The sequence below is a fragment of the Emydura macquarii genome, unplaced genomic scaffold (genome assembly GCF_026122565.2).
Source record: "Emydura macquarii macquarii isolate MOO-44397 ecotype Brisbane River unplaced genomic scaffold, CSIRO-AGI_Emac_v2 contig_2422, whole genome shotgun sequence".
Lineage (NCBI taxonomy): Eukaryota > Metazoa > Chordata > Testudines > Chelidae > Emydura > Emydura macquarii.
The window spans coordinates 31,905,021-32,193,378 of record NW_027132559.1 but is presented as its reverse complement, the minus strand read 5'-3'; the positions used below and the strand labels follow the sequence as shown (position 1 = coordinate 32,193,378).

At 40.3% G+C, this 288,358-nt stretch overlaps 3 protein-coding genes and 1 non-coding gene across 6 annotated transcripts; 1 reads left to right on the top strand and 3 right to left on the bottom strand.

Moving 5' to 3' along the window:
• Positions 1 to 13,610: 13,610 nt before the first annotated feature.
• On the bottom strand, positions 13,611 to 29,218 carry LOC137162139 (sterile alpha motif domain-containing protein 9-like). The gene is made up of 3 exons (XM_067561698.1): positions 29,105 to 29,218; positions 26,701 to 26,776; positions 13,611 to 20,399 (listed from the first exon to the last, which is right to left on the bottom strand). Exons 2-3 carry the CDS (start codon positions 26,712 to 26,714, stop codon positions 15,572 to 15,574), a joined length of 4,842 nt encoding a protein of 1,613 aa, XP_067417799.1. The 5' UTR covers positions 26,715 to 26,776; positions 29,105 to 29,218; the 3' UTR covers positions 13,611 to 15,571.
• A 39,236-nt stretch (positions 29,219 to 68,454) lies between these two features.
• On the bottom strand, positions 68,455 to 91,921 carry HEPACAM2 (HEPACAM family member 2). The gene is made up of 9 exons (XM_067561697.1): positions 91,843 to 91,921; positions 84,701 to 85,051; positions 83,494 to 83,778; positions 78,893 to 79,189; positions 71,658 to 71,783; positions 71,549 to 71,573; positions 71,391 to 71,428; positions 70,721 to 70,794; positions 68,455 to 68,568 (listed from the first exon to the last, which is right to left on the bottom strand). The coding sequence occupies exons 1-9, from the start codon at positions 91,919 to 91,921 to the stop codon at positions 68,455 to 68,457; spliced, it is 1,389 nt and encodes a 462-aa protein (XP_067417798.1).
• Positions 89,316 to 89,479, bottom strand: LOC137162509 (U1 spliceosomal RNA). The gene has a single exon (XR_010922386.1). It is a non-coding gene; the product is annotated as a U1 spliceosomal RNA (small nuclear RNA).
• Positions 91,922 to 100,980: 9,059 nt separating the features above from the next.
• VPS50 (VPS50 subunit of EARP/GARPII complex) lies at positions 100,981 to 267,108 on the top strand. 3 transcript variants are annotated; one of them, XM_067562199.1, is made up of 28 exons: positions 100,981 to 101,101; positions 105,136 to 105,204; positions 121,128 to 121,250; positions 121,837 to 121,908; positions 127,993 to 128,046; positions 132,465 to 132,535; positions 133,640 to 133,757; positions 133,846 to 133,881; positions 136,361 to 136,443; positions 147,322 to 147,364; positions 149,357 to 149,455; positions 151,822 to 151,962; positions 160,509 to 160,644; positions 170,401 to 170,492; positions 171,924 to 172,018; positions 172,952 to 173,050; positions 178,753 to 178,843; positions 181,976 to 182,152; positions 205,231 to 205,349; positions 208,339 to 208,445; positions 226,172 to 226,293; positions 230,324 to 230,404; positions 253,224 to 253,372; positions 255,383 to 255,479; positions 255,630 to 255,788; positions 258,224 to 258,345; positions 261,569 to 261,758; positions 265,688 to 267,108. In XM_067562199.1, exons 1-28 carry the CDS (start codon positions 101,069 to 101,071, stop codon positions 265,805 to 265,807), a joined length of 2,898 nt encoding a protein of 965 aa, XP_067418300.1. In that variant the 5' UTR covers positions 100,981 to 101,068; the 3' UTR covers positions 265,808 to 267,108. The 3 variants fall into 3 exon arrangements, with proteins under 3 accessions (XP_067418300.1, XP_067418299.1, XP_067418298.1); XM_067562198.1 differs by having other exon boundaries at positions 170,395 to 170,492; XM_067562197.1 differs by having other exon boundaries at positions 170,389 to 170,492.
• Positions 267,109 to 288,358: the final 21,250 nt, after the last annotated feature.

The window sequence follows — 288,358 nt, the reverse complement described above, 5'->3', positions numbered from 1 at the left end:
AAAGAAACTCTCTAGTGTGCTCTCCTTTTACATTCCCTCAGACTAGGGTAAATCCCTATAGCTTAGCCCAGTCACATTCTTTTTATGGCACGGGTCCCTGGGCATCCCTGTACTGAGGAAACACAGCTCTCTGTGTGTTTAATTATTCTTACATACTCAGGGAAATCATATTAACCTTTTCCATACTACATCCTGGCTGGGAGCCTACACCCTCCTATTTTAGATATTGTATTTAACATTTTGTTTTAATTTTTTATTTACAACAGACACCAGCAATACCACTTCCATTCCTTACATTGCTTTGCTAGTTTGAAGCAGTCTGCTCTACGTGTGAGAGAGTAGTCTGTTTCCCATGGTCCATTCAACCTGGCACCTGCTTATTGAGACTGCCAGTAAGGACAATCGATGACAAGAGCTGGTGAACATCTACCCACTGGGACCTGGCTTGAAACCCTTCCCCCACAACACATGGGTACTAAAGAGCCATCAAAGGGTAACTACTAGAGATAGCTGGATTTGAACCAGTGATCTAGATCTGAAAGGCTCTCTGTGCTGATACAGGCCAGATTTTGCTCTCAATTATACTTATGTAAGTCTAGACTTCAGTAAAGCTAATGGAGTTATTCTTGATTTATGCAGATGTGGTAAAGATGAGAGATTACCCTTAAAATGTCTTGAATGATATGTTTCCCTAATAAAAATCTAGGGTAAGGTGTTCTTCATTTCTCTCAGATTTATTGCTTATGAGAATTATAAGTACACTGTAAACTGAAAGGGGACTAGGTGATGAACACAGAAGAGAAGAACACTTTTCTAGTGTCATGGCACTGTTTTGTAGTTAGTTCAGGCTAACTTAGGTAAGGCAGAGATTTTACACGTCCCTTACATTACAGTTACACACAATTAACCTGAAGTGAAATATATAGGAATGAGACGGGGCAAGAAAGCCTGGAGATGAGAGAGCTGGGCAGGGGCACACAAAGAACAATATGTGCAGCACAGTACGTAGGGCAATACTGACATCTACTGTCCAGTCCCCAAACATCCATTTGTTGTCTGTTTCCAGTCACCCATCAAAAGAATAATGTGAAACTTGCCATATAACAACTATGATCCTCCCCTCCCCTCCCACACCAACCAACTGAGGCTGCTGCCAACTGCAGGTAGCTGCCATTTTGTGTTCAGGTCCGACGCAGCCTGCCACAGAAGAGAGACACACTGTTTTCTCTCATAGAGATTTTAGTATTTTCCTTCCGACCATATTTTGCTTTTTCCCTTAATCAAAAATAAGTGTAATTTAGAATGAGAGTATGTGGCTGTTCTGTCATGTTTTCCCATACACAGTCCCACATACAAAGAAGTGCAATACATTACCCCCTACTTTCAAACACATTATCCCTGCTGGCTCTGCAGCCGACTCAGAACGGCCCTCCAGCTTCCCTCGCATACTGCAACTCTCTCTACTTCTCATTTCACACCTGTATCTCTCCACCTCATCTGTTTTCCAGATATGTCCAAATCTCAACTGAAAGCAGAGCTTCCTCCCTCAATTTCTCACTCCCTCTGCTATTACACTTTATTTCAACTTTGCCTTGCACACTGCCGTGTTGTGTGGCATTGTACACTAGTATTATGTAGAAAAGGACAGAAATAAATAGAGGAATATGCACTCTGAAGCAGGACTTGTGTCAACAGATTCTGTTCAAGATAAAGGTGTATTGTATGAGTCATGTAGCTATTGCTAGTTTCTTCAAATGGAGAAAGTAGAACTGAAAACTCTTACTGACTTCCATATTTATAGACTGGTCCACTAGGAGAAAATAACTAATGAACTAGTTATTAGGTGCAGCTGTCTGTTCTAATCAATTTATGTTAGGGGTGTAAGTTTATAGTGGATATTGTTTATGCTACAGTTTGGATAAGTGCGTCACCATAATTCAGAAGCACTGGCAAAGCAGAGGTGTTTGAAAGTAAAGTAATTTAATTTTATAACCTCGCAAAGAATTCACCACTATTTGCTCTCTAATACATGGCCAAATGGTTTAAGAGATTATATAGCAAATATATTTATTATTTCTACAGTGTTTTAGATTTTCAAAAGCAAATATTAAAAATTCTTGCAACACCCCTGCAAAACAGAGAGGTAACTATTATACCCATTTTACAGATAGGGATGCTAAAGCAGAAGTGAAGTGACTTACCAATATCATATAGATAGTCAATTGTAGACACAGGATTAGAACTCAGGAGTTTCTAGGTATCATGTCTGAGTTCAGTCCACTAGGAAGCACTATCTCAGTTCTTATTTTACTAATGGTTAATAATTGTTAATATTTCATCTATGAATCAGATCTTTATTATATGGGGGAAAATCAATAAAAATAACATGGAACCATATTTTTGCCTCATAATATACTTAAAACAGAAAAACTCAAGTTAACACCACATGTGGAGCTGAACCAAGTGGGCAGTTGCAATTAGATGTGCTGACAGAGAGAACTTCCTAGCTGGCACTTGGTCCAAATCATGACTTCTTGAATAGGAAGGTCACGTTCTTGACACATACTTCATCCTTGAATGTTTATGATGATCCTAAACACCCACCAGGTGTCACTGCAATCTCACGCAGACACAGCTTCTGCATAGTGTACATATGACAGATACTGTACATTTAAATAAATGCAATGCTGGTCAAGATCCTGAGTCAATTAAAATTGGCTACTGTTGCTGTAGACCCACAGCACAGCAAGCAGGATAAAAATGCTGATTAAATATAAGAAGAGAGGCGGCTGGGCCAGGGTGCTATTTTTGTTTATTTTCTTATTTTTACTGTCTACGCAATTGCTAAGTGTCTAGTGCAATTGAAGTGTTGCCATGCAGAAGATTCAAGCTCAGTTACTTGGAGCTGGGCCTAGAATGCAATTTAAGAAGAAAACACCAGATGGCGCATTCCAACAGGGAGAGCAATCAGAATGGTTCACCAACCTTGGGGCTGGATTCTGTTCTGCATCTTCTGAGAGACAGAGTGCAGCAGGTGCAGCTCAGGAGCAGGAGTGAAGGTGGCACAGAGATAGCTTACACTACCTTTGTACCACCCATATTCTAGGCTGCTGCAGGGGCTGAAACAATAAACAATACAATAGGCCCAGAGAAGGTTCTTATCTACAATAGCTTTATCGGGTCTGCTTTGTAGCCCAGGATCACCGCAGATCTGAGTGCTATGACGCCATCCCCTCTCAGCTGCAGCATGCCGTCTGCACCAGGGCCTGCAAAAGGCAGGGGGTGCCTAAGGCAAATTACCTGTTCCTTTTTGGCCCTTTTATCCCATTGGAGCATCATACAGAGTTTGGGCAGCCTCTTAACTTTAATGTAGCCTCTTAACTTTACAGACTAATTGTGGCATTAATAATTTAAACTAGTTAATGAAAACTAGGGGAAGGAATGTTGTCTAGTAATTAGTGCAGTTAATAAATTACATTAGGAATTAATTTTGCCTGCTATTGGTGTGTGTCTTTTTGCAGACGTCCAAGGTAGAATCCTTGTGACTATTAGAGGCCAGGGATCTCCCAGCTGGCTGGGCCAGGTGAAGGTAAACTTGTCTGAACTAGGGATGTAAAGTATCAAATGGGTAACCAGTAAGTATTAGACTTACCGTTTACAAATTGCATTAACCATTTAACTGTTTGCTGCATGGCGGGGGGTTGGGGGGTGGCGGGTGGCTGTGCGTTTGGGGGGGTGAGTGGGGATGTGGTGATGCAGGGAGGAACAATGCAGGGAGGAACAATGGGACATATGCTCATGTGGCGGGGGGCTGATGGGCTCCGGGGTGGATAGGGCATGGAGGTACCTTATTGCCCCCTCCTGTGGGCTGGGGGATGGCGGACTCTGGGCGGGCGGTGTCACCCTGGCTCTGGAGGGCCTGCTATGGGGTGATCAGAGGGACCAGGGCCCCATGTAATAGCAGGGCCAAGTGCACTGGGCTGCACGCATCCAGCTCCTGGGCACCCCCTGCAACCCCCTTAGGGCTGTAAAATTTCATATCAGTGTACCGTTTAAACGATATACATTTTAATCGCTTAAATGGTTGTTTTGTTAAACTATATTTTACATCCTTAGTCTGAGCTAAGCTGGATGTTTCAGCTAAATGTGTCTCAGCTGGACGGCACTCTCCTGCCAATTTTACCAGTCTGGGGCCAGAGTCTGATCTCATTTATACTGGTGTAAATTGGAAGTAACTTGACTGAAGTCAGTGGATTTACTCCCAATATAAATCATTGTGACAAGATCAAAGTTTGGCCTATTACCTCTTAATAAGAGGTGAGGGTCTATTTCTGCTAAATGTTGGTCTGAAAGTGACTCACCTGCCAGCATACTCCTTTGTGGCTGAGCATGGCATAGTGAGATCTTCTTCAGCATACCCTGCTGATAGCCACTCCATCCCCGCGGTGGTTTGCTTCTTTCTGTGACTCAGCCCTCTGACCAACTCATATTCCATCCCACCCCTTTCAGGGGAGCTGAAAGTCCCACCAACAAATTGTGCAATGACCTTGTTTCAGGTCCTCTGTCCCTGCATCTGGGCCCTGTAGTCCTTACAACCCTTTTCTCAGGGGAATCATGTCAACTTCCTCAGTAGCTTGTAAGAGAACCCAGCCCCTCCCTCTACAATGGATTCCACTCCAGGGACCCTGTAGTTGGCAGCCAAGGTCTGCTCCCTCAGACTCTGTGCTATGTGTATGGACTATTTCCTACCTTGGCCTGTCCCTAGGCCTTTCCCCCTAATTCCCTTTTCAGTCTCTGCAGAGCAATTTCCAACTCTTAGAGTCAGCAATGTTTCCCACGGTTTTTTTCCTAGAGGTCCAGTTCCTTCCCTTCTCTCAAGGTTCACCATAGGAGCTTGCTCTGCCTGTGTCTCCCCAGTATTTCCCATGATCTTTTCCAGAACTCTCTTCTTAGGAAAACATCCCAAATCCTCCTCTCTATCTAGACCTACTGCCCTGAAGGCCTTCCATTATTAGTCTGCCCTAACCCTCACAGCTGGGTCTCATCTTTCATTGGGCCCTTCCCACCTGCTAGGGGCTCCCTGATGTACTAATTGCTCCCTGGCCCCAGTTAACTCTTTTTATATCAGTGTGAGGTGTACACCTCATCACAGTTTGTCATATCTGAATATGGGATAGCATTTATGAGGGTGTGTGTAAGGTGCAAAAGTCATGGGAGCAGGGGGACTGGACTCTTGGTCTCTGTGCCTTTCCTGCTGGGTGCCCTAGCCACTGGCCACCTGACTCCAGGAGAAGGGTTCCCAGCTGTGGATCGCAAGCAGAGATAGGCAACCCCCTGCAGCCTGGACTTAGGTGATTGTCTCTGTGAGACTGGTGGAGCTTCACCGCTCTCAGTGGCTATCTTAGATGGCTCCCCACCTAGCATGTTGGCTCTTGTGGTTTGCATTTGAAAGTGACTATTTCTCACTACTCATTGTACAGAGAGTCTAGGTGCCAAACTCGGCCTTTGTGGATTGCCTTTGTGGATTTTCTGCAAAAACAACGGGAGTCCTGTAGCACCTTGAAGACTAACAAATTTCTGCGGGCATAAGCTTTCATGGGCTGCAACCCACTTCATCAGATGCATACAGTGGAAATCACAGATAGGAAGTATATATATATTGTGACAGGGCCAGACCGCAGGGCTATGAAAGGGTACTGGAAGGCATGTATATTAGCCCCAGGCTCCATAAAGCCCTCTTCCCTGGGTAACCCAGCTGGGGCTAATTGAAGACAGTTGGGCCAATTAGGCCACCTGGAGCCTATCAAAGAAGCTGCCCCGGCAGTTAAAAGCCTCCATTTCAGGCAGGCCAAGGAGGCTGAAAGGGAGTTAACAGCCAGAGGAGAGGAGGCAGAGCAAAGCAAAGCAAGCAAAGCAGAGCGAAGAGGAGTGAAGTGAAGCAAAGCAGAGCGAAGAGGAGTGAAGTGAAGCAAAGCGGAGCGGAGAGGAGCTGCCCTGCCCTGCCCTGCCGCCACTATAGCTGCAGGGCTTGGGACTATCATCCACGGCCGCTACCATACCGAGACAGAGAGGCTCCAGCCGGGGAAGACACCACAACCCTTCACGCCGGTACGAGGGAGCAGTCTACAGGCCGGGGGGGGCCACGGACAGGCGGCCCAGGGAAGGTAGTAGGTCTCCAGGACTAAGCTGGGTGAGACCACTCCTTACAGGGTCCCTGGGTCGGGGGCCCGGGGAAGAGGGCGGGACCGGGTCCCCCCCACCCCCAGCACTCCCCACCCCCCCGCACCACAGGCACAGCCGCTGAAGCGCAGGATCCACAGGGCAGGACAGGCGCACCCTGCCACACTGGTGTCAGAAGTGGGATTCAGCATGCGCAGCGGCTAGAGAGAGGGAGAAGGAGAGAGGGGAAAAAAAAAAAAAAAAAAAAACCCAGGAGGGTGGGGGACTTTTCCTTTCTTCCCCTCCTCACCACAATGGACGACGTGGTAAAGGCACTCATACAAGCCACGGCGGCCCAGCAGGAGGCCACCCGGGCCCAGATGGCCACCCAGCAAGAGTCACTGCGGCTTCAGCAAGAGACTAATCTGTTGTTGATCAGCCAGGCCAACCAGGACCGAGCCCTTTTGCGAGAAGTAGTGGCCCAGCTGAGGACCCTGGCTTCTCAAACCACAGGGCCGGATGGGGCGCGAACACTACGTGCCACCGGCTATCTGCAGAAGATGACTGGGGAGGACGATTTGGAGGCGTACCTCCTTACTTTTGAGCGGGTCGCCGCACGTGAGGCTTGGCCCCAGGCTCAGTGGGCTGGTATTCTCGCCCCCTTCCTGAGTGGAGAAGCCCAGAAGGCCTATTATGACCTACCCGCGGCGGCGGCGGCGGACTATGCCCAGTTAAAAGCAGAAATCCTGGCTCGGTCGGGGGTAACGACAGCCGTGCGGGCCCAGAGGTACCACGACTGGAGATTCCAGGAGGGCAAGGCTCCGCGGTCGCAACTATTTGACCTCGTCCACCTCGCCCAGAAGTGGCTGCAACCAGAGGTCCACCGGCCGGAGAAAGTCCTGGAGATCCTGGTTATCGACTGGTATATGAGGGGGCTGCCGGCCGACCTCCGCGCTTGGGTAGGGCAGAATGACCCCTCATCTTATGACGACTTGGTTGCACTAGTAGAGAGGCAGGTAACGGCCAGGGGTCTCACCCGGCCAGTCGGAGGGGACTTGCCCCGGGTCAGACGACCCACCCCAGTTCTGGGGGTCCGGACGCCCGAGAACCCGGCAGGGACCAGGTGGAAAGCGAAGGGGACTGAGGGCCCACCGGAGGCCACCAAGGGACAGGGTGATGCGGGCAAGGAGGACAGAGCTAGACCCCCTAGCCCAAAGAACAAAGGGGTGTCTAGAGCCCCCTACCGCTGCTATGCGTGTGGGGAGTGGGGACACATAGCTGCCCAATGTCCCAACACCAAAGAACCCATGCAGTGCAACCTGGGAACCTGGCCGGACTCCTGTAGCCTAATCCACCTCGTAGGGGTTGCCCTAACCCCCACAGATACACGAGGCCGGTGAAGCTGAACGGAGTCAAGACCCTGGCACTGGTGGATTCTGGGAGTGCCATTACGCTCATCTCGGGAAGATTGGTGAAGCACAGCCAATTAGCACAAGCTAAATGCACGGGGGTGACATGTGTCCATGGGTCCGTAAGCTACTACCCCACCATCCCAGTGAACATTGAAGTTCAGGGGGTGTCACCAGAGTGACAGCAGGAGTGGTCCCTAGGCTCCCATACCCAGTTCTTATAGGAAGAGACTTTCCGGGCTTTGGGACCCTCCTTCCCCCAGAGGGGCCCGGGGGAGGGGAGGAACCTGAAACCCCCGGGCGGGCCCTCCCCTGTGAGGACCACCCCCCGATGTTCTCTGAGATCGCCCAGGATCTATTTCTAGCCCCAGGGAAGGGCCGAAAGACCCGGGCCGAAAGGAGGGCGGCTAAGGCTTTGGGCACAAGAATCCTGGCCCAGGGGCTAAAGCCCGCCATGGTAGGCAGACAGACCCGGGCGACAGCTAGAGAAACAGCCCAGAGCGAAGAAGGCCCTCAAGCGGACACTGAGCCGAGTCGCACAGAACCGGAAGCTGGGGTAGAAACCGGTCCCTTGGAGCTGGGAGAACTAGGAACAGTGCGAGAGAACTTCGGTCGAGACCAGGCCGGTGACCCAAGATATGTCAACGCCAGGACAGAAGTGGCCGAGATCGATGGAGTCCCAGTGGAGGGAAGAGCTCGAGGCCCGGGGCCATACTTTCTGGTAAAGGGGGACCTGCTGTATAGGGCCACGGAGATAAGCGGGGAGCGGGTGTTACAGCTCCTGGTGCCGCGGAAGCATCAAAATGCCGTGCTGAGCTTAGCCCACAGCCACCTCTTTGGGGGGCACTTGGGTGTAGAAAAGACCCTGGCCCGAATCCTGAGGAGGTTCTTTTGGCCAGGTATACACGAGGAAGTTCGGCGCTATTGCGCCACCTGCCCCGAATGCCAATTACACAGCCCCCAGCCTCATTTGCGGGCCCCTTTAGTGCCCCTACCCATCATTGAAATCCCATTCGAGCGTATTGCTATGGACCTAGTGGGGCCCTTGGAGAAAACAGCCAGGGGGCACCAACACATACTCGTTGTCCTCGATTATGCTACCAGGTATCCAGAAGCCGTTCCCTTGCGGAATACCACTTCTAAAGCGATCGCAACAGAGTTAGTGAAGATTTTCGCCCGGGTGGGGCTGCCCAAAGAGATACTAACGGATCAAGGGACCCCATTTATGTCGAAGCTAATGAAGGACTTGTGCACTCTCCTACGGGTGCGGGCCCTACGGACCTCCGTCTATCACCCCCAGACGGATGGCCTGGTGGAGAGGTTTAATAGGACTCTCAAGGCCATGATCAAGAAGGTGGTGAGCCGAGATGGCAAGGACTGGGATACCCTGTTGCCGTACCTTATGTTCGCCATTCGCGAGGTTCCCCAGGCCTCCACGGGGTTCTCCCCCTTTGAACTACTGTACGGGCGTCACCCCCGGGGCATCTTGGACATAGCCAGAGAAACCTGGGAGGAGGAGCCCACCCCGGGAAGGAATGTTATTGATCATGTACTCCAGATGAGGGATCGGATAGCCCGAGTGACCCCCATTGTGCGGGAACATTTAGAGAAAGCCCAGAGGGCCCAACAGGTCCACTATAATCGCCACGCCATGGTTCGACGATTCCAGCCAGGAGACCAGGTGATGATCCTCGTACCTACCGCTGAGAGCAAACTGTTGGCCCAGTGGCAGGGGCCCTATGAGGTGGTCGAGCCTGTGGGAGAGACCAACTATAAAGTACGGCAACCAGGGCGCCGGAAGCAAGAGCAGATCTACCACATTAACTTATTAAAACCATGGAGGGCCCGAGAAGCATGTATGACCTTCACCCAGGAGGTAAGCGCGCCTGAACAAGTGAAGATATCCCCTGATCTAACGCCAAACCAAAAGGCCGAGGCAGCAGAGATGGTAGCCCGGAACCAAGATGTCTTCACGACTAGCCCAGGCCGAACAACGGAGGTCTTTCACCACATCGTCACCAGCCCTGGGGCGAGGGTTACGATGAGACCCTATCGAGTACCCGAGGCCAAAAGAAAGGAGATTAAGGCTGAGGTCAAAAAGATGTTGGAGATGGGGGTCATAGAAGAGTCCCATAGTCAGTGGTGTAGCCCAATTGTGCTAGTACCGAAGCCAGACGGCACTACGAGATTCTGCAACGACTTCCGCCGGCTAAACGAGGTATCTCGGTTCGACGCATACCCCATGCCTCGTATAGATGAGCTTGTGGACCAAGTGGGCAAGGCCCGATTTCTGACTACCCTAGATCTGACCAAGGGATACTGGCAAATCCCACTAGCTACAGAGGCAAAGGAAAAGACGGCATTTTCAACACCAGATGGATTGTTCCAGTATACGGTCCTTCCCTTCGGATTACATGGGGCCCCAGCCACCTTCCAGCGCCTAATGGACAAGCTGTTACGCCCTCATGCTGACTATGCCGCTGCGTATCTGGACGACATAGTCATTCATACCCCAGATTGGGAGACACATCTGAGGAAGGTGGAAGGGGTACTGCACACTTTGAGGCGGGCTGGCCTCACCGCAAATCCCGCCAAGTGTGCCATTGGTCTAGCCGAGGCTAGATACCTCGGATACATCGTAGGGCGGGGCACAGTAAGACCCCAGCTCAACAAACTGGAAGCCATCCAGGATTGGCCTCGGCCCAACCGAAAGAAGCAGGTCCGAGCATTTTTAGGGGTGGTAGGGTACTACCGACGGTTCATCCCCCATTTCGCCTCCAGAGCCAGCCCCTGACGGACCTTATCAAGGCCCGGGGCCCGGACATGGTACGATGGACCGCAGGGGCAGAGGAAGCCTTCGCAGACTTACGGACGGCCCTCTGCAATAACCCCGTACTCCTTGCTCCTGACTTTACAAAGGAATTTATTCTGCAGACCGACGCCTCAGAAGTGGGGCTGGGGGCGGTCCTGTCGCAGATGGTAGGTGACGAAGAACATCCCATTATGTACCTCAGTAGGAAGCTCCTCCCAAGGGAGCAGAGGTATGCAGTAGTGGAGAGGGAGTGCCTCGCCGTCAAGTGGGCTATGGAGGCACTCCGTTACTACCTGCTGGGACGCCACTTTACGCTGGTGACCGATCACGCACCCCTCCAGTGGATGCAGCGGAACAGGGAGAAAAATGCGCGGGTGACCCGGTGGTTCTTGTCCCTCCAACCTTTCCGGTTCACCATACAGCACAGGGCGGGACGTCGCCACGGGAATGCTGATGGTCTGTCCCGGGTCCACTGTCTGACGTCCCAAGTTGCCCAAACCTGGGGGCTTGAGCAGGGGGAGGATGTGTGACAGGGCCAGACCGCAGGGCTATGAAAGGGTACTGGAAGGCATGTATATTAGCCCCAGGCTCCATAAAGCCCTCTTCCCTGGGTAACCCAGCTGGGGCTAATTGAAGACAGTTGGGCCAATTAGGCCACCTGGAGCCTATCAAAGAAGCTGCCCCGGCAGTTAAAAGCCTCCATTTCAGGCAGGCCAAGGAGGCTGAAAGGGAGTTAACAGCCAGAGGAGAGGAGGCAGAGCAAAGCAAAGCAAGCAAAGCAGAGCGAAGAGGAGTGAAGTGAAGCAAAGCAGAGCGAAGAGGAGTGAAGTGAAGCAAAGCGGAGCGGAGAGGAGCTGCCCTGCCCTGCCCTGCCGCCACTATAGCTGCAGGGCTTGGGACTATCATCCACGGCCGCTACCATACCGAGACAGAGAGGCTCCAGCCGGGGAAGACACCACAACCCTTCACGCCGGTACGAGGGAGCAGTCTACAGGCCGGGGGGGCCACGGACAGGCGGCCCAGGGAAGGTAGTAGGTCTCCAGGACTAAGCTGGGTGAGACCACTCCTTACAGGGTCCCTGGGTCGGGGGCCCGGGGAAGAGGGCGGGACCGGGTCCCCCCTCCCCCTGCACTCCCCTCCCCGCCGCACCACTGGCACAGCCGCTGAAGCGCAGGATCCACAGGGCAGGACAGGCGCACCCTGCCACAATATATACATCCAAGGGTAAGAAACAACAATGGGGAGGGCAAGTGCTAACAAAGTCAAATCAGTTAAAGTAGATGAGGCCTATTCACAACCGTTGATTAGAAGGTGAGAATGTGTGAACAGTGACAATTACTTCTTGTAATGAGATAACCATTCCAAGTCCCTATTCAGACCCAGTCTGATTGTGTCAAGTTTGCAGATGAGTTCCAGCTCTGCAGTTTCTCTCTGAAGTCTGTTTATGAAGTGTTGTTTCTATGATTTTCTAGGCACCCTAAAGTTAGGTGTTGCAATGCTGAGCATTGCAATACCAAATTTTCTTTGTGGTTCCTGGTCTCATTATTTGCTTAACTCTGTTCCCATTGCAATCAATGGTAAAACTCTCCTTAACTGCAATGGGAGCAGAGTTAGGCCAACGCTTAGAAAACTCCACCTCACATTCTCTTTTCCTGGGGCTTTACTATGTACAATAGGCCAAGTACTGGGAAGATAAGCACTCTCTAAAATTTCATAACTTTGCACAGCACAGCTTAATTCCTGTATAATTCCTGAATAAACAGTAGCTGTTTGTATCTGTCTCTATTTTTGATGATTTTGCCAGATATGTCACTAATATATAGTACTGAAGCTTTGGTCAGTAAAATATAAAATTTATAATTTGTTGAGAGAATTCATACTAGTCTCACAGGGCAGAAAAAGGTTTGTTACTGTTTGTTACTGGACTGAGAATATTTACATGTCAGTGATGTGGTTAACTGACTGGATGAACTGTAAATGGTTATTATATAACCTTTCATGGTTATTTTCAGTCTTTTTAATGCATAGTTATCATAGTGAAAAAGCTGCAGTTATGCATTTTGCATAATAGTTATGGGTCAAATCTTGAAGTCTTCTTTGGCTGTTACTCAGTCGCACGCAGCCAAAACTCATTGATATTGATTTTATTACTTAGCTCTTTATTAATTACTTAAGCAACCTTAACTCTAAATTTCTGTGAGAAGGTATCTGCACATGTGTTTGTAGGCTATATATTTAGAGATGGTCCTAAACTTAAACCCTGGATTTGAACACTCCCAAACTTTGGTGAAATTCAACCTTGGACCTAAATTTAATAGCTGTCCAGATGTGCCAATCCAAAATTCTAAGCTGGTGTATAACTATGTAACCCCATTCACTTCAATGGAGCAATACCAATTTGCCCTAGGTTGGGATACTTTGGGAAAGCTTGCAACTAGATTTAGATCCAAACTTTGTGGCACAGGCACATCTCTAATATATCACTATATAGCTTGTAAGTCAATTTCTAAAATGATTTGGGGATTTTTCTCAGTGAAATATATACATGACAGTTATCTGCCTGGCTTCGGGGAGATGGACAATCATGCCTATATTTATCCAGAACCTAGTTTGAATAGTAGGCTATGTACTGGATATATTTTTGACTGGGGTGGGAAGGCTGAACTAGCCCTCTGTGGCCAAAGTACACCCTATGGAGAGGAAAGAAAGAAGGGAAAGGCAGCAGACTCACCATCTCAGTACTCCTCATCCACCAGACTTCTTACGCCATTCCTGTACTCATTTTGTATTGCCATGCAGGGGTCCCCCATGAGAGTGACTTTCACACTGTGCAGGAGGTGAGCACTTTGGGTCTGATCCAAATCCCAAATCAAGTCAATGGAAAATCTGTCCTAGGGATAGATCCTCAACTTGTGTAAATTGTTGTAGCTCCACTGAAGTCAATGGAGATATGAGAATTTATACCAGCTAAGGATCTGGTTCCCATAGACTTCATTGGGCTTTGGATCAGGTTCCTTATGTGCATCTTCTCAATCCCATTCCCTCCCTGGCCTAGACTGATTCTGCTACCAGGTATGGAGGTATGGGCTGGATATGCTCCTCAGTGGAACACTTGCACATATTCATCAACCACATAAACAGTGACATAAGCAAAACACACACATTAATGACATTCAAAAACAACATTGTGGATTCCAAAATCCCAAGCTTTCCTTTTTTTATTAAATATCATGTTTCTGAATAGGCAAGGAAAACTTCAGGCAAATCCATGTAAGATATAACAAAGCATGATTTCAAAAAAGCATGATTAAAAAAAATATTAAATATATACTTCTGTCATTATACAAAGACTTGTGTTAAAAATCCACATCGTGCAAAAAACGCTGTCACAATCCAAAGGGTTAATGGTGAATCTCACATAAACTCTCAGTTAATCTGAATTTTAAACAATCCTGAGCAAAAAAAGCATTTGCAATTGAGAAGGAATAGAAGTGATGTATAGCTATGCTGAAAACCATTTGCTGCAATTTTTTAAATGGGAGATTAAGCAGTCTGGTTATTATTAAATAACACTATGATGTTCTAAAGACTTTTCCTTTATAAGGATAAACTTTTCAAGGATGCCTAAGTGACTTAGAAGTCTGAGTGCCATTTTCAAGATGACTTACAAACTTAGAAACCGATGTCCCATTGATTTTCAATGAGATTTAGGCTACTAAATTAAGTCATTTTTGAAAATGGCCCCTAGTATAGGAGCCTAAGAACATGTAAGCCAAACTTGGGCATGGTAAATGGCATACAGGAGGAAGAAGCTGTAGAGACACTTAAGAAAAAGAAAAAGAAGGGAAGGCATCAAATATTTTACAAGTCTGGGCAATTATATTCTTAAGAAAAAGGAAATGCTGGATGAATAGCATAAAAGTTTGTGGTACCCATTTTTAAACACAAAGGAGATATTTCACTGTGTGCTAATTATCATCCAATTAAGCTGACATCACATGATATGAAAGTATGGAAGAAGATTATTGAAAAGTGTCTGAGCAGAACAGTTGAAATGTTGAAGGGTTAGTATGGATTTCTTCTGGGAAAGAGTACAATTGATGACATATTTGCTCTATGAATTTTCATGGAGAATTTCAGAGAAAAGAGATGGCAACTGGACATGGTCTTTGTCAGCTTGGAGAAGGCGTACGAGCATGTCCTAGGAGAATTAGTTTGGCGTTTGAGACAAAAAGGTGTGCCGGTAGGATCGTGTGTGTGCCATATGAATATGGTGTGCCATATTATCCAGGATCTGTCTGATGGAGTGACTCTCACAGTCAAAACCAAATGGAGCTAACATAGAAAATTTGCAGTAAATGTTGGCCTTCACCAGGGTCAGCATTGAGCCCCTTTTTGTTTGAAGTTGTCTTGGATGTGACAAGTGAGACTATGCGAAGGGAGGCACCTTGGAACATGCTGATCACTGATAACTTAGTGATGTGTGAGACGTTTTGCAGGGTCTTGCAGTCTAACTCTGAATGGTAGCAACATAGTTTTGAGCAGGTAGCACTTAGCGTGAATGTTGGGAAGACTGAAGCTATGATAACTGAGGGAAAGAACACACCAAAGAGGATATTACAGGCAGAGAGCTTAGAAGAGTGAAAGAATTTAAATGGTTGCTGACAACGATGCCCTCCTGAGTTACATCGGCATCGTACCAAAACGGTTTGCTGCAAATGGCAGGAGCTGACCCCCGAAAAATAGCTGGGAGGTTAGGAGGGGAGTGTATGTAGTAAAAGGTGATAGGGCTTTATAACCATCATGGCATTTTAGAAACAATTTTTTGGTCATTTTGTCTACAAAGCTCTTTCCAGGCTGAATAATATCTTCCTTTACATCAGCCATTCAAGAATTTTGCTTTGTATTAGCATGTCTGCATATCATTCCACAGGACTACATCTGGAAAGGTAGGATAGGAGCCACAGAGCTCTGCTCTATGTGTCAAGAGGCGGGAGAAATGGAAGAGGAAACCCAGAAACCAGAAACCCAGAAACCAGAAACCCAGAAACCCAGATGCTGCCTTCTGCAGCTACGAATAAAGAAGTGTTAAGGCTAAAAAATAAACCTCTAAAAGGCTCCATGGTTATAGAAGTGGAGCATATAATACATATTATATACAATTATATATATGATATAATTAATCAAACTCTTAAATCATTTTTATGTCATATGCTATTGGACCATCCATGGAAAATCCCAGATAGAAAGACACTCTTTCTATGCTTTTGCCACTTCTGAGCCGTCCTAAGAAAGCAGGTCGCACTGGTATACTGATTTTTTCATCAATTCCATAGTCCACATAGACAAAATCATCTGCGACTGTGCCATGTAGACGAAGCAATAGATTTTGGACATCCTTTTCTTCCCATATGCATCCTTTCTGCCATAAGGAATGCAAGTCATGTACTTGGAGCTTACTGAAAAACTGATCTATCTTTCCTTTGTGAACAAGCCTGTTCAGACCTCTACTATTCCCAAGATAGAAATGAGCAATAGGCTGCTTGGAACGACACATTTGTTTGTATTGACCTCTAAAAGACTTCTTTAGTGATGTGACATACTTTTCCATTTGTCTGGAATCCTGATCTAGTTGTTTTTGATTCTCTGGCCAGAACAATAAAGAGGCTAAGAAGTAAGGTTCTGAAAATCGATGATCTAGACCTACTTGCTGTAGGATTTTTCTAAGCTGTGCTTTCAATTCCTGCAGAGTACGTATCTTCTTGGACTTAGGTTTAATGCAACTGAGAACAATGTTTGCCAAAATGAAATTCTGCTTCTCCCTCAATAGGGGTATGTTTGTGCATTTTTCAATCAAAAATGTATATTTATTCACTATGTCTTCCATTTTGCTTTCAGCTTTTTCATGACTGTTGAGATACTCCAAAAGCCCAGAAAATCTGTCTGCTTTGGAAGCCTCCAAACTTCTCCTGCAGTAATCCTCCTGACATGGCAAACTGAGTTTTGAGCTCATCAGATTGTCCCCCAATTTCTCAGGATCCAAGTGGCAAAATATTTCTGCATATTTGTTGAAACATTCTCGAACCCTCTTACGTATTTTGAACTCCACGCTTTCTTTTTCAATATTTCTTGGTTTCAGAAGGACAAAGTAGTTCTCAAAAAAGTCAAATGCCTCTTTCAAACTTGACCGCAAATTAGATAAATAACCACAGTAGTGGTCAAGTGTTAACTTAAATTCTTCACTTTCAGTGTCACTAGTTGCTTTTGGGATGGGATGCTTTCCTGACAAATATTGTATCATATATTCTCTGGACAATGTATCCTTTTTGTTGAAAAGAGGAGTACACCCCAGAATATCTATAGTGTACAGACCAGTTTCTATCTCCCCCAAATAACCAGCTGTATTGTAAGTATCATACCTCCTTTTAGACTTTTGGAGTTGCAAAGCGTCTCTTACACCATCTGTACTTTCAGTCTGCTGCTGAGATTCTTTAAAAGCCCGTGATGCACACTTAGCAAGCTCTAGCAAACGTTCCAGGTCTTGAGCAGTTATGACCATCCTCTTTCCATTTTCATCCACCCAATTTTTTATCTGACTTTTGAAGACTTGGCCTAAAGTATCTGATATATATGAATTGTTAGGGGCTCTTTTTTTGGCTTTTTTGGCCCATTCCAGTGCAGAGACAAAATTCTTGTTTATAATGTAGTGGTGTCTCGCTAAAACTTGGCATATGAACGGGTTTTGGCTAAATCGAAGGGCAGCTTCACATAACACATTTTCAACTGCAGTACTCCCTTCTTCCTTCTGTATTTTTTCAATTAATGGGGAAAACAATGTGTCTGTGTCATCTCCATGTTCTTTACGTTGTCTGGTAAGCAGCATACTTTGCACATCATCTAGAAGTTTGCTTTTTCCTAAACCAGAATCATAAAATAAATTCTGTTTTAATAACTGCAGTGTTATTGCACTTTTAGTTAACCTATAGGTTAGGTAAAATTGTTCTAGACAGCAATTAGCGATCAATGGGTGAATGATACGCACTCCTTTGTATGTTCCATGTTCTTGCACCAAACTTTGTATTAGAATATTAGAACAAATTCCCATCTTGTCTTCTAAACTTTCTTTACCCCAATATTTGCCAATTATTCCAAAGAAATCTTCACATTGCGATACTGAGATAGTGGACGCTGTAACGTAAGAGTTTAATATTGCTAGGTAGGAAATAAGTTGTGCTTGTTTGCTGTTAATGTCCAAACCTTTTAGTGTGTTCTTGACCACATTTTTTATATACTCTGGATTAAACTGTTCTTTCATAATCATAAATGAATAGAAATCTTCAGGGTGCTGATGCTGCTGTTTAATTTCTTCCAGTTTCTTCTCAAAAGCCCTTTGCTCTTTGATAGAAAGTTGATGTTTTAGATTAATGCTGTCTGATTGACTGCTCTTTGAGCTTTCCACAGGATTCTGAGATCTCATACAATTTATAATGATCACTAGAGGGTTTTCATAGCTAATGAATTTTCCTGCGATAGCTGACTGAATTTCATGCTGCAGAAGGTAAACATTTTCTTGCTCTTCAAAATCATCTACAAGAAGTAATACTGGTAAATAATCCTCTTGTTTGGTTGCTCCGTAGGTGATTAAAGTTGTCAACTGTGTTCCGATTTCTGCAAAATCAACAGTTTTATTTTTCAGAACGGCACATCTGAATTTCCTCCTTAACTCCCAGAGAACATGCATAGCTAAAGTAGTCCCACCACAGCCTGGAGAATGATAAAGGTTGATTACTTTTGATGGTTTTTGTGTAGTGGACTGGAATGAAGATTGAATCAACTCTTCAAGTTTTTCATAACTGTCCCTTTTGATAAAAGGTGAAGAATAGTTTTCAGACGAGAAGTAAAAATTCCACCATGACACTTTGCCACCCCGGTAAAAATGCTCTTCTTGAGATTTTCTGAATTCAGAAAATTGTGCTTTATCCTTCTCTATCTCTGTGTCTTTGCATTCATTTTCACAAAGTATTTCCAGTGCTGTCATGAAGTCTTCTTCCTTCTTTAAAAGAATAGCAGATGAGCCTGTACATGGTAAAAGCCTCTGAGAAGACTGTGTCACAGATTTCAATTTAAGGATAGTACCATTCACTGTTGGAAGGTTTAAGTTAGCAACACATCTCTTAGTAAGTGCTTCTGCACTAATGAATCTAGCTTGCAGAAGATCTTTCCATAGCTGGAATGTTTGTGCACCAGTACAAATGCAGAGCATGTCTTCAAGCCCTTCCAGTTCTTGGTAAAATGTGCAGAATGTTTCTATGAGGGGATCCCCTGGATCTTCCACTTCAGAGAGCAAAAGAAACACTACTAGAAACTTCCCTCTTTGCAGTAGGTCTTGGTGTGAAAGAAATGAAATCAATTTCCTGACTTCAGCAGCTCTCTTTTGTTGCCACAAACTGGGATCTAAAGGTTGATATTTTTCATCATTAAGGTCTGATCTGCCATTGCAGAAAATCCAGCTGAGCTGTTTATAGAGATTGAGATCTTCAATTATTTCAGCAGTTGATTTCCCTTTCACTTGATACTGGTTTGGAAAGTGCAGGTTTGCACCTCGGTTTTCTCTGTATTTTTTGGCCACCCCAAGCTTTTGTGATAGAGAATCAAACTCCAGCACAGCAAACCATTTTACTTCCTGCAAAAAGTCTAAGTGCTGTGTTTGAGATGGATTGCACTTGTTTGTTACTAATATATACCAGTCATAATAGGAATTATCCAGCAAGTCCTTGTTACCTGTGAATAGGCTAATTAGCTTTCGACCCTCATTCTCTCTCTTCTTGTGTTTTTCTCTGTGTTCTTCCTCTGCTGCTTTTCGAAGATTTGCTGCAAACGTTATCTGTGACTTAAATGACTGGAGTTCTTTTGCATTATTAAGGATATTTTTAGAGCTGGCTCCATCCCGTACAAATAAAGTTTGCTCCCAAATTTTAGACTTAAAATTGTAATATTTAATATGGAAAAATTTTGTTTCACAAATAGAGTGTTTTGGAACTACATCTACTTCAATGACAAATGTATTTGATGGAGTGTTATTCTGCAATAATACTTCAACAAATCTAGGTTCCCTAATGCAGGATTTTGCAACATCAACAAAACTTTGGCCAAAGTACTTTTTAATGTTTTCACTATAATAGTTAATAAATTTATCTTTACTGCTTAGTTTCACTCCTATAATTTCTCCATGTGGCTTGTTGCTTACTCCAAAATGAATAGTACCATTGGTGCGGGAATTCATACATGCAGCAGCAAATCTAAAGGTTTCATTGCTAAATTTCAGCTTAATATCCTCTTCTGTTGCATTCTCTGTGTTTGTGAACACTTTGAACTCATGTGCTGGCTCAATGAGATTCAGTGGCCCTGTTTCAGGAACATTAAGAATATAGTGCTGTATATAACGACGACTGTCATGAAACTCATCAAAAGGATATGGCAAACAATTTTGTCTGGTTGGATGTTGATTATTTTCCAGTGATTTATTTGATTTATCATTTGATTCATCTAACTTGTTTTCTATTCTATCTGTGGGCACAGACTCTATAGACCTTGTGCATTCAGACTCTCTAAGTTCTTGTGACCTACTTGCATCTGCTGACTTCGATTTTCCTTTATTCTTTTCATCTTGCTTTGCACTTCCTCCGTCTTCCTTCTCCATTAAATATTTTTCATCAGGCGTCTTTTCCCTATCTTCTTGTCCAACGGTCTGAGCTGTGCTTTCAACTAGAAAGTTACATTTCAATGCATTCATAATTTGAAGAGCTGGACCATATGTTATACCTATAGCTATAAGATCTTCTTTAGTAAACAACTTCAAGATTGAACCTGTCACATCTTGGCTAAACAAGATTTCACCATGTTTTTGGTCAATCTTAAGTTCTTCTGTTACCCATTGTTTTACTTGCTCTTTTGTCCAATCATCAATATTTGGAGAAAGATTTGGTCGTTCACTCTTCTCAAGGTTTTTAACTTTAGCTCTTGAGAGAAAAAGATAAGATAATGAAAACTGTTATCTATTACAGTATATTAGTTTTTAAAAGCTCTTTTAAATCATCTACCATCAAATTCCTTCATTAATGGTATCTGAAACACAATATAAAGAAATACTTAGTCCACATGGAGAAGATAATAATAATGTCTAGCTCTTATATAGAGCTTAAGGCACTACACATGTCAAACAGATTAATTTTATTATTATTGCAAAAATATAAGGATATTTCATTTTGCAGTCCCTGCTTTAAATTAAATTAAGGTCAATAATAAACAAAATTTGTGAGTCTCTGATATCCATTTGGTGGCCTATATCAAATGAGTTGGAATCTTTGGTTCCTTTATTGATCAACAAGTGTTCATACCACAAACTCCATTGGGACAATTGGATCCAGTTGTTACTATATTCACTGTACTACTACTCTGTCAGTGCTTAGTTCAGTGCTGTCGAATCATTCAGCGTGAAGGCCAAATTTATTTTTGGGGGCATACTTCAACTCACAATCAAGTACAAATTTTCTTCTTAACACAGTCACACTGAAGGACAAAATTTAGAGCCTTGAGGGGCACAGATTGGACACCACTTCTTCAGTTATTTTTCAGATAAGCTAAAGTTTTAGTTTTCATTAATGTCTATCCAGCACCTTTCACAAGCATAACATTAACTTAAATAAAATAGAATCATATAATGAAGCAATGATACTGGGAATGCTTAAGGAAAGTGGGTCTGGTCTCATTTAACCTGGTTTTACTGTGGTTTACTAGCTTTACTTCAGTAGAGTAAATCCTGATTTACACTTTTTGACAGTTGGGATTACTTTCAATGCTAAGCTGCCAATGCTTGAACATGGAAGACAGTAAGTGATGGGGTATAAACCCCGCACAGGCCCTGAAAGGGTTAATGGAGTCTCAGGGTGCTAGTAACCTCACTGATTGCACAGGAGGAGAGGAGAGAGAGAAGGACAGTTTGGAAGAGGAGATCCACAGAAGAAGCTGTAATAAGTGCCCTCTCTTTGGGAAAGGGTCTGATAGAAGCCCAAGGAGGCTGGTAGGGCAGGAAGCAGACAGTCTGTTCCTGAGGTGAGCCTGAGGGAAGACCAGTATTATGATCAGTGGAACTGGAATCAGTGGACCCATGTGGAACCTGTGTGCTTATTACAAAGGAAAATTCCAGTGGCACTATGAATTCCAGTATGCAAGGGATTCAAAAGTCTGCAGAGCAGAAGTATCGTAGCACATGTAGAGATTGGTACTGTTTGGGTAAGCAGGATAGTGGTGGTAAAGAAGCCACCAGGCAAATTACAGGTCTGCATAGAACCCAAGCCACTAAACCAGGCATTGAAAAGATGCCACTATCTACTCCCACAACTGATAACATCCTGCCAGAACTCTCCAAAGTCAGAATCTTTATGGTTTGTGATGTGAGGAATGGGTTTTGGCACATAAACCTGTATAAAGAGTCCAACACATTGACAATCTTTGCAACACCATTTGGTTGCTACAGATGGCTATGCCTGCCAATTGGCCTAAGCAAAACATCAGAGGGGTTCCAGAGAAGACTCGCCCAAGTGCTTGAAGGACTGCCCTTGGTCAAAATAATTGCAGATGATATCCTCATTGTAGGAGCAATGATACAGAAGATGAACAAGATCATAACAGAAAACTACAAGCATTTTTACAGCAATGTTGGTACAAGAATGTAAAACTCCACAGAAAAAATGTAACTCAAACAGCTTTTGGTGACATACATTGGACATCTGTTTACAGCAGAGGAACTGAAAACAGATCCCAGCAAGATCAAGGCAGTTAGAGACATGCCAGCCTCAGTGGATGTGAAAGGGGTACAGCAATTCACAGGAATGATAAAGTATCTATCCAAGTTCTCTTCACACCTGGCTGCAGTAATAGAACCCATATGTCAGCTAACAGGGAAGGATGTTAAGTTGCACTGGGTTGGTTCCCAACAGCAAGCATTTGACACACAAACAAATGATAATGGGTGTCCTTGTCCTGAAGTACTACCAGCTAGGACAGCCACTGATATTCCAGTGTGATGAATTGGAGAAAGGATTGGATGCATCTCTTTTTCAGGAGCAGCAACTTACTTCTGACAGCAGAGCCTAATCAGAGACTAAACAGGAGTACACCCAAATAGAAAAAGAGCTTCTGGCTGTGGTCTTTGGAGTGGAGTGACTCCATCAGTACAGCTATGGACACCCAGCAATAGCACAACCAGACCACAAACCTCTGGAGACAATCATGACAAAACCCTTCTCAGTGCTCCAAAAAGACAGCAGTGCATGTTGATGCACTGCCAGAGCTACTAGGTAGAGATCAGATATTGTCCAGAGTGATTACTGGTGTTAGCTGACATTTGGAGCAGGACATAAATATCCAGCAACAGCAAGTTGGGGAAAGAGGATCAGGATCTGAATCCATTAACATGTTACACTATCTCCCAGTTTAATCTGTGAAACTGATGGAAAATCAAAGAGGCTATGGAAAAGTACATCCAACTAGACAGTCAAGAGAGTGATTCTAGTTGGGTGGCCAGAAGACCAAAGCTAAGGACCAGTAGGAGCAGAACCATACTAAAGATGAGCTGAGTGTGCAGGATGTAATCATATTTTGAGGACAGAAAGCTGTCTCTGTCTCATTATGCAAAAAATACATGCCTAACATCTGTCCTATCTTAGATGGGCTTGAGACTATGTTTACTGGCTGGGAATGAATATATAACTCCACCCTTTGACAGAAGGGTCTGACACGCATTGGTCCAGTGGCGTACCGTGGGGCTCTAGCACCTGTAGGCCAATGTTTACATTTGCACCCTCTGCCCCAGCAGCAACAGCGGCCACACCCCACAGGGGGGATCTGCTGGCCCATTTCCCTCTCTGCCCCACTCCACCCCCACTGTGGGGGTGGCAAGTGCGGCTGGGAGGAGGAGTGACAGGGCAGATGACCCCAGACTGCCTTGTGGCAAGGGGTTTGTGTGACGGGTTCTGCGCCGGAGCCCTGCTGTTGGGTTGGCTGCCTGGCCCCTGCGCGGCTGGGGTCCCTGCGGCTCCCTGGTGTCATTAAACTTCCAAAGCTGGGCTGCCTGTGAGTATAATCATCCCCTGAATGTGCGTGAGGCAACAGCCTCTTCCCCCACATGAGCAGCCCCGTGTCTGCTGGTGTCACAAGTAGCTTGCTCCTGCCTTTTTAACATATCAGCATGTGAAGGTGAGGGCAGATCATGATGAAATTTGCAGCATCTTCAAACTAGGCACAGAGTCTGCTGAGAACTTGCTTCCTCCCAGATGAGCGTGTTTGTTTCAAGATTGAGAAAGTGCTGCAGAGACTCCCAGCACTGCTATTGGCTCTGCCACACCTCTGCATTCTTACTGGCTGAGCAAAGACTAGGTCAGCGAGGGGAGGGGGGAAGAGGAGCAAGCAATGTCATTGCTCCAAGTCCTGGCTGGTGAGGGAAGGGGATGAGAGGAACCGAGCGAGCAATGTCACTCCCAGATGTTAGAAAAATCAGGGTGAGGCAACCCCCCCCCCCTGCGCTACCTAAACGGTGCCCCTATGCCCAGCGTGGGGGGTGGGGGGGCAGGAGGATGCTTGTTCCGCTTGCTCCCCCTGCAGCAGGATTCCTTGGCAGCCAGATGGGGATGTCAAAACCTGGCCCCTGGCCACCTGTGACAGCGGAGGGCAGCTACTCCAAGGAGAACCTGTCTGGTGCTCCCCCCAGGCTGGTACCTGGGGGTATGGCTCCCCCCTCGGTATGCCACTGCATTGGTGACTTGATAACCATCAGCAAAAAGAAATTGTTGTTACATGAGCTACTTACCCAACCAGGAGAAAAGGTGGGAGTGGACTTATTTACCTCAGTGAAAAGCAGTGCTTGATTACAGTGGACTACTATTCACATTTCTGGGAGGTTGATGCCTTGCTTGATACAAGAAGCAGGTCAGTGACTGGTAAAATGAAGACCCACTTGCGAGATCTGGCATTCTGGACACTATATTCACTGACAACAGACCCTAATTTTTCTTGGAAGAACTAAAGGAATTTGCATGCAAATGGAAGTTTGACCACGGCACCTGCTCTTCAGCATACCCACAGAGTAATGGAAAGGTGGAATCAGCTGAGAAAATAGATAGAAGACAGTTACACAAGGCTGTTTCTTGTGGTTCACATCCCTTGTTAGCATTTTTGGCATACAGGGATACCCCACGACAGGGGTACCAAAACAGTCCACACAGGCATCATAGGGCAAAGGACCAAAACCCTGCTACAAATGATGAGAGACTTGTTGAAGCTGGAAGGATGAAGATACTGCTGAGAGGAGATGGCCAACAATCACAGAAAGCAGGTACTAGAGTACGACAGGTCACCCAAGGACCCACCAGCCCTGGAGACCAGCACTCCTGTAAGTATCCAACCATGAGAGAGAGGAGTCATGAGGAGTGCAGTGGCAAGATGACTATGCAACAGGGACAAGTGATCCAAAGGAACAGGAGTTGCTTATGGGCCAGCAGACCCTACATCCAGAGAAAGCATGCAGAGCTACAGAGATCCTCACAGCATGCAGAGACAGAGAACTATTTGGAGGCCAATCTCACACTCAGGGAGGTGATTCCAAAAAGAGAGAGTTTGCTAGACTTGGAGACAGGTGACAAGGAGACAGTGATAGGTCACTCCCAGTGTGGTCATCTGTTTGAGCAGACCCAACTATCTCAAAGACTATGTAATCAGCTGAGTCTGTGGTAAAGACAAGACTCCTACTCAGTTATGTTCTAATAACCTCTGGCCAAAGGGAAATGGGAAGAGGATCCAGGCGTCAAATATTTGTTGTTAATGTTTATATTAAGACGTTCGTAAAGTATGGAAGATGTAGCATGATCAGTGGAATTGGAGTCAGAGGGAGTCATACTTCATGGAGGGACTGTTGTTGAAGGAAACAGGCAATGTGGGGAACTGATCTATAAGCAACACAGCCATATGGACAGAGGAGTGCACAGAGTTTCATAAAGGTCCACTTGTTCAACTTAATCTGCTTTCAGCATTACTCTTTGCTAGTGAAACACTACTGAGGGATGATTGCCAGCCTGAACCCTGAGGCAGTGGAGAACTGTGCCAGTCCTAGACTGTAGGGTGGAATGAAATTAGGCACAGGAGCCTGTGGACCAATATGAGGACATTTCATTATTGCTGACCCGTGTCTGCAAAGGACGGGGTGGCCCGCTGAGATTGACTTGGGCTGATGATTTAGTTGTCTATATATTTTTGTTGGACTTGTTAAAGGACTCTGTGGACTTGAATATGTCTTGAATATGTCTTGGCCAGAGTGTCAGGCCACTCTTATAGCTGGAATAGGCTGAAAAACACAAAGGGAATCTAAGGTACAGTGGCTGCTATTCCACATTCAGCCACCAGTGGGTGGGTTGGGATGGAAAATCTGAGATCCCATATTATGCAACCACATTTTCAGCCAACAAAGATTTTTATATTATTTCTTGCTTTGTTCTTTAACTACTGCTACCAAGTGCTATTATATCAGATTAGGATCCAAATGTCACTATCAGATTTTGTAACTTTCTGCGCATTCTGTTTTGTCTAGGGATGAAACTGCTTTGTCTATTTTGACCTTTGTCAGATAGAGAGATATGAGCATATGGATCAAATTCTCATGACCATTTTGTATAATTATGTCAACTACAGACTGGATAGTTTGTACATTCAGCTGACTACAGCAGAAAAGAAAATTTGTCTTACATTTTTCTTCAAGATTTTGTCTACTGTCCATATTTATTTTTATTAGTGTCTGTTATTTTTAGAAAAGCGGCCTGAATGGTAAAGTTTGGATCTGAATCTACTGGAGCTGAGATTTGGGTTGGGATCAGCTCTAGTTAATTTCAATATGAAAAGGCATGACAGTGGGAGGTGACAGTACTAAAGCAGAGATTAATGCTGGAAGATAACCAGAAGAAATTCTGGGGATGGGTTTGAAGGTGAACAGAGAGAGAGAGGCTGTTTCAGGCAGAAGGATGGCATGAAAAAGGCAGAGATCATTAGTGGGTGAAGGAGACAAACAATCAGCCAATTCAAAAACTTTCTACAGCTTTCGAGTGTATCCTCCTCTATGGCCAAATAGCTGTGACCAAACTGAATTGTCACATTACCCTCTCCTCTTCAATGAGCTCAGGAGAATCCTGAGCTATTTGTAGTAAATTATACTTCCTTATTGAGTCCTTTGCAGCTATCACTGCTGAATCAGTGGCACTAGTCAGCTTAATGTACCTTTTTTCCCCCATAATGGAGTTCTTCTGAATGAATAGATTTCTTAGTCTTGTCCAGTGAAGGGACTCCCTGCAGGCTGAAAAAAAAAGGAACAATAGATTATCTAAGATTCCCTAGCAGCACAATTTATCAGGCTGCCAATCTCCACAGCTGCATAGTTACAAATACAGGCAGGATTCTGGGATTTACTGCTTCAAGGGATGGAGTAGTGCATGGCATGCCATTGAATGAAGTCACTCTCTGGGCTCCAGTCCATCAGCCTCACTACATCTACTCTTTACTTGTGAAGCGCTGAACCCATGGAGCTAGGCTGGAGTAGATTTTATGGGCTTGGGGGCAGGTGGCAAATATGACATGGAGCCATTGCTTCCTCATTTCTTATCTTTTGCACAGATCCATCTGACCTGGCTCCCCTCTTTTCACATTACATGAGCACGCAGCCAGTCACTCCTTTCCCTGCACTAGCTCCTCCCCACACTAACTGCCCATGGCCCCCCAGAGTTTTGTGGTCTGGTCAAAAGTCTCTGATGGTCTGGATTTGGCCCATGGTCCACCTAGTGATTACCCTTGCAATAGGCCCTGGATAAAGTACACTGCATTGTACGTGTTCATTGAACAGGGGCACTTAGGATGTGAAACATTTTCTGATGTCTGAGGACCTTGACCAAGAAATCTGGACCATGAGAAATAATAATTGACTACCCCTGCTCTAGGTACTTACAAATAGATTATTTAATAATTTGTTCCAGTATCTTTCCAGGTATCAAAGTTAGACTGAATGGTCTATTGTTCCCCAAGTCCTCTTTTTTCTCCTTTAGGTTCTATGTTTGTTCTTCTCCAGTCCTCTGGGACCTCACTTGTCCTCCATGAGTTATTGCTAATAGTTCCGAATCATCTGAAGTTGGATGATTTGATAGTTCTTTAGCTGGTTCCTTAAGTTCCTGAGGATGAATTTCATCAGACCCTGCCAACTTGAATGCATATAACTTATCTAAATATTTGTTATCCTGTTCTTTCCCTGTTTTGGCTTGCATTCCTTCGGCCTTGTTGTTAATATCAATTGTGTTAAGTATCTGGTCACAGTTAATCTTTTGAGTGAAAACTGAAGCAAAATAGGCATTAAACACCTCAGCCTTCTTGATATCATCAGTTATTAACTTTCCTTCCCCACTAAGCAGCAGACCTACATTGTCCTTTGTCTTTCTCCTGCTCCTAACAATTTATAGAACTTCTTTTTATTTCCTTTAATGTCCCTTGCTAGGTGTAACTCATTCTGTGCCTTAGCCTTTCTGATTTTGTCCTTACATGCTTGTGCTATTCTTTTATATTCATCCTTATCAATTTGCCTATGTTTCAATTTTTCATAGGATTCCTTTTTGATACTCAGGTCATTAAAGAGCTTCTGATGGATTCATAGTGGCCTCTTACTGTTCTTCCTATCTTTCCTTTTGATTGGGATACTTTGCTGTTGAGCCTTTAATATCGTCTCCTTGAGAATCTGCCAGATCTCCTGAACTCATTTGCCCCTTAGATTTTCTTCCCATGGAACCTTACCTACCTGAACTGTGAGTTTGTTAAAGTCTGCTGTGTCCTTATTCTGCTGTTCTCTCTCCTTCCTTTCCTTAGAATCATGAATCTATCATTTCATGATCAGTTTCACACAAATTGCCTTCAAAGGACAGATTTTTAACCAATTCCTTCCAGTTAGTCAGAATCAAGTCTGAAATGGCTGTCCCTTTGATTACTTCCTGAAACAAAATGTTGTTCCCAATACAGTTCAAAAACGTAATTTGAATGTTTTCATTTCACTAACCATAATTTATCTTTGCAATACAAGTACATTTTATGCACATTTAAATATAATTATTTTTATATTAAAAACAAATACTGTATGTTTCATTATTTGGAAAATATGTAGTGAAAGAAATGTCTGAAGTTGGACCATTTAAGTTTCATTTTTAGGACTGCTATAATGCTGCTCAGTTTCATTTTACCAGCATTACAGGAAATGAAACTAAAAATAACAACATAAACAGAGCTAGATTGTGAGTAATTTGCTGTTAAAAGTAAAAAATCTCCTAGTTTTCCAATAGCAAGTTGTGCTACACATTTGCCACCTCATTACTGTAGTATAGTATCTTTCAGTTAGGAACTTCCACTGAATTATTTCATTATAATGATTTCTGCAGCTATTACTAATAGCTCTTTCAGCAGGAAAAAATGGTTTATGAAAATGTCATGTTTTATCCCATTATAGCTTCTGTCTAATATTTTGACAACATAGTTTCACCAAAAAGGAGCAAATTCAAAATAAGCCATTAACTGGGTTAGCTTTGCATAAAATATATTTGAAGTAGAAGCATCTTCTTTGCCTCTTAGAGCTAAAAACTGATAATGCACTTACCATGATTGTCATTCAACTTTCTTTGTATAAGAGCTGGACAAATGTGCTCATTTAGTTAGGAAAGCTTGTGAAATAGTTAAATGATTTTTCTTCTAATCATCTACAAGATGAAATCATTTCAAAACCAGTATCATCTTGTTGCAGAAAGGATCTGGCACACAGGAAAGCTGGCAAGAAACTGAAGCGTTATTTCCTGTTATCCACGAACGTGACCTGCTGTCACCCAGTCACATGACAAAAGTTAGCATTCTGTCCTGTAGAGGCCACTGGTACCCTGCCCTTAACAAATAAAACAAAACAAACAAGTAAATAATGACTGTTTCTGAACCTCAGTGACTTTCTTATCAAAAGCCAGGTTTTGTCTCAAAATATTTCTTTCTGGGTGGGTACAAAACAATCAGTAATACTTGCACGCAGAGCAGAGCACTGGCCGTGCTGGACTGACACACCCCACAATGCCCACTGTCATGGGGATGATTGGAAGCACATGCTTGTAGTGCCCAAAGGGGGCGCTCTGCTGAAGACAGATTCACGATGATTAATGGAGAATCAGCAATTGCCCCCGGGATAAGGTGAAATGATGCTGCTTAAAAAAACCCCCAAAATCTAAAACCACATCTGTAAAGGAGGAGATAGCTTTAAAAAGAATGGACCTGGATAGATGATTAAAACGGGCTATGGGGAAGCAAGAGCAACAGCTGGCCACCCAAGAGCAGCAACAACAGCAATAGCTGCTGCAACACTTGTCTATTCAATGGCAACAGCAGATGGCACAACAGCAGCAATAATTGATTAGAGACCTGGTGGACCAATGACAGGCCCTGCAGCAATGCCTGGTGCAACAAATGCTATACTTTCTCCAGTGTCCAGAAGGCAACAGGGAGCCGGACAGCTGGGACGTTGAACCCCACCCTACTGGCTGCACTGATCCCAATGAAGCCCACGACAATGGCCCTGCTGATGACCCCAAGGCGTTCCTTACTATCACTGAGCGGCTGCTGGTAGCAGTGCAGTAGCCCCTGACATTGGGCCATCTTGTTAGCTTCTATCTGACTGGACCAGCTCAGTCCACCTACTTGGGGCTTGACCCAACGACTGCTCAGGATTACCCCAGAGTCAGAGCTGTGATCCTTGATTATTTGGATATCACGGAGAAGACTCACTGCTCTTGCTTTCAATATCCTTGTGGGGGAGGCTGGTCCCAGGTAGTAGCCCAGAGATTGAGAGAGTACTGCCACTGCCGGCTACAGCCCAAGCTTTGGATGGGGAGAACAGGTCGCTGAGCTCATTCTGGTGGAACAAATCACTCAGATAATCCCTGCTAGGAGATAGGGGATGGATCCTGAGGCACCAGTCAGAGAGGTTGCCCAAAGTTGTTACCAGCAGGATTTAGAGTATAGTGTTACCCTAAAAACTGCCAGTCAGGTGGTCCTCTCTAAAGGAATTTCCAGGGAAAAACAACTTGCCTTCCCTTGAAAGGACATGGATACAGCCTTCTGATCAAGATAGAATACATAAGCTGTGATACTTCGAAAACAGATACAATGTTTATTCAGAAGTTAGTGGTTACATTAATAGAGAGATAGAAATAGATAGAAAAATATACTTAACACACTACTTAATCTTATACATTGATATTCTTAACAATACTACTACTATTATAAATGATCTTTTCTTAACACTATATAATATATACCAATATACTTAACACTATTAATCTAATATATCACTTAACAATAGTTATATAACAATATATTACTCTATGCTAAAATCCTTAAGAATCAAACATTCAGCAAGTGTTAGGCCAGACGGTTGCTGAATGGGTGCTAGAAGAGGGGGTTCACTCTCCCCCAGACATTCAGCTTTATTGACACGCATACCCATATATTCTTTGGATGAATATTAGGGGTTGGGACTTACATGGTTCTCTTCTTATCCCTCTGTTTGTCTATAGGGCGGAGCCTTCTGTTCTGTCACTGATGTCTGTTGTCTTCAATTCCTTCTCTAGTCTTTCTCCTTTCTCAATCTCTTTTTTCTTTCTTCCTCAGCTTTTGCTATGCTCACCTTCTTCTAAGCATGCCTCAGACTACTGACCGTTGGTTTTATATACAATTTTGGTCACCCAAGATCAGCCAATCAGGTTTGAGGTAATTTGCATACCAGTTGCTTTTAGTCAATCGGTTTAAAGGTCATCCAGAAGGGAGCGGCTACATAAGGAGAAAAAAGGAGTGGGAGAGAGTTGCATTAGGTACCTCACCTAATATGCTAATTAAGATGTGCTTGTTATGTTAATTAGGTTCTGATGTAAGAACACTCTAAGCCAATCAGTTACTTAGCATGCTGATGAGTCTTGGCATCTATGCTAATTAGCTTCACCTTTTATACTAATTAGCTTCACCTTCTATGCTAATTTATGCATAGAGAAAAAGGGAGGGGAAGGGAATTACATGGAAAAGGGAGGGGTTACATATGGAGGGAAAAGGGAGGGGGGGGTTGTGTTGGAAAAGCGAGTGGTTGGAGGAAAAAGGGAATCCCCTTCCAACTGCCACTCTCAACTGTCACTTGCTGGATCCACTTGTTACTAATCCCTATCTAACTAAAACCTTTATTCTCAAACTAATCACTACTTTAAATATTACACAATGTTTGGATACTGATACCACTCTTTAATTACCCAAACAACCAAACTATTTCATTTCCGAATTTTAAACCCCTTCCAAACCTTTACTTCAACATTCTTTTGACATTTTAGACAACTGAGACCAAAATCTCTGGCTATGAAGTGGTCAGCTTAATGGAAAATTAGATGGCTGCTGATAGTGTGCCGGGAATGCCAGGAGGTAACTGCACAGGGGCCAGGTGCCCAGGGCAGTTGGAGGGGAAGGCCATCTGAAGTAAAAGAACATACCAAGGGGAACCCCTTGCTCTATTCTGATCCACAGGAAATGGTGGGGAACACAATGGTACCTGTCGTTGCAGCCTTATAGTTTCCAGATGCTCCACTAGGCCAGCCAGGCACACCAGGGTGCCGATTTCTTTTCAGAAGAAGGCAAAGTTCCTAATAATGGCACACCTGACCTGCTTTTGGGTGGGAGGGTATGTGACGGAGTATACAAACCCCGCACCAGCATGCAAGGGGTTAAAGCATGCAAACCCATGCTTTGGGCTAATGTGGCCCAGCCCTTCCACACCTGCAAATCATGCCGGCACTGGAGGAAGAGTTCAAAGGAAGGAACTCCACTTAGATGGGCACAACTTTCAGTAGGGAACCGGTTGTTGAGCTCCCCAGCTCCCAGAGAGAGGTCAGACAGCCAACAAAACCTTTTTCCTTGCAGGTGGAAAACACAGGTCCCCTGGGCTAAAAATGGGAAAGAGACTGAGACTTGTACTGGAGACCCAATAAGCCCTGGGGTGGACTAGAACACTTTCAAGGCCCACTGAAGGCAATCCTAATAAAACATCATGAGATGTGTGCGATTTTGGAACAATGCTAAATGTGGACCATCTAATTCTTTGCTGTTTGAACAGACCTTTCTGCTAACCCTGTATGTAGTAAAGGATTGGCATGGTGTGCTTCAACCAATGTATCAAAGAGAAATGACAGAATGAGCTGTGTGTGAACTGCAGGCGTTTATCTGTCATTAACTCATCTGGAATCCCATGGTGAGCAAATTGCAATGTACAGTAGATTATGAAACTGCTTCTGCAAGTACTGTGTAACTGCTCAGTTTCAAAAACACTTGAGTGGCTGTGCAACAGTAAATGGTAACGCTTCCTGTTTAACAAAAATTGATCTGGGCCAAGAACAGCCAGGAATCTCATGAGGGTTTAATTGTTATCATTTCCCTGCCCTGTATTTATAATTAAAGTCATACTTAGATAAATTACATTAGATAGCAGCATCCATACCTGGCCAGAATAGAACATCCTGGGCTCTTATCATACACTTATATTAGCCAAATAGACACTGTATGGTATGATGACACAATATCCTTTGTACAGAATCCCATCCTAAGCAACATTTCATCTTGATATCCCAAAAAGACATTATCGACATGTTGGGAGCATGGAATGGAAAAGGGGAGCATGACCAAAGCACTGATTTACTACAGTAATCTCTGGCTGCTGGAATCATAGAATTGTAGGACTGGAAGTGACCTCGTGAGGTCTTCTAGTCCAGTCTCCTACACTTATGGCGAGACTAATGATTATTTAGATCATCCTGGACAGGTGTTTGTCTAACCTGCTCTTAAAAATCTCCAAGGAGGGAGATTCCACAACCTCCCCAGACAATTTATTCCAGTGCTTAACTACCCTGACAGATAGGAATTTTTTCCTAATGTCCAACCTAAACTGCCCTTGCTGCAATTTAAGCCCATTGCTTCTTGTCCTGTACTCAGAAGGTAACGAGAACAATTTTTCTCCCCTCTCCTTGTAATGATCTTTTATGTACTTAAAAACTGTTATCATGTCCCCCCTTAGTCATCTTTTTTCTAGATTAAACAAACCCAGTTTTTTCAGTCATCCCTCATAGGTCATGTTTTCTATCCCTTTAATCATTTTTGTTGCTCTTCTCTGGACTTTCTCCAATTTCTTCACATCTTTCCTGAAAAGTGGTGCCGAGAACTGGACACAATACTCCAATTTGTGGAGTACAGAGGAAAAATTACTTCTCATGTCTTCCTTACAACTCTCCTGCTAATACATCTCAAAATGATGGTTTGGTTTTTTTTTGCAACAGTGTTACACGAAAAAACAATGAGAGTCCTGTAGCACCTTGAAGACTAACAAATTTCTGTGGGCATAAGCTTTCTGTGGGCATAAGCAACCCACTTTGTCAGATGCATGAAGTGGAAACCACAGATAGGAGGTATATATATACATCCAAGGGTGAGAGACATAACAATGGGGAGGGCAAGTGCTAACAAAGTCAATTCAGTTAGGGTAGATGAAGACTATTCACAACCCTTGATTAGATGATGATAATATGTGAACAGTGACAGTTACTTCTTGTAATGAGAGAACCATTCCAAGTTCCTATTCAAACCCAGTCTGATTGTGTCAACTTTGCATATGAGTTCCAGCTCTGCAGTTTCTCGCTGAAGTCTGTTTTTGAAGTTTTTTTGTTGAACTATGGCAACTTTCAAGTCAGCTACAGAGTGTCCTGGGAGATTGAAGTGCTCTCCTACTGGCTTATGGAGTTACTATTTTTTATGTCTGATTTGTGTCAATTTATTCTTTTGCACAGTAACAGTCTGGTTTGGCCAATGTACATGGCAGAGGGGCATTGCTGGCACATGATGGCATATATTACATTAGTAGATATGCAGGTGAATGAACTCCTGATGGTGTGGTTCATGTGGTTAGGACCTGTGACGGTGTCACTAGAGTCGATGCGCAGGCAGAGTTGGCAACGGGGCTTGTTGCAGGGATAGGTTCCTGGGTTAGTGTTCTTGTTGTATTGTGTACGGTTGCTGGTGAGTATTTGCTTCAGGTTGGGGGGCTGTCTGTAAGCAAGGATAGGCCTGCCTCCCACGGCTTGAGTGAGTGAGGGATCATCTTCTAGGATAGATTGTAGATCCTTAATGATGTGTTGGAGAGATTTTAGCTGGGGATTGTAGGTGTGGTGTTCTGTTGTTTTCTTTGTTGGGTCTGTCCTGTAGAAGGTGACTTCTGGGTACCCGTCTGGCTCTGTCAATTTGTTTCTTCACCTCTCCAGGTGGCTATTGTAGTTTTAAGACTGTTTTATGGAGATCCTGTAGGTGTTTGTCTCTGTCTCAGGGATTGGATCAAATCCAGTTGTATCTTAGGGCTTGGCTGTAGACGATGGATCTTGTAATGTGTCCAGGGTGGAAGCTGGAGACATGAAGGTATGTATTGCGGTCAGTTGGTTTTCGGTATAGGGTATTAATGTGACCATCCTTTATTTGCATTGTAGTGTCCAGGAAGTGGATTTCTTGTGTGGACTGGTCCAGGCTGAGGTTGATGGTGGGGTGGAAATTATTGAAATCCCGGTGGAATTCTTCGAGGGACTCTTTCCCATGGGTCCAGATGATGAAAATGTCATCAATGTAGCGTAGATAAAGAAGAGGTGCTTGGGGACAAGTTTCGAGGAAGCGATGTTCTAGGTCAGCCATGAAAATGTTGGCATGCTGTGGGGCCATGCGGGGGCCCATAGCTGTGCCACTGACTTAAACGTATAGATTGTCTCCAAATCTGAAGTAGTTGTGGGTCAGGACAAAGTCACAAAGTTCAGCTACCAGGTGTGACATATCATCATCATCAGGGAAAATGTTCCTGATGGCTTGTAGTCCATCTTTGTGTGGAATGTTGGTGTAGAGAGCTTCTACATCCATAGTGGCTAGGATGGTGTTTTCTGGGAGATCACTGATGGATTGTAGTTTTCTCAGGAAGTCAGTGGTATCATGAAGATAGCTAGGAGTGCTGGTGGCATAGGGCCTGAAGAGAGTCCATATAGCCTGACAGTCCTGCTGTGAGAGTGCCAACGCCTGAGATGATGAGGTGTCCAGGATTCCTGGGTTTGTGGATCTTGGATAGGAGATAGAATAACCCTGGTTGGGGCTCAAGGGGTGTGTCCATGTAGATTTGTTCCTGTGTTTCTTTAAGGAGTTTCTTAAGTAGATATTGTAGTTTCTTTTGGTATTCCTCAGTGGGATTGGAAGTTAATGGCTTGTAGAATGTGGTGTTGGAGAGCTGTCTGGCAGCCTCCTGTTCGTAATCCGACCTATTCCTGATGACTACAGCACCGCCTTTGTCAGCCTCTTTGATTATAATGTCAGAGTTGTTATTGAGGCTGTGGATGGCGTTGCTTTCTGCATGGCTGAGGTTATGGGAGAAGCGACGTTGCTTGTCTACAATCTCAGCTTGTGCACGTTGGCGGAAACACTATGTAAAAGTCTAGTCTGTTGTTGACTCATATTTAGCTTGTGATCCACTATCCAGATCCCTTTCTGCAGTACTCCTTCCTAGGCAGTCATTTCCCATTGGAAATGCTCTCTTGGGAAAGCATTAGTACACAATGCAATGTATAGCAGCCCCAATGCTCTCCAGCACCAAACCAGTGCCCTGCAGCCTGACGAGCTGGGAGTCACAAAGGTGGCTAATAGCCCATCACCCCAAGGATGTGGGCTTCTCTTTTGTAGGCTGTTATGAGGCTGGGTGATTGCTAATCCTTTTGAACATATTTGCTATAATGACGTTACACTCAACTCTAGTATCTGTCTCAAAATTCATTTTTTCATTTATTTCCAATGTCACAAACCAACCTGTTGTATTGCTGTTGTGTTTGTTTTGATGGAATAAATGGGCCCAGAAAGACAAATGTATTAAACATGGCCCTGACATTGTACAACAATAAATAATTAAACAGGGATCAGGGTTTCAAGTACATAAATCTCAGCCTGCTTAGTCCCATGGCAACAACCCCTATTAAACATCTTTATAATCTTTTTTAAAGATACAGAAAAGGAAGGAAAATTGGTTAAGCATTTGAAATGTAAAGTATTAAGTAAGGCTTTTATTTTAATAATTCTCTTATTCCTTTTCCTTTTAACTGTAGAGCGCTTTTAAAAAGAATCTCCTCACCCCCAGTCTGATAGTCTTTTAGATGGTATTAAAGATGGTAACAACTGATCTTATTTGGGAAAAGAAAAGAAGTTCGTTGGGATGGGATGGAGCTGCTGTTCAAGTCCAGTTTTGCTTCCTTTAAGATAAAACAAGACAAACACACATTAAAGGGGTGAGAAAAGAACAACATAAAATAGAAAACGCAGCTTCTGTCTCTGGTGCTGACTCCTACTTGCAACCTTCCTGTTGCAGACACATAGGCACAGGATGTGGTCTGGTCAGCCACATGAGACCTAGCAATCTTGTGCCAGGATAAAATGTTGATGTTAGTTGTTAGCTTACAGTTAGTTAGTTTGCTGTTAGCTGCCTCTCTGTGCACGGGCTTTACAGCAGTACTGCAAAAGGTGCAATGCCAGCCTCTTATTGGACAAAAGGCAAAAAGAGAAAGCGAAAGAGAGGAAATAAGTTGGTGGAAGGAAAAGAACGTACAAAGGAGGGGGTGACAGTAGGAACCCAACTTGCACATCCCAGGTGTTGTTCAAGATCAAGCCAAAGCAACAGTAACCACATCATTTGTTCCCTCTCTGGCCTCGCTGGGTCAGGACATCTCTTGGGATCAGGCCAGCGAAGGTCTAACTGTTTCATGGTGGATCTCAGAGTCCCAGGAGACAGTGAGGGTGGCATCCATGCTGATAAAGTCAGTAGCTTTCAGTCCTTCTGGCATCATAATTCCCCCCTAAATCTCTTTTGTAAGGCCCCCGAAAGAAAGGGATGGGTGGAATAGCCTGTCTGCTCTTTATTTTTGTTCACAAGTTTAGGCCTAATTTCTGACACACCAGTTGTGGTCCATTAATTTCCAAATCCATTCTCCTTTTGTTTCCCACATATGATCTTGGATTTATCCAGTCTGTCTCCCTTGTGTACCTTTTTCTATCAACTTTTATTGTGATAGGCGATTGTGACATGTTATGAACTTTCACCCACTTTCCGGCAATTGCGCTTATAACTGGGGGAGGCCTGCAAAGCTCCTGTCGTACCAAGGACTGTGACTATAAGGTCTGAGCTTCCCAGACAGAGAACCTAGGCAGGACACTGTGAAGCTCTTGTTATGCACACAGCTATTTGGAACTGAACGCTGAATAAAGCAGAACTCTTCAAGCACCTTACGTGCTGATGGATTAGTGAACACCACATGTACCAGAAGTAAAAAGAAAGTAAGAATATGCCCTCAGTGGAAGAATAGAGCACTTAAAAGCTCCACCAGAGCTGAAACACTCTGAAAATGTGGGAGGCAACTGGAGGAAGTTCAAATAGCGCTTCACTTTGCAAGCAATGGTACCAGTGAAAAGGCAGACAGTCAGAAGTAGTGTTGGCAACTCTCATGATTGACTTGCTTTTGGCTAGGGCTGGAGCCAGTCTTGCAATGACATGAGAAGCTCCAGCTCGCTAGCAAATTTGAGCCAATATGTTAAAAAGACTACATGAAGGTCACTTAGGGATTGAAAAATCTAAGAGAAGGTCCAGAGACATTTCATACTGGCCTCAGATGAACACAGATATTGAGGCAGCTGTTGAGGCTTGTTGCTTGGGCCAAAAATACAGGCCAAGTCAAGCAAAAAAGCCCAGTTGGTGGCACAGGAAAAATTGGCCACCTGGAGCAAAGTAGACGTAGATTTGTTTATGTTGAATGGAAAAAACTATGTGCTTGTCCTACACTATTATTTTCACTTCCTTGAGAAAGCCTTATTAGAAGATACTGCAGCTAAACAGGTGGTTGTGCATATTTTGCTAGAATGGTGTCCCTGAGATAGTGATGTCTAGCACTGGGCCTCCGTTTAGTGGCATGAGTTTAAGCAGTTTGCAGTGAAGTATAACTTTAAACACGTAACCGCTAGTTCCCATCCCCATACCAACGAAATGGAGGAAAGTTGTGTAAAAAATGCCATGGAGTCAGACTCTGATCCCTATCTAGCACTGTTAATGGCACCAATGAAGCATGGCTTGTCACCTGCTGACATTTTGTTTAACAGAAAACTGAAAACAAGAATGCCTGCACTGTTAGAAAATGATGTCTAAGTCACTGGGGACTTGCAGATGTATAAAGAGACAGTTAAGGCAAAATAAAAGGAAAAAGATTTAGGGTCTTGAGAGCTGCTACCACTTCTTGAAAATGTCATATGTCTTTTTGATGGGAAACAATGGTCATACACAGCTATAGTGTCCTAAGGGCTTGCCCTGGGCTTGTATGATGTTATTACCTCAGATAGATACATGCTGTGGAGGAATAGGTGACACATTCTCTAAATCCCAAAGGGAGGGAGATAAGGAGCACTGAGTTCCACATCTTGTCTGAGAAGATCTCCGACAGGCAATTATCACAGCATGCTGAGATGGCAATGACCAGAACTAGTGGACCGGCTACTTCCTGATGGCAGGAGCCTGCAGGCCTGAGCAACAGTGCAGGGTACCTCAAATCATTAAATTAAATTTGGAAAAGACACAATCACCTATGCTCTCAAGTGGCATGGAACATTTAATGACCCCAGGTGGGGTCAGGGCCTATGTTTTATATGTATGGAAGGCCAGGAAGGCTTTACATGGTTAATTTAAATTCCTTGGGTGAAGGAGTTTGCTATGCTGGTTGGCCAAAAACTGTCTGAGTCAGATGAAACTGCATGGAGGTCAGATTACTGCATGAATTTGTGTGTGTGCTTTTTTCCTCTTTTCATTGCTAGAAATCTTTTCATATTGGAATCTCTGAAGACAGAATTGCCTTTGCTATGTCTCATCTTGAAGATCTTGGATTACTCAAGGCCTGAGAGCCAGGGGAAGGAACTCTCAGACAAATTAGAGGATGAAGGTAAAAAGGTGCAAGGTAGGGAAAGGACACAGGTAAGGACGGCTCCTGTTGTCTCAGCACTCCAGGGAGTGAACCACATAGTCTTCATTCAAAGATCTTTTCCAAAATGTGGCACCCGGAATTGGAGGCAATACTCCAGCTGAGGCCTCACCAGTGCCAAGTAGAGTGGGACAATTACCTCTCTCGTCTTACATACTACACTCCTGTTTATACACCCGAGAATATTAGCCTTTTTTGCAACTGCATCACATTGTTAACTCAAATAAAATTTTGATCCACTATAACCCCGCCATCCTTTTCAGCAGTACTACCACCTACTCAGATATTCCTCGCTTTGTAGATGTGCATTTGATTTTTCCTTCCTAAGTGAAGTATTTTTCATGTATGTAAAAACTTGGAAACTTTGATTGTAAGCTGCTACCATTATCTATTTTAAAACAAAAGTTTTAAGGGGGGTAGATGTGAAAAATGCACCAAGGGATAGGTCCATCTCTGGCTGTTATGGATGAGAAGGGATGCAAACCCATTCTCTGAAGTGTCCCTAGCTTCTGTTTGCCATAAGCTGGGAATGGGTAATAGGGGATGGATCATTTGATGATTACCTTTTCTGTTCATTCCCTCTGAAGCACCTGGCATTGGCCATTGTTGGAAGACACTATTCTGGGGTAGATGGACCATTGGTCTGACCCAGTATGGCCATTCTTATGTTCTTAAGCATGCAAAACAAGTTGTTAACTCTCTTGTTTAAAAAATGAGACAGGGTTTAATGATTTTATTTTATACCTATTACTGTATTTAAACCTTTTAACAATGCTTTGTGTTCTTATTCTTTTGTTTACTTTGAAATTTGTAGTTTCTGAGATTGGCAATAACTCTGATGGTTTAATGTAAAAGCATTTAAAAAAAACCCATAGCCAGTAAGAATAAAATATTTTAAACTATTGGTTAAGTTTCCATAGCAGACTTTTACATCATGGGTTACCCTGTTGTTAACAGAATGCCTGTTTAATTATGGGCTGCTTCTGCATTAACTGTAAATTGAGTGTGAAACCACCTGAATTAGCTGTGGCAGAACCACACTTTGTGGGTTTTTTATTGTGATTATTTTGTTTTTGCAATGTGTTTTTTGTTGTTTTGATTGATGAGAAATTGTTGTTTTGTGCATGGGAGACAACACACTACTGGTGTTGTGGGTTAGATCCCATTGAGGGGCTAAATTGCCACAATGGCCATGTTGTCCTTGCAAAACTGGTGGTGAAGCTGGTCAGCAAGGTCTGTCATGGACTAACAATGTCTGCTTTATTTTTTTACTGTCTCCAGGTGTTGCAAATGGCTTGTAAATGCAAGTGTTCCGAAAACCATCAGCTTGCTGGTCTTTTTAAAAGAAAGCACTATTCTTGGTTAAAAAGTCTGCCAAAACTAAACATTTTCCAGGTAAGCAAGATTAATCACTTATGCATATAATTTTCACGGTTTGTGTAAATGCACAGATTTAAATGTGCAAGTGGCAAAAAGAGGGGGAAGTTTGTTTTGTTTTTATGTCAACTTATTCTAGGCATGCAGCCAAAGTAAGTAATAAGGGTTGGTATGTTTCTAATCATCTTAAAAATGTAATGTTGGCAGCAAAGGGGGCTGGGCTCTACACCAGCTTGAGCTCCCACCCAGAAACCAGAGAAACGATACACACCACACTGGGTGCCCCAGTGAGCAATTCTTCCCCATTCACAAGCACTGAGCACAGGCATTACAACAAAGAACTTTTTTGGGAATTGGGGGGAAGACAACAAAATGAATTTGGGAATATCAGCATTTAAGTAAGTTAACCAATTCTAAGGTGTAAGACTCCTGCTGCCCAGAGTGTTTTAATAGTGATTCCAACCTCAGTCCTCCTTTGGCTGCTGTAGGTGGCCAATGTATTCTGGCCATTTTTCCCCACTCACAGTTAGCTGTCCTGGGTTGGAGAAGTCCAAGGATTCTAGCAGGTCAGAACTGCCTTAGTGGCCCTGGGGCTCTACTACCTAACCCAGCTGGAGTGATTTCAGCTTTAGTTGCTGGGTAGAGAGACCCACACCAGAGGCCCTTGAGTAACCTTATGCTCTCTCTGGTTTTAGCCCAAAGTGCCTAGCTCTGCGCCATCCAACCCTCAAAGGTGCTACCACCATCCCGAATCATTTATCACCTCACTCTGTGGCATCCTTCACCTTGGAGCTACTTCCACTGCTGCTCTGTATCATTCATTGGCTTTTAACTGTGTACTATTCAGCAGTCTTAGGCCAGTCCTTAGGGAGAGACTGGCAGTATCTACGACCCTCTCCAGAGTCACCACCAGAGAGGCACTCCCAGCAGTAAGGCAGGAGACTTTTCCTTTATTGTTTTTCTCTTCATCCTTCTATTCTGCCCAGTCTCCCTTATCCAACTGTGCCCAGGCACATCTGTTGTTGATGTCCTTGTAGTTCCCAACAAGGTCAACTGCATTTTATTGCCCCCAAACCCAACAGTTAACTGAATTTTAACCAAAATGCTCCAAACTGCCACATAAAACAGATGCAGATGAGGCCTGGACCATTCAGTCAACTCTTTGCTCCCCAACAGATGCTGGCAGAGAGCTCCCTTGCCAGTGGTGCCTCTGACCATCTGCAGTTCTTAAGCAGCTCTGGGCTGCTCTTCTTCCATTTCACAAACAAGTGACAGAATTGAGCTCCCCTCTTTCTCGGGCTTGAGGCCACCGGGCTGACAAAACCATATAAGCAGCAACAGTTGCAGGGTTGTTTTAGCAACACATGAAGTAAATTGTAAATTCTTCGCTTTACTAACTTTTGTAACAGCTAATGAAATAAAGTTTGATTAATAATTAAATAAAACATCAGCATCTACAAATACCTGAGACAGATACACCCAGGGGAGTCTCTTTACCCCCTGGCTACCAACACACAAGCTGGGCAGGATACCTTCCTGGCTCTTCTTTGGCTGGTAGGCCAGGGTGGCTAACATGCTGCCCAGTGCACTAATGCCTGTTTAATTATTGGCTGCTTCTGCATTAACATGGTCTGCAAGCACAGTAATGTCAATAGGTACTGGATAACAGGCAGCAGATCCCAAGGGAAGTACATGCTACTCCTTCTGAAGCAGCAGAAAGGTGTGCTACAGATCATATCCTTTTAGCCGCTCCTGAGTCATCCTGTCCTGTGCCAGCAGAATCAAGCATTCAAGTTTAGACCAGGCCCCATCCTATTTAGTTTGTGTGATCTGATGAGATCACACCCCAAGAGAATCATTCCAGGCATAAACTTGTCATTACACAGCACTTGTGCTCATTTAAAGAAAATAAATAAATATTTATTATCTCAGACATGCCTCTGTTGTGTTTAACTGTAATTGTGTGGGTGTTAGTTTCATTTTCCTGAAATGCTGTCCATTTTCTGCTACAATACACATTAGGTTTCTGTTCTCTGGAAAGTTATATGAAGGCTTTTGCCATTTTAGTTCAAGCTAACTATTCAGAACCATTGTGTGCTTCTTTGCACATTCAACAAATAGCATTTAGATGCACCAGAGCATTTCCAGGCTCCTGTGATCTACACACACCACACATATTGAAATGAACATTCCAATTCCTTGTTGGCCTGCCAACTGAGGTTCCAGTTATGATGCTAACTCTGTCTATTAGGAACTGGACTGGGATTACGGATTTATTTCATATAGGCCTCTGAACAATTATTATATAACAACAACCATTCCTTTAAAAAAAACATCAGCTTTTAATAATGGTGCAGTATTGTACCATATGTATACCTGACATCTTCAAAACATTGTAATGAGCTGCCTAGTATGTATATAGTTGAAATGACTAATCTGGAAGTGGCTTTGATGGCCCCTGATTTTCCTCCCTTCATCATCATCATCATCATCAACAATTTATGGAGTAAGGGCAAAGGCAGATTTTACAGAGCTCCTTTTTCTGGCTTCCAACTAAATAGGTGCAGCTGAAAACAAAGATTGGAAGTCACTTCCTATTCATCCAAACTACATGTGCCTTCTTATGCTAGTTTGTGCAGTGATTGCTTTTGCTATCATGGGGGGATAATTATGGTACTCAACAAATACACTCTGTGATTTTTGCTTTTTCCAATACCAGTATGGTACACATTTCCCAGAGCCACACCAATGTTTTTTTCCTGTCTTCCTAACCAAAACATGACCATGTAAGTTTTTCATAAATGAAAATCAGAACCCAACCATCTGAGCTTGTCAATCTTATTTAATTTTTTTTTGTTGGCTTGGTCTGAGCCAATAATCTTGTTTAGATTTGTACAAAATATAGAACAAAAGTAGATACCATATTTGGTAATTACAGCTCTCTCTGGGTTATGTCTCAAGAAGAGATGTGCTAGAGATGGACATGATATAGAACACCAGATCTGAATCACTATGAACTTTGTGGATGCAAAGATTCATGGGAATTAAAGCCAAGTCTTTGGAACTCTGGATGTGGCAGTGCTTCTATGCCACTATTACCCAGAATTTGAACCCAAGAGATCCTATAATGGCTTCATTATATTAATGGACCAAATCACAAGCCTTCTCTCTATAAGCGGGTAACAGGAGGTGGCTTGCCCTAGGGGACTTGCAAGAGTTTACCAGGGGTTTCCCTTTAGATCTCTGGAAAACTCCCCAGAACTGCCTGCCTCAGTTTACCTTGGGAGGACACTGAGGCAGCATTCCAGTCAAAGGATTGACACTCAGACAGGATTTCTTTGAAAACCAAAATATCTCTTTATTAAATGCTAATTCTAATACAATTGGATTCTTAAATTGAAAATCAACAAATGGCATAGGTCACATGAGACAATGCAGGGCACTATACATTATGTAACCTAATGCAGCACAACATCAAATATAACAAACCATAAAGATGCAATGTAATACTCATAACACAATATAAGATTTCCTTAGCACATATTACAACATAAGGGTATAATATGTGAACACTTAGTGCGGCATGGCCCGCAGCATAGCAGACATACAATGTTGCAACATATAGTACAGAGAGAAAAGACCCTTCACACATATGTATAAAGCCTTAATACAATGTTGTAATATAAAGCCAAACCTATTACAATGTAACCACTCAGATTCCTTTTATATATATGTATATGTATGTATAAGTAACATTACAATAGTATACATTCAATAACATTATTATACAATAATATTCTATGAGTATTGATCGGGAGATCGTAGACAGGATGGGGTAAGAGGTCATTCAAATGCAAGCATCCAGCTTTATTTACAACCATACTCATACATTTCTTATCCTTAAAAGAGTTATACTTTCCATCTTCCTGATCAGATCCCTCTGACTCATTTCAAGGGTCCTTCTGCTTTGTCAAGCTGCTTGCAGCTGTCTTCTCTTCTGACCATGAAAACCACCCACACTCAAGCCTGTTAGTTCTCTGCCTTATATATGATTTCTGACTCTTCCCGACCGGTTGCTTTCTTAATGCCAGTCATTTGCTTAGTCTCCTCCCCATGGGGTGGTGTCTTTTTGAGCAATCAGTTTTTCTGATATGCTAAATCATTTTACTTGTCACTCGAGCTGGACCTTCTTGAGAACATTCTTCCTACTTAACTGAACCCTCCCGTCAGATATTTAGGTTTGACCTTTATTTCACCCTAGTTTATTTGTCTGCTATTGATCAGTTTATCCTATAAATCCTATAAAATCACTGCATCTACCATTCTGGATTTCTAGCTAAACCAGCTCTAAACTATCACTATTTGCTATTTATAAAAAGCCTTAAATCGGAACCAAACCATATTTTTATACATGCCCACACATTATGACACTGTCACCACTTTTGTTATGCTAATTAGAACAGATAAAATCCAAGATGTTTTCCTCCCTCTGTGTCTGCTTTTCAGCTGTGTAGCTAAACACTGTCTCTGGTGCTGATCTCCTTGCATGGATTAGAGCAGCTTGAATATCTCTTGTATCACCACCACCAGGCAGCCATGGCACCTCCAAGATCAATACACCATATATCCTGGGAGACCAATCACTGTGGGAAATGCTGCCTATAGTTGAGATGACGAGCAACCCCTCCCGTGACCTCTGATGGACCTAGATCTACTATTTAAGCCTGGAAGGAGTAACAGGGAGTTATCTGTAGAAAAAGGTAGATCCCTTTCCTGCTTCTGACACACACTATGCTGTGTTCCTGGTTCTTGCTACCTTGTCTCATTTCCAGGTCTTGCCTCAATGTTCTGCCCTCTGGTTCCTGGCTATTGACTCTGGCTTAACTCTTGTCTTAACTCTGGTTCTAGGATGCTGACTCTGGATTGACTATTGGCTCTGGATCCTGGCTGCTGACTTTGGACCAACTCTAGGCTCTGGCCTATGGCTATTGATTCTGGACTAACCTTTGGCTATGGGCTTCTGACTTCGACTTGACTCTAGGCTCTGGACCCTGGCTACTGACTCTGGCTTAACCCCTCAGGACCAATCACCTAGGACAGTGGTTCCCAGCCTGTGATCATGGGGTTCATGGAAAAGAAAAATAATAACATCCTCACCAAGAAAATGTACAATTTCAAATAAAACTAGTAGCATGTGGTGATCCGCGAAATGTTTGGAGGTTGAAAAGGGATCCGCACACTCAAGAAAGTTGGGAACCATTGACCTAGGACTCTAACCACTGAACATGACTGCCCATTCCCCAGTTCCTGACAAAAGAATTTTGAATCTAGATCAAATTAAGCTCAGACCATTCTGAAGTACTGATTATAGTTAAACCAAAATGAAAAATCCAAGAAGAAAAATATGTGCCCATATTTCCCCTTTTTCACCAGAAAAAATAAACCAACTGTGTGCAAAAGTTCTTACTTTAATATGAGGTAAACTAACTATACTGTGTATCTTAATGCTTTGAAATCTACTGATGAAAAGCTCTATGTGAGAGCTACATGTTGTTAATTGCATGTCTATTAAGCTGTATAAGAGGTTAAGGAAATAGAATTTTTAAATCTACCCTCTTTGTGGGTGGATCTTCAGAAGCAAAAATGAAACTCAGTTTAGCTAAAGTACCTGATATTGTTTAATCCCAATACGTGTGTATGTGTCTCAACCTCAATCTCTATGGAATAGCCAGTTAAAAGAACTACTGTATATGAAAATTTACTGGATATGCTCAGTTATACTGGACAAGTACATCTGCTGGATGTATCTGGTACATCTGTGAAGCAATTAAGTGCATCCATATAACTGGTAGTAATTATGCTTTTTAGTTAACACCCCCATTAACATGAATAGGACATATACAAACTTTTCTTGGTATCATATTGCTTTCGTCTGTCTTGTTGTAGTTTCAGAAGCACAATAGTGCACATATAGATTTACATGTGAGAGTTACATAAGGGCCCTGTCCTGTACTGTTTCTTTACTGAGATAAAAGTCACACTCACTTCAAATGAAGTTTTAGTCTGAGGGGCAAAAGCAGGATCAGCCTCTAAAGCTTCAGTCCAGATTAGGAAAAAGTGTTTTTTGGTTTTTTTTTAAAAAATGTGCTAGTAAACAAGTTTTAATTAAGGGGTGTTTAGAATCCTAGGTGAAATCCTGGCTCCATGGAAATTGATGGCAAAACTCCCATGGGGTAAAATTTTCAAAGAGAACATAAGTGACTTAGGCTCCTAAATTCCATTTTAAAAAACAATTAAGGGCTTTTCTACATGGAATTTATACTGGAATAAGGTAAAGAATGAATTTAGAGCACAATAGCTATTCTGCAATAAGAATGTCTACACAGGGACTTACTCCACAATGGCTGTTCCGGTCAATTTCCCTATATAAGCAAGCCCTAAGCCATTTAAAAGCCTAAATTCCATTGGACTTCTAAGAAGCTAAGTCACCTTTGAAAAAAATCAGACTTAGGCTCCTAAATCACTTAGGTGCTTTAAAATATTTTACCCATTGCCTTTAAAGGGTCCAAAATCCCTTGCTGTCCCCCAGTGTAGAAAGGTTTTAACATGTTTAAAAACCTGTTGGCTGTTCACAGTCAACCCTTGACTCCCCTTAGGGGTTGACTGAGACCAGCTGAGACATTTTTAATTGTGTGCATATGTTTTTAAACAGCACTTAATTGAAATGTTAGCTGACGTGTTTTAGAAATATTTTTTCCCTTAGTCGAGACAAGGCCTAAAAGGGTTAAAAGCTTCATTCTTTGAAAATGAGAGTTTAAATTGTGGACAACAGAGAAAAACGTAGAGGAAGACCCAAAATCCACAAACAAGTGAAAATATTCACAATATTAGTGGATCAAAGAAACATTCTGTTTAATTAGCATCTAGTTTATATTCCTACATCCTTCTCAATACACAGTCTGTGTTGATGGAACATTTTTATGTTGTTCTGGAATATTAATATTGACTAGGCTGTGCTCTGCACCTTTAGCCTGGTGATGTGTACCTGTGTGTGTATATGTGAGAGTGCGAGAGAGTCATTTAAGGACTTCCCATTCTCTTTAGCCTAGTGGAGGAAAATATCTGTATATAGGGAAGCATGTAAGTTTATACACAATGATGCCAATATATTTTCTCTCTTCGGTCAAGATTTATTATATTTTGATTCAAGACAAAAGAGAAACATCCAGAATTCATTTATAAATGGTAATAAGATCATCATAATACAATGACTATTTATTTAGAAGTGCAGGAAACACTAACGTTTATCTTGACAAGTACAATTCTCAATTTTGACACTAGGTGGTACTCTTGTAAATAATGCCATGTTTATACATGACATGCTGTAATTCTTAGGTGCTTTATTTATCAGTTTCTTTTCCTCCAAAACTGCCCCATTAACTTGCTTAGATTAAATCTGTGTCTTAATTGATTTGACCCACTGTGTTTTGAAATTGTATGTTTTGCTCTGGAAATCTGAGCAAATAACCTACAGATCAGTGTGTATATTATCTTTTAAGGTGGGACAGGACTTTCCTGAGTATTTTGGTGTTTACATTATATGGTGAAATGAATCCTTGTTTAACTTTTTATTTGTATTAAATCCTTTGGTATTTAACCCCTTGCTTGCTCTCTGGACATTTGCTGCACATGCAGGATTTCTTATACCTAAGTTCTTCCTATAATATTAAGTGAGGAAGATATTTTTAACTTTCTTCCTAAAATGCTCTTAACACTGGCACATGATAGCTGTCACCTTCCATGCCCAAGGAACTACCTTTTAGTGCATTTTCATAGTATATGAAGTGATCCCTTTATAGACTGTCTATAAAGACCTTTAGAATCCTTTTGCTACATCTTTGTTGCTGTCGGGACATGCACAACAACTCACAAAGAAAGAAAAGGAAAGTTGAAATGGGTTCCTCTCCCAGAGAAGCTGGACTCATTTTACATCCTTTCCATTGAGGTACTGTAGACAGTACTTTTATCAGGAATTGCATCCTGAACTGGGAGAAAACTTCTCTTTGAAGCTTTTTTGGGCAAAAAAGCAACGCAAAAATATTTAGTGAATTCATGTTGGTTTTGCCAAATTGTTTCTGTTGAACAAAACAAATTTTTTTAAGAAAAAACCAAAATGTTCTGTTTCAACATTTTTAGATTAAACATTTCAATTTTTCAGTTTGACAGAACTTTTCATTTCAAAATGTCATTTGTTTTTAATAAAATGAATCAACATATTTTAAAAAAATGCTTGAAATCCAACTAAAATTATTTCATTTTAGGTAGGACCCAAATTAAAACACCCAACAAACAATCTCCCCCTCCCCCTCCCGTTTTGGGTTAGACCTGAAACTTTTAATTTGATTTTTCAGAATTACAGAACAGAAAAATCCATTATTCACACACCTCTAATATCACAAAAATTTCTGGCCAGATTGCAATTTGAGGTTAAGTTTTCAGGCACTAGCAAGGATTTAACCAGGCAACTTCCTTGATGTCATTAGGATCTCCACAGTTTAAAAGCCATGCAATCATACTAACAATTTTACCTCATTGTTAACAATATGTAACACATATTCAACAAGACTGCACAATTTACCATTAAAAACTATTCAAATACAACACTGTACAAAAATAATCTCCTTTGTATTACTGGAGAAATATTGCAAGACAGAGCCATTTGACTCCCATGTAAAGCTGCTGCAATGGTTCAGTAAACTATTGACAGGAGACGGAGTCATGTCCACTATTTCCAAACAGTTACACAGCTTATCACTTCAAATGTAAAACAGTCAGATGTTTTTTATTTGGGCCTGATCAATTCCCGGTTGCTGCCAATGGGAGCTGGGTTGTACTGGTACTGGTACTAGTTCTTCTTTGTCTCTAGCGCTTGCATATTTATAGAGACTATTCCCCAGTACTTGTGGGAAAATACTTCCATGCATCTATTTAGAGTAATAGACTCTAAGGCCAGAAGAGACCACCAGATCATCTAATCAGACCTCCTGTGTGTCACAGGCCTCCAGCACCACCCAGCACCCAGACACTAAATCCAACAAGCAAATATAGAGCAAAGTTTTACAGCCCTCAGGAGACAAAATATTATAGATATCACAGGAGAGATTTAAGTGCACCAAATGTCAGGGAATTGGTTAAGTGAGATATACCCAGATAATCCCCACAAGTGACCCGTGCTCCATGTTCCAGAGGAAAGTGAACTCCCCACACCCCAAGGTCTAGAGCTGGTGCTAGACCATTGAGGGCCCTAAGCAGGAATATTTCTGCCCCCCCCATACTAAAACAGGCATGTTCTTATAATAAAAAGCGAATAGTGGGTCCCTTAAACTGCTACGGGCCCTCAGCAATTGCTTAGTCTGCTTATGCCCAGTGCTGGCTCTGCCAAGGTCACTGCCAATCTGACCTGGGGACTATTTATTTCCCAGCAATCAGTTAGACCTTGAGCAGGTGTGCAATTTAATACAAATTAATCTGCATGTAAATAAAACAGGTTCCCAGTGCAGCTTTGTGGTCTAGCTCAAATATAATTATAAATACACACAAGGAAACAAAAAAGCAAATGTTTTAAACTGTCTCATTTGAGAGGGAGTAAAAGGGAACCAAAAGGAGAACTTGACTACTAAAAGAAGCTTTTTTTAGAGGTTACAAAACAATAGCTTTCCTCTTCAAGTTAGTTGTCAGCTACTCTTGCAATACATAAATTATAGGAGCACATTCACAATGCCATGGTTACTTTTAACTTTTGTCTGTTTGCAAGGAGTAGTTATACAGATGGCCATATATGTTCTAATTTTTCACAGGAGACAGAATCTGTTTACTTTGAATGGGAGTATTTAGCCCTTTTACATTCAAAGATACTTATTTTAATGGCTTAACCCTAACTGATGGAGGCCTAAAGTATATCATTCTACAGATTTGTTAGACAAGTGTGTGACAAAATTGCACAAAGGTATCAGGCTGCCTTGTATACCGCTACCCAACCACCTGTGATTTACTCCCAGCACAGAAATCCAGAAGTTTGGGGTCTAGGACCAAAGTGTCCATCCACTATGGCTTCAAGTTTGGGTGCTTTAATCATTAGTACAAATTAAAAGTGTAACAAGACATTTAAAGGGAAGAGGAAAGTATTTTGCATTCTACCATTACACACTGCTAGGCTCCCAGGAAACATCTGTACTTTCTCGCGTCTTATACTGTTCACTTCCTCTCCCTCGTATCCTGCCCAGACACCAAGTGGCGGGACCTATTGCCACTTGAAGAGGGTGAGGAACCCCCTGATGGGCAGGTCTGTACTCCACCCTTTTCCCACCACCCACTGGGGATATCAGTTGGCAGCTCCTTCCTGGAGCTGTAAGCAAGGAGTTGCAAGCTCCCCCAACATCTCTCCTTTCTGCAGCAAGAGGGAAACCTTGGCACACATCTACATGGAGTGTGTCAGGTTGCAGCCCTTCTTCCAGCGCCTCCAGAACCTGCATTTTCCCCTGCACCTTCTTAGCTTCGCATACCCCATCCATGGCCCCACAAAGTTACGGGACCTCCTTGTCAACCTCCTCCTGGTGCTGGCCAAGACAACTGTGGAATCACAAAAATTCAGACAGGATGCCTGAGACTGAAACTGTGATAGAAATGCTAAATTCAGGCAGGATGTCTTAGAACTACAATAGGAATGCAAAATCGTTGGTCTATGTCGTAAGACGTTAACCACCTTTGTAACAGCACCCAGCCATACCCTCTCAGATAGATAACAAGTGTGACTATATGTGACCCGGGACTCACTGGCACCAAAAGAATCACCGGGACATGCTGACACCATGAGACCCCCCTTGTGTGTTATAAGTACCTTATGTGCGGTAAATGACCTATTAAGTATCAGAAACTCCACTATACGATCTATATGTAAAAAAAGAAATCTTAAAAACCTATATAAGCCACCTGTATTTTGTACCAAGGCGAAGTTCCAGAGATCAGCACGGGGACATGCTGTCTGGGCTTCCCTATAGCAATAGCTGTCTGTGTGTGTGTCAAAATTAAAGTTCTGCTCGATCCAACCCTGAAGGAGAAGCTGCGTGATCTTTTCCATGACACAACCATACCAGGAGGAGCAAGCTGGATGGGGGTGGAAGGGTGATCTGCAACTGTGAGGCCTATTTCTGTTCCCTTGTACACTCACACCTCCAAGCAGAGTTCCTCTAAGCTGTGTCCACTCCCTAGATGCCTTTGAGGAGCAGTGGGGAGCTGTCGGGGGCTCTCTGCTTGGTGTCCCCTTCTGACTGGCTGCATCTTGCCCTTTGACCTTCACTCCATCCCTGTTTTCTCATTTGTTGTCTCCCTTTAGTGTTTGTGGCCCAGCTTCACTGGCCCCTCTCTTGTAACTAAGGAGGAGGGCCTTTATCTATGGGCAGGTTTAGACCTACCATCTCCCAGACCTACAATAGGTATGCACTTTTAGGTGCGCAAAGGTAACCAAATTGGGTGGCCTGGAGACAGAGAAAGAGTCAGGGGAACCCAAGTAAAAGGTGAGTAGTGTTTTCTGAAGGTTATCTAGTAGCTGTTGATCCAGGAAGTGCTGAGGAACATTTCAGTTCAGTGTCTGAGAGGAAGGGGAAAGGAAGAGGGAGCTAGTGTCTCTGCTCCTGCCTCTTTGTCAGCTGCTGCTTCCTGTCCTGGGGGGTGTCTGGAGGAAGGTGGAGACTGCTTCCTGTTCCTAATAGAAAGGGTCATTTGTGTGTGTGTGTGTGTGTGTGTGGAGATACTGCTCTGCTTCTCTGCTGTCTACTGCATCTTGTCCTTGTGGGGATGAGAGATAGGATGGAATCAGAATTGCTCGGCTGTGTCACGTGCCCTCTATTCCTAACAAACAGCCAACAAAGATTCTCCTTGAAATCAAGATGTTATGATAAAGAGCTTCCCAGTAGGGGATTGTGTTGGGGTGTGCTCCCCACATAGCCCTGCAAGAGCTGAATGGGGCCAGTGGGCCCAATCAGCTAATTAGGCTGCAAACAGGATAGCTTCAGGCTGGAGGCAACTAATTAGAGAGAGGCTCAGCTGCGCAGGAACAGGCAAGGCCTATAAAGCTAGGCAGTGGGGTGTAGGAAGGTAGGCAGCAGTCAATCCCTGGGAGAAAGGGTCTTGGAACTAGTACATCCAGAGAAAGAAGGGGAACCAAAGGGGTAGGAAGGAGCAATGAGAGGAAGCCCAGAGCTGCTGAGCTAAAGCCTGTTAAAGCCTATTTTTTTATTTCTTTCTCTTGGACCAGACAATTATGCAGCCTTCATCTTCCTTTTTATTCTGCAGCTTATGGAACTCCAGGGCCTTCTAAATCATCTTTCACCGAAAGCCAGCACAGAGCTCTTTTCATGTTCTGCTTTTCCTCTGCAGTTTGCTGAGGGATGACTTCTTTTCCACACCTGCCCTCCCCAGAAAAGCACTACAGAGTGATGTGAAGAAAATATTGGTGCATCCCTAGTGTAGTGCAGACTCCACTAAACTTGTAGGAGAAAGAAGGAGCTAGATTGCTTTGGATTCATATTTAAGCTTATCTGAGCAAATGCAACATGAGACATATATGAGCTGTGAGGTATCTAAGCTCCATAACTTCTTGGACTTTCGGTTTTTTTAATGCACTCAAAATACTTTTGTGGCAGTGTATTCCATTATTTCTAGGCTTTTACATGAATTGCAGTGGCACCCCCTAATTGTGTTAAATATGACATGGTACAACTCTGAATTGCATTAATGTACATCCTACTACACACTGTGATGCAGACTTTGGAATCATCCCATCACAAATGGACACTCAGCTCTGGTGGACATTTCACTTACAGACATTAACATTTGTACACTTTGCAGACAAATATAAAATTACAGGACCTTCCACTAGCAGCTTCCCTTGTGATGACATTTCTGATCAAGTCCCAGCCTGTCCAGACAAACATAGACTTCAAGCATTTAAATGGATTATCTCTGGCGGCCCTGTTACCCAGTAGAAAAGATCGATTAATTTCTATGAGACAAATGGGGTAAAATATTCTTCCATTTAATGCCCCCCCCCAAAAAAAGTGGGTAGCTGAGACAGTGAGGGGAGAGTGAAAAATTGGAGTATTTCCAGTCATGCCTACCAGCAGGGATAGCTTCAGTACAGTGATTCATTTTGTTATTATCTGGACAACCCTGGCCACATGTAAAATTTAACAAATATTGGTATTTATTTTGGTACTTATATGGTCCTTGCCATATTTGTATCAAAAGCCTCATAATCATTAATGTATTTTATCCACATAATATCCCTTTAGTATTATCCCCATTTTACAAGAGGGGGAACTGAGGCAGGGGGTGGTTTACACTGACTTGCTCAAGGTCACATGAAGTCTGCAGCTGGGCCGGGAAGTGAGCCCAGATTTTTTGAAGCCAAGTCCAGGATTCTATCCGCAAAACCAGTGATTCTCAGCCAGGGGTATGCATACCCCGGGGGTACACAGAGGTCTTTCGGGGGAGTACATCAACTCATCTAGATATGTGTCTAGTTTTACAACAGGCGACATAAAAAGCACTAGTGAAGTCAGTACAAACTGAAATTTTGTACAGACATTGACTTGTTTATACTGTTCTATATACTATACACTGAAACAAATATTTATATTTATATTCAAATTGATTTATTTTATAACAGTATGGTAAAAATGAGAAAGTAAACAATTTTTCAGTAAGTGTGTTGTGACTTTTATATTTTTGTCTGACTTTGTAAGCAAGTAGTTTTTAAGTGAGGTGAAACTTGGGGGTACAAAAGACAAATCAGACTCCTGAAATGGGTACAGTCATCTGGAAAGGTTCAGAGCCACTAGACTAAACCATCTTTCCTTTCCTGAAAAATCTGGTTGCTGAGAAGTTTTGGGTGATCCTTATTAATATTTGTTTATATCATGTGAACTTGTCAGCCTAATCAGCAGATTTCCCTTCTCAATGACCATCTCCTTTGCCCTTCACACACCACTGGGGGTGCCTATCTCTGAAGTCCTAACGATAGTCTGAATTTGATTGCAGAAACAGCAGTGTGTATGTCAAGGGGTAGGGTAAATATGTCACACCCATGAGGTTTAAGGGGTGGGAACATTCTCATAATGTGCACAAGGCCTGAGTTAAACATTCCCTTCCAACCCTCAACATCCCTTACAGTTATATACAATAACTCTTCTATGACTAGACATAGTGCTCCACAATATTTTATTGTAGAAACTCTTTGTTCCTGGGTTGCTCTGGTCAGTGATCACCATCACTATCTTTAGCCTTCAGTTGGAGTCGGTTGCAGCTTAACCTCTATCTTGAAGATACACTTATTTATTTCACCACAGAAAATGCAATTGTTGACAGGGGGCATTTAAACGGCAAACACTTACATCTCTATGTTTATCCATTTATGAGAAATAAACACTCTTTCTAATTTGGTCTTTTTCGCACCTCAAAGGTTTGGATCAGATATTACTTTCTCAGATACCTCCCCTCACATCCTAAGAGCCTGATCCAAAGCCCATTGAAGTGGGGACACTGACTCTAATAGGTCCTGTCATTGTTTAAATTCTCACAGGAGGGCAAAGAACAAAAAGAGTTGGAATGGGATTTTAGATAGCCAGCAATAAACTGATACTGCAAAAGAAAAGTGATCAGAACAATATAAGCAGAAGGTGGATTGCATAAAGAGTTTTTGCTTTGTAATCCCACCGAAAAAACACACACTTTTGTTTGTATAGGTGGTGTCATTTACCATTTTGCTGGATGTTTTGTTTTGCAGGGCAATGTCCAATTCCAAGTAGTCAGTTTTTTCTCTTCCCGTAAGAGAATTTTTTCCTGTTTCAATTTTTTTTTTACATTTTGTTTACTATGTGTAAATTTTGCTCATAAATGGGAAATGTGAACTGCTCTGTAATATATTATATACAATACCATGTACCAGATTATGGATAGTGGTGTGCATAGGCACATGACGGAGAACCTACAGAGGAACAATAGGGTCTGTTCTGTCCCTCCTGATAAGAGAAGTCTTCTGCAGGTCCTGTGTATGGAAAAGGATTGAGGCATAGGGGCTTCAGAGAGCAATCTAGAAGTCATGGCAAATGGCTTACATATGTATGTGCATATCCTACACTAATTAACTGACAATGGTCTCTTGGCACAGCCCTTCATATAGGCTATTCCTAATTTTAAGGCTACCCTTGACCACAACATAGATGACATCAATGGTGCTTTTGTGTGTGTGTGTGAGACTATTTGGGGTGCCATTATGCCTTTACTATGCAGCAGCCAGAATTTTGCTACTAAGTTGCAAACTTAGCATACTTTCTTTTCAATGACATCTAGATTTTTAGTCGACGTTTATTGGGAAATAGGATTTGCCTCTGTGTTTAATACGTAGATTACTTTCTGTCTACAACTAGCAGGATGGTCGGGTTAGCAAAATAAGTGTGGTTGTTCTGTGCAGGAAAGAGGCAATAGAATATGGTGAACCTTTATGGGAGTATGCAACACTTGTGCTTACTAGAGCTATGCTTCACAGGGCTCCATCTGCTTGGCATGGAGAAGTAATTTGGTTGGTGGGAAGGGCCAGGCATATGGCCAGTATGCCTGTGACTGCACACAACACACAGAGAGAACTATTACACTTTTCAAATATACCGGGCATTCTGTAATTATTTTATTAAAATATTTATACAGGTATATTACAAATGCCTAACATATATTCAATGTAGACGTTTGCACTTAAAGATATTATTAGATGGCACAAGTTTATACAAGGTTATTGTTATATGGAGAGTGGAAATCAAACACTTTGGGATCGGTTATATCTCACATTGGGATACTAGGCAAAAGTGTGCTTTAAATTGACTTCAAAGGTTGTCAATGATATTGAATTAATTTATGATTTTTTATCCAAGTGAGACAACATGGGTAGGGCTGGAGGTTGAGGGGTCAGGAGATCTGAGTTCTTAGTTGCAGCTCTGCCACTGACTTGCTGGCTTCAGTTAAGTTATTGCAGATTTATACTGCTGTAACTGAGGGCAGGGTTTGGCTGTAAGGGTAAAATCATATTCCTGAGCTTGTTGCCAGGGAGGGTTTCTTGGCAGTGCTGCTGGTCAGCTGCATAATGTGGGGCAGGACTCTGTAGGGCTGAGCAGTGGGAAACAGATGAATATCCATTGCTACATGGATCCACCTCTCTTTCCCTGGCCCTCCCCTGGGGAACGATCCACTGCCCAGCACCCTGATTCCCTTTAGACCTCACCATGGCAGGTGGAAATATTCACAGGGGAGGAGATGATTTCCTTCTCTAAGGAAGAACAGAGAAAGCTTAGTAAACGCCATATAGGAAGGTATTTTTAATCAGTGGAAACTGGTTTTTTTATTGTTTTGAAAGCCTGTAACATTCCCATGCTGCTCTTAAAAAAGTACATAGGTGCTGTGTATGCTCCAATTACCGGTTACTGAAATAACAGCAACCAAACCTAAACCTCCGCTTAATCATCTCCCCCATCACTGTCTGGGTGATCAACTCGGGTGGTTGGTTTGTTTTCCTTACTGAGCCTCCTTATCCCAGAGCATAGTTCCATCTTCTTCTTAGAGAGGCTCACATGCCTTTTATGTCCTGGTTAATTCTAACCGGAGTCTGGTACCAATATGGTTCTTGGTCCATTGGAGCCTTCTGACTTTTAAATGTTTATCTACTCTAGTCACCCTTCAGCTCACAATAATTATCCATATATTATCGGATATACTAATGAATGGAAAACAGACTCTCAGGGTGGGATCCACAAAGGTGCTGAGGCACCTAACTCCCATTTCTGGGTGCTACTGTGATCTACCAAACTCCTACTTGGCTGCCATGTAACCAAAGAGGTTCCCACTCTTCATGCCTATGGTTTGGTTTTTTTTTGTTGTTTTGCTTTTTTTTTGGCAATAAAATTTCCCTAGGTGCCTATGTTAGCCTCTGAACACATGCATTGATTCCTCACTTTGGGTGTCTGGACACATATCTCCTGCCTAAAGCTCCAGTGTGTCCCACAAGCTGGGGGAAGTCTGCTAAGTTGTGTGCAGCACCCTACCAAGTAGGAGTGCTGAGAGGCTGCCTCACTCCATGCTGTACCAACTGTCCCCCTTATAACCTTTATCTCTGTGGTTAGGGTACTCGCCCAGGGTGTGGGAGACCCCTGGTTCAAGTTCCCCAGACCTGATTAGGCGAACGGATTTGAAAAGAGAGCTGCCACCTCCCAGGTGAGTGCCCTAACCACAGGCGACAAAGCCCTTCTAATGCTCTTTGGCCCAATTAATGTTTAATTAAAGTGGAACAGCTTCAGTAGGAGAGATGAGGAGGCCCCACATCAGAATATCCCATAGCGCAGTGGGTAGAGCACTCTTGTGAGAGCTGTGTGACACCTATTCAAATCCCTTCACCTCTGGAAGGTGGGGACTTGAAGCAGGTATCTCCCACATTTTGGGTGAGTGCTCTAACCATTGGGCTGTGGGTTATAATGGGTGTCCTCCTCTTCCTTCCTCCCGCACACCCACCGTCAGCTGTTTTGTGTGGAGTTAGGCAGCCTCTGAGCATGCCTACTGGATCAGACCCTGCATATGACTTAGGTGGAGGAATACCCATTTCCCCCTGGTTTGTGGATCACTATCAGAGACAAGTGCCTCCAGATCAGTGTAGACCAGACTTAAGTTCTTATCTCTTTGAGAGGGGTGGGGCTTAGCACACACCCCACTCATCACCATCTACCATTGACTAGCTTAACAAAGAGCTGCTTCCTGTGCTGGCTTTTGTGGATCACATTTTAAGGTGCCTAGTTCTCCCCATTCATTGTATAGGGAGCCACGGTACTTCACTCAGGTTTGTGGATTGCAGTGTTGTTCCTGTACTTGTCTAGGCACCTAAATGTTAGGTGTTGTAACTCTCAGGATCATAAAGTCTAAGTCCCTTTTGTGGATCTGGGCTTTAGAGGATAAAATGGAAAAACAACTTACATGCAAAAGAAACACAAATTAATTAAAACAAAGCATTCTGAATAGCATACATCTATCTATTCTTAACTATAACTGTATGACAATTTTTTTTATAAATCAGTAAGTTACAGGTTAATGTTACAAGAAAAATTTAGATCCTGACTTTTTTTTTTTAAACAGGACTTATTTTTCAACCTGATATGTATTTTTTTTTATTGCCAGTGTGTGACAGCTTCTCTTTTGAAAGTCCAAACCAATGGAAAGTTTAATACAATTTCCTTTCTATGTTACAATATGACTAGCACTGGAAAGCTCTCTGGTCTGACTCCTAGGCAGCTATCCCAGGCTTAATGATACGACATTTATTATCTGCATTTTCTTTTGTCTCCCTTTGTTTTTCTTTTTGCAGTTCATAATGCAAAAAATTGTTAGCAATTAAAAAAAACCCAGTTGTTTCAAGAAACCATTAAACAACATCAATAACCAAATCCAGTATGTTTGGAAGAGTAAAGAAAAAGAATTGTTAGATTAAGAAAGTATTATCATTTCAGAAATGCTAGCTTAGTCCTTTGCCATTCTGAGAGCTGTTGTCATTTGTTTTCCATTGTCATTAAAGACACAGAAGTGAATATTTGTATTAGGATGCTTTGATTTGCAGCGCTTGCATCTTCATGTACATCTAGAAAAGAACAGAACATTGATAGTTACTGTCTGTAATGTTGCATTCCTTTTTTTTTTTTTTTTTTTTTAAAACACTGTAGTAAACAAACTCAAAAAAGAAGTTAAACTTTTATGGAACTTACAAGTGTAAATTTTCAATGTGATGATCTGGGGTTTATCACTATGATGCTCACTAATATTGGTGATGGTTGTATGACTAACCCCCCTGTGGGCTATGCTGAAGATTTACCCTGAGGAATCAAAGTAGTTGTAGCTCAATGAAAATGGCACAGAACTTTCCCGAATGGCATTGTACTAGCAGATGCTAGTGATCAGTTGACACTCTAATATTGTTCTCACAAGTTCAGGGCATGGCATTTCTTATAACTTTAGATTATCTGTGGGTAAACTGTGGCATTAATTTAGAACAGTAAAAGTTGTGATGGTATTGCTATTCAGACACTTTGTAGCACAAGTAATGTAACACTAATGCAGCCAGGCTTCTTAGCAATTGTTTTGGTGGTGAAATCATAGTTTTGAATATTAAAATATCCCTTCATTGTAAGAGTCAGAAAAGTTCTCCAAAACGTACAAATTTGCAGTTTATATGCTACATGCACATCATCACTATAAGTCACACATTCTCTGAGCACATGCTGGTTATTAGCATCTCAGCAAGGGCACTGGCTAGCAGCTCAAGGAAAGAGGGCTGTGGACAGAAAAAGTTCTCTTGAAATGTTTGGAGAGGGAGAACTTCTAGAGACATTTTTTTACTGGGTCCCCAATGCATGATCATTTTCACAGGGACTCACACATAATTACAATTTTTCAAGGCAATTTTCTATCCTTGTATACCTGATATGCAGTTCACACTATGGCAGTACTCCAATGACTCCGTGTAAATTATGTGGTAGCTGTTTACATTGTCTTTTTACAGAGGAAGGGACTGACTGAGGCACTGAACACGAGTAACAGAACAGTCAACAATCCCTGGTTCACAGAGGTCTTGTTTCAAAAGGTTATGTGCAGTGGTGAGGCAGGCCTGGGCTATGGAGAAATTATGCCACCCCAGTTAATATAACACATAATAATGGTGGTTCTCTGGTGAGATCTCTCTTTTAGATGCTGCAAATGTTTCAGCATGTTCATTCATTATCAGTAGTAATGTATTCTACCAACTGTTAATGAATAGCAGGGACATGCTGAGTCAGTGCAGGATCTCACAAGCCTAGTGTTGAAAAGATTGGGAAATGTACAGATCTCCACTGCTCTTCAGCAGTCAGTGCAGCAGCAATTTGCGGAATAATAATTCCTGATGTGAGAGAAATAGTGTATGTGAGAAACAGAGTTGGAATAAATTTGTATTTTCTTTGTTTTAGTTGAAGATTGTATTGAAGTGATAACAGCTTTCTCCTCTTAGATGAGATATGAGCTGTGAACTTTCACCAGTGACAGCTTTGAAAACTTTAGCCTGTAATTGCCAGTTTCCCAGTTCTTTTGTGTGTGGCAGAATGATGTGGCAATTTATCAGAGAGATTCAAATTCAGCTTAAGAAATATTGAAGGGTGCATAAGAAGTTTGGATGAAAGGTTGTGTTTCATTAGACCATTATTTTTGTGGACCCATTCAGGCTCTCCAGTAGACACTGATGTCCTACTGAGTTCTGTGATTGTTTACCTGAGGGGGTGGGCAAGGACAACTTCCTAAAAATGGGTCTCATGTTTTTACTTTGATTCTTTTTGAAGTTCTGCAAAGTATGTGATATGGAATGCCTAATATCTTTAGGAAATGGCCACTTTTAGCCGGAATTTTCCAGATTACTGCTAACTTAAATATTGCATTGTTTCAATTTGATTGGAGCAGGTGGTTGGAGCCCTAGTTGTACTTAATGCCTGGCCTTGCTTAAAGACGTCAAACTGGGGTGTAAGGTGAAGCAAATGAGGTTCATAAGTACAAGAATGAAGGTCAAGCCAGAAGGTGGTCAGTGTTCAAGCATGAAAAGAGAGCGAGCCAAGAGAGTGCAACATTCAGGCTTTATTCCTTTCTCCACATATACTGTTCTCTCTCATCAAGCAGTTTCTGCCAAATAAAAGTCTTGAAGGGGGTTTATACACTTGGAGCTGGGCATGTGATTCCCAGCTCAAGGGGACATAATTGCGCTGGGCCTCGTTGAGCTAGTGCACTAAAAATAGAACGAAGCCGTGGCAACACAAGCTGCAGAACAGGCCAAGCACCCTGAGTAGGTACCCATTAGAGATCCTCAGTGAGTTCTTCCTGCTGCTCACCCTGCCATGGCTACATTCTATTTTTAATACACTAGGTCAATGAGACCTAGTGCAAGTATGTCTCCTCGAGCTGGGAATCTCACGCCCAGCTCCAAGTGTAGCAATACCCTAAGTTCCTAGACAGTACCCTATAAATACTGCTCCCTACTGGGAAGCTATCTATCATAATAGAAAGCCTGGGGTTCTTTGGACCAGCAAAGACATCGGAAGAAGCTAACCCTTCTACTTTCCCAGGCTTGTCACCTACAGAAGGAAGAGGTAAAGACTACTGCTATGGGCTACAACAGCCTGAGGTCTCACCATTTGTAAAACCTTGCTAGCATAAGAATGGCGATGCTAGGTCAAACAGTGATACATGTAGCCCCGTATCCTGTCTTTTGAACATGGCTGGTACCAGATGCTTCAAAGGGAATGAACAGAACAGGGCAATTTAGAGTGATCCATCCTCTGATGTCCAGTAGGGTGATCAGATGTCCCAATTTTTATAGGAACAGTCCTGATATTTGGGGCCTTTTTTAACACTTGCTATCTGGTCACCCTATTGTCCAATCCCAGCTTCTGGCAGCTCCTGGCAGTGCATCCAGCTACCATCTTGCCTGGTCCTGCAACAGTTAAAGCTCCAGTGATGATGTGAGTCCAAATACTATGAGAGCTAATGAATCTGAACCCTTTTAAAAGAGGTTTTTTTACCTATTTCTTTTGTTTAAGAAGCTGGAAGATGTCCTAGACTTTTACTGTTTTGGGGTGTGTGTGTGTGTGTATGTGCAAGCATCTGTCACACCCCAAGGGAAGGTTCCAGAAAGAAATACTCCCCAGATTAAAATCACACTAATAGCTATCTTTTGAATGATACTTATAAAAGAGTTCTATGTTATAATCCTGAGAAACTGTAAAACTCTTATACTCAAATTATTGGGCAAGAGAGTTAAACTTTTGCTTATCAGACAGTTTTGTCAAAGTCTTCACTGAGATTTCTGCTGGGGGTGGGGAGAACAGCATCAGTCACCACTATTAATTCATTATTATTAATATTATTAATTTATACTATTGTAGTGTCTAGGAGCCCCAGTCATGGACCAGGACCCCACTGTGCTAGGTGTTGTACAGACACAGAACAAAAAGACTGTCCCAGACCCAAAGAGCTTACAGTCAAAGTATGAGACCAAAGATAGACGGATACAGACAGACCTACAGGAGAGCAAAAGGAAACAATGAGATAAGATATTGGTCAGCATGATAGGCAGTGGTCTCAACACACCAGCAGCCTATGTAAGCTTCATGGCAGAGGAGCGATTTAAGGGGACATTTGAAAGAAGAAGATGATAATGGAACTTTGAAGATGTAGATGTGAGCATGGGGGCAATGGGTTTTTTTTGAAAATGTAACAAGTGGGAGATGGAGGCTGGCATCATGCGCTGATAGGAGGCAGGAGCTGACCTTCAGCACTGAATGAAGGATGATAGGTAGGGTGTGGCTAGGCCATTAAGGGCCTTGAAAATGAAGATAAGTAGCATATGTTTAATGCAGTATAGAAGACAGAGCCAGTAGAGCAGGGGTGTCAAACTCGCTCAAAGTGAGGGGCCGAAATCACAGAACATCTACTTTAAAGGGGCCATACAATCCTCTCCAGCATCAGTAGTTTTCCGCACTACCGTTTCGCTGTGGGGACACTAACATTGCCATTTTAATGGATTTCAAGGAGAGATACCCGCCGCCGAAAAACTAAGGATTGTTGCCGCTTTAAGACTCTACCCCACAAATCGCTTAAAAGGGCAATGCAGACTTTCGGCAGCAACACTGCTTACTTTCGGCGGCCAGAATCAAAGAGGTTCGCGGGCCACATAAAAATGCCCGCGGGCCGTATGTTTGACACCCCTGCAGTAGAGGGACACAAAAAAGAGGGGTGGCATTGTCAAAGCGATGGGCTAGCAAAACTATCCTAAAATCCCAGGAGGAGGCTTGGCTCCAAGCTTGTAAATCAGACATAACCAAGTGTTTGTTCTCAATATTATGTTATTTAACCATCTAAACTTGATTATACTGCCAGGATTAAAAGTTCTTTAGTTGGGATATACACAAATAGGCAGCTACCTTCTTGGATTCCTCTTTAGGGTTTGTAAGGATTGATTATTTGCTGTATGAATTGCAAGATCTAACTAATCTGGTGATATTAATTCAATACTATTGTTGATTCATTGATTTGTTGCTTTGATTTTAATCTTATTTCAGTTTGATAATTGTATTAATTAATTAATCCTTAGTTTCGTAAAGTTTTTAGTGGCTTAGTCCTAGTGATATGTTTTCTTGATGTTATTTTTGCTTGTTTATAAATTTTATTAAATGTACACCAAGAATATTGAATCATGTTTCTTTCAAGAAGCAACATGGGTCAGAACCATTCAGAATCTGAGTGAAACAGCTGTTTTACTTAAGAGACCATTTGACTCCCTTTTATTAAGCCCTTTCCTTCTGTGATGGGGTGTACAAGGCTCAAAGGCCCCCTGCTGGAGGCCTCAGGGTCCTACCACACCCAGTTCCAGAAAGGAGAAGTAGAGAGGTCCTCCAAAAGGCCAAGAGTGGCTCTGGGAAAGAAGCCAATGAGAGATGCTGCATGGAGTAGCCAATCAGGGCCTAGCAGGCTCACATAAAAGGAGTTGCAAGGCCAGAGTAATTTAGTTGCTACCTGGAGCTGCAGGAGGGGAGGTCTCTGTTTTTCTGGCTGGCTGAAGGGGCAGTTGGACTGTAGACAGATCAGTCCCTGATAGGGAAGCAAGAAGGAGCTCCTTGTTGGCTGCTGGGACTGAGTAAGGACTAGGTGCCTGGGAGGATTGTAGGAAGACAGTGTCTCTAGGGAAGAAGCCTTGTGGGTACAGCCCCATACCAGGGCTGGGATGATTTAAAGATTGAGTCCAGGAAGGGCGATCGTGACTCTGCCAATGGAGAGGTACCATGCTAGGCCCCCACTGGATTGTATACCCTGGAAGGGGTCTGTTTGTTTGAGTGTGACTTGACTGGAGTGCTGAGTCATTGAAAACCTGCTTGAGAAACTACTGACAAAGGTCACTGCAGACTGAGTGCAGGCATACGTACTCAGTAAGGCAGTGCTTGCAAGAGGTGGGTCCCACCGCATTAGGTTCTTACATTATTACTCCTGGGGGAATTCTGCACCAGCACAGAATTAATATCCTCCACAGATTTTACTTTATCTCTGCAGAAAAACTGATTCATGTGTCCATCCTGGGCAGCAGTCCAGGGGTTGGGGGTGCACAACTGGTATGGGCATTGGGAGCAGCTGAGAAAGACATAAACTGCCACCTCAGGGGGTGGAGGTGAGCTCTCTCTGTCCTGCTTGCTATCCCAGTGTGCCTGGAGCTGGGGAGAGTCAGGGCTGGGGATGCTCTGGCTGGTGGCTCCTACCATAGCAGAACTTCAGTTGCTGGTCCTAGCTGGCAGGGGGATGGAGGGGGGGAAACAGGACTTCCTCTTCCCCTGCATGGGCCCCCTGCTCCCTGCCTGCATTGCTCCACAGGGAAAGGGGTCACTATATGTGGAGCTGCCTCCTGTCTGCCCCTCCCCTGTGCATCTGGATCTCCCTCTACCCAGACCAACCTCCACCCCACTGAATCCCAACCACCTGAACCTCCTCACAGAGTCCCATTCCCCCTGCACCCACACCTCCCCCAGATTGCCCCATACAGCACCCTCTCACCCCACACCTGGATCCCCTTACACATCCTGCTGGGCTGAGCCTGCTTACCTCACACGTGGGTGAGGGCTGGGCCTGCATGCAAGACTGTTCCTCTGACTTGCTGTGGTGCCATATAGATGTGCTAAGGAATCTTTGTCAAAAAGCAATTCCTGAATCTTTTTTGTTGTTGTTTGCATTGTTACAGACACACTTGCTGACATTTATTTTGAAATAAATTACCAAAATAATTGAAAATGATGTGGTGATATTTTTGACAAATAAAATATGCAGAACATGGCAGAATTTTAAAATATTGTGTGTGGGATTTTTAATTTTTCGGTTGCAGAATTCCCTCAGGAGTGAATACTGTGAAACTGGCTATTCCTGCACTAATTGAGTGGTTGGCTCCATTTCTTTCCCACTACAACCAAGTTCAGTCCATCTGTCACTCCACAGGAACACAACTGATTCTGCAAATGATTGATCATCAGTGCAGTGGAATTCAGTTTTAGTGATCACTGCTTATATTGATCATTTTGAACTAATCTGAAATTACTTTTCCAAAGCCATTTCCTGTTCTGATGTTTTAGCCCCTTGCTTATACTGATCACTGAAGCGTTTGGTTGTAAGAACAAGCATGGGATTAGTTTCCCTGATTTATGCATGGGTTTTAAGGATCACTTGGCTACCTAATAGGAATTTGAAAGCTTGCGGCAATATAATTTCTAAGATGCCTGGATATTAATATGCCTGACAGATCTCATTCTGGCACTGAAAAATGGAAATTTTCCTTCTGTGCTGCTGAGAAGTTCATTGTTTTCTAAATCTTGTTACAGCGATGTGATAGAGCAATCAAATTGTGGTTGTCCATATTTATCCTTATAACTAAGGAAGGGTTTTAGCTGTGAAGCTTGGATCCAAATCCAAACTTCCATGAAGTTCAGGCCGTGTCTTATAACAGGAACACTCTTCCCTTCCCCGCCTTTACCCAGGAGGGTGCATGCTAGGGTGCATGCATATGGGGCTGCAAGAGGCAGGATCGTGAGGGAAAGATAAGACCACTGACCATTTTGAACATGCACAATATTAATGTGGTGGTTTACATAGTGAAGTTACATTTTCAAAAATGTGCATCTACAATGTAAAATGAATAACTATAGGCAAACAAATGTTAAGTGTTATTTCATTATTACTTTCCCATTGCTTAATTTACATTTGCACACATTGCACTCAAACATGAAGCATACTTTAGGGGCACCATTTTAAAAATGTAACCTTTGAAGACTTTAATCTTCTAAACCCTCCATGCTAATATAGTTGCAAACATGGAGATCACAAAATCAATTAATAAATAGACTTACAAAAATTTGCTTCTTTTCTTTCTGTAACCACAACAACAGAATACACACCAGTAGCATAGAAATGTAACACAATGGAGCTGTAACTTCTGTTACCTAAGAAGTTGTAGAATGTAGATATTCACAGAGATTTATGGCAGCTGTATCTGCAATTATTTTAAAATGTCCACAATTTTTTGCATTCTATTATTTCAAAAAGCTTTAGGAACAGCCACTCTACTCAGGAAGTGGGTGCTTTGATGAAAAACAAGACAACCTTGACATTGGCTGTGTAAACAAAAAGGTGTCGTCACCTGCCTCACGCTCATCTCAGCAAAATTTATGTTGGAGATTTCCACTCCAGTGTAATGCATGGCTTGGTCTAATAGAATACAGGATACTTTTTTTGCCTCTATATCACTGTTTTTAAATCCAGCCTAGGGTAGTGGGAACCAAATGTTACCATCTTATAGCTGTGCAATGACCAATGAATACTTATAAAATTAGTGGAGTTTTTAGCTGACCGATTTCTACATTGCAAAACCCAGAAAGAAGTCAAGGATTAAACTGACAGTGCTGTGATCTCAGTGACTGGTGTTGGGTGCTCCACACGTGTGAAAATGTGGCCACTTCTCTATATGCCTAACTATGTATTTAGGAGCCTTTCAAAAACAGGCTCCTAAATACATAGTTAGGCATGTAGAGAAGTGGCCATACTTTCACACGCGTGGAGCACCCAACACCAGTCACTGAGATCACAGCACTGTCAATTTAATCCTGTTTTTGAAAATCTTGGCCCAGTTTTTCACAGTTTAAGCAAGTGTGGTGAGACAAAAGGACAAAGTCAGAGAAGAGTCTCTGAGTCTCAGGGAGTGTTCAGAGAGAGCCTAGGGGAGGTGAGTCAATGTAACTTACACATTCTTCCCCCACATTCCTAAGGGTGCACTTCACACCAACTTAGCCCTGGTCTACACGACAGAGTTAGGTCACAAGGCAGCGTACATCAACCAAACTCTGTGTCTATGCTATAAAATGTAGCCCCACCAATGTAACTCGCCCACTACACTGACTTAACTCCATCTCTGTGAGAGGAGTAGCTTTTACGTCGATGGAGTTAGGTCAACACAGTGTCAGTGTAGACACTGCCGCTTAGATTGACCGTTGCTGCCTTTAAGAAGCCTTCCCACAATGCCCCCCACTGACAGTTTAAATTGGTGCAAGTGCTCCTGATGAGGGTGCACACTGCTGACACAAGGAGCTTAGTGTGGACGTGTACAGCCACTGAAGTAATTAAATGGCTTTTACATCAACCTAACTTAGGTAGACTTAATTTTGTAGTGTAAACATACCCTTAGATTCTCTTATGCTCCCTCAGACCCATACTAATTTACCAACATGTAAAGTACACAACCTTACTCATCACTTCTGGATTTGTCTAAGTCTTTGAGTTACCATATTAGTGCATATAGGACTTACTCTTGCTGATCTTGCTGTTGCTCTGGAATATGTTGAATAACTTCATAAACTGTACTATGAAAATCCTGTCCTTGGACAAAGTCAGAGCCAGAAACAGATTGATTTGGAACCTAAAAGTAACAGGCAATAATTTTGCTATGAGGACAGATGGGGAAAAGCTGGCGCAGGAACCAAACATATAGAATAACAAACTTCTTTTTTAGGACAGCTGCTCTCCTTTGATTTTATTTTGCATTTCATAGCTCAATTTCATTAGTTTCAATTTGATTTTGGGGAAGGGAGTTTTATCATAGTTACGATATGGCATTCCGTAGGCTTAAATGCAGTTAAAAACTCAGAAATTTCAGGATGCATTTAGTGCATTTAGGGTAAAAAGTACTTCACATTACCATACCACATATAATAAAGGAGAAATAAGCAGGTAAATAAAAGCTGGTAACAAAGGAGAAAAGTAGTCAAGGAAATGATTCAGGATAAATACTAAATAAATACTTAAAAAAAGGCTAAGAAAGTCAGGGAAGTTTGCAGTCTCCATAAATCCAAGGAGAGCTGCAGTGAGCTAGCAATGTACCAAAACGTTAAATTTGTTAATGAGATACATATACCAGTTTGCCCCCACTAAATTACCTCTCATCTCTACAACACCTGGATTCACCAAAAGAGAGTTCACTCAATATACTCCCAAACTCCAATTCTGAACTACTCATCTTTCTCCTCAATGTCCCTTTCCTACTGCCCAATATGACTGCAGTGGGTTAAATAGTGATCTTAGCCACCCTGATGTAAATCCAGAGTGACTGCACTGAAGACAGTGGAGTTGCTTCCATTCCAGAATCCATCCCACTGCCTCTAATTCTAATTCTCTGCTGGACAGTCTCTCCTTATTTACTCTGTAAGGCCCAGACTCCGTAAGGTTTTTAAACATGTGTCTGAGTATGAGACATGACTAGCCCGAGTGAAGTCAATACATCTACTTGTGTGTTAAGTACCTTGCTGAACTGGGCTAAACCCCTAACTCCAACCCTGGTCCTAACATCCCTCCTACCTTCATGAGCATTTAGATGCTCTTCCTCCTTCTGTAACGCTTTCACCTTTGGTGCTGTAAACCTTCATCCTCTTCATCAACCTTTAGTACAACCTTTGAACCCTTTAAGCCTCCACCCTTATTGCTTGCTCCAGCAGTGAGAGAGGTTTATTAATCAATGTCTACTTCCCCGATCATTTCATTGACATCCTGGGCCTTACCAAAACATGGCATTACTCTCTGCCACATTCCCCTCGTTATCAGGGTTAAGAGCAGTCAGATGCAAAATAATAATAATAATTAATAAAATCTGACTGTATTAATGCTGCTGCTGCCATCTTTGTACAGGAGAGAGTATTCTGCTTCCAGAAATTGTTAGCCCTTGAAGAGCTAATGCCTCACCTTATATTGCCTGACAGCCTCAATCTCTCACTCCTAAACTCAGTAGGAGTTTCTCATTTTCCTCAGGTCACTTGACACCATTCTGGCAGTGCAAAGTGGTCTTTCATCTTAAACCTCCACTTTAAGGCTCCTTTCCACTGCCAGAGAGGTGGGAAGTGCTCTGGGTGAGAATGAGAATTAGGCCCAATGGAAAAAATTCCACCACAATGCTGTTCTATAGTTGATTTCTTAGCCACAGGGGAGTAGCCTACGGTTATCTACACATCTAAAGTTAACTGTTTTCCCTGTCTACGCTACAGGTTACATTGGTATGACTTATGTCACTCACTGGTGGGTATAATCCATACCTGTCGCAATATAAGTTTCACCAACCTGAGCGCCGGTGTAGACAACGCTATTTCTACCGCCGACATAGCTACTGCCTTTCGTGGAGGCAGGAGTTATCAGACTGATGAGAGAGAGTTCTCCTGTTGGCTTAGAGCATCACCACCACAAGTGCTACCGTGGAGAAAATGCATTGGTGCCGCTACACTGCTGTAAGTGCTGTCGTGTAGATGTAGCCTAAACGTAGGATTGCTTAATAGAACTAACTTCTCTGCACCTTTCTGAAACTGGGCATGTATCTGCTGCTTAACATTGATGTAAGTAAGCAGTCTGAGTAAGAAGGCTGATGAATAAACCATTGAAATATCTCCAAAGAGGCATCTCATGTGGCCCTTTTGAGCAAGCTGCATAAAGATGCTAGTGTAAATACTACATACATTTTAGTGAATGAAATAGAGCCTTAAGTTGTTGGTTTAAATTTTTAAGTTGATTTATTGTTTAAAAACACATACCATAGGAACACCAGTGGGGTCTGGAAATGCAACAAATTCATATATTCCAAAATCATCCATAGCATTTTCATGCCCTAAAATTAAAAAAAAAATGGTATGAAGAGATAATATAAATGCAAACAAGTACACTTAATTAGGGCTAGGCAAACTTATCTGGCCTAATTTTGAATCCCCCCTGGATTTGGCGAGTTTGAAAGTTCTGCTTTCTTCTGTCTTTCCAACCCTTGCCTAGAGCTGACTGAGTCCTCAGAACAACGTAGAGCAGCGGCATTGCTGTTTAAAACTGTGCTTGGCTGCATCCAAGGGGCCATTACACTGTTGAAAATAACTGGAGAGCAGTAGTGGTGCTCTGGCACCCCTTCCCTGACCCGCCTTTCACATTCTCCCTATGTTGGTCGGGGGGGGGGGGGGGGAAGATTTCCCTATGCTGGGGAATAATTAGCTACATGGGTAAGCATCTCTGTGCTGCTCCATGGTCTGTGGAAGGAAGGAAGCTTCCATCTAATTTAGCTAATCTATCTAGGTATTTATACCGTGTCCACCACTAAAGTATCCGACCACCGAAATGATCTAATACTTTCCCCCATGCACTGTGAAAAGGCCCTGTTCTGTTCCTCAGGTGCTGAGGCTGGAATTTAGCCTTATGCTCCCTATCATTCTTTAGCATTACCTGAGAATGTCTGTGCCTTTCTGTAATCTGCTCCAGGCCTAGAAAACATACACATGACTTTCAGTTTGATCTCATCGGCAAAGAAAAACAGCCTGAAACAAAACCCCCCTCTCTTTTTGGGAAAGACACAAAGCTATACGAATGATTTATTTTACTACCTGCTCTGCTGCTTCCGCTGTATAACTGAAAAGAAGAGATAAAGGAAAATCAACCTTTTTGTTACAATGTCCAGAAAGTACGTCTAGAGTGTGTTTAAGTTTCACCTACCTTTATGTGGCTGATATCTTTTCCATAAGAAAAGAAGGGACATAGACAGGATCAAAAATAATGAAATTCCAGTTATTACTGCTAGAGATGACAAAGGTTTTTCTTTCTGGGCAAGTTTCTCCAGTCCTGTGTCAAAGAAGAACAGATTCATAGTCTTCATAGTTGGTCCCTCACTATATATAACCTGTTATTGCATCTTCACTGAAGAAGTGTCTCCAGACACAATTTGTGGCTAGCAAATTTTGCACATTGATAATTCTTGTATTACTGTAAGCTAAGTAAAACAACATTTTTTTCAGAGGCATAACTGAAATGGCAACTTGATACAATAATTATGTGCATTTCAGAAACCATTCCAAAACATGTATGGTGGCTGGAACTAGGTGGAGGCCACTATGAGCATTATGGCAAATAGCACCAAATGCAAAAAAGCCCCCACAAGGAAGTATGTAAATAGTCCTATCCTATGCATAGGGAGACTGAGCTACAGAGGGAACAGATTATTTGATCAAGATTACACAGAAAGTCATTAGTGAAGTTGGGACTAGAAACCAGATTTTCTTAGTTCAAATCCTGTGCATTAACACAAAACCCTTCTTCCTATGTAAATCGTTGTTACAATAGATACATTTTTATGTGCCCATCACCATATTACCTAAGCACCATGTACAAGGCTCAGTGATACATCAATTCCATATGGAAGACAGCCAAATTCTCTTTCCCTCCCTCAGTTAGTACCACTTTCTAAACAGAGATGCTTTAATTAAAATGAACATAGAACTGTTTGTCTTTTATCATTGTCCTCATGATCATGTATAGTAAATAATATTAACAGACAATAACATACTATTAAACCATTGGGTCTGCAAGTCAAGACCAGAATTTGACAGCTGCTAAAAAGTTCTCTCCTAAACATATTGGGGGAAATCCTGTCCCCACTGAAGTCAGTGGGAATTTTGCCATTCCCATTTTGCATGGTTTCTCTTTTTCTAAGCTTTGTCTTTTATCAGACATTTATTCAATAGTGATTTCAGAATCATTTCCTGAAGCAGGAAGCACAACTCTGAGTTGCAGAGCCAGATTGTGGCGAGGCCCTGCATAGGTGAGTAAGAGGCCTTGCAAAAATCTCATCAGGTAGTATGGTCCCCAAACCTTACTAGCATCTCATTTGGCACTAGCTGTCTCATACTCCTGTGCCCTGGCTAACAGACTAGATGGGCATGGAGCAGTAAGCCCACTGCCATCTTTTAAAGGGTACGAGAGCTATCTCTCTGATGTGTCCTTCCAGGGAAACTCAGGAGGAATTCTGGCTAACTCAGGCAGTATGCATGCTGAGAGTTCGAACCACAATGCTGTCTGAACAACACCCCGCAGTGCCAATGGCAGATGCTTGCCTTAGTATTTGTTTAGTCTGGGGCACATATGCGACAGGGAATTTTAAAAGCACTTTATAATCCACAATTCAGAGAAAATCATAGTTCAAGTGTTTTGGACACACCAAAAAATAGGGAGAAAGTTATTTACAGTTGTCTCAGGTCAAGAAACTGAACATCTGGTTTTATTATTTAAAAGGCAAGTGGTGAATTACACTAGGGGTAAAGACTTATTGTATCTATCTGATCAAATGTCAATAGGATAAAATAGTGTTTCTCCAGGCAGTTTCATTCATTGAGGCGTGGCTGTAGGGTGACCACTTTTATTAGCTCTTGTCACAGGTTATGTCTGACATTCTGTTTTGCAGATATTTTATGTTTATGTATAGCATGACAAATTGCTTGGAAAGACCTGGCGTTGAACTTTGCCATTCAGTCTCCAAACAGGAGAACTATGAACTTCCTCATTTCAGTCACAGCACTGAAACCAAAACCATCAGAGGACTTTTGGCAGGCAATTACTTTTCTTTCGGACTCTGGTCTTGTGTGTGTCAATATCAGACAGCCTTTTATTTGATTTACACTGTCTTTAGTTTGCCAATAGAAAACATAGGCCCTATCTCAATGAGGGGTTGATTGCTCCATTTAGGCACATTCCATGGGAAGGTGTGGTGAAAACCCAGTGGGGATTCCTGGAGTGCATTCTGCCTCAGTGAGGGCAAACAGAGGCAGCACGCATGCTACTATAACACTTTATGGGGTGCTACTTACTAGCCCCCCAGGCTGCTGAGCAGTTCCACCAGCTCATATAACAATGTTCTTACTGGGCATGTGGTATGATTGTTCTTACAATGTAAACATTGCCTTTTGTACTCCAGTTAAAGAGTAAACATTACTATGTTACCATAACATTCAGATGGTCAGTAAGGGCTGTGTTAAAGCCAACTCAGCACCAAGTTGGGCCTATCTGCTGGAGCAATATACCGCATGTACCGAGTGGCACCTATACTACAATACTTAATACAGTGAGAGTCATAATATAATTTCCTTGTCTTGGTTTCTATAGCTATGTCTTCACTGATGGTGGCACTTCTCTGGATCGACTGAGCAGTCAATGAAGACCCGCTCAGTTGATCCAGAAATCGACGTATTAAGCCCACCTTCTCAAGTGGCGTAGCGCTGCGTCGACGGGAACACGGTTCCTGTCGGTGCAGTGCAGTGAAGACGGCACGCAGAGAAGCCGACGGGAATTACGCACGTTTTTTGCGTAGCTTGCGTGACTCCGGTCGACTGCCGCCGAATCTTGGAGGAAAGTGAAGACAAGCCCTTAGATTGTATTTCAATAGGTTTGCATGTTAAGGGTATATCTACACAGCAATTAAACTCCTGCGGCTGGCCTGTATTAGCTGATTTGTGCTCACATAGATTGGACTATGTGGCTGTATAATTGCCCTGTGGATGTTCAGAGTAGAGCTGGAGTCCAGGCTCTGAAACCCTCCCCCCTCGCGGGATCTCAGAGCCCAGCTTCCAGCCCAAGCCCGAATGTCTGCACTGCAATTAAACAGCCCTGTAACCTGAGCCCCGCAAACCCCAGACAGCTGACATGGGACTGCCACAGGTGTCTAATGGCAGTGTAGATGTACCTAAAGACTCTTCATCTTGGATTAAAGTTTGAGAAAGCCAATGCATGCTCCTGTTTGCAGCAAACCACATGCAAACAAAATCTGTTGTGTTCTTAGAGATGGCGTATTCCACTTGCATTATATTTAAATACAAAAACCATTTGAATCCAGCTTTTAGATATTCCTTGCTCTCCCCCTCCCCCGTAGCTCATTAGGTCTCCTGAACAGTTGGGGCAGACCTCTGACAAGAACTATAACTCACCAGCCGTGCTTATGCTGTGTATGTTTTCCAGTTCACGCATGAAAGGCTAACTTGCCAGGCACCAGTGCAAATGTTATTTGTCTCTCAAAGAGTTTGTCCTTAGTTAAATAAATAAAATGAAATATCTCACCACGTGCAAATATAAAAGAGATATGGGGTATCCATGGCATCACAGAGCAGCAAATGTGCTTGATTGATTATACTCAGTAACATTATAACCATATGCCATAGCTTGTAAAGTGCAGTGGGTCCATTTTGGGGATTGCTAATAGGGCCGGGAATTATAATGACAGTAATATAGCAGACTGTTTGCAGACTGAAAGGTGCCAGCCGAAAATAAAGAATGACTCTGGGAGAAGTGAAACCAACGTGGATTAGGAACGGGTGCAGCATTGCTCCCAATACTCATGCCAAATACTACAAAAAGTGATTAATGGATATATTTGTGGAGTTATATATGTTTGTAATAATACAGCATATCGGTCATCTCTGGGGACTGGACCAATATCTCAAGAGCTGAGGGTATATGTTGCTACAGCTTGAGATAAAGGACTAAGTTTCCTAGCTGGCCACTATAACACACTCATATCCCGTGTTGATTGGGCACAGAGAAAGATGGGTGACATACACTCAACAATGGGCTACATATCAAAAAGTATTTTGTTGACTGATGGTTTATTAGTGGAAATGTTCACAAAACTCCAGTTTTATAAATTTTAGCACTATCAGACATGATATTTGCTATTCTTCAGTGTTAAAGTTCCAGTCTTGCAGTCAGGAATTAGAAATGACATCATGTGATTTGGGTGACTAATCACCTATCACAAACAACAAATATCAAGGAGTTGAAGTCAATAGTTTGTAAATGAGACAAGGAAAAATTGTCTGCCTGAACTATTCTGTGAGTCCATGTTAATCAGGAATATATTTGCAATATTAAGGTGGGTCAGCAAGTTATTCAGGAACAGAAATAGAGGCAAAATTTGTTGAAAAATGTCACAATTCATAATTTGATCAATTCTAGCTTTCAGAGCCATGTACATGTATCAGGGCTGCAGTCTCCTTTCTGTTAGTACAGATGTGGGAATTCTTTAGCATATTACATGCTGAAATGAATGTACAGCAGATTGCTCATTGGACTGGAAGTGAAGAGAGATATGTTTACTTCCCAACTCTGCCACTAACATGCTGTGTAGCCATAGGTATGTCACTTTACCTCTTTGTGCTTCAGTTTCCTCATCTATAACACGGGGATAATGATACTTACCTTTCTTTGTTAAATGCTTTGAGATAAATGGGAGGAAAAGTGCTATATACCCATGAAGAGCAGAGGATGATTGTGCTAATACAGGGGTTTTCAAACCTTTTTAGAAATTGTACCCCTACGCTCTCAAAGTTTCACCTGGACCTCTCATACTGCTTATGGGTGAAATTCATCCATTCCTGTGTAGACAGCCAACACAAGGTCTATGCACCATATAAATCCACATCAAGTGTAAAATTGGCTTGAGGCTGGTCTTCTGTGCATGGCAGAGTTTCACCCTCAGTCAGCTACAAGGCTAAATACATGAGCATTAATCCAAACATGTGCAACAGACAAACCTTCACAATTCACCCAAAATAAGTTCCACCCCATCAATCCCTTCTTTCCCAATCAAACCTCTCCCTCACCCAGAAGCCTGGGGAACCAGATGAGTCTTTAAAGCAACTCTTTGAAAGAATAACTTCATTTTTATATCCAAATCAAATTCATTCCTACAAGGCATTACCAAAATCTGTATTGAAAACAGACGTGTTGTTAACATAAATGTAACATTATTCCATCCTGGCTCAGTCCTACAAGGTAGTCCTGCAGGTAGGGTTCAGCACCTTGCAGAATCATGTCCATAATGAGATAGTTGCCTTTATTTTAAAATCTAACTTTCTAACTCATCTTGGCCAAAAAAGAACACCTCAGCTGACTTGATGAACTGTTTATAACTGTTCTCTTTTTAGTTCTCTTGGTCTTAGTGGACATGTGTACAAAACAGTATGGGTGAATTTCAGCCCTAGGTGCAGAGAAGCTGCATAAGATCTTCTGCAACATCCAAACTCTGTGTAAATGCTGTAGTTGAGGTTTAAGTGTTGTGCAAGGCTTTGCATAGGCTCTCTATCTTGGATAGTGGAGGAGCAGGGATACATACTATTTTCTTTGGAAAGTAATCATTAATCAGGTAAAATTACCATTAAAGACTTCTCCCCAGGGAAAAATTAACTGGGTGTGTGTATCTTTGAGGCCACACTCAGGCAGAATTCCAACTGAAGTTAAAGGGAATTTTACCTGAATTAAGGAGTGCAGACTGGGGGCCAGGATTTAGTATTGCTGGAACAAATCTTAAGAAACAGGAAAAATGGTATAAAATGGAAAAAGCTGGGTGTCTTCTCTTTCAAATAAGATAAACTAATTATCTCCAAACTGTTGTTTTAAAAACCTGTGAGATCATTTAAAAAAGGAGTTCTGCAATTTTTTGAAGTATAACTAAACATAGAATATATACCATGTGGACCTTGCTTTTTTTGCAGGCTTCAAAAACAAATCTCAAAATTGTTGCCAGTTATTGTGAGTGTGTTTATATAAACACACATACACTGCAGGAGTCCAGGTTTACTTTCACTTTCAGGAAAAATGCCATTTTTATTCCTAATGGAACACAACAGTTCTGTTTGCATTCCCCCGCCCTCCCCCACTTCTAGTCATCACATTGTTTTATTTTAAACTGTATTATTTCCACTGAAAAATTGTAACCTGTTTTCTGCCAGGGTGTTTGAAACCATGGAGCTTTCATTTGTGAAGATTACATTAAATCCATCTGAACAATAGACACCTGCTGTCCTTGTTTATCTTGATAATAAATGTCTGAGTTCTTTGTCTGGTACCAGCAAAACAGGTTTGTTAAACTTTCTAAAAGGCAACAGTCTGACATCTTGCTGTATGTTAGCAATATGGCCACATTATCTGAAAAAAATCTATTGTTTCTTAGTAATTAAATTATTAACCACTCAGAAAATACGTTTTCTAATTAATAATAAAGAGGCAATAGAAGGAGATTTCAGAGTTCAGTAGCACTGAACTGTTTACAGTTGCTTTTCATGGAGATTCTCTGGAAAAAAATGCTTTGCAGTCATTTAATTTTGGCATAATATTATACAGGACCTAAATTTATTATGTACTGAAAGTAAAGGAGAAACTCTATGCAACCATATTTAGGAATAAACCTACACAAGAACACATGAAAGAAAAATAACTTCCATATGTATCTTTTAATGAAACCACCGTTATGTTGCTGCAAAGAGAGCTTCTATTATCACACACTGAACTAAGACCTCTGTTTTACCAAATCCCACAGGCCTTTTTGATGCCCATGTTTGTTGGTCCCTAATTGGCCTTCCCAGTCATTGTTGAATGACTAAAGGCATCATCTTCTCCATACCATGTGCTGGTCATACTGCCTGCATAGCCGTCACAGCCTCTGCTAATAGAGTGATTGGGAAAGTGGGCTTTGGAATAGAATCCAGGTGCCCTACATGACAATGCAAAACTAGTAGAGCTCACTGTATTTTTTGCTGCCTCCTTTCTCATACTGAACACTCTCAAGCACAGATGGTAAAAAACTTTTATTAATTCTGCTTCATGAATGGGTCATTATGGTAGAGAGCAGTGGCATTTCTACTCAATACCCCAAGTTCATTACAAGACACAAGTGTGGTGAAATCCTGGCCTTATTGAAGTGACTGGCAAAACTCCCTTTGACTTTACTATTGCCAAGATTTCACCTCTGGTCTCCACCCTCTTGCTGAGGACAGGGAAATTCAAAATATCAAGACAATGTAGTTTTTCGTTACCTGGCTAGCACTGCAGGTGTTTGGTTCCCCTTAGGTTGGCACTGTGTTTATGTTATACTAGATCAGCATTTGCTGTTATACATTTTGTGTTCTTACCTACAGAAGTAATTATCACTGTGAAATGAGTTTCGTCCTGTCTTCCAGTCACATTGTTGTAAGCACAGCACATATAATCTATTGTTGTCTGGGCCACTTTTTCAGATACAACTTGCAGATGGGGTCCATATTTGATAACGCGTGTAATATTGTCAGTCCTTCGGATCCAGGAGTAAGTATTTGGTGGATTTGAGTCTGCTGAACAATCAAACAGGATAGCTTCTCCTATGTCAACTGTAAACACCTCCCCTACTTTCATCCCTTTGTCTGAATTAACTGTAAGTCCATAAGGTCCATCTGTATTAATATGAACAACAAAAATTAACATAATGGAGAAAATTAAAATCAAAGAATATATTTATCCATGAAATTTTTAAGAGTTAGACTTAACCTTTCAAAAGGCTTCCATTAGGTTCAATTATTCTGATTAAAAGACTACCAGTTCATTTAATCTGTCCTTATTTGGACAGATTTGTATCAGTCTTATCACAGAATACACCCACTTAATATCTGTTTGGGTGGAATTCTCCGAGTCCCAGCACAAAGCCTATGCATTCTTTAAAGCCCTCAAAAAAACTTCAGTGGGATTGAAACAGCGTAGGGTAATGTAGTGTAATGAAGCCCTAGGCCTTCCGGCTGTCTGTACAAGGGTGAATTTGACCCTTTATACTTAAGTTATGCCAGTAACCTTGGCATTTATCTCTGTTTACACATAAAGATCAGTAAAGTAGCACTGAAATATACTATGTAAACATGCATCACAGTACTTACCATACAATACTTGCTTACGGAACTATCCTTCCCTTAGACAGACATAGCATAGTGTGTCTTATATAACTTCAGACAATTGTTTTTCATAAATGATCTTTAAAGCAAACATTAACCTTCCTCCCCTGGCTTTTGCTGTGTTCACCTTTTTAGTTTGTGGGTTTCCATTATGACTGAGCTTTTCTCTAGGCAGGGGAGTTTTCCAGGAAGCCAGTATAAGCCCCTTTTCAAGGATCAGAAGCCCATAGAGATTTTTGTTGTTGTTGTTATTGAGTCAGGTTCAAAGACAACTTTTTTTCTTATATGCAAACGAAAACACTCAAAATCTACTAATCTTAAGAATGAACTTGCTTTTTGAAACCGTTTGGTAGTTCTCACCCAACCCATTTACTCTCACTACCTTGGGCTTTAAATTCTCCCAGATATAGTTTCAACGAGAATATGAACAATCTGTGTATGCAGTGAATGAATACATGAATATTCATTAAGGATCTTCTCCTGCTCCTTTGAAGATAATGGAAGATTTGCCATGTCTGCAGTGGAATCAAGATTGGGCCCTGAGTTAATATTCAGTACAATGACACAGTGCACCGTTATAGTGCTTCATAAATAATCAATACTGACAAAATTACACTTCTAAATAAGGAAGCATTAGAAAAACTGCTTCAGAAGCATGAAGAAAGCACTGTGAAGTGCTACATGAGAAATATGTTTGAGAGGCAAAAAAAAAAAAAAAAAAAAAAAAAAAATCCCTTAAAACATACTATCAAATCTTGTTCTGGAGACCAGCATTCAGGGTGGAAAATCATATGATCACCCAGACTACCCCACTGCATGGTCTCCCTTACCTCTTCTCCTCCTCCTTGACACATGTACTGCAGTGCCCACAAAGTAGGTAGCAAAGGCAGATACAGGGATTTCATTTAAAGGCCCTTGTCACCCATTCCATTTGGAGATTGTCAGAAGCAGAGGAATCAGCAACTTCTGTCTAGGTCTAAATTTGTTCTGTTTCTCAGAAGCCCAGAAGAAGGAAATCGCAATTTATCTCCTGAACTCAGATCTCCCACATAGTACCACAGCTTCTGCTGCAGCAGCCACACCACCAGACTAATCAATTCTTTGTTCATCTTTTATTGATTTATTTCTGAATGAAGTTATTTAACTGTTAAGTGCTTTGTGGTGCATTATTAGTACAATTAATAGAGACATCAAATAATGCTAATGAATAGGGATGAACACAATGAAGAACCTTTTGATTCAGAGTATAACAGCAGACTAGTGCCTTTCTGGGATCCCACAGTCTCCACTTCTCTTTTCCAGTATCGTTCTCAGCAGAAATGAGTCTCATGTTTCAGTGAAGTCTGTTTACTAAATGTCTTGTAAAATAATAAATCACCCATTGTAAGTAACAATTTAGTACTCTGTGGGAACACTTCCAATTGCTCCTATCACCATGAGACTGTTATCCATCTAGTTTCTGAGCAGATGGCAGATATTTACTGTGAGTGACCTTTTTTTATCACATATAGTAACTCCCCCGCAGCAATGGCATATGGTGCCGATAGACCTTGGGACCTGTACTAGATTGTTATTGAGAACTGGTAACTGGAACACGGAAAATTTGTGAACTACTGGCAGAGAGATGTTACTCTGAATTATCTTACCTGAAAACATAACTCACTGAGCTATACCACTAGTTAGGTCATGGGAAGTACTACAAGAATATTGGTCTCTCTCAGCCATTGGCTCAAGATTTAGGATTTTGCAAAATCTTACCCTCAGCAGTGCAAAGATAAAAGCAAGTTTTTAGTAAATGAAACATTTTCATAACTGAAAAACAAAGTACTTTTAAAACTGCAAAACATTTCAGCCAATAAAAAATAAGTCTCTTTCAAATACTTTGACACTAATAACGTAACTTTGGAATGTCAGGTTTTTTTCATGAAAATTAATTAACACAGACAAGAGAACCAGTATGCTACCTGATTCTGAAAATAAAACCCAGCATGTAGGAAAGTGCGGCATGGCTGATATTTCACATCCATAGAATAATTTACATATGGTGGAGGAGAGTACTGGAGCTGTAAATATAGGCCACAGGTTAGGTGTATGCATCTGTCCCTTTCCCTTGTAGTTACCAATGCAAATATACTCTTTGGAGGCTACTGCATGGATGTGGCAACTACCAATGTTGCTGTCTAACAGAATGTGTTGGGCAATGATAGATAAATCAGAATGGTAGCAACAATGAAAGATATACATCTCAAAGCCTATCACTGACTGAATTGGTGTTATTGTGTTGTTGTAAGAAGGTCAAGATATCTCTGGATATAGTGGGTCTCAGCCTAGATCCAGTGTTTTGTTATCTCTTTGTTCAATGTGTATGTAAGGCCACTTCATTTCTCATCAAGGTCCGAAAAGCAATATGGTAGCACTTTCAGAAGCACCGGCAAAGTCTGAGTGCTTTTCAGATGCCAAAAATTCATGGCAGTCAGGGTTGTACAGATACAAAAGTGAACACAGCTTTTGAAAATCTGCTCCCTTATTGGTGGAGATAAATAGACAAACTGATTTCTTTCTCAGCATGGAAATTATTAATCTACCAGGACTGGTTCTTTGACTTCACAGGCCACCATCATGGGTACTCTGCTTGGTGTGCAAGGAAGCTCAACTTCTCTGTAATGGCATGACTACCTCCAGCTCATTCCTCTTCATCTCAGACAAGTATAAGTGCCTTTTTGTCAGGTTCAAAATGTAATTGCCCTAATATTTTGATTGGGGTTTAGCTAGACCTATGTTTCCCCTAGCTCATTTCATCCATAAACTCCACTGTTGTTCAACTTTACCAGTTTTCTCATGCTGCTTTGGGATATCTTCCAACACCTTGAAAATTAACAAAGCTCTTTTTAGTGGTTTGCTCTTTTTATTGGTTTGCTTGGAGTCAGTTTAAATGCTGTTGTTTTTTTCAGTAGAATGTTTCATAGCAGTCTTTTATCAGTCACAGTTTTGTCATTTTTTAATTAACTGCATAACTTTAATGCATTACTCCTTGCACAACATGATTTATTGTCATTTTTTGTCATGCTGTTACAGATATAATCTAGGCCCTGATCCTGCTAATATGCACATGCTTAATGTTTATGCACATGAATTCCTTTCAATTAAAAGGGATTACTCACAGGCATAAAGATAAGCATGTGTGTATTTTCAGGATAAGAAACCTAGATTGCTAGACCTTCAGGAGAGGGACTTTGGGCCTGATTCTTCACTCATGAACATCAGTGTAAATCAGGAGTTATGCCTTTAATGTCTGTAGAGTTACGTTAGTGTGAAACCAATGTAAGCTAAATCAGGTCTCTTATTATTTTTACATATACTTGTGAAGCACCATGAACACAAATAATGCTATATACATAGTAAATGGTAATAATAACTATTAGAGAGGGTCTTGAACCAAAATCTGAGATACAAACACCCCTCTGGGAGCTAGAAATTTGAACTTGGATCTGTATCTAAATTTTGTGGCCAACCCGTTATTATAATGGGCTGAACAAAAAACATCCATTTGAAGAACTCTACACTTTGAGGTGTCTAAAATCCAGACTTTAATTATGCAGCTTAAGCTGATCTTTATCAACCACATCAAATTTAGTAAATTCTAAATTATATCATCATGGAGAAGGTATAGATGGATTGTTATAGACTAATCTACTGTCAATGAAAGCCAAAATATAAACTTGAATTAATTGCTTTGTGCTCATTCCATAGTCAGAGGTTCTCTCTCCAGGGAGCTCATTTAGACGAAAGCATGCATGAATATTTGATATACTCACAAAATATAGTTGGTGTAATTATCTCACTTTCCATCGCACTCACAGGATTGGTTGCCAAACAGCTGTAATTCCCAATGTCTTCTTTCACAACAGGGACAATTAAAAGTGTGTCATTGTTTGAGGAAAAGGTGTAAGTAGAACTGGCATGCATAGGTTTCCCATTTTTCATCCACTGATAATCTACCCTTGTACCCTTTCCAACAGTACAAGTTAATGTCATGTTCCCCACATATTCCACTACCCCCGAAGAAGGTTCAATTTGTACAACTGGCTTTGTGACAGGAACTGTAAGAAAAACAGATATAAATAGTTATAAACAAGGTTTGCAATTTATATTAGGAGATTGTCATTTACTGCCAGGGTGATATAAATGGCATTTGTCAACCTTTTAAACATTAAAAACAAAGGGTCATATCTGAGCTGGTGCAAATGGGCATTCTTCCAGTAACTTCAACAGAGCTAGGATGATATACACTAGCTGACGTTATGACACAATGACTGGAAACAAATATTCCATTTTAATTTGAAAGAATAATTAATTAAATTCATGCTGCATACATTTTTCCATTTCCTGCTCTTCTTCCTCTGTACATGTATAACTTCCACCCACATTAACGGAAGCTATACATGTAGGAGAATAACAGATCCATATTCATATCTACCTATTGGACTAGAGAAAATGAACCACATAGGCCTACATTCAGGGCCAAACTTGCCCCCAAAACTTATCATCTTCTCTATTAGGCTTGGGACCACCTGCTTACCAGCATCGAGGCAGCATGGAATCCTTAGCAGGCAGCTGCCTTCAGAGTTTTCTCAAAGGCAGGTTTCCAGGTACAGAAAAAAGTTCATGCAAAACTGAATGCAGCCTCAAGGTGATAAGGGTGGCAGAATTGAGCCTTATGAAAACAGATTATTTTCTGAGATCACTATAGTCCATTTAATTTTGTAATAGTTATATGATGTCTACAAACCCAATTTAATATACTCCTGGAATTAATAAGGTACCAATCAATAAACACATTTTGTTTAATAATTAACTATTGCAGTTTTGAAAATAAGCATAAAATAATTTCAGTCAGTAGATTTATTCATGCACAGTTAGACTGACTCATATGGAACTGTAGCTGGATTCCAGTTGATTAGAAACTTCGCAAAAATTGTAGCTTTATTTGTAGCACTAAAATACAGTGTTTTATTGACTTACCATCAACAGTTACTTGAATCTTTTGATTGGCTGATATTGTCCCATTTCCATGGACATTGATTTTTACAATGTAGCTGCCTTCATCGGTAGCATGTAATGGATTAATTATCAAAGATGCATTAGGTGGTATGAGGGTAAACTTGTGTTTATATTCCAGGTCGGGAACTACTGACTGATTCACAGAGCCGAGTAAATATTTGGGGATACTCTGAGGTTTCTCAAAGAGCCATATTATCTGAATTTCAGAAGCAGTAGTGTTGAAATTGTAGTCAACTGTAAGATGGAGTGGTTGTCCTTCAATGCCATGTATAGTATGTGATGGTACCGTCAACCTTAGTGCAGAACAAATACCTGCATAGAAATGGAAAGAAAACAAAACTAGGAACACTCTAAATTCTAAATGGAAACTCTTATAGAGCTGTGGTTGTTGCGGTTAAGGCTGGTTTTAACTTCTCAAAATGGCCCTGATCCAACACCCACTGTTGCAAATGGAAAGACTGGTATTGACTTCAGTTGGAGTTGGATCAGATTCTATAGGCCTGATTTTCAAGCCATTTCTCCTACCTTACACAAAATAACACTGATTTGCTTGAAATTAGACATGACACTTTTCATCCTAGAGTCGGATATTTTTTTAAAAGTTTGACAGAACTCAGAAATGGAGTTCTAAGATTGTGTTCTAATATTGTGTTTATTATAATTTCCTTTGTTGAAAATGTTTCAAATATTTGTGAGGTAATATCTTTTATTGGACCAACGTCTGTTGGTGAGAGAGACAAACTCTTCTTCAGGTCTGGGAAACTAAGGGCAAATCTACACTTAAAATGCTGCATTGGCACTTAAATGAAGACGCTTCTATGCTGACAAGAGAGAGAGCTCTCTTGTCGGCATAGTTAATCCACCTCTGTGAAAGGCAGTAGCTATGTTGATGGGAGAAACGCTGCAGTTGACACAGCGCTGTCTACACGGGGTATGTGTAAAGGTTGGTATAACTATGTTGCTCAGGGGTGTGGATTTTTCATACCCCTGAGCAATATAGTTATACTGATATAGGTCTGTAGTGTAGACCTGGCCTAACTCAAAGTATCATTGCTAAATACAAGTTTGGAACAGATTGTTTAGCCTGAGTAGTTAACACATATTTCAAGGGACAATTCAAGGTGAAGTGGCCTGTTAACACCCCTCCAATCATAGGGAGGAAAGGAAGGGGTGGGAGGAAGCAACTGGGAGCGGTTGTTAGTGGGTTACAGATTGTTGTAATAAACCATAAATCCAGTGTCTGTTCAGTCCATGATTTTTATCTCTAGCAAAGTATGAATTTAAGCTCCCAGGCTTGTCTTTTGAAAGTGTTGTGCAGTTTTCCTTTGACTAGGTCAGATATAGAGTGATTGTTTTGTGAAAAGTGTTCTCCACCATTTGATGTGGTGTTTTTGTCTTTTATCATTTTCCTGTGTGAGTTCATTCGAGAGCGTAGTGATTGGTTTCACCCACATAGTTGCTACTGGGGCATTTATTGCATTGGATGAGGTACACTACATATAGTGATAGGCATGTATAGGACCCATGGATCTTGAAACTGTGTTGTGTGTGGGGGGGGGGGGGGGGGGGAGTGTCGATCATTTTAGCAGTGGAGATGTATCTGCAGATTTTGCATCTTGTTCTGGTAGCATCTGATGCGCTTTGAATTGGTGTGTCCTGGTATGTGGGGAGCTTGCCTCCGATAGTGCGCTTAGAGAGGTTGGGGGGTGGGGGTTTGAAGGCCAGAAGAGGGGATTCAGGAAAGATTTCTCTCACGATGGGGGTCCCCATCCAGTATCGGTTGTAGTTGTTTGATGATGACCATATGGGTTCCTGTTAGGATGACCAGATAGCAAGTGTGAAAAATTGGGACAGGGGTTGGAGGTAATAGGCACCTATGTAAGAAAAACCCCAGGACTGTCCCTATAAAATCAGGACACCTGTTCACCCTAGTTCCAGTGTGGAATGGTAGGCAACAACTAGGGGTGTGCAGTCGGAGGGGGTTTTATATTGGTAGTGAAGGTATTGGGGTATTTAGGTGGCCTTCACCAAACAAGGACACTTCATGGGACACCCATGTGGTGATCAGCAGGATTGGAACCTTTAGATCCACTGTAGAGCTATGCATCCACCTCTGTCACTAGAGCTAAAGCAGTAACTCATAGGAGTAGTAGGTTGTCTCCTCTCAGTGGACCAGCACTAGAGGGTGATGAGACACTTTGCCCGTGGGTTTCACAGACATTGGCTAACTGCAGACGAATGGTAAGGCTCAGGAATCTTGGGTTCTATTCCTGACTCTGGAGAGCAGTGTGCGCAGACTCTTCTCCCCCCTTTCTTTAAGCTTGATCCCTTCTGCCCTTTCCTTCCAACCTGTCCCTGCCCCAATCCTGTCTCTTTCCCACCCAGGCTCCTTGTCCCCATCTCATTCTTCTCACCTAGCCAAACCCAGTCTCCACTACTCAGACATCTAATCCTCGCAACTGGGTTGGAGGTGTGTGTTTACCCAAGAAGTGGAGCGTTGCTCCAAAGGCCATCCCCACAACTGAGTAACAAAGACTTTTAAAATAGAACAAAGAAGATAAGAGACTTCTGACTGAAAAATCCTATTAGTATTGGAGTACAAAGAGAGGCAGGGACAGAGATAATAGATGGTATTTAACTTGTCCACAGTTAATTCATGGAGAGCAGTGGCTCCTCACATCATCTTGTTGGACCACTGAGCCACAGTTCAGGAATATTGGTTAGCAAAGCAGAGGGGGAGATTAAGGAAGCAACATTTGTTTCCTCTTTCGAGACAATGGGCTGCAGGGATGTAGTCTGTTAGGGTGGGGCTCTCACAGGTTAAATGCAAACTTTGCTGTTCTCTCAAAGTATGCTCTGATGATCTGATCAGGTGTAATCAGTGTGGGAACTTCTGTATGGCCATGCAGAAGTGAGGAATGGAGAAGTTGTTAGACAAAGGTGTTCTGCCAAATGTTCATGTTTTATGGGAGCAATATTGGGTGACTGTTGGCACTGGAAAAATAGAGATCAGCACTTCATCAGAGCACAGTCTGAAATATTAGAGCCATTTCCAACATTTGTACATCTAATTAAATTAAAGCAACAGAATCTTATTGTGGTGAAACTTTACATTGATGTTACCGTGTCATATTCAAAGAGCTACTAAATAGCATGTTGAACTCAAGTCAATGGACCAAATCTTTATTCATTTCTTATTGATGTTCCCATCAGGCAAAAGTCCCAAGAAGCCTGCACTTAACATGTCCCTAAGGATTCATGTACCATTTTGTTTGACCTTTTATTGAAGATAGGCACTTTTGGAAGTTTTGTCTAAGTAATTTAGGAACTTAAATTCCATTAAAAGCCAAAGGGAATCTGGTTCCTGTCACTTTGATGCTTTTGCAGATTTTACTCACCACTTCTTAGGTGAATCCCAGGAATAATATACTATTGTTCACAATAATGATGGTATGTTTGATAGATAGAATACCTCCAGTGTGGAAAAATGGCTCTTAGGGGCTTGGAGTTACAATACTTAAAATATCAAAGTTGGCCAAGATTTTAAAAAATATACTTACATTTAGGCTTCTAAATCCCTTAAATAAATAAATGATGCTTAAATAAATGGCCTGAGTTTCAAAAGTGCTGAGCAGCCAATAGCTCCTATTTAAGTCAATTGGATTACTGGGTACTCACCATTTTAAAAAACCAGGCTACCTATTTTATAGGCTACGTCTACACTGGGAGGTGTAATTCACAGTTTGGGTGGATGCACATATGCCATTTTTGCTTGAGTTAGCACTTAAAACAGCAGTCTGGCTGATGGCAGGGATGGTGGCTCAGGTGAGCCACCTGTGTACGTACATCAAGTGGTCAAGCATGGTTGTATTCAGATGGCTAGCCCAAATCACTGCTTGTGCTGCCATGGTGACAGTGCTATTTTAGGTGTTGGCTTGAGCAGAGCTAGTGCATGTATGTCTACCTGAATTGGGAATTACATGTCCCAGCTACTGTTTAGATATACCCATAGACGCCTAAAAATTGACTTAAAGCCTGGCTTTAAGTCATCATTTTTGAAAATCTTGGTTGTCTGTTTAGTCAGTCATTAGTATGCATTAATTTTAATTTTGCTCCTACATCCAATATGGAAGATACCTTTATGAAACGCCTAGAATATATAATGAAATCAACTTTAAAGGCATTATTTTAAAAATTTCCTTGTTCTACAGAGCCATGTAATTTTATCTCAAGCAGAAATCAAGAATATTCCAAAGGTAAACGTATCACTATGTATAGCTTGCTAAATAAAACATGCATTTTTCCAGTAACACAGGCTTCTTAAAACCAGTTTTTCTATATTGACTATAAACACACTCAGTTTTACCAAAGTGACCTCCAGCTGGAACTCAAAGCAATCTATGTTTTGCTTCCCTATCACTCTTCAAAGTGTTAGCAAGCACAACAGAACCATTGTTGACAGAAAACAAAGTATGCAGCTTCAGTTTAAATAAAAACCATGACATCATATTTTGAGTTGACTGCATAAACGGAAACCTACCTAGTGAGGTTTCTTTATTTTTTAATTTTTTTAAACCAGGGGAGGGCGCGAACACAGTCCCCCACTACCACAAATTATGCAGTCGAGTTTACCGCATCTGGGGAAATCGCAGGGGTCAGCACACCCGCAGTGCAATGGATGAGCCTCACCCTGGGAAAATCCCTTATGTGATCATGATGTCTCCCCTGCCAGGTAATTCTCTGGATTTTAAAGCACTCATCACTTTATCATCATAAAAAAAACCGACGGTCTGTTTCTCAACAGCTTTGCATCCTGTGTAGTCATTTATCCCTGTGGAAAGTGAGTGTAAAATGCTACCAATTCCCAATGGAGCATTTTACACCCATTTTGCAAAGATGTAAATGCATTTACATGCTGCAAAGCAGTGGCATGTCAGACCCCTAGTATTTATGATGCCAGAAGTTCAGACACATTCATAAATTCATAAATTGCAAGGCCAGAAGAGATCATTATGATCATCTATTATGACCTTGTGTACCACACAAGCCATAGAACTTCCCTAAAACAATTTTGAGCACAAATATTTTAAAAAAATATCCAAATGCTGGGTCATTTGGGCCAGAAAGCGAGAGTGCGTGCGTGCACACTGTTTACATATTGTGTTTATAGGACCAAATTCTGCAGTCCTTAACTGTGTAAAATGTCTGTTGACTTCCATGAGAGTTTGGCTTGATTAGTATCTGAGCCAAAGCCCACTAACGTCATTGGAAAGGCTGACATGGTATTCAGTGGACTTTGGATTATGGCCTTCAGGACTGCAAAATTTGAACCTTGTACAGCAAAGGCAGTGCTAGCTCATTGGGGGCCTTAATCAGGAATATCCCACCCTCCCAACACATAATAAAAAACAAATAAGGGGGTCCCTTGAGCTGCTTGGGTCCCTACACAGTTGCTTACTCGGCTTATGCCTTGTGCCAGCTGTGCCTTGTAGTGATGAAAAACAATGCACGTTGTAGCTGAGAATGTATAGTGTGCCTTCCTGATGTATGTGTCTACTGAAAGGCATTATATTTAAATGCTAATATAAAAGTAAATTTTGATCTTCTGTAGAATTTTAGTTAACTGGTCTAACAAAGATGAATACAGATATAACTGCAAGTAAGAAATATCAGCTTTTTGCATTCACTTAAAATGTAGGTGTTATTTAAAAAAAACCCAAATCAGTAATCTTAATTTTGAGGGTGCAATGATACTGGGAAAGGGGAACTCTGTGGATATAAACCTGTAGACCTGACATAGAGAAACTCTCCTTCACAAAGGATTGAACTCCAAATACTGACAGATGAAGTCTAGCAAAATAGTCTACCGTATATTAAGTTCACAAAGATATAGGAAAGCAATGTAAAGCAAATATTCCTTACTTTTATATTACATGAAGATACAATACATTTGCAATATTATATATTCCTTTTGTTGAAATCACATAAATATCTAAATAAAACAGAAGTTAACGCTAAAATAGCTGTAGAAGAAATGTTAGAGAGATTAAAGTAGAATTTTATTTAATATCTAATCACAACAGACTGTCATGGAAGTTCATGGGACATCCAATTTTATCCAAAATGCATGGATGACAAATGTATACTTATAAAAATAAAACCCAAGATGCTGAACAGAAAGTATTACTAACCGTTAAATATTCTCCGGTTCACCAAATAACCAAGTTAGAGCTTTTGGTGGTGGTTAGTTACAAACCTCTTCAGCTTTAATAGCAAAAACTTTTAAATTTCCTTATATGCCCAAAAATAAAATTATACTGATGCTAAGTGATGAATATTAAAAACAAACAAACAACCTCCCCCCCCCATCCTCAAGAAAAGAGAATCCTACTTTAGGGTGTAAAACATAAGAGTGCAAAAAAGTCAAAGTAGAAGATATTTTTTCCTTGAGATACAATTTTCTGTGGAACCTTTCCCTCAGGCTACCTAGGGAGCAAAACTGTTTTTTTTTCTGTCAGGAACTTCCTTACCAAAATATCATTCCAAAATATGTTTAAATCATGCAGTCTCAATTTTAAATATTTACAATCACATATTATATGGCGAGATTAAAAAACAATACCATTATGGTTCTGCAAAAGAAAACCACTTTCCAAAAATGCTTTTGAATAGATAACAGCAATAACTGCAGTGCTAAAGCTTGGGCCTGACCCTGCTAATCTTTACTCATGCTAAGTCCTTACTCAAATTAGAAAAGGTTTGCAAGATTGGTGCTGGTGAGACCTAATTATCATCATCTTTATGGTGCAGTCATTAAAAAGAAAGTATGATATATTATACACTACTTAGTAAAAATTAGAAAATGTCTCACACATTCAATGTCCACGTTTTACTAACAAATTATGTACAATATTTGTGTATGATTAAAGTTTACAGACTTTCTGCTTTTCTTACTAAAACAAGATCTATTATTCGGTTACAAACTTCTAGGCTGATTTAAAAAAAATCTGACAATTTAACACAGAAATTCCCTTATTTTTTTTTAAGCATCACACATCCGGAGTGAAAAATAAAAAACCATAATAATACATAGTGTATCTTACCTAAAAGGAGAAAATATAGTGCAAAATATAAGTCACAATATGTGTTGCTAAAGGGCTCCATGAAAGCATCCTGTCCCATGCAAATATCACCTTCTTCTCAGTGCTAAGTCAGTGCCTGGTCCAGCAGCTGCTGGTTTATTTGCCAGGGAAATCAGCAATGAGTTAACAGACCCTATCCTGTCTACTGCCTTGTGTGATTTGAATATGTGTATACAAAGGACACAGGGAGTGGGAACACCTGTTAGATTAGTACGCAACATCTTCATTGCGTGTGACTCTCTCATAATATTGCCCTGGTAAATTCACAGCAAATATGGAGTGTGATAAATGGGTATAGGGTATTAATCACTTTGCTTTAATAAAAATAAATGTGAGTAAAGTTTATACAGATATTTATACAGTGTATAGTTAGTTACAGAATCAAAAAACACTGACTGCTAGATACATATGCTAACTTCAGATAAGAACCTATTAGTCAAAAATGCAAAAAATCTGTTGGATCATCCCAATGAGCCCCTTGCAATGGTAGGATTCCTGCCGTCTATCGTTTATATGAGATATTAAACATCTATTACAATGGATCTTAGCCAAAAAGGCAAAACAATATTCAGACAAAGAATTAATATAGTAGTGAGTTATGTTGTAAAATGCACTCTTCCTAACAATTATTGCTCTACAGTTATTTTTTATATTTCCCTTAAAATATTTCAAAATAATGTTTATGTTGGGATGGCCTTATTCCCTATGAGCTTTTTTACCCCATGGCTGTGTGAAGTTTTGGTGGGATGTCTGCGAGGTGGATTCTAACAAAGAATCCTCTACCAAAAGTGTAAATTTTACTCAGACTGCCAAATTAGCTGCCAGTCAATATTTATTCGGCATTAATTTACCGCAGTTTAAATTAATACTCATATACAATCTGGATATTATTCAAGGCTGTCACTCACTGTATAAGTCTAATGAGCCACAAACCAGCCAACCCATCTCCTGGCCCCCCTTCCATGTGCAATAATTTCTAACAGCAAATATTTGCACCTATACAGGTGGTTATAACAAATATTAAGTTTTCATTAGATAGCACTGAGACAGTCATAAATAAATTTCTCAAATATTGGGCTAGCTTATGTCCTGCCTTGTGTGGGAGGGAATGGTTGCAAGGAACCCTTCCCCACCTCACTTACTTCCCTGTGCTGTGGAGAGGGACAATCCCTGTCTTTGTGTTCAGAGGGCTCAATTGTGCAAGGTGCTGAGCTACTCCTGGTGCTAAGCATTCTCAACTCTCCCTGAAGATAATGGGAGCTGAAAGCTCATAGGTGCTGGAACTAGGGTGCAGCAGATGCTGCTGCACACCCCCCCCAAGCTTGAGGTCATTTCCATTATATGCAGAGTTTACAGTTTGGTTCAATGGCTTTCAGCACCCCCACTATACAAATTGTTCCAGCACCCCTGTGAAGGCACTCAGCCCCTTCAGGGGTGGTTCAGTACCTTGTAGGATCAGGCTCTGGGAGCACAAAGACTGCTCCAGGACAATGGCTGCAGCTGTCACAGTGTCCCCAGAGGGGATGGAAGGAGATACACGGGGCCATGGCACCATCACCCTACACTGGCCAGCAGAAGAAGAGCACATGCTGCACTGTCACAAAAGATGTAATAGTGTCTGTACTACAACTCCCTTCTGTGGGCTGTGATTTATAGCCTCAAATTAATCCTCTTAATAATAAGCTAGGAGTCTTTATTTTTACTTCTTTTTGGAATCTGGTTCAGAAATGATTAAATGTTGATTGTAAGGACCTGATTCATTTCTGATTGAAGGGAATGGGAGTTTTGACACTGAAATCAATAAAAAAAGGATGTGGGATAAACTCCATTTTGGTGTTTTAAACAACATGTTGTGGACAAAGGAAGTTCAGAGGAGTAGAAAAGATTGGAATAGTCATTTTATATTGTAAAAACAAGAGCAAGCCTGTAAAAGACCAGGGTGTAGGTAGTCTGACCTAATGGTTACTGCTGGGCTGGTGGTACAGAGTCCAGGGGTGGCCATGAGATGATGGTAGGTGAGCAGGGATCAGAGTAGTTGTGAGGGCCAAAATCAAGAGGCAAAAGTGAGGTTCAGAGTCAGACTGGGGTCAGAGACTGAAGATCAGAGAGCAAGGCAGAGCTGAGAGAGATTAGGTCTGAAACCACAGCAAGGCAGAAGTCTACATGGCTTTCCAGACAACGTCCTGGGTCATCCTTCAGAGTTAAATAGTAAATATGGGTGAAGCAGAGGGCCACAGGATGTTGTCACTCTTGCTCCTTTGGGTGGTACTTCCTGAGGTGCCTAATCTCCACAGTGCTCCTTGGATGTGGCCCTGCCTGGCCTCCTGGTGGTGATAGGGGACCATCAGCTACATCAGGGTCTGCAGACTTGGGTTCTAGTCCCACAGGTCCTTACATTACCTCGATCTTTCAGGGGTGCCTTTCCTCCAGGTTGGGTCTAGGTCCAGTTGGTCTTGATGAAACCTTTTTACCAAGTCATGGGCATGGACATAGACAGCAGATTCCCAGGAGTGCTGTCAAATCCATAGCCCTCCCAGTCTATGGGGTAGTACAGTCTCCCCTCTGCACTCTAGAGTCGAGGACAGCATGGACTACATATTCCTCATGCCCTTGGACCTGGACTGTGAGGGTGGCTGTTTGGACCGGTTGGGAAAGGGATCCTCTATGTAAGGCTTCAAGAGGGATACAAGGAAAACAGGGTGTATCTTGAGGGACCAGGGACCTGCAATTTGAAGGTAATGGGGTTAATTGCTGACAAATCTGGAATGGTCCAAGGAACTGGTGGTCTAGCTTGGAATGGCCTGTTCATCTGGACATATTTTGCCATGAGCCAGACCTTTTGGCCCCCTGCAAAAGCTGGGCCTTCCTTGTGTGAATGGTCTGCATACCGCTTGTAGTCCTTTTTTGCATTTTCTTAAGATCCTCCTGGATATGATGAATCCATTGGATCCAGTCAGTGGCTACTGAGTTTGAGGAGGCCTGGAGGTGGCACCCATAATTTGCAAATAAGGGACTCCGCCCTGCAGAGGTGTAGTGGGCATTGTTGTATGAGAACTCAGCGTAAGGCAGGAGGGAGGACCAGTTCTTCTGAGAGTCACAGATTCTAAGGCCAGAAGGAACCATTATGATCATCTAGTCTGACCTCCTGCATAGCACAGGCCATAGAACCTCTCTAAAATAATTCAGATAGCATACCTTTTAGAAAGATATCCAATCTTGATTTAAAAATTGTCAATGATGAAGAATTGACCATGACCCTCGGTAAATTGTTTCAATGATTAAATACTCTCATGGTTAAAAATTTATGCCTTATTTCCAGTCTGAATTTGTCTAACTTCAACTTTCAGCCATTGAATCGGGTTATACATTTCTCTGCTAGATTGAAGAGCCCATTATTAAATATTTGTTCCACATGTAGCTACTTATAGACTATACTCAATTAACCCTTAACTTTCTCTTTGTTAAGCTGAATTATCTTGTTGATAGTTGACAAAGCACCTTAGGTATTGCTCTAGTACTTCGTTCACTTTCTCTGTTCACCCATCTGTCTGGAGGTGGTATGTGGAGGAGGTAAAAGCATGAATGTTCAGTAACTGGAGCATTTTGCGCCAAAAGCATGAGACAAACTGCAGACCTTGACCTGAGATGATATGGTCTGGAAGCCATGGAAACTGATAACATGCACCACCAGGAGTTGAGCTGCTATTTCAACAGAGGACAGGTGGTCACAGGGGATGAAGTGCATGATTTTGGTCACTTGGTCTATGATGGTGAAGTTCACCATCAGGCTGTCAGAGTCAGGGAGTTCCACTATGAAGTCCAGGGTGATCAAGGCCCAGGGTCTAGGTGGGGTCTCCAGGGATACTATAGTGCTGAGGGGCTTAACATGGGGTGTCTTGGTGCATGCACACAGGTCGCAAGTGTGAACATAGGTCTGAACTTTGGCTTACAGATGGGGCCATCAGAAGCCATGGGAAGCCATGTGGAGAGTCTTAAGGTGGCCAAGATGGCACATCAACAGAGTGTTATGGCAGAGGTGAAGCAACTCCAATTTGGGGCACCCCAGTGGAATGTATATGCGCCCGTCAATGTATGTTACACCATATATGTAGAACATTGCATTTTGGTTCTGGATTGTTCAGACTGTTCTGTCACATCCTGAGCTAATGGGTCACCCCATGAGGAAGATTGGATTAGGTCAATTAGGTTTTGTAGCATGGCACTAAGGAAGTTATGGGGTTTTAGGAGGCAGGGTAGTTCTTGACTGGGCTCCTCGCTCTCTTGGTAGTATTTCCCCTTTTGGGTAAGGTGTTGGTCTTCCCATTCTTGGTTCTTGGGCAGTAGGTGGTGAAGAAGTCAAACTGAGAGAAGAATATTGCTCCACATGAGCTGTCTCTCGTTCAAGGCTCGAATCTCAGAAAGATATTCAAGGTTTTTATGGTCAGGTGTCAGGCTCTCTTGAAGTGATTGACCTACTCTTTGAAAACTGATTTAATTATGAGCAGCTCCTTATCTAGTATGTCATAATTCCATTCTACAGGGGTGAGTTTGCAGGAATAGTGAGTACAGGGGTGCAGCACTTGCTGTGGTCTGTGCCTGAGAGAGTACGGCCTCCATAGCCACACTGGATACGTTAGCTTCCGGGTATGCTAGAAAAGGAGCAGTGTAAAAGTGGCGTTGAGCTGTTTGAAGGTGTAGTGAGCTTCAGGATTTCAAACAAATATGATGGCCTTCTGAACCAGGTTTTTCATAGAGGCTATTTGCCCTGAGAAGACCAGAATAAATTGTTAGAAAGAGTTCACAAAAGCTAGCAAGTGCTGCAACTCTCAGGGGGGTGGGGGGCACTACCCAGCAGTGAATGGCTTCCACCTTTTGGGGGGTCCATCTTAATGATCTCCAGGGAAAGGGTGTAGCCTCAAAATTCTGTGGAAGATTGGCAGAAGGTACACTTCTCTAGTTTCACATCCAGGCAGTGCTCCTGTAGTCTTTCCAGAATTGAATGGATGTGGCAGCAATGCTTCTTGGGGTCCTCTGAAAATAGAAGTGTGTCAGCAAGACAATTGATTGTGTAGTGGTTCAGGATGTCTCTAAACATATCATTTACAAATCGCTGAAAGGTCACTGGAACGTTAGTCAGACTGAATGGCATTACTAAGTATTCGCAGTGTACATAGTGGGTTTGGAAGGTGGTCTTCCATTCATCTCCTGCCCTGATGTGCACTAGATTGTAAATCCCCCAGAGGTCCAGTATGGTAAAAATTTTGGCGGACTGCATGCAATCAAGCAACTCTGAGATTAGGGTCAGAGGATAACAGTTTCAGACCGCCATTTGGTTCACGGCCTGATTGTGTACACAGAGGCATAGCGTTCCATTCTTTTTCTTAACCAAAAGGACTAGAGCCCTTGCTGAGGGGGAATGTCAGATGAAAAACTTGTCCAGGGTGTCTTGGATATATGCACAAACGGTGTCCTGTTCTGGCTTGGACATTGCATAGATCCATCTTTAAGGGACCTTTGTCCAAGGTTATAGGTCTATGGGGCAGTTGTAGTCTTGGTGCAGAGGTAGCATGTCTATATTTTTTCTTTTAAAAAATGTCTCAATAATCCTGGTATGTATGGGAACAGTGCCTACTGGCTAACTACTGCTGTCTGGCGTCCCCCCACAGGTGTGGTCATCGTTGATTGAGTGCAGGAGTCTGGGTCCAGAGGATCAGAACTGAAAATAGGTAGACGGACTCTCTTCAGCAAAATTCAGGCGGGAAGCTAATCCTCTCATTTTACCAGGAGATGGAAGGGTCATGATGCTCAAGACAGGTGATATTGAGAATCAGGGGGAAGTGTGGAGAATGAATCACATTCAATTGCAGCACCTCCTGAAGGTCTTGCAGTATGGCTTCTAAGGGTACGGTTTCCTGTGTCACCAGCCCTGAGGACAGAAGTGATCCATTAATTGCCTCTACAAGATCTGGCATAGGCTTCAACTGGTGGTGAATTTGTAGGACTTGAACAGCTTTGGCATCTGTGAAATTATTGGTGTCACTCATATCTAACTGGGCACACTGAGGGAGACAGATTTGGCTCCGTCCAGTAGCAATATCAGTACTTGGAAGTGTAGGGAGGACCTGCATGTGCTAGATCGGATCTCCACTGAGGGCCTGAGGGATGATACTCGTGTCATTAACATATTAGGTTGCTGTTTTTTTATATTGCACAAGCATTGTATGGAAATAAAAAGTATAAACAAAAAGTATATACAGATATATTTTTATACAGGCTTCCAGTATGTACTGATGGCCTGGTAGTGTTTGTACTTAATGCAAGATTATCAGCTCTCGCTAAATCCTCTTAAACCTCCCCCCCTTTTATTTTAGTAATAATCCTGTGTGTGTTTTGGCCCAGTTTTGGGGACTATTCATTATTGTATTGTTCATAGATAACTCATGTTGCCATATGCTAAAAATTGTTTGAGGGTTATTTCTACAACAAATAAGTAAGGGCTTTGTTCACAGCTCCACTAAAAGATGTAGAAGGTTGCCAAAACAATTGGAATCTGGCCAGGCATATTAAAGTGGGACAATTGGCTCCATTATATGCCTTCCCGTATTCTCCACAGATTTTACAGAAGCTCCTCCACCATAGCTGTACATATCTAGTCTACCATGTGTATCTGGGGCTAAGATGGGGCCTGGATTGTTGGACAAAGAAGCTATAGCTTTCCTCAGCATGTTCACACCAGCTGAGCCCATGGATTCCAAATTGGAAATCCAATGGAGAGTGAATGCTACTTTAAGTGTTAACTCATACGGAATATTTTTTGTAGTTACTACTATACTGCAATGCATGTGGGATAATGATAACATGACTCATGAAGGAATAAAATATTCCATTTTAATGTGATAAGGTAAAGACTGTGATAAGACAAATGATAAAACTTGTTTGCATACCAGTATATGGAAAATATCTGTTTCAGAATACAGTAGGCATTTCTTTTAGTTGCTGTAAGACAATGTTTTTTTGTTTTGGTTATTCAGGATTGCATCATATTGTGATGGAATTTAGCAGTACTTGAACTGGCCCAATGCACTAATCTCTGAGCATAACTGGTTAGAAGAACCTGAAGCAACTAGAAAATTGTCAGAGCTGGAATTAGAGAACATTTTCTTGCTACTTAGTGATAGAACTACTTCATTATACTATTTCTTCAAACTGCTATTGTTGAAGTCTAAACAGTAATCTGCATTGAAAGTTGCTCAATTACATTTTTAAGTTTTTAGCGATACATTAAAACAATTTCTATAAAAATTTAAAATTAAGAAAAAGCAAACATTTGGCCTATTAAACAACTAGTGCACAATTAAACATCTAACAAATCAAGGTGCATATACAATATATGACAGAAGATATGTCAAGGTGGATCATCTTTTTGGCCAAATATGCTTTTATATAATTATTGCATCAAATTCCTTATTTTTGTTTAAAGACAGCTCAGTGTTATTGAATTGTATTGGATTGACAGCCGTGGAGTTTGAAGTTCTCTGTCCATAGACTAGTTATAGCATGGATAGTGGAAGAATGTCTTGGCCAAGCTGCCCTGCCAATATGATTACACCCTAATTTGAAGAGACCAATTCTAGGAAAGAGAGGCTTTCTTTGTTTTTCTTGTCAATTCAGATGAATTGACCCCTTTTGAAATGGCCAAAAGAGCTTCAAATTAGGGTCATTTGTAGTGGTGATTTTTCTGATGTGCATTACTGTGTGAGTCAATTAATTGCAAAATCACTTGGTGATGCTGCAGGTTTAATAAAAGTTTACTTCTGTAAAAACACTTTATTTCCAACAACAAAAGTGTAAAGTACACACAGCAGGATGTGCACCTCCTTGTCTCTCATCTCCAGTTTTAGCAGCCTCAGTGACCCCGATTCCATTAAATGTGTGTTTTCAAATAAAGGGAGAGCCTCAGGCTATTTATTTATGCAAATGTTTAACTCAGATACTGCTGGTAGTTTCACTTAGAACTCAGGGCTCCATGCCTAATCTGATGAAAGACCTGCAGGTGCCGCTTTGGTGGAATAGGCTTTGAACCTCTCACATTGTACTGTGTGACTGTGGTTTGCATGCACACGATGTAATATGACAAAGTGCCACTTCTCATGCTATTCCATCGTGCATCTTTCTGTGAATGTAGAGCCTTGCTACCCCAGGAAGTATTCCCTTCAGAGTAATCTCTCATAAAATGTTTCCCGCTTGTTTTCCTTTCCTCAAAACAGTATGAGAGAACCACAGGAACAGCTTGAATAGTCTTCTAATAATACGAGCACACGTTTCAGAACAAATGATTTGAATGGGTTTACTTTGTACGTCCCTCTCCCAAAAGGAAGCAGAGAAGAAAGACTTAGTTCTTGTACTTCTCTGCTGATCCAGTGCAGCCTTCTGGGCCCCATCCCCATTCATAGAACAGCTTCCCTCCAAAACAAAAAGACTGGATAGCCCTGACTGCACAATCTTCCTTCCCCAGCCCCCCTGGTAACTCTGAACCTCAGGGGAGTCGACCCCTGGAGATGCCCTGAGTGGGTGGGTGCTAGAGCTCTTGGTTGCTGGGGCCACCCAGTGTCCATGCTGAGGGAGCCTCCTGCAGGCCACGTTCCCACAAGCAAACCAGGCGCCGCAGCCTCTGAAGCCAGTGGCAGCAGCTTCCCTCAGGGGTCCCTGATGTGTCCCGCTATCCCTAGGCTGACAGTAAGCAACGACCCCACTTCCCTGTGGGGGGCTGGCGCCGGCCATAGCCATAGCGCTGATGGAATGGAGAAAGAAGCTCGGCCAGCAGGGGGCAATGAGTCCTCCCAGTAATGGCCTTTCTATAAAACGCGTCCTTTCCTCTCTATGGTTACCTCTGTTATTCTCGGGGCGGGGCCCGGCAGGCAGCCTGGGCCGTGTTGGGTGAGGAGGAGGAGCGGGTCAGGTGCGCTGACGGGGATTGTAGTTCGCTGCGGCAGCATTTCCCCAGCACCGTGAAGGGCAAGCGTGCTGATAATGGACTACAAATCCCAGAATGCACCAGGCAGCAGGGGGCTTGTCACGTGACGTGCAATATGGCTTCCCAGTGCCAGAGGAGGCTGAAGCCTGCGAGTAACAGGGGCTTGTGAGCGCGCCCGGCCCGCGGGCCTGAGCAGCGCGGAGCGGCGCGGACATGCAGAAAATCAAGTCACTGATGACCCGCCAGGTAAAGGGGGGCGGGGTGTGAGGGGCACAGCTGGCTGGTGGGGGAGTGTGAGACCCAGCTCCGAGTGGAGGTGTGGATGAAAGAAGGGCCACAGCTGGGGACTCTGCCTCTGTAGAGGGGCATGAAAGGAGGGGGCGCAGCTCCTTATGTGGGGAGGGATTGCGGTGCTGCGCTGGGGGTCAGGCGTTGCTCCCTAGGGGATTGTGTGGGAGCATTGCAAAGAGGGATCGCGTGTGGCTCTTCTTCAGGGGAGAAGTGGATGAGGCTTTAGGGGTGAATGTGACTCTGTGTGCACATGCTGAGCTGAAGAAATGGTGCCACCGGTCTCTGTATGGAGATTCCAACACCGATCTCAGTTTGGAGATTGTATCTGAGAGCATAGAGGCCTGCGGCCCAAGGAATGCTGATGTGTGTTATATTGGGGCAAAACTGGGGTGCTGGAAGAACTGGGTGTTGCACTGGCACTTGGGAAGAAAGCACGTTTAATGCGCTTCAGAGATAGGCACATATACCCAATTTCCCTTTTTATTAGCACTTTGAACCCCAAATAAATTTTAAAAAGAAGGTCATTAAATTGTTTATTCTGTCATATTATTTGTTTCCTTTTTTACAGTACTGATCAAAAGGTATCCTTTGAGTTCCCTTGTTCTCGTGCAATTTTTACCTAAAAACTTTCTCTTATTCTAGTGTGGTTTTGTTCCCTAGTTAACATACGTGTTTGAAAAGAAGGGGTTATGGCAGGATTTTGAAGTAGCATTGAAAGCGTTTATATTTAGAGCACATTTAAACAACTCTTGAAAAACATTTGAAGACCTATTCTGGTATTTTGAAGGTCTTTGTTACCCCTCTTTACTTTCTATTGATTATCTTTATAGTTCAGATAGTCTAATGCACATTATAGTCAGGTTGTTCACAGGTCTGTTTTTTTAGAAATACTTAAGCCAAGTTATGCTCCCATTGATTTCTGGAAATCAGGCTGCTTTTACCTTTGTGCCTAACAGATTTGGAAAATATGGCCTAGCACAAAAACCAAAGTGTTCAAGTTAATGGAATGTCAAAAGCTCTGTGGAAGATTAGAAAGGGGAAGGAAGGGTAGTGTTATATTCAGGCTTGTAGTTCAGGTTTCTCAAAGCTGTGACGTGTACTGGAGACAGCCTCCATAAAGCGTCTGGGACATTTTTTCAAGCCCTGACATGAAAGGTGAATCTGTGGTACTCCTATGAGCCTCACAAGTAATGTTCTGGTGAGAAACCCAGCTCCCCTCATATACCTAGACCTTGGGAATGGGGAGGATGCTAGATTTCTACTGAGGTTGTTACTGTTGCTTGAAGGTTTCATATTAGATCACCCTCCTAAGAGACATCTGATCAATCTGAAGTGTCTCTTCTGCTGAGAGTTTCCTGGCCCTCACCCCACACACAACCCAGCTCACTGCTGTGAATGAGGCAGAGGAGACCTCTATTATTCTGTTTGAGCTCCAGGTTACTGTCGGTTTAGGGAAGGATTCTCCCTTCTGTATTCCTTCTCCCAACTCCATTGTTTCCCAAGTCCTCTTCTCTGACTAGCTCCTTTGCCTTCATCTATTCCTAGCTTTTAGTAGTAGCAGAGTGAAACTGACATACCTGGCTATTGTCAGGGTTCTCAATACCACAAGGAAAAAAATCAATCTTGTTGATTTCAAACTGTTGCTGTTTAGGAGATGCTTTGGATGGCAGTAGAGAAGCTGAAGCTCTGTGTGTGCAAACTCAGGAAGACAGCAATGAATTAAGTTTCAGAGCATTACTCATCTTCTCAACCATATAGGCTAGGTACCCCCCTGAAAGCTTAAATTCTCTAGAAATTAAAGGTTTGGGCTCTTCCTATGCCACTCACGTGGGAAATTTTTCTTTCCCTGATGAGTGGATTTTTCAAACTGGGTCCAGAGTTGTTCAATAATTAAACTGAAGCAAAAGGACACGTAGAAAAATAGTTTGATGTCAAAAGTACTGCAAGGGGACTTCTGTAAAATATATACATTAAGAAAGAATGGTGAGAATATGAAATCATTCTACAAAAAAAATTCAGTGTGTGGGGGTAAATGGAATCTTAGTCCAGTGTTAGAATCTTAGGAGATTTTTGTTCCAGAATTTTTTAAAAATTTTAATCCTGGGGCAAGGAATGATGTGCCCACCTTATTACACAGGAGGACCACAACCTTGGATGGACCAAACAGATTCTACATATTTAAATAAGATTTAAAGTCACCTGTATTGATTTATATTTTAAATTCCGCTTGCTTCATGTGTATTTAGATAGAAACAGCCTATAAACAGTATTGTCTATTTACACACTTTTGTAAACTAAAATGATGTAAACGTGACAACAAATGCTAATGAATCAACTGTAGTATATTGTATTGAAGCAGGCTAACAGACTTTATGAAATGCTTCAGTTGGCTGCGTATGGCCTGCGGGTCCTAGGTTGGGTATCCCTGACCTAATCAATATCATTTCTCAATCTTTGGGAAAGCTTGAGGTTCATTTAACATTCAACGAAAACTTCTAATGGTGTCATGCACAAGCTGTAAGCACTGCTAAAATAATGGTGGGGTAAAATGGATATCTCAACTTCTTATTTTTCAGCTACCATTTGGGGTTGGTTGATATTTTGAGTCTTGGCCTCATTGAGGTGAATGCTTTTGGTTGGTGATGGCAATTGAAATGGAGGATGTGTTTGGGTTTCCAAAGTCCATAATAAAAACGGACAAGTAAACCTGCAAAAACTTATTTTTTTCACCTAGAAGGTGAAACATTTTAAAAATGTCATAATTAGAAAAATGATGCCCTTAGCAAAAATCATCTATTTTTTCCCTATCAGCGACTTCATCAGTTTCAAATTTGTCTGCTTTAAATGAAAATGAGACTTTTCCTCATTGCAAACTCCTATGTAATGTCTAATAACGCTGAAAAATGCTTTTGCAATATTACCTACCTTTTATACAACACTTTTCATTTGAGAGACTCAGAGAACTTCACAAAGGTGAATATTATTATCCCCCTTTAACAAATGGAAAAACTAAAACACAGACATTAAAGTCCTGACTTTTAGAGAGTCTGAGGACTTGCATCTCCAGTATAAGTACTTTTGAGTGATAAGTATGACTGAAACTTGGGCCCTACGTACTCGGCTGAGGCCTCCAAGGGAGCTGGTGCCAGAGCCATGTTTAAAACGTGGGAGTTGCTCTCAATCTTGTGCATACACCCTTAGACTTTTGCTGTGGTTATACATGTAGAGGAACAGAATTCAGCTTGCTTTTCTGCCTCCATGTTGCCTCTCTGCTTCTGATAGTAGTAAAAGCTATTTTTTTGGTCAGAAAACTAAACAGGTCTGATTCAGAAGGCACATTGGGCATAGATAAATGCAACTAGTGTTCCTTTTAGATTGTCCTTTTTTAAAATCATTAACATGCTTAACATTCAATAAACTTTTATGTATTAGTTGGCTGGGTGATGTATCCTATATCATGTCTCAGCATCATAAGAACATCTGCTGTTAACATGATTAAAATTCTTTGAAAGAAGCAATAATTACATAATTGCTAAAATTTGGAGTGTACTATTTTTTCTCCACTAATAAATATAAAGGAAAAAGTTCAACAGTTTTATATGGTAAATAGTTAAGTGTTCCATTAGACAGAAATCATAATTATGCTACAGAGTAGGTGGCACTTAATTTGAAATAAAGCTTTTTGATGCCATTAACTCATCAAGCTAGCAGAACAGGGTACATTATGTTTAGAGTTGCATTTGCCTTTTAAACACTGAATAACAGATGTGGGAGTTGACAAGGTGGTACAATAGGAAGTAAGTATTAATTGTAAGGAAATGCTAATCTCTTTTCTGTTCATGAATTTGACTGACATAACCCCAATCCTGTAATCAAATTTATTAAAGCTACTGTATATACATTTTCAACTACAGATAAGATCTTAACATGGTTAATTGCAAGATTTATATAATTGATTAGCTTAATTAACTGTTACATTTCTTTTTAAGGGTCTCAAAAGTCCACAGGAGAACGTTCAAGAGCTCAGCCCCATTGAGAATTTTCGGATTCCTGGCAAGGTGCGATCCACAGCTATTCTTTTGGTTCCTGTTTGTTTTAATGTTTCAGTTTTTTACCTAGTAGGCAGCTCTTGTCTTTTTCCCATTTGTTGGAAACAATTTTTTTTTCTTTTCCATAATTTGGATGAATGAGTTCTGCAAAAGGACTATATCCAGAGGTGAGAGTGTGCATTGAGTAAAAATAAGATGAGTCTTTAGGGAGCTCAATGATTCTCATATTGTTTACTGCTCTTAATCCCAATCAGTCTTCCTATGAGACTAAAATTTACAGAAACCATACTCTCTTCCTCATTGGAAGGTACAGCATGCATCTCTGCCCTCTGCATTCATTCTCATTATGGGTTTGTTACCATAAGTATATTTCTCATAGTTGGACATTTTTAATCATAATATTTTGCTGTTATGTCAGCAAATAAATTGCTTTCTACCTTGCTTTCTACCTCATACTTCACAACTAGTAGAGGTATATAATGATCCCAGAAAAGCAAATTGCTCTGTCTCACTGCTTTGGTAATGTCAGTCGATCACAGATAAATACAGACAACACGCTGCTCTCTTGACAATCATGCTAAAAGGTGGAGCTTAATTCTCAATACATCTTGCAAGTGTTGGTTGCAGTATTTGCTGTGTCCATTGCCTCATCGATTTTACTAATCTGCTTGAACCAGAAGTGGTCTGTTGTAGATGATGTCATTGCTCAGTCATTTTGGCTTTAACCTATTGATTATAAAAATTGCTGTATTCAGCTTCTGAGTTTGAGTGCCATATTTTGTAATTTAAAAAAAACTTCAGAACATACACAAAAGTACCTTTATAGTACGCGGCTTGTGTTGAGGGGAATCAGAAAATCCATTGTATAAAATAAAAGTATTCCCAAAAGAAATCAAATTTTAGACCCCTTATCTTTAGTGTCTTTTCATAATATCTGGACTGGTGCATAACGTACGTACTAGTGGTATGCATGATTAGTTCCAAGGAGTATGTACATTAAAGTCTAATGACATCAAGAGTACTCCATGGGTCCAATTTTTAATTATACAAATTTCTGCTATCTACTAAATGTCAAGTGTCAAATTTAAAATAGCCTTTTCTGCCAAGACAGTATTTTCAGATAAAAGTAGCCCTAGGGTAATTATTATCTTGTGTTTTCGTTATTTATGTATAGTAGCTTGATATTGTGTTTATGGTAGTTTGTCTTGAAACATTCACAATGGCAAAACAAGCTAATTTAAATTATCTAATGTTTTAGCTCCGGCATTTATAGTGGAAGTAAGAAACATGTGACAATTGTACACTGGCATACCTGTAGGGGCCTGATTCTGCAACTCTTCCATGAGCAGAACCCCATTTAAGTTAATGGGAAAGGTGCATTCAAATTGACTAAAGGACTTTATTTGCATTGTTTAAAACACGTGACTTCATTTTTTCAGAGATGCTAAGCATCTGCCACTTCCCTTGAAGTCCTAGTGATTGTACTCAGCACCTCTGAAAATTAAGCTGTTGGTCTTTCCTGTGCTGTTAGTGTAAAACTGTTGGTGTAAAAAAGTGAAAAATGTTTCTTCTTCCAACAAAACCTTTTTATTAAAGGATTAGGCAGCATGTAAAACCTCTTCTCTTTCTCCTACTGTCTTCAGGTGAGTGACTTTCTAAATGAGTTGTTATGGGTATTTTTTTAAGTTATACATACAAAATAGTTTGCTGTAATCCTTTCCTCCCAAAGATTGTGTATGAAGTTTTATTGAAACGGCCAACTCTGCTATATCTGGCAGAATTCCTAGGTGTGGGCTCTAAGCAGTCTAGTATAGCAGCTTTGTGGGTTCACATTTTTCTTTTTAAGGAAAAGTTTTATAATTGGAATAGCAGAAGGATATAGAACTTTTCTTTCCAAGTGACTGAAGACTGGATGAGACATGGGGATGACATTCTTCCTTTGCTGGAAGCATAGATTCTGGCTTCCTGTTTTGGCAAATCAGAATTGCCTTATAAGATGTAGTCTGTGTGAATGACAATAATGGAGAGCAGTTTTCAGTAAAAACAAGTTAGTTCTGTTGATCAAAGATTTGGATTACTTCCTACCCTACCCCCTCCACCCGCCGCCGAGTTCCTATCTGATTGGCTATCCCGTATCTCTTGGTGTATTGCTTTTGTTCGGAACTGATAGTGCATTTGTTGCCATAGCAATACTGAGGTTAGAAACAGAATTATGATATAATTGTAGGATTAAGCAGGTGGGCTGGAAATAAGCTAAATCCTTCTAAAATTTATTATTTTATGATGATATATGAAGTGTACACAAATATGAACTGTTTTTATCAGAAAACAAAGAAAAAAATCAGAAAAATAGGCTTTATAAGCACACATAAGTAAAGCTTTAATTTCTTAAAATAGTAGGCAAATCCAAGGGGAAGGCTTGACACTTCCTGCTGACATGCTCTAATACAATATACTTGCCCTAAACTTGGATATCTGGAGTAACAAAAGTTCTCAAAGGGTGGCATCTTTAAATTGAGCTAAAACAAATATTAGTACCAGCTCCAATTTAAAAAACTGAATTAAATGACATCAGGAGAAGCCCAAACTGGAAGAGCATGGAGCCTGCATAAATCACAGGGAGGAACATGTGCTGATCGTAGATAATCCTAGAGTGGATTGTTATAAATCAGTGATTTAAAATCACCAAGCAGGAAACCTTGATTTAAACTATCAATTTTAATCATGTTTTCCACTTATACTTTTTGGTTATTTTCCTAAAGAAAGGTTGAGTTTCATTGTTTGGTAGCCATCAAAACATGTTGGTTTGCAACTAGATATAGCCTTTAAGTTAAATTTGGTGCTTCTTTTTGCTAACGAGGAGGCTACACTATATATATATTTTTATTTAAGCAACTATATTTCTTAACTTACATTTATTCAGATTCTCAATTTTTTACATTTTTATTATGTTAGAAAATGACGAATGATGCATTTCTGGTTTACTGGATGGTTAATTTACTTTTGATTGGTGTCAAACACTATTTGGATGGAAATTCAAATTCAATTACATGCACAAAAATAGCATTAATAAAAAAAATAAAAAGAAAGCTACCTTAAAAGTGATGGATACATAAGAAAAAAAGTTGATTGAAACACATTTTGCATTTAAAACTAATTTTATTAAACAAAGGAAATATTATCTTTAGTTAGTAAATTAAACTTTCTGATCACTTTCTGATGTCCTTCAAGATTTTAGAACTAGTAGATCTCATCCTCTCTCACCTAGTTCTTATTCATAGATAAGAAAGGAAAACAAAGTTTCCTGCTTTTCAGTTACCAGTTGGTTTCTTAACTTTGAATGACCTAGTCATTGAACTGAATTATTTGAATAAACTGAAATGAAGAAGGTATTCTCTCTGCATCTGCAGAAGAGGCTACTTTTCTCAAAAAATAGTTTAACTTTTTCAGCAAATTTTCGTTTGGGGTGCTCAGCAAGTGACTTCCATCAGTGCAGTTGTTTGACTTTCTTTGAAACTTGGCAGCAAATATTTTGTGTATTTAATTTAAATTATTTTAATAGATTATAATAAATTTAGCCTTTAACATGGGTTATCAGTTTCAAATGTAATTTTAAATAGGTTTATTTAAAAAAATGTATTTAATTTAATCAGATTTGAATTTTAAAAAAAAATCAATCATTGATAGGATCATCCAGGGGAAATTATAAACTCCTGTGTTAAAACATTTTTTTTTAAGTGTGGAAAACTACTTTAAAGCTCAGACAGAGAATCTAGAGAACATGAAGAGGAGGAATATGATGAAGTTGATTGTGTCCTTGATGACAGAAAGGACAGAAAAGTTCTTTGACCTCGGCTTCTGGAAACTGTTGACCTGCAGACCAGTTTGGCTTCCAGTTAAGATTGCTCAAGTGACAACCCCTTCCATGCCACAGTCCTTGTTTATAAAAACAAGAAAATGTTCTGTTGTGGAACACACACAACCATTATATTAACTCCTTGCATTAACTTTGCAGCTCAGCCAGAAAATTCCCATCCATTGCCAACATACAAAGACACACCGTACAAATGCTAACCCCCTCTAACTCATGTAGGAATGCTAAACTTCAATGCCATCCTCAGTCAAATACAGAAGCATGGGCATTGGTTAGGTATGTGATAGGTGGGATGAGGGCGGGGGGAGGACAAGTGACCAGTCGCATGTCTCATCTGTGCAGCAGACCCCCCTGCCCTGCTCGTGGCTGTTGTGCTCTCCCTGCCCCACATTACCTACGGGGCGCTCTGTCCTTCTGCTGCGCTCCCCCTGGCATGTTTGGCTGCTCTCCCTTCTCTCTTCCTCTCCCACCCCATCACCTCCTCTCCCTTCCATCCCTTCCCCCCATTGCCTCCCCCATCTCTTCAAGAGGCAGTGACCAGCATCATCTCCCTACATACTCACTCACTCACTCTCCCCCCCCGCCCAGGTAGAACAGAGCAGCTCCACGCTCACAGAAATGGGGGGCCAGGGGCCAAATGGTGGAGCAGTGATTACGTGTGTACACCCCCACATCATGCCTTGCCTTTTTGGGGTAGCCAATGCCCCCCTGCCATCCCCCAAAATGCACCCATGGACCCCCCGCCCTCTCTCCTGACACTGCAGCGGGCATTCCCATGGATCCCACCCACCCCCAGCTCGACTCCCTGGGACTCACCTGCTGCCTGAGGTCGGAGCTGGGCCAGGAGCCACAGCCACACATGGAGCCTGCCAACAACATGTGGGGCGGCCCCAGGTGAGCAGGGGCTGAAACAGGGCTGGGTGAGGCCCTCCCAGAGGAACTGCAAAACAGCTGATAGGTGGCGAGCCAGGGAGCCACCTGATCTACAGCCAGTCCCGGCAGGTGCTGAGCATTCCCTATTTTTTGTTTCCTGTGGGTTCTTCAGCCCCGGAGCCCTCACGGAGTTGGCACCTGTGTTTTCTGGTATTGCTCCTGACTATACATTATCAGAACATCATGGTTTGCAGAGACACTTGTATATCAAACACAATGTTAAACTCCTTTTTCTCTGTACTATTCTGTATAGGTGCTTATACCATCCTCATCACTGTAGTATCTGAGCACCTTCCAGTGGAGCATTAAGTGATATAGTTGACATATGTCACATGTAGTTCCTTTGTCACACTCTCTCCATGTGGAGAATTATATTTGCAGTGTAGTGTATTATTTTGGTTGGTTTTGTAGTTAATGGAGTGTGTTTTGTATTTACACCCCTATGTGTCTGTATTAGAGAAGACAAGGTCGAAGAAGTGCTCCTTGCACTTAAAGTGGAAGACGGTAAGGTTTGTGATGGCCCTTAGGTCCTATGGGAGTTCATGCCATAGTCTCAGACCAGCCCCTGGGAAAGCTTTGTCTCTTGCAGAAATGAGCTTAAAGCCTTGTAATAGAAGGTTCCCTTGTATGTGAAGAGTGGAGTTGTCAACCATGTTTCTCAGTCTGGAGCTTTAGGTCATCTTTGGCAACCCCTAACTTTGGCAAAAATTAGTTTAGGCTGGAAGATTATACATGGATTCCTTCTGTCAGCATTGCTGTTGCACAAACTGTTCTCAGGATTCAACCCTTACGTCTTTGTTGTCAGCAGAGAGAAACATCAAGCACCTGCAACCCACACAGTATTCTGAATTAGGCCCTACCTCTCTTACAATGGAAGGCAAATGAGCTGTTGCTGATTTTTGGACCAAACTTAACTAGGAATTCTTTCTTCCTTTCTGAAATTTAAAATAAATGAAAATTTTGCTATCCTTCAGTGACTTGTACAAATGTCTTCAGGTAGGAAGTTTTCTGCTTGCCCAGATAGACGTGTGGGAGGAACCACCTGTTCCAATCTCTGTATAGACACGCCCTGAATATTTCACCATTTCTATTCTGGGGAATCATGCATGCTCCAGGCAGAGCAGGATGAAAGAGATGGTGGAACTGAGAGTGGCAGCAGATTCATATGGCTATGATGTAACTGTAGTGGCACATAGAAAGGACTTCTATCTAGAACAATCCTTTGCAAGTCTTTGTCCTTTGGCAAGAGTTAATATGGGAGGGTTTAGGCTTCTGAAATCCTTCCAAAATTGCATCTTCCAACCTTATTTGTGGTCAGCCTTGTGATCTATTTCCTTCAATCTCAGCTCTATGAACCTTCTGTAAAAGTGTGCCACCTGCTGCACCTTGGTCACGATCCCATCGTTGCAGTCCTCTTGTTTTCAACTGGTGCAAGACTGTAACTTGTCAAAGACTGCAATAGTCAAAGTATATCCTCATGTGTGACAAAGTCAAACCAATAGATACTAAGAATGTGTTGTAACTTTTGACAGTGAAACTATTTTAGTTTCTTCTCCTAAGCTGTTAACCATTTTTCTGCTCCGTATAATGGAATTGTCATCACTACTGTGATTACTGGGTCACTCAAATCTTAACTTTCACACTCACATCCTGCTGCCCAAACAGAGGTCTTTGAAGATGCTGAAATGCCATTAATGCAAGGCAGATCTGACCATTGATTAAAGGCAGATGTGATTTCTTTGAATATAGAACCTCCTGCTGTCAACCGACTACCCAGATAGATAAAACTGTTCACCCCTTCAGTGTTCTTGCCATCTATGTGCAGTATCAGCTGGTTATTCATTTCTGCTTTGTAAGAACCATGCTTAACTTTGGTTTTATCACCACTGATCTTAAATATTATCTAGACATCCCTGACAGGTGTTTGCCTAACCTGCTCTTAAAAACTCCAATGGTGGAGATTTCAGAGCCTCCCTAGGCAATTTATTCCAGTGCTAACTGTCCTGATAGTTAGGGAGTTTTTCCTAATGCCTAACCCCTTGCTGCAATTTAAGCCCATTGGTTCTTGTCCTATCTTCAGAGGTTAAGGAGAACAGTTTTTCTCACTCCTCCTTGTAACAACCTTTTATGTACTTGAAAACAGTTATCATGTCCCCTCTCAGTTTTCTGTTCTCCAGATTAAACAAACCTGATTTTTTTCAATCTTCCCTCATAGGTGTTCTAGATCTTTAATAATTTTTGTTGCTCTTCTCTGGACTTTCTTCAGTTTGCCGACATCGTTTCTGAAATGTGGCATGCAGAACTGGACACAATACTCCAGGTTGGGCCTAATCAGTATGGAGTAGAGCAAAAGAATTTGGTCTTGTGTCTTGCTTACAACACTCCTGCTAATACATCCTGGAATGATGTTTGCTTGTTTTACAACAATGTTATATTGTTGACTCATATTTGGCTTATGATCTGCTATGACCCCCAGATCCCTTTCTGCGGTATTCTTTCCTAGGAGTTATTTCCCATTTTGTATGTGTGCAACTGATTGTTCCTTCCTAAGTGGAGTACTTTGCATTTGTCCTTATTAAATTTCATCCTGTTTACTTCAGACCATTTCTCCAGTTTGTCCAGATCATTTAGAATTCTGTCCTCCAAAGCACTTGCAACCCCTCCTAGCTTGGTATTGTCCAGTTAGGAGCTTCGCAATCTCAAGTGCATATTTCTGGTCATGTCTTTCAGGGACTTCCTCAGTATATTGCTCCATATCATTCCACTGTTGATCATGATAATTCTGCCAGGCTCGTTCAAAAAGTTTCCTTTTGTTTGTTGTTCATTTCCTCCTCTCTTCATTGATTTGATTCCAACTTTCCAGTGCATCCATTCTACTCTGCACCTCTTTTTTTCTCTCATAATTTGATATTATGATCTGAAATCCAATGTTGTTTTTGCATTCTCCTTAGTCCCAGTTGTTCTCCCACAGTCTGTGATAGAATCCCGAAATACAGTCCACTCTGGCTCTGTGATAGACAGCTGATCATCCAATATAGAATATTTATTGGAAATCACATACCTGTTGTTGATCACTTCATCATGAAGCTTATTAACATTGAAATGTTTCAATGCAATAATACCCATCTCTGAAACTTTAAGCAGAACTTCATTGTTGTTTTTAGGATTCAGTGATCGCGTTCTGGAGCAAGGTCAGCATTCCCAAATACATGTATGTTCTGGGCGAAGTGGAGATATATACCTATGGCAAGTCATGTGCTGAAACCAGGTAGCCATTAAACACAGTCAATTTGTGGGAAGCATAGTCCAATAAATGTGCACCATTATCTGATCTCTCTTCTCGTAAGTTGTGTGGTCCCAGTACCAGTTCAAATCCACCTCTTTCCTGGCCAATTAAGAACATAAGAATGGCCATAATCAGTCAGATCAATGGGGCCATCTAGCCTCGTATGCATTCTTCTGGCAATGGCCAGTGCCAGATGCTTCAGAGGGAATGTTCAGAACAGGGCAACTATTGAGTGATCCATCCCCTGTTGTCCAATCTCAGTTTCTGGTAGTCAGAGGTTGAGGGGCACCCTCAGCATGGGGTTGCATTCCCTGATGATTTTGGTTAATAGCCATTGATGGACCTATTCTCTGTGAACTTCTTTTTTCAGTTTTTTTAGACCTATTCTCTGAACTTTTTTTTTAGTTGGGATTATAGTTTCCAATGTGCATTACTTTGCACTTATCAACATTGAATTTTATCTTGTTGCTCAGTCAACCAGTTTTGAGAAACCTCTTTGTAGCTCTTTGCAGTCAGTTTTGGACTTAATTATCTTGAGTAATTTAGTATTGCCTGCAAACTTTGCCACCTCACTATTTATCTCATTTTTCCATTTATGAATAAGTTGAACAACACAGAAGAACAGTTGAAGAACCCAATACAGATCCTTGGGAGATATATCCTCACATTTGTATCTCCAAAGATGACAATAATGATGTTGGAGTAATGTACTAGATACAATGTCCCCTAGCACGGCATAACAAGCATCTTTTTCAGCATCAGGCCTTGCATAATGTGGCGTGTGTGCACTAACTGCTACAGCATGTCCTATCAGGCATGGAGAATAAATTTGCCAAGTCAGTAGTGCAGATTGCATCTTCAGGGACAACACTAGAATAACACCAGTGTGCTCGTAAGGTGTATCACATGCATGCAACAATCAGAAGGTCCAACCACTTCGAGTGAGACACTCTATTAATAGCTGGGTGAGCCACCTGACACCGCCGCTTATCTTCTGAAATGCGGTTGAAGTGATGATTACACATCTATAGACTTCCATTTACATAAGATAAAGCAAAACACATGACTAAAGAAGAGCAAGGGATCTAGGAAATGTGTGGCGACAAACCCAGTATTTGACCATATAATGGTCTATTTAAAAGTACACAACTTCAAAGCCAGTAATATTTCAACAAAGAAATCTCCACTGGCCTATCTCCCTCCATTGATGAGTGTGCGTTGGTGACATTATATAAGAAAGGTCAGGTGATCAGATGAAAGCAATGTTACCCTGCAAGGAAGCATGAAGTGCTAAAACTGGCAGGGTAAAGTGTCCTTTCCATGAACATATGCTTAGTTCTGCAGACAAGGTGGTAAGAGAAATGGTGTATATTGGCAGCACAAGTGATGTGAGCCTATTTTATAGGAGATGTGCTGTCCTGCTGCGAAAACTTCCCAAAATATACCAGCCCATAAACAGATATCTTAACTAATAATATCAGCACACTATTGCTGCTGAATTTCTCATTGCAAGGAATGCATGTTAACCTAAGTGAATCATGTCTTCCTAGGGGAAGTGGATGCATTTGAAAACATACACTTTAATAACATGCTAATTATTCTTTCTGTTCCTTGGTGTATCTGCTGTTGTTCTGATTTAGCAATGTGGTATTCTCTGTGTGACTGCTGTATTGGGTCACTTTGTCCCAATTTCCTTAGAGAGGTTCTGTTCTGAATAAATGTTGGGATTGATGAATTTACATGAGATGTTCTGTTAAAAGACTTGTATTTATTTTTATTTTAAAAATATCCTGCAAGTGGGGCTGGAGGAGGAGAAAGTTTTATGATCTGAAAATGCCTGAAAGTGTTTTTAAAAAAGCTAGTTTTTTCCTAGTGTGTGTTAACCATAGAAATATTAAGGGCTATTAAGTCAAGTGGGGCTGGAAGAGTATCTGTGTCTCAGATACAGACTGTGAGCTTTTTCAGATCTTAACTGAACGGCTGGGGATATTGAATCTTTAAGAAACAAATCTTAAAGTTTTGTGCACGGGGTGGACTGGAACATCCTCTCCTGTCATTGGTGAACGGTTGGGTTAGCCCTCAGTGGCTTTAGTTACTGAGAACCAGTAGAGTGTGGTAGGCTAGGAACTGCAGTTATGATGGCGCGTTTGTAGTCCTAGTGTCTGGTGAGGTCTGCTCATAGATGAGGGGTGTGTGTGTATGAACAGCATGTTTTGCACAGATCATGGAGAGAGAAACAAGCCATCTGGCTAGTCTTCAAGAAAAGAATGCATGGGACAATCCAGGATTATTTCTTAATGTTTGGTGGAACAACCTCTGAGACTGTAGTGCTTCTGGAGCAGATTAATATAGAATTGCTTTCCTTTTTCTCAGTGACTTTGTTAGCTATGTGTCATCATGATGCTCTGCACAAAACTAAAGTGGTAATCATCTTCTGCCCAACCAGTGCACAGCTGCTAATACCATAAAGAGATCTAGATGTAGATCTAGATCCAGCATACTAAATATCCAGGCTGATTTCTATATAAATGTTCAGAGAGGTTCAAAATTTTAACACTTCATCCATCTCACAACAATTGCCTTGCCAGTAGTTTGGAACAAGTTAGAAATTCAAGTGTTTTAAAATCCTTTTTTCTCCCTCCATGTGATTGCGAAGCTCAGAAAAAGGGATGCCAACAAAGCATGGAGTCAAACATTGAAATGACAAGTTAGGTGACTTCACTTGCAGTGGCCCAGAGGACAGATTAATTTGTCCCAGTCCCCAGCCTTTGAATATTTTTATTTTTAAATCAGGCATCCGTTTTTTATGGGTGATGTTTTACAGTACATTGAGTTTTAAACTAGCTTGTAACAGGAGTCTCTGTGTACTGATTTGTCCCGGAGCCTGCTAGGAAATGATTTTTCTAAAGAACATTATGGCATCAGATTAGAGTAGACAGTGTGTTGTGAAGGTAGTGAACCATGTGCCTGTACATGTATTCTGTTCCTTGCTACACCTCACTGGGGCGCGTGTGTCTTCAGGTGATGGAAATTGGGACTTGTCAAAGTGGTAATTTTTAGGTAGTCTTTTAAATCCAGAGCATTCCCCTCCTCTTTTCTTTTGTGTACAGCAGCTGCATGCAGGAAATCTCCCCTTAACATGCAAATCCATTCCACAACTGGTAAATAAGATGAGTGAAAGCAACCCCTACACTGCATGCTTCTCTAGAGGTGGATAACTTCATGATTTGTGGGGTTTTTTGTATTAATTTAGTGCTGCATTAACAGTCCTGGCTAAGTGAAGTCCTTCAGTTATCCTCGGGACCAGTACTGTGTAGAGTAGGCACATCCATATGAAGGTGCCTTAAACCTGACTTGGGGGGGACCTAATTTCTGTGCTCATTCTATTCTTACTACTTTGCTCAGAGAGCAAGGATGCCAAATGTGGTAGTGGTGTGTGATGGTGTGCGTACATGTTCATTAGGAATGGGATTGAGACCAAAAGTCATTTCATATAAGCCATTAAGAAGCTGTCAGATGGTAACAACTTTTGGTTGTAAATTTTTGTACAGCACTCTTAAGACATAACATTTATTTGTTGTTTTTTATTCGCTGGATTCAAGCTAATGGCCTAGACATAACAGGCTTGATATCCAATTACCAATCCATTGTACCATACAGTCCATTAAACATCTGTCTTATTGCTCCACTGCAAAATGTATGTATATATTTGCATATTAAAATTGCTATCCAGCAATGACCAGGGCTTATCAGACCACCAAAATGTTTGTTCTTTATTCACTGTGATCTTGTGTAGGTTCCTCGACCTCATCATGCATCCATCAAGCCCGCTAAAAATCTGGGTGAAGAGTAGGGCTTTGTGAAAATTGCCCCTCAACTGAGCTTTCTTAGATAAACGTATATTAAAAGCAGTATCTCCTTTTGAACTACAGTTTCACAGGTATTCCACCAGATGGCACCTAAACACTTTCAACCCCAGCTGTTGTGATTGACTGACAGAACATTTTAAAGAGACTCTCTGTTTACTTCTGGAAATAAGATGATGAAAAAATTACTACACCAAGTGATGTAACCTATTTCATGTAATCGTGGATCCTTCTATTTTATTACTTTAACTCTTGTGCAGCACACTCTCATCTGAAGCGCTATTAAGTCTCTTCAACTCAATAAGCTTGAAATCCTGTTTCTTTTCAAAATATCAGAGCAAGCAATTACTGTTGGTTTATTATTCTTTGATTGTGAAAAATGTTAGTACAGATGGATCACTGACTTCATACTTTTATGTGATGCCCCCTTTGCTCTTTCTGCTCTTACAGAAAAAAGCAGTGCCTTGCTTTTTTGGGGGTTTCTCTTGTTTTGATGTAAAATATTAATTTACATTTTTGTGATTAATATGGGGAACTAGGGAACATTTAGTGAGCATATTAAAGTCAAAACTGATAGAGTCTTTACACAGAGCCAATCTTCTCATGCTCTATTATTTGTATCATTGGGATTCTCTTCATAGTGGTTTTGTTTGTATTTTGCAGTGACTTTTAAGGGCTTGTGGGGTCTTAAGTATTTGTAAAACAAGGCCACTGGTACATTAAAAATCCTGGCTTAGATTTACTGCCTGAAAATTGACGTCTCTGTGGACAAAACACTGAGGGCCCCTTGCTGGTAGAATTGTGGTCATGTAACCACCCTACTTTGTCAGGGGACTTCTGAGCCAATTGGGCTGGACTATAAAATTGGGCTCTTAGGTTTGGGGCATTCAACAGATATGCTGAGTCAGTACATAACTTAGGGAAACTCCACTTCTGAGGTGTTCCTATGATATGGGAGCCTAGAGCAGGGTGTTGGCTTGGCTTTTTGTGAAAGGCAATCCTTTTACTTCTCCCGTCCAAGAAACATTTCTGTGTTTTACCCCTCTAACAGGAACAACCTCTGGGGCAGGGTCTCCTACGTCTAACTGAGAGTCCCTTACAGTGAACCCAGAGGACGTTTAGGCACATTCTGTGACCTATTACAACCAGTAGAGGCAGTTGAGATGGTGGGAGAAACTTTCCATGAGAGATAACATCATGTCCAGCCCCTATTGCTCTGGGGAGCAAAGGATTGAATGACGCTTTAATTTTGATTTCCTAAATGCTAGTGTGTGCTACCGTTAAACCTCCCATCTGGCTGTGGAAAACTTATTGACTTCAGATTTGTTTTTTTCACATAAGGAAATTAGACATAGTTTTTGACCAGGCCTATTTCATTTATAAAGAAAAGCATTTAAATATCATAGTGCTTATAAATGTGAGGGTTGTGTCGACCAAATAATACACCCGTGGTTAGACTGTCTAGTCTTAAATTTACAAGATGGCATATTGCATGCTGCTAGACAAGCCAAGATTATTCTTTTATTTTAGAGATTTGTGTGGTTGTTTTTTTTTGTGTGTTGGGGAGACCAAAAAAAAACCCAACAACAAAAAAACCCCAAAACAACCAACCAACCAATGACCAAAAAGCAAAAAAATTTCTCTCCCTCTCCCCCTGCAAATAAATTAAAACTACTAAAGGCTTTGATGGATATAAGGAGCAAATCTCTCCTGGAATATTTGATTTGCTGTCTGAGCGTAATTCGAATGAAACTGTAAGTCAGCTCCAGTCCTCCTGGCTAGTGTTACAGTGAGACAGGCCAAAATTAATGATCAGGAATTAGTGCAGTTTCTCAGTGTTTGAGGCCAAGATCACTCTTTATAACTAAAATGTACTTAGTAGGTCAAATTCATCCTCTGTAACTGCATAGAATTTGGTGAGTTTATGCCAAAGATGATGAAACTGGTTCATTGTATTTACTGAATCTTATCATCTTATTGTAGCCTTGGTGTTGAGATGTGTGAAGTCGTAAAGTCTTGGGCTGAAGCTAATTTCTAAAACAAAATGGTAGATGGAAAAACTTTTTTTCTAGCCAGATTCTTTGAATATTAATCTGATCCTGAACATATAATGATAATAATTAATGTATGATGTAGTTTGTTAACCTTTTACTGTAACTTTGCCTTAATAAAAAGTTTAACAACCCCCCCCCCATTTTTTCTTATTGCTGAGAACCAAATAGTGATAGTATTTGTCTATGGCTATCAACAAAATACCTCCAAAATGCTGTCTGTCATCTTCCTTAAAGCTCCCATTGGTACATAGACTACCTATTGCAAATAAAATGCATGGCATGGAGACGAGTTGTCTCATTCCAAGGCTCAAAAACTGCTTCAGAGAGACTGTTTAAATTCCTGTGCTGCGGTTGTTTTGGAGACAAAGGAGGTTTTCTTTTCTTTTGTTTAGCTTCTGCAAAGTGGAAATATTGCAGGTGGTAATACGTGATAGAAGTGGGCTGCCATACTGTCATCAGCTTGAGGCAAAATAGAGTATTGTTCCCTTAAGGCTCTTCTAACCTTTTAAGTAAAGTTGGCCTGGGTTGAGGCTCTGATGTCACAGAACCGTGTCTGAAGGGGACCAATGCCAAGTTGTCTAAACTTGAATTTCAGCCATATTCACTTGCTGAGGCACTACATATGCTGGATGGAACACTGAACTTTAACCTCATGGTGTACTTGCGCATGCTCTTTTTAGCAAGGAGCAGTGGCATTGAAGCTTATACTTCCTTAAGGGAGGGCAAAATACCATTTTACCTCAAAAATGTTCATTTGGACATTGCTTACTGAATCCCACTTGAGTTTGATTTTGTTATCCATCTCCCTGTCCAACCTACCCTGTTTGGGTAAGGTTGTTGAGAAGGTGGCATCACAGTTCAGATTTTTTGGAATCCTCTGATGTTTCTTTTTATCTGTCAATTAGGTTTCTTATGTTGTACCTGTGTAATTGCCTGAAGTTATTAGCAATTTGTCTTTGTGATAGACAGAAGTCGGGTGTCTTTTTTTTTTTTTATTTTAAAATCTGTCAAAATCTTAGTTATCATTAACCCCATTAGGATGTTGACTGACATTAGCAGAGGCCAGTGGGATAGGTGTTGTGTGACATGGTTCTTTGCTAGCTAATAGATCTGTTGCTGAGTTGACTGAATATAGTGGAGATAGGTCACTGATTTATGTCCTCATCTTCTTGGTTTTACTGTGTGGGTTCTAACTTATTAGAAGGTCATGAACAAAAAATTCCACTCACTTTTCTCTGCTAAGAAATTAACACACTAACTTCTAAGAAATGGTCAGAATGAATATTTTATGCAAATATTCTCTCAGATTATTTAAACCAGGAAAAACTAATTTTGCTGAGGGTAAATTTCTCTATTTAGTTTTCAAATACATTTAATTCACTTTGAAATACTCTGAAACAATTTAGTTAAAGGAAATGGACTGCTGCACTGTGCACTGTACCTTGTCTGAATCTTTTAGGAACATAATATATAATCACAATATTTTTAACAGAGAATGTCTGCCATTTATTTAGGAAAGACTCTGCTTGTTAACTTTGCATTTCAATCCTTTCGCTTTGTCCTGATTTGAATTAGTGCCGTGCACATATGTTGCTCCTCATGACTTCAACTGGAAGAGTGGGTACTTAGGACTTCTGAAAGATAGGCCCCCTGATCTATTTTGTTTTGTTTTGTGTATTCCTTCAGTGCTGTAAACATCCAAGGAAAAATATGTACCCCATAAACATTTGTACTATGTTTATGAACAAAATGTATATTGTTACAGAGATAACTAGGTAATTCACATCAGTTCTGCTATTTGGGTAGTCTCCCACTTCCAATATACTTGCATTGTATAAATGGCTTTTGAGAGCAGGTTGTCATGAGTGCTGTGTTCCTTTTCTTTGGTAATATTTATTAAAATTAATATTTTTGTTAAGGAGGAGCCGAGAGAACTCCGGGAACAACCAACTGATCCTCAAGTCCAACAAGAAATAATTAACAGCATTGAAGAAGTGTATTTTTCCAATGATTCCTTTGATATTGTGAAGTATGAGTTGGAGGTAAGAAGTATTCAAAAACAAAAAGAAAAAAGTACTGTAAGACATTCATCTTTGACATTGACTAAAATAAATGTTCACTTTTTCATCTTGACTTCAATATTTGTGTGACTTCTTTTTTGCCTTAACCCAGAATTATGATTTTTCCATCATGGTGTGGTTGTATAGGGCCTGATCCAAAGCCCATTGATATCAATAGGAGTCACAATTCAGAGATCAAATTATTTACGAAATGGCCAAAATAATTGATAGGGAAACTGGTTAGACATGACAGAAAAACTGTATTTTAAACTTTATTTTGTTAGTATCCAAAATTACAATATATCACATGTTCATTCTGGGCTGTGTGCACACATAATTTGTTGAATGCAAGAAAATGGTTCTCTGAGATGTTGATTACCCATTACTGGGTATTTATTTATTCACCATAATGTAATCCTGACTTCATTTTTTTATCATTTCTTTACTTTAAATGCAGATTAGATTGTGAAAACATAACATTGTTTTCTAAATGCATTTAATTAATTGTTATATACACACTTCATCTATATTCATTTTCATTGGTTTTAATTTGTTCTTCTACATCTAGAAGCTTCCTCCAGTTCTTAGTCTTCAAGAAATGGAAGAATACAGAGACAAATTAAAGCAACAACAAGCTGCTGTAAGTAAAATGTTTTGAGTGTGTAGAACTTGATGCCACTGCAGTGTTGTGAACTCTGGTAGTTCTTTCTGTATTTGTTAAGAATATCTTGACACGAGGCTGAAAATAATCTTGGATCTTTAAAGGTATTAACCCAGTTAAGTTAGCACAAAGTTATGGTTTTTTTATAGTGGAAAATCCAGATCAGTAGAATATGATGCTCAGGTTGGCCCCAGATCTTCCAGTAATCACCTTTATTTTCAGAAGTATTGAGTTTCCTCATTAACTAAGCTCAGATCTACCAGTACATTGAAAGATAAGGAAATGTATGTTGATCTCAGCCTTGTAGCTTCTTTAACTTTTTGTTATTTCGAGGAACTTTTGGTAATGTAAAAGCAGCTTAAACAAAATATAAATATATAATGTATCTGCACAGTGATATTGTTGGCTGTTTATATTTTCAGTTGGTGGTTTGCTGTATTTTTAACTTGCCAAATTTATTATTTCCCAGTGTGTATGTATTCTAGTGAACACTGGTGCACAATTTTCATGGAATCAAAAAATAAAATATACAAATTGGTAACAACTTCCCTTCATGATTATGGGAAAAAAAAATCAGTGCAGCCATTCCTGGTGGGATACTTCCTTTCGGATAACCTCTCAAGGGTACTTGTTACATTTTTTGCAATACATTAAACACCTTCTAGAATAGATTTCCTTACTAAATATTAATTATTGGTTCAGTGGCTTTTAATATGTGTAATTAGATCAGGCATTAGCTTCCTGTAACTTTGGAGTTTGTTGGAGCATAGCCATTAGTGAAACTGCTGTAGGAAGCTTAATCATGTTTTTAAAATGGATGAAATATATAAGGAAGGAAAAACACTGATTCTGTAACTAGACCCTTTTATAGTAAAAAAAAATCCTCAGTCCTTCAAACTTGTGTGTCTTCAAGACTTTTTTTCTTAGAGCTTGGCTTTGAAGTTCTACAGGTAGCCTATTAAGACTGAAAAGTGATGGTGGATGTTTCTCTTCCTCAAGAGCTGGAAGAATGAGATATTCCAAAGGGGAATGGGGCCCTTTTTTCTTCTCCCAGAAGAAATGTTTTGCAGTGGACATCTGGGGGATGGCATAAAAATCTTTTGGAGAACACATTCAGGAGAAAGAGACGACTTGATGGAGTGGGAACCAGTTGTGTCCGTATCTTCCAAATGCTGACTGTCCACACCATATAAGTAAAAGGCTTTCTCAATCACAGTGCATATGTAAAGGAAAAAGCAAAGTGCAAATGAAAATATTTAAAGGTTTTTCAGCCAAAGTCTTTAGTAAATAATAGAAACATTTTCTCGTGACGCTTTTCCCAAGGCTGTCTCTTTTACACCTTTGTTAATCTGTTTTAAATTTCTTCCTAGTGTTGGAGGGTATTGTCATTTTGGCTGGGTAGCCTTTCCACTTGTATGTCTTGTTGAGACAGTAACAATTTGACATATGATGTAAAAAATCATTGGGGTGCTTTTGCAGGAGGAGATCTGGGTTATTGGTATACATTTTATCTTTCCTCTCCCTGTTATATCTTGTGTGTGATCCATTTACCCTGGGACAAACCATTTTAAAATTTAAATCAATAGTATTAAGAGGACATTAACATTTTTCATGTAAGTCAGCACCACAGGATGCTGCATCTCATATTTTTTGTGCGCAATTCTAAAAATATGGTCACACACAGGCATACTTTTAAACTGCTAATATGGGACTAGGTCATTTCAGCATATTGACTTATGATATAGCACCTCTGATAAATACATACTTTTAAAAGGTGGATGTAGGTTACCATTTCTGTAACTGTAGATCCTCATTTCAGTGTGTATATCTCTAGGTGACGTACATAATTAAGTAGTCATTTCAAGTGGTGCTTTTTCCTTTTAGAATTTGAATCTTTAACAAACACTCTATTGACTTTCTTGTGTGTTACAAATGACATCTTGATTGTGATAAAGCACTGCTTAATATTCAGTTTTTCACTGGCTTTCACCACATGCTTTTGTACAATTGATCTTGGTCATGTTCTTTCTTAAATTACTTGATGTGGTGGTTCTGTCAGGAACAAGGCTCAGTGATTTATCTTTATCTTAAATATCTTTGCAGTTCAGCACATACTTACAATTGTTCTGTTATGTGAAACGCATTCCAGTACACTCAGGACTTTTTACTGTCTGTATCATCACAGTCTTATTCTGAGCAATTATCTCAGTGCATGTAACTTAAATCTGTATATCAGGAAATTGGGTCTTATATGCACATCTGTTTGCTTTTCATTCTAGTTAGTAAAGTGCCGTATTTAGCCATATTGTCAGTTGGCATAGAAAAGTGTAGTCATTTACTAGGTTCTATTTTTGAAAAATTGAAATCATTCCTTGTTTTTCATACCATGTTGCGGTTTCTTTATATTGACTATTGTAGTCAGTCCCATTGTTAGGAATTGTATATCTGGCTTTTAAAGGGAAAGAATATTAACAAAAGAATTGTGCTAGCTTAGTTATACTTTAATAGTGCATTATACAAAATGTCTTTGCATAAAATGCTAGTTTGCTAATGAGATCAAAAGTTGAGATGACTGTAGGACAATATTTAACCTCCTAAAATAGGAGGTATTGTACTTCTGGTACTCAGTAACCATTGAAATGATAAACTCTTTCAGTGGAGTAACTGTGTCTTGGTTTCCCTTCTGACAATTGAATGTTGTCAATATTGCTGACTTGTAGAATGGTTGCATATATGATGATGAAGGACAATCCTTGGATGTGTGGCTATTGTTTGTGGGATGTTTATGAAAAAGAGAACAGAAGGGGATAATTTGATTGCATTTCATATGACAGAACAATTGCAGGGAAGTGCTGAATCTGCAAAGATATTTAACTTGAATAGTAAATAAATAAATACATAAAAAAGAAAACAGCTTGAGAGGTTGGGGTAGACCCTGGCACTGACTGAGACAGGTGCTTGGCAGAATTGCTCTAGCTATGGGTATTAAAAATCTTCTGTTCTTAGCACCACAGAAAAATTTGGAGGAAAGAAGAAATACACTCCTTTCACCTCCAGGCCTTACCAATGTGATGGTGTTTACACTGGTGAATCAAACTCTTGGTAACTGAACCAGTAGGATAGCACCACTGTAACTTTCCTGAATAAAGACAGGGATCTGTTCAAAATATCGGTCTGCAAGGATAAGTGGGAGGGGAGGCTCTATAGGCAAGAAAGAAGGGATTAGCACAGAGGAATCGGGGAAGTTTTTAGTTGGTGAGGGGAAGTATATCACCAGAATGAACCTGAAGATAGGAAACAATTTCCAACACTCAAGGCCCAGAGATCATACAGGAGTCCCTTTGAATCATTCCCCTGTGATATCCAGCCCCTGATACTGGCTACTCACAAAAATTCCAGTTCCTCTGCTCCCAGAGGTGCAGTGTACCCCAGTGTACCAGTTTTACCATAAATCACCACTCCTGCCCTTAAAAACACACAGCCCTTAAAATAAAACAAAAAAGTAGGTTATGTAAGAGGGGCTAGAGATTTAATTAGAAGTGAAAGTGATAGAAACAATGGGTTACAAAACAAAATAATAAAATATGAACCTGGGTTTACAGCTGTCAATAGTTACATTTTATATAAAATAAAGTAGGCTTTCCTTTCAAAGTTTGGTCTGTTGTAGAGGTGGCTCATTTCACAAGAATCAGGGCCCAACGGTTCATGAAAGACCCGCTCCTCCTGAAGGGATTTCCTTCACGAATGGATAGAGTGCCTTTACCTATACTCTTGCACTGAAACAATTTTTTGTCTCTGTTCATAGCCAGGGTGATTACCTGCCTGCTGTAATGTTCCTTGTCATCTCCAACGGCTTTCAATCATTGGGAATTGTCTTTGATGGGTTTCCATTGACTCTTCTGGGATGTGGCAAGAGTAGACAAAGGAATCTTGCATTACCTCGCTGGTTGACTAGGAAGGGGAACAACTCTCTCTTGCTTGAATGGGTCATGGCCGAGACACCTTACATCCTTTAATATAAATACATTTTCCTTAAATATTTCCCGCAATGACTATGAATCTTGACAAGTTACAAGCTTTCTGTAGTTACCTTACAAGTTACTGTTTATGGATAAATATCCTGTAGGACATTTTTTTGGTGCAGTTAGTTTGTCAGGTCTGACATGAGAGTTGTTTGCTAAGAACAGGTTACTCTTTGCTGAGGAGGTCTCAGTGTCACAGATACAAACTGGGAGAAGGTAAATAACAAATTGGTAATTCCCTGATCCTGAAAAAAAGAACTACATCATCTGGCACATGACATAACTTCTGCAGGGCAATCAAGAAAGCATACATCATATTGTGGTTATTGGTCTGATTTTTGTGCATGTATGTGGGGGGAACACAAAGATGTGTGACACTCCTGCATCTCTTGGCCAGATTGCCAGTTGTTGGTACCAAAGACAGCTTGCCAGGCTCTGTTCCTGCCCTTATTATATAGGTGTGCTTCTAAAGGATAGGGATTGAGCTGATAAGGCGTTTGGAGGATTGCCACAAGAAATGCTGATTGACCTGGGTGCCAACTTCACATCATGGTTAACAAAGTGGTGTGCAGCCTGCTGCACATAAAGGACTTCTTCATCTCCATTTCCCCTCTGCAAACAGAAGATGGATGAGCTGGTTGTCTGACTGTTTCAGCCAGATTCTCTTTTTATTCCCATCTCTGGGAGGGCTAGAGAGAAGTTTAAGAACAATATTAAATCATTCCCTCATTTCGGGTTCAGAACCTTTGTCTCCTTAAAAACAATGAGCCCGTGATGGAAGAAAACTGTTTTGAACCTGGGAATGTTTCATGATTTTCTGTATACATTACTGATGTCTTATTTGAATAATATTTTTATTTGATCAATATGTGTATTGTGATATAGGGAGGGCAGAAAGCTGTAGGAAAGTGATCGAAGGGAGGTATGTAAGCCTCAGAATGCTCAGGGGTCTGTTCCCTGCAGATTAGCTGAGAGTCATTAGAGGGCAATTAGGAGCAGCTGAGGCCAAGTAGGGACCAGCTAGGTGCTCCATAAAAACCCTCTGCCCCAAACAGACAAGGTGCGAACTGGGAGGAGTAGGAGTGCTGTGCTGTGCTGTTTATAGGAGTGCTGAGTTGCGAGGAGGAGCAGACCAGAGTGCAGAGTTCTGTGGAGGAGCAGACTGGAGAAAGGTTCCAGGCTCAAGAGGACAGAAGGAGGGGGAAAATTAGCCCAGGGGAAGAGAATTGCAGTTGGGAACACGGTGCCAGCAGCAAATAGCTGCTTCTCATAGGGCCCCTGGGCTGGGACCCGGAGGAGTGGGTGGGCCCGGGTCCCTACCCCCTCCTCGGGGAAGACGGGGTGACTGGAGACGCCCTGGCCCACTACAAGCGACAGGAGCATGAGACCCACTAGGTTGGAGCCGGCTGTTTGCCACAGCATGTACACTGAAAAGATGCTTATTTTTAAGATTCAGTACAGAGTGCAATTCACAGAACAGAATATAATAGCCTTTCATTTACTATTTAATTCAGAGCAGTGCAAAACATAATTTAAAATGCATATGTCTTGCACACCAAAGGAAAATTTAGTTGATTTTGCCATGCATAGGATGATTATAAACTCTAGCATAAATTATATATAATATAGTATCTGTATGAAAGATAAGTTTCCTTTGTCATTTGTTTAATCTCCAGTGTAGGTGGTTAATTTGTAATTGCACACTAATAACATGGTAAACAGACTATATCATGCTCCAGTGCTCCATATCTTTTCTATTTTTACTCAAGTGTGCTCTTTAGTTGGTAAAGGACTAAAAGGTTAATTTGAAAACACCTACTAATTCTCAGAGGAAGATGTAAACATACGTCCGTTTTTACTTGTGGGAGAAGTGTGGTCATTATCTTAGAATGTTTACCTCTTTCTTGGCATATGCATTCATCAAAGAATGATCAAGAATGTTAAGAATTACAGGAAATCTTCAGAGTCCTCAGTGCAGATCTTTCAGCATAGAGATTGGATACTTCCCAGATACCTCACATGTAATATTTTTCCCTTCAAGGTATCTAAAAAGGTTGCAGACTTGATTCTTGAAAAGCAGCCTGCATATGTTAAGGTAAGATAATGAACTGATGTGTTATACTGTAAATGCCTTCTGTGAATTACTAAATCACCCCAGCTAATGTTACTGTAATTCAACTAGATCTGTTTTTCAGGCATAGCTGTGGGTCGTTTATGTAGTCAATGGGAGAGTGTAGTCTTAAATACTTATATTCTGTGACTGTTTTACTTAAGTCATATTGATACCCATTATCAATGCACCTAGATACCTAGCTCAATATAGTAATCCATTCCAAATCAACCTTACTTAAAAAAAAATTACAAAATCAGTTAACAGTCCAACTAAAGAAACCAAACTCCGTTTCTGATGGACCATCAAAAAGCAGATTCCCAAAGCCCCATCATGCTAGGTTCTGTACAAGCACAGTGCTGGGTGTTCTGCTTTCCAGCACTAAGCACAATGGGTCTACCTGGAACTGTGTGCTACTGTATGTGCTACTGTAATACTACCACTAATAATCACCGGAGGGTTGAATGAACATAATGAAAGGGCATTCCATCAACTCAAACAAGCCTCTGAAAATGAATTAAATCACTTGGTCAGTGGTTTTAAAAGCTTTCTGTGGAGCCAACAACTCGAGCATTGACTCTCCAGCTGACAGTCCAAAACTAGTTGTGTGGTGTGTCAATTGCCAGTAGGAACTAAATCCTTACCCTAAACTCATGTCTAAAATCAGATGGATAGGAATCAAGGATGCTTTGAGATGTCATGGGAGCTGCTTCAGCATCACCACCTTAATAAGCTGTTCTAGAAATGAGAGGCTATAGATGAGATAGCAGCCGGAGGGAGCTTGAGCAGGAACCTCACTGCTGCTTATGTTGAAGGGCTGCCTGCATCCTGCTTCCATGAAGAAGACATTAACAATCTTCATCAGTAACAAATTCCAAACTTCCCACTAGTCTCTGCCAAGTCATGAGAAATGTGTCCAATAGAGAAGTAAGTTGGGCATTGCACCTCCAAGAGACTTCAATGAGCAAAACAGGCTTAAACTCTAGAGAAGATGGTAGCTTTAATACCCTCTTATTCTGACAGTGCTCTCATTAGTTTGGTCCGGTCAGCCTGGATCTGGTTCATCTATTCCTCAAATCAAAGTGAAGATTTCTCAAAGAAACAAATTAGATCTTGAGAGTAAAGGAAACTCATATTCACCACTTTGCCAGTCTAATGTAGATTCTAATGAGGCTCCCATCACGGTAATATTGAAATTTCTACAATTCTGAAGAATTGCACTGGATGAGGTTTTGCTGAAGCTGTGGCAGAGGACAAGAAAACTTTCTCAGTGTATGACTAACCTATTTTTTGTGATGTAGCGGTCTTGGAGTTAGTTTTTTTGCCTCTGCCACTGAAACTTCAGCTTTCTTCCTTGTTGCTTCATCAGTTGCAAAGCATCTGTAAACTGTGGTGACTCATGGGTAAGGCGCAAAGTGAGTAGGGCGTCTAGATTCTAGCCTGTCAATATTTCTAGATAAGATGTTGTCATAGTATTCCACTGAAGCAGTGGTAGAATGTTCAAAGGCTGAGGACCATAATTTGTTGGAAGTGTCAGAAGATGAGGTAGGTCTGTCAGTCCCACTTTGAGAAACATTAAAACCGTTCCTCAATCCACACAGGAGTAAGTCCCCTAGCCTGACTTTTCTCTGGAAGAGGAGGAGCCGTGACATTGACAAGTATTGTCTTTTCATCCCAAAATTAAAATCCAGTTAGTGAAACTTGGTTTCCTCCACACGTAATTATAGCCATTATTAATTTATCTCCATCTGACCCTTTATAGGATATGGATTGAAACAAGCATTTTCATTTAATACAAAATGATTTAATTTTTTAAGAGGCTGATCATGGATACAGACTCTGGAAAAGAGTTTCTGTTTTGGATCTTGTTTTTTTTTCTGTGCACAACAGCTTCACTATTACAATCCCTTTCCCACCCATAATTCCATGATGTTCTTCTGATATCTTACTTGTTAGTTTTAAAACGTCTGCGTTATCAAATGAGCTAGCTGTTGTGCACGCGCACACACACATCATTACAAGTAGGCATTAATTTCATATTACGGCAGCCTTTTAGGGTGGCTTGAAACAGCACCATGTATGGATTTATACCGGAACACACTTGGCTTCAGTAGATCCAAAGGGATGGTTAAAAATCTATCAGGCCAATAAGAGGCGCTTTAAAAGCTCCTCAGTTGAGTGTTTATCTGATGGAGTCAATAATCTTGCACAGCTAGGGCTCGTCAGGAGCTAGTCTTGTCTCTGGACTCAATATCATGACTTTTAAAACTTTAAAATATGGTGTCTTATCCTGCAAGTATCTAAGAAAATCCTGTGTGAGGGGCTGAGTGCTTGCATTCCCACTGACTCACTGAAACATATTTAACAATTAATGTGTTCTGTACTTCATGATAATAGCTCACATTTAGCAGCAAATCCTATCCTTGTTTCCTCACACTGCACAAAATCCCCTGGAAGTGGGTGCATTTCCACTGCATGGTTGGAAAGAAATCATGGAGGTGGAATGCACCCCTTGTGTAATGTTGGGTCCTGTTCTGTGGAGACTTCCTGTGGGGACTACTGGGGCTTAGACTAGACCAGTGATTTTCCATTGTGCAAATTCTCTGGTGTCTCCTCCCCTGCAGGAGGGGCATTTTTTAAAGAGAGGAATGTTGCAGCCATTCCATTGGAGTAACTCTGCAGAGCCACTCCATGTCTTGTTGAGGGAAGGGAAGGATTCCTCACCGTGTACATCTGCCCAAGTTCTTAGTCTGGGTATTGGACAGGTTTTTGTCCCTCGGGATCTAATAGTTGCACTCCATCCCAGTCCCTAGTCTATCAATCTGAGTGTGTCCAAAGGACAAATATTACTGAATTCATATAGCCAGCAATAATTCAGCTGAATGCCACCTATTATTAGATTTATTATTAGATGCATTTCTTCATGAAAAAGGAACTAATGACCCTATGCAAAAGCCTTAGCTATTCAAAGCTTTTTAAAGGGGAGATTGTTTTCCACTGTACCTAACAATCTTTAAATAGAATTTTTTAGACATTGCTCAAACCAGGATCTGACTTTTCTAAACCAAAGACTTTAGTAAGGAAAGGGAAATCTGTTCCTGTGAATGCAGTAATATCTCACTTCATAGTATAACTGTCGTTATTTTGAGCAGAAGATGGTATTAGAATGACCTAGATTTTAAACTGGATTTAACTAGTAAATTACATCGTCAGATTTTTAAATTAAATCAGATTTTTCTATGGTAGAATTTTCAAAGTAGGGGCCATGCTTTTCTCTGTGTTTGGAAAGCACTACTCACATTTTGAAATACAGTGCAATATACATTTTTAAAAATATATGTTCAGTTTTTCTTTTACATGGGGTGTGTACAAACCTTTCTACGACATTTTGTCAAATAAAGAGAAACTAATAGCTAGTTAAAATTCCTGGTGATTATTTTTAAGAGCCCCAAAATATATTAGGAACTTCACAAAAGCAAGTTTCAAAGTTGCATTCCCTGCTCTGAAGCATTCATAGCCTAAATACAGCAGGTTACAATTAAGGGTCATTACAAAGTGATATCTACTGAATTGCTAGTGCATATTTAAATATTGTGAAACAAAATGTTGTGTACAGCATGTTTGCCTGTTTTGCCAATATCTGGTTTATTAATGCAAATTAAATGTTGTGCTAGTATGTCTGCAGCTTTGATCATTCCAGGAGGCTGAAGTTCATTAATGGCAATAAGAATATTCCTGTGCTAATTTTGATGTAAAAGTGTTTCAGCAGAACCTCTAAATCAGTAGTTCCCTAACTGTAGGGTGCACCCCCCCTAGAGGGGATCGGAGGAACATTTGGAGGGGGCAGGAACTAGGCCTAGGCTAGCCTCCATGAGGAGTGGGAGCAACCCGCCCTGGCTGCAGCCCCGCCCTGCCCTGGCCCCGGCCCTGGCCTCATTTCCGGCTGCATCTCTGGCCACATTCGGGCCCTGGCCGCAGCTTCGCTCGGCTCTGGCCCCAGCTGCAGCTCTTCCCCCTCACCCCCCAGCCCCAGTTCAGCCCCCAGCTCTATCTTCAGGCCAAACTCCTCTGCTGAGCCAACAGTGCAGTAGTAATTGGAGGGAGTGGAGGGGGAAGACACGGACAGATTCTGTAAAGGGGGGGAATGCGACAGGAAAGGTTTGGGCACCACTGCTCTAAATTGTCTTATTTCCCATTATGGAAACTCTAACATCACATTATGCTATCAGTGCGCTGGTCTCTACTTATTAGAAGATTGAAATATATTTTAGTTTGTTTCAGAAATGTGGGAGTAGATTATAGGTTTATGTAAGTTACTTTGAGCTTTGTGAGAGTATATGATTTGTTTGACACAAAAATGCATAATTCTTGGAAGAGTAAATTGAAACATTGCCTCTCTGTAGGAACTTGAAAGAGTTACATCCTTACAGACTGGCCTTCAGTTAGCTGCAGTCATTTGCACAAATGGAAGAAGGTATGTTACATGTCTACTGGTCAGAGACTGAAAGGGAATAATATGGTTTAAAAGCAAAACTACTTACCCCTTGCCCCCGCTCTCCCAAAAAAAACTCCTTTGTTTGCTTTAATAGGAACTGATGATTACTTTATTAGAACTATTTCCTGTTTATGGTGTAGATACTAACACAAAATTTCTAGTGTCAATTCCTGTACAGTAGAACCTCAGAGTTATATGAACAACTCAGGAATGGAGGTTGTTCATAACTGAAATGTTCGTAACTCTGAACAAAGTGTTATGGTTGTTCTTTCAAAGTTTACAACTGAACATTGCCTTAATACAGCTTTGAAACTTTAACTATGCAGAAGAAAAACGGTACTTTTAGCCATCTTACTTTAAATGAAACAAGCACAGAAACAGTTTCTTTACCTTGTCAAATCTTTTTTTAAACTTTTCCTTTATTGTTTTAATAGTTTACTAATTTTGGTGTTTGTAACCCTGAGGTTCTACTGTACTTTAGTCCAAAGTGTGAATTGAAAGTTCTGCCTTCTGTTGGAATGGACCACTGACCTAAAAACAGATTCTAGTCTAGGTAAAGCATCGGTTCTCAAACTTCATTGCACTACGACCCACTTCAGACAACAAAAATTGCTACATGACCCCGGAGGAGGGACAGGAACCTGAGCCAGAGCCTTGCCGCCCTGGGCGATGGGGCCAAAGCCAAAGCTTGAGGGCTTCAGCCCTGTTTGGGGGGACTCTAATCTGAGCCCCACCATCCAGGGCTTCAGTCTTTTGGCTTCGGCTTCAGCCCCATGTGGTGGGGCTTGGGCTTGGGCTTCAGCCCCGGGCTCCCGCAAATCTAATGCCGGCCCTGGTGAATCCATTAAAATGGGCTTGTGACCCACTTTGTGGTCTCGCCCCACAGTTTGAGAACCGCTGAGATAAAGGATAAATGCAACTTTCTGATTGCCCTCTGGCGTCACTGCAATTGCTGAATTTCACTAGCAGTGCTGACCATTCGGTGTTTCTAACGTGTATTGAGGTCTACTTGTTAGACTAATTGATATAAAATTCCTAATTTCGCATATTAGCTCAGATTGTTCTTTTTATTAACTCCTACAGGCACCTGAACATTGCAAAGGAAGGATTTACTCAAGCTAGTCTGGGACTTCTTGCAAATCAAAGAAAACGACAATTGCTGATCGGACTGCTAAAGTCTCTGAGAACAATAAAAACACTGGTATGCACAGATTTTTTTAATGATAAAATATATTTTTCTGAATTTTTAATATAGTTTTTCTTATGGCTGTCTTTTCTGTCATTTTTAGCAAAGAACTGATGTACGTTTAAGTGAAATGTTGGAGGTAAGTTTACTTCAAACTATTTTATGATTATTGTAGATGAGTATTAATTTGTTTCCATCCTTTTTATTTCTTTCACTCTTCTTTGTCCCCTTTCAAGTTTTTCTGAATGCACCCTGTGAAGTGACAGGCCCGGCACCTTCATCTGTCTGAGTGGAATTCCACGATTCTCTGACTCTTGTATTGGGTCCCCCATACTACAGCACTCTCTGTAACAACTGTGATTACTCAGCAGATCGGGCTGGGTTTGGCACCTGCCAGACTTTGCTTTTGGAGATGTGACTGGTGGTGAACACTGACCCAATGCAGCCTTCCTAAAACAAAATGTCATTTAATCTCAACAGTGGGAAAAAGCAGACATCCCAGTCTCTGTTGACTGGAGTTCAGTTTGCCTCTTTCAGTCTTTGTCTTTGCTCCCTTGTCCATCAGAGTCCGTTTTTTATCGACCTCAAAGTTTTGTTTCAGTTTTTCCCACCCGGATCCTCCCTCCAGTGGTTATAAGCTGTTGAACTCAGCATGGGTGGAGGTAAAACTTCAGAGCTAATGACACCTGCATCATTCTTCAAGTTTAGGTAAATTGGGGTATCTAAAGCTATTGTCCACTTTTTCATGTACCTGCAATTGGCTCCTGCTTGAATTAACTCCGTAACAGTCAAACAAAAAGGACATATAATCATACAATATCATAGGCTAGCCCTGTGTCCTTCACAGTAGGTGTAGAATGTAAAGAATCAGCCATCCAAAACATCTGAATGGGTCTGCTGAAGAGTCACTGAGTGCTTTTTAAATCCTCTTATTCCATGAAAAGAATTTCTGTCACCTGGACATATTAGTAAATGTTAATACAGACACTGAAACTTTCATCTAAATACAAAGTCTGGCACTCATTACACTGGCATACTATGAGAACTGAGACACTAATTACTTAGATTTTCTTTGCTCTGGATGTAAGGGTATTTGCCCAGAAAGTTTATCAAAAATTAGTTGTGATGGAATCAAGTTACCATCTCTGGTGCTCAAGGAAAGTATGTTTTGAGCAAAAGTTATTTTATAAGCATTACTAAAAGAGGTCAGCCTTGTGAAAGACTTATGCTATATTGCTGCCAAACTTGGAGATTGCGACCTTGTGGCATTACAAGAACTGATCATATAACTTCGATTGTACCATATATCAGACATATCTAACTTGCACATATGACTTGGCAGAATTATTTTATTCATGAGTTGGAATATTCCATTGCTTTTGACAGTTCTGTTCTCTTCCCCTTATGTTGTCCCCTTTTCATCGTACCATTCTCTTTGGACCATATATTTTGTAATTTTTCTCGTTTTGCCACCAACTGATGCATCTTTTCAAGTGTGGTGTTTAATGTATATCTTTTGCAAAACAAACAAGGAAATTGGGTGTCAGTCTACTGACTTGAATAATTATATTTTGAAAAAAAGTTTGCAGCTTCTGAATTTTGTAGGTTTAAAAAAAATCTGTGGGCTCTGTGTAGGAAACATGAAAATATAGAACTATATTCAGACACATTGAAAGCTTTGGAGTTGTGCCCACATGGAGAATTCTGAATCTGACTTATAAGGCAAAATTCATGAATAAAATGGTGTTAGTTAAACATAAGTGGGCCAGATTCACAGCTTATCAGTGGTCCATTTAAGTCAATGAATTTACAACATTTGAGCATCTGGCTCAGGTCAGTTGGGAGTAATGGAGTCTACATTTTTGTAATAGATCCAAGGAGTATTTATATATGACCTACTTTTACTTGCTTTTGTTGCTACATCATTCTGTTCTGGCCATTTGGCATGTGAATTGCACCATTTTAGAATTCCATCAGGCTTAGTGGTCCAGACTTAGACGTGACATATAGAGCACTATAAATTTGTCTAAGATGATCAAGGACTGGAAGGAGTAGTGGATTACATACATTTAGACTTCCTCTAAACTCGCCTCTGAATTTGTTCCACGGTGTTTAAGGGTCCCTGTGAAAGGACCGCTTATATAAATATATTTTTACTCTATGGCACTGAATACCTTACTTCATCTGATTATAGCAGTTTTTAAAAGATGATCAGGACATTGAACTTATAAGTGTCCCGTCTTTCTGTTGTAGTATTATGAATAATCATACTTACATTTTTGTAGCTAAATTTGAGCCTGCAGAAGAGCCTGCTAATGGATATTCTGAAATATTTTCTACTATAATAGCTGATAATAAATGGTTAATAAGTTGTCCTTTTTCATTTTTCATTTGTAATCAGTGGTTTTGCATTTAAGTTCTCTGAAGCTCATGATATATAATGGGTGTAATCATTAGGGAAAAAAGCAGACTCTGGTGTAATACTCTACTCACATGTAGCATACTTACCATAGATCTCATTAGCATTGTTTTTATTTTTTATTTGTAGTCTAAAAATGTATGTTTCAATATTTGCTTCAAGAGTTACATTAGCTATTGATTGCATTTTTTTCCCCAAGGAGGAGGATTATCCAGGAGCTATTCAATTGTGCTTGGAATGTCAGAAAGCAGCCAGTACTTTCAAACACTACAGTTGCATAAGGTAAGGTGTCACTGTATTCCTAAGGAGGAATTTTAGCTATGTTAGCTCCTATGTAATGTTTTGGGGTATATAAAATGTCACCAAAGTGATGTAGCTGAGAAAAAGGCAAATGTGATTCTAGGATATAGCAGGCGAGATATTTCCGGTAGAGAAAGGGAAGTATTAATGCCATTGTAGAAGGCACTGTCAAGACCTCACTTAGAATACTATGTTCAGTTCTGGTCATCCATGTTCAAAAGAGATTAATTCAAACTGGAACAGGTATGGAGAAGGACTATTAGGATGATCAAAGGAATGGAAGGCCTATTTTATGACACGAGACGAAAAGAGCTGGGCTTGTTTAGCCTAGCAAAACAAAGTCTGACATGGGAATATGATTATGCTCTCTGAATACATCAAGGGGTGGACAACAGAGGGAGAAGAGGTATTTCACCTAAACGACAGTGTTGTCATAAGAACAAATGGATATAAACTGGCCATGAATTTATTTTGGCTGGACATTAGTAGAAGGTTTCTAAATATTAGGCCATGTCTATACTGACGGCGGCAAATTCGCCGCCGCCAGATCGATCTTTCTGGATCGATTGAGCGGTCAGTGTAGACCCGCTCAATTGATCAGGAAGTCGACTCTGGTAAACCACCCCTCAAGTAGTGTAGCACTTCATCGATGGGAACGCTGTTCCCGTCGGCACAGCGCAGTGTAGACAGCGCGCAGAAGGGAAGCAGAGCAGTCGACATGAGTTATGCAAGCTACTCTGCGTAGTTTGCGTAACTCCTGTCGACTGCCGCCGAATCTCCAGGTAAGTGTAGACCAGGGCTTAGAGAAGCGAGGTCTGAAACAGACTGCCAATAGGAGTATTGGGGCCAACAACCTAACTAGTTTTAAGATGTATCTTGATAGATTTATTAACTAGATTATAAAGTGGGTTGCCTGTGGTAGGAGAGGACAGTCTGGAGGGAGATGCCTTCCAGTTTTGTGTCCCTATATTTGTGAATGTTGCCGAGCATTGATGGATAATTAGTGTTCACTGAAGGACTACTGCTTCAGTTTAATTTTCTGGTTAGAAATGGCAAGTAATACGAAGACAGTTTTAAAAGTGTAATTAACTGAATCATAAAATTATCAGGAATGACTTTTCAAGTAATGAAAATGCTAAGGGATTCTAACCTTTCATGAGCTGCACATTGTTTGGTCTATGTCAATGTTTTATCCAACTGTTGTCATTTGTAGTTGTTAGCACTTAAAGGCCGCAGCTGAGATTGAGACTCCATACAAACACATAGTAAGAGGTTGTTTCCAACCACAGAATCTACAGTTTTAATAGGCAAGACAAATGAAGGGCTGGAGAGGAAACAGGCACAGAGAGGTAGGGTGACCAGATAGCAAGTGCGAAAAATCGGGATGGGGTGGTGGGTAATAGGTGCCTATTTAAGACAAACCCCTGAATATCGGGACTGTCCCTATAAAATCGGGACATCTGGTCAACCTATAGAGAGATGAAGTGACTTGGCCAAAGTCATACAGCAATGCAATGGTAGAGACTCCGGAGTTCTACTCCAGTGCCCTGTTCACTACAGCATTCTGCCTCATGCTCATGTTCTTTTGGGGAACGTCAATTAGGTTGTTTTTTTTTTTGTGTGTGTGTGCTCCAGCGTTTCTGAGAAAGTGGTTCATTTTTTTTTTTTTTTATGTGGCCTCATTGATATCTGAGAGAGTTAGAGTTCTGCATTTAGAGTGGCTGTAGCTTTGGACCCTCAATGTGCAAAGAAGCCTAGAGTATGTAACATTACAGGTTTTGGTAATTCATTACTATGGGTGGTCCCAACATCAGGATTTAGAAGCACCTGGGCAGGTCTCTCTAGATTTTATAAAATGAATATAATATATATTTAAAAAGAAAATGTCACAAACTCCTTGCCTCTAAATCAGTTGAAGTACTTTAGGAAGCAGCCATTAGAAATTCCATGTAGGGTAGTCTAAGGTACCTTATCCATGATCATTTGTTTCTTCACTTCTGTTTGTAATGCTCATCTTCCTTCTCTGACACTTGAGTACAAGCCAGCCTCATTTCTACCTTTTCATTCATGGTGGAGGTGAGGGCAACATGGACCAACCTTTACCACAAAAGCCTTCCCTGTGTTGTTATGAGCACAATGTCACACTTTCATTCCTTTGAATGGGAAAGTTGGTCTTCAAGAGCAGTTGCCAGCACTGCTTCAGTATTCAAATACCTTGAAAAGCTGTGATCAGCAGCCATCCTACAGAAAATGTAGCACCTCAGTCATGTAATACTTTGCCTGATATTGACCTTGCATCAGATGAGAGGCCTGCATTCTCCCTTAACTCAGTGTCCTTCATGGTAGTGATGTTTATTATTCACAAAACTATCTGTATCTTTTGTGGTTTCAAAAGGAGTGTGGAAAATAATCCAGAAAGCAAATAGTAAGTTCATTTGTATTGCAAACCACCTAATCTTTCCTCAAATGCGGAAAAATTGGGAGATTTCTTATTAATATCTACAAAGACAATTTGGTTTCTTAAACTGTTAAAATATTTGTTCATTTGACAAGCTTCCTTTGTTAATATTGTGAGATTTAGGTTAATTAAACAGTGTTTTCTTGTTTAAAATTCACTTGGCATAGAAATGATTTGAAAGTTGTTGGTGAGGAACCATTTTGCACTGAACCACTTTTCCCTTTCATTTTTATATGCTTGAAGCTTTTGTCATAGCTGCCAAGTTTCTCTTAAGTATGTAAAGCAAAAGTGCTGTAATTTTAAATTTGGTATTAACTGTCACTTTATAGATAATGGGTAACAAAGTTGAACTGCAGAAGTTATATTATTATAAATCGAATGCCATAGTGAGAAGATTATGCTGTTGCTATCAATTTAAAAGGGTCTCCTTATATGTCCTAAACTCTTTCTTTAAAGAAAGAGAATTGTGTTGTATTAGCTTGCTCACAAAGGTTTAATGGTGGAAAAGATTAATGTACAGTTCATATCTGATAAAACTGTGCTTTTGATTTTTGGTCTGCACAGATTGAATAATCTTCCTTCTATTCTTAGAACACATTTATTTCTAAACTGTTTTTTAAGAAATTGCACTTGTGTATATATAAATTTTTAATCTAAAGGTTTTTAAAAATGCCTTTACTGTCTCTGTATTATCAGTACAGTGTGCCTATTGTAACACATACAAAATTATACTAAATATTAAAAAGTGCCTATGGAGGGCTCTGGCCATCTTTGCCATGTATTAAAAACACTGTCCTCCTATTGCAAAGAAAAAGGAGCCCAATAGCCTTCCCTAAAGCAAGGAGGAGTCAAAAAAGCATTGCAGCCACCGATCTCAACCCACCAGAGCACAAATCTCAACCTTCAGTACACCCCTCTATCAAAAATCTGGGAATAGGCATACCTTGTATTGTACCCCTCCTCACTGGCAGGGGGTTGGGCTAAGTGAACTAATAGGATTGCTTGGGATCCTTATGAATACAATAACCATAGTTATATAATGTCCTGGCTGGGTTGTCAGCAGTGGGGATTGAATTTGGGATCTCTGGATCTTAATGCATGAGCCTGTACTACTTGAGTTAAAAGACCCAGATCTATTAGCCAAGGCTGTAGCAGGATTATCAATTTTTAGTTGGCCTTTAACCACTAGAGGGGGACAGAGTGCCACACCAAGTAGGTATAGTTTACAGTTATCCCAGTGCTCACATTTAAAAAATTAACTCAAAAGATCCCCATATGGTTCTCCATGTCACTCACTGGTTACATTATAATCCACATGATTAGTAGCGCAGTACTTCTGTGTTTTATTGGGCGGTCTTAATAATCTGGGCAATGAGTGTCTCCTGTTCTGAAAAAACCCACACAGCTGACAATCTGCATCTTCCCACTTGGGGAGTTTCTTCAGAGTTTTCTTGTTGGATGATTATGGGGGATCAGGATTTGCTCCCATTGAAGTGGTGGGGGAATTCGAACCTGCTCCTTAAATTTATGGATCTTCCTAGTTCTATGGAGGTCTAATCTTGAAAGAGCTGTGCTTCAGCTTCCCTCCGAAATGAATCCTCCAGGTTCACAGTAGGTTGGTCAATGCCCTGCAAGATAATATAGACATTATTTTAGACTGGGATATCTTGCTCATGTGCAGGTAGGAGAGGGGAGTGATGCAGAGGAGAGTGACTGCCCCTTCCCTGACTCTCCTTTTTGTCCTGGGGATTCCTTATATTTCCCATTGTTTAAAAGCTCATTGATGACACAGACCTGAAGCTTGTATGAACTGTAAGGAAGTTGAGCAGTAGTTTTAAATAAAAATGAATTTAAAAGTTACCATATGAAGAAAATAATGAACACAAAACCAAAGCAACATTTTGATTATACAGTTAAATGTTTCTTAATAATAAAAAGTCTATACCATATAAGATTTCTCAAGTGTAGGATTTCAGATAACCCTTAGCATGATTTTTTCCATAGTAATATAGTGCTATCCCACATGCATTTTTAAAAGGTCCTATTTGTTTTAAAATTAACCTTATAGGAATCTTCCCCATTACTTCCTGATATGTACCTGCGGGAATAGGCTCCCTTAAAAAGCTCTTTTGAAACTTTAATGTCACATATTAAAACTGCTTCAGCTATTGCACTTGGGCCCAAATGTCACTTCTGTTATATCATAGTGGATGCACCTTTAAAAATACACTTATTAAGATTTATATGGATGTTGATTAAAAAAAACAGTCTTGTAACATGTATTGATTAATTGCCTGAATAAAATGAATGTCATGAAATAATGTTTCTAGATTATAATTTCTATAATCATAAAATCTTATAATTATAAGAAGCTAAATTATAGCTTCTTATAAAATTCATCCAGTCTCATAGACTCATAGGTTTTAAGATAAGGGACCATCATGATCATCTAGTCTGATCTCCTGTACATTGCAGGCCACAGAATCTCACCCATCCACTCCTGTAATAGACCCCTAATCTCTGGCTGAGTTACTGAAGTCCTCAAATCATGGTTTAAAGACTTCAAGTTACAGAGAATCCATCATTTACACAAGTTTAAACTTGTATTATGAACAAGAATTAATTTTATAATTTGCAATGTTTGGTTTAGAAAATACATTTATTTTAAAGTGTACACTGTTTGTATAATTTCTCTAAAATTCTTGATTAATACAGCATTTGCAATAACGCTTTTATTTTTTTGGTCTGTAATACACAGTGTACCAAAAGAAACAATACTGTACTTGCATATTAATAATAACTACCAAAGAGAACAAACATATTATATTAATTTCAGATTTTTGGATAAAGCTATAAGAAAAATGGATTAAACAATATTCACATGTAATCCTGCATCTGTGGAAAGAGATGGAGGAAAAAAGTAGAAAAAGAAATCTGGTGGTTGTAAGATGTGTTTTCTAGTGTTGTAGCAAAAGCTTTCAATCGTAACTCTCCCCTATTCTAAATCTTCCATGTTTGTGTATGAGGAATTCATTGGTTTGGCTTTATTTTTTAGCTTCAGGATGGAAAACTTAAAAAACAACAATGCTTCCTTCTCCCCTCAGCTTGTATTTGTTTTTTTACATTTGCTTTAGTTTTTAATCCTATACATAAAGCTTCTTGTTCTATTCTGAGAGCTATAACAATGGAAAAACTGTCTGAATGTAAAACAACAATAATAAAAATCTGGGTCCTGCTCCTGCAAACACTTACGCACATGCATAACTTTACTCCAGTGAATAAAGTTACATATGTGCGTGTTTTCAGGATCAAGGCCCAAGCTTTTGGGCATCTTAAAATAGTAGTGATAAAAGAAGAGCCATGGAATGAATAGTAGAACTGGCCAGAAAACAATTCCATTTTGTGAAAAATTTAGAGATTTAAAGACTTGTTTTCGTTCTGATGTAGATTGAAAATGAGACCTTTTAAACTTCTTTTCCAGAAAGCCTGGGAGGTGAGACCCATGTTTAGATCCCTGATCTGCCTAATTCAGTGCAGGGATTTGAACATGATTCTCCCTCGTCCCCAGTGAGTGCCATAACCGCAAGGCTATTTGCTGTTCTGGGATGGGTTTCTTTCTCACATTCATTTTGATGAGAATTTCCATCCTGGATCAGAGAGACCTTCCAGACTAAATTTTCATGGTAACTGATACATTTCCATGCAACACTTTGGTTTAGACAAAAATGACATTTTTGGACAGAGAAAGTTTTATTGAAATATTTTCAGCTAGCTCTGCTGAATACAGCCTATTGAAATCCACCATGCAGCCTTTTTCACTTTTAATACAAAAGTATAGTCCTGAGCAGTTGAGACCCTCAACCATGTCATAGTCCATCTTGAATTTCAGATCAGTAGTTTTAGCTGGTCACATGCTGTATTAAGTATATGAAAGGCTGAAGTCTGTTATTTTAAAGAAAATTAGTTGTATTCTATGGCCTCCTGGCAAGCTGGCAGTTTAACTTTCAGTTGGTCAAAGTTTAAACAACCTTTCCCTTAACTAACCTTCTCCACCTTGTGTTTCTGCCAAGGTAAACGTTTCAACTAATTTCCCCCAAAGTTGTATTGTGCATCTCTGGCAAAAAATATTAATAAATGATTGAGGCCAGAAAGTGCATTGTAAAATATGCATAATTCTTTTTTTAATAAATGGATGTTGTAAATTCATAAATCTAATGTCAAGTTGATAATGGTTTGCTTTCTTCAGGGAAAACAAATGATTTTTCAATGGAGTTTTTAGTATTGTAGTTCCTTGCTGTTTGTTTAAAAAAAACAAAAACAAAAAAAAGTGAGCCTGAGTGAAATGAAGTTTCATATCCATTTGTAATGTTGCTGAGAGGGAGGAAAAACAATTAGGTGTCCGATACCCTTAATACTTAATCTGATACAGAGCTACTTCCTTTTTGCTGAGACATCATAAATGGAAAATGAAGTTTTTCCTCATTTCATTTTGATTCATTTTTTATATAATGTATGGAAAAAAGAAACTAAATCCCTAATGAAAATTCATTTTCCCTGGTTTTCTCCTCAATCGTTTGAGTTATTAACCATATCTGTACACGTGTATGAGCACTGTTAAGGAGTAAAGTGCATGAAATTCAGGAAATACAATTGAGACATAGCAACAATAACTCTGCCCCTTTGGGGCTTTGTTTCAGAAGAGCAGCCTTTAATATTAAGAGCAAAATTTTCAAAGATGGGTGGAATAGGGGTGCTGACAAAGGGGCACCTAAGATAGAATTTCCTGTAATAACTGTACATGTTTAAGGAGGGGGTGGATGGGCGGGTGGGTGTGTGTACACACAGCAGAGGTGAGTGCCAGTTTTTTTAGTGACTCAACCATTGATACCTCTTGGAAACAGTGCATTCCAAATCTTAATGTTGGAAAAATATGATTTTCATCCAATTTAAAAACAAAAGCAACAAAACCCCAAATTTGTCAGATTAAATTAATGCACTGCTAATATTTATCTGAAAGCTGTCATGAATCCTACTACCGTGTGAGGTTCTGTGTAATGTGTCAATAGTTAATGTTGACACAGTTACTTACCTTGTTGTGTTTGCTCCATATGTGCACAGGCTGCATATGAATTGGAGTACTTTTTTGAATGTTAATAGCTTTGCTGTTTTTAAACCAAATTTCTTCCAATGTGTGAAAACTCTTTGTATGATAATGGTAAGATTCTGTTCTATGCCTTTAAGAGCTTTAAGTCACTTTGTGCCCTCCTGGGGTTTTTAAGGATCTGGAGTGGCCTCCAAAGGAAATTAGACAGCTTTAGAGCTGTCTGCCTAAGTTAAAGCAGTGTCCCCAGGACCAACATGACCTTCTCACCTCTGGCTCACCCCTTGTATCGAGGCTTGCAAGGGGGTCCTGAGATGGCATCTTTATAGCTGTCTCTGCAGTGTCTGCGCTTGGGCAATCCTCTTTCAGTAGTATGTGGGTTTAGAGTGCCTATTTACATTACTTTGGCCCTTTTACTTGGCATAAAGGTGCCAGAGTGAAGTGAGATTATCACCCTAAGAGAGTGCTCCTTTTTTTCCTCATTAAGAATGAACAAATCATTCTTTTATATGAAGATCGTCACTTACGTCACACCTGGAGAAACAGAATAGAACAGCAGAGTAAAAGGCTGCTAAGCTTTCCCTCTTTGAGGGGTGCGTGTGTGTGTGTATGGGTAGTTGTGTGTGTAGGGAGGATTGATAACGGACGAGAAACTGTTTTTCTTTTTTTCTTTTTTTTTTTTTTAAACTAATTCCAATGTATATGAGAGTTCACTAAATGCTCCTCTTGCGGCAGCACAGTTGACCAGTCCAGGCTCTCCTTTTCATGCTTTTTAGCTGTCATTTTGATGTGGTGTCTGAAATTGTAAAACCCAGCCTGTCTGCATCCCTGGATTCAGGTGGTGAGGAGTGTGTTGGTACACTCCAGGTACACCAAGGCGGCCACATTAACTTTTCCTTTGCTTGTGTCCTTTCCTTTTATACCCCTTCCCTCTGCCCTGTTTGTTCAGCTGGTTGTTTCCCTTGTGTCCTTTTTCTATGCCACCTTCATGCAGCTCTCATTTGCTAACTCCCTTTCCTGATCCTAACCCCCATGCCTTCTGCCTTCCCTAAGTCTCTCTTCAAAATCCAGTTCTTTAATTAACTTTATAAACTACACCCTCTTAAACATATACAATAGAATATAATAAAAAATAATTGATACCCTCAAAATTGCAGTCTCTCAAGTAACCGCATTGTGCTTTCCCTCATCTTTCTTCATCCCTTGTTCTTTGTCTTAATCTAGGTTGTAAACTCTTTGGGGGAGGTACTTCATCTGTATTGCTAAGGACCATGAACAACTAACGTACAGAGGAAGTGCTAAACATAAATATGTTCCCTTATTGCTGGCCAGTGCCTTAATTCCAAAAGACTGACTTTTTAAAAAGGCTGCTAAAAGTTTATTAGTGTGGTTAGATCAGTTAGATAGGAAGCCCCCATCCTCTCCCTAAGTTCTGGAAGAAAACAAGCAGGCTAATTCTGAGTGTTTCCATTTGGAAGAGCAGAAACAAAACATCTGTGCAGACATTTTTTTCTGACTTACTTACTTCGTGTTGACGAGGAACAGCTGTGAATATCTGTTCCCAAAGAAGATTCACCTGGATGGATGAATCCTTTTACTATGCCCTTCCCCAAGCATACCATAGAGAAGGAAGCGTGACAGAGTTTTTGTATTCCCACTTGCCTGGATGTACGTTTACTGTACTATGTTAGATCATTTATTGAATATCATTTACAACTGCTTTCTGCATCTGGCAAGTCTCAGCTGAAAGTGCCCTGAGGAATTATCACTTGATAGGTTTTAAAGCCTTTACACTTCTGATATTTTTCTAGAAGTTGTAGGATCAGCACTTGAGGATTTTGCCCTCAAAGGTTTCTGAGCTCTGGATAAAAGTAACTATACCAGGTTATGAAGACCATGAATCCTTGGTACTTTGCCTTTGAGGACATCTGGTTTTATGCAGATACATTATGACATTCTGACCGATTTTCTGCTCCCATTCTCTTCTACTTAAGAGACAGAGAAAGTACTTGATGTTGCTAAGATGTCCATCTGACTCTCTGATCTACTGTCTGTGCTGATTGCAGTTTGCAGAGCTTTCTGGATGGAATATTGCACTGGAGGTGACTTGTCTAAAATTTTTAATTTGTGGCTCTCCTCTATTCTGACAGGAGCCTTTGGGGGAAGCCCTATTAACCAAGCTTGTACCAATCTGGCTGAAATACAAATATTCTACATTTGCCCATGGCAAGAGAGTGGATACTTGTCCGTTGTCCATGGTCAGCAGAAGATTGCTCACCAGTTTAGCTAAAACTGTTTCTAGGCCACACAGTATTCAAATGGACACATTTTCTATTACTATACAAATCCCCTCAAGTCAGAGAATGGATTTGTTTAGGGTTTTTTTCTTACTTATAAAAAGATATTTTTCTGCATGTGTCACTTTCTAAGACACCCTATTTTTAATAATGGAGTCTCTCATTATAACTGTTGTCTTGTTTTCTATTGGAACTATTTTACCTCTGCAGTATTTTTAAATCAGACATAATGTTTTATTCTGTTAGCTTTACATTTTTCATGCTTGGTCTCTGCCAAAGATGGATTTTGTTAAATATTGTTAATGCTGTTAGTCACTTGCAGATTGTAAATGTCAGGTGTAGGGCATAAATGGGAACAGTTGACTTATTCTTTCTCAATTTACAATAAAAGTTCTATGCATATCAAAAGTCTACATGTCTAAATGCATCCGTCTTCCCACAAACCTTTATATATCAGAATCTTCAGGTCCCAATCCTGCAATCTGATTTCTTCTGGGGAACTTCTGTGCCCCTGTGGAGTCCCCCTGACTTCTTTGGGACTCTGTAAGTGCAGGGGTTCACTCTTGCAACTCAGATTGTAGTATTCAGCACAGTTAGCTCAGAAACTCCTGAAAGCAGAGGTTTCGTGTGTGTGTCCGTCCGTCCGTCCGTCCTCTATATCTGGCACAATGGAGTCCTGATCCTGACTGGGGCCTCTGGGTACTATGACAGTATAAATGTGCTACAATAATTGCACTATTTTTTATTGCAAGTGCAATACTGATACTAACTGGATAAGCCAATGGAGTGTCTCTTCAATCATCACTGTGCAACTGCACCAAACCTTGCGCTGTATTTAATGGCAGATGAATGGTTTTAGAAGAATAGGATGGGTTACTCAATAGTTGCATGATGTTATACAGATGTACATTTCTTAGAACAGCAATCTTGGTATGAAACATTACTGAGAGTTACTAGTCTGGTTTTAAACACAATGTAATACCAGGATTTTATTTTCTTACTAGTGAATTGAATTCAAAACTGCAAGACACATTGGAACAAATAGAGGTAAGAATCAGCGTTTGGATTTTTATAAGTGAATATTTTCATATTTAGATGTTTATTGTGACTTCCTAATTCAAATATTTTGGTGTTAGCAGTTATTGTACGTAAGAATTACTTTAAAATGTTGTCTCTCTGTAATGCTTTAGACCAGCAGTTCTCAACCTTTTTTTCCCCCGAGTACCACTCGGGTCAGGTACAGTTAGGTCTTGTGGGTCCTATATTTAATTAAAGTTTTATGCCAGCATTTAATTTTAAAGTAGTCAAAAAGGAAGTAAGTTCATCTGGGATACAGCGCTGTATATACTTTGTGGAAAGTCAGGTTTGTGTAAGTATTAGAGATAGATGTAGAATTTTTTTTAAAGTTTCCCTCATGGTCCTCTTTATTTTTCACTTCCTTCTAATTAAAACCTCGACAAAACTTTCCTTTTATTTTCTTCTAGTTGTAGATTTCCCCTACATTTTCCCTTTTCAAGAAAGAGAAGTCCTCTTTCAAACATTGGAATTAGCCAATGTCATATACCTTGTGAAGATTAACATATGGGCAGCCTGTGCTTAATGCAGTGTTTATATTATCAATTATTTGAGCGTATAAGAACTCTTGTTCAGTTGGTTAATCTTTTAGTAGTGACACTTTTCAGTGGCTGTGCGCTTCTGTTTCTTCTCATGCATTTCGTTAGTCTCATACTTCAAAGGACCATGTCACGTTCAAAATGGCTTTTTTCTGAATATTTGTTTTCTGTTACCTAAGTAATATTTAAGATGACTATAATTGGAGGATAAGAGAAAAATTCTCTAATTTTTTCACTTAATTTATGTTGTGCATTTGACAGCAATCTGTGCTTAGTCAGTTTGATGATCTCTCTTATGTTCCTGGTTTGTGTATGTCTTTTGCATAGAAATAGGGGAGGGAAAATACTGTATTAAAAAAAATTGGTTGGGGAAGTTGTAGTAGCTGAAACTACTCAATTTATTTTGTTTTTACTCCAGTTCTGTCTGCTTTGAGGTCAGACTAGATGATCAAATGGTCTCTTCTGGCCTTAAAGTATCTATGAATCATATCCCCCATGTTCTCAGTCACGGCCCCAATCTAGTTGCCCAGCACATTCCAGTCTTTCTCTTCTAGTCTCAGTTTTCCTCCATACCAACTCTCCATCCCAGTTTCCTTCCCACTTCCCCAGCTTGAAAATCGCCATTCCAAGGTGTATGTTCCTAGACTTTGTCTCAATTTACTCCCATCTGCCCCCGGGATCCAACTCTTGCTGCCTGATTCAAATGCGGAAGGAACTTCCTTCAGAAGGTGCTCTGAGCATCAGCAGCGGGGAGCACTGAGAGCACAGGAGAGACAATCTTTAAGTTCCAGTTCCTGGCCACAGCATGGCCCAGACCTGCAGTTATAGAGGAAGTCCTGCTTAATCCCAGGCTGGAGTATGCTCAGTGTGGATGGAGTCCTTAGTGTTTTTAGCTGCGAAGCTGTAACAAGTCTCTATTTAACATGTGCAAATTGCAATTTTTTTTTTTTAAGGCTTATAACTTTGCCAAATTTGGGTGGATTTTTATGGGGATAGCAAAAGGTATATCCCTGACATGAAGACCTCCGCCTGCCCCTGCCAAATTTCAAGTCCCTGCTCCACAGCATTGGATGATAGAGTTTTTCAAAGAAGAGGTCTCCAGAATCTTTAACACGAGTGAAACAATGTATTTTTCACTAGCCTCATTCTTGAAAATGGCTAAGCTATTTTGGCTGATATACTGCCCAATAATTCAGGCTGAGACAATCACCTGGCCTGGAAAATGTGAGTCTAAATTATTAATGTTTATGTAAGTTAAAGCAGTTGAAAACATGGACGTATAATGGGAAGTGTCAGGCTACTTTAATAGGTGGTGCTACCAGCCTCTAGAATAAATATGGATTGTAACCTCGTATAGTATAATTAACTAACTCTTTGGATTCCTCTTATAGAATGTTTAATTGTTTTACTTCTTTAATTACATTAGGAACAATTAGATGTAGCTCTCTCCAAAATATGCAAGAACTTTGATATCAATCATTACACCAAGGTGCAGCAGGCTTATAGACTACTCGGAAAGACACAGGTTAGTAATTTATTTTCTTTGTAAAATATGGAGAACAATGCTGCCACAATAAAGGTGGCAAGGACTCCCTTGGAAACTTATTTATTGACAGCACTCTATCTTGTTGCGTGATGTGTTCATAAAGATTTTACTATGCTTGTATTTGTTGTGATAGGTTGCATGGTAATGCAACATATAGCTTGTAGTCAATATGGAGCAGTTGTAGCCATTCCATATTGGAAATTGCAGCTGCATTTAAACCCCATTTATATAACTGTCTTGCAGATCTAAGACCTTGGATAGGAATGCAGTATTATTTTTGTTAAGTCACGCTGCATTAATATATAGGGTAGTTACTGCAGAATCATGGCAACAGAGGGATTTAGTTAACTCCAGCCTGGATATTAGAGGTGGGAGTGACTCTTTAGAGCTTGAGAAAACTAGGAGCTAGGATGGAGGATGTTCTGGCGACAAAACTTAGTAATAGATAATCTTGAGGAGGAAGATTAGGTTGAGAATTATATTCTGATGTTGGTGTCTCTGGGTTATCAATAAAACAATCCCCCAGGGAAGGGGATAGTTTGAACCTAACTCAGGATCTCTGTTTTCTTTTGAGGACTTAGCTCATTCCTTCCTGGTCATGAATTTGTTGATTTATCTGGCAACGAGTCAGGCCTGGTTGACCTTAGAATGCTAATTTTGTTAATGGTGCCTTCATATGTGTGGATTAGTGCTTTTCAGTGTTTTGTTATCATGGTAACAATATACTTTTTCAAGTGCATGTACATTGTTTTTTGGTGCTTTGGTTTTAGTCTTATTTCATTTATTAACTTAAAGCATTTTTCAGAAGTATTAAAATACTCAAACATAAGCAGCTGTGTCAGGAAAAAGATTAATTTAGCTTTTCCATGCTAGTGGTGTGCTGTATTTTTTAAAATGTATTTGTAAGAATTAACTCATTTATTAAATGCTAGGCTTCAAATATAAATGTAACCCATCTGCTGTTTCAAAGTATAATGTATGATATGTTGGGAAATGTCAATAAGCAAATTAATCAAACACGCACACAAATAATTAAACATGTTTTAATGAATGTGATTAACTTTGTGAGAGTTTTCTGATCAACAGAACAAAATAGTGAATAGTATTTTAGAATTTATATACGTTACAAAGCAGGAACATTTTTTAACTGAAATTACTGATACTTTAGTATTGGCTATATTTTTATTTTAAAGAAGTCTATTCTAGACTTGTCCTGAAAAACATTTCAGTATATGCAAGGCACAAAATGAAGTCTCCCTATTTTAATTGCTGTTTATTTTGGATAACTTCCAAACTATACTAGGCTTTGTATGGTCTTCATTTTTCATTCTATTTAGATTATCTAATTCAAGAAAAATGATCAGATTGATTATTTGCTTTTCTGTTATCTATGTGGATACAAGCAGAATGACATTTGTATCTCCTTCATCAGTAACTGGGGAGGAAGTTAAAAGGTAACTATTAAAGTTAAACACTTAACTTTGCAGAATCAGGTATCTTGCATTTGAGTATTAAAGGAATGGCCAAAAAGCTCTCTGAGCCATTAATGTTTGATTTTTTTTTTTTTTTTAATTTTAATTTTATTTAAAAAAAAAAAAAAAAATCTTGGAACACTAGGGAAGTTCCAGAGGACTTAAAAAACTAATGTTATACCAATATTTATAAAGAGTAATGGGAAGACACAGGAAACTATAGGGCAGTTAGCCTGACCTAGATCCCAGGCAAAATCGTGGAAAAGCTGATATGGGATGCAATCAGTAAAATATGAAATGCCAACCATGTAGATATAATTTTTAATGAGACCACAACTTTGATTAGTAAATATAATTGTGTTAATGAAATATACTTAGCCTTCTGAAAGGCATTTGACTTAGTCCTGCAAGATGATCTGATAAGAAAAAATATAGCATTCTGTAAAATCAGTGTTGATCACATTTAATAAATTAAAAATAGGTTAAATAGGATACATCTTAAACAAATTATTAATGGGGAAAAGTAATCAATGGGTTTCTATTTTTCTAGTGGGATCCCACAGGGATCTGTACTCGGCCCAGTGCAATTCAATATCTTTAGTAATGATCTGGAAGAAAATATAAAATTGCTGGTAAAAACTGCAGATGACACAAATTGAAATAGTAAATAATGATAGGGACAGATAGAAAATGGGCTCATTCGAACAACATGTGTTTTAATGGAGTCAAATGCTAAGTCGGACGTCTAGGAACAAAGAGAGACAAATGTATCCTTTAAAGGAGTGACTCTGAAAAGGATTTAAAGGTCGGGTCAACAACCAGATGAACTCAACTAACCAATGTAATGGCTTTTCTGCTTTTCCTTCCTTTCAGACAGCAATGGACCAACTACATATGCACTTTACGCAAGCTATTCACAACACAGTGTTTCAAGTAGTTCTTGGCTATGTAGAGCTCTGCGCAGGAAACTCAGACACCAAATTTCAGAAGCTACAGTACAAAGACCTCTGCACAGTATGTGGTAACATAAGTTGTCTTATGTAGTATTTGCATATTTTTTATTGCATTTAACCTTTAACTTATCTCATTTTAAACTGGTGTGTGTATCTATAATTATATTATAGATATTAAAATGATCTTAATTTCAGCTGTTTTTATTACAATCACTTAATAAAATTGCATGGAGTTATTGAGAGGCTAGTCCATCAAGATCCTCTATGGGTTTGGATTAAGATACTTGGTACTTCCCTCCCTCCCTCCCCCCCCACTTCCCCCAAAGAAGTGCAATCATACACTCAAACCGAAATTAATGTTAAAAAAGAGAGACAGAAATTGCAGAACACAAATAGGAGATATGTGCTTCATACTGCTGCATTCAGGACTTGAAGTTGAACCCACTGAAATTAATAGGGGTATTGGCTTCAATGGGTTAAGAATCAGGCTCTCAATTGGTATAGTATTGTAATATAGAGCATTTCACTGAAGGGTTGATTCAAAGCTGAGTGAAGTAAATGGGAATTTTCTCTTAATTTTGAGTCAGTTTCATAGTGCCCATTACAGCAAATTAAAGATAGACCCATATATGGCTGTAATATTGAGATTTAAAAGCCTGATTAAAGGAGAGTTACACAATGTTCTTACAATACATTTTCCTTTAATCAGCACTGACTGCTTACATGTGCACATGCAGTATATTTGTGCCATGTATTTGTTCATATGTCACTTTGGGGGAAAAAAAATAAAATTTCTTGAACATATAATGTAGACTCTTACTCTGTTTTAAAAAACAAAAAACTAATTACAAGAATATCCTTTCATCAAAATATTAAATGAATGTATAAATAGCATCTATTATTACTGGGAACTTTCTCAAAAATATTTTATTAGAAAAAGTGATTTTTTAAAATGCCACTTTCAATACACTTTTTAACTTTCTTGATTTGTGATCATACTGTGACCCATCTGTGCCTAGGGTAGCCACCTGAAAATGCCCAGGTCAGGGCAGGCTGTAAAAGGAGAGCAGATTCTCCCAGCGCTGGTGGGTGATACTGAAGTCAGACTTCCCAACCAGCCACAAACAGTGCTTCTGATTCCCCACACTGGTTATCAAGAAGCCAAAATAAAAATACACACGACTCCCTTTACTGTATTTCAGTCTCCAGTTCCCAATCGGCCACTAGGTCCAGTAAAGAGACCAGTTATTTAAACTCTATACCAAAAAGGTTTCTCCTGACCCCAAAGGGTCAGTCACAGTACCAGATCAATATAAGTTTAGATCTTACCCAAAATACCATGCTGCCAGCCAATCCTTTAGTAAATAAAACTAAAGGTTTATTATAAAAAGAAAGAAACTATAAGAGAAATGTTAAAGGATTAAAACAATTAGACAAATACAATTGATTTGAAAGTCCGTATATATCAGGTTCCTAAAAGAATTGTGAAGTTTGCAGGTTTGTATAGTCCCTCTTGTGTACATCCAGTACCTGGATGGGTCTCAGTCGTTTGTTTCACTGCTTAAGTTCAGTTCTGTTGTAAGTGAGTTGATCCAGAGGTAGACTGAAGACAGAATGGATCTGGTGCAGATCCTTTAAGTTGTTTGGCCTTTGCCATCCTGCTTGTGGAAATTTACAGGAATAAGATGGAGTTCAGAGTCACATGAGTAAGTCCTGGTGTCTCGTCAGGTATATCCCTGGCTGCTTCCCCTAGGCCCCTTGTACCTGTGAATTTCTTAATGGGCCATTAAGCAGGCTAGTGCTGCAGCCATCCTGTCTGGGGTGTGTCCCAGACACAGCACAATTTGAAATACAGATATATCAACCATATCCATAACTTCCATTACACATATAACACATGACCATAAACATTAGCATCTTACTTAGCACATGATAGCCTTTCTAACAGTACCTGACATGGCATATTTCACATGAATTATTATGATTCTGATGTATTGATGTTAAAAAATATAACTGGCCCCCACAGTCCAGTCAATATGACACATACTATTAAACTCTGAGGGATTTCATTAAACTTTGAAGAAATATTGGAAAATTAGTGAGCTCAGAGGTACTTTAGTTCAGCTAGACATTGATGTGAAACTTGAAATTGTGTCTCTAGGCTGAAGGTACTGAAAGAAACTTGTGTATTCACAGACTGAGCCCTCAAATGTTCTCACTTCTTCAGAGCAACTCCTTCAGTCACTCTATTAAATCAAAGTAGAGTAGCAAAAATATTAAAATTCCTTTGGTGATTATTGTGCTTTCATTGCTTTAGAAATGTTCTGGAATTGCTTACCTTCAACCAGTAAACACTTAAAACCAGTAAACACTTAAAATATTTGTATTTAAAAGGACACTGTCATGTTGATTTCAGGCCAAAAATATATTTTTTAAAGAGGTGTACAGACCCTAAGATCTGTGGTGCTGGGAATCTGCTTTTCAAAGCACCTTCAGAGGAGAGGAGGAGCTTATCCAATAAGTCCCACTGCCTCCATCATAATCCATAAGACTGGAGTAGATGTGGCGGGGATCAAAGGAGGATGGCATTTCCATTATACAGAGTCACAATATGGTAAAAAGAATGAAGACACCAAATCCCTTTTCTGTTCATTAGACTATACGTCTTTCAAATACACTGCTTTTTCAGGTTTCTTTATTCTCTTAAACTTCTGATTTTTAAAAAACTTTCTTATCCTCTTTAGCATTGCATTATAAAGTTGAATTCTGCTGTTTCCTCTCCCTTCTAAGACTTTCTAGAGTCCTCTGTAGTGTTTCCCTTTCTTCACTGGTATTTGCAACACTACTTAATTTAATTAGGTTTGCAGACAGAAGTAATGTGGTGTTCTAATTTCTTTGACCCTCTCTACGCTTACCTCCAAGATTCGGCAGCAGTCAACTGGAGTTACGCAAGCTACGCAAAAAACTTGCGTAACTCCCATCGACTTCTCTGTTCCTCTTCTGCACCCCATCTTCACTGCACTGCTCCGATGGGAACTGTGTTCCCGTCAACGCAGCGCTACGCCATTTGTGAAGGTGGTCTTTGTACGTCGATTTCTGGATCGACTGAGCGGGTCTTCACTGACTGCTCAGTCGATCCAGAGAAATCCATCTGACTGCGGCGACTTTGCCACCATCAGTGTAGCCATAGCCTCTGACTCTCAGTTAACAGTATGTTGTTGGTAGCTCCCACTTCTGCTTACATGCTTACTATGCAGAAAGATTTACACGTTATTGGAAATTCTTAATTCCATCTTTTCTTACAACAGCTTATCTTCTATAAATTACAACGTGGTCTCTTATGTCATTAGCTTAATCTATTTTCTTTCTTTGTGCACAAAGGAAATAGCTGATATTTTCAATTTATGTGGCACTTCAGAAGTTGGTCTCTGGTTCTCTGTATAAAGTGATTTGATGCATAGCAGAAGATGTCCCTATATTTAAGGCACAATGAATACTGCAATAGTTTTCTTGAAACATGGTCTGATGTTAATTTAAAATTCTTGAAACACGTCCTTCACTTTCTTGGTAAATTCTCTGTTGCCTCAAGGACCTAGTGCAAAGTGACAGTTAAGGTTAATATTGGTATGTGTCTCAAATGGTTCTGTAAAATGTTGGTTGCACAATTAGTTGGTTCATTTTTTGATATTCTAATGAAAAATTGAAATGTATTTTTTAGTAAGACTCATTCTCAGGTTGAGCATCAAAAGAAAACCCTCTCTTTTTTTCTATATCCACATCTGAACATGGACTTTCGCACAAATTGTGAGAAGGGTGACTGTGCTGTGTGCTGCAATGATTGCACAGACTTACTGAGACCAAAATACTCAGTGCAAAATTGCTGTAATTTATGCCGAAAGTCAACAATATCATAAAAATCCAACAAACAGGTGTCTGTCAAAATTTGGGGCTTCCTTTGTTCCTCTACAACACTGACAATTCCTGAGTTACCTTCTGGATTTCAAATCTGCTCCTCTGAGGCTACTTCAGTTGCTTCTTTTCCCTAGTGCTTTAATTATCATACCCTCCTTAAACTCAAGGCTTGGAGCTCCCAACTGAGCTTTAACTTCCTTCAAAGATCCCAAAATATATCTTGCTGTTCAAGACCCCATATCAATAGGCTTTTATTTTGTTGGGGTCACTGTCTAAGTGTGCTCATTGGTGGAACCAGTTCTCAGACTAGGCCTAATTAGGTTTAAATATAATTGCTCGTTGCAGTACCTTGATAGGTGAACTAAGAGCACTGAATACAATTTTCAGGTTGGAACGTTGCAGCAACTCTATTTCATTCTCACTTCCCCAAAGAAAGGAACACTCCACATTCAGCATTTGTGTGAAGGTTGCCAGGTAGTAAATTGGTTGAGGCGAAAAATATCAGCTTTATTTGACTGTTTTGAATAGAGGTAGGACCCTGTACATTCACCACAATGTCAAATCAGGAATTCTTAACATAAAAGTGGCTGATCAGTCACAGGCTGCTTAGTCAAATCAAACATTTTTAGTCATATTAAATTTTAAATCTTCCTTTAGAGTAGATTTACTGTTGTGATTTTCTGGAAATCTTTCTGATGAACCCATTTGGCTCTGTTTTGTGTGTTCTGGAATGAAATTCAGAAAGTCCCCAGGGACTTTTGCTTTTATAACAAAAAGCTTATGCTGAATTGGTGGTTTTAGGATGCTGTGATGACAGTTGCCGATTCCTTAAATGTACTCTTTGTCATTCTTGGATAGTGACTGCTGTAGTTCCAGGTGAGAATATCAATACTTGAAAAACGTTTTGTTTTCAAAATTTCTTAGATTCATGATCTGTGGTGTAATGGTTCTTTTACCACTAAAAAAATCCTGTCTGTAAACCTTCAATGAAGCCTGTATATGGAATGCTAAAATGTTTGTCTGTATTTTGCATTGAATCTACCATAATGTACATTATCTATTTATTTTATATGTGCACTTGACTCTGTTTTGTTCAGAAGTCAGATTTTGATTGCATGCTAATGTAAAAAAAGTATTATTTTCTCTTTACTTGTTCTTGGCCATGTATAGCATATTGCAAGCCAGTGTCCTTTTAACTGTCATTCAGTTAATTTCCGTGCTGAGCTTGTTTGTTCTGCGTGCGTATTCTGTCCTAACTGCTGCCCATCCCTCTTTCCTGTTGATTAGCTTTGCAGCAGAGAAGCATTGAGATACTTCCCCTATAAATTTATTTTGTTTACCTGAGCCTAACTCAAAGAAATTCAGCTGTTCATTTTACTTATCTGCCTTGTGAAAATGGATTTATCTTGGGGCCTAATCAGTACTGTCGTCTTCTGTTTTCTGTTGCTGGTTATCTTGAAGTTGAAACATCGCCATATAGAGAGATGTGGAGGACTCAAGCTTTTGTTCTTAGCTGATGGTGTGTCAGTATGTTTTGGTATTGGTTCTTGCCAACTATGCTAGAAGCACTATGGTTACTGGTCAGTGAATGGATCAGCATGGCTCCCCACTGATAAGTGCTATTTATATGGATTTATTCAGTCAAAGTGGATTATGTTTCTTATAATGCATGACAACCTTGAGAATTCATTATGTCAGGAGCACATTAAACTGTCTAAAGCACTAACGTGAATATTATTTGAAGTAACATAGATTTTGAATCCAAAAACAGTTTTGAAAGATCATTTTCATTTATATGGCACCAATCAACCCCAGTTATTCTGTATCCCTTCACAAATGAAATGCAGGCAGTTTTTATGTGAAATATAGCTGTTTTTAACATCACAGATCAACTTTACATAACCATTTAGGGGAGGTAACAGAGGATGACACAATTGTTGAAATGGCAAGCTTAGACAAAATCATAAAATGACAGAACTGTAGGGCTGGAAAGAACATTGAGAGAAAGAACCATGCGCAGAGGCAGGACCAAGTATACCTAGACCATCCCTGAAAGGTGTTTGTCTAACCTATTCTTAAAAATCTCCAATAATGGGGATTCCGAAACCTCCCTTGGAAGCCTATTTCAGAACTTAACTACTCCTTGTAGTTAAAGTTTTTCCTCATGTCTAACCTAAATCTCCCTTGCTGCAGAATAATCCAATTATTTTTTGTCCTACCTTCAGTTGACATGAAGAACAATTTATCCTTATAGGAGCCATATTTGAAGACTTCAGTCAGGTCCCTCCTGAGTTGTCCACTATATAACATCCTTTTTAGCAGTAACACTAGTTCAGCTAGTTCCTTAGGTATCCTGGGATAAATTTCATCAGGGCCTGCCAATTTGTTTATGGCTAACTCATTTTAGATATTCTTTAATCTGTTCTTTCCTTATTTTTGTTTGTATTCCCTCCCCCTCATTGTAAATGTTGTGGTAAGTATCTGACAACAATTTAATATAAGTAAAATACAATACTTACTGCAAAATTTTGCTCTTAGTTTTGCAATATATATGGTGTCTATGATATGTCTCTGAATAACATCGAGACTTTTTCTTCTATCTTAAAATACAGTGCCATCTTTTCATGTTTTAGAGAGGATTGGTACTGTAACTTAGTATTTAGTGGCAGTATGTGTTGAAGATTTTACTCACAAGTCTCCAACTTACTTTCAATATGCAGTTCTGTTGCCTTGATATGAAATCTGCCCAGAATTATAATTAACAATAAAAAAGCTGAAAAGGCTTAATGATTAATATGAGGTCTCAAGATCCTTTCACCAGGGGCGTACAGTGACACTAAAGAATGATCCTCAAGAGCATTTAATCATTGGCAGAGTGTAAGTGAATATGAATGGCTTGAGCAGTGTGTGTGTTACTACCAGGAATATTACTCAAGTGAAAGAGACAAGTGAACATGATTGAGTAGAGAATAAAAGTATGCTTCCATTTCAGATTATAATTCTTTGTGACAAAGTTGAGAAACAGGGAAAGGTTTAAGTAACACACATGCATCTATTAGTATATCTCTTCAGTTTAGTATTTGCTATCAAACCACACTTAATTTTCGAATGATTACCCTCTTTTTCTTCAAACTTCTTTTGCCCATTGAGGATTCTCAGTGTTAAGAAGTCACAAACAGTAGATCAGTAAATAATCAAAAGATGTGAATCCTTTGAAATGAAACGTGCTAAAGTTTTAGCCCTATGTACGGAGTGTATGGCAATTTAGTCATGGATTCCATTATTTTGTGTGTTTAAAACAGAATGGCCCAGGCTTTGACATGTTAATTTTTACATGGGTGGGTACTTCATATGTTGGAAGCCTTGTACAGGTGTTGAACAAACTTCATTGAGAATTAAAAGTTAAATCTTGGGTAGTGTGGGAGGCTAATGAAGAAGCATAGTGACAACATAATAAGCTTTACAAAGTAATTTTAGTTTTTCTTGTGAAGCTAACCTTCACAATATGTACATGTCATAACCTAACCTTGCAGATATATCCTTTGGATAAAGAAATAACAGAAAAGTATGAACTACTCACAACTCCATTCACCTAATTTGTGTTAATTTCAGGCCTAGCTGGGAACATTTAAATATGAACATAAGGAAGTAAAATGCAAACTCAGTTGGACTCTTTCAGATTTTCATCCAGCTCCAAGGGTTTCCCTCTTGACAGGAAATAAACTAGAGTGATGAGGTTATCATGTATACTGCAGAATCTTTGGGCTCTCCCTGCTTGCCCTTACCAGATAGAGGCTGAATTTACAGAGATGAATGTGTCTGGTTTCTTGCTGCCTTTTTATAAGGTTGATTGTCTGTTGTCTAACAAAATCTTAAAACACCTGTCTTAGGTAGTCTTTGAGGTGGTATCGCTTAGCCTTTAATCTAGACACTTTGTACAGCACATAGCACAACTGGGCCCCAACCAAGTTGGCCTCTACGTGCTACTGCACATATTTGAATAATTTAATTACAGTGGTGTCCAGAGCCTTCAGCCGAGATAGGGGCCCCATTGTGCTGGGCACTGTGCGCACACAGAGAGACAAAACCTGTCTTAAGGAGCTTGCACTCTAAATAGACAAGAGAGGAAAAGGGTGAGAGAGGAAACAGAGGCACAGAGAGAGAAAGTATTCAGTCCAGCAAAGTCACCCAGTGTACCAGTGGCAGAACTAGGGGTCGAATCTATATCTTCAGATTCTGTCCTGTACCCTGTCTTGTAGACCTCACCGCCTCCTTTTTTATTTTGACTCTGCTAGAGATACGATTAGGGTAAATACATATGAAATAAATTCTTGGCCATGGTCCAGTTTCTAGTGAACAGTGGTCCATATATCAGAATCAGCATCTCAACAAATTAGCTCTTGTAGAGAGCCACCGATTGACTGGACATTCACAGGTAGATGTATTCCCCTCAAAAACAGGGATGATTATGTAAACTTTTAATGATGCAGTTTGTACTGTATCTGTCTAGCAATGAGTATAAGACCTAAAGCAACTCTCTCAAACATTTTTATTTAAAATTAAAACTTGTAAATATTAAGCATTTCACAACCACATGTTGCATAACGAATGGCAGAACAGCCTCTTATTTTGTCTATTCAGAAAACTGAGCCAAACTGTTTGTGTTCTCACAAGTCTAACTTTTCTTTTCTGTAGCATATTACATCAGACAGCTACATTCCATGTCTTGCTGACCTCTGCAAAGCACTCTGGGAAGTCATGCTCAGTTATTATCGAACAATGGAATGGCATGAGATACATGACCGAGATGAGGGAACTGCTTCATCTTCTGGTAGGATATGACTTTTGAACCAAATCTCTTGTATTTTGTTATTTGAAAATAAAATTTAAATGCTCCAGTTATTAGTTTCTACCCAGGTACTTCTGTGGCCCTGACCCCATTGTTGTTTATTTTGCTTACCTCAAATACATAGTTACATATGTTTACATATGTGTAACGACAGACACACATTAGAAGAGCAACATAAAATTGGATACTGTAAATAATTATATTCTTTATTAAACTATTCTTTAAAATATTCAGAATTCAGCTACAGTGGGTCACTCCTAAAAAGTCATATTTTTCCTTTAACATTGTCTACTTGCATTTGGATTCATTATTAAACTATACTTCCTTGTATTTAGTAAAGGAAAAAAGAGAAATACTGCTGAGTACTTGAGTGTCTTAGGCAATTTAAATTTTTATTATTGTCAAATTATTCAAAGCTTTAGATATGAAATTGGCAATTTTGAGGGCAGCAACTGTATCTTAGGTGAGAAACAGGCCAAGTATTGATTTCACGTTTCAGATTTCTTAGAACTATGTCAAAATGTTTACAACAAATTTTAAGTTTAATAAATTGAGCCGCTGGAATGTATGTTGTAGGAAGTAGCTTTAAAACCGAGTAATGTGATTTTCTGCCAATTAGTTAATTACTTTTTGGAAGTGATTCTCCTTACTACTGCCTGTTTTGTCTTTGCTCAGTCCAACTTTTGCTTTTCCATGCCAACTTACATATCTGGAACTGCCACCCTAACACATGCAACACTCATTCACTTTACTTCCAGGAAATCCCAAACCTCTGCCTTAAAACTCCTCTGTTTCATGACATATTGTGACTGTAGTATTATCTAGTCTTGAGTAGTCTGTTTTTATGTTGTCCTAGCCCGTTCCTTTAGAATTCCAAGCACTTGAACTTGTGTTTGTCTGACATAGCCATCGTTAAACACGCATTGTGCAGTACATATCTTGAATTGATGAGAATGTCTAAAGACAAATATTATCTACATTCCAGTTAGCCAAGATACGTGCATATGGCAGTAGGCATAGAGAGAAATCCTGCCGTATTAAAATCAGTTGCAAAATTTCCATTGATTCAGTGGGAGTGGATTTCACCCATAGCCTTTACATCTGCAGACCAACAGGAATGATAGCTTCTCTCTCAGACAGGTATTTCTGGCAATGCTGTTGCAGATATTTCTCTTTCTCTGATACAAAAAGCATGATTTGTGTAAAACAAGCAAAAATATACTTACCCTTTAAACTGAACTGTGAAGAAAGAATAAAAATGGAAGAGAGAGAAACAGGAGAAAATGTACTAATCTTACCACTCCTTGTGCACTTTGAAATCCAACACTGCTTATAAACATATATTTTGAAGTCAGACTTATCCTGAAGTCAGACTTATACTGGGTATTAAGTATTAAAATTAATGACATTGCAGTCATTGAGGTTGCGTCCCTACTTCAAAGTTGAAAGCATAATAAGAATATTTTTTCTTCTAAGGGCCCTTTATATAGTGTGTTTAGTATTATTAAAATTAATGTAGGCTAATTTATTAGAAGTATTATTGCAAATTAAAGTTTTCTCAGTGTGACTAAATTAAAATTCAGAAGTTTCCTTTGATGTGCACCTTAAGGGGAAAGTGTCTTGATTAATCTTATTTTCTGTTCCATTTTACATTCTCAGTAATAATTTTAAATATTTAAAACAACTTCTTCAAAATATTCTGTTTTTAAGTTATGTTTTGGAGGTGGAGCCTATTGTGAAAATTTTGCTGTCCTTTCTGCCTAATTCAGATATAATAAAATAAGCTGATACCACAGCACTTTTGTGATAGCACATTTCTTTATATTCCTTATATCATTTTTATAATAGACCATTCCAATTACTATGGGAATTACTATTACTATAGGTATTTTGGTGCTTCTTAAAACTTTGAATTAAGTGGTGTTTTATATTACTGCAAAAACTACTTTAAAAGAACCATTAGACTACATAAAGTAGTATTCTGTTTAGTCACATGGCATTTTAAATTTAACTGTTTGAGTGGTTATATGTTTATAGCTCTAGTAATAATCTAGATCTTACGCTGCACAAATAGTAAGTTGCTGGTGACCTGGATGCTTAGTCTAGCTATTCTGTATAGTGTGGCATAATTAAATGTGAACTATGTTTAAAAAAGAATAATAGTGAATCAGTTTTTAAGGACAATATTCATATAGAAAGGGAATTGGTAAATCGAATATTATTTGAAAGAAAATAATTTTCATGGTCATGGAATAGTGGTTATTAATCCTGCATGAGACAATCTGATTTCCTAATGGCTATATTTAATGGCTATGATGCATTCTATAGGTAAAGTGTAAAGGTCAAACAGTAGTGTATAGACAACATCAGGACACAGCAGAGGGAGCTGTAGAATAGATCAGTGTTTCTCAATTAAATTTGACCACGGAACCCTTTTGAACTCCATAAATAATTGCGGAACCCCCCAAACTCTTAACAGTCTTCAAATGTCGAAATAAGCAAAGATCAGCATTTCTTACTTAAATTACACTTACACTGGATCCCTCCACCGGAAAATCCGAGACATCTTCCCCAGGGTTCCGCGGAACACCAATTGAGAAACACTGGAATAGTTTACTATAGTTTGTCCATTACAGTATTCTGACTAGTGAAACCCAATAGATTGAAGCAGTTGAATAAGCATTATAACTTTTGTATGTGTAGCTGGATCTCATCACTTTGAGGCATGAACCAAAGGTTGTCCCTAGATTCTTCCCTTATTGTGCATTTATTTCAGTAGTGTTCACAGAGTACTTCAGATAGATCAAGTGTCTCTTGATCATGGTACACACCTCCAAGCATGAGAAGCAATGGATTCAAAAGACACACATTGCATAGATATTTTCCGTTTCAGTAGACTGCAGCTTGTCGAAAGGATTCTTACGTGTATAGTAGACATAATGTGTCCTGACAGAATTGTAATTATATTAATTCCTGTTATGGGCATTACAAATGTACTGTGCTTGCATGACTTTAAAATGTAAATACCTTTAATTCTTCACAATTAGGAAAAAATGGTTATCAGATTTATCAGTCAGTTTCCTGCATGTTTTCAGTTTCTAAATTAGTCCATTTTAACTCCAAGGTGGTATGTGTGGTGGTTTATTTTAATTTATTTATTTTTGGGCACCTTTATATAAACTGGTTCTCTTGAAAGTTTAGCCTTTTTTCTTCAGATTTCAGAGCAAAATTTACTGTTCTTATTGCCTGCTTTCCCTTAATACTTTACCTGGGGATCCTGTTCTAAGAGGGTAGTTTCTGGGAATAACGATTTTAGAAACACTGTGAACATCTCTACAACATTACTAGTATTTAGCTAATATATTTTTTACAGTTGTACAGAGTCATTAATATCAAGGCAGCAGTGATTCTGTTTGGGTGCCTCCCTCCGAGAAGTCACACTTGCCTCCAAGAGTAACCCCCATTTGGTGTTGTGATTAACATCTAGAATTTTACTGTGATCATTTGTAGCTGGAAGTAGAAAAGTTCTTATACGGTAAATCCCATTGGGCTCAATGGGATTGCAAGCAAAGACTACTGTGTGAGTGTAGGTTGCAAGATCGGCTCCGAAGGCAGGGAAATATTTTTTTCTGGCTCACCGTGTTAGTTAGCCATCACAGAAAATTTTTTAGAACCGATTTAAAAAAACAAACAACCTTAAACATTGGATTAACTAATGAAGGTAGACAGAAGGTTAACACTAGATACAAACACATAAATCCTAAAAATTTCCTAGAATTTTTATGGTATGTTAATATTTTAGTATGTTACATAAAATGGGAAATAAAACCATCAGATTTAATTTGTTGTATACTGTCATATAACTGAGAAGCCATAAATTATAATAAAATTTTCCATTTTATTAGAATAGAACTATTCATCCTGAGTGATCACATCTGATTAATTGGAGAAATGTAAAATTTGAAACATCATACACTATTAACATTATATGTAGTTTATTAAATCTACATCAAAATAAATCTAGTGGATTAAATTTATAACCACTGCAACCTATAATGACATTCCGAGACACTCTAATTGTTGCTACTTTTTCTGTAATTTCACTTTGCTTAAAAATTCATGTAAAATCATGGATTTGACAAACTTAGATATTTTCAATGAGAAATTTTCATCCCTGAAATGTGAAACTTGGTCATCATATAAAAACATGTTTTTACACTGCTGTGCATGCCAAATGTAACAGGCATGATCATTTTTTTCTGTGTGATATTTAATAGTCCATACTGTTTTTCCAAAACAAACACATTTAAAGTTGACTCACAAATATGGGGGAAAAAAGGGGGAAATAGGCTTGTGTGCTTTTTTGCTGCTTCATTATATACAAAGATGATCTGAAAGGTTTATTTAATAAAAACAATTATAATAAAAGTCCTGTTTGATTACTTTTCTAAAGTTTTTTGTTGGAAGATTCTTTAGAGGTCTTAGATGTTCACTGTGAGTTTTCCCAGCACATAATAGAAAGAGTAAGGATTGTGGAATCGTAACAAAGAGATTTCTTTTCTTCCTATTGTTTATAGGTCATTTCAGTTAAATAGGTGTTAACAAAACCCAGATTTTAGACAGCATGTTAAGATTGCAGTCCCTCCATGGCAGAGTTTCTCTATTTGTACAGTGTCCAACACAATTTATTGCTATTATTGCTATCATGATAGTACCTAAAAGTCTCAATCAGGGGGCAGGGGCCTCATTTGTGCTAGGCGTTGTACAAATATATGAAGTCCCAACCCTGGATTAGCCTTTCGGCACTTATCAGCTAAATACTTACTTTATAAAATTTAAAAATCACATAAAAATCTTTAACCCAAAGCAATCAGAACTTTTTGCATTGTATGTGATAAGACAGAGAGCTTGCAGTGCCAAATGCCTAATAACTTTATAGCAGTTCATTAAAATGTTTAACTATAAATTTACCTGCACAATTAGGAGCTGAATTAGATGTTGACTACAAAATAGCTTTTGTGACTGTGCAAGTTGTAACAGTTTTTTGTTCCTTTTGACGTCATCTATCAGTAAAGACAGGCTCCGATCCTGCAAAAGTTTACGCATCTGTTTCACTTTATATACTGTTATGGGAAGTTAATCACATGGATAAGCCTTTCTAGGTTCAGGACCTATGCATCACATCTGTAAATAGAAAAGAACTAGCAAAATTACAGTAGGGGAAAGAGTTGAAAAGACAACTTCCAAAATTCATTCTTGAACTTTGGTTATTAGAAAAAAAAACAAAAACTTATGATGGGCTTCTGATGAATTGTTACATAACATTTCTTGAAGCATTGATTTAACAGTTAAGGAGAATATTAAGTGATTGTTATAATTTTTTAATTTTCCTAATTTCACAAACAAATTTGATAATCTTAGCTAACATCTTTAATAAGCATAATAAATTCATTGAAAAAGCAAAAAGTGAGTCATTTAAAATGTGTATTAAATAACATCATTCTGCTCTTCAAAACATTGAAATATAATGTACTGTATAAATTCCTACACGATTACTGTGCAAGGTCTGTTTTGTTATCTGGCAGAGATGGCGGAAGCTTCAGAGAATGAATCTAGATGAAAATGGTTTGAGTCATGCCTGCCTAACAAGTAGGCAGCAAAAAAATCCTTTTGTAATTCCCATGACTCAAGTAAAACTTTACTAAGTTACTAAATTTACAAACTAGAAAATGTTTTGTGAAACTGGAGACCTTATATATCTAAATCAGATACCTTTAAGAATAGATCTCCAGAAGCCCATGATTTTTACCTTCACCTCAAATCATGTACAACTACATATTCTGTCATCTATTCCAAATTCCATAAAACTAAAAGGAATAAAAAAGCTTAATGAAGTTTTATACAATACTTAGCCCAAAAGGAAGTGCATTTGAGAAATAGCTATCCATAATATTGGATAAAAGATTGAAAACCAGACCCAGCCAGCCTGACTGGCCTCAGAAACTTATTAATAAAAGTATAGCAATTGCCCTCAGTGTGTCCTAGACAACTGTTCTGTATCAATCCACCCGTCCATCCATTCCCTGATGTTTGGCAGCAGAGATGATCAACATTTCAGCCAAAGCCAAGCGTTGTGGGCCTAGTGTTGTTCTAAGTAGGTCAAAGACAAGCTGATCTGTGGTTCAGGTTTAATTTGTCTCTGCAAAATTATGCCACAAGAGAGCAGGTCACAGTAACTTTTAAAGAGCATGTAGTGATCGCAGTATCTATTTACGTTACCCAGATGATTCAGAGGAAAAGACATATCTGTTTAATGTGTAGCTAGCCGGATGGGTCATTCTTCATGTTTATATCTTGGCTGAATTTTGCATGGTAAATCACTTATCTCAAGCGTGTATATTTGTCAGTCAGAATTGCTGTCTCCATGAGAACAATATGAATTTTTTTGACATGGGTATTAAACCTTAGTTTATATATCTACAGTGAGTAAGGAGATTGTTTTATGACATTTCATAGGTCATTTCTTTTTCTTAAGAAAAAGCTGTAGAATGGTTATGGAAAAATGGGTAGAATTAATGTATTTTGCGATAAATAATCATTTTCATTTTAATACAAGTAACTAGAGACCAAATGAGTGCCTTACTTTTACAAATAATCTCATTAATTTAAGCAGACAAATATGAATGTTGTAGTTGCTATTTCTGAACTGAATGTGTAAATCCAACCAAATTCTACAATTTATTTTTACTCTTTCTTACCAGGAGAGAACAGTTAACTTCATTATTTAGGGAAATAATGCTCTAAGGGTTCATGTCTCTAGTCTGTATATTACTGTATTGTTGTTGCTGTCTTCCTGTTATACTAGCCTCCTAAACAGCCTAGGACTTGAACTTCATTGGGTTCAAGCTTCTCTGTGAAATTAGTTGAACTTTTCTCCATCTGAGACACTAGCCTACATGCAAAATTCCCTGAATGTCAGAAGTCAAGATGCTGATAGAACACTATATCCAGATACTCTAAGTAACTTCCTGTTTTGAGGGAAGGTTAAATAGCACAGTGTTCTTTTCAGAGCTATATTACCCATCTTTGTTAACTTGGTCAAGATATTGACTGTTTCATAGATGGGCTTAGGTTAGTATTTCAGCTGACAATTGTGAAGTGACTTCACAGTGTGTTTGTATTGCAGATTTTGGTTTTTGCTCTGCAAGAGTCAGATTTGTATACTTCCTAATTTTTTACTTTTTATTGAAGTGGTCTGTGATGTTTGACACACAGACAATTTTTTACTTAAGAAGCCTGCATTACAAAAGGCCAATGCAGGAAAGAACAGATGCATTGGGAGGGGACCAGGGAGGACTTGCACTGAAATAGTGAAGCAGGTCACTGACATGGGCTGGTGTTTCTGAGCATGACTGAGAGAATCTTTCATTCCACAAAAAGTATTGGGGACACTGAAGGAGACTTGGACAAAAAATTTAAGAATACAATCCATGCTGTTTCTGGTTAGTGAAAGAGAGTGACCAGCAACTGGTGTCTCTCCTGTCCAAAATAAACCCACACCTCATTCAGTGAAGAAATCTTTCCTTCCTCCATCTAATGTGCAATACTACTGCCAGCCACTACTGAAGAAACCCATGCTGCTCATCAGATGTCGCTAGTTATTGCTCAGTATCAAACCTCCCATTCTTGATTGAGTTCATAGATTCAAGTCACTTTCAAGCTCATCTATCTGCATACAACATCCTAGACTTGACAGACTCTGGATTCGGGCCAGCACTTGGAATAGAAACATCATTAATAGTGACCGTGGATGATCTCTTGATGGGAGGGCAGACATTGGTTCTCCTACTTCTAAACGCCTCTGCAACATTCAATGCAGCTGATCAGGGGAAACAACTTTTCTGCCTGAAGATGGTGGCATGGGTCCAATGGAAGACAGTAAATAGGTATAAGTCCTCACTGGATTGATGTGTCTAAAAGTTAGTGATGGGAATCTGCACAACTGCATCAAACATGCATTTCTCTCTCCTTTGCTGAGTCCCATAAGTTACTCAGAGAACTAATAAGATGATACGGACTCAAGTTCCAGCAATATGCAGATATCTACCTAGCCTTCATAATAGATAAAGCTATCAAAAAAACTGGCCCAGTACTTAGATGAGATCTTATGTGTTAAGAGCAGCTGGTTGACTCTGAATCTGAACAACATGGAGGTGGTATGCTGGATGGCAGAGGAAAGCATTCTGAGGAATGTGCAGCCACAGTGCAGTCTCCATTTGTGTAAGATGCACAATCACAACTGCACAGTTTGGTCTACAATAAGGAGTACTCCTGGATTCCTTGTTGATACTAAGATCTCATATAGTAGCAGTTTCAAGTGACGTGATCTATCCTCTATGGCTGGCCAGGAAACTGTGTTCCATTCTGGCAAAATGAGATCTGACCTCAGAGATACTTTTTTTTCCCCCCACCTCTTGGCTGGACTACAGCAATGTTATCTACCTGCACATGAAGCAGTCTACATTCAGCAAAGTCCAAGTAGTATGAAATGCATCAGCCCATCTCCTCAGGAACACATGTTTGCATGCAACAGACCTGTCCTGTTGGGTCTCCATAGATACCATATCCAATTCAAGGTCTTAGTCCTTATCTTCAAGTCACTCCATGGTTTGGGCCCATGATTCCCAAAACATTGCCTTAAAGCTCCTGGAGAAGGACCACAGATGACAAGTCTACTTGTCAGGCACGTAGAACTGTCCACAAGGAGGGGAAAATTTGTCTATGCAGCTTGCCTAAGATATTCTTGGAGCTGGTCCCAGATTGTGGAAAGAACTCTCAGTGGAATTAAAGATCATCACAAACCTCTCCATCTTCTATTATAATTGTACTACTTAGATCTTGTGTTTGCTTATACAAATACTGGGAAAAGTGAACATATAATATTACATTATCTTTAAACATTAGGGAAAAAGTCATACTTTCTCACTGCAGAAAGGGGGAAGGAGGACCACACATGACAAATGCTAGTCATGATTGTTAATGCACTTCTAGAAAGCACTCAAGTACTCTGGTAATATAGACAGTAATGAGGGCTGTATAAGAATCCGAATTAAATAGACAAGATTTGAATGAGACAATGTGGGGGCTTTGATGCACTGGGATTACAAGATGGTTTCATGTATAGGTATACTATGGAAGAATGAATGGAGAGAAGAATGGGAGAAAGAAACCAAGCATATAGTATTGCTGGCATTGCTCACTGGAGGAAAGATTGCAGGGTCTTTCTCCAGACATACAGCCAGCATCTACTGCTGGACACACTTTGGAAACCTTTTCTACAATTGTTCAATTAGTGGTTCTTGTTTACAAAGCTAGAATACATTAGAGAATATTTCCTAGTAGAGAGTAGCTGATGTTTAGTTTACAGGTTATATCCCTCCTCCATTTGAAACATGAATGTCAATTACCTTTTTATCTTAGTTTGGTTTTTTGGAATGGGATACTGTGTTTTCTTAGTCAGACACAAAACTTTATCTGCATTAGTGTGATTTAAAAAAAACAAACAATTTTATTGCTTTCCCTTTAAAAGTTCAGACTTTTCAATTGCAGAGCAGCAAAGTTAGCCATTATCTGTTATCCACCCTGCAGGATAACTTAGAGGCAATAGGTTCGTTAAGGCTAGAAGTATGTTTTAAGATTATTAGAAATACCCATAATATCTTCAAGTTTCAGTTTCAGATGGCAACAATGTGATCGGAGCAGAGGAGACCAATTTTGACCGTAGCTATGTACAAAAGAAATTAGAACATGGACTTTCACGGATATGGCAGGTTTGTTTTGGATTGTCTAAACATGCTCTTTTGCAAATACAAAGTATTAATCTTCCATGGTGGTCTTTGTTAGAAAGCAAACTACTGTAGATAAGTAGAAATTAAAATAATTTAAGGAGTTATAGGGTGAGAAGGGTAGCTTAGTCTCCAGACTCAGGCAGTTCTTGGCCTCTGTGCTTAGAATGCCAACAGGAGTACCAAAAGGGGTGCTGATTTTTGTGGTGGGAAACTATTATGTAGTAGCTAGTAGGCCAAGACCAACTCATTTCTTCTGTGAAGTCTCACATCCATAGCACTGGCCAGATGGAAAGAAGGAAATGACATGAATAACTCAGATGACATAAAAGAGTTCGTTAGTTTGTTTTAAAGTAACAAAAGATCAAACATTCAAAGTGCACTAAAAGTCCGTGCTAGGCATCAGCAGAACAAGTGAAAGTATTTCAGCTAATACTGCCAAGTCTCATGAGGGTTTAAATCAGTGGATAATGCTTTCTACCAGCTGTGCTGAAGTCCAGTGGTATGAATTCAGGAAAATATGTATGTTTTAACTCTGAATGTTTTGCATTTAATTTAAACCAAGATTTTTGACACGGAGCATGTACTCTTTGTGTGTGTAAGTATCCATATACAGTTTTGGAGGCATGTATTTGAACAGATAAATAGAACTTTTTCATGAGACCTCTCATCACATGAAAGACACATACCATAACATTCTATGGCTTGTGTAAAGAGTAATCATCAATAAGCACCAGTAATAAGGTGAAGGGTTTTATTTATTTTTAAGGTACTTAAAGCTGTTCATGTGGCCCAGCTAAGTATAGCACATCTGCAGCTTTGCCCTCCCTGATATCAGTTGGAAAAGGAAGTACTGAAATACAAGGCTGTGGCATTACGTCAGTAAGATTTAGGGAGAACCAGAAAGCTTTTGAAACCTGTTTTCATGATAGTTCTAAGTTGGTTACTAGCCCAAAGGTTTTTAATAAACACCCATAATTTTGGATTCCAAGGCTGTGAGCCTTGTGTGGTTTGCATAGAATGGCAATAATCCAAAGCATTCTTTAAACCATTACCAACAACAATCTTGGCATCTCAAGTTGTTTTGGATTGACACTGCATTACTGAAAGATGCAAGAAATTATTTTTGGTTAGTGAACTAATCAGATATGACGTGAAAACCAATGAAAGATCACATGTGCTAAAGAAAATGGTCAGTTTAACAAACCTTGTTTCTCTAGACGACTGCCCTAAACTGCTGTTTAGAGGGTCAGACATCTGAACAAATCAACAAAAAGTGCTAGGGAACCATGCATTCAGCCTACTGCCAATCATTTTTAACTCCAGAGCAGTCACTGCTACTATATAAAAACTCACAATCTGCACACAAATTTAGTAAGGATTCAATACTAACTTTGAAATGTTTGTGTTTTATAGGATGTGCAGCTGAAAGTGAAGACGTATCTGCTGGGAACAGACATGTCTAACTTCAAATACGATGACTTTATCTTTGTACTAGATATCATCAGCAGGTATATTGATGGAGCCATGTGGCCATTTGCGCCATCTGAGTGACAGGCCTGAATTAATATAAGATAGCATGAGATAGTAACTTACGAAGGGTGACATCCTGGCCCCAGTTTTCATCCACTTCACACTGCTCTGGTGATGCACAGGGTACGAGTCCTTCCTTAATCAGGCACCAAGAGTCTCCCTGAATGTGAGGGAATCCATGACTGGTATCAAATTGTTTTTAGCCAGCTGTTCTTCCAGGCCACCCCGAAGACATAGCGGGTGTGATGGAAAGGGAGTTGTAGTATTTGGGTGATCCTTGGCCGATAAAGAAGTCCTTGGGGCTTGAGATCCATTTCGTTACCTGACCAGGTTCAAGATTGGCCGTGTAAAATGTGGCTTAGATTCACCTTTCTATCCCTATCCACCTTAGGTTCTGTGTGAGTGCTGTTCAGCTGTGCCCAGGAATCTTCCTGGCTGTTCATAGCAATTTTCTGTAGCGCTGACTTTATAGTTGTAGTGCTTCTAAAAACCTGCTTAGTGGCTTCCCAAACAGGGACCCAAAAGTGTGAGGAGCTGGGGACACCTCCGTTGTGGTACTACTTCTATATCTGGGGTTGTGGTGCTGGTGGCCATAGTACATTTTTTTTTTTTTTGGACAGTGAGAATGCTATGGAGAGATGGGTTCAGGTCACAAATTATGGAGCTTGCATTGGATCATAGGATCCTCAGCAGACACTTGGATTGCTTGTGGCTGTCTGGCCCTGTGTATTTTAAAATGCCATGATATGCAGTAGAATAAACTAGACCACATGATGGCCTGGGAATGTGTGGTGGTGGTCTTTTTTTCATTCCAGCAGAAACAAAGGCATTCAAGTAATAGTTGTTTCCTCCAGTATTGTTAAAACTAATTGAATGGATTAACACTTCTAAAATGTCTTTTGTTTTAATAGGCTTATGCAAGTCGGGGAAGAATTTTGTGGCAGTAAATCAGAAGTTTTGCAAGAATCTATTAGAAAACAAAGTGTTAACTATTTCAAGAATTATCACAGGTATGGCTACTAAATGAGAGGCGGGATTGGTCAGATTACTTTTATTGTTTGCCTTTATTTTTTTTAAACTGGATTTCTGGAAGCAAGGAGTTGCCTGGCTGCAGTGAGATGGACAGCTTGGGTATATTTCTATCTAGTATGTGTGGGTGAAGGGCCTGCAGGCTGCTGCAGGGATAACTTCACCCTCACGCTAAAGTCACTGAGGAGACTTCTGCAACGAGTAGGTTGGAGAAAAGTAGGGAACGTGTGGTGCCTAGGTTAGCTGCTTAGGCTTCCTTTACAGATGCTTCTTAAAGTCTCCTCTTTTTGACTCTTTCTCTAGTGAGGCTGCAGATCCTGTAAACCTGGTCTTCCTGGCAAAAGTATTTATTTTGTTTGTTTTGATTTCTGTATCATTCCATAAAAAGAGAGCCCATCCACCCATGGTTCTGAACATCTCTGACAATTTATTTGAAATATATAATTATGCAATTTATTTCTCTCAGGAATTTCATAATATTATGGATTTGTACCCCTGGATCCCATTCTAAGCCTTCCCTTTGTTGACCATCTGTAACTGCATTTCATTCCAGTCTCTGTTGGCTCCATTACATGCAGACTTTGACCTGATTTATGGCAGCATATATGTCAGTTTCCACACTTGCCGGCTTTTCATTTCAATGTTAAACTGCCATAATTTTGCTTTGATTTCCCCAGTGTTCAGGCTTGGAAGGTAGATACTTCTTCCATTCCAGTGGTCTGGCACTTGTCTTTTACTGCTTAGGTAGCCAAGAAGATAGGAGGAAAAAAATGTCAGTGATTCTTGCCAGAAGCCCTTGGTTCCCCAAACCTCTTCACATGGCATCCTGCCCCTGTGGTTAATGCCATTTTACTGCACATGCTGTACCCCAACCCAGCCACTCTGAAGCTTTCTGCTTGGAGGCTGAATAGATGACTTTATCTTCGTATGGATGATTAATTGATATTTTACTAAAATCCATAAAATCTTAAAATTCCTACAGAAATCCATGGGAAAGTATCTTAATTCTAGTGCCAAGAATGTGGTTTGGATCCTTTTCAGGCTCCTGAAAGTCAGCTCTAGAATAACTTTTCACAATTTTAATAAAGATTTCACTTCCAGTTGTCTGATAGGGCCAAGTCTCAGCCTTGAGTGCACTGAACCTTTCCAGGAGACAAGAGTCTATGACTTTATAGTTGCCAAAGCTCCCATTTCCCAAAAGCAATATCCAGCCTTAAGCCTCAACCTGAATTTCCTCTTCTGCCTTGGAACCTCACTTTGGAGCTTCAAACTCTCATGAAGCCTCCATTTGAAGTTCTGCTGAAATTTCCTTCTCCACTTGGCCATTTTAAGATGCCTTTCTTAAGGCTTTGTCTACCCTAAAAGTCCCACCAATATAATTAAATCTATAGTGCACCCTTCTCCCACTTATATGAGTGATTCCTCACTGACTTAAGTTAAATAGACATAAGGCACTCTTAAAGAAATTTTGGCCATGGAAAATATTGTAGGTTTAACAGTGGCTTAGGAAATCACAGACTTTAAACCCTCTGAGTTCTGCTTGAGTAAAATATAGGGGAAAAAAGAGCAAAAGTATATGCAGAGAACTTGTCCTTTGTTATCCTAGTTGCTTTAGCAAATAATGAACTATTTTCTACTGATTTGTAAAGTAGGGATTTTTGTAATTCTTGTTCAAGGCTGTGTGATAAATGTGTGTTCCCAGCACTGTTTCTTTTCCAAATCTTACTAAGCAAAGGATGATTTTTAGTAATGTTTACCTGCCTACATCACATGGGTGTTGTGAAGAATAATTAGACAATGTTTGTAAAGCTCTTTGAAGATAAATACCACTGTGTAAGTTATAAGCACATGATTAGCTTGATTTATTAAAAGCTTTAAGTGTCCTGGATGTTCAAACTGAGCAAATATGGCTTTTGCTTCCCTTGTGTATTTAATTGAAAAAAGTCAGACCTTTTAAAGATGCATTAGTATATAAAAGCTACACAGACTGGAACTGCTCAAGGAACATGATTCATTAGCCCATTAATTGTGCAGTTTGACGTATGTGGCCTACTGCTGTGTTAGATATAGGTAGGCTCACAAGGATTAGATTTTTATTGGTAAATGTCGATAAACATTGATTTCAGCATATACACACAAACTGATAAAAATGTGTTTCCATTGATGATCTAAATTTACAGATCGGCAAAGTAAGCAAAATGCTGTTTGAGACATTGTTAGTTTGATTTAAGCTTAATTCCTTTGTATTTTTTTGACATAATGGTGTTACAGAGAACTGGACAATCAGAGGAATTGGTCATGTAACTGAAGATCATACTGAGCATGCAAAGCATTTTGTAGGGAAAAATGTTTTTATTGGTAAAAAGAAGAATTGGCTTTTAATGGTGAAAGACACCAGTAAAGGGAACTGCTTAACGTGCATTCATTTTTTATGGGTGTTTTTGGAAAGGGCTTATTTGGGCAGGAATGGCAAAGATTATCAAAGACTAAAGCTAGATTTGATTGCTTGGTTAAGACCTTGTTTTTTAACCAGATTCTGAACTTGTCTATGGTGGTGAAAGTCATGGGTAACTATTGAAGTTCATTAAGTCAATGAATTACTTCAGACTTCTAACTGATGTAAAAAATCTGGCTCTATATTACTTTAAAATCTTTTCCATTTATCCTTCTACCTCGAATATGATTTATCATAAGGGCCACTTTTCCCCTGTTGTGCACAGCTTTTCTAATTTAAGACTCTAATTTTCAGAGATGTTCAACACAAGAATACCTCCTGACTTCAATAGAAGTTAGTGGCAGCTGCAGGTACTCAATGTCTTGGAAAATTAGGCCCCAAATCTTTTTCTGATTGAACAGAATGTGTGTAAGTAGACACAGCTAACTGCAATAATAGTTAAGCACCTGTTGGTCATCTCCCTGAGCCAAAATCATTCATTGTATCAGTAATTAGTTTGTTAATGAATGATGTGATAAATGTTTTACAGCCTAATTAGGAACCCAGTGCATAGTTTACCAACTGTGCACTCTGAACAAGACAATATACTGTATCTTTTAAAGAAATATGTGTTGATATTGTGATCGCTTCACTGCTGCCATTTTAAAAAATATTCCTGGCTATGTAGCAGAGAGAGAATTCTGAAGGTGATTCTGCTTATAGCTAAATGAAAGGCTGCAGTGCTGATGAAAACTAAACAAAGGAAGTACAATGAACTAATGTTTTTGATTACATTGTCATAATAGTGCCCTTCATTAATGAACCTACCTCCCTGCTGAAAACAAAGTTTAAACATGTGAAGAAATGTAACTTTGGTGGTTAATGCCCTTTTAATATTTTATCTGAAAAAAATTATGATTCTGTAGCGTGCTACTTTTCAGTTTTTCCACATTGTCTGAGTTTTTTCCAGTGCTTTTTATTAAATGGAATGTGGATTCATGTTACCCTTTAGTGGTTAAATGTTGCTACATTTTGTATTGACATTGCTAAAGGATATCTGATCATGTCATTTACAGAGAATAAAATCCATGATGCTACTGTACAAGCATGAATGTGTCATATATTAATTCTTGAGGCTTCTAAAAAAATTGCTTCACAAATTTTGTGACAGTGCATTCTTAATGTACTTTTCTACAGGATGTCATAAAATATATAATGTTGGGGTTATTTCTAAGCTGAGAGAATGAGTTAAATACCTGGCAAAATGAATTCTCACACTTGCAAAGTGTGTTAAATACATCAACTTTCCTTCTGCACCAACCTTGAAGATCTCCATGGTTCTCTGAACTATATCAGAAAAATGCCAGTGGCACAAACTGGACCAACCTCATGCAGATGTACCCCCTTTTTTTAGATTGAATGTAGTAATTTAGTATTAAACTATCATGGGTTCAGCTCCTGTTGCTACAATTTGAAGCTCAACAGAGTGAAAGTCACCTTTGGTGCTTTTCTCAAATTTGGAGTCTCCAGAAACAAATGAAGTCCAAAGCTAGTGACCACAGACACAATCACAAGTACAAAGTCTTAACTGTACTACAAGTTTTATTGAAGCAATAAGTAAAGTTACAATTATTCATGCATATGTAAATCCTACAAAATTCCATGCAATGACTAATATCACACTTATATCCTCAAAGATAGTCTAAGATTAGATGGATCTCTCAACAGGTGATCATTGATAGAAGGATGGTTCTTGCTGGGGTTTTCCGTGGGTTTTTCCCACATTTACCCAACCAGGAAACCTCTTTTATATTGTTCTAACCACACCTACTACCTTATGCATATGTATGAGGGTTTTAACACTCTTCCACATTGCATACCACATTAATATGGGGTGACCCAATTTTCATAGGTTGTTTTAATTCTTATTCTCGTTAGCATTTAGACAGGACATTCCATGATACAATCGGGTATCTTGTGATCTTGGATAATACATTATGGTTTATTGCAGTCTAGTTTTCTGTAACGTTACCTATTGGCACATCTTTTACAGTAATCCTGTGACTTTACTTACCTAGGTCACCCACTCATGTCAAGCGTTCTTAAGTCTATGACCTGTCTGGCAATGCTAAAATCTTACAGGCCTCATCCGGTAGGCCTTGCATTCCAGCCATGCTTTACTTGTATACCTAAATATACACTCCTAAATATTTGTCAATCTTATACTCCTGTAATCCTACAATTTAAATCTATTTAGCATAAATTGCTTATATAGCATATGAATTGACCATAACGCCAGATAACACAATGATAAATGAATGATCAAATAAACTAATTGGCTACACATCAGTGTAAAATTTCTGCACAACTCTTCTGCCACAAAATATGTCTATTCTGCCACCATCACAGTTGCTAAATCACACCTGGCAGAGCTATTCTTCATAGTGAGCCAGCTCAGCCACTCAAATATCTGGCCTGAGCACTGGTTGCTGCCAGCAAACCTTTATCCTACTTATCAGAAAAGATAACCCAAATATGGCAAGAACTCACCAAGCCAAGAAAATCTGTACCAGAAATGTTGTTAGTCACCCTAACGGAATTGTACTGTACCGTGTTTGATGAAGTTTAGAGAAGACTTTAGAAATATTTGAACCAACATTGGCAAAACAGGTCTGTGCCTTGCCTTATTGGTGTAAAACGAGCAAAGAACTACTGTGTACAATTCTAACTGATCTCAGCAATGGCTCCTTCAGAGACGTGGACCAGCCAACCTTCCTGTGAAAAATGCAGCAGCTCAGTCTAATCACAGAAAACCTCACCAGCAAGGATAAAGGGACATGATGTAATTATTTGGCCCTTCCTAACCCCCATGACAAAGTCCTTGAAGGAGCTAAAGTGTGAGAAGTAAAGTTCCGTCATGGACTAGAAATGATATTTTTTTCTTGCACTCCAAATCTTGGCCTCTTACTAATAAATCCTTTTCTGTTAATTAACCTGAGGCAATGTTAATTTACAAGGGAGATTTCCCAGAGGCTCATTTTGGAGGGAACCACAGGTTTTTGGGGAGGCAATGATCTGAACTTCTCTGTTAAGGAAATTAATAGAAAAGCCTAAATAAGGACTGCTTTGTATTTTAAAGTATTATTGCTTTTTGTTCAGTTTAAGGCACTTTTTCATTCAAATGTTAAAACAGTTCAGCTGTGACCTTGTTTGTTTTTGCTGACAATTTAGAGTGGTGTTGTATTTCAGAACTCGTCTTGAGGAATTGCGAATGTTCTTGGAGAATGAGACCTGGGAGCTTTGCCCTGTTAAATCGAGCTTTAGTATTTTACAGCTTCATGTAAGTACTACTTAAAATTCAAAAGTTCTGCAATGTGATAGGACATGCAAACCATTGTTTTGTTTTTGGGAATTTTTAACGGTACAGTAAAATTAGTGATTTTTATTTAAGTGTTTTTGTAAGCTATTCTAAAGCTCAGATTTAAATGCATCTAAAATGGTAACATGCCTACATTAGAGAGAGTTTATCCTGAGAATCAGTGAGGGGTTCAGAGCTGGACACTCCTTGATTGACATGTCCTTCACAATGTGCTTGTTGCAAGAAAAAACCCATGAACAATAGGCACTTCTCTATGTAGCATTTGTTGACCTACAAAAGGGTTAGCGGGAATGGCATATATGAAATGCTGTTGAAAATTGGCTGTCCACAAAAAGTGCTCTCCTTATTTAAGGAGTTCCATGAGGGAATGAAGGCAACTATCCAATATGAAAATGAAACATCATCTGAGTTTAGCATTGATACTGCCATGAAGCAAGGCTGCGTCTTAGCACCTACTGGCTTTGGCATGTTCGTCTGTATTCTTCTTAAATACGCTTTAGGAAACTATCAATCTGGCATACTAATTGAATCGAAAATAGATGGCAGCTTGTTTAACATCAGTTGATTTCAGAGCAAAAGGCATGTCACCTAGCTCACTATTCGAGATCTGCAGATCATGATGAATAATAATCTTTGATGCATGTATCAAGTTTGGTATGGTAATCAGTATTCAGAAAACAGTTGTCATGTGATAGGGCATTAACATCCTCCATAAAGTCTACGGCAATAATGAAGCTCTGGACAATGTGGATTACTTCTGCTATCTTGGCTCAACTTTAACCAGCTTGCTTAGCCTTGCTAAGAACTTGATGATGTCACCTTTGGCAAACTTACCTCACGTGTCGGGAACAACAAGCTGATAACCCTGAATACAAAGGTGTCCATTTATCAGGCTTGTGTCCTCAGTACCCTCCTTTACAGTTGTAAAAGCTGGATCACGTACTCCAGGCAGGAACAGAAATTGAACAGCTTCCACCTTCACTGTCTCAGAAAAATCCTTGGAGTTACTTGGGACCAATGGGTCACTAACAACAAGATCCTTGAGAGAACCGGCTTACAGTCTCTGCAGACTATACTGGATGCTTGCAGTGGCTGGGACATGTGGAGTGCATGCTTCAAGAATGTCTGCTGAAGGTTGTGCTCTGTGACCAATTCAAGAATTACTCTCAATGCAGAGAAGACTAAAGCTCCAATATAGTGACAAAGTCAAGCAGGTTCTCAAGGAATTCAGCATTCCCACTGACAACTGGGAGGGCCCTACCCATGGCCGCTCAGTCTGGAGAAGCCAGGTCAGGGCTGGTGCAGTCGTCACGGAGAGTCATCAGAGAGCCCAGGCTGAGGCCCATTGGTGAACCAGGAAGCAGAATGTGCTCCAACTTCCATCCGGCAAGTGGACCTATAGCCACTGCAGCTCACGCACACTACTGCCAAGCACCATTGACTGACTGACTTTGTCATGTTTCCTTTCATATGTCAAAATGTTGGATGGCCATAGATGAGATGAGATGAAAATTAGTGACTTTTATTTAAGGGTTTTTGTAAACTCTTCTAAAGATCAGATTTAAACACATTTAAAATGGTAGCCTGCCTACATTAGGTTAGTGGATTGCAATAGTATTTAATTATATTTAACATTTTACTACATGATTAAAATGACAGAAGGATAGTCAAAGGAAAAAAAATAATAGAAACTTTCCTGTAGAAGAGAATGTGAGATGACCAACTTCAAATTAATCAACTGAGGCCAAGATGTTCAAACATGGGTACCTAATTTAATTAAATCGCCTGTTGCTCAAAAGTTGTGAGCACTTAGGAGCTCCCATTAAAGTCATCATCTTTTGGCACCCATTTTTTACAAAATAGGCCCCGTGTTCCTGATTCAAGAGTACATTCAGGAAAGTACTAAAGCATGTGGTAAAATTCCATTGAAAGCAAGTGAAGCATGTGTTTTAAAGCTTTCTTGAATCAGGGCCTCTGACTAAGCTGAGGTTGGTAAACAGTAACATTTCTGTTTTATTTGCTATTTGGGACTACCTGAGAGACACATGACTGGAGCTGTTGCTACAAATAACATGTAGATTGCTAAAGATGAACGGGGTTGGGGAGTGGGGTGGAAGATTATTTTCTAGTTTGACTGTACAGGGAAGCTGACTATATACATTCATGCAGCAAGAAAGAAAAAGGGAGAGCTTTCATAAAATACAAAGGAAATGAAAAGCATTTTTAATTTAAAAAAAAAAAAAAAAAAAAAAAGGGGGGGGGGGGGGTGGGATTGTAACACCACACACACTGGTAAGGGAACTTGAGTAGCTGCAGGTCCCAGAAACTGTTCATCTAATTTTGTAGAAATTAATAAATTTCAAGTCCCTTTAGCCCAGTACATTTTGATCTATGTCTTTTAGATTATGATTATGTACATTTCCTATTCAAAGATAGATTAATAACTAAAAATAAATTATGCTATTTTCAACTAAAAAACATTAAGCCAAGATTTTCAGAAATGAATGTCTAGAGAGAGGCCCTTAATTAAGTGATCTGATTTTCAAAAGTGCTGAGCATCACCTCCCAGTGTCTTGAAATCCCATATTATTGTGCAGTGTAACAGTCCAAAATATTTGAAGTGTACTTTATTTAAGCATATTTTAAAATTGTTCCATATTAATAATTTGAAATGTTTGTAACAAAGCTAAAGAGAATTATCTTTAAAATATTTTTTAGTCTGATGTTGTCACTTTAATTCTGGAAATGTGTTCTTTACATTTTGATCAATGCTGTATTTGTACAGTTTGAGATTCAGATCCTGTTCTACCGCTTGTGAAAATGCTTTTAACCTCTGGTAAAAGCGTTTCTATTTAGTTCTTGAAAATGAACACTTCCATAACACAGAAGGTATATTGCATGGTGCAGCAAGACACACTTTCTAAAATTAGAAAGACAAACCATGTGAGATTCAAGGTTAACTTCAGTCAGTCTAAAAGCTGTATTTAAATCAGAAGTAAACTCTTGTTGCAGAGCAGTAATAGACAATAAGCTATGAATCAATATTTAATCTACATTACTAGGCATAAAATTATTCTGTATTTTTATTAATAGGAATTCAAATTCATGGAGCAGTCACGTTCCCCGTCTGTGTCGCCTAGTAAGCAGCCTGCTTCAGCAATCTCAGCAACCGTAACTTTGTTTGAGCAGTATTGTAATGGAGGAAATCCATTTGAAATTCAGGTCAACAACAAGGAGGATGAGACAGAAGATGTACTTGCTTCTAATGGGGTATGCAGCATTTCATAAATACAAGAGCCGAGCTACCTCTCATTATTATTAAGTGAACATGACGTACAGTATATCGGAAAGATCAATTATCTTGTAAATCAGTGATTGCAAAATATTAAAGACAAATGCAGTTGTCATTCTACATTGCACTAAAAGGTACCAAGCCATATTACTACTTAAAATAGGTCACTCTGCTTTTAACTGCCAAAGTCAGAAAGCAGGGCTTCCTGTGAAAAGCCAGATCTGTTTGTTTTGCAGTGGATCAATATTTTTCCATCCAAGTCAATTGTTCCTGAAGGCTAGCAAGCCATGTTCCACTTAGAACAGAAACAGAAAAGTGCTAATTTATCACAGGGCAATTAGATACAATTTACTCAACTTTCCTGGTTGTGGTAAATTTGGCCTTGTTTTAGTATTAGAAGGATTAGCTCCTTCTGGCTTGTTAGAGAATAATCTCCAGAGATAATTCATAGATGGTTCTTTCTGTTGTGCTTACATAAACTTTACCATGATTTCCAAAGGAGAATGTAATTTACTGAGCAATTTTTAATTATTGAATGTTATGGGCCTTCTAGTTTGAGATCTACTGATATAATCTCAGCATTAACTTTAAATGTATTGATTTTTTTGTTGACTTGTATCATAATCATACAATCAAATGTTTATTTTATTTAAAAGAAAAATGTCCCTTATTTTATAATAGTCTGTGTTATGCATACAGAAACTTCATTACCTACATATCTTATTAAAACCTGTATCCTAACTTCCTTTTCTGTCAAATATTATTTTCCCCTCTTTTTTTATGATATGAGCAAATTCATCTGGCATTCTCACCTGCACTCACTCTCAATGCCTTAACAAACCTGGCAAATTCTATAAGATTTAAGCAAGTTGTCAGGTTGCCAGTCTCTAAATAGAATTTTCTTTGTTCAGATTCTCTCTTGAATCATATGTTGGTGACGTTTCTGGTGGCCATCTGTTCTGTCCATTGGTTTATTGAGCTTACTACCCCTTCCTGCTATGGGAATTAGAAAATAAGAAGGGGTTCAAATCCCCAAGTGCCTCTCTCCTTACCCAGCTGCATGGGCAAGAGAGAGGGAGAGGAGAAATTCCCAGAGGCAGGACTAGCCCTCAGGATCAATAGACTCGCCCTGCAGGAGCTGAGAATAGCAGCATCATGCCAGGGAGAAGCCCAGCTTGGCCCTGGTTCTTCTTCCTCTTCTTCCCTCATGTACCTTCAGAGGCCCTGAAAACAAGTGAAGACAGTTAAGACTATTTCAAAACTTGGACTCTGGACATTCTTTTCTGTCTTCTAAATTGGTTATTAGCTCCCACACCACTCTATAATTGTTTTAAAATAAGTCAAATACTAGACTGAGATTATTTTTAATTTTCTTGGAGTTTTTAAGATTGAAAAGAAAATATGAATCTATCTTGAAAGGTTATTAATTGTCTGTTTACCTAAAAGACCAGAGTGGCTGCTGCATAATAATTCTGTTCTAGCAGGAATGTAAAACAATCTTTTTAAGGCGTTTAAGATCAAAATGGTTGCTTTATTTGTTGGTTAAATAAGTATTTTTAAAGGGTATATTCTTCCAAATGCACTGTATAAGTACATTAATAAATACATCCACTTTGCAGTGAGAATGCAAGCACAAATCCCTCAAGTGCTGATAGTACTTCAATGCCTGTCCCGCTGTTGCCCCCGAAGGATAGACGAATTGTCTGGCAATTGACACAACTGACTGAGAGAGAATCCTGGAGCATCTCTGTGCACATGGATAAGTGCAGAAACAGTGAGGACAACACAGTAATGGGGGAGGGGGATAGCTTTGCTGTGGCAGCACTTGCAGGCGAGCTAAGCTAATGTGGGTGCTCAGACCTGGGTGCCAATGACCATGACCCTACCAAATTCATGGTCCATTTTCATAAAGCTCACCGTCCGAGCATTTTAAAAATCAGTGTCAGATATTTAATTCTTAATTTTCATGGTGTAGTAACAAAGCGTGGATATGTATTTTAAAACACCAAATATAAACACCTAAAACCCTTAAGTAGTAGTTCTCAAACTAGGGGTCCTGACCCAAAAGGGGGTCGCAAAGCTATTGAAGGGGGTCGCTGTATTGCCACCCTTACTTTCTGACCCCCCTCCCTTCAATAGCCCTTTTTGGATGGGACCCCCAGTATGAGAAGCACTGCCTATAGTGTAGGAGAAAAGTACACAAAAGAATAGATTTCACTGGGGAGACCAGATTTCACGGTCCGTGATGCATTTTTCACAGCTGTGAATTTGGTAGGGTCCTACCAATGACCCAGGTTAACTGTGCATTGAAGACATACCCCAAAAGGGCTAGAAATATAATTTGTTTAAAAAGGCTTATATTCTGGAGCACAATTTTGTATTGAGGGTTGGATTCTGAGGCCACAGCCACAGAATACATGGAATCCTCATGATAGGCACTGGACTGATGCCATTAAAGACAGTGCAAAGCTAGGCACCTCTTGAATTTCTTACAGGTATCTTTCTTTCTCTGTTAGTATTTAGCATTTTAGAAAGGGCTTAAATAGTTCTTAAAAATGCTAATTTTATCTTCTTTAAAAAACTGAATGAAATCTCAGACATAGCTAATTTTTTGGAACAAAATACAAACCAAGGTGTGAAGCCTGGTGTCTCCTCTGTTATTACAAAATGGATTGCTCACAAATTAGAAGTGACAACATCTGAGCAAGTGAAAGTGTGTACTCTGTATTTTTCTCTCTTCCATCCCTTTTCTCCTGACTCAAAGATGGAAAATTTGGGGGAGTCAAAGCTGTCTTCACTTATGACCTCAGCTTTTTGTAGATTTTCCTTTCCATCCTGTATGCTGTGTGAAGTCGGAAAACTCTATAATCAAATGAAAAATAAGCTGATCTGCTTCTCTTCCTTTTGTGATTTCCCACACTTCAGAATCTGCTGTGTCCTGCTACTTCCAAGCCTACCAAAATTTAACTGATTAACTTCATCTGTACTCAGCCTCTCCCTCTAGTCTTCTTACCATGCAGTGAAAAATTGGATAGAGATAGAGGGTGATCATTCTTGAGGATATTTTTGTATGGCATACAGTGTGACCACTGAGTCTGTGTCTTAGCTCTTTATCTACGCATAAATCAAATACTGGCTGGAGAATCATTTACATTTTCTGAGTGAACAAATCCTGCTGTAATTTGACTACATTAGAAAAAAATTTCATACAACATGCTTCTGTGTTCAGTGAAACACAGAAATTGAGCTTCCTAAAACGTTTCTTCTCAAATCTCTGGCAAGCTATATAGTAATTACCATACTGGATCAGACCCTTGGTCTAGCCTGTCTCTCTGACAGTAGCCAACACCAGATGCTTTATAGAAAAGTTTGGGAAACCTCAAAGTAGGTGTGAGAGAACCCCGCTTCCCCCCCCCCCCCAAAAAACAAAACAAAACAAAACAAAACAAAAAACTTACCATAGCTTTTTGTATAGTTAGAGATTGGCTGAAGCCCTGAAGCATGAGGTTTTCATATCCCTCCAAAACATTTTAATTATTTTAGCATTAACTGTAACTGTGGATTATATTGTTATCTATATAATCATCCATTCCCTCTGATTTTGCTAATTGGCCTCTGTGACATGATGTGGCAATGAGTTCCACAGTCGAATTGTGTAAAAGTACTTTTGTTTGATCATTTTTTGAATTTGCCACCTGTCAATTAGGTTATTAGAGACTGCCGCATTCCATCCTATTAAAATTACCTGGTTTTGCTTGTAGCATGCGGTACTGTCCACTGTGAAAGTGGATTTGATATTCAGTTCCATCCAAAGCTGATGCAGGATGAAGAATAATCAACGTGTCCTTGCCAGTAAATAAATACCTCACCCTTTATGTGTGTGACACACCTTAGCCAGAATTAATTATAGATTTCATGGTCTTCATTGGGTATTGAACTCCTGGAATTTGAGCATCAGAAAGTACAACCTTCTACCTATTAGCTAAATGAGTTCTTCTTTAGCTATTATCATAGAATCATAGAATCATAGAATATTAGAGTTGGAAGGGACCTCAGGAGGTCATCTAGTCCAACCCCTGCTCAAAGCAGGACTAACCTCTGCTATATCATCCCAACCAGGGCTTTGTCAAGCCGCAGCTTAAAAACCTCTAAGGATGGAGATTCCACCACCTCCCTAGGTAACCCATTCCAGTGCTTCACCACCCTCCTAGTAAAAAACTTTTTCCTAATGTCCAACCTAGACCTCCCCCCTGCAACTTGAGACCGTTGCTCCTTGTTCTGTCATCTGCCACCACCGAGAACAGCCTAGCCCCATCCTCCCTAGAACCCCTTTCAGGTAGTTAAAGGCCGCTATCAAATCCCCCCTCACTCTTCTCTTTTGCAGACTAAACAAGCCCAGTTCCCTCAGCCTCTCCTCATAAGTCCTGTGCTCCAGCCCCCTAATCATTTTTGTTGCCCTCCGCTGGACTCTCTCCAACTTGTCCACATCCTTTTTGTATTGGGGGGCCCAAAACTGGACACAATATTCTAAATGCGGCCTCACCAATGCCGAATAGAGGGGAATAATCACTTCCCGTGACCTGCTAGCAATGCCCCTCCTAATGCAGCCCAATATGCCATTGGCCTTCTTGACAACCAGGGCACACTGCTGACTCATATCCAGCTTTTTATCCACTGTTACCCCCAGGTCCTTTTCTGCAGAGCTGCTGCCCAGTTCGTCGGTCCCCAGTCTATAGCTGTGCATGGGATTCTTTCTTCCTAAGTGGAGGACTCTGCACTTTTCTTTGTTGAACCTCATTAGATTTCTTTTGGCCCAATCCTCCAGTTTGTTTAGGTCACTCTGTATCCTATCCCTACCCTCCAGGGTATCTACCACTCCCCCCAGCTTAGTGTCGTCCGCAAACTTGCTGAGGGTGCAATCTACCCCATCCTCCAGATCATTAATAAAGATGTTGAACAAAACCGGCCCCAGGACCGACCCCTGGGGAACTCCGCTTGTGACCGGTTGCCAGCTAGACATGGAGCCATTGATCACTACTCGTTGAGCCCTATGCTCTAGCCAGTTCACTATCCATTTTATAGTCCATTCATCCAACCCATACTTCTTTAACTTGTTGATAAGAATACTGTGAGAAACCGTATCAAAAGCTTTGCTAAAGTCAAGGTATATCACATCCACCGCCTTCCCCACATCCACAGAACCAGTCACCTCATCATAGAAAGCAATCAGGTTGGTCAGGCATGACTTTCCCTTGGTGAATCCGTGTTGACTGTTCCTGATCACCTTCCTCTCTTCCAAGTGCCTTAAAATGGATTCCTATTCAACCATGGTGGGCCGTATTTTTGCTGGAATCAGTCACTGGAGGGCGTCTTGATCATATGTATTAGCAGTAGGCTAATGTGTTACATATGCAGCAAAGACAGCCTTTCCATAGCCCATGTTGTGGTTTCCTTTTTTAATCTTGAATTATGTTCCATTTTGTAGGGTGACACACAACTGTGAGCTTACAAGACTGACTGTCTTGTCCTATTTTTAATATTTGTGTGCCAGTATAAAGTGTTCTGCATTACAGTGAAACCTAAATATGTCATGAAATGATAAAACTGAATCTGTGCCTGCTGAAGAACTGTAATTGATTTTGGCTTTTCTTTGACACTAGCAGGACAGAATGTTCAGTGAGGGAAGAATGGAATAGTGAGGACATGATTTATATGTTTTTGTTCTTGTGATAAACATAGACCATTCTTATTATAAACAGTTTCATTAACCTTAAATGTGGTATTAATTATTATGGAAACTTCAGACTGGTTTATAGAATTAGTGTTTTTCAAATTAATATCATTTATCATTGGTGTCTATTCAAACCAAAGCTTACGTTCACTTACGTAGGGAGATTTTATTTTCTTTCCCTTGCAGAAAGATCTTTGGTAGTGGCTTCCTGTATTTGTACCCAACACAGAACAATGTTAGCAGTACATTCTGTGAAAGTATTATTCCATGCAGCATTGAAACTTAGCACCTTGGAAATTAGATATCTGATTGTTTCTGTATTAAAATAAAATTCTGTGAAACTAAGGAACAGTACTGAATATGTAGATCAATATGTTCAATTACTCTGTGTATTGCACCTATCTATCTGTCTAGGCACTTATAATATGGCCCTCATCACTAGTATCTAAGTGCCTTGTAATTGTTCATGGAGTTTATCTTTGCAACACCCCTGGGAGGGGAACCGCAGGCACAGGCGATATAGATCAACTGATTTGCCAAGGTCACATAGGAAATCTGTAACAGTTGGAAATTGAACCCAAGCTCTTCAAGTGATTGCACATGTCCTTTCTACTTCAGCTGTGTGCACGTGTGGTGCTCCAGAGTTGGAGATTTTTCCCTTAGCAATACCTATCTGTGTGGTGCCTGTGCCCACAGTCACCTTCTGCTGCTGGATGATGGTGTAAAGGGGTGGAGCTCCCCACCCACACTTCCTTCTTACCACCAGTAATTGGTAATTGAATGCATTAGCTTGCTACTGCAGGTTTCTCCCTTTGCAGGAAATTATCTTCGTTTCTATAAATAATTAAATCAGTGGTATTCTTTAGTGTTAGATTAGTGTAGGTTTTCTTTGTTATTTTTCTTGCAGAGTTGGTTCCTTCTTATTCACAGGGTATGCCTCGATCTCTGAGTTTTAAGTCTTGTACTGGCTGCAAGAAATTTGTGCTGGTAAGTGGCTGCCTTATTTGGAATGGAATCAGTTTGTGATGTACCGTTTCTCTCTGCCCTATTATTCCCCAAATTTTCCCAAATTGCTTGGTCCCATATTACTACAGATCAATGGGTCCTAAGAACTGAGGACAAAGATACATCCTGAAGTTCTTCTTCGAGTGCTTTCTCATGTCCATTCCACTATAGGTGTGTGCACATCTCCGTGCACGGCTACCGGAACTTTTTTCCCTTTAGCAGACCCCATAGGGCCGGCTCCAGCACCCCCTGGAGTCCCGCGCACATGCCGCGGTATATGAGGTGCTGCCAGCCCTACGCCTCCTCAGTTCCTTCTTTCCGCCCCTGACAGTTACTGGAACTGCCTGTGCTTGCATTGCAAGCACTTAATTCCCCGTGTTTTGAACTCTAAGCAATTATTTTTTTGTGTCAGTTAGTTAGTTAGATTAATAATTGTTGTATTGGTAGTTAGAGACTTTGAGATAGTCTAGCTGAGACTTTACTGGGAGCAGGTATGCTCCGGTGTCATGGCTTCAAGCCGTGCACTTCCGGCGGGAAGGCTTTCCTGCTAAGAGACCCTTACAGCCTGAAGCGTGGTGGGGGGGAAGCCCTTCATAAGGAGAAAAATGGATCGATAAGGCTTTCAGACCTCCAGAAAATCCATCTGAAAGCCTGGCTCATGATGCCCCCCGAGCCGGCTCCAAGCCAACCTGCTCCTCTGTGGTACCCAGTGTGCCGTCGGTGCAGAGGGCACCGATGGCACCAACCCGACTCAGCACCGCAAATAGACAGAATTAGCGCTCGGAGCGTGGATACTCCCCCGCACCGTCGAAGCAGACGGGGTGGAGCACCAATCCCTACTAAGGTTGGATCATGGAGACCCGCTACCTGAGCCAGCATCTCCAGCCAGGGAGCCTCCTCTGACTCGGGAGAGTGGGGGAGCCCCTCGGCATCTACCGGCACCATCAACTTTGGTGGCCGTCAGGTGGCAAGAGCCTTGTTGGCCTTGCATACGCCACCTCCGCCCATGCCTCGAAGAGAGAGACGGGTCTGGCGTTATGGGGGAAGCCCACGTTGGGACCTCCTGAATGGCTCAGGAGATCTCCGGTATGGGGAGGAAGATCTCCTGCAGACTGGTTTCATAGGGTAGAGCAGGAATGCTCCCCTAGAAGTTATCCAGGTCGCGGTCACCGGACCGAGCTGCATTGAGGCTGCATTGAGGCTGCATTGAGCTGCATTGAGCTGCATTGAGGCCCTTCCTTGGATGAGTCAGCCTTCTCTTTGGTTCGAATAGGGCACACTGCTGCATGGTCTCAGGAATCGAAGGAGCAAACATAGTGAGGGTCATGCAAACCCCCTCTCTTCCCCGATGTCTAAATGAGCCGAGAAGAGTATTACTACACACCACAGACCTTTAGTGTCAGGCACGTCCCCAGGGACAGCAGCAGCAGAGGTGCCAGCCATGGCCATCTTGCGACCTATGGGCAATGGGACAGGCGCTGAACTTGTAAGCAAAAGGGGTCCATAGGAGACACACCATCCAGAGCCCTGACTGGCTCCCAGAGGTTGGTGGCTGCAGAAAAGGTCCCAGCCAATCAGTAAGGATGAGTCCCTCTTGGCAATAGGGCATGGTCTCAGGAATCCAAGACCATGCTCTCTTCCCTGGGCTACACACCACAGACCTTTAGTGTCAGGCAAGGGACAGCAGCAGCAGGCATGGCCATCTTGCCCTATGGGCAATGGGACAGAGTAAGGGGGTCTAGGAGACACCATCCACCCTATACCCTCCTTCAGGTTCATGCGAGCCAGAATGCCTTCGAACCACTGGGTCCTTGATATAGTTTGGTGAGCTAGGACCCCCGGTTTTCTCCTCTCCCTTCCTCCCTCTCAGTGGCAATTCCACATCCAAGAGGTCGTGGCTGCCTCAGGCTGGAGCAGTGGAAAAGGTCCAACAGGGCATGGCGGAAGAGGTCCTACTCAAAGTACTTCCTCGTCCCCTTAAAAAAAAAAAAAAAAAAAGGGGGGGGGGGGAAGAGCAGAGGGGGTATTTAAAGACAGTGGCAGACCTATGTTGTCTCACAAATACCGAACAAGGGACTCGAGTCTCACATGGTCTCACCAGCTCCGTATTGGAAACAAGAGCCTGGTATGCCGCCCTGGATGTCAGGGACGCTTATCTTCAAAGCTTTCCTCACTTTGTAGGCGTTGGCTCCCTCTAACACTTTACGGCTTTACCCCGTGGCCTGTTACTCAGCCCCAAGGGTGTTTACTGAAGGCCTGGCAGTGGTAGCTGTGCGCTTGAGGATGCAAGATTTGCCCAGGCAAGTCCAGGTCTCAAGTCCAGAGCAGTGTGAGCTGGTCAGGCACCACTTGCGGCTGGTGGGTCCTGCTGGTAAACACACAAAAGTTCATGTTAACTCAGGTGCAGCCTATGGGATGCATCAGCATGACCGGTTGCTTCCCAGACCAGACCTTCTTGTCCCAGCCATTCTGTGAGACAGTGTCCCTCAGAATGGCCCACCTGCACAAATGCCCCACGACAACAGCCAAACGTTGCTGACAGCTGATAGGTCACAGCATGGCCTGCACCTATGTGGTGAGGCTAGCTAGCCTGACACTTAGGCTGGCTTCAGTCACGGACCCGAGATACAGTATAAGCAGGTAGCTTCTGCATTGGGAGGCTACGGTCCGTCGTCGTCTTCCCCCCCCCCCCCCCCACCAAAACCAACAACAAAAAAACAACCGCGGCAGCAAACCCTAGCCTCCCTAGGCTGTGAACGACTCCTCGGGATGTGTGAAGGGGTGTTCTGTTCATGGATACCTTCAGTTACCCTGATATTAGCCGCCTCGAGCAGAGGCTAAAGTGCCGTATCAGCGCTAACCTCGGCTCACAAGGCATCTAGGAGGAGAGGCGTTGGCACACCAATGTAAAGATCCGCGAAACGCTAGCAGGGATTGCGGAATGTTCCTTCGCTTTATCAAGGGCAAGGCGGTACAGGTGCTGACAGATAGTGCAGCGACCATGTACTACATCGACAGGCGTGGGGGAGCCCATTCGTCAGCCTTATGAAGGGAAGCTATTGATTCTTAGGACCTGGCGGTGATCACCTCCTGTGAGTGATGAACGACAAGGCAGACTGCGTCAAGGGGTCACTCTTCCTCACCACAATGGGTCGCTGCGCCCACAAAGGGTGCCTACGACTGTCTGGAAGGGGGGTTTCCCCACGGGGAATCTGTCCATATCAGACTGGAGCATGAGGTGTCCACAGGGCTGCTCTCTCCATGCTCGGGGTGGGGGCAATCACCAATGCCGCCCATCAGAGAGCTTCATATTCACTCATGTATACAGATCTGCTAAAGACAAGGAGGGGCTAAACAGATGCCATCTCGATTGTTCCGGCCTGTCCACACCAGCACAGGTTCAGCATACTGCTGGATTTCTCCATTGCCCACCTCAGGGAACCTCCAAGTCCGCACAGTCCCAGCTCCCAGGATCACGGTCACCTGCGGTTCCCAGACCTGGACACTCGACACCTCAGGGAGTGATGGATCGGTGGCCGAGAGGCGACGAACGAGCTACTCAGAACAAGTCCAGTGAGTCCTGCTGGATAGCAGGAAGCCCTCCACGCCGATTGTGTACCGGGTTAAGTGGAAGTGGCTGTTGCTTGGCAGGGGGGGTCCCGGTGTATTCTGCCCAGCCTCTTGCCAGTGCAGGCAATCCGGGAAATACTTTCCACAGTTAAAGCTCCAGGGACTGACTGACTGGCCTCCCTGAAGACCCACCTAGCAGCCATATCAGCCTTCCATCAGTCGCTGGAGGGGTGATTGCGGCTCTCCCGCTTGATATTGGTTCGGTTCCTGAAGGGGGTAGGAGGCTCTCTCTGTAGGTCCGCGACCCAGTGTCTCCCTGGGATCTCGACCTAGTCCTTTCCCGACCTACAGCCCCTCCATGCCCCCCATGGAACCCACAGCATCATACCCTCTACTCCGGCCTTCAGGGAAGGTGGCTTTCCTGTGAGGGTTTACCTCAGCAAGGAAGGTCTCCAGGATCAGGGCTCTGAGCTTGGAGCTCCCACCACTCATACTGTAGTCTATAAGATAAGGTTCAGTTGAGACTGCACCCGAGCCTTTTGGCCCAAGGTGGTTTCCCAGTTTCATTGTGACCAACATATATTCTCCCCATGTTTTCCCTGAACCACACGGTTCGGAGAAGAGAAGGCAGCACTTGTTAAAAACGTGAGAGGGGCCCTGGCTTCTATATCAGATATACGAGGCAGTTCTGGAGAGCGATGCAGCTCTTCGTTGCAGCAGCCGACCAGATGAAAGGTTCACCGGTCTCCGCCCTGTGCATTTTCCTTGTGAATAACTTCCTGCATCGCGTTCGGCTACGAACAGGTGAAGGTGCCACTTCTGGCACCACCACAGCTCACTCAACAGAGCTCAAGCTCCATCTACAGCCTTCCTAGCGGAAATACCAGGGCAGAGTATCTGCAAAGCAGCTGCCAGGCTGGCGGTACATACCTTCACGTCCCACCACGCCTCTGTCCAACGGGTGCAAGGAAGATGCGGGCTTCAGCAGAGCTGGGCTGCAGGCAGCTCACTGCTAACTCAGGCCCACCTCCAATGTACTTCTTGTTAGTCACCTATAGTGGAATGGACATGAGCAAGCACTCGCAGAAGAAAACAAGATTACTTTCCAGTTACTGATGTTCTTTGAGATGTGTTGCTCATGTCCATTCCACAACCCACCCCTGTCCCCGCCGCTGGAGTTGGCAGAAAGAAGGGACTAAGAGGGCATAGGGCTGGCTGCACCTCATATACCGCGACATGTGTGTGGGACTCTAGAGGGCTCCGGAGCCAGCCCTACGGGATCTGCGAAGGGGAAAAAAGTTCCGGTAGCCGTGCATGGAGGCATGCACATACCTATAGTGGAATGGACATGAGCAGCACATCTTGAAGAACAGCAGTTACTGGTAAGTAACCTTGTTTTTATTTCCTCCACTCCTTGACTCTCCACTTCCCTTCCCTGACACTTTTCAGGAACCATTCTCATGAGGATGTTCTCCAAGAGGTGCAGTCTCATCTACATCTGGGAGCTACAGAAGAGGTTCCCCCTCTCCATTGAGGGAAGAGTTTCTGTTCATGATACTTCCTGATTCTAAAGGCAAAAGGAGATCTCAGAACCATCCTAGACTTGTGGAATTTGAACAAATACGTAAAGAAAACAAGGTTTCAAACGGTCATCCTGGAGTGCATCCTTCCCTCCTTCCTGGAAACTGGTACACTACCCTCATCTTGAAGGATGCATATTTCCATGTGGCTATATGTCCAAGCCATAGGAGATTCCTAAGATTTCTGGTCAACAGCACCCATTTTAAGTTTAGGCCTTTATTCTGTCTGCTGCCCCACTAGTATTTACAAAATGCATCGTGGTGGTAGCTGTATTCCTAAAGAAAGCAGATGTGTGGGGGTGTCCTAACTTAAATTACTGGCTGATACAAGGTCAATCCAAACCCTAAGTAGAAGTCAGTCTTTCCAAGATCTGATCCCTTTTCAGTGTTCTGGGTCTGTTGATCAATGAGGACAAGTCAATCTTGTCCCCAGTTCAGGGAACAGAATTAATAGGGGGCAATCCTGGTTTCTGCAGCAGCCAGGACATTCGTACCTCAAGCCAAATTCCAGACAATATTAAATGTTTCCATAGGCCTCAAAGTCACTTACAACAATAAGAAACTGCCTCAAGACTACTGGGGCACATGGCCTCTTGCTTGTATGTGGTTTGGCATGCTAGGCTTTGTCTCAGAGAGTTGCAAAGCTGGTTAAAGTCAGTGGATTCCCCATAGATTCCAATGGATTGTCACCCATTGGATATGTTAATTTGACTACCTGCAGGAGTACTAGCCTCCTTCTTGTGGTGAATGGATCCAGCCAACATGTGTATTGGAGTTCTCTTCACCCCTCCCTTGTGCACATTGACTTTAGTTATGGAGACTTTTTTATGTTGGGTAGTTCACCCAGGAAACCTACAAATTAAAGGTCTGTGTTTTCACCAAGATTTGGCACTTCACATAAATATGTGGGAACTGTGAGCTGTTCATCTGGCCTATTGAAATTTTCTCCCTCATATCAAGGGAGAGACTCCACAAGTCCTCAATGACAACACTGTGGGGATGTTCTACATGAACAGACAGAGAGGCCAGATCAAACAGTCTCTGTCAAGAGGCAACACATCTTTGAGTTTTGTATTGCCAATGCAATTTATCTCAGTCTCCTTCCTTCTTGGTGTTCAAATCAACTTGATGGATTGTCTAATCAGAGATCATAGTGGCCTTTCTAACTGACTATCATGGATGCCACATTTCCGGAAGGATGTGGACAAATTGGAGAAAGTCCAGAGAAGAGCAACAAATATGATTTAAGGTCTAGAAAACATGACCTATGAGAGAAGATTGAAAAAATTGTGTTTGTTTAGTCTGGAGAAGAGAAGACTGAGGGGGGACATAAGTTTTCAAGTACAGAAAAGGTTGTTACAAGGAGGAGGAAGAAACATTGTTCTTGTTAATCTCTGAGTACAGGACAAGAAGCAATGGGCTTAAATTGCAGCAAGGGCAGTTTAGGTTGGACATTAGGAAAAACTTCCTAACTCTCAGTGGTAGTTAAGTACTGGAATAAATTGTCCAGGGAGGTTGCTGAATCTCTGTCATTGGAGATTTTTAAGAGCAGGTTAGGCAAATACCTGTCAGGGATGATCTAGATAATGCTTGGTCTTGTCATAAGTGCAGGGGACTGGACTGGACTGGATAACCTTGTGAGGTCACTTCCGGTCCTATGATTCTATCCACAGATCCTGACCTGATCTCCCAGGACTTCAAGATGCAAAGTGTTCAGGTGATGTGCAAAACGTTCTCCTGTATAGCAGGGAGCCATTTACTAGATACACTTAACCAGTTGAAGCGGAAGCGATTCTCTTTGTGATCAAAGCAGAAAAGGGTGTTTTACCAGTTATGGTTTCTATCCCACATGTTGTGACGTCTGTTCCACCTGAAGTAACAAGGCCTATAGATTTGTTCCATCAGAGTTCACATGGTAGCTATCTCTGCTTTCCACCCAGAAATTGCAGGCCGCTCAGTATTTTCTGATCTTATATCAGTTAGATTCTTAAAGGGTCTGGGCAGGTTATAGCCCCATGTCATGGATCCCATTCCTTCCTGGAACTTAAATCTGGTGCTAACAATGTTTGTGGTTTCACCCTTTGAACCAATGGCTACCTGCTCTTTACTGCATCTATGAAAGCAGTATTTTTGGTAACTGTTACCTTAATGAGAAGCATGGCGGAGTTACGAGCATTGGCAGCTGACCCTTCTTACTAAGTTTTTTTTTTTTTTATAAGGAGAAGGTGTATTGACATCCACATCTGAAATTCCTGACTATAGTAGTATTGGAATTCCACATCAATCAAGCCATATACTTACTGACTGACTTTCCTAAATCCTGTTCTCATAAGGGTGAGAAGAGCTCCATGCTTAAGATGTTAGAAGGGTGTTGGCTTTTTTACTTGGACAGGACTAGTCTTTTAGATTGTCTTCACAGCTGTTTACACCAGTTGCGGACAGCATGAGAGGCCTTCCAGTCTTCATGCAGAGGATTTCATCCTGGATTTTGTCCTGCACACGTCTGTGTTATGACATTGCCAATGTACTCACTCCACAAGATCTCAAACAGCATCTGCAGCTATTTTGGCTCAAGTAACCATAACAGACATTTGCAGAGCTGTAGCTTGGTCATCCGTACATGCCTTTTACTACTTATTATACTGGAGCTCAGCATTCCAGAAATGATGCCAAGTTTTGACAAATACTGTTTCAGTTTTTCAGATAGACTCTGAAACCTACCTCTGGATTGAACTGTTTGAGGGTCACCTGGAATGGAATGGACCTGTGCATTCACTTGAAGAATTAAAAACCGGGGTTAACCTATTCTGTAACTGTTGTTCTTCAAGATGTGTTGCACATACACATTCCATGACCCACCTTCCTTCCCTTCTCTAGCAGGGTGTGTCTGGTAAGAGGGAACTGTGTGTGGTCTGGGGAGACTCTGAGAGACAGAGTAGGGCTGCTGCATTGGCCTCTGGCAGTGTCAGATTTTCATGGTGCTGCTGCTGCTGTTGCATCAAAGGAGTTAACGCGGCAGTAGGAGTTGGTCTCAATGGCCCAGGCACTGGTGGAATGAGGGTCACTCATTGGCACCATTTCTTGAAGCTGGCACAAAGCTTGAAATCTGGAGACCAAGGCTTACCTAGGTACTGGGCATCTGTATACAGTGAATAAGGGGAAACCAACTCTGCAGAGAAAAATAACAAAGAATACTTACACTAATCTTAACACTGATGACTATCACAAACTTTAATTATTCACATAAAAAGAAGATAATTGCCCTGCAAAAGGGGACTTCCTCCATTCCCCCCAAAATACTCCAAAGAGTTGACATAGCTGATATTTTAAAAAGAACAAAGGATTTACATTTTGTGTAATACAATTTTAAAGAAAAACATTGGTTCAGGTAAAGAGGAAAATATCTGCATGTGTGGGATCCATACAGTCTTGTTATGTTGCAGTTTCTGCATTGATCTTTTTTTAAAGCACATGTTTTAGCACGTAAGTTTGTAATTATTTTGGGCAGTTATGGTACTTCCATTGCACAATTTTGTTTGCTTTTTCTAAAATGTAAAAGAAGTATGTATGGGGATTATAACAAATCTAAAGATTTATGTCAAATGATCTGCAGTGTGGTAACAGTCTGATGAATTTTTTTAATGAGATTTCTGTTTAAACTATACAGTAGTCAGTGTGGCCAACATTTTCAAATTTGGCTACCTGAAATTAGTCACCTACACCCATACTTATCACCTTAATATAAGTCTTTGAAATTTAACGTGATAATCATCCATGGCTCCCTTTGAAATCAACAGGTCCTGTCAGTCCTCTGAATCTTTCTGAAAATCAAGTTTTTATTATAGGTGCCTGTGTGTGGATTTTAGGTTACGAACAACCACCCAAGTTAAAAAATTATATGTAAGAAATTGTGAATTAATGTTTGGCAATGACAGAAGTGAGTGGCCCCTGAGATCAGAGGAATCCCACAATCTCTAATAAAAATCATTTTAATACAATGGTGGCGATATCTTTTTGTATAATTAATAATAAGATGTGATTAGGCAGGATTGCATATTATTTTAGTGAAGATGAGCTATGATCTTGTAATGCCATCCATAAGAGGTATAACTGGTAGTCAGTTCAGAAGCATGGTAACTTTAATAGGGTAATTACCAATCTTAACAAAAGTTGTTGAAGATTGTTACAAGGAGACTTGTGGAATTGTAATTTCTGTTAGCTACCAGGATACCAGAACTCCCTCCAACCCTCATACTCCTTAGATTATTTATTATGAACTGCAGATTATACTTTAGTTAGAAATTACTTTAAGAAGAACTCTTCAGGGAGGTTGAGATCTTGAGATTTATCAGTTATGATTTATTATTTACTTTAGGAAACAATCTTTTTTCCTTTATATACTACCATAAACAACTTTTACTGCTTAACAGTATCAGTGTTCAGCTTTCCTAATGAAGAGTAATATGATTTTATTCCACAAAAATAATTTTTCAAATGTTCTTCTTGTATTAGACAAATAGAAATTAACACTCCTCTTTTTTCTTCCAGATTAGTACATTTGACGCACGAAAATTTTCTTTAATGTATATCAGGACTCTTAATATTTACAGTCAGTAAATTATCTCCCTTTTACTGGATTTTAATTGAACAATGCAGATTATTTCAGAAATAGGTGACTGTAATTCTTCATATTAATGACTCTTTCAAATTAATTAACTCAAGAACTCCCTTTTATTTCCCCAAAATCAAACCTTGTGTCAGTTTCCTCCTGAAATAATCTGCATTGTTGTAATAGTGGTTTCCATTTATCTGAAAATGTGGTATGGCAGAATTCTCTTTTAGAAATAGCAACAATCAGGACAGCTATTTGTTCACTATCTCTCATATCACTATTCTCTGTTCTGTGCTACTCCCTCCATTTTAAAGTCTGCTCCTGATGCCCAAGGCATCCCTCTTTAAAATTTGCTGCCTCCACAAAAGCCCTCAGTGTTAACCCACATTTGTAAAAAATACTGGCACACACATAAGAATATTGGCAAAACCTGGTTTTGTTGGTTGCTCCATCCTCTGAATCATCCAGAGCGTTGAGTGTCTGAATTGTTTTCTCTGTCCAGAGTATTTGCTCCACAGAGATGGCATCCCTCAAAAACCCCTGTTAGCTATTAGGATTCTTATCTTCAGTGGAACCAGCACGGATCCATTAAAAGGTGTGTTTGTGACCCCTTGCACAGGGTGTCTACAGAGCAGTGTCGGTTGAGGCAAAGCTGAGGCAGAAGTGTTGGTGTATCCAACCCTGAGATAGGAGGGTTGGTGTAAGGGTGCACACAGGAGCCCAATGGCATATTGGAATCCTGAGGTTGCAGTAACAACTGTGTAGCAGCTTTGCTGGGAACCAGGTTTTGCCTTAGAGCTTTTGGGCTGTTTTCCTTTTCTGTGGTAACAAATAATAGACTAGTGAGAAATCTAATTTTCTTACACAAGATGTAGCTTAAAGCACCTCAGTTTGGGACAACTAAGAGTAATTTACTAAACATACTAGGATTAAAAATTTACTTTTATCCTGAAAATATCTCCCTTTACCTGCCTTAACAAAATTTCTTTTTTTCTACAAACTCTTTGTGGCAACTAATTAATTTATTTTCAGACAAATGTTACAACAGTTAATTGAACTCTGATTTATTTGCTAATTTCTTAATTTAGCAATGTTCAAAATACAACAGCTGGAAAAATAGCAAAACTTTAGTAAATTTGCACAAGTGAAATACTTACTTTTCTTGCTCCTTAATTGATTACATATCAGCTTGTAGTATGCAGTTACCAGTTAAGTAATTCAACTGCTAATCTAATAGTCTGGAAATTTAAAATAGCTTTTCTAATTTATAAACATTGGTATTGTTTTATTGTCTACATAGTCTCAAACACATTATTTCATGAGCTCACATATTGAGGTTTTTGTTGAATGAATTATAGTTGTTCTAGTGACAATTATAGTTAAGGCTGCTGGGCTATTTCTTTTTTAATTGTCTGTTCTAAATTGCTCATATTATTCCCTCAAAACTTTCAGCTATCAGGCTGAAATTTTCTGTGTGTGGGGAAAACAAAATTCTTCCTCAGGCCATGAAGAAGCTATTTCATTTAGCTATTAACAGAGGAAGAGATTTCCTGCAAAATAGTACACTGTGATTTATAACAAAAAATGACGGGGGGTTCTAGGACAGCTGTAGTGCCTGCAATTATTTTTTACTTAGGTTTTTTTATCTGACTACAGTTCACGTTGATAATGTCGGTTTAACAATGACTACATAATATTCTGAGCCCTGTGTGCTTGGCTAATTTAGCTGTGTACTCAAATTTACAGTGGGTTTATTTTGAAGGTGAGGTTTGGAGAGTCAATAGTGAATGGGGCAGGTATCTGCATGAGGCTTTCCCTCATTGTATATGTGGGACAGGGTGCTTCATTGGTATCTAGCTAAATATTCCAGATAAGAGATTTATTTTTTCTCATAAAAAAGTATGAAAAATTCCATTAAAGTACATTAAAATATTGTTCAGGTTGCATAATTAAATATGCAAAAGACCGGGAACTCTAAAATTAAGGTAGCAATGCTTAGCTATCCTCACTTATGCATTTGTGGTATGATTTTTTTTTTAATTACATGTTTGAAAATATTTGAGAGCACAATATAGCATGCACTCTTTTTCTACATAAGAATGGCCATACTGGGCAGACCAATGGTCCATCTAGCCCAGTGTCCTGTCTTCTGACACTGGCCAATGCCAGGTGCTTCAGAAGGGATGAATAGCACAGGTAATCATCAAGTGATCCATCCCCTATCGCCATTTCCAGCTTCTGGCAAACAGGCTAGGGACACTAAGAGCACAGTGTTGAATCTCTGCTCATCCTGGCTAATAGCCATTGATGAACCTATCATCCATGAACTTACCTAGTTCTTTTTTTAACCCTATTATAGTCTTGGCCTTCACAACATCCTCTGGCAAAGAGTTCCAAAGGTTCACTGTGCATTGTGTGAAGTTCATCATTTTGTTCATTTTAAACCTGCTGCCTACTAATTTAATTTGGTGACCTCTAGTTCTTATATTATGCAAAGGAGTAAATAACACTTCCTTTTTTTACCTTCTCCATACCAGTCATGTTTTTATAGACCTCTATCATATCTCCCCTTAGTCGTCTCTTTTGCAAGCTGAAAACTCCCAGTCTTATTAATTTCTCCTCATGTGGAAGCTTTTCCATACCCCTAATCATTTTAGTTGCCTTTTCTGTACCTTTTCCAATTCCAATGTATCTTTCTTGAGGTGGGGTGACCAGATCTGCACGCAGTATTCAGGATGTTGGGCGTACCATGGATTTATAAAGAGGCAATATGATCTTTTCTGTCTTATTATCTATCCCTTTCCTAATGATTCCCAACGTTCTGTTAGGTTTTTTGACTGTTGCTGCTCATTGAGTGGGTGTTTTCAGAGAACTATTCACAGCGACTCCAAGATCTTTCTTGAATGGTAACAGCTAATCTATACCCTATCATTTTATATGTATAGTTGGGATTATGTTTTCCAATGTGCATTACTTTGCATTTATCAACATTGAATTTCATGTGCCATATTGTTGCCAGTCACCCAATTTTGTAAGATCCCTTTGTAACTCTTCACAGTCTGCTTTGGACTTACAAAACTACTCAAGATAGTTATCATCTGCAAATTTTGCCACCTCACTGTTTACCCATTTTTCCAGATCATTTATGAATATGTTGAACAGCACTGGTCCCAGAACAGACCCCTGGGGAACACCACTATTTATATCTCTCCATTCTGAAAACTGACCATTTTATTCCTATCCTTTGTTTCCTATCTTTTAATCAGTTACTGATCCAGGAGAGGACCTTACCTCTTATCCCATGACAGTTTACTTTGCTTAAGAACCTTGCTTAAGAGGGAACTTCTGAAAGGCTTTCTGAAAATCTAAGTACGCTATATCCACTGGATGGATCACCCTTGTCCACATGCTTGTTGACCCCTTCAAAGAATTGTAGTAGATTGGTGAGGCGTGATTTCCCTTTACGAAAACCTTGTTGACTCTTCCCCAGCAAATCGTATTTATCTGTGCATCTGTTAATTCTGTTCTTTACTATAATTTCAATCAATTTGCCTGGTACTGAAGTTAGGCTTACCAGTCTGTAATTGCTGGAATCACCTCTGGAGCCTTTTTTAAAAATTGGTGTCACATTAGCTATTCCCCTGTCATCTGGTACAGAAGCTGATTTAAATGATAGGTTACACACCACAGTTAGTAGTTCTGCAGTTTCACATTTGAGTTCCTTCAGAGCTCTTGGGTGAATTACCATCTGGTCCTGGTGACTTATTACTGTTTAATTTATCAATTTGTTCCAAAACCTCCTCTAATGACATCTCAATAAGGGACAGTTCCTCAGATTTATCACCTAAAAAGAGTGGCTCAGGTTGGGAATCTCCCTCACAACCTCAGCTGTGAAGACTGATGCAAAGAATTCATTTAGTTTCTCCACAATAGTCTTATCTTCCTTGAGTGCTTCTTTATCATCTTGATCGTCCAATAGCCCTACTGGTTGTTTACCAGGCTTTTTGCTTCTGATGTACTTAAAAGGTTTTTTTGCTATTTTACTTATTGAATCTTTGACTAGCTGTTCTTCAAATTCTTTTTTGGCCTTCCTAATTGTATTTTTACACTTCACTTGACAGAGTTTATGCTCCTTTCTATTTTCCTCAATAGGATTTAGCTTCCACTTTTTAAAGGATGCTTATAACTGCTTCTTTTACTTTATTTTTTAGCTAGGGGCATTTTTTCGGTCCTCTTACTATGTTTTTAAATTTGGGGTATACATTTAAATTGAACCTCTATTATGTTGTCTTTAAAAAGCTTTCATGCAACTGGCAGGGATTTCACTTTTGGCACTGTACCTTTTAATTTCTGTTTAGCATCCTCATTTTTGTGTCGTTTCCCTTTCTGAAATTAAATGCTCTGATGGTGGGCTGCTTTCAAGAATTGCCTCTCGTGGATTCCAGAACTTGCTGCTCCAAGAAGCAGTCATTTAAGGTGTCTAAGGTGTATTGGTTAAATTATAGGATCCCTGTCCTTGTATGCTGTGTGTCATGTATATAAATTACTTACATGGATTTTGATATCCACAGATTTGAAGAAGGTGTTTCACATGCACCTTAAAAGAAAAAAATGCATGGTATTGTATTGTAATCCTGAGAAATGTTCAGGTTAATGGCAGGTGTTTCTTCAATAATAATGTTTTTGTAAGAGTTGTAGTATATCTTGACTTTAGTGAGGCTTTTGATACTGTCTCACATGACCTTCTCATAAACAAACTAAGGAAATGTAACCTGGATGGTGCTACTATCAGGTAGGTGCATGACTGGCTGGAAAACTGTTTCCAGAGAGTAGTTATTAGTGGTTCACAGTCAAACTGGAAGGGCATATTGAGTGGGGTCTTACAGGGTTCAGTTCTGGGTCCAGGTCTGTTCAATATCTTCATCAATGATTTAGATAATGGCATAGAGATTACACTTGTAAAGTTTGCAGATGATATCCAGCTAGGAGGGGATGCAAGAGCTTTGGGGGATAGGATTAAAATTCAAAATGATCTGGACAAACTGGAGAAATGGTCTGAAGTAAATAGGATAAAATTCAGTAATGACAAATGCAAAATACTCCACTTAGAAAGGAACAGTCAGTTGCACACATACAAAATGGGAAATGACTGCCTAGAAAGGAGTACTGTGGAAAGGGATCTGGGGGTCATGTTGGATTACAAACCAAATGAGTCAACAGTGTAACACTGTTGCAAAAAAAGCAAAGGTCATTCTAGAATGTATTATCAGGAGTGTTGTAAACAAAACACAAGCAGTAATTCCTCTGTTCTACTCTGTGCTGATTAGGCCTCAGCTGGAGTTTGGTTCTGAGTGCCACATTTCAGGAAAGATGTGGACAAATTGGAGAAAGTCCAGAGAAGGGCAACAAAAATGATTAAAGGTCTAGAAAACATGACCTATGAGGGAAACGTGAAAAAAACTGGGTATGTTCAGTCTGGAGAAGAGAAGACTGAGAGAGGACATAACAGTTTTCAAGTACATAAAAGGTTGTCAAAAGGAGCAGGGAGAAAAATTGTTCTTGTTAACCTCTAAGGATAGGACCAGAGACAATGGGCTTCTTAACTGTCAGTGTAATTAAGCACTGGAATAAATTGCCTAATGAGGTTGTGGAATCTCTGTCACTGGAGATTTTTAAGAGTAGGTTGTACAGACACTTGTCAGGGATAATCTAGACAATGCTTGGATCCTGCCTTGAATGCAGGGGACTGGACTAGAAGACCTCTCAAGGTCATTTCCAGTCCTGTGATTCTATAGTCAAAGTGACTCTATGTAGCATCACTACATAGCAGTCCAACAAACTTAAAAATATTCCAGTGGAAGTGTCCTTTTGAATGTACTAGAACTGATTTTAAAATCTCTTAAATATTTTGTTAATAATTTTAAATTTTCTATAAAACATAGGCATATCAAGGAAGAAAAGATTATTACTTTTTAAAAAGTAATACAGAAAATGACCAAAAGTTTTTATAATAACCTACTGTTTTGATACTTTCTTATTTGGACCAGCGGTTTTGCACTGCCTTTTTATTGCTACTATGTTGACCAATTTAGATTTTGTATAAACTATGCAGAATATTATTGACCAAAAAAGCAATACTAAAAGAATAAATAAAATAGGTAATACTGAGGCAAGGGGGAAAACAGAATGATTGGGAGACACCGTGATTCAAATATCTACCAATCTTAAAAATCTCTAACAACTTTGTTACAAGAGACTTGACTGTTTACTGTTATAGGGCATCTGAGAATGGAAGCATGTTTTAAAAGACTTCACATGGTTTTTGACCATTGTCAATCTGATATATTTTTAAAGTTCTCCTGTATTATTAGAGCTGCGTAGGCAATTTTTAAATCATGCATAGGATAGGGAAAGCTCAGTCGTCAAGGTTCAAATCATGCTATTGCATAGTGGCAGAACTAAAAGCAAAGAAGTCACAAAGCACTACTGATTTTTTTTAAATGGATGTTCAGAGATATTCTAAAGAAAGTGAAAGCTGTCATTTTATTTCTTTAATAGTATGAATCTGATGAACAGGAGAAGAGTGCCTATCAAGAGTATGACAGTGACAGTGATGTTCCTGAGGAGCTGAAAAGAGATTATGTGGATGAGCAGACAGGCGATGCCCCTGTAAAAAGGTAAATGTACAGTTATTTGCCCTTTTGTATCTCTTGCTCCCTGTTTTTTAACCCTTCCTTTTTATTAAGATTTTCATAGAACCAAACACTAGCTGCCAAATAATCTTTAATACTGTAGCCACAATAGACAAGTATGGAACATAGCTCTCCAAAATCAGGAGAATCTGCAAACTGTACAGCATTATCTGACGTTGTCTGCAGTGTTGTAGCCATGTCAGTCCCAGGATATTAGAGAGACAGGATGGGTGAGGTAATATGTTTTATTGGACTAACTTCTGTTGGTGAGAGTGACAAGTTTTTGAGCTACACAGAGCTCTTCCTCAGGTCTGGGAAATACACTGTGTCACAGCTAAATACAAGATTGAACAGATAGTTTACCATAAGTAGTTAGCTCATATTCTAAGGGACCATTCAAAGTGAAGTGGTCCATTAACACCCCTGTAGTCATAGGACAAAAAAGGGGACATGTTGTAATAAGCCATAAATCCAGTGTCTTTATTAAGACCATGATTTTTAGTGTCTAGCAAAGTTCTGAATTTAAGCTCCCAGGCTCATTTTTTGGAAGTGTGCGCAGGTTTCCTTTGAGGATGAGGACTGAGAGGTCAGATATAGAGTGATCGCTTTGTGAAAAGTGTTCACCCACAGGGGATACGGTGTTTTTGTCTTTTATCATTTTCCTGTGTGAGTTCATTTGAGGACATAGTGATTGTCTGGTTTAATCTACATAATTGTTGGGCATTTAGTACTCTGGATGAGGAACAGCATATATTGTGGTAGGCATGTGTAGGACCCATGGATTTTGAAAGTTGTATTGTCGGGGTTGTTGATCAATGTAGCAGTGGAGATATCTGTAGGTTTGCATCTGTTGTTCTGGCAGGGTCTAGTGCCGCTCTGAGTTGGTGTGTCCTGATTTGTGGGGACCTTACGTCTGATAGTGAGATTGAAGAGAATGGGTGGTTTTTTGAAGTCTAGATGATGGGTTCAGGAAAGTTTTCTTTCAGGATGGGATGCCAATGAGTATGGTTTGTCATTGTTTAATGGTGTCCCGTGTGGGTTCCAGTGTGGGATGGTAGCTCACAACAAGGGTTGTGTGGTTGGAGGGGATTTTGTTTAATAGATTTCCATTACAACTTCAACAGCCATCACTCATCCATTAAACTCTCTCTGGAACACTCCCACACTAGCATCAATTTCCTGGACACCACAATCAGCTTCAGCAATGGAACCTACATAAAATCATATACAAGAAATCCACAGATCACCATATCTAACTTCATAGATGCAGTAACCACCCCAATCAGACCTGGAAATCTGTTATCTACAGCCAGGAATTCAGATGCCACAGAATATGCTCTGTGGAGAAAGTCCAGGATATACACATTTGCACACTCAAAACCGCCTTCACCAAACAAGGATATTCCACCAAAGAAATAGATCACATCATGGAATAGACCATCCAATACCCCAAGAGAACTTGCTTCAATAGAGAAATAAAACCCAACAATCTGTAAACAACGAATTCCCCTTTTTGTCCTATGATTACAGGGATGTTAACAGGCCACTTCACTTTGAATGGTCCCTTACAATATGTGCTAATTACTTATGATAAACTACCTGTTTGACCTTGTATTTAGCTGTGACTCTCTGTGTACATTTCACGGACATGAAGAAGAGCACGAAAGCTTGTCTCTCTGATCAGTGGAAGTTGGTCTAATAAAACATATTATCTCACTCACCTTGTCTCAGCATTATCTGAGAAAGAAGCAGTGAATGGACAAGAAAAAAAAGAAGGTAAAGATTCTCATCAGAAAGAAGAACATTGATTAATAGAGCATTAGATATTAACTGATGTATTGATCCTACAGCCTTTGCATGCAGGTAATGACTCCTGTTCAAGTCAATTGTAATTGTGCAACAGATGACTACAGCTTTGTATGCTCAGTTTCAATTTTGGACCAAACCAGTCAGCTTTTAAGTGCTGTAAAATTCCTATATGTATTCAGTTAAATGCTTCCATAGATCAAAAGTATCCGTTTATAATTTCAAACACTTCAGTATTATTTACTGTTTTTATTATGCCAACTCTGTATCATTTAAAACGGGGTCCTCAACCTTTTCCTTTCTGAGGCTCCCCCAGCATGCTATAAAAACTCCAGGGCCCAGCGGTGGGGAGGAGCCTTTGGGGCTTCTGGCTTCAGTCACCTGGTGTGTGTGTGGGGGGCCTTTGGGCTTCAGCTATGGAGGATGGGGCCTCAGGGGCTCTGGACTTCAGCCACTGGGTGGGGTGCTTTGAGGCTCAGGGCTTTAGACTTGTGAGGGCACCAGGGCTCGGGCTTTAGCGGGCAGTGCTGGAGCTTTGGGCTTCGGGCTTCAGCCCTGTGGCTCCAGCTTCAGCTCTGTGGGGGCGCCAGGCTTCAGATGCAGGGCCCCATGGCCTTCTGAAACTGGCTTGCGGATCCCTGGTTGAGAATCACTGGTTTAAAAGAAAACAAATCATTAATTCTCCATTACCCCTGGCACTCTACCAAGGTAGGAATTAATTCATACTCACTAAAACAAAAAAGCATTATTTATTTCTATAGGCTTGCAGGGAAAGTAGAATACTGTCATTCAGGTAAAATTAAAATATTCTTAGTGCAGTTTTACAAAAAAGATATTCCTGTATAATCCTTGAAATTAAGTTCTGCCAAAAAACCCGGAAAGCCTGATGCTTCAATTGCCAAGGGCAACTGTAGCATCGGGCAGCTTAGTGATTCTTGGCCGATCGCTTCCCGACCATGTGGCCAGAAGCAGGAAGTTTGGGAAGCCACCAGCTGAGAAAGCTCCAGTTGCACAGGTAGTTTAAGCGGAGCTTGGCTGGGCCTGCTTTCAAAGAGCCACCCAGGCCCACCTGTAGCTACACCCCTGGCATGTTGCACAAGGTCATACACTCTTTCCAATTCCGTTTGTACACTGTTTGACATACACGGATAATAACTTTTTCTTTAAGTGTTTCTCGAGAAACCCTGAGGAGCAGGAAGAGATCAGATTATAGCCTCAACAAGGTGAATGCACCCATCCTAACAAACACTACACTGAATGTAATAAGACTTGTTGGTAAGTAGAATGGTTTCATGGCTGGTCTATACATACCTGAATATAACTGAAAATATGTTGGTTGGATTTCAAAACATTTTAAAAATCTTTATAGCTAGAAACCCTGAAAATATTAGTTCTTAAACTGACTTTTGGTCATAAGAATATAAATCTTGTGAGATAATATATGAATTTTGAATAGATTAATGTTGCATGTGTTTGTATTGCCTGTGTAATGGATTAATTATACAAAGTGTGGAGTGCATAAGGCCAATAGATATAAAAAGGGCACAGTGTAACATGTTTGTTACGCAGGACTTCTGATCGATTTAACAGCAGCCTGGTTGCAAAAGTAGGGCTTGATTCATTTTTTCACCCTCTAGTGCACGCACATGATTTATATTACCTCATGATCTACCACTAAGAGAGATGTGAACTGTTGCTTGAAAGGCTAATTCTAGTCATATAGGATCATAGAATGTAGGGCTGGAAGAGACCTTGAAGTCATCAAGTCCAGCCCCCTGAACTGTGGCAAGACCAAGTAAAGCTAGACCTAGCAGCCTAGACAGGTGTTTGTCCAGCCTGTTAATTTTTAAAACTTCCAGTGATGGAGATATGAGAACTTCCATTGGAAGCATATTCCAGATCTTAACTACCTTTGAGGTTAGAAAGTTTTTCCTAATGTAACTTAAATTGCCCTTGCTGCAGATTAAGCCTGTTACGTCTTGTCTTACCTTCAATGGACATGAAGAACAATTGATCACTGTTTTCTTTATAGCTGCCTTTAACATGTTTGAAGACTGTTATTAGGTCTCCCCTCGGTCTTCTTTTCTCAAGACTAAATATGTCCAGTTTTTTTTAAACCTTACCTCATAGGCCAGGTTTTCTAAACCCTTTATCATTTTTGTTGCTCTCCTCTGGACTCTCTCCAATTTGTCCACATTTTTCTTAAAGTGTGATAGTCAGAACTGGACACACTTCCCCAGATGAGGCCTCACCAGTGCCAAGTAGAGTGGGACAACTACCTCTTGTGTCTTATGTATGACACTCCTGTTAATATATTTCACAATATTAGCCTTTTCCACAACTGCATCACATTATTGACCCATATTCAGTTTGTTGAATTCAGACCAAATCTCCAATTTGTCAAAGTAATTTTGAATTCTCATCCTGTCCTCCAAAGTGTCAGTAATCTCTACCAGTTTGGTGTCATCTGCAAATTTTATAAGCATACATAATGAAGTGGAGAGTAAAGTCATTCATGAAAATATTTGAATACTGGAACGAGGAGAAATCCCTTTGGGTCCCTGCTTGATACATCTTCACAGTTTAACAGTGAACCCTTGATAACTATTCTTTGAGTACAGTCTTTCAGCCAGTTGTGCATCCATCTTATAGTCATTTAATCTAAAACACATTTCCCTAGTTTGCTTCTGAGAATGTCATGTGGGACTCGGTCAAAATCAAGATAGATCATATCTACTGCTTCCCTACCATCCACTGGGCTAGTAACCCTGTTAAAAGGAAATTAAGTTGGTTTGTTCTTGACAAATCCATGCTGGTTATTCCTTATTCCTATTATTCTCTAGGTGCTCACAATTTTTTAAATAATTTGTTCCAGTATCTTTCCAGATATTGAAGTTAGGCTGATTGGTCTATAATTCTGTGGGTCCTCTTTGTTCCCATTTTTAAAGATAGTACTATGCTTGCTCTTCTCTTGTCAACTGTACCTCACCTGTATTTCAAGAGTTCTCAAAGATAATTGCTGATGGTTCTGAGACTGCTTCAGCTAGTTCCTTAAGTACTCTAGGATGAATTTCATTAGGCCCTGTTGACCTAATTACATCTAAGTTATCTAAATATTCATGAACCTTTTCTTTCCCTATTTTGGCTCAGGGTGAATAAAAATCAATGATTTTTTAAAAATAAACAAAACATTTTATTTAAAACATCAATAAAATACTAAATTTCTCTCTCATTTAAAAAATAACAGTTACAATTAAATCTCATCACAGACATGCTAAACCTACATTTACAGTCTCATAAAAATGAATTAATGGCTCTAGTCTGTCCAGTCTAGTTATCAGCTCTTGTTTCTTGAAAGTTCTGGGCTTTCAGTTTCTGTTTCGGTTTCTGTTTGTCAGCAGACTAAAGTCATGTGCAAAGAAAGACAGGCTGGATAAGATTGTTATTGTTCTTGCTTATGTGGTGGTGGAGCTGGGCCAACCAAGGTAGAGGAGTTAGTTAAAATACTGTCTTAAAGACAGAGAGACAAAGGACAGAGGCAGAGTAGAAAGAACAGTGGAGTGGACTGGAAAGAAAAAGGAAAACATTATTCAGTACACACACAGCTTCTTGTATTCCCCTGCACTTTTGCCACAGAAAAACTGTCATGGCTTCTGGGCGTAAGAGAGACCCTATCTGGGAATATTTCAAGAAATTTCTTCTCTGGGTAAAAAAGGAAAACGTGTCAAGTGTAAGCAGTGCAAGAAGGAGATTCAGGGCCTAGTTGCAAAAATGAAACATCATAATGAAAACTGCTTATTGGGAGAAAATGATGTGGATGAAGATGTGGATGTGTCTGAAGAACAATGTGGATCAACTGGTTAATAACTTAAATAATTCACTTTGCAATGCATCATTCTTCAAGACTCTCCCTATGTCTTTTGGTATAAGTGTGATTTAACAAGTACATTTAACAAGCTGTTTGCTATGTTGGATGTTGCTAGAAAAAAAAAGTTTAGCTTAGCTAATCCTTATGGCTTGTTTAATTAGTTAACTAGATTTTAGAATCTATCACCCAAGTATGCAGTACAGAAAGCTGCAGTAAGAGAAATCTAGATTGCCAGTTGCCACTGAGTGTCATTTTCTTATTTTATATTACATAATACATGCCCCTTATTTTGGAACATCATGGCCACAGACCATAATGGTGATGCCATAAGTATATTCCCTATTTTACTTTAGCATAACTCAGCTTTCCCAAGGGAACCCCATCCTATACTTGTTTTCTCAAAAAACAAGGGCCAGTGAGTTCTATGGGCTTACTCCAAAATTAAGTGCATTCTAAGTGCAATCAGTCTAATCTTTTTTGGTAATTTGGAATCAGATCTGCATCCTTGCTGAAAGAAATGTGAATGATTAACTGAATAATAATAGAGTGAAAGAACTGAGAAGAACGACTATTCAAAATAATTTTTGAATTTTGTTTCAGGATCCTATTTAAGCATAAGAGACTTTGACTGTGACTGTCTGTTTGCAGCAACTTCAAAGTCATCCGTTGGTACTTTTAGCAGTGGTGCTGCAACTAAATGTATTTCATTCAACAGAGTATCAGTAGCAAGCAAAAGATATCAATCATCCAATAAAACCACCACCATGGATGGGTTTGTAGTAAGGACCAGTAAATACCAACAAGACACCATAGATGAAAAGATTGCTTGGTTCATTTATGCCACAAATTCTCCTTTTTTGCATTGTTAACAATAAACACTTAATTGTTATGGTTGAGTCCTTACAACCAAGCTACACTCCACCTGGTAGAGCAGACATTGGTGGAAGGTTGCCAGATACAGTGTATGAGAAGGAACTTCAACAGTGTGCAAGGACATTTGCCAGTTTAAGCCATGATGGGTGGAGCAATGTACACAATGATCCAGTAATATATGCCTGTGTGACAACAGAAGATGGGGTTGTATATCTTTCAGAAACAATAAATACATCGGGAAATGTCCACACAACAGATTATTTAAAAAGTGGCAGTGAAAGCTGTAATAAACTGAACAAAAATTCAACTGTCACATGCGCCGTTTTGTCATAGACAATGCTGCAAATGTAGCAAAGATGAGAAGATACTTAGAAGAAGAAACGGAAGGATGCTCCTTAATAACGTATGGCTGTAATGCCCATTTAATGCATCTTTTAGCCAAAGACTTAAGTACGTCTTCTCCAGGAATAAAAGAAAATGTTGTTGAAGTCGCAAAATACTTCCATAATAGCTATTTTGCTTCAGCTTCACCGAAGAGAGCAGGAGAATCCAAACTAATTCTCCCTCAACAAGTTTGATGGAATTCTGTGGTTGATTGTTTTGCACAATTTATTAAGAACTGGCCTATTCTCATAAAATTTTGTGAAGAAAACCGTGATAAAATAGATGGAAGTATCTCATCCAAAGTATTTAACATTGGATTAAAGAGGAATGTAGAGGATATGCTCAATATACTGAAGTCTATATCCATAGCCTTAAACAAACCTCAGAGAAATTGTTGCTCTATTGCTGATGCTGTCGAAATTTGGAAGGCAATTCAAGAGACACTGAAGAAAGAAATTCCTCACCAGAAAGTTGAACTGCAGGCAGTAAAGAAGCAAATGGATCAAGCACTAATTCCACCTCATTTCCTTGCAAACATTCTCAACTTTAGATATAAAGGTAGATGCCTAACTTCTGAAGAAAATGATGCTGCCATGGCGTGGGCATCTCAAAATCACTCCTCAGTTATGCCAGTCATAATATATTTCAGGGCTGGAACGGAACCATTTAAACAGTACATGTGTACTGATTATGTTTGAACAAAGTCACTCCCCTGAATTGGTGGAAATCATTAGCCAGGCATCTTGAAACACAGTTCCTTCAGTTGTTAAGCCAACTTTTCATAGCAGTAGCTTCCTCTGCCCGCACAGAGAGAATATTTTTATCGTTTGGTGTTATTCACTCAAAGCTAAGAAATCGACAGAGTTGAAAAAGCAGGAAAATTTGTATTTCTTTTTCAGTCTATAAATAAAAATGACAGTGGGCATGGGGAAGATGAGAGCTAGTTGTAGAAGTTTTAAGGACAGCGTACGTTTAGTGTTGTGATGACTTGTCTGTTAGAATTAATAAAAGTTGAAAATTAAAAAAAAGTGTAAGGACAGCCATCAGCTGGCAACTCAGGAGACTACTGCAATTGCAAATGTGAAACATTTATGTAACATTTAAGATTTAGCTTAATAAAATATAAGTGCTATTGTATTTGTGTGTGTGATTTAGTTCTTACCATTCCTAATGTACTGCTGCTGCATCTGCAGCTTGACACAAGTAATGCATATTGTACTATTTCCTAAGTTAATAAAAATCAAGTTATCTAAAAAATTACATAAAGTATACCCTCCTACATGTTGTGAAATGCTGTACTGAGTTGTAAATTAACATGTTTTAGTGACCAGATTTGCACCATTGTTTAAAAAATATGGGATGACGTATCAGTGGGAAACTTGATTTAAATCAAAGATTTTTCTCTTGGTGATTTAAATCAATCCACCCTGTTTTGGCTTGCATTCCTTTCCTTTTGTTAATATTAATTGTGTTGAGTATCTGGTCACTATTAAGTTTGTTAGTGAAGACTGAAGCAAAATAGGCATTAAACACCTCAGCTTTCTTGATGTCCTGGCTCTCAGCGCTGAACACATTTCTCTGAGCCAAGAGACCATTTTCCTAAAGGAAGAAGCAGCTCCAGGAGAAGAGGAGGATCCCTTTTACTTCAAGAAGGATGTTGATAAATTGCAGAAGGTTCAGAGAGGATCCATCAGAATGATTAAAGGATTAGAAAACATGCCTAGACTCAAGGAGCAAAATCTATTTAGCTTCTAGAGAGAAGGTGAAGGGATGACTTGATTACAGTCTATAAGTACCTACACGGGGAACAAATATTTAGCAGCAAAGGGGCTCTTTAATATAACAGACAAAGGTATAACACGATGCAGTGCCTTGAAGTTGAAGATAGACAAATTCAGATTGGAAATGAGGCATGCATTTTTAATGGTGAAGGTTACCATTGGAAGTAACCGAAGTAACCATTGGAACAATTTACTGAGGGACGTGGTGGCGTCTCCATCACTGGCAATTTTTAAATCAAACTTGGATGTTATTCTAAAGATATGCTCTTGGGACTATTTTGGAGAAGTTCTGTGTGTTATAGAGGAGGTCAGACTAGTTGATCACAATGTACCCTTTTGACCTTGGAATCAGTGAGTCTATGAAAACCTGGCCTGGCATCTCCCAGAAACATTTGGAAATTTGATTCTGGAAGGTTTGGAGTAAATCTGGGTGACTAAGGGCTGAAGTGTATATCTAAGTTAACCATACAGTGCAGCCTAACTTAGCTCTGAATGCTGCTAATAAATCATGCCAATTTTATTTTGCATACAGAAAATTTGATTTTTCAAAGTTTCCTAATTCAGTCAAAATAAAATTGGTTTTTACATGAACACTCAAAATATTTCTCCGCAGTGAGCAGTCTTTGCATGCCAAGTGACTACTTTTGACACTAACTGAATAGAACTATTCAAACAAAGATCGTAAGAAACTTTTATTAATAGAGAAGTGTATTATTTTTCTCTCTCTGCATACACAAAATCAGCCAGTTAATTATTGTTCAAACTATTTCACATTGGGCAAATACTAGAAAATATTACCCCCAAAGGTGTAAGAAGAACAGCTAAAAATATAGATATAAACGGAAATATGTATTGTGCCTTAACTTTAGTGTACAAGTTTCCCTATAACAGTAAATGTAGTATAGTATTCCTTTTAAAAGTAATGAAGTATTAATATCATGAGACAGCACTACCATCATTTGCTACTTAATCTTAACTGTGAAGTATGGGGAAATTTAGGTGTATGTGCATACTTCTAAAGTTTTACTGTAAGATTGTTCTTTGAAAATGATTTTGGTACTTTGTAACAAATATTTTTTTGAGAGAAAGCTTTCCATAATCTGGAAAATTGTTTTTGCTGTAGTGGAGGAATGCAGTTGTATTATTTTGGGTAGAAATTCATTTTTAACATGAGTACTTGTCTATTTTCCATTTAAAATGTCATTAGGATTTTTACAATATAGACTTGAAAAATATGCTTGACAGTTTGATTTATGTTATGCACTTTTATGAGTCATCTTTTAGGGAACTGGTGTACAAACTAAGCACCTGTTAGAATGTGTTGATCCAGTGGATGAATCTCTGCACAATGAATATTATCTATGGACAAACTGCTATTCACTTCAGATGTCTGTTTTATTTTAAGAAAATTCAGTCAAGCCTACAAATCTGGCTTTAGTTTACTGCATTTTGTGTCTCTCTCTCACACCTCCTTGCACCATATCTAAGTGGATTCCAGTCAAAGCCTTAAAGTTACATAAACTTTTTATTTTTGTACTTTTGTTTTTCCCCTCCTGGAATTATATTTGATTTGAATATTTTAAACCATTAAGCAATGTTTTTTACAAGTTCTGTAGACTATTAGTGGCTGAACCTGTCTGGCTGTGTTAGTTGTTCCTTATACTTGTAACTGTTTACTGAAATGGAGAAGACCACTTGACCAACAGCCTTGACCCTTTAGTTTTCTTCACTTTTTTGTTTTTCTGAATCATCACTCCAAAGATGTGAAAATAAGTGTATTGCCGGCTTGGCAGTTCTGTGGCAATTTACAGCACTACTATGCATATTTAATTCCAGAGAACTGGACTCTTGATCCCTAGCCAAGAGTTCAGGAAAGGAAGTGGGTTTCATCTTTTAACAGCAGTCTCTGCAGCTAATTAAGGGCATGTTTTGGTTTTTTCAAAGGGAATTTTAATCAGGATTTGGTTGAAAGGATAGTGGCCACAATGTAAACTCTCAAGAAGGTGAAGGTGGATGTAACAAAGCCGTGTTTTGGGGACATTCTGTGGACTCTGGTTGCATGGGACCAGCTAGGGAATGAAGAAGGTATTTGGATTAATGAGGGGTTTTGCAAAATTGACACACACACAAATAGTTCGTATCGATAAGGATTTCATAAACCAGGTGATTTCATCTAACTAGGATATAAAGAGAACCAAATTCATGCAGAACTTTTCAAAGAGTAGCAAATATATGAAGTATGTTGCCATTTAAAACCACTGAAACAACTGGTGTCCTTTCTAGCAAACACAGGGAGGTAAGAGGAACCCAGGGATAAATGTGAGATAGGGATCGGGAGGTGAATTTCCCAAATGGACTGAGACAATTGGTCAACCAACTTTTTGGGGGGGCCCTACAGACTTAGAAATACTTGCTGAACGTGAATGAATATTTGTAACTGTTTTATTTCATGTTTACCTTTTTGTGTACAATATATTGTGGTGGAGGCTGAATGAATAAAACATAAGCAATCTATATTGTGCACAGAAACCGTATGAATGAATTTCTATATAGAATAAAAGTAGGTTCTGATATAACAGTCCACTTAATTTTTGATTTCATACTACCTGTTCAAATCACTTGGTTTTCCTTCAGATTAATTTGTCAATTTGCTTTCCATAGAAAAATCAAAAAGCAACCATTGTAAAACTTGATTTTCACAGATTAAATTAATCCTTGACCCAGTCATGGATTTCGTTATTCAAAAGAATGTGAATCTTGCAGAATACAGTAATCCCAAATATGGACACACCCCTGCCCCCAGAAAGCCCATTAATACAACTAAGATTAGGATTTGGAATGTTGACATACATTAAAAATACTAGAAATTCCTAACTAACCTATAGGCAATAATTTCTTCTTTTCTGAAGATATATTGTGACCTAGACTGTGTGTCTCAGAGGCTATCTTATAGACTAGTCAGTAGTATTAGTTGTAGGAATCCTTATTTTTGTTGATTCAATGCTTATTACTATCCAATTTGAATTTTAGAAAAATCAACACAAAATTCTAAACTGTTTCTTCCTCTGGGCTTCCTAGTGCCTTCTTTCTTACAAACTGAAAGGTTTTTGAGAATGGATTGTCTTTATTTTGTCTCACCTAGGGTTATTTTCTAACTAAGGAATCAGTACCAGTTGTTTCTAAAATAGAGTAGTGGCAAAAAAAGCATTGTCAAAAGTAACAGGAATGGTCCCACATCATCTGTTGGAAGGATGGTGTGGAATCTCAAGACCAGAAAATTTGCAGTTAGAGGAATTAGAAAAAACCCTTAACTATACAATGATCTATTTTCCCCCTCTCTCCTTCATATTGTCATATTGGCCTCTACTATTCATCATGCAGTCTGTGAGAAAATGAGATATTTGGAATTCTTAGATACCAAGGAAATAGTGTACTGATAACTACAGCTATATGAAAACTCCAATACTCTTTTTCAACTCATGTATTTACCCTTTTATTTTTGGTGATTTGAATATTTTGATACTGGTGCAATAAACACTATCTTATATATATTGTAGTTCAGGGAAGCAAAGCAAATTTTGTAGTAACAAATCATCAAGCATTAGGGTTCATCAGTCCAAATCTAAGTGTGGTGTTTTACCTCCAAATATATCAGACATACAGGGGGATTATGCTACTGTTAATAAACTCTCCAGTATACCCATTTTTTTACCAGATGTCTGAACTTCATTTTAGTGCATGTAGGCAACAGTATTGTATAGGAAAGAGTTTAAAAATTGGCATCATTTTAGGGAAGGGAACGAGGAGGAAATGTTCTTGGAACATTTTGTAGTGTCAAGATGCTGAGTGATGTTGTGATAAAGAAATGTTCTTGGCCTCTAAAGATTTTACAGGGACAAGATTGAGGGGGAAAGTGCAATGTATAGTCCATAGTCTCTTAGGTACAGCCCTATACTTTTGCTGTCTTGCATATTTGTGCCAAGCATAGTGAAATTTTGATAATCTAACCTTTCTAGAAAGACACGTCTTTATATCATGTGCAGGCTACATGTGGATTTTGAAACACTGTGTTTTAGCACAAAGGATGAGTGGAGAAATTCAGCCTTTGGAAGTACAGAGTATTCAGACCTCACTTCAGATGACATACAAGGATGATCCATTGCTTTGATTAGGTGTTATCCCTTTGCATTTGGGCATAAGAAATATAAAACACGATGGAAACTTGTCTAAATTTCCAGGTTGCACAGTGTTCTGTGTTTGTAATTTGCTGTTTTTATTGATACAGACATAATTAAACCACTTGTCATTCTAGGCCAAAAGAGTCAGCATTTAATGAAAGTAATCAAACATTAAATAACTGAGTTCTAAATAATAAATATTATGTTCAAAGTCTCCAAAGAACATCAATATTGTTTACACTAAACATAAAAGATGAAGTGTATTTATGCTGGGGAAAAGCTCATAAATGTCTGTTTCACAAGTGTGCATCAATTTCTTTATATTTATGTACCAGTTTAGTCTGATTACTAAATGGGCTCCAGTTTCTTGCCAGTAGACTAGTAAATTAGAGTAACACAGTAGTGAACAGGCCCAAGCTGTATAATAGTTACAATAAAAACTGAGCTATTTAGAAAACTGGAAAGTGGGAATTAATAGTCAGATATAATAGTGATATTTCTCTTATATATCTATAAAATTTTTGTGGCTCTCACTGAAGTCTAATAATTATATTATCAGAAAAATAAGCTAGTTTTGTTGCTCTGCTGGTTCATTTTTCTGTCCATGAAGTCACTATCACAAAATACCAAAATGCTTTGCTTGATTTTTTTCTGTATTACATTGTTAACTTTATCGGTATGTCTACCCAGCAAACTTCTTACAATGGTGTGTAAAGTACCACTAGTCCCCTAGCATGGCTCTATAAATAGTAACATAGATGGTGAGGCGTTGCTTAGGTGAGCAAAGACATACCTGAAGCCTGTGGGTTTGTACCCAGGTATATACCCACGTGGCTCCCCCATCACAGTTTAGTGTCCTGCTGCCTTCCCCTTGCCAGAGCCTTTTGCTGACATATGCAGCTTGCAGTGTGGATGCAGCTTGCTTTTCACTTTGGTTTCTAGCTAGACATACCTTACCCACCACCAGCACTTGTGTGCAGTGTACACATAGCCTATGAAAGTTATGAAATAGTGTAATGCTGCTAACTTTAAGAAAGAAAATTATATCAACAGACTAATGTAAACTCTTTTAGCGTAAGTATTTTCTAACATGCTACTGTTTTAAAGATGTATATATCTTGCTGTTTTGATACATTATACTGAAGTCTGACTTTCTTTGCCAGTTAATATAGAGAAGCTTTTCTGTTCCGATAATCAGAGGGTGCTTTCTGGACTCATCCTTTTATACTAGACAGACTCTAATGGGCACATCAGCAAAAACTCTCGTTCAGCTAACTACCATCCTACCTCCTTTACTATCGACATGAATGTGGCCACAGAGATCCATACATTTGTGACTGCTGTCATAGATTTTTGTTGCGAGCACATAGAATTTAGGAGTGAATCCACAGATAATAAGAAAAGTGAATAGATTGTCTTCTGACAAATGTATGTCAACAGGAGCTCATTACTCCATGCATGGTTCAATGCACTAGCTTCCCACTGAACATCAAATCAAGTTCAAAGTCCTCAAGCACTATTTAGTTCTTAGCAGGGCACAAGGAGAACAAGGCCTATGATTTTGTCCTTCACAGAGTAAGGGAGAGAAAGATAAGAATAGAAAGTTAGTCAGCTCTCTTCTGAGTAGAAAGGAATTGCCTAGATCTTCAGCTTTCTCTAACAGAGAACACTGACTTACATAATTTCTTAAAGGTATCATCACAAAGAGTGTGATATGGATAGAAGAGTGTCTGATCTCATATTATAAATGTCACAACATCTAGGGATAAAAGAGATGTTTGAGTACCATGTAAACCATTTGAACCAAGGCTTTCATATATTAACTCTTCCTTTATGTCCTAGTTATAGATAATAGGTGTGATTCTTTTTCAAGTGCTTGCTCATGTCAATTCCATTCTAGGTGTGTGTGCACCTCTGTGCATGGTTACTGGAATTTTTTCCCCTTAACAGTATCCGTAAGGCTGGCTCTGGCACCCTCTGGAGCCCCACGCACATGTCGCGGTATATCAGACGCCACCAGCCCTACGCCGCCTCAGTTCCTTCTTTCCGCCTGTGACGGTTGCTGGAACTGTACTGCTTGCTATCGCAAGTGCTCCTATTGTTACCTTAAGTAGTTTGTTAGTCTGTAATATTGTTATTGTTAGTTAAGTGCTGTAAATAGTTAGCAGTTAAGGTGAGTGTAGTCCTGATAGGGACCTTCACCCCGTAGTGGGGCATGCTCTGGTCTCCGGCTTTCAAGCCCTGTGTCTCCTGCAGCAAGCCCTTCCCTCTTAGTGACCCCCATGACAGTTGTCTAAAGTGTCTGGGGGAACCACACAGAGAAGTGCAAAATCTATAAGGTGTTCAGGCCATGGACTCGAAAAAAGAGGGAAATCCTCCTGAAGGCCTTACTGATGGAGGCAGCGCTGAGACCAGCCTCCAAGCTGTCCTGCTCTACTTCGGTGCTGAGCATCCTGTCAGTGCAGAGTGCCCCACCAGCACTGGACCTCTTCTTCTTCTCCATCGAGGAAGAAGCAGAAAAAACAGTAATCTGATCGGGGCCGTTCCCCCATGTTAAAGAAGACCAGGGATGGAGGATCGAGTGTGGGACCCATACTGGACCAGTCGGCTGAGGGACAGCAGGAGAGGAACTCGCCATCCAGGAGTGCGAGTCCGCCGAGACAGCCACCTCCAACTCCTGGGAGCGGAAGGGGGCCTCTTCAGCTTGCGGTGCCATCGATGCCAGAGGCATTAGGTAGCGAGGAACCTGATGGCCCTGTACTTACCTCCTACCGCTAAGCCTCTCTCGGTGCTAGCAAAGGAGAAAGCTCCAGTTTCTAGGGGGAAAACTGCGAACCGTCCTCCTCAATGGCTGCACTGCTCCCCCGATCAGCGGCATATATCCCCTTGGCCTAAGTCACTGCAGAGGGCGTCCTCATCGTGGCACGGGTCCCCGAGAGTGCGTTTCTGGTCCCCGTTTCTGGGATGTTCCACAACGGCTGAGCATCATCGACTGCGGCTTCTGCTTCAGCTACCCAACCAGAGCCTTCCAGGCACTCGAATGGTCAGTGCCAATCTTTTTGAAGGTGCACCTGAGGACGGTGTTCCAGTCTCGGGGCAGGATCCTCCCTCCCAACCATTCCTCAACTGTCTCATTCCTTTCCTATCCGAATGGGCCAGAATAACATTGGACCATTGGGTCCTTGGCATCATCTCAGCAGGATATGTCCTACAGTTTTCTTCCCCTCCTCCTCACAACCCTCCCTCCCTGTCCCTCTTCAGGGACCCCTCTTCTGCTTCTTGTGCAGGAGGTGGAGAGTCTTCTCAGACTGGGGGCTATAGAGGAAGTTCCACCAGACATGAAGGGGAAAGGGTTTTACTCCCAGAACTTCCTTATCTCCAAGGCAAAAGGGAGTCTTAGGCCCATTCTAGACCTGCACTGTCTGAACAAATATCTTGCGAGACTGAAGTTCCACATGGTCTCCCTAGCCTCCATCATCCATCCCTTCCTTGGATCCAGGAGACTGGTATGCTGCCCTCAACCTAAAGGGCGTGTACTTCCACATCGTAATCTTCCCTGGCCACAGAAGTTTTCTCCACTTCGTGGTAGCTCGTTCCCACTACCAGTTTACGGCTTTACCCTTTGGCCTCTCTTCTGCCCGAGGGTGTTTACAAAATGCATGGCAGTGGTGGCTGCGCACCTAAGCTGCCAGGGCATGCAGATCTATCCATACCTGGATGACTAGCTGATCAGCAGCAGGTCCCAGTCTCTGCTCCGGAGCAACCTAGAGCTTGTATGCGTTGCCTGCTGCCATCAAGGTCTCTTAATAAGGAAGCAAAAGTCAACATTAATGCCAGTACAGTGGATAGAGTTTATTGGCACAGTTCTCGACTCCACTCAGGCCAAGGGTTTCCTCCCCCAGCCTCATTTCGAAGCGATATCTGGCGTCATTACACATCTTCGCACGTTTCCCATCACAACAGCCAGAACTTGTCTGTAGCTGCTGGGCCACATGGCGGCTTGTACGTATGTGGTGAAGTTTGCACGCCTAGGGCTCAGATCATTCCAGACATGGCTAGCTTCAGTGTATGCCCTGGGCAGGCACTCCCTGGACCGAGTGGTCACGGTACCCCCACACATCCTGTGCTCACTAGAATTGTGGCGAGACCGTCGCTCAGTACTGCAGGGGTATGCTGTTCGAGGAGCTAGCTCCCTCAATCACTTTGGTGTCAGACACTTCAGACTTGGGGTGAGGGGGCCCATATCAGCTTCAACCACAGCACTCGGGATTTGGTCACAGGAAGAAGAGAAGATGCACATAAACGTGAGAGAGCTAAGGGCAATATGCCTAGCTTGCGGGGTGTTCCTTCCCTTCATCTTGGGCAAGGTGTGTAGTAAGGGTTCTGACGGACAATACTGCCGCAGTGTACTATATCAACAGGAAAGTGGGGGCTCACTCACTGGCCTTTTGCCAGGAGATGGTGTGTCTGTGGAACCTTGCAGTGAGCCACGACTTTCACCTCATAACCTTCCACCTCCTGGGCATCAAGAATCACGCAGCAGACTGCCTCAGCAGGTCCTTCTTACCCCACCACAAGTGGTTGCTCCATATGAGGGCAGCCAGTTTGATCTTCTAGAGATGGGGTTCTCCCCAAGTGGACCTTTTTGCATCCAAGCTGAACAAGAAGTGCCATCAGTTCTGTTCGATTCGCAGGCTCAACGACAGGTTGCAGTGCAATGCCTTTTTCTTACAGTGGACAGGAGCTCTAATGTATGCATTCCCGCCCATTCTGTTAATACACAAAGTGCTGCTGAAGATCAAGAGGGACAGGGTGGATGTTATCCTGATTGCACCAGCGTGGCTCTGCCCACATTGGTTCAGCACGCTTCTGGAACTATCAATCGCCCTCCCCACTAGAGTTGCTCTGTTGGCACAATCTCCTCTCCCAGGACGGGTGTCTGCTTCTGCACCCAGATCTGGAGTCTCTGCATCTGATGGTGTGGAGACTGCATAGCTGAACCTTGAAGAACAGGCATGTTCGTTGCAGGTTCAGCAGATCCTGATGGGCAGCAGAAAACCTTCCACTAGGGCTTTGTACCTTGCCAGGTCGAGAAGGTTCACCTTCTGGGCAGTGTCCAAGGAATTCTGCCTGAACAGTCATCGATTCAGGCCATTCTAAATTACTTGCTGCACCTTAAGCTTCAAGGCCTAGCTATTGCTTCATTGAAGGTTCACCTGTCAGCCATCTCCGCATTTCAGCCTCTGATACAAGGGAAATCAGTTTTTTCCCACTCTATGATGGTCAGGATCCTGAAAGGAGTAGAGAGGCTCTACCCCCAAGTTCGAGACCCGCTACCCCCTTGGGATCTGAACCTGGTCCTCTCTTTGAGCTACCTATCCAGTGCTGTTGCTCTCCTGGAAGGTATCTTTTCTAGTAGTGATTACCTCGGCAAGAAGAGTATCTGAGATTAGGGCATTTACCTCAGGACCACCGTACATGATCTTCTATAAGGACAAGGTTCAATCGCAGCCTCATCCTACTTTCTTACCCAAGGCGGTGTCTTGATTTCATAACAACCACGATATATTTCTTCCAGTATTCGTCCCCAAGCCACATGGCTCCAAAGAGGAATGGAGGTGGCACACGCTTGCTGTTAGGCATGCCTTCAGCATTCTACATCGAATGAACTAAATCGTTGTGAAAGACCACGCAACTTTTTGTTGCGGTGGTGGATAGGATGAAATGCTTACCTGTCTCCTCTCAACAAATTTCCTGTCGGATAACTTCCTGCATCATGTTTTGTTATGAGCAGGCGAATGTGCCTCTGCCGGGGATCGTCACAGCCCATTCCACCAGAGTGCAAGCTTCCTCAGTGGCCTTTCTGGCTCAGGTACCTGTGCAGGACATCTGTAGGGCCGCTACTTGGTCATCACTGCACACCTTCACGTCCCATTATGCCATTGTTCAACAGGCACGGGACGACACCAGCTTTGGCAGAACAGTGCTGCGAACAGCTCATCTGTGAACTTTGGGCCCACCTTCAGGTTACTGCTTGTGAGAGAATGGAATCGACATGAGCAAGCACTCGAAGAAAAGACGCTTGCTTACTTACCTTGTAACTGTTGTTCTTCAAGATGTGTTGCTCATGTCCATTCCATTACTTGCTCCCCATCCCCACTTGTTGGAATTGACGGCAAGAAGGAAATGAGGGGGCATAGGGCTGGTGGTGCCTGATATACCGCGACGTGTGTCAGGCTCCAGAAGGCGCCAGAGCCAGCCCTATGGATACTGCTAAGGGAAAAAAATTCTGGTAACCATGTACAGAAGTGCGCGCACACCTAGAATGGAATGGACATGAGTAACACATCTTGAAGAACAACTATTACACGGTAAGTAACTGTCTTTTCTGTGCTAGCACAAAACTTGCAGGCCAAGGGAAGGAGGGGCTAGGATGGCTTTAAGCCATTTTTGAGCCTTTCTAACCTGGGCTTTCTAACTTGGGCTGCTCCAGAGACTGGAGAGAATCTTGGCACAACTTGGACAGCCTTGGGGTTGTCCTATGGGTGGCAGTGCAGTCCAGAAACTCCACAGTGTTGCATGCTGCAGCACAACCCCCTATATGCCCCTCACACCTTCCAGCACGCAAGTTATGTCAGGGCTTGCAAGGGGGTCCTTGGAAGGCCACCTTGGAAGCTGTTTCCCATAATGCCTGCACCAGTGGTATCCTCCCTCAACTGGAGATTTTGGAGCCTCTTTGCACCACTCTGTCACCTAATGACTATAAGAACAATGGTTAATATGCTGTTTACTACTATTGTTAATTTTGGCATGTAATCCATGTACCATAGTTTTATAATTTGAAAAGTCTCCTTCCAGTAAAAATGTTCTGTTTTTACTGGTATATTAAGCATCATTGTCAATACTGGAGAACATTTTCTAGCAATAAATCTCAAAATAAAGTTGAGATTCTGGGGCTAACTTAGAGGGCTGTATGTATTCTGGTGACATTAAGAATATTTTTAATTTAAATGTCCTGATGCAGGGCTCTCAGTGTTTGGGATTTGGTTAAACATCCAGGAGCTTGGGGGTGATCATTTGACTCCATTAAGATGCTTCCACATTGCCCCAAAGCCCGTCATCCTCTCCTAACCAGTGCTTACTTTATCCCTTACAACCTTCCCTACCTGTGATAGTTATCTTGTGGGGAGGAAACTTTAGTGGCCTGTGGTGTGGTTAGTAGGAGCGCAGCAGGGCTGGTGTCTTTAAGGGACATTTTCTTATGGTCCATCAGACCTTTCTCACTGCTGTCTCCATTTTCTCTCCCCCATTTCTCTTCTCCCCTTCCTGTCTGCCCCCTAAATATAATAGTATCCTTCCCCCAAATCCTGCGGAGGGAAGGGAGAAATAGGCTATCTGAATCCTTATCCTATGTAATAGTAGACTGAATGTTGATGTTTGCATTTGTTCTGGGGTTGAGCTTAGAGTGGTCTGTTGCCATCTTTTGGGGTGTGGACTGATATGAGAGATTTTTGCTTGACATACTATACACATTGGTCAATATGATTTCTGTAGCATTTTTAAAAACTATATCATATACCTTAAGACTACGACTTTGAGTGATTTTCAGAAATTAAAAAATAAGTTTGCTTGATATTGTGTGGTCAAACGTAAACTGCTTGCATGCTATATAAAAAGGCTGAAACTTCTAAACGTATAGTTTAGATTCTGCGGCATTAAATTTATATATAATCAGTTGTCCTATCTTGCCTTTTTAAAAAGTTCCCTGTCCCTGAAATCTCACTAAACTGATGTGCCAAAAACTCGAGGTTAAATAATATGTAGATTTGCAAAAGCTAGTTTTGAATTAACCAAGCATTCCAATGTCTGCATACCACTTCCGCTAGGAAAACTAAACTGTTGTATTTTATCTTCAAGGGAAATACATGCAGATGATGAACATTCTGAAACCAATTGCATTTGATGTGATTCACTTCATGTCCCAGCTGTTTGATTACTATCTGTATGCAGTGTATACATTTTTTGGCCGAAATGACACGGTAGGTAGAAATTATTATTCCTTTCAGAGCACATTGGTGTATGTGGTGCCATACAGGAAAGACCTCTGCATCAAGAAGACTACTGATTATGTGATCTCACAGAAGGGGGAGCGACAATAGACTGGGGTTGGATGGAGGAATGAGAACAGGCGAATGAGAACAACTCAAAAGAGAAATGACTCTTAAAAGTATCATTATCACAAGGAATGTTGATCATTTTATGTTTCTCTGTTTCATGGTTATTTTTTATAACTTTGTTTTTCCCCTAGTAATACTGCATGTCTGTTGGAATGCCATATATGATGTTACTGACAGAAAGCTAACCAACATAAATGAGGAGAGGGAGGATGCTTAATGCACAGAAAGGGTGAAGCTGTTCCAGATATAGAAGTTTGTATAGAAAAAGGCATGCAGTCCAGAGTGGCAAAAGGAAACAATTGAACATTAAAAATTAAAGGGTACTGGGAACAGCATGGTGTGCGTGGAGTGGGGGGTGGGAGGCAAGCTATGAAAATGACTAACACAGAGCTATATGTTGCTTTTCAGACCTCATGTTTCTCTGTCTAACATAGTCCAACAATGAAAACCATTTCTGTTCACATTTTATACATAATTTGTATCTTTTTGTTTAAGAAGCAAATACACACCCACAATGTCTGTAAATAACTACATCAGCTTTTCACAGAATTGTCATAAAACAGCATATACAAAACCTGTATTTTTTTTTAAATGAAAACTATAATTCCACGAACAATAACAGTGCAGGGCTCTAAATTAATCATTATATGATGGCAAATGGTTGGAGTCACAAATTCTCAACACCTGCTTCTGACTAGTTTTGAACTGTTCTTTTTGGTAGGAGAAATATATTTGGGAATTGTTTGTGTATGGAGGATGGGGGCGGGGAGGAATATTTTTTAAAGGTAATTGATTTCCTTGTGCTTAATCAACTGTTCTGGTATTCTTTTATTGTGTTACATGTACTTTTTTGCACCTTTTGTTTGTGTTTTAAAGCCTGTACAGAGTTCTTCACTTCCCACATCTAGCAGGGAACAGTACAGTGCTAGGCAGGTAAACTTTACAGGAGATGGATAAAATTGTGGTGTTACTGTAGTGTGCCTAATTGTTGTTTGACAAACTCTTTTTCATGGGAAACATACTGCTTACAAAGGGTCTATAAATTTAAAAAACCCTCTTGTAATGCTGCCTTAATGTCCTAGCCCTCATGTAGTTTTTTACAATTCTTTAAGGAGTAGAGATGGATGGTGGTATGTGATTTAGACCAGTGACGTTCTTGACATTCTTGTTAAAACACACGCCAGTGTGGTTCTTATTAGAAGTATGCTGATAATGTGACCTCTTTGGCCTAAATTCATTCTGAATTTTGTGTCTATACTGCATGTTTCAGTTACAGCACATATCTGAATGACTAGGAAGGCAAATGTAAATGCAATAAAATAGAGAGAAACTGTTGTTAAACTCTCAGAACCGTGCGCTGACTCTAGATACATTATGTGCAGTCATTTGTGATTTTCATAACTCAGAGTTTCTCTATTTTTCCTCTTCCTACAGTGGTATAGGCCCACTAGAAGAAAGCCTATTCTATCACATGGGTGTAATGTATAAAGTCATGTCCTTCCATATAACAGTATATAAGGGAACAGACTGAGAATCCCAGTGGTCACTGAACCTCGTGATATTCTAAACAAAAAGAGCTCTCAATCATGCTTGCAGCTTTTTTCATTGCTTCACACTGACTCAACAGATATTCTAGGCTTCAGAATGACAATCCTAGAATCTAATTATATAGATTATGGGAAGGTTATCCTATCTGCCGAGCATCTGGCATTATCCACTGAGAAGGGCAGACAAGTAGGTTTAGGGAAGTGCTGATTAGTATAGTTTGACTGTTATTCTCTTGGCACTCTGCTTCTTTCCATCATTTATAAGTTACTAGGTCATCAGTAATTTGTAGAAATAATGTATCCAGTGTGTGACATCATGGGAATTTTTACAAACCACGTAAGTGGCAGGCAACACGCAAAACAATTGAATACAGATATAACATGCTCTACCTGATGAATTCACTATGGTCCTATCTGTGATGACTGCTCATTTCATGTTTCCTATAGAAGTATATTAATACACTTTACAGATCTCGGGATATTTTTCACCCTTTGATTTACAACTGATCATCCCTTGCATAGAAATCCAATAGTCTTTGAAGGGAAAAAAGCCAGAGATTTTAAGACATCATCTCATTTTTGTTTGTACAAGTTTAAAATTGCATTCACCTTGGTTTGTCAGACTTTGTTGATGTTCCTACTGTTTCAACTGATAAACTGTCAGTCTTTTCAAAAATATCTATAATCAGTGAGTTCTTAATTTGTCAAGAAGCTTACAATATAAATTGGAAGAAAGGGGATAAGTAAAACTAAGTATAGACTAGGTATATTCTGATGCCGAACAAAGTTTTTAAAAATGAACAGATGAACATGTTTGTGCCTCCTTTTCTTTGTGGTAGCATAATTTTTTTTTAAAGAAAAAACAAAGGGTTTTCTTACTGCTTGCTTGTTTTTACCTTAGATACATGAATAATATCAAGTCTTGACTTCCCTGTTCTTGCTGGGAGACCTGGGAACTGGAATCGGAGCTTTCTCAATCCTTTCTTAGAGGAGGAGGGTGGTGATTCTCTCAATCTTTTCTCCCTAGCAGATTTTTAACAAAAACAAAGAAAGACTATTAGTCTTTGATTATGTCATTTCTCTAGTTCTTCCATCCTCCAACAACCTCAAGAAAGCTAAAATTTGATATTTCTAAAGTAAAAATCAAGCAGAAAAATGTTTGTTTATTAAATGGAGGCTGCCATTATTCGTCAGAAAGAAACAGTAAGTAGTGTGAGCACTTTTGCTGTACAGTTCTCTTTTAAAATACAATGTAGGTAGTAAATGATTAAAATCTGTGCGAGTGGTTTCCAAAAATCAAAATAATTTTTGGAAACCACTTAAACATTGCTAATCATTTCTCATCCAAATGCAGTTTGGGAAAAGTTTTATAGTATTGAATCCAACACAATGGGCAGCAGTGTCTAAAAATTGTTCAGAAAATTGTTTTTCTGGTGTGAAACACATACCAGTACCATGTCTTGGTACTTCTAGATCATATGGACCCTGGATATAAATGTATGTTTCTTAGTTCTTCCATCTCCATTCGTAGTTTCATCTGTTTGAGTTGGTCTGTTTGGTAATATGTGTTTCTTCTAGAGAGAAAATTAGAAAATAAGTAGCTATGTTAATCTAAACATGTTGGGTCAGATCCTCAGCCAGAGCAAATATTGTAGTTACACTGGAGTCAGTGAAGCTATGTTGACTTACACCAACAGAGGATCTGACCTATAGTACTTTGGGCCCTGTGCAGAGCATTAAGATGACACATTTGCTAGATTGATCATAATAAATTTTCAGTAATAAAAATTACTTTCATAAAAAATCATGGTAAATAATTATACAACTGAAAATTGATATTAAACAAGTGATTATCAAAGATAATATAGCTTGTGAAAAGTTAATAAACATGATCATTCTACTTTGTGATGTATTTATTTCTCAACAGCATAGTTCTCTCTTGCTGCTCTGCAGGAACAAAAAGTCATGATTTCCTGTGCCTATAGAGTCATTTTATAGTAATATAGTCATTTTAAAACAATCCAAGGAACTATTCTGGCAACTATACATCCTGACAAAACTGATCAATGATCATTTGTCAGTATGAATTATATATGTTCATCTTTGTGAACTGAGCATAGTTCATTCTTTATATCAGGGCAATGTTGGATGCAGTGATCTTTGCATGTGTTTCCTTTTCATTTTGGTTTTGTTGCAATTATATGCTGAAGCTATATGTAAGTATATTGTATTGAACAAACTGTGAACTTTGTTTTGGTTATACAGTCACTAAACTAAAATACAAGATTTGTTCTTTCCTGTGTTTTTTAGAATATTGTTTTTTTTTTTTTGTTTTTTGTTTTTAGTTTGAATCAACAGGACTGGGTCTTAGTAGTAGCAGGCTGCGCACTACACTGAACAGGATTCAGGAGAGTCTGATTGATCTGGTAAGAAACTAGAATTTGTTAATGTTTGTTGAAATAAAGGAAGCATATTGTAGAAAATATGGCCTTAGTATATAATATGGTTCTTTAATTTTATCTTTCCCCATACTGCGTGTTTGTGATGAGATTATCTTAATATAGTTCCTCCAGTTGTAGGTGTTCTTTTGTTGTTCAAAATCAGTTCATACAAATCTGCAAAACCAGAATGAAATTCCCAGATTCTTCCCTAATTTAATAATTATGCTTCAGTAATAACTTTTAACATTTGTTACCTTTAAAACTTGTGTTTAAAGCTCAAATTCTTCATGTTTATGGAGAATGGAGACTACTATGTTTTTAAACTGCAACCTAGCATCCTACTTATAAAGTTAATTGCTAAAAATCTTGTAGAAGAATAGCAGATAGTGGTTTGTGTAGAATTTACCTACAACAGAAGGAGACTAAGAGATGGCAGTGGCATGGTAAGTACTTTATTAAATCACTGAAATGGCAATTCATCCTGTCTAAAGTTTAGACTCTAAACTGATTGTTTGCTTTAATACTCTTCACCATTTCTAATGCACTTACTGTTTGAAGAGGCCTTACATTTAGAAGGTAATGCAAGCTTTCTGAATTTTCACACATTTAAATCTCTGAGAAAAGTATGTACATCTATGATAGCAGCTTAGCAGGATTTTTTTCAGTGGCACCTTAGTCATTTTTTAAATGACACCTTAGTCTTGAGGAAGAAAAGATGATAAATAATTCATTTCTCACAACTTACATATTGTCATTTTTCTTGCCTTATATGTTACAGCATAGATGTCATGAGTCATTTTTAACAGTTGTTTTTCATGAAAAAGGGTAAATAAATACCATATTTGCATTAGACTGGCAGGAAATTGTTGCCCCCTCAGAGTGCTACGAAGTGTAAATATGAGAACTTTTGCCTTTTTTTAGGTGATTAAATGTTAGGGTTGTGCAGTGCAGCTGGAGAGAAAAAAGCATATAGAAATCTAGCAATGGAGTGAAGAATTGCGCTTTTAGTCATCCTTTCCTTCTGCTTACTTTGAAGTATAAACGCTTGAGGCATGACACTGAAATAATATCATAAAACCTGTGTGTCTAAAATGACTTGTATGGTGACATACCAAGAAATTCAGTGTTGTTATTTTGTAAAGCCACAGTTTTTCAAAGACACAAATGACCTCACTCCACAGTAAGAAGTGGGGGCCATTGTCTAGTTGGAAAAGGTGTGTGCCCGTGTAAGGACTAGAGAGCTAGGGAGTGACTTTCTGTTATAGTGGCAGAGCAGGTTAGTGTGGGGATGCTGACCCATCCTCCTGCAGGCGATTGGAAGAGAGAGTGGACTATATAGGTCCATGCTGGTGCAGGAAAAGCCCTTTTTTACTTGGAGCAGGCAGAGCAACCCTGGAAGCGATGAAATACTAGGCTTGGTCAAGATCCGCTGTGGGCATTGTGCTAGTTGCTCCTTTCTTGGGGGGCTGGGAAGGAATTTTTCCCTCATAGCCAGATTGGCAAGAGGAAGTGCGTGTGTGAGAGTGGGGGCGGGGGGGGGAGGGGGCATGGGAAGTTTTGTCTTCCCCTCAGCAGGTTCAGAGGGCTTGATGGGGCAAACATGAAATGGGAGTTAGGCTATGATGTTCCAACTCATTGAATAAACATGAGGCAGATGTCCAGTGGAGGTAATTTTTAGGGAAGGACACAGTGATCAGATAAAATGAATTGGTAAAGGATGTAAAGGAGGTATTCTTTAAGAGAGTGAAAATGGGGGAGGGGGAAGGATTCGGGGCTCCTATGACTGGTTCAGCAGAGAGCCATCTTTCTTTTAGCTGCCCCCATCTCTCATTTGAAGGGGGAGGCTGGTGAAGTCCCAGAAGCAGGTTGGCTGGGGACCAGGATGGATTGGGGGGGTGGGGGGGGGTCGGCTGACAGAAGCTTCTGGAAATGATTATAGAATTACCTGCACAGAACACTTCAAAAATAGAATGGTCTTGGATGGATATTTTTTTTAAGTTATAGCTCCTGACTCTTTATTTATTCTCAATGTTGTTATTTTTACATGTGATGGGTTAGGGGCAAATCCATCCCAAGTGCACAGCCTAAATAGCTGGAACCTTCCCCCACACGCCCCTTTCCCCCACCTCAGACACACACAGTTAAGGATAATGTTCATATCAAATGAAATTTACTCTAAGAACCAAGTAAGCCCTAAAAATCTATACACATACCATGCTCCTGAAGAAGTATCTTAGCACCTAGGAATTTTAGGTTTCTGATGATTTGCAATAATCAAAAGGTGTGAGATGAGGCATGTTAGTATCTTGCAAACCTTCCAGTAGGAAGTCTTTTATGCTGGTAAATTGAAATTATTTTTCTATTTGGGCTAGCAGTAGGGAAGTATCCTCTGCTTCTTCTCTGTTCTTGCTAATTCTTGATTATTTGTGGAAATGAAGTATGATCAACTTCCTTTTGTCAATGAAGGTGTCTCTTATGTTTATATTTGACCTATCAGGACCCTTTTCAAAGTTTTTTTGTTCACACAGCAGATGCTTTCTGGAAATATTCTTGCTTATGTTTTCTCCTATTTGTCTTTTAGTGGAATCTTAAGGTTTAAATCTGGTTCTTACAGGTTCATTACATGTTGGGAATTTTGTACTTTGTGTTGTCTTCCACTCAAAGTAACATTCTTAGTGGTTGTCATTTCTGCCAGGAAGGTGATTGCAACCCCTGATGGCAGATCCTCCCAATACTGATTTTTCATAAAGAAAGTCGTATTCCATCCTTATCCTAGTTTTTTGACCACAGTAGAGTCAGATTTCCATCAGAAACTAGAACTTTATATAATACTAAATTCTCTTAGCATGCCTGTGATAGCTGGGCTCTGTTGTCTGGATGTTAGGAGTCTTGAGCTATTTAGACAGGTCTAAGGGTTTCGGAAAGTCATATAGATTGAGTATGGTTTTTGTTTCCTTCTTGGACTTCCCCAATCTCTGCTCCAAGGCTGGAGTAAGGCATGTTACTAACTACTTATGATTAGGCTGAGGAGTGAGCATCTGGAAGATTTAGGGTCCATCCACTAAAATAAGAGTTGCCGCTATAGCTTTCCTTTGGAACACATCAGCTTCTGAAATCCATAAGCTGCCAGTTTGGAGTTCAGTTAATATTTCATGTAGCATTATTTCCTTGACTTGCAGTTTAGATCAGATGCCTGTGCATGATAACAGAATATCAGTCTTCATTCAGCTGAGTCCTCCTGCAACTGTATACTACTTGCAAATCTCTTTCAATGGGAATCTGCAGTGGTAATTTCATGATGGAGAAAGGAAGGTTACTTACAAATAATTGGAGCTCTCCATGCACCTCTGTGGATTCATGTTGTGAACCTCCCTACTTTCCCACTTCTTCAGGCATCCTAGGCCAGCAGGTGCGTCCCTCAGGTGGTGGTTGAGGGAATCCTATACTTAATATGGGCTGCTCCAAATATATTGAATAAAGATTCCAGGGACCTATGATTGTGAATCATGTGAACTATATGCCCACATAAAACAAGTCAGAGTTATGGAAAAAACCCAGATAAGAGTCTGTCTCAGTTAGCTACTCAGACTCATTAAATTGACAGCAAATGAGTTCAAATGGAAGTATGAAGGGACTTATCCAAATCTGTGAGGAAGTACATCATCTGAAACGATATCCTAACAATTAAAACTTGAACAAGAATCGGGTGTTGGAACGTGAGAACCATGTGCCACATTGGGAAACTGAATAAAGTAATTAGAGAAATGACCCGGTTCAATATTAGTATGCTTGGAGTGAGTTAAATGAGATGGACAATTCCATTCATACAATATCAAAGTACTCTATTCAGGAAGGCAAGATGATACTCATGTAGAGGGAGTTGGAGTACTCCTCAGCAAAAAGGCAACTTACAAGCCTTTTATAGAGTCTACAGGATCTACAGGAATGGAAACCAGTTGACTCACAAATTATAAGAGCACATTTTGTTACAAACTATGCTAATGTAACTATCATCCAGTGTTATGTACCTACTAATGACCCTAATGAACAAGCAAAGGATGCATTCTACAGCAAGTTGCAAACATACTTGGGATGCTGGTAAACCATGTGGTAAGTTATATGCTTCTGAAACTTGGCAAATGCTAGAAACCCTCAACAGTAAACTTCCACCTGAGATGCTTGTGAAGGATACTTTGTGTGTGCTGGTGGAATAAAGTAACCTCTACTGATGTGTTACAAAGGACTGGCCAGCGGAATGTAGAGACAATGATACGAGAAAGAAAGTTGAGGTGGTTTGGACGTGTTGTACAGATGTAAAAAAAATGTGTTCCTAGACAGCCCCCTTGATTGGATACCATATGGTGAAAGGCTTGAAAATGGGAGGCCAATAGATATGAGAAAACCATTGAGAATGATGTCGTTGTCATGGAAACAAACTATAAAGGAGCAAGGAATGTGGCATTAGATGGAGGTGGAAAGGCTGGATTGCCTCGTGTGTCCCAATACACAAGAGCATCTAATAAAAAACCTAAAACTTCAAGGTGCATTCAATAGTTGATAGGGAGAGAAACTTAAGAGCAGTTAGGGGGTACTCTCTTATAGCATCTGTTTGGAACTTCTTGTCTGTTTAAAGTATTTATATGGGTCCCATTACTGTAGTATTTGAGCACTCACAATCTTTTAATATATTTACTGTCATATCATCCCAGTGAAGTACTGTTACCATTTCTCAAATGAAGAACTGAGGCACAGAGGCTAATGAATTTCCCAAAGTCAAACAGAAAGTCCTGTGACAGAGCAGATAATTGAACTTGGAATGTTATATCTTTGGTCAGTGTGTGCCTAACCACTTGCAAATCATATTGCTTTGGAGCAGTTTGTGGGACCATCCATCCAAATCCCGTGGTGTAGATCTGCAGAGGCTATTATTTAGACACTCCAGATACTAGTAAGTAACTTCCCTCTGTTACTTGCTTAAGTAAGGTAGTTTCTTTTTGTTTGCTTGGATTTTTCTAGGATATTGAAAATAGCAGTTCCTCTAATCAGTATGCTGATTATCTCATTTTCTTGATGAATGTCAAACCATTTCATTACAACACAAATAGGGGACACTTTGATCTAAAAAACAAAATGTTTCAGTCAGCACTAAGTAGTAGCTGCCTTTAATGATTTTTAAAATAAAATAAAATATTAACATAAAAAATGCAAAATAGAATGTTTACTATTAAATTACTATATATTATGTCAATAATAATAATGCATAATAGGGTCTTATTATGCACTATTATGTTATTTCATGATATATAAATAAAAGTAATATAAAATAATAAAATAAAACTTTGAAATGGAAATTTTATTATGAATCGATGTCAAAATTTTGTCTAAATAAAATTTTATTGAATCAAAACATTTTCATTTTGGAAATTTTTTGCATTCATTGGTAATTTGTCAGAATCAATATGATTTTGTGAAAAAAGTCAGTATATTCAAAACAGCATTTTTTTATTAAAAACTTAAAAGCACAGAAGGAAATTTTCAAAAGCACCCAAGAAATTTAGGAGCACAAATCCCAATGATTTCAGTCACTTTTGAAACTCCTTTTATTGTCATTGTTCATACTTTGTTGCCTAATACCAGTTTGATGAGATTTTTTGCTTTTAAGACTTGCATTGTATTTGTCTTATTTTTTCCTGATTTGTACTATATAGGGCCCAGGGCTCAAGCGATGCTGTGTGGCTCCTGTCAGGGAACTTCAGTTAGCGTTGAGGGCACTTAGCAATATACAGGAATGTGCTTGCAAGCTCTCTTGATGCTGCATTTTCCTTCTTTGTTTTAACTAAACGAGGCATTTAAAACTGTATTATAAATGTACCCAGTGTAGTTGTAGCCACGTCAGTCCCAGGATATTAGAGACACAAAGTGGGTGAGGTAATAAAAGATACTACCTAACTCACCTGGTCTCTCTTACAAATGTACTGATGATGATGCTATTCCCCCCCATCCTCCAAACAGCTACATCTTTCTAATGGCAGCACTAGAAATATTAGTATGGCATGATCTGAAATGAAAAAGTTATTTTGATATTTAAATTATATCGTTAGGTTTGGTAAAATCGTAGTGCTGGAAGGGTCCTTGAGAGGTCATCTAGTTCAGTCCCCTGGACTTATGGCAGGACCAAGTTTATCTAGACCATCCCTGACAGGTGTTTGTATAACCTGCTCTTAAAAATCTCCAATTATGGAGATTCCACACCCTCCCTAGGCAGTTTATTCCAGTGCTTAACTACCCTGACAGTTAAGAAGCTTTTCCTAATGTCTAACGTACACCGCCTTTGCTGTAATTTAAGCCCATTGCTTCTTGTCCTATCCTCAGAAGTTAATGAGAACAGTTTTTCTTCCCCCCTCCAGTGAAATAAAACCAGCCTTGTAATGGGATCATTGTAAAATTGAATCTACAATAAGTGATGTCTAATAATGAAGTGTAGTCAAGAAGCATGTGTCATAGCATTTGGTACAGAGATAAATGTGACACTGTCAAAAGTACTATACCTGTGTGTCAAGTTTTTATTTCGGATGTCAGTTGAATCAAATGTCATAAGGTAATGGTCTCTTGCTGCTTACTAAGAGTATGTTAAAAGGTAATCCACTACTGCATCCCACAGGAAAATATTTAGAGTGTTTACCACAGTTTGGTATTTCTACTGTTGTGATGATTAGCTATCTTCTGCTGATTATACCATTTTCAGGCACCAAATACTAAATCTTCTGGACTGGCAGACTTCCAAACTAAGAATTCTGTATGCTACTGCTAAACTCTGTTCAAGATATAATCATACATCAAACATTTCATCAGTGTTATAGGCTTGGAATTGGATTACTATTATGTTTTATATTTTTAATTTATTTTTCCAATTTTTAGTTACTTGCCATTTTATTTCTCACTGATCTTGCCTTCTGGAATAGAATGAGGGCACTTAGAACATGGGAATGCAACACAAAACTCAGTAAACAAAAATAAAACTGACTGATGCAAGGAGAATCAGTAGTTAGCTTATTATAGTAGAATCTTACTACAGATTAGATTTGTTACTTTAGAAGTATCCTTCAAGACTGCAGGAGTACATGATCAGCAAATTTTCCTGAACCTTGGAACTGAAAGCCAGGACAGTCAAGATAGCACTTAGTTATCCTGATACTTTTTCCTACAGATTTGTTTAGGATAAGTTATGTAGCTCAAGGAAAATATGTATTAGTGTTTTTGTCTACAGAGCCACTTCTTCACCCCTAGTCTTTATATCTAATTCTCTCTTGAGAGATGTGTAGATTATTAAAATTAATCATAAATTTGAACTTTAGAAGTAGCTTTGTATGGATGCATTTCTTTATATTAGTCAGCAAAAAAGGCTGGTACAGTTGTGGTTCTAAAGAGAACAGTGACGGAAATGGAAAAAGTCCTGAGCAATTGAATGGTTTCTCAAAGGCACTAGCTTGACAACCCTCCACAAAACAGATATATATTCACTCCTTAAGCCCCCTCAGCCCTGGATCACAACAGGGGTGTAATTTTGTAGTAGTAGTAGAGATTAGAGCATCAGTCCAGTGACACCACCAAGTCATCTCACGTAAGTCCTCAGCATCCTGTAAGTTGTGACTTACGGTCACTGGTGATCCAGAGAAGAATTTTATAGTTCTAGTTCCCTACCTCATCCAATAACCAAACAGCTTCTCTGTGATCTGCACAAAACCCGGTTTAATCAACAGTGGCTTCTTGTTGCCTAAATATTGTTGATGTATATTGATGATGATGATATTGTTGTGCGTACAAATGTTTGCCTAAAGCAGTAGTTTTACTTTTAAGGTTGAGCTGTTTGGGAAAACTATACGTAACAAAATACTTAGATTTCATTACAGACCTATTTGTTCATGCACATCATCAGATACTTTAAGAATTAATTTAGTTTGGTCTGCATTTTCTGTAAATCAGAACAGACAGCAGTACCCATAGAAAGAAGGATATAAATATTTGAATATAGTATGTAGAATGGCAGACCGAACAGGAGCCTTGGGAAATCATTGTTAGATGGAAATGTAATTTAAACGCATTCTAAAATATGTGTAAAGATTTCTTCTTTTGCTGTGGATATTTTCCCACAATAATATATATCTTTTAGCAATAACAGCAGGTCGGAATCTGTGAAGTACCATAAAAGTCTTCTCAGTTGTATTATACTACATGCAACAAAAATAACTGTTTTTGTTACTTCATTCTCCCACATACCCTCCTCCTGTTTGGCCTGCCTGTAGTGAATTGTCTGGCGTATTGATGGCTAAGTCTCAGAGGCAGTGACTTTCTTTTTTGTTACTTGTCTGTAAAGTACCCAGCACAAAGAGGGCCCTGATCATTGTTTGGGCTGCTTAGCTGCCACTATAATAAAAATAATAGTAGTATTGAAAGCCTTTCTGTACAGTTGTGTGATCTGATTACCTGCAGATAGTTATTAGGCTGATCATGACTTACAGATGGCATCATATCATGAACTGGACAGAGATTTGCTCCCTTCAGAATTTATCTATCTTCATCTTGTGTGCAATCAAGACTTCCATTTTAACAGTTTAATTGTAATTTGTATAGATAAGTCCCTCATTAGAGTAGTGACTGCTAGTCATGTTGTAGAGATGTTTTTACCTTCTAAAAGGTAATCTTTGCAAGCTTCACAATTTCTACAGAGTATTATTATGCTCAGTCAGAAAAGAACCTCTCTGTTTTAGATGTTAATATGGTTTTCTTTGAAAAGCTAAATAGAACATAGAAACTGACATCAGTTAATGTATGGAATGAATGGCTTGTCAGATCAAGTGGATCCTATATATAAAAGAAGGTTTGGGATTAGCTTTATATATGTGATAGAAGTCTCCAAACTATACTGCTTGTTCAGTTTTTTCATTTAGATCTAACTCAAAGTATTTTCTTTGAATGACTGGATGACCCGGGGAATTGGAATAGGGTACTAAGCCATTCCACTCTAGCTTGTCAATTGGAATAAATTCATTGGCCATCAGTTGATTGTCTCAATTTAGGCTCTAAATGATCAAAAACTGAAACACCTGATTTTTAGACTCTCGTCACCATACACAAAAAATCTAAGCTGGGTGCTCCTATTAAAAGAGTGCAGATGTCTGTGCTCCCAAAGTTGCGGGTGAACAAATGGAAATCAGATAGCGGCCCCACTGAAAATCAGTCTCTTGGTGCCAAAACTGCAGCAGCACAATATGCATGAACGATGCACATGTCTGCAAACCAGAGTGGATGTATGCAGTGTGTTTGCATGCCCCAAGTACTTTGTAATTTTGTGTGTGAAATGTGCCCATGCTTATTTTTCAGACACACCTGTGGTGCTTAATTTTTTTATATATAGCCCTTCTTTTTCTGAGATATTTATGAACACTTGACACAGACTTTTCATCTTATGCCAAGTGAGTTAATGTATAAAATGCTAGAACAGAATTTTCCAAAGACCATATATAAATAAAAGTTGACATTTTGGATACAACTTGATTTAGGTTTTGACAGAATTTCCCTGATACTTACTATGACATTTAATCTGATAAACAATATGATAAATACCAAGAGCCCAGTTCTGCTTCCAGAAACAAGGCTCAGTTCCTGCCAAAGTCAAAAGGGAGTGTGACCCATCTATATGAGTGCAATTATGCTTCAAGGTATTATCAAAAATAAATAGGTAGTAGATGTACTAACAACATGCTTTCTGAAAAAAATAGATTATCTGCAGTTAATGCTGTTTAAAGTATGAATTGAAATATCTGCTATTTAAAGTCAGGGTAGTGGTGGTTTAAATTGGTAAATTTTAAGCTACTTTGTTAGAAGTATGCTCTAGTAATTCTTATACTTTTCAGTATGTTAACGAATAGTAAGCTTTTATCTTAGAAAAATGCAGTATGTTTTGAAAATGCACCATTTGGAAAACATTTTGTATCATCACATTTACACATTTGAAAAATAATGGGAAATAGAACCAAAATCTATTTCTTGGCTATTGTGAATCTTGTGATTGTGAATTTTTAATTGATTGTTTGGGATTTGTACCTTGGAGCTAATCTTCAGACAGTTGCAACAGAGGATGTTTATGTTTTGATCACTGTTTATTTTTATATTATTCTGTGTATGGTATTAGAAAAGTTGTCCATGTGCAAAAAAATAGAAGTGAGGATTTATCCTCAAAGGCCATGTCCATCTTTGGAATTAAATATATTTGATTTGTTTCTCTTCTATCATCAGTGCACGTAAACTGTAGTTAATTATACCAATACTTCAGAATCAAGCTGTGTGGGAATAGACTGTTTGGATGCCAGAGTTTTTTTTTTTCATTTGCAGTCCTGTTTTGCCATGCCTTTAAAACTCCAGCTGTTTATTTTCAGTCAGGATTTCCTTGCTTGTGTTTAAGCTTAGTGCTATTTCCTACCATGGAACCAAAGCTAAGGTGGTTGAATATAGTAAGAATGCCTGGGATAAGGATAAGTAGTTCACTTCCTATAGGATACTATATATTAAATGCAAAAGGAATTTTAAAGCTCATGTCTTGTTCAAAGACAGTAGGAAAAGAACCAGTCCATCCCTTAGAAAATTAGATAGTTGCTAATGCAGCCTTGCAAAATTGTTCTTGACCAGGGAAAGTATTTTTTTTAAAGGTTAATTATCTTCATCATCATGGTAAATGGCAGATGAGTAGATTTTGTGCCTGTGCTGGTACATTGTTGCTAATGTTGCAGGGCTGTACTGAAGTATGTGTGTGATCTATGTGTACCTTGGGAGCAGGCCTATTGAGTAAGAAGTACTTTTTACACTTTTCATTATAGATATCTAACAAATGCTGTCTTCTTCCTGTTCAGCAGGAAAGTTATTCAGCCTGGCTGAGTACAGTGCCCTGCTGCAGAAAAGTATAAAGCTGAAAGTGCACTCTGGTCGTGGAAACAATTTCAGCTGGATTTACTGGTTTCCTTTTAGAAGACCATTTTGCAGGAAGAGAATGTCCCTCATGCAAATGATTTTTCTTGTCCATCACAGACTTTCCTCTTTGGGGGTCAGTGTTGACAGTGTTTCGTTATCAATGCTACCCAAACCTCTAGTATATTTAAATATTCAGCTCATTTTCACACAAACACATTACCAGTTTGGTATATTACCCTGGCTGATAGTTTGCCATATCTTTTGGAAGGATACGGAGAGTGGCTACAAATTTGTTGTCCTACCAGTGAATGTTTTTCACCATTCAGATTGGAAAATATGCTTTTATTATTGTTTCCATTTCATATTTAACTCCCTTAGATGATGAGAAATTCACAGCTGGCCTGCTGCCAATCAGCACTGCCATATCCTCATTGGGTTGAATGTCAACATTCATGAGTGTGCACAGTGGAATCAGCTGCTGTTTGAAGGTCGCAGTTTCATACCTACGTGACTTTGGAGATCTAATTCCCATTCATTTTAATGGAAATTTGGTGTCCAAATCCCTAGGGATCTTTGAAAATCTCAACTTTGGAATTATTTTTATATTGCAACTCTGCTTTAATTTAGTAACATTCAACTCTCCTTTTTATCCTTCATCTTGCTTTGAAGCTTGGAGATTTATGAATGAACCTATGTACTTAAGAGAGAAATGCTTTGAAATAAAAATTTCAACATTAGTAATGGCATATAATTACATGTAAGATATTAAATAAGCAAGCTAAATACCCATTCACATTTAGGGAGCCCAGAAAAGATGTATTTGAGGGCATGACAAAGTTGCATCTCATTAAAAAAGATAAAATAAAACACAGCACTTGAAATGTTTTTGCAAAAACATGAAATAGAACAACATAGTGTTTTAGTAGTCATTTTATTTAATTATTGTGTCAAACAGTACATCTACACCTACATTACAAAGCCCTAAGCCAAAGGTTCTTAATAAGGAGACCAAAGTACAGTACATGCCTAATGTCCATTTCTGAATTTTTTTTTTTTTTTTTTTAAAAGGCGCTGGAGAGGAGAGATCCATTTGGCATTTGACATAAATAATTAATTAGAAAAAGTCTTATATTGGCTGTTTAGATAATATATTCCTAATTATCCCTGTGGCACTTGTTTTAGATTAAACAGTAGCCAAATTAGATTTCTATATTACTGGAATAAAATCAAATTCTAGCCCTACAGTTCCTTCATTTGGTCGAGTTACTCGTTTTCTCAGAATAAAGCTGCTGCTTATTTATATTCTTCTATTAACAAACAAGATATAAACAGAGATGCATTTAGCATAATCAAAGAAACGAATCATTTTTCAGTGCAAGAAAATAGCAGGATAACGTTCTTTAGTCTGGTGGTGTGGAAATTGGAATCTGACAAGACTAGCATGATTTTTATTTGTTTGTAACTCATATTAGTATAAACTATTAGTTGAAGTCACAACTTGTAACAGCAAGGGCCTGAGTTAATATTGAATGTGGAAGGTGATAGGCACTGGGAACATATTATTAGTATTTAAAAATAAGCTGTACTGGTTTCAAGTGTGTTGTGCATGAAGCTGGCACAGAAAACTATATCCAGGAAGGCTTCAGTGGCGCTTCAGGGACTATCTGTTTTATACTAATCCATGCCGATCATCATGTGCAATAGTGCACATGAGCCAGCGTTTGACTGCTGAACCCAAATGTGACTTTGTCGGGTCCAAATATATGATGCATCTTTTTGAGGGTATGTTCCCCCCAGAAGTGGCACCTATATACCACTTAACAATGGTCATGCACTTACATTCACACATCCTTACTCATCCTACCAGAATTCACGTCCATGAAAAATGCATCACAGACTGTGAAATCTGATCTCTCTCATGAAATCTGGTCTTCCCCATTGAAATCTGGCTATTGTAAGGGAGACCAGATTTCACAGAGGTAAGTGGCTGGAGAGCAGTGGCTGCTGGCTGGGAGAGTAGCATAGTATGGGGACGGGGGTGTTTGTCACTTTTTGTGGAGGACAGGGCCAGCATGAACAAGCAGGTGACTGCCTAGGGCACTGAAGTCAGGGGGGTGCTATGGTTCTCTCTCTCTCTCTCCCCTCCCTCCCTCCCTCCCTCCAAGGCCCCTTTAACTCCTGAGTGCTGGGCCTGGAACTGGTGAGAGCAGGGCTGGGGACCCCTACTGTGCTCTGGGCTCCAGCTGCTAGTCCCGAATGGGCTCAGGAGTGACAGGAATTCCTCCAACCCCCGTGCCCCCCCTTACAATAGACAAAGGCTACTCCCCACATACACATCCCCTTTGGGTCAGAACCCCCATGGTTACCATGCCGTGAAATTTGATTTAAATGTCTAAAACTGTGAAATCTATGATTTTTAAAATTCTATGATGTGACATTAACCAAAATGTACCATGAATTTGGGAGGGCCCCTAGTCATGGGAAAAGAAAGAGAGAATAGAGTTATTTTAAATAGACTGTTACTCCATGGTACTTAATTTTGTATAGCACTTGTATGGCAAGGTACAGACACCTTAGAATTAAACTAGGATAGAGCACTAAAGGTATGTCTATACTGTGGAGTGAAGTTGATTTATTTTAAATTGACTTTCACCCACCGAATTTTAGAATCTCAGGAGTGTGATCACGCCATGCTTATTGTGTTGTGGTATTGCGTCCCCACTAGCTGCACTTGGGTCGACAATCAAGCAGTGCACCGTCGGTAGCTATCCTTCAGTGCAACTAGATGCAGAGGTTTTTGGGAAGGTTGTCATCCTCCCATGATGTAACATGCTCCCTCCCCCCACTTCTTATCCAAAACAAATGATCAAATGTTTTTTGGCGCCATTTTTCTAGACCCTTCAGTCTGTGCCGCACGCACACTGTTGCCAGAGAGGCATGGAGCCCACTCAGCTCTGCACTATTGTTGTGAGCATCACAAACACCTCACAACTTATCCTGCAGTACTTTCAAGGCCCAGACAGGAGGCGCAGTGCAGAAAATTGCGACATTATTGAGGCTGCCCTGCTACAAGCCATAGAGCAAAACTATTCCTGTTTGTTGCAGACTGTCATGTGCTATCTGCAATTGAAGCACCAGTTCTGGTCCCGAGAAATAAGCACTGACTGGTGGGACTGCATTGTTATGAAGATGTGGGATGATGATCAGTGACTGCAGAACTTTTGTATGCGAAAGGCCACTTTCCTTGAACTTTGCAGAGCGGTCCCCAGCCCTGAAGCGCATGAATACTCAATTGAGATCTGCTCTGACAGTGGAGAAGCGAGTGCTCATCAAGCTAGCAACCGCAGACTGCTACCGGTCAGTTGGGAATCAATTCAGAGTCGATAAATCCACCGTGGGAGCTGCTATGATGCAAGTGTGCTGAGCCATTAATAGACTTCTGCTAAGAGGGGTAGTGACCTTGGGAAACGTGCAGGACATAGTGAATAGGTTTGCCACAATGGGGGTTCCCAAAATGTGTGTGTGTGGGGATGATAGATGGCACACATATCCCTATCTTAGTACCAGACCACCTTGCCACGAAGTGCATAAACCGGAAGAGATACTTCTCAGTGGTGTTGCAGGCTCTTCTGGATCACAAAGGACGTTTCACCAACATCAGTGTGGGGTGGTCTGGAGAGACGCATGATGCATGCATCTTTAGGAACTCAGGTCTGTTAAAAAAGATGCAGGCAGGCACTTTCTTCCCTAACTAAAAAATAAATATTGGCGATGTTGAAATGTCAGTAGTGATTCTGGGTGATCCCGCCTACCCCTTGCTCCCCTGGCTAATGAAGCCATTCACCGGGCACCTGGACAGTGAGAAAGAACGTTTCAATAATAGGCCCAGCAAGTGCAGAATGGTGGTGGAATGTGCCTTTGGCCGTTTAAAGGCAAGATGGCGCAGTTTGCTCACTAGGTTAGACTCAGTGAAAGCAATATCCCAACTGTTATCTCTGCCTTCTCTATAATGTTTGTGAAACAAAGTGCGAAAAGCTCCCCCAGGGTTGGATTGTGGAGGCTGATAGGCTGGCTGCTAATTTTGAGCAGTCAGATTCCAGTGCTACGCTAAGAGCCAACCGCAGAGTGCTGCACCGCAGGGAAACATTGAAAACCAGTTTTTTGGAATGAACCACGGTAATGTATGTCTCTGTCAGTGCTGTGCCTTCCGTTCCCATCGCTCACTCTTGCACCATCGGCCCCTTTCCCATCTTTCCCCACTGGCAATCCCCAAACTCTCCATGAATAAAGAGAAATGTTTTTTAAAGCATTAAAGTTTAATTGTTGATCAGTTACAGGGTGGGGGAAAGAAAAATAATTTAATATTCTCATAAGGCTGCTCGGGCAACCAGTGCAAAGTGTGACTGGGCAAACAACAAATCACGCACATTCCTAGTTCTTAAAGGGGCCGTCATCTCTTTCTACTCACCTCCACCAGCGTGGAGTGGAGCACGATTGCACCCTGCTCAACCTCCTTCTAGAGCGCTTGGGGAAGAGGGGGCTGGGAAACAGCTTGTTGGCTGAGCGTTTTGCAAGGGCTGCAGAGGGAGTCTGTCCTGCCACTGCTCTTCCTGGAGCTCTACCAGACATCTCAGCGTTTCAGACTGATCCCTCATAATACACATCTCCTGTTGCATTGCACGCTCCTGCTCCTGTGCTGATTTTTTGTGTTCCATGTCTGTTTAGCTTTTATGACAAGGACATCCTCCAGGCTTTGAGCTCTAGGTCAGCAGCTGTGGAGGCGTTCATTAGTTCATTGAACATGTCATCCCGAGTTTGTTTTTTTTCTCCGCTTCCTAATCTGGGAAAGGCACTCTGCGGGAGTGGAAGAAGGGGTGAAGACCGAGGTGTCCACTGTAAGGCAAGCAAAGCACAAAGCTGCCATTGTTAGCTGACCCCATGAAGTAAAAGAAAGGTTACAATGTAAAAAGAACTCCCTTTCATGTTCACAAGGCAAAGCCAGACCCGCATACCAATCTGTACCTGTGGCATTCCAGGCATGGTAAGTAAGGAACCCTTGCTTCCATTACAGGGAAGTCTGTATAGCACTAAATTCCCCAATCCACACATAATCAAGGAGAAGGATCATTGAGCTCCCCTTTATCATCCCAAAGACTGGTTTTGGAGGAGGTGATCAAAAGAGATTGGAGGGGAGGGTGTGGATGATGTGTCGCTGAAGAAAACAAAAGGGCCACCAGTTCCTGGGCCCATAACGCCCATGCCAACCATATCATGGCTAGTAATTGTCTATGTAGGGATCCAGGGATACCATCCATGACAGGGGAATAACACGTAGTGACAATATTGGTCGGGTACTGTAAACTTACGCCATCTTCCCTGGGTGACCATGTGTGATATCAGTCTTCTGAAGGTAACGCAGGCATAAAGAGAAGATTTCCTGAAAGCATCGAGGTACAGGCCCGTATGCTGCTATGCTGTGTTCCGCAGTGATGCCTGCTCATTTAGTAGCAGAGTGGTGGGGAAAAGTGTCCTACCATGGCTGAAGAAATAAGGCTGCTCTCCCCAGAAACCTTCTGCAAAGGATTGCAGAGTACCTACATGAAAGTTTCCTGGAGTTCAGGGGGTAACCCTCTGCTGAAGTTTACCAACCCTCAGAAAGCCTATCCCTAAAAAAACACAAGCTCCTTTTTCCCCAAAATAAGAAGCTGGACTGGGGACATGATCACAGAAATGTGATTTGCTATACACAATCACCAGATGTGCCTTCCCCGGCATCTCGCTCTATAACACTTCCTGTTCACGGCTCTGGGATAACGAACAGGTCCTGGTTCTCTGGGAGAATGGATACCCCACTCTCCTGCCCCCTGTTCTCCTCATCCTCCTCATTCATCCTGGACTGGGATTCTTTGGAGGTATCAATGCTGTGCAGTGGCAAAGTGGTGGGGTCACCACCAAGAATAGCCTGCAGTCCCTCATAAAAGTGGCACGTCTTCAATGACAAATGACTGTTTGCCTCCCTAGTTTTCTGATATGCCTGCCTCAGCTCTTTGATTTTAATGCAGCACTTCTGCGTATCTCTGTTGTGGCCTTCTTCACTATACCATGTGATATCTTCTCGTCGATATCTAAATTTCTTTCTTGGCTCGGAGCTGAGCCATAACAGACTCTTCGTTCCACAGGCTGATGAGATCCAAGATCTCAGCTACAAAGATCTCTCTACGCTGACCAAACTGGAAATAGGAATTCAAAATTTCCCGGGGCTTGAGGGGAGGAGCTATTTCCTGTTTACGTGACCACAGTGCAGCAGAGTGTGAATGTCCAGAGCAGTCACAACAGCATTATGGGATACTTCCTGGAGGCCAATGATGTTGATTTATGTTGCGCTCTGCCTACACTGATGTTCATTTGACCCATGGAATTCGACTTCAGCGCTTTGGCACTTGTGGAGGTGGTTTTATTAGTCGAATTTTATCATGATTTAGGTCGGTGGAGTTGACATGCCAGTGGGGACGCATACTTTAGGTGTTCAACGTAAGCCACATTATGTCGACCTCCATTGTCAGTGTAGACCAGGCCTAAGTCTTTATTACATTTGTCCTTCTTAGATTTTTATGACCCTGGATATTTGAAAGGAGCAAAAGTACTTAGTGCTTTATAGGCTTTCTTTGTTCTTCCAGTTGTCTGTGTGTAAATATTTGATATATGTTATAATGAAGCTCATAAATTTATTGGGCAGTTTTCCAGAGAAGTAGAGTTTCTTTAAATCTTTACAGCTGATTTTTTAGTTGGTCATTGATGTTACTTCTAAGGGTAGGACAGATATTTTTGAAGGTCAGGAAACATTGCAAGGCTACTGTATGTATGTATTGAAGCATTCTCTGAAAGATGATGTGAATTGGGAAAGAGGAAGGCAGAGAGAAGTTTGATATTGATGTTTCTCTGTGTTTTAATGTTAACACTGGGTCACAGTGTATTTATAAAGAATTTGGATTGTTTGTGCTTAGAGGATTGAATAGGCATGTTTTTCATTAATTTGTACCATCTCTGAGGACGTGCTAGTCATTTCTCGGAGCAGATAATCAAGATCCCTGCCTCAAAGAGCTTACAACAGTTGTGCCAAAATTCCTGTGCGGGTGTGGTATTTATCTAATTTACATGACAAATTTATATTCCACAGAATGCAAGCATTGTTTTGTCTTGTTTTACTTTCTAACCCTTATAGTTGCAAAGTGTTTGCATTCGGGAGGTTAAAAGTGTAAATCGGAGATATAGCTACATTTTCAAGTAATGTGCTGGTGCAATTCATTTTTGTAATGCATTCTCACCCTTCATAACAGATTGTCTAATACTATTGACCATACTCCTTTCTTTAAAAATCCTGTGTTCCCTAGGCTTTTGTGATTTTGTCTTTCTCTTATCACTAACTGTATCTTCAGTTTTTTGTTCAGTGTGTGGTCTTCATCTCATCTCCAGGATCCCACCTGGCTCCATCTTTCGTGACTTCTTCTCTCTCTCTACATCCTATCATCAGATTATTGTAATAGTTTGCATGACCTCAGCTATCATTTTTACATTTATCATTTACAGGTCTCCTTCTCCATTCTAGACGTGGCTCCTTCCATTACAGTCTGCAACTCTGATTGTGTTTCTGACATCTCATGGGTGTCCAGGCATCAATTTAAATTCAGTCTGGCTAAAATGGAGTTCTTGGTATCTCACCTACCCTTCAAATCACTTATAGCACCTTGGACAACACCACCATCCTCCCAGTCACTCAGGCGCGTAATCTGCACTAGGAAATTAGATCGGTATAACATCACCCAGACATGTGAAAAATCCACACCCCTGAGAGATGCAGTTAAATGCTACAATGGTGAAGCTGCAGCTGTACCACTGGAGCAGTTTATCTATAAACAAGCCTCAGCTTGCAAATAGTGTTACCTTTGATTTGGTCTTCATCCAAATTAACTGAATCTTGCTGCTTCCTCTTACACAACATTTCTAAGACATGGTCTTTCTGCACTGCCCACAGCACCAAAATTCTCATCCAGAGCTTGGTCTTGCAGCTTGACTATTTGACTTTTATCTTCCCTGGCCTTGACTACTGCAGTGTTGCCCAAAGAAGTCCATGTAAAGAGCTGCTGCCAAAATATTCCTCCTGGATTGTTCCCCCTTCACCTTTCTATCACCTTGGACTTCAAGATCCTTCACAACTTAGTCCTGCCCCACCTCATTGTGTTACTAATTTCTCATGACCTTGGCCACCACCTTTGATGCACCAGTGTTCCCAACAGTTATTTCCAACCAGTCAGCTCCTCTTTCAAAACGCCCTTGTTCTTTTTCTCATACTGTCATTTTATATACATGAAAAGCTCGCAGAAAAAAATGTGTACAGCCTTCTCCTCCTCCAGATCCCTCTTCAAGAGTCACTCTGCCTGATGCCTACAGAATCCGGCCTGTTGACCATGAATAGGCAGATGGTGAGCAGTGATTGTTCCTCTCCCTTCCTTTTCCCTACACCTTTACTAGCTTCCCAATTCCTGCTAGTCCCCTTTGCTCTTTCTAACCCAAATTAAAAAGAAAATAACAAAATTGTGGCAACTATCACTGTACCTTTGCTTGTGTCACAATTCCTGAGCTAAATGTACCTCTAACTCCTTAATCGGGTCTTTGAGAGCACCCTGCTTAAGTCTCAAATCACTAGCTGTCACCTTTCTTGTGGTGCAGTCCCATGACTTTCTCCCTCTAGAGCAGGTATTTAGGCTGCAATTCACTGCTCACCTTGACTTTAGTTCAGCATCAGCAATCCTGTTCTCTCAAGGACTATGACAGGTTTAGTTAGTGATGTCAGACTTCGTGAAGCAAAGTATTATTTATCCAAAACAAAAACATTACCAAAAAAACATATCTTAAATAAAATAGAGCTTACATGCAGGTTTTAGCTTACCAGGCTGTCTCCCATCTTCCACATGGAAAACCGATTGAAGCAAAGCACGTCAGGACTATCTGCGGGGACTGTCTCTCTTGGTCACAATGACGTGTAGTTCTTGAATAGAGTAATAGTGATCTTTCTCCCTGCTTCAGGGTGGTCTCTTTATACAGCTCTAAGTTCTTTGTTAGCTTTTTTTAACCAGTTCATCAAATCAGTATATGTAATTTCCCCTGGTGAAGCTTCTTCAGACTTACCTGCCTACAGATTTATATTAATTACCCTCCATCCCTGTGATTTTAATTCCCACTGGAAACTCTTGGAAACTTGACCTTGGTGTCTGTCAATCAGGATAAAGCATAGTTAGCATGCCAGCACCTTGGGAGAAGAAATACTGTACTTGGTATTGTACCTGCATCTCTACCACTTTGAGGAACTTTTTATTTCCACTCCACAAACATGCTGTTAATATTTTTAATATAGTAATTGACTGACCTTAGAAATCATAACTCAGGTAAATGGGAAACTCTCTTATTAAAGAAATAAATCCCATATCATTTCAAGATTTTTTTATCTTTTTGTTGATTTCAATCTCATTTTGAAGCGTTGTCACATTTTTAAAGACCAGTGTTAAGCATTAGTAGGCTGAGAATTATAGGTGTGAGGTTTGCCAATTACTTGATAGGAGTTTCAGTTATGAACAGTGTTTCGTTTTTAAACAATATAAATAGCTGCTTGACTTCACACTTGCATGGTATTTATCAAGAAAGACAGATTCAGCAAAGCCTAGTGAACAGGAAATTATTAGTTTCAAGTGCACCATAGCATAGAAAACAGTCCTGGCACAGATCGCCCTTGTTGATATTTATGGTAGCTGCACCTTTGTGCTGTAGGCTGGCTGATGCTTCTCTTTCTTCCCTGCCCCTCCTACAGTTATAGTACCAATGTATTTCCTTTGGGGGATAATGAGTGCCATCAGTATGTTCATGTGAATTATGTTTCACTCCTCACAAACACAGTAGTTACCAGTCGGATTACTTTACCATTTTCTCTGTTGCACGGAAGTCTGGATGGAAACTGATTACTTGTTCCTTGCTCTGGCTACAATAAATGCATATACAAGTTAATTAGTTGGTATTATATATCTGATTTGAGTTCAGCCAGTATAACGTTCAGGTTTTCCACGTGTTACAGTACATTATGGATGCACGTAACTTTTGTAGGGTGTGTGTAATTTTTGTAGGGTAACAAATGTATTCAGCTATTTGGGCCAGGATAGTAGGTAGGGAATCTTACAGAAGTGTGAAATTCAGCGTATAGCTGTGACCAATGACTCACTGGCAGAGACTTCCTTGAGTCTCTCTGGTGGTTCTAACCCCCTCTATAAAGGGTGAAGTGTGAACTGTGGTCCAACCTGCATGTCCAGGCCTCAGTGGGCTGAGAGATATCTCTGTTTGGGTAGCCATCTGGGCCTTGGGAGTCTGTCAGTCAGGGTAAAGCGTGGTTCGTGGATGGGCCAGTCAGCCACAGCTGCCTTGTGTCACAAAGACTATGTTCATTTCCTTCCTTTATTTGTTTACATTCTTGGTGTTTGTTTGATAAAATTGCAGCTTTTTTGCCTAAGTTATCCCTAACTTGTGACACGATTTTTGGGGATCCTCTAGCCAGTGAGTTAATTGAGGATGGTGCTCAGGTTTGAATCAAGGCAGGGATCAGGTCTAGGTTTGATGGTGTTGAAATCTCATAAAACTTTGTCTCCTAATGGCAGAAGTCTTGCAAGATTGGGGAAGACCTGGAAAAATCATGAGATCAGTTAGTTCTGTTGTGATTTTTCTCATCTTAGTTAATCTCAGAATGGAATCTCTCTACTTTGGATGCTTTTATTTGCACACCTAAAATTTTCCATTGTTTTCTAAAGGCTTGTTCACATGGGAACACTCAGGAAAATGAATCTGAATTAAGTTTCAAAGTGGATTAGTTAAACCACGTTAAGCCCCTAGGTGGGTGCTCTTCTTCAGAATTAAAGTGATCTTAATTCAGTGTAGTTTAATTCACTTTGTGAAATAAGATAAACTGAATTGAGGCTACAAATCCACTGAAAGTTATTTGGATTAATTTTGTGCGTGTGTCCCTCTATAATAGACAAGCCCTGTGTTTTGCATTAGATATCTCTGTAACTTGTTTGTCATATCCAGTTCCTTCCCTTGGTCTTATGCATTTTTTCTATCTTGAGTCATGTACCAGCTGAGCATCTTACTGAGTAATAAGAAATTTGGTGAATACTATTTCCACTCTTTTATATGAGCAAATTATTTTCCTCTGCTTTCCCACTTAAATCATATGAAAGTGAGATTTCTGCTGGATGAGAATTCCTACAGTATAAATTCAGAGTTATTTTAAAAATATCACTTTCATTTTACTGTAAATTTTGTGAAAGATGAAGATCACAACCTAGAAAAGTGAAGCCTTTTATAATCCACCAAACAGGTACAGCACAGGTAGCAACCCTGTAAACTTCCCTACACTTTTTCTACTCGAGTGTCTAAAGTTGGATTGAAGGACTTGTCTTTAGGAGTGAGAAGCTAATTCACTCTCTTGGCAGTTAAGTCAAAATACGGATAAAGTGGCACATTTGTTTCTGTGACCTGAGTATCAGTCCACTAGGAACTGGACTGAGACAAGAGAGTCACTTCATCTGGGATGCTAAATAATGTTCTCTAATGGTAACAGCTTTGGTCATCATTGACTTAGACTGGCTTTCAGTTGCAACTTAGAATTGAGAGGCTTTACATCCCATCACCTATTCCCTGAGACAGTCACTGGTCAAATTTGATTCGACTCCAGTTTGATGCTGAAATTTCATATTTTACAATTGATTAGTTTTTTCCGTCTTTTAAATTTTTGTTTTAGGAGGTTTCTGCTGATACCACTGGCACCCTCACAGCTGCTGAAGAGAGAAAGGAGAAAGTGCCAAGCCCACACCTCAGTCATCTGGTAGTTTTAACATCTGGCAATACTCTGTATGGTTTGGCAGAGAGAGTGGTAGCCACGGAATCCTTGTAAGTTATTTACTGTAAAGCACCTTTTTTAAAGCCACTGCAAGTAAATCCATGAGGTGTTTAAATGATTGTGGTCACTGCCTGTCTTTTTGAGAGGTCCATCTTCAAGTCATACAACATAATTAATAGATTGTTCTTTTCAAATAAATTAGAAGCAAATCATCAGTTGATAGATGTTAACATCTGAAGGAATCAATATGATCATCTAATCTGATCTTCTGCATAAGACAAATTGAAGAATTTCACCCAACGATTTTTGCTGCTAGCCAAGTAATTTGTGGTTGACCTAGGGAATATATACTTTGAAAGGACACTTAGTCTTGATTTAAAAAATAATGGAATGACTGAATCTGTATTGTTCTTATAAAACCTTAAGTTTCAGTCTTCAGCACTGTAGTGAAATGGAATGCAGAACTCAAATTGTTGCTTCACTTAAGTGTGGGATGTTTTATATAGTATGGAAAAATTTTACTAATTAAAAAAAGATAATTACATACTTCAGTGAAATGATTTATTTGTAGTTGAAGTGATTCATGAGAATTTTCGAGTCAGGTTAGAAATATGAAAAATGATTTCTCTACTTTTCTTAGTAATATCTTGCATGAAAACAAAATTTAAAACCAAATTAACTTTTCACTCCTTTTAGTGTTTTTGTTTACTTTTTGCATTCATCTCGGCCTGGTCTGTGAAAGTAGGCTAGTCAGATTTATTTTTTGTCAGCTCTTAATCAGTTTAATTTTCTTATGTGTTAGCAATATGCTCTAATGTTTAGATAACAAGCATAGGAGAGTGGTTGGTTGGCTGCTGTTTGTTTGTTTGATTGATTATAAAATATTAGCATTGGAAATAAGGGGGGAAAGGGGTAAAATCAACTTCTTGAAAATATTTATATAGGCTTCTTTTTCTAATAAAGCCTACTTCCAGGGAAGGATTTGACCTGACAACATACCTTTAAAGCTGTAAATGTGTTTCTCTAGTAATTATGTGATATATAATTATTTCAGGATCCAGGCATATATTTAATAATAATGGTATTTTCTGTGACAAATGTAGAGAGAATCCTTGAAAGTAAGATCTTGTTAAGTAATATAAAACTAAAATCATGTTATATAGATCAGTTACCCACATCTAACAGTTCATGTACAGCAGTGAAAAGTTGTTTTTTTATCCTGAATACAATTTTGATTTAATATAGTTTTCATGGCCATTATGTGATCTAACTACTAACGCAGAATGTGTGTAGTTCCTTTGAAAAATAGCAAGGAAAAGCCAGATCCTATCATATCAGATATGATAAATGCTGAAAAGTATTCCAGAGGGGATTTTTCTTTTTAATAATATTTCTTAGGGGGGGAAATATGCTTAAAATACAAAGATTTTCCAAATTGAAAAGCATTTTTTCTTTGAGTTTTTTTTCTTGACTTCATTTAGCATTGAAAATTAAGAAATACTACTAACTGAATTTTGACAACAACATTGTTGAAAACAAGACTGTTTTGATTTACTGTCAGTATAGAATGCTTATAGCCTTTTGAAGAATGTGTAAAAGAGAGGATGAGGATTAAATAGATTACTACAGAAAAAAACCAAACGGAATCAGTGTGCTTGTATTTTTGTTATATAGATTTTTATTTTTTATGCTTGGGTGGGAGAGTAAAGGGATTCCTGTCCATTCTAAAATAATTAGCAAGAATTTTGGCCACATCAAAAGCAGTGAAGTTATAGGAAGTCTTTCCATTGACTTCAGCTGGCTTTGGATTAGGCCCTTTGTGGTTGATCCTCCCTGAGCCATAGGGGAACGGAAAGGGGCAAAAGTATAAAATATTGAGAGTTAGGCGTACCTGATTGACTATTGATATAAAAATGGAAAAAAAGCTTTTAAAGCTGAAAGCTTTCAAAGAAGCTTTTATGTCTGGACTGATTCCAAGACCATATGCTGCAAAGAAATGAAAAATAGATGCTCTTTAAATATTGTACTCGCATCACAATTAATTTTATGTGCTTTCTTAGGGTATTTTTGGCTGAGCAGTTTGAGTTCCTTCAGTCGCATCTTGATGCTGTGATGCCTGCAGCTAAGAAACCTTTTCTCCAGCAATTCTACTCTCAGGTCAGGATTCTGCCATTCACTGTTCATTTTTAAATCAAAGTTTCATCATTTGTGCTGTATTATGAGGCTGTTGGCACGGTATTGTCATGCATTACTTTTTGTTAGCAAAAAAGTTCTGTTACACCAAATTCTATTTAACTTCTTTTTCAGACTGTGTCAACTGCCAGTGAGCTACGCAAACCAATTTATTGGATTGTAGCTGCTAAAGCTATTGATTATGAACAGATGCTGCTCCTCATGGCTAATGTGAAATGGGATGTGAAGGAGATCATGTCACAACACAATATATATGTGGATTCTCTTTTAAAGGTGAATATTTTCCTGGAAACACCTAGTGTATTAGATATAACCCTACAAAATATTAAATTATTACTGTAATTCTTATGGTAAAGTTGCTGTAAAGACAAAATTAGAGGAATACAATCTAGTGATTTATTCTTGTTCATTAGGATGTTGTGTCCTTGCCAAATTCCTTTAGTCTTGCTACTGACAAAATACAGTAAACTTCAGGGTACATCATTGTCCATAGATTTCATTTTTCAAGTTTATTCAAATGTATTGGCCATTAGCACTCTTTAGGTGGAAGTGATCATAGCTGAATTACTTTGCAGTTTTCATTGAAGCTAAAACTCTGAATGACAGGTGGAAGGAAGGCTAGTAGAAAGTAGCTGCATTGTTAAACACATCAGATATGCCCAGTGGATTCTGTTGAGGGGTTGTATCATGTAACTGACACTTACCATAGGTCCTGTAGGGCAAACCAGTCGGGCAAGGAATCCTAAAACACATGATAAGCCCTGCTTGAGCCCCTAGGGACAGGGCAAGAAAATGTACATATCAGATACTAATCTAGAGATACAGGCTGGATTTTAAAAGGAACTTAAGGCAGTTAGGCATCCAGCTCCCACTGAAAACTGATGAGAAATGGGCATCTTAACTGCCTTAAGCTCTTTGTTACATATTAGCTAGTGCTCAGGAGGAATTCCTCCCACATACAGCACAGCATCATTTATACTTTGCTTTAAATATATATTCACACCAACAATTTTTTTAATTATATGAAGGTCTTTAGAAAATAATTATAATGTTAATGACAGAAGCATTTCTCAGCTCATTAGAGAGAAGTTGGAATACTTCATTTTTGTTCAGTGAACTGTGAAATCTAGTATATATTTTATAAAAATGTAGTCTACACATTGTAACAGATATCTCTAAGCTTTTGTCCATTATATCCAGTCTCCACTTTTAAGGGGAAAAAAAATTGGAAAGAAGTGAGAATCTGCAAGTGAGAATGTATCATAGCAATGAAAGATGGTTCTAAGTCTTTGCAGTTTGTCTGTTTTATTTTTAAATTTAATTTGAGTTAGGTCACCTGGGCCCCTTTGAAGGAATTTTTCTATTTTATGGCTCAGTAGTGGAGTGGCTTCCATGAGCCACGGAACTGCTGATGTACTTGTTTGAGCCGCAGGACAAGAATAAAGGCAATTTAAATCCATTTTTGGCCTCTACAGAATGTGACTAAAAATAGTTTACATACAGTAGCTTCTGGGTGACTGTTTTGTTGGTAAGAGAGATCTTATTGCTACCTATACTGACTTTCATCTTGAGAGCACTGGCACTGAGTGTCTGACATAAACAATGTGTTGCATGCAATAGCCAGCAGATTTTGCAGAAGAAGTCTCCACCCAGTTATTGACTGTGAACATGTACTTCTAAGGGAGGTAGATAAATTAGTTGGGTTCTGCTCAGTTTTTTCACTAATATGGAGTAATAGGCATCTCCTCGTTCTTGATGGTAGATAGTTTGCCAGTTAGGGCAAAGAAGTTCTGTGTCTTGATTTCTGTTGAGGAAATACTTTTAGCTCCGCTGTCCTAGCCAAATATCAATTGTGGGTATTTCAATCTCTACTAAAATTCACTCTGTTGTGTTTTTTTCCCCTTTGTTTGTGTTTGTAAGAAGTGCTAATTAACAGCCCTGGAACAAATCCTTTATTTAACCACAGAATAGGTATAGTATGAGCAGCTGCACTGTAAGCTTTCCCCCACCCTACCACATCAGATTGCTTCAAGGCTGATCTAGAAAGACTACCTCTGGGATAAGGGGACTGTTCATGGCGCATTTTAATGCTTACAAAGTTGTCATTTGATAGAAATGTTAGCATTTTTTTTTTAATAATGGAGACACTTATTTCCTGAGAACTACCATGAGACTTACAAGCTCATTTCACAAAAGTCACCAAATAGCCATTGATGCGCATTAGTAACCACTAGTCCTGGATGGGACTTTTAAAGTAATTTGGAGTTATCTGGCATGAAAGGTTTACTATGGCAGAGTTAGATGACACAGGCAGTTGATTGGCACTAAATGGATCATCCCGGGATGTTTTTCCCCTGGTTTTATGTTGGGTTTCATAATCTTAGGGTCAAAACTTTTTTTTTACATGTCAGTGTCTTAAGATGAGGCAGCTAAAACCACACTTAGATATCTAAGAAGTAATGCAGTAAATGATTCACCAGTAGATGAAAAGAAATTGTTATGCTTTCAATCTTATGTACTATTATGTTTATCACTATAACCTGTTTACATTAAGCACCTCTTGTTTTGTTCTGTCTTACTCCCTTATATTCTTTCTCATACACCCTTTCTGGTTCATCTCTCTGTGTCTTTTCCTCCTGGTTTAGTAAGTATACAGTATAATCATTCTGTTATGCTCATGGAATAATGTATTATTTTTATTTCACCAGGAATTTGAACAGTTTAACAGGAGGTTGAATGAGGTGTCTAAAAGAGTCCGTATTCCATTGCCAGTGTCAAATATACTTTGGGAGCATTGTATACGATTAGCCAATAGAACTATTGTGGAAGGGTAAGTGGTCCATGAATGCCTCTGTAAAGTTAGTCTTACGAAATATTTCTTTAATGGCAGTGTTTGCTAGGTGAGGACCTTAGATTCCATAAAGCAATGAACTCTGCTTTGGTGGACTCCTGCACTTGCATATTATAGCTTCATTGACATCAGCGATGCTCTTTGAGGCACAGGAGCTGGCCTTCATGGAGTTCATTACAGACTGGGGCCTAAAATATACTAACAGGAATGGACATGTACAGACTACATTGTATAGTGCCCAAAAGTGTGGACATAAAATAAGGCGCATCCTTTTTTCAAATAGCTTGCAGTCTTAAGTGGACCATACTTCAACAAAGTAGTGAGGTGAAGAGATCAACACAGAATAGTATATGATACAAATATATAATAGAATGGTAGCCAGATTACTGTGCTTCTGTCGTATGATGTCCTAGCCAGGCAGAAGAAGGGCAGAGAGACTTTCTAACATGGAGTTCCATCCTGAAAACTAGCCTAGCAGTACCACTAAGATGCGACAGAGCAGGAAGCTTCCAACCCATTCATCGACAGTTTGTTTGTGGTAGGGAGAGATAGGAAGACAAGTGAGAGTCTCAGCCACCACCTCCCGACTTCCAAAAGGGACTGTGATTGGAGGGCTCGGCATATAGCAGGGGAAGCCAGCTTGAGCTCAGCACTGGGGCCAACAGCATGTCTTCTGATGTTTTGTTTGTGTTCTTGTCCAGCTACCACTCACCCATGGTTCTCACCACACCTCTCTTCTGCATCATGACATCCTTCTTCCCCTTTCTTCCTTACCACTGGCTCTGTCTTCCCTTCCTTGTTACCCTCACCTGTTTACAGGTCCCACTACTCTGCCCACACCTTTTTCCCGTTCCAACTTGATCTCCCCCCACCCCCCTTGCCAGCACAAACCTAGGTTCCACATCTGCATCCTCCTCCTCTTCACCTCTGGTGACATTTACTTCAACCCTGCCTCCATAGCACCCTCTCCACCTCCCATCCCGATGGCCACCACCACTTTTCTCATGCTCAACTGTCCTATTCTGGTGCCCATCCTCCTCCATCCTCCCTTTCTCTTGCTTCTCTGGGACATCCACTCCACCTCTAAAAAGATCAGAGCCATCCACAACCCCTTTGTATCCTGCTCCCCCCATCTCTTGGCTCTTACAGATCCCTGGATCCCTACATTTGACATTGCTTCTTTAGGTACCATCTCTTACAGAGGCCTTTCTGTCTCTCTCACTCCTTACCCTGAATGAGACTGTGGTGGGAATGTTGGCCTTCATCATTCCCATTCCTGCTGCTTCCAATCCCTCCCTTCCTCCTCCACCATCTTTCTCTTTTGAACAACAATGCATCCAATTTGTCTCTCCTCGACCCCTCCAGGTTGCTGCCAGGCCTACACTAGTGCCCACCCAACCTCACCCCATCAGTCTTCCTTTCAGATTTCAACTCCTGAGGCTCTCTGTTCCTCTCCTTGCAATCTCCCATACTGATCCTCTGAGACTTCAGCTTCCATGTTAATGACCCATCTGGCTCTTTAGCTGTGCACATCTCCTCATCCACACCTTATCATTTGACCTGCAGCCCTGGTTTCACTCTCCCACTCACCAGAAAGGCCATTGACTTGGTCTTCCCCTACTCAGACCATCACCTCGTCTCTTTTAACATTGCCCATCAGCCCCACCCTCATGCCCTGTCATTCAGCCTTTCTGTGATTCCAGTCCATCAGCACTAATGATTTCTCATCTGTTCTCAACCCTCACTTTCCTTCCTCCAGTCCCTTTTTTCTATCAATATGACTTGATTCTCTCCACATTTCATTTTCTCCACCCATAACGTTTACCCCTCTCTTCCACCTCAAGGTCTTCCCTGCAAACCTCCAGCCCTGGTTCATTCCCAGTATCCACTTCCTCCATTGCTGCACTCGTGCTGCAGAGCAGCTCTTGCACAAACACTGTGACCGGGCTGATTTCTTCCACTACAGATTCATTCTCTTGTCCTTCAGTTCTGCCATCTTCCATGCTAAACAACTTTGTTTCTCTAAATTAATTAAATCAATCCCATGCCCACAATCCCAGCTGCCTTTTCACCACTTTTGATTCACTCCTCAAATTGTCCCCGCCTTCTGGCTCCACTTCTCTTTCTGCACAGGATCTTACTGATTTCTTCTAAGATAAAATTGACAAAGTATAACATGACCTTCCCATTCCTTCCTTTCCCCTTTTACAACATTCTCCCCCTCTTCCTCTGTCACATGCACAGAAGATTGTTGTCTATTCTTCTTCTCTAATACTCTCCACTTACCCCAGCCCATCTCCTGGCCTCCTTCGTGCACACTCTCATCCCGTCCCTTTAGTCTTCTCCATAATCTCTTAGTCTCCTCTGGCTCTTCCCCTCAGCATGCTTTGGGTCTCGCCCACCTGGTATCCTTTCCTATTGCTGCTGCAAAGACCATTTTCCTATCCTGTCACTTTGGGCATGTTACCCCTCTCTTTGAATCGCTCCACTGGTTGCCTTTTCCCTTCTCTATTGCATGAAATGTAAACTGTTTCTTTTCACTTTCAAGGCCTATCCCTACCCTACCTATCATCTGTCATTCAATATCAAAACATTGATCCTGGACTCTGATTGGCTCGCAGTGCCAGCCTCTATAACCCACTTGTCAAATTTTCAAACAAGCACGTTCGTATTTTATCCCATGCTGCTCTTCACACTTGAGAGGAGCTCCTTGTAAATGTCTCTGAAACTACCACATTATCCTCCTCCAAATTTCTCCTTACAACTTTTTTTGCCATGATGCCTACCAAAAAAACTCAACTTTGACAACTGTTAGACTGTTCATGCAGAGACCACTGCTGTCATGCTGACCCATATTTTCTCATTGTTTCCTAGTACTCTTCTTTCTGTCTGTATCCACCTGTTGTCTTGTCGTATATTTATACTGTAAACTCTTTGGAGGCAGGAACCGTCTTTTTGTTCTGTTTGTACAGCTAGTGGTCCATGAGTGGGGCTTATAGGTTCGATGGAAATGCAAGTAATAAACAATAAAACTACTTTGCATCTGGGAGAGTGAGGGAGCAAACTCTTAGCCCTCAAGTCAGAGCCATAATTATACTCATCCTTAAGATTTTATGGCCTATGCTGCAAATGAATCTCACTTATTTCACAGATGTTGTTCGCTTCCTTTTAGTCATTTGTCTTCACTTGTTACTCATTTTAGTTATGCCAATGTCAAGAAGTGTAGCAATGAAGGGCGTGCCTTGATGCAGTTGGACTTCCAGCAGTTTTTAATGAAGCTAGAAAAGCTAACAGACATTAGGCCCATTCCGGATAAGGAATTTGTGGAGACCTACATTAAAGCTTACTATCTAACTGAAAATGACATGGAGCGCTGGATCAAGGAGCACAGGGTAAGACTTGAATTTTGGTACATTTCTTTTATCAAGAAGAATTTTTTCATGGTGATGGTATCACATTAATAACAATACACTGTGTGCGTGCGTGGTGATTTTACATTGCGCACATGGATCACCAGACATAGTTCAGTCATTTTTTTTGTACCTGAGGTGCCATAATTTTCCATTATAAGCATTAAGTACATATAAATGCATACTCTCAGATAGAAAATATGGAAGATCTATCCAAATTTCATAATGGTGTGTACCAAACAAATATCTAGGTATGGTTATTGAGTGAAAAATTACTGTTATCCCTTTATATGTAGCATCAGAGTACCTGGGGGGGGTGGGAAACACTGGTCCACTTCCTTATCTTCCAAATCCTTCCTTTTGACTAACTTCTTTTGGGATGCCTACAGAACATTGCCATTACATGGGTAACAGCCTGGCAGATGGTGAGCTTTTTCGTTCACACAGCTAGTCTGTACGAATTTGTGCTCACTCATTGTTAATTCACCCTCTGCCCTTCCTTCCTTTTCCCATTTGATAGTTTCATCTCCCTCTTGCATCTTCTTGTTAAACCTATATTTTAACCTTTTTAGGTCATGGACCGTCTAGTTAGTACATGTTTGTGCACAATGGGACCCTAACTGGGGTCTACTGTATAAGCCTAATATAAGCAAAACTTGTAGAAGCAACAGCTCACCCTTATTCAAGACCTGATGCTGGCAAGACTGGATAAGCCAACCAGCTGCACTGAGTCCAGTGAAACAGAAGTAGAACAGAATGTCACCTGCGAGTTGGAAACATCACATCTCCCCTCCGCCCCCGGCAGCATTGCATACATGTTACTTATCTTATTATTTAATTAGGTTTAGCATACATAAACAAATGTCTATTCCACTCTCTCAGTGCTGGTAACACAAGATATCTGTTGTGAAAATTGCGCTAATAGATTGTTTATGCCACCTTAGCAATAAATACACACACTTACCAATCCTGTGTAAGAATTAAAGTCCCTCCATAGCAAGCATAATAATAATAAATAATGAAATCCCTTCTTGTCCTCAATCATCTGCTCTCAAAATGCCATGGAGAAAATATGGATCCTGCAGGTGTTACTCAAAAGTTTAAGGTATAGATTGTAGGAGACCAAAAAGTGGGGAGCAGAGAGGTAAGAGCCGGCTCAAGCAACACACAGTCCACAGGTGCATAAAAAACTTCTCATAATCAATGGTGTCCAAGGTGGCAGGTGAGTTTAAAAGAGTGTGTATAGACATTTTCTCTTCAACCATAGTTAGGCAGAGAATGTCAGATGAGGCTGCCAGTTTGGTTCCTTCCCCCCACCCAGATCTAAAATCTGATTAACCAGTGTCAAGAACATCTGAGGATGCCACAAACTGCCTCACTATCACCTGCTCAATAACCTTTACCAAAAACAAGAGTTAGAAATAGATCACTCAGTTTTTAGCAAGCTTGTCAACACTAAGAGTTGGGTTCCTGGACAGAGGTCTCACAGGAGTCTTTTTAAGAACAATAGTCACCTGTCAGCCTTAAGAAGACATTGCCAGTCTCCACCACATTGGACCCAGTGCCGGCCTTCACCAACTGAAAGAACATGAGATCATCTTGAAGGTTGTAGTTTGAAGCACCCCTGACTGGCTATGATGGCCAATAAAATAAAACCCTTTGGTTCTTCTGCACAATAAAACCGTAGGGCAGATGAGTGTCCCCCCATATAGTATTCTGTGTTCACTTGGCATGGATATAACAGCCATTCAGTAACAAGTCGTTCTTTTTCTTTTGAGTCTGCTACTGTGGCAGCAATACTCCATGAGCCAGCTGTAACAAAGCTGATGGATCCAGGGGGCTGGAGGGGCTCCTGAGGAAGGATTAAAATAATTAAATATGGTTGGCAGTGACAGCATAAGTCTAAAATATTTCAAGGGTGAGAACAGGCAGGAAGGAGAGGAAATGCTTAGGATGGTGTAAAGGTATATACGTAGAAGTAAAAGGATACAATTAAGAAAGGGAAAACTTAGGCTGAATATCAGGATAATATTCCTGACAAATCTAAAAATTGTATAATATTTCCATGAGAAGGGATAAAAACTCTTCCTTCATTTGTAGCATTTATAACCAGACTGGACAATACACTAATATAAGTATGCTAGAGGAGAAACCAGCACTGGCAGAGGGAGGGACTGGATGATCTACTAGGACATTTCAGTCACTAATTCTTGACACACACTGAGAGTCCAACATTTCTTCAGAATTCCTCTATCCGATACCATAAGTAATGACTTATGAGTGTAAGCAGATTTTTCTGAGGCGAATTATATAACCGTACACTCCATTAAGCCTGAGGGAGCTCTTTCCGAAATGCTGTACAAACACCATCCCTTCAAAGAGCCACTCTTATATCCAAGAGCGTTAATGGGCCAACCTCCTCAGTGAGTGAGCAGAATCCTTTCACAGCATCATCATCACCATGGGTATTGGGGGTGTTTCAGTCAAACACTACTTGCCAATTCTGCGTTCATTAGTACACACAGCAACGTATTCTGAGGAGGTGACGCTCGTACAGTATTATGATCCAAGTACAAGAAAATTGTCATGTGTTGACTAAAAATCTTCTACAAAACTCATGAGGTACACAGAAAAGAATTTGACAAATTGGGACTTTTTTGGTTAGTTCCCATCGTTCACACACCAGAACAGCATTTAAATAGCTGTGAGCTGGAGGAGCATAATGGGTAATACTATGCAAAGAAGTCCATCATATGCTGCTCTTGGAACTCTGGAAACAAATGGAAGCAGATGGGCCAGCTTTATGGAAAGCTTTCTCTCTATTAGCTTCCATCCCTTAATAAAGTTTGTGACATCTGAGAAGTTGCATGGTACATAAAGTGCACTTATTCATTATACAAAATAAATGTTAAAATTAAGCTATCAATGTTAGTTTCTCCAGCTCTGCAAATGGACTTTTAAAACTAAGTAATAAAGCAAAAGGTCGAAAGAAGCCTAGTTGTTTTTCTTCATCCAAAAATGCTGAGCCAGAATCCAAATTACAATCTTAGATATTTCTTCATCTGTGTTTGGATAGTGTCTAGTGCATACTGGTCACTACTGCAGCCTAAACAATCAATAACAGTACAATGTGGGGCTGTACACTGTTAGGATGGAAAGTCTTTTGAAATGATACACTGAATCTGTGTTTCAGGATTACTTTAAATTCAGCTAGACATTTGCTTTACTTGGATGAAAGCAATGCATTTACCTCGTTATATCTTGAACTATGAGAAATAGTAAGTTGTCATTTGTTGACCTACATTGAATAATTTTCATTTCTATTTGCTGGTGGAGTTTGCATTTTAGTCTCTTTTTAAGCTAAATAAAGGGTAATTCTGGCATATCTGATGGTTTTTACAGGTGTTAAGAATTCTCCTATTAAAGTTTTTACAATATTTAAAATTTGTTCTTTATCATGCAGTAAAACTAAAGTTGTTGAAAATCCTATTGGTAAAAGTATTAAGTTAAAGCTGAGTAGAAGTGTGAAGTCAAAATAAACAGGTCATTAATTTGTTAGTCACTGTTTCTTTAGAAAATTGTTGCCATTGTATTAAAGGTTTATCCAGTTAGCATATTTTTTTCTAAGGAATGGAAAATACATTTTTAGTCGCTTAAGATGTTTAAGTATTCACAGAATTACTTTCTGTCCAACACACTTTTAAATTGTAATAATTTTCCGTTATAATCTGCCATGTAGCAAAGCACTGTTTTGTATACAACCACATAAATATTATCCAGACCTGACTAAGCTAGCAGCTTTAAATATTTTTTTGTGTACCAACAGCTTCTATACACTGAAAAGTGTATATGTTTTTTTATTTAACTATATATTTTTGTTTGATATAAATTGATCTGCCTTATTTGGCCAGGAATATTCCACCAAGCAGCTGACGAATCTGGTGAATGTTTGTCTGGGATCCCACATCAACAAGAAAGCAAGACAGAAACTGCTAGCAGCAATTGATGACATAGACAGACCTAAAAGATAATTGGAGAAAGTTCCTTTTCTTGTGATTTGAACCTTCTTCTGTTAATATGCAGCATGCAAACAAATCTCTCATGGACTACTGAGGACATTCTGTTAACAAAAATATTGTGCACGACCTTTCTTATTTGTGTTGGAAACACTCTGAATCAGTGTGGTATTCTCAAATATAACTTTTATAACCTGTAGTCTTTTCTGTTTCTTTTCTTATTTTCCTGTACTGGAAGGACACTATTAATGTGCTGGTTGTTCAGCTGTATATTTTGCAAAAGTGTATGCTATAAGTAAATTGAAATTAGAAGGAAACATATTGGTTTAATATATAGTTGCTGGATTTTTGGTCAAAGAACCACTTAAAATGTGGTAGTTCTTCATCTTATGCCCTTCCACCTCTGGAACTAGTGCTTTATTATGAACACATGTAAAGTGAAGGAAAATGTACAATATCTTCTAATGATGAACCTTGCATGTGGATTGAAGGCAAATCAGCAAATACTGTAATATTAAGCCCATAGTTTTCATATGGATTTTAAATGTAAGTTTATTTCAGAATTGTCATATCAAAATAATTGACCAGAAATTATGAGAAGGTAATAAATACTGTACACTAATATGAATTTATTTGTGATAATTCCTTTGCTAGTTTTTACAATGTATTATGTAGTTTAAAACAAAAATTAGTCCAGTTCGCTCAACACCTTTTCTCCTCTTCCTCATTCACAGACTATGATGCTAGGAAGTAGTAAGAATGATGTGGTGGCTAAGACACTAGCCTAGGACTTGGGTCAGCTGGGTTCTACCACCTGCTTTGCCACAGACTCCTTACATGATCTTGGGCAAGTCACAGTCAATCCCTCTGGGGCAGATTCTCCACTAGCGTAAATTTTAGAATTTTGACAGATATTAGTTCATTTTTAAGCATTTTTTCTATTTTTCCCAATTTAAATTTTCACAGTTGCACAAAATTATGGGTTTTAAAATTTTTATTTTATCATTTACTGAAATTTTAACAGTTGTGGGAAAGCATGGGGGTGTCGGACAATAAGGGGAGATGGATGATCATTAATGAACATAGATGTGGAGATTCAACAAGTTAAAACTTTATAATTGTTAATATACAAATTGTCAACATCACATGAAAATATACAAAGTAAATATCCTTAAACCAAACTCTAAAGTTCACAAGCAGTATTTTTCTTACTTTGTCTATCTGTAAATTTTTATCATCATTGATAGAGATGTGTTTTTGTTGATTTGTGTGTGTACAGTGAAATTGACATTTACTGACATTTCCCAATAAAAATCTAATCCTTCCAAGCCTAAATATCTTAGATTTAGGACCATGCAGATTTTTCAATTTGCTCAGATATCTTTTTGAAGATGTATAGGAGCTATAGTTTAGACACCAACCAACGAAACACAATCATTTATATAAACTTAAATGCACACTAATTCATGTGATATGGTCAGAGTTTCAGCCTCAACTTTGTCCTTCATGTTAAACCCTTAATTTTTACAAACACAAGAATGTCAGTAGATATGGAAGCACAGTGATAGTCAGACATCTTTGGCAGAATATATATATATTGAGCCAATTGGTACTTTTATATTTAATTTTGCTTTGGAAAAAAACAGTTTGAGCATCTGTGTAGGAATTCAGCAGAAGAATGAATTTTGTAGTCTAAATAGAATTTTGGAACTTTTAAATTTCAGACAGACTAAATAACTCTTGACTCCTCTCTCTTCTTCCATATCACAAAGGAAATAGGATTTACACCTGAAGCTGAGCCCATGCAGTATTCATCATACTGTCATCCAAAATTCCATTCAAAACTTCTTTAGCGGAGTGCTAACATGAAACTTTAACTTAGATTAAACCATTTTTTACCCTCATCAAAAAACAATTGCCGTTAAGTTCATTTTGAAAGCATAGTCTCTTGTGTCAATGAATCAGCCATAAAGCGAGATCTTGAACAGTGTGTTCTAAGAATAAACAAAACTGGTTCAGAAAGGGTCATTGTAAAAGCTATTTAAATTTCATCCCCATGGTTAAAATAAGGATCTTAAATATTTTGACTATGGTCTCTTGAATAACAAACCATTAATAGCTTTGGCTTAATTTAATTTGCTGCTGCTGGTGGCCACCAGCCAAAGATATAAAAGATAAAGGGGGAAGAAAATCAGGCCCATAAACCAAGCTGGTGGACTTGTTTTTATAGTAAATAACCTATGCATCAACTAATTTAATGTAACACACACACACAAACCATGTTAAGAGCATTAAAGTTGCAAAATCAAGCCTTTGTGACCTTAATTCGATCCTGCTGGTGTTACTACTACTATCCTACTGCTTGGGGAGTTGTGGGCACAGCATGGAGTCCTTCCTTCACCCCATCCATTCCCCCCACTTCTACTGCCTGCCTGCCTGTTCTGAGGCTGCTACACCATTATTGCTGTATTCCTTCTTTGCAAGCACATAAGGATGTACACGCTCCCCCTTGGATCTCCTTCCCCCTTCTTCCCTCAGCTTGCATTGGGCTGCTGGGCCTTCTTTCCTTCCCTCTGCCTGCCCTCCTTCCTTGCAGTTTGCATCCCCATCTCCCCCAGTTTCCCCTCATGGTTCATTCCCTCCATCGCATGTTCCCCTCCCCTTGTGGCTCGCTTCTTCATGCCCGCCCTTGTGGTTTGCTGCTCCCTCCCCCCCACCATCTGTTGTCTCTCCTTGTCGTATGCTAACTTCCTCTCTCTATCTCGCATGCCTCCTCTCCGTCACTAGTGTTACCTGCCTCCCCCACCACTATTTGCCCTATGCCCCCACCCATACCCTACGCGTGATCCCCCATTTCCCTCTGTTTTGTTTAATTCCCTACTCACTGAACTCCCCCACTTCTATGTCCTCTCACGCCCAGTCCAGCTAGAGGAACCAACTCCCCCCTTAATACAATCCCACTTCTCCATTTATTTGATTAAACCCCCATTTCATATTTGCTCCTCCCCACCCCAGCCTAGTGTGAGCAGTTAGCCTCCATTCCTCCCCTGGCTCCATGCTTTTATCATTCCTTCCCCACCTTGCTGTCTGTTCCTGGCATTTGCCCTTGAGGGCAGACCCCACCCAGCCACAGGTGAGGCTTCTGCTCTGGAGACTTTGTCCATGGGAGGGAGGGAGAAGACAGGCAGGGGGACTGCCAACCACCATTGTTAGCCTCCGCCCTCCTCGGATTTCTCTCACATCGACCCCCTTGGTTACCACGATCACCCTTCTCCCACTGGGATGATGGTGGAAGGCCTGGGCAAAGACTGCCACAAATACTACTACCACTGGTGCCTGCTTGTTCAGCAAGAAAGGCCAGGGCAGAAAAAAGGGCAAGCAGCCCTCCCCGCTGGTAGGCTCCTGCAGTAGTAGGCACTAATTATGTGGTCGGTTCTCCCCTTCTGGCCCTTCCACCAGCTCTGTGGGCATCTGCAAGATGAGCTTTTTTCAAAGACTGAACGTGGCCAAATTTGGGTAGACTCAGAGGGTGGTAAAAGGTCCGTCCCGCCCTGCCCCCCAACAAACTGTGTCCCTGCTCCAAAGCATCAGGGAGTTACAACTCCTCAATAAAACACTAGTAAGAAATTTTTTTAATGTGGGAAAACAATGTATTATTCCCTGACCTTGTTCTAGGAAAAAACTCAACTGTTTTAGATGAAATTTTACAAAAATTTTGGCTTAAAGCAGACAAACAGCATGGAAAACTTCAGCTCAAATAATTCAATTTTGGCAAAGCTGTCTGCCAGCTCCATCTATAATACACAAAATAACCTTACGAACATTAAAGTTGCAAAGTCCACCCTGCAAAAATTAGGAAGTGCCAGAATTAAGATTGATTTGAAAACAAGAGCAGAAGGAAGCTGTAAAGGATAAAGCGTGGGTGGAGTGGAAGGAGATGAACACAGACAAAGGTGAAGGGTTAAGGTTGTCTATGGCTTTGAAAGCTATGCAAGGAGTTTTAATTTGATGTGGAAGGCAAGGGAAGGAGCCAGTGGATAGATGTGAGGAGGGATGAGACAGTTCAAGCAGCATTTGATATTGTGTCAAACTGTAATCTAGGTTAATTAAATTAAAAATATAATGGTCACAGGACTAGGGAGGTCATAATCCTTATATGAAAAGATAATAGGTTATTAAAAATGTGTTCTGGAAGATCTAGGTAATAGGAGAGTGTTGAGGGACTTATTGTAGCATGAATATATTGTTGTGGATTGGGTTAAACCTCACTGAAGCTGGTGGGTTTAAGAGCGGCCCTTCATTCAGGGTACATGTAAACACAATTAAGCTCCTTCATAGAACCAGCTAGCTAAACAAGGGGCCTCTGGGCAAAACAACACCACATGCAAAGATGGTCTACAAGCTGAACCATGTACCCTAAGCAAATTCCACTATGATCTGATAAACCCTGGTGGAGAGGATTGATTGTATTGGAGCAGTTGTCAGTGTGAGAGAGAAGCAGGAAAAACAGAGAAGCTTAGACGTAGTAGAAAGCCAAGGATACAGCAGGAAAAAGTACTGTGAATGTGACCCCCCCCCCCTTTTATTTTTTTTTTTAAGCCTAAAGAGTGAGAGAGTATTTGGACTAAGTGCTGGCTGAAAAGGGACTTGGAAAAGTGAGCAAAGGATCTGGCTTCTGCTGTGTTTAGAGAATCAGGATTTTGGATTTTTTTAAATAAATAGGGTTACATCCAAGAAATATCTGATTCCAGCATCATCAATTTTTCCTCCTAACCAAACCAACCTGCTAGACCCCAAATTTCGGCTAATTACTTAGGTCAAATAGAGTGTAACAATACGTAGATACTTTTTAACGGCTTTTTTTCCCAGAAGAAATTTATTGTCCAGAAAATGCCTACAGTATGATAACAATTGAAACTACTTGTGCTAAGAGCGCTTCACAATTTTTAAAATTAGTTATACTAAACTTTCCAATCAATATAGGACAATAAGAACCATTCCACATTTTGTCTCCTGGAATGGATCCAAAATGAAAATGAGTTATACCTGATAAGGACCCTAAAGCTACTTATGTTGTCAGCTTGTCACACTGTGCAGCATAAACCAAAGCTAAGAATAATTGCACTTCTTTCCTGAACTATTGCAGAAGATGACTAAATTTGCAACGGCTTCCCTGTCAGCAGAAAGGGTCAAATGCATTCCTGGTGGCTCCATTGCAGTAAGTGAAGTTACAGCAGGAATGAGTTGCATCCGAGCCCATTAATTTAAAATATTTTCGGTCATTTATGCAATGTTCATTAAGTCCTGTATATGGAGGAGAGAGTCTGTTAAATGTTAACAGTATTCAGGAAGGATTATCCTAGTTCTGAAATGGTGAAATTCACACTCTGCAAGAGAGCCTGTTCAAGGCCCTCCACAGAATGGCAGCCCAGTAGTTGTTCTGTGCAATTGGAGTGGCTACACTAGGGTGAGGAAGGCTTCACATTGTCCAGCAAGTTACCCCACGCAGCTGCCATCAAGGGAGATGTGGACCATGATCTGGGCTATCTGTGTGTGATAAGGCGAGAAGGAAGAAATTTCCTCCCATTGGTTCTGGTAGAATCTTCACCCCTCATCATCTCCGTGGGCCAAGTTTATGATTGACTCGAAAGTAAGTGTAAAACTATGACAGGTTCACACCACGTTTTCAATTGCACAAACCTGAAAGATGGGACACGAGTCCTTTGGTACCAGGCATCAGGAACCATCTTCTGCAATGCATTAATATATGCTGTGGAAGGAACTTCAATCCCTGACTCTCTCTCCCGCTTCAGAGTTGCACAAAATAAATCAATTCTTTTTCAGCTTGTGATGGTGTTAAACTTTGGGTCTGTGCCACTGTAAATGAATCTAAGACATTACTAGTTATTAATATCTATGGGGTCCTTATGTTGCAAAGCTGTGCTTTGCTAACTCACCTCCGGAATAAAGTCAGCGTTGCAAAATATCTGACAAAATTGGTTAATTTTGCAGTTTCTCACAAAAAATCTCCCAAGGGCTGAATGTCTGCCCTGTTATATTACAAGTCATTCAAACAGGCTCAGCCAACAAAATTTAGATTTACTGGGTGTGGGCGATATCTATTTTATTTATAGCCACAGTTTGAAAAAGAATAGCATGAAAACTAAACATTTCGTCAGCCACAAATTCAGTAATGGCTGATATAATGGTGCAAGTACAGAAATAACATCATGTACAAAGAGCAGTGTTTTTATGCATCTTGGCTATATAAGGCTATGTCCATATATGCTGTCTTTGTAATGCCAAAACCATTAATTTCCATGTCGTAGGGCTCACTCTTTATGGACATACAAGAAGAGTATTAAACTTCAAAAAGATCCTAAAGCGCAATGAGTAACAAAATTTTTGGATCCAGTTAAAGACTATTGACAATGCTGATTTCATTATATGGTAAAAAAGTTAACAAGCTATATGCATAGGAGAGAATGTATAAAATGCCAAGTAAACCTCTTCTTTTTATTGCCACATGGTGTGTGGATATATAACACTTTTTATGTTCTGTATATATTTTGCACAGTGTTTAACCCAGCCACTAAAGGGTTATGTATATGTATGTAGATATGCTAAATCAGAAAATGTATGGATGAACTAAACAACAACCTATGTGAATTCTTGTCTTCCTATTAGCTTAAAGTGAATGGAAACAGTAAAAGATAGCAACTTGTGCTACTTCACTGCTACCTCTGTTTGGGCTGAATCTATTTTAGTCCGGAGACATATATGTGAAGGCTACTAGAAAGAGCAGCTCCTAGCTCTGAACAGAGATTGCTGTTGTGATCTCTGTGTCCCCATATTTATTTAAAGTTAAGCAATTGTTAAGGAAATCCAAGTGGACACTGTCATTCTTCATCAAACAATTATCCAAAACCTCAGTCTTAATTCAGTTACCTTTTTCCCTTTATGGGGGCAGGATTTAATTGTCTTTAAGGTACAGTTGGTAGTTGAAATGATTCTATAGTTGCTTATAATATGGTAAATATCCATTCAGACACTGGGAGGTGGTTCTTCTGTTTATTGGGAATACTCCATTGGTATATTTGATAAATGAATAGTCTGGAGTTGGGCAAAGCAGACACTGCCTCTAACAAATTGACCAAAAATACTGTGTTGCAAATACCAGATTATGCATAATATATATATATATTTTCCATTAAATAGTATATTTGTATTGTTATTTAATGTATATGCATGGATTTCAATATGCAGAATTTGGTATTTGCAACCAGATCTCTAACTTCCAAATATTGATATTTACAAAATAAGAAGTGTGTGATCATGCTGCAGACTCTGCATATCCAATGGAAAATTTTGAGTGAAGTGGCCAGAAAGTCTTCATTAAGTACATGATTAATTAATTGCTGGTCAGTTGTACCAGATAACTTCAGGTGATATAGCGTCACTGTCAGACTGTAGATCCAAAATGAATACTTTCCGCTGTAAACCTCATGTCCTCAACCTTCTTCATGAGAACTGTTTCATACTGGTAACAATGAATAAAGAAAAAAAGTTATCAAAAATGTAGCATACACGTTTAAAGAAATAAATTCCACTTCACTTGAAGGCTAAATCCAACACAAAGCTAAAAATGGATATTTGTTTAAGAATGATATTAGACAGAAGCAAGATTTTGTTTGATTTTTCAGAAAGTTTCTATAGTCTGAAATAGAATGTATATATATTCTAAATTCTGCGTATTGAAATCGCTGGAAGAACATTACACAGACACATTACTTATGTACTATGTATTACAATACTGATGCAGCATTTAACAATAATTAATTATTGATTTATCTGGAATGGATTGCAAAGTTAAATGACATTTAAGACCGCTTTATTGCTTCATTGTGGCTTGTGACAAGGCAGCCCCCGTGGGGTACCCTTCAGGGGCAGGCTGTGGCAGGACCCTTGGGCCAGCCTCAGTCTCCCCTTTCTTCCAGAGTCCCCAGTAACTCCTCATAGGCTTTCAGAGTATAAATAGCCCTTAGTGGGGTTAATTCATTACAATCAAAAACCAGAATTCCCCAGCACAGTCCAAACAGTAGTCACTCTTTCAAATTCCAACAGTCCATCAACACCACGTATAGCTCCGGCATCTCTCACCCACCTCATCCCAACTCTCAGGTATGGCTTCCACATCTCTCACTAAGCCTCTGATTATATCTCATCCTAGTCCCTCTAGCTGGGGTGCTTCTTCACCCTGCTTCATTCTAAGGTCTGGCTCTAGTTCTCACCAGGAGACATCATCCCTTCATTGTTCCCCAGCCTTCAGCCCTCTCTGGCTCTCTGACTTCAGCTCAGAGAACTAGCTGGCATTGTCTTCTGCTGCTGTCAGCCTTCAGATCTCTCTGGCCTGGGGAAGTCAGTAGGTGACCCCCAAGCTGTCTTCCTGCCTTTTCTGATCTGGCGCCACTGCTCATCCAGGGATCTCTCACATGCTCCTTCAGGGGCATCCCTTCCCTGAAGCTCTCAACCTAGCTGTGGTCTCCTGATCTCCCCCGCTAGACTCTATTGCCTTTGGGCTGTGTCTCGTTTATAATTCCCAGGGGCAGCCACATCCTCCTTATTACACCAAACTAGGGCACACCTGGACTGGAAAAAGAACTGGGTTTGATTTAATTAAAAGAGGCCAGCTACCCTGTTACAAGGGTACTCATCTGAGTAATTGTTCACCCAGGTGAAGGGCAATAAATCTAGCCCTTAAAAAGCACATGCATTTGATATTAATACTAAGGCTCTATCTTTGTTCTTATACTGCCCCCACTCCTAATATCTATACACTTTTGTACCGGAGTGTATGGCTATATTTGTACAAGTGTTGTGTGTTAGTCCACAGAAATTCCATTGTTGTACTGCATACTGTAAAGGTCCAATTATTACCAAATATTGGTGAGGAAACGTAATACCATTCACACACTCAAAGGGCTAGATAATGCACATACTCCTTGCTGCTTGGAAAAATATCTCCACTAATATAGCAAGGAAACTTTGGGACAGAGGGAAGCCAGAACAAAACTGAGAGTCAATGTAATCAACCAATCATACTCTGAACAAATTAGTATTGAGACCCATTCTGAGACCAAAAGGAGGTGAAACCTCTCCAAGGTGGTAGAATGGGCATTCTACCTATTAGAGTGTCTACACTTGTTGATGGCTTTAAGCAAAGACAAATATCATTGGTGTGAATTAGTTTGACCATGAACTGCTTCATGACTTCAAGCTGCCAACTTCTGTCTCTTTATGAGCTGTTAGAATGTTTGAGCAGCCAAATGAGCCAACTGGCTGAATGTTCTTGGGTGTTTTATAATGTGTTATATTTTAAACGAGACAAAAGTGTAGCCATGAATTGTAATATCTCTTAGTGCCACTGCCTTACATTTTTTTTAATGTCTTATTGGTGTTTCTGTGTTGTCTAATAGGGTGTTTGTTTCAATTTATTTACAGAGCTTTTATTTTGGGAAATAGAAATGTCTTTTTTTTTTAGGAACCTGATTACTGCTGCCATTGCTATATCCTGATGGAAATATCCTGAGCAGATATGCTAAACAAGGTGAAATATATATATTTTGCCTAGTATCTGCTAAGAGAATTTATACTGATAATGGCTGTGTCTGGCTTTTAGAGGCACAAGCCTATTGCTGAACGACATTCATTAATACTTACGACAGCAGCATATCACACTGGAGAGGGCACCGGCCATTCATAGGTTGTATTCCAGTTTCTGGCACTAACTTGTTGCGTGATGTTGGGATAGTCACATTATTTCTCTAGGTTTTTGTCTGTCCATCTATAAATTGAGTAAAATTTGCCACCTTTTATAAAGTGCGTTGGAGTCTTCAGTTGGCATTCCAGCATATATTTTTCAAACAGCTGCCGGGATATTAATGCTACTTTTTCTACTGGTAACCAGCAACGAATGCTCCAGACAAGGCTTTCAAAATCATAGAAATGTGGGACTGGAAGGAACCTAGAGTGGTCATCACGTCTAGCCCCCTGCACTGAGGCAGGACCAAGTATACCTAGACCATCCCTGACAAGTGTTTGTCCAACCTATTCTTAAAAACCTTCAGTGATGGGGATTCCGCAACCTCTCTTGGAACCATAGCTACTCTTAGACATTTCTTCCTACTATCTAACCTAAATCTCCCTTGATGAAGATCAAGCCCATTACTTCTTGTCCTACCTTCAGTGGACACGGAGAACAGTTGAGCCCCATCCTCCTGATAATAGCCCTTAACGTATTTGAAGACTTTTATCAGGTCCCTCCTTGGTCTTCTTTTCTCAAGGCTAAACATACCCGGTTTTTTTAAACCCTTCCTTGTGGATCAAGTGTTCTAAAGCTTTTATCATTTTTGTTGGTGTTGTCTGGACTCTCTTCAGTTTGTTCATATCTGGCCTAAAGTGTGGCATCAAGAATTGGATGCAATACTCCAGCTGAGGCCTCACCAGTGCCAAGAAGAGTAGGACAATTACCTCCCATGTCTTACATATGACACTCCAGTAAATATGCCCCAGAATATAAGCTGTTTATGCAGCTCCATCACATCGTTGACCCATATTCAAGTTGTGATCCACTATGACCCCCAGATCCTTTTCAGCAATACTGCCTCACTAGTTATTCCCCATGATGTATTTGTGCATTTGATTTATTCTTCCTAAGTGTAGTCCTTTGCACTTGTCTTTATTGAAATTCATCTTGTCCATTTCAGACCAAATCTTCAATTTGTCAAGGTTGTTTTTAATTTTAGTCCTGTCCTCCAAAGTCCTAACAACCTCTCCCTGCTAGGTGTCACCTGAAATTTTATAAGCATACTCTCCACTCTTTTATCCAAGTCATTAATGAAAATATTGAATAGTACCAGACCTAGAACTGACCTCTGCAAGTCCCCACTAGGTTCGCCCTCCCAGTTCGACAATGAACCATTGATAACTATTTGAGTTCTGTCTTTCAACCAGTTTTGTACCCACCTTGTAGTAATTTAATCTAGAGCACATTTCCCTAGTTTGCTTCTGGGACTGTGTCAAAAACCTTACTAAAATCAAGATATAGAACATTTACTGCTTCCCCCCACCAAATAAGACACTAATCTGGTCAAAGAAGGAAATTAGTTTGGTTTGGCATGATTTGTTTTTGACAAATTCTTGCTGACTGTTCCTTATAACCCTATCATCCTCTAGGTACTTACAAATTGATTGTTTAATAATTTGTTCCATTATATTTTCAGGTATCAAAATGCCCAAAATGTAAGGGCACAGTACTTGTCAGAGAAAAATGTAGATGAAGAAGAAAGTGCCTTTCCTTTGTCTCCTGAATTTTGTAGATGAATGATTCCTGTGTATTAAGAATATAGGAAATAGCCTTCTGAATGCTCTCTAATGAACCTATGCTAACACCAGACAACGTATCAGACAGTATAGATCTCATTGAACAGCCAGAAACACACTCATGTAGCTTCAAGCTTTGCTGAAACTATGGTTGATATAATTCCTAGAAGTATCAGAACAATACATTAAGCTGCTACTTCCAGGAATAATAACACGGCATCAGTGATCGACAAATAACAATGTGAGTAATACGCACGTGATTTATCTATTTTTAATTAAAGGACCGAGGGATATTTAAAAGACACACATTTATGGGTGTCATTTCTTCTGTACTATGTCAATAATATGTCTATGCACTGCTGGGTGAGTCTTGGAATTGCTTAGATACCAAGGTGATAAGTGCTTTAGACACCATGTAGACATAGACAGACAGATGGTCAGTTCAGTGGCAGAATGATAGAGCTTCTCAAAGAAACAGGACTTAATGAGGCAGGAAATTTACAAAAAAGGGCTCGCATTTATTATGATTTTTATTATTTTCATTAGTACTAAATGGAAATGAATTTTAGAAAGCAGGTAGAAGAATAAATGAGAATGTATGGTCACTGCCTTGGCAACATTTTTGATGTCATAATAATTAGTTGAGTTGTCATACTAGATAAAAACATAGGAACTGCCAGACTGGATCAGACGAATGGTCCTTCTAGTTCAACATCCTGTCACCAACAGTGGCCAGCACCAGATGCTTTAGAGGAATGCAAAGAACCTTCTAATGGGCAATCAGGGGTAAACCTATCAAGGGAAAATGTAATCCTAACCTAGCAATTTGTGTTTGGAATATGCACATAGTTAATTATTTGATTTGAGTCAATGAGCTTCATAGCCACTCAAATACAAAGCTGCTGGGTACCATTTAAGAGTACTCATTTCATACCACTGAAATTGAGGCTAATTTTTATCTTAGCTGCATTTTAAAGAAGTGAATTGTATTAATAATTAAAAGCCATTTCCCAAGCACTAATGAATAGGTGGTATGGCTGGGAATTGAATCAGGTTTTCAAAGCTGAGTGCTGTGCATATTGGAAATTACTGAATCTGCTGATCTATTGGCAAGAAAGAGAAAAAAAACTAGAACTCTTAAATAAACTAAAAATTGCTGAAGGTCAATACATTTCTAGATCACGTACTGAAAGGCATTAGTGAGTTCTTTCTTGGGTGTATTTATTTGTTATGAACTTTTCAGTTGTAATTACTTTCACCAGGTTATTGAATGAGTGTCAGGATGAACTCTTTCCTCTGACAGACTACACTGTAGATTTATAAAGGTTTCTGGAAATTGGGTTTATGCTGAAATAGTTTATCATCTTTGAAAGCAAACAAAATTTAAAAAATGTCCAGAGTGCTGAGAGAGGTGTATGAGTCTTTTGTAACTATTTTCAGCACATATTACCATGACAAGGCATGCACCATGTCAACAGGAAAGGAATTTTCAAGAGATACTGAAACCTCCACTACCAGAGCATGTCCTGTGGGAAGGAACTATAGTGAGTTTATTTTCTGTGCCCTGTCTCGTTCTCTATTAGCCCACAATGTGTCACACAAGAGGCACATCACTAATGAGTCAAAGTCAACTTTATGCTGTGCATCCCCATTGTTATTTTACTATTGTATTCAATAGTGCCTAGGAGTCCCAGTCATGGACGAAAACCCTATTATGCATGGCACAGTACAAAGAACAAAAGGCTGTCCCTGCCCTGAAAAACTTACAATCGAAGGGTATGTCAGCACTCCAGTCGGGGAAAAATAACTGCAGTTTGTGTAGCCATACTTGAGGTAGCTGGAATCTAGTGAGTTCAGACACTTCCAGCAGTGAAGCTGTGGCAACATGGACTTCAGCACAGGCTAGCTGCCCAGGTAATGCCCAGGGTTCTGTGTGGGCTGCTACAGCCCAGTGCTGCAGCTTCACTGCTATTCACTACACTCCGCCCATACTGGAGAGATTTATGCTATCTTGGATCTGTCTACATGTGTTTGCGGCATAGCCAAAGCAGGAGCCATGGGGCAGGTGGACACAAGCAGACACCTGGGGGTACATAAGCCAATACTGGTCAGCACCGAAGTCAATGGTGGAGCATAGGTGCCACTGATAGAGGAAATTAGCTCAGTGCATGGTGCATCAGCTCAGTCACGGCAATACATGAGCACTTTCTGGACCATGCTGTTCATTTTAAAAAAAAAATACTCTAACGTGTTTGGACTGAATGGGGTTTCAGCCTTAAGCTCACCTCCAAAGACAATGACACATGAAAGCCATCCTGGCTTTAATGGAAAAGGAAGTAAGGGGTCTGTTAAACCATTCATAACAGCAGGTGAATGTACTTCTGCAGCTACCAGTGCTAGTGTGTTTGGGATCCCTGTCGTTGCCATGTACCATGTTTGTGCTATTATCGTCATTGCCATCACCTCCCATGCTGACAGCAATCCCCATGTGCTCATCAGTGGAAAAAGGAGAAAACTTTGCCTGACACTGTCTCAGTGATCTAGCCATGAAAGGTCAGGTCAGCTGATGATGATGTCCATTTCTCTCTGAATCTCTTTACAGACTCTGGTAATTTTTGGATTGAGCAGCGAAGGGAAAGAACAAGTGACGCTTCCCTAGTCTGTTTTCTTGATTTCACCAGCTGTAGATTTTAAAAGCAACTTGCTGCAAAACCATCTGAGCAGTCAGAGGTGGATGAATGGAAATGGTCATGTTTGCAAACATAAAAATATTTCTCACCTGTTTTTTTACTTTATTTTCCAAAATAAACTATTACCATAATCAATGACCAGTAGGGGATGCTGTGTATGAAACACAAGTGTTACCCTACTATAGCCACAAACTAACAAGGAAAAATCCTACATATAAAGTGATTGTTCGTAGGAAGTCTTTGCTCTGCCGTTGGTTATCATCAGAGCCTAAAATAGGCCATTCATTTGAAATGTTGATCACCCTTTGCTGGCAGCAGATGAGGGAGGAGAACATAAACACATGGGAAAGTTAATAAGAACCCTCATCAAATCTGCACTGTAAACATTTGTTTTAAATCTAGGTGCACCCTATAGGATATGTCTACATTAGTGACTATGCAGTAGGGTGACCAGATGTGCCGATTTTATAGGGGCCAGTCCTGATTTGGGGATTTGTCTTATATAGGTGCCTATTATCCCCCACCCATCCTGATTTTTCACATTTGCTATCTAGTCACCCTACTGTGCAGGTATCTATGGGCAGGCATATGCTACAACCCCCTATTTTCCATACTTACGGCCCTGAAGTGCATGGCTCAAGATGAGTAATCTAGCACACCTGAGTGCTGTGACTAAGTACATGCCTTAGGTGTGGCATGGTCCTGTACCCATCCCACTTTGCAGTGTGAATAGGGATAAGGGGGTGTTTAATCAGGTCTCGAGTTGCCAAAAATAGAACTTTATTGTTTGTTTAAGAAACAGGAAATAACGTGCAAATACCCAAAGACAAACATGTGAGCAGCACTGTAAGAGGGTGACCCATGCTTCAAAACCCAAGTAAACAATAAACATTTAAGTTTATGTATTAAAAACATACGATAATGTTTCATTCATGTTACCAACATGTAGTGCACCGTGGCGGCTTTCAGACATCAGTGTAGGTGTAGACCTGGTTCTCCTGGGTTCCTCTCACAGCAGGTAGGGATATGGGTTCATGTCATGCTGCGCCTATTATGTTGGAGCCATGGCGTTTTCCATGGATTGGAAAGGCTGCTGTGCCAAGGGTCTCTGATCTTGTAGCTTGCTAATGCTCTGCAACATCTGTGTTTGCTGCCTGAGCAAACCCATAATGTCCTGTTGAAATGTCAGAGACCAGGACGTGGGTGGTCATGACTAGTAGTTAGAGAAGGAGCTGGTGGTTGGGCATCAGAGCCTAGTATCAGAGTTGGAGGCAGTGGCTAGGTGCCAGAGCCTAGGGTCTAAGCTGGAGTCAGAAGGCAGGCACAGGAGTGGAAGAAAGCAGGAGCAAGTTGGGGAATTTCCAACCCTTCAGGCAGTGTAACCAACCAGGCAGCCAACTACAGGCCAGCTGCACTCATTAGGCTGCCCAGATGTTGGTTCAGCAGCAGGCCCTGATTCCTGACATTCACTTCCCTGTGCAACTTTTGGTCCCTGTGTCTCTTCTGCAGCACCTGCTCTCTCCACTCTTGGTTCTTCTTCCTAATCTCAGACCTTTGGACCCTTCCAAGCCCTGTGTTCCTGGTCAGCAGTTCTAGAGGACTGGAGGATGTCTGAGACCACATTCTCTCTGGCTCTCTTCTTTCATCACTGCATCAGCGTCAAACATCAGCAGGCATGGTCGAGGCAGCTCTCCAGGGTACCATGCCAGAGTCTGCTGATTAAAACATACAATATGACATTAGATTTAATGGAAAGGAAAAGGAGGTCTCAAAGCTCCCTTATGTTGTTCCCATTGAGAGCTTTAATAAGAAATGATCATTGTCGCTTTGGCTTTGGAGCACCTTCTCACATCACCGCTCTGCAGCTCAAGCCATGGTGAGTACAGCCTGGTGGGCTGGGGGGTCGGGAGGGCCTGTTGCATGGGAAGTTTAGACACTGGCTGCCCCTGTGTATGGGTATAGGGAAAGTGCAGTGAATATTGCCAATATTTTCACAGGCCATGGTGGTTTTGGCTGATAGCTCTCTCCTGAGAATGACAAAGGCACATAGAACCCATGAGCTACTGGTGTCCTGAAGCCTCTTGGACCTCTCGAGTAGGCCACTCACCAGGGGAACTCATTGCAGTGTGTCTCCATGAAAAAAGTACCCTGCATGGGGAGAATTGTGCCCCTGTCCCCTCTGCCTAGCTCAACAAGCCAAAGACTGGAAAAGTGGACACCACCTTTGCCTCTGTCCAAGCTCAGGACACTGATCTGATGTCGACTGGGTAAGTTGCACTGCGATACATATTTTGTTAAAATCTATTTTCTAACATTTTACAAATGAAGTGAGCAATCAAAAGTCAGTGCCTTTGTTCTCTAAATGGAGGAAGAGGGCAAGGGGGAGGCAGAGGAAGTTTTAGGCCATGAGAAGGTAAAAAATGCTTATAAGGAGTAATGCATATACACACTTACCTGACTCCTTTTCCCCTTCATCAGCAAGCTCATCTGCACTTGCCTGGCAGGATTGGCTTGACTCAGGCAGTTTCAAACAGCTCCTGGCTCACTGTATGGTTAGTGTCTCCCTCCAGTTCCCACCCCCTCATCCTCACTGCAGGGGCCTTCGCTTTGGGTCCCCACGAGGTCTGCGGGGTGTTGGTGGGTTCCATACCACGTATGACATGCTGTTTGCTGTAGAAGCGCTGGGTCTGCCAGGTGGCCCCAGATCTGTTATTGGCCTCCCTCGCCTTCTGATGTGCCTGCCGAAGTTCCTTCGCTTTCACGCAGCACTACTGCTCAGCCCTGTTGTGCTCCCTTTGCAGGATCCCCTGTGCAGTCTGCACACAGATGTGTACGTTTCTTTGGCTGCTTCTTAGCTGAGTTTGCATGGCCTCTGCTCCCCACAGATTGAGGAGATCCCTGACCTCTTTCCTGTTCCAGGCAGGTACACGTCTGGTACCTCTCTGTGTGCATGGAGTTGGCAGGGTCGGCTGTTCACAAAGGTGGGCTAGTAGGTGTTTTTGCTAAGGTGGGCAATCAGGAAAAGGCATTTCAAAAAATGGTGGGAGGCAGGAGTTTTAAACCGGGGTGGCTGGGGCTTCTGGTGCCTGTGATCACTGGGCAGTGGAGTTCAAAATTGTGACCACTGTCACCGGGATAGGGGAATTGTAGGACAGCTGCTGGAGAATTGTTAGGGTCGACACAGGGACTGCAATGTCTACCCTTGCACTAGGTTCAACACAAGTAAGTCGATTATGCCTCAGTGCCTTTTGGGGAGGTGCAGTTATTGAGTTGCGGTAACGGGTGCTTACACTGGCAGGAGAAAAATTAAGGTGCAGACACATGCAAAACTAGGTTGAAGCAAGTCAGCTTAGGTTGAACTAACTTTGAGGTGTAGACCAGGCCTCAGTTACCTTTGGAGCACCCTCTTCCTAGGGCACCCATTCAGTCCCAAGACAGAAATTATAGTAGAGCAGCACTGAGGCTACATTTCACCTGCTGCCCCGGGCCCCAAGAGCTATCTTGACAGTCAGGGGCCACCAATTTGCAGGGCCATTTGCCCTGACACACTCCTTGTGCCGAGTGTGGGTGCTGTGAGGGGAGAGAGCGACCTAGGCTACACCAGTTCTTTACCACCTGGGGGATTCCTCTTATGCAATGGGAATCCTCTTGGGGCCAGTTCAGCTGGTGCTGCGGCTGCTTTGCACTCTCAGAGTGGGGCTGAGAATCTGGCCCACAGAGTGACTAGGCAAGGGGGTGTGAAAGCAGCTCCCCTCCCAGTTCTCATCGGTCACATGGAATCAACGCTCATCGCCAACTCTCTGTAAGTGAGAACTAGGAGTCCAGTGAGTAGTGTGCACCAAGAATGTACAGAAGAAATTGTGCTGTTCTGAACTGTCAGTAGGTCCTTTCATTTTGAAGAAAAAAAATAGTTGCTAATTTTATTCCTGTACTTCAGCACTAATTCAGTTAGCTCTATTGTTCGCCGATGGGGCGATCAGTTAAAGATCAGTTGCTGACTTGGATATGTGGCCTATCTATTTTTTAGTAGGTCTATTTTTCTGAAAAGTCCGAATGATTATATGTAATGGAAAAGAAATCTGGCCTTGCCTTGAAGGGTTAGAAAAAGAAAGAAATTGCTGAGAAATAAGAGTTTAAATTTCAGTCCTTTCATTGCATTCTCCAAGAGCAAGGTAACCTGAAGAAAACGAGAGAGGTATTCAATCTGGCAAATTTCCTGTAATTTGGTTCCTGAACACCTACAGTATCTCAGGTGCAAAAGGCAGATTCATTTTTACTGCATTTTCTTAGAGAATTCACTTCTCTAACTTTTATTTTTAAAGTGCTTACCTTTCACTGAAAAGATTATTCAATATTAATTATATACAATAAGTCTTTGCAAATGGCTTGGCCAGTACGTTAGGTTAAACATTCGCTTTTTGCAAAAATGCAGCATGTGCCAGAGGAGTTTTAATAACCACCACAGGTCTGAGCCATGGATGTATGTCTCACTCTAAAGACAGCACTTCAGATAGCACAGGGCTCCTGGGCAAATGAAGAAGTTTTTTCATCTGTAAGTGCAGGGAGGACTGGCTCCTCAGATATAAAGGCAATTACAAAAAATAATTAATTAACTTACTGTACCACTGACAATTGTTTTTGAAAAATCACAGACAACAGAGGAGGTATCAAGATCCTGGAGAAAAGCCAATTAACTTCTGGTTTTCAAAAATGGAAATAAGACCGATCCTGGCACTTGTCACACAAGTCTACATTTTAAAAGTAATAGAGCAAATATTAAGCACGACCTTTACTGAACATCTAGAATATAATGGAGACATAAGGCAAAAGCAGCAAAACAGGTTCAAGAAAGAAATACATCTGCCTAGACGAAGTTAATTCCTTTTGGGGAGAGGGATAATTCCGTTTATTCAATCCATCATTTCCACCACACATTTTGATCAACTGGCGTTTAAAAATTTATTTTAAAAAAATCTGATGATTGTAAAATGGAGGCAAAGAAATGTCGACACATTTGAACAAAAATGACCAGTTTTATGTCTATTGGTTTTGGATGCCCAGCAAGTACTGCTGTCCCTCCAGAAACAAATACTACTGGCTGGCCTTTAACTGCTTCCTACTCCCACTAACATCTTTAACCCAACCATCAGTGCTCCTCACATACTCCTCCATTGACATCTTCCCCATAAACATGCATTTCTTCAAGGGGAGTGATATATGGCGGGCATAATAGCCGCATATGAGCAGGTTCTCGTTTGGCTCAATCTATTTGATTCTTCCCCTTTCTCTGAGACCCTCCACTTTTTACTGTAAAATTATTCTAAACAATTAACACATTTTGGACTTTGTTAGTCTTACTAAAACTTCACTAATCAATTTTTTACAAAACAAAGACAACCAAGGGGAAGCGGTAGTTTGGTCTTGTGATAAAGGCGTCATACTGCAACTCAACATACCCGAGCTATCTGTAAAGTGGTGATAAAAACAGATCCCCCCCCCCCTTTGTCTGCCTCATCTATTCAGGTTATAAAATGTCTGGGACAGGGATGACATATTAGTACAGTACCAAACACAACAGGATCCTCCTTTCAGCTGAACTCACTGGGTGCTACCATACTGCAAATAATAATAAAACCCAAGTCTAATAATCACTGACTTGAAAATTAACTATAATAAATAACTCAATGCAAAAATTATTTTAAGGGCTACAAAAATAATTACTAGCAGATTTTTCTTCACTCAGCATACTACCTAAAATAAATGTCTCGATGGCCACAGAGTCACAAGTGGCTCCCTGAATTAACCTCCTTAAGCATTAAGCATCCTGAGTCAGATGCAGTTTTTCCTCCCAAAGAAATGAGATTTGAACTCTATCATTTCAAAACATCTTGAATGTGGCTAGTTTCACTCTTCTGCTGATATGCAAGGAGCTAGCTGGAAGGTCTGGACGTGGCAGTGTTTGTGCTAGGTGCTTTTCTGTAGCATAATACTTATAATAATGACACTCAGACTGGGATACTTTAGTATGACTGGATATTTGTAGAGCCCGGTACTCCTTTAAAGCTTTTCTACACTGTCCCACATTGCAGGCTATTGGGGTTTGAATGGCAGAATGCACCAAAGTGCTTCACTGTAACTCCCCCGTATAAAGGTTCCTAGTTGTGTTAATTCAACATTCAAACAGATGTTGATGAGGCATCTTGTAATTTGTGCCCACAGCATCCACATGAGTGAATTACAGCCCAGCACTTTGGCATGCACTGCTATTAAAACCCCCATAGTCTGAACTGTAGTTAATGTAGACACAGCCTTAGACCAGTGTGAGGTCATTTCAGTGCTTTAAAGGTCTGATCCAATCATTCTATTGATTGACTTCAGTGGGCTTTGCATCAGGCCTTAATTACACACGTCTTAATGGAGGAATAGTGGCTTAAGGATAGCGGTGTAGTTCCTATTGCTGTGGACATTTAACATTAGACAGGACGAGGCACTAGTAAATGCACCATAGGGAACAATCCTGCATGAGTAGGAAGCTGGACTAGATATTTGGGCCACATTCTTTGCTGTTTATGTTGGTGCAAATCTGGAGCAATGCCACTGAAGTCAATGCAGTTACTGTAGCTTTAAACTGGTATAACTGAGAGCAAAATTTGTCTCCTCTCTGTAATCTCTATGAGCCAGATCAGGAAATGCTTGCCATCAGGAAATACTTGCTGAGTGAGAAAACTTGTGCTATGTTAGATAGAAAGAGCTGCAAATCCATCATAGTGCAAGAAGGTATTTCAGTAGGATCACGTAAGGTCACAAGGTGCTTAGTTAGCACTGAACAGAAGTGAGTTGGTTTCAAGCTAGAGAACTTGATAAGGGGGCTGAGTGACAGAAGAAACAGTTAAGTGGATTCATGCAGCGAGAAAAGTGTCAGAAATAGCACTCACAAACCCACCAGAAGATGAGGAGAAAATGTCAGCATCACTTATACACCAAAGTGCCTTTGACTTCAGTAAGCCAGGAGAGGGGGAAATCACTCACGCTGCAGGGCATGTGCTATTCATCAGATGGACAAATCGCATTGTAAAGTAATACATGGGTGAGATATATAGAAAATATCTGACCCATAATTATAGTGATGCAGTTTTTTAAAATGAAGAAAGATACCAATGTGAACCTGAGGCAATCAATATCAAATATACGTATACAATGCGTTTCTTCCTCCATGTTCCTTTAGGACGGTACATAATTTAATAAAGTTAGATGAGCCTTGTAGGTCCATCCGTGGACTCATAGAGATTATTATAATTATGTTTCCTGGAGGTTGCAACTGTTCTTCCTGTGCAGACTCCCTACCAAAGAGTTCACACTCTAAATAGACAAGACAGACAAAGGGCGACAAGGAGACAGCAGGAGCGACTTTCCCCACCTTGCTGGCAGAGTACCAGCCCAGTCTTCTGGCTGCCAGTGCAGAGTCCTATCTGCTAGACTATCTTTCCTTCCTCATCCAGGTGAGCTCTGCTAGTGGGCCTGGTGGTTTTGTCTGGTGTTAGGCACCTAGGGTCAATCCTGCAAGAGGGTGAACGCTTCTCAAGTCTTCAGTGGGAGAGGAAGGCGCCACCACACAGCATGTCTCTGGATTGCACCCTAAGGCACCTGCTATCCCATCCCTCTCACTGATAAGATCATTGTTAAGGTGATCGCAGACCATTGCACCTGTCTTGGGATCTTAGGTGTAGTGTTAAGTACAATGGGCCTGTCTAATGGTTCTGTGGTTCCCTGGTCTTCATCCTATCTTCATGGCTGGCATTTTACTCTGCTCGCTTTAAAACGGAGAATACAACTCCACATGATTTGTGGAATGGACTGTGATGTTCCCCAGGGCACAGGGAACAAGGTTTAACAAGGATGCAGGGAACAAGGACTAACTATGGCACAGCTCTGTGTGCCATTTGTGCCCAATCGGCACTAGAAGCTAAAAAATATCCCCATGTTGTCTTTTTCCCTCCCTACTCCCAGTTTCCCCCTCCTCTCTACTCCTTTCCTTTCTTCTCCTTTCATTTAATTTATTCTCCCTTCTCCTCTCTCCTCTGCTCATTGTCGCTTCTGATTCCCATGTCTCCTTTTCCTGTGCCTCAGCCAATTTAGTCTTATTCAGTCCCTGCTAAATGCTGAGCCTCACATTACTCAGACTGAACGCCAGCAATGATACTTATATATACAGATGTGTCAATTCAAATGGGCGGAAGATTGGATGCTTTTACTCTGCCCAATGCTGCAAAAGATTCTCTGTCTTCAGATACAGCAGCCAAAGCAGGGAGAATTGGTCCACCCTCCTGTGTTCTTTGTATCTTCCTCCAATTTACAGCACCTTTGATTTGGGAAGTGTGATACTGAAATGGAGCTACCCTTCTCTCTTATCCCGCTGCGTCACTCGCATGTTGTATTTTTGGAGGATTGTGCTAGAAACATGAAGAAAATGCTCTTTTTAAAGGGCCAGATCCAG

Bases quoted from the DNA above. Each gene is read 5' to 3' on its own strand.
- VPS50 (XM_067562197.1), top strand. From the start codon at position 101,069: ATGCAGAAAATCAAGTCACTGATGACCCGCCAG. The intron at 101,102-105,135 runs GTAAAGGGGGGC...TTTCTTTTTAAG, and splicing joins AGTCACTGATGACCCGCCAG to GGTCTCAAAAGTCCACAGGA. The intron at 178,844-181,975 runs GTAAGTACTACT...TTTTATTAATAG, and splicing joins TTAGTATTTTACAGCTTCAT to GAATTCAAATTCATGGAGCA.
- HEPACAM2 (XM_067561697.1), bottom strand. From the start codon at position 91,921: ATGGGACAGGATGCTTTCATGGAGCCCTTTAGCAACACATATTGTGAC. The intron at 71,574-71,657 runs GTAGGTGAAACT...TCTTCTTTTCAG, and splicing joins AAGATATCAGCCACATAAAG to TTATACAGCGGAAGCAGCAG. The intron at 68,569-70,720 runs GTATGTGTTTTT...TGTTACTTTTAG, and splicing joins ACCCCACTGGTGTTCCTATG to GTTCCAAATCAATCTGTTTC.